Source organism: Orcinus orca, chromosome 12, assembly GCF_937001465.1.
Source record: "Orcinus orca chromosome 12, mOrcOrc1.1, whole genome shotgun sequence".
In the NCBI taxonomy this organism is placed as follows: Eukaryota; Metazoa; Chordata; class Mammalia; order Artiodactyla; family Delphinidae; genus Orcinus; species Orcinus orca.
The window spans coordinates 40,792,606-41,080,873 of record NC_064570.1 but is presented as its reverse complement, the minus strand read 5'-3'; the positions used below and the strand labels follow the sequence as shown (position 1 = coordinate 41,080,873).

Here is a 288,268-nt window from a genome sequence, read left to right as displayed (position 1 = left end):
TTCCTGTCAGGTGTCTGTGTGTGTGTGTGTTAACCTGTGTTAAGATATTGGGGGCAGAGCGTTAAGCAGATTATCAGTTGTCCAATCTCTTGCTCCAGGCTCAAAACTCCAGTGTCCAGGAGATAGAATTTTGCTTCACTTTTCATGACAGTCTCTGGGAGGGCCTCTCCCAGAGAAGATATTAAAATATCTAGATGAGAAATAATACAGGTTTTTGTATTGTTTGGTGAACTTCTGGTCCACATTCCATCATTCCAGAGAACGGGAAGCCTAGGAAGAAAGAAAAGGGTAGTGTTTAAGAGTATCATTAGCATCGTGTCTGAATCGTGGCTGAGATTCAGTGTGGGAGAGACAGCACTTTGGGTAAATGTTTGGATACATATTTATCTCCCTCTGCCCCCCACACTTGCTCCTCTCAGGTCCTGGCCTGTCCTTGGCATTGGTAGATATGGGCTGGTCTCCAGGCAGCCCAGCCAAGTTCATAGCTTAGAGACAAAGCAGTAGATTTTGGCACATACTACTCAAAGCTCCCTCTCTTTTCTCATTTGAAGAGTTGATGTGTCACCCTAGGGGGATGAGAAACGGAGTTAAAAAGAAGGAATGAAGGGAGTACGGAGTAGGGGCCAGAAGAGACAATAATGAGAAGAGTCCAGATTTAGAGAAATTATATTTAAAGGAGTATTTGGGTCAGAACAATGATGACATTATCTTCCATCCTTTCCATCCAGCGGTTCACACTGTTCTCTCACACCTCTGCCTCATGACTGATTTTATTTACAACTTGAAAAGTGCTACTTCCTTTTTCAAAAAGGCTTATTCACTTAAGTAAAAGAGCTTAGCTTTCAATTCTTCACTTTTCCTCTTTCTTCTTCCTGTCCTACTCTCCAGTTTCTCAGGCTACCTTTATAAAAAGAGCAATTGAAAGCAAAGACTGGAGCTTCCCTGGTGGCGCAGTGGTTGAGAGTCTGCCTGCCGATGCAGGGGACACGGGTTCGTGCCCAGAGCGGCTGGGCCCGTGAGCCATGGCCACTGAGCCTGCGCGTCTGGAGCCTGTGCTCCGCAACGGGAGAGGCCACAACAATAAGAGGCCCGCGAACCGCCAAAAAAAAAAAAAGCGAAGACTGAAACAATTTGAGAGCCATCACAACGAACGCCTGTAAAACAAGTTTCACATATGGACACTGAATTTAGAAAATGGAAAACTGAGATGTCTTCCCTTGAGTTTCATCCAAAAGCAGATTCTGCATTAAGGATTTGGGTACAAGGAGTTTATTTGGGGAGTGATCACGGAAGCAGGGTGAGAGAGGCGGGAAGTGAGACAGAAAATGGAAGGAGACAGGGCAAGATGGTGCATTGTTACTGCAAAGGTTACTGGGGTGAGCAACTGGCCTTCACTACCACTGTGGACTCTCTGGGAGGCTGTGTAAAACACAGTTGAAGTAGTCCCAACAAAGGACAAGGAAGTGGGAGTATTTTCCCATCAATATCCACTCATTAATGGTTGAAGATGTGCTCCTGGGACTTTAACTCCCTAGGAGCCCTCAGGCAGAGAAATACTTAAGGTAAGGAGTCGCTGGAGGTAAGCAAATTGTCTACCCAAACACAGCTGACCTCTGGGGTGAGCTGAGGGGATGTGAGCAGGGCATTGATGTCAGAGTTGCGTATTTTTGTTTTTTGATGGAGTCTTTAGGATGTTCTATACATGAAACCATGTCATCTGCAAAAAGAGACAATTTTATTTATTCTTCATTTCTGATTTGGATACTTTTATTTCTTTTTTTGCCTGATTGCTCTGGCTAGGACTTTCAGTATTTTTTTTTAAAATTTAATTTAATTTGATTTTGATTCTTTTCTCTTTTTTTAAAATAATTAATTGATTTATTTTTGGCTGCTTTGGGTCTTCGTTGTTGCACGCAGGCTTTCTCTAGTTGCGGGGGGTGGCTACTCTTTGTTGCGGTGTGCGGGCTTCTCATTGTGGTGACTTCTCTTGTGGAGCATGAGCTCTACGTGCGTGGGCTTCAGTAGCTGTGGCTCGTAGGCTCTAGAGAACAGGCTCAGTAGTCGTGGCTCACGGGCTTAGTTGCTCCACAGCATGTGGGATCTTCCTGGACCAGGGCTCGAACCCAGGTCTCCTGCATTGACAGGCAGATTCTTAACCATTACTCCACCAGGAAGCCCGGACTTTCAGTATTATGTTGAATAGGAGTGGTGAGATTAGGTAACCTTGTCTTGTTCATAACCTTAGAGAAAAAGCTTCCAACCTTTCACCATTTGATATGATGTTAGCTGGGGGCATGAGGATAGTTAGTTTTAGAAGATTAATTTGAATTCTCAAATATTCTAGATACCATAGCAAGAGAAATGAAGAAAGTATTGGCTTTCAGGACGTGGAATCTATGATGGGACTTAAACCTCTTGAGGGCAAGGATGATGTCTCAGATTTGTATTCCCAGAGTTCAGCATAGTGCCTAATAAATAAGGGGTTGTCAAATAATCTAAAAAACTAGGAGGACTTCCCTGGTGGAGGACTTCCCTGCGCTCCCAATGTCTGGGGCCCCAGTTTCATCCCTGGTCAGGGAACTAGATCCTGCATGCCACAACTAAGAGCCCACATGCCGCAACGAAGATCCTGCATGCAGCAGCAAAGATCCCATATGCCACAACTGAGACCCGGCATAGCCAAATAAATAAATATTTTTTTAAAAATTAAAAAACTGGGAAAATTTAGTTACCCACAGAGAGTATCCAAATGGTATCACACAGAGAGTATTCCTACAAAGATTCCAAGAATAGAATCTTAACTGTTCAAAGTTTCAAGATGCTAAAACTCACCAGGACTTTCATTATTTCATTTTTTAACAGTGCATGCTTTCAAAATTTTAAATTCCATTTTATTCACTTGTAAAAAGTATATAGGTCTCCACTCAAGTGTAGAGTGCACACTTCTTCCAAAAGAGTACTATGGAAAGAAGGGAAAAGAATAACTTTAGAGTGTAGAAACTGACAAACCCTACCTTAGCCAGATGATCAAGGTGAATATCAACTGTGATACGTCATTTTGATAGCATGTACCATTGATACAAAGTGATGAAGTGGCACTTTAGCTCTGTGATTCTCCTCCCTAAAACTCATAAGCCCAGGATAATTACGAGACAAATGTAAGGCAAATCTCAGTAGAGAGATATTCTACAAAATACTCACAAGTACTCCTCGAAACTGTCAAGGTCATAAAAAACAAGGGAAGTCTGAGAAACTGTCACAGCCAATAAGAGCCTAAGGAGACATATCTATTAAATGTAACATGGTATCCTGAATGAAATCCTGGAACAGACTACAGACATTAGGTAAAAACTAAAGAAAACTGAATAAACTATGGACTTTAGTTAATAGTAATGTACCATACATTAATGTTAATAACAGAGGAAACTGGACATGGAATATTGGGAACTCTCCGTACCATCTTCACAATTTTCATGTAAATCTAAAATAGTTCAAAAAAATTATTTTAAAAATATATGGGCTACAAATAGTCAAAACAGAAATATTAGCTTTCTAGTTTCCTGTTTTTCCGATAATTTCCATCTCATACAAAGCTGTTTCTGCCCTTCCAGTAATAGACATACACACAGAAGCATATTCACATCACAGAAATTAATAATAATCTGTAGTTTGACAGTAAATATCAAGTACATTTATTGCCAAGATACATAGTAAGTTAGTTGGTAAACATTAATTTTAATTAACTATGTGTAACTAACCTAAAGGCATCAATCATGAACAGCCAAGTGTCAGTAAGTTACCAATTCTATGATTCAAGAAACTGTACCACTATCCAAGGTGAGAGAATTGTCTTGGATTTTTGGCATGTTTTCTATAAACTGTCATTTGTGAATTGGATATTACCAGGAAGAGAAATGCTATTTAAAAAATCAAACTGACTTATTTTTAAAAAGAACTTATTATATAATAATAGCTACTGTTGTATAGCTATTACTCAGAATGTTACCTTTTGTCTTCTCGTCTGTTTTCTTATGATTTTGGAAAATAGGAAGCCAAGTACTGACAATGCCATTAGGTTTTTTTTACTAGTTCAACTCTTATAATTAGAGGTCATATGAAATATTCAGAGTAAACTCAATATATTTACATAATTGCTTGGCTCTTACTAGCTTTAGAACTAATTAACTGGATGAACTTTGGTAAATTACTTAATCTTTTTGTGTCTCAGTTTTCTCATCTCTAAGAATGATGGCTAGTAATTATCTCATATGACACAAAGTTGTCATGACGATAAGTAAAGTAATAAGGCATGAAAATTATATGGTAGGTAAGTTATTTTTCAGAGTACTAAAAGTTCTTTGTAAATAAAAACATTCACTGAAAAAAATCTCAGAAGTTATGGTGAATGGGAAAGATTCTGTAAGAGGAAAGATTAGTAACTGGGAGTAACTTTTTCCAAAAATGGGGAAAAAGCCCATTTATATTTGTTATACTAATTTATCCAGGTTACTCACTTTATGGAATGCTTCTGTAGGCCATATATTCCTTTCCCAGCTCTCAAGGGAATATAAAAATTTGGGGTTAGATCTTTTATCCTAAACTTGTAAGAAAAGATAATTAATAGGGACTTCCCTGGTGGAACGGTTGTTAAGAATCCGCCTGCCAATGCAGGGGACCCAGGTTCACTCCCTGGTCCAGGAGGATCCTACATGCCGTGGAGCAACTACGCCCGTGAGCCATAACTACCGAGCCTGTGCTCTAGAGCCCACGAGCCACAACTACTGAGCCCATGTGCTTAGATTCCGTGCTCCACAACGAGAAGCCACTGCAATGAGAATCCTGCACACTGCAACGAAGAGTAGCCCCTGCTTGCCACAACTAGAGAAAGCCCGTGCACAGCAACGAGGACCCAACACAGCCATAAATAAATAAATAAATAAAAATTTAAAATAATTAATATAAATAATTAATTGAAAATACCACTTAACATATAGTAAACATTAAATGTATAAACTGCATATGAAAAATACTGCATGATCTTAATTTGCTAAAGCTTGTAACTTCTCTCATAGATACTCATGTTCATACTACTTTCCTAGGTTGTCATGGTTTATTAATATTAACCCGAATGTGAACTCAAGGTTTCTGAAGCAGAGAAGATTAATATTTGCTTACAGCAAATAACGGTGCCAGTTCCCTTTTGTCCTAATTCTTAACCATACAGCAACATGACAAGAGGTAGATCTAGCATCATCCCACACATAGCAGCGTTTGTAATATGGTTAAACACCCTGAAAATATAAATCTGGGTGTTTATGTAGAAAGGGACTGCTGTCTCCCCTCCTATCCTGAAAGATGGGGACAAAAACCTTTTTTCCTTGAGAAGGATCCTAGGTTCTTGCTCTTACCCTTTGAAATATAAATAAATCTCTCCAGGGGAAGATAAGACTAGCATCTCCAGGGGGGGATTTTATAGCTTCCCCAAAAGTGTTGGGCTGAAATGTGAAATGTAGCATTCCATCACTGCAGGCTACAAGGATAAATTTGATGGGCATATTTTTAAAAGGATGTCATAGATGGAATTTCTGTATTAAGAAGGATGATGGACTAGAGAATCTCCAAACTTTTCTTCTTTTGAGTTTGTGATATAAATTAAGAAGGCATTGATTTTTTCCTGCTATTAATAGTCTGAGGAAATTTCAGACAATTCATTAGGTAGCAACATTCTTTACAAATATAAACTGAATTGGAATAAAAGGTCAGTCAGGCCAGGTTCTCCAGAGACCAGAATCAGGAGTTCTGGGAATAAGGTCCAGATCTATGTTTTAATGAGCTCTCCATATAATTCTGTGTATTCTAAAGTTTGAGAAGCACTAACGATGATATGATGATGATGATGGTAATTTTCATGCAGAGTTTTTGCATGATTGCCATGACATTCCTTTTCCTCTTATTTGTGGTTGATATAGGTAGCTCATCTAGACCTTTTGATGCCTTGATACAGGATGGGTGAATTCCCCTTGACACCCTTACTAAATAGTTACTTTTCTCGAATGAGGATGTAGAAGTGGGAGGAACTGGAGAGCTTGCCTAGAGCAGAGTAGAACCATAGCCAGGGACCTAGGGTCTCTTCTTTCTTCTGAAACACTGTTAAATGCTCTATACCCCACCCAGGTTGAGAATTTTTTCTTGAATTTTTTTTAGGATTCTCTATCTACCTTTTCAAATTGTATACTTCTCTTCAAATTGCAGAAACTAGCTGGCTTCCCAGCCCCTCACCATGGATTGGAAATGACATTGCCCTCTGGAGGTTGGGTTGACTTCTATTTTGGAAGGAATCAACCAGGCTTCGATGGATGGATGGTTTGATGGAGAGTGAAGAGAGCTGCTGATCAGTACAAGCTGAGACTCAGCACAAGCTTGGGCACCTTGGGATGCTGCTAGGCTTTCCAATCATCCAGTGCCTAAGTGGAGCTGGAAATGCTAGAACCAACAATCTCTGTTCTCTAGGAAATAGGATTGCTTTTTCCTACTCAGCTTCAAAACTTTTTCTTCCTAGCTTTTGAGGGCACCTAGGAGTTGACCCAATACCACAAATCTATATCTATTTCTCACATATTTTCCCAAACAAGCTTTCCTCTGCATCCCACAAAGAAGTTGATTGTGTCCCTACCTCCTTGCCTTTCTATTTGGAAAGTTCTTTTTTTTTAAACTTCTCCCTTCATGATTTCTCCCTTTTCCCATCTCCTCCATAAGATCTTTCTCAAATATCCTTGGTCTTACATTCTCTGTCTTATATTCTCAATCTCTATAGCACTTATCCTCTGAACCATATGATTTAGCCATTAACTACATGTTGTGCCCCATTATTTGCTCTAGTGTTAATGTGTCTTAGATTTTTTATTCTCCAAATTAAATTATAAGTGTCATGAGACTTTTCACATCTCTCACTTTACAAATACAAAAGCCTGCTCTTAGTAGAGAAAAGAAATTAAGGTCATAGATTTAGAACTGGTTTTAGCACTTGAGCCTCTGCCCCTCCTCCTATTTAGTTCTATTCTACCAGGTGCTCTGATTCTGGAATATTTTCTCTAAACTCTCTTATCTTACTTGTTTAAAAATTAATTTTTTATTGGAGTATAGTTGACTTAGCTTACTTTTAATTAATTAATTTATATTTATTTATGTATTTTATTTTTTGGAACCAAGCAAATAAACCACTTTATTTTCAACTAGTGGGAGAATAACCTGGAATTACAGGTGAGCCCCCATTGCAGGAGTTCACACTGTTATGAAAAGTTGGCTTACAAAGTCCTTTAACGAGTTCCTGTCTTCTCGATCTGCACAGTACATCAGTATCTTCTCCACAGACAGGAAGGTAATCATGGCTCCTCTTCTCCAAAAAATTAGGTTTAAGTTAATTGTATGACTTAAGGAGCTCAAGCCTATCTAGTATGAATGAATAAAGAGTCTAAGGGTTTGGGGCAAACTTCAGTGAAGAGGCCCTAGATCGGGGTTCCAGGCTTGCATCTGTCACCTGTTGACTGCACCAGGGACTCCAATCCTACAATCATTAGATTTTAAAGGGCTGCTTCTGTATGTACAAATCAAATTACTGCAATTTTACTTTGGTAGTACATTTTTTCAAATTTTGGAATATACATTTTCAAAATGTTCTATGGCAATAGACTAAAGGTAATAGGCCTTATCACATACTGCACACTGTTTATAAACTTCAAAATGAGACGGTAACAGTGCCGTGAAAGAGACGGCACCCGTTCTGACTGAACTCTATGGCTAACTTTGTTTCTTACTTGTCAGGCACTATTCTAAGCCCTTTGCAAACATTTAATTAGTCTTCACAATCCTATGGGCTGTTACCTCCATTTAACAAATTTTAAACAAACAGAAAAAAACAGGTCCAAGTAACTTGTCCAAGGTTATTAGTGTAACCAGGATTTAAATGTTCAGCCCAACTGCTTATAACCACTATGCATACTGCCTCTCACATCAGACACGAGTCAGCCCCAGCACTGAACAGGGCATGTGAACATCCCCTGCTTAACTTGACCTCATCCCTGACCTTCTCCCTTGATCTTAAGATTCTTCTTTCATTCCTCCCTGAATTTTCAGATCTTCAAGGTAAACCTTTCCATCCTTATCCTAAGTTTTAACCCTTGCTCCTCTATACTACTTCCTGCCGTCAGAATGCCCCATTCTCCCTCTTTTTAAAACATAAAAAGGCCTCACTGTGGCACGCATTCTCCTTTTCTCTAAATTGCCGTCACACCTTGATTCAGGCAGGCCGCTCCCTTCAAACACAGACAGCTTCTTCAACTTGCCTCAGCTCAGACTGTTCCAAAACGCCGCAGCTGCTCTGTCCTGCACCTTCCCAAAGGTCTCCTTCGCAATTCTATACAACCTTCTGGGCGACAAACTCCTGCTCTATTTAATACAATCTCATGGCTTTCTTGTTCTGCCCCATTTGGGCTTAAACATACCAACTCCACTACTTAGCATAAACCCCCAATACTAAATCAAACCCTGAACCCATGCCCCATTAACTTTCACACTCCAGGTGATTGCAACATATGTTTAACAATATAGGTATTTTTTTCTTTTTTTACATCTTTATTGGAGTATAATTGCTTTACAATGGTGTGTCAGTTTCTGCTTTATAACAAAGTGAATCAGTTATACATATACATATGTTCCCATATCTCCTCCCTCTTGCGTCTCCCTCCCTCCCACCCTCCCCATCCCACCCCTCTAGGTGGTCACAAAGCACTGAACTGATCTCCCTGTGCTATGCGGCTGCTTCCCACTAGCTATCTATTTTACGTTTGGTAGTGTATGCATGTCCATGCCACTCTCTCACCCCGTCACAGCTCACCTCTCCGCCTCCCCATATCCCCAAGTCCATTCTCTAGTAGGTCTGTGTCTTTATTCCCATCTTACCCCTAGGTTCTTCATGACATTTTTTTTCTTAGATTCCATATATATGTGTTAGCATAAGGTATTTGTCTTTCTCTTTCTGACTTACTTCACTCTGTATGACAGACTCTAGGTCCATCCACCTCATTACAAATAACTCAATTTCGTTTCTTTTTATGGCTGAGTAATATTCCATTGTATATATGTGCCACATCTTCTTTATCCATCCATCTGATGATGGACACTTAGGTTGTTTCCATCTCCGGGCTATTGTAAATAGAGCTGCAATGAACATTTTGGTACATGACTCTTTTTGAATTATGGTTTTCTCAGGGTATATGCCCAGTAGTGGGATTGCTGGGTCATATGGTAGCTCTATTTGTACTTTTTTAAGGAACCTCCATACTGTTCTCCATAGTGGCTCTACCAATTCACAATCCCACCAGCAGTGCAAGAGGGTTCCCTTTTCTCCACACCATCTACAGCATTTATTGTTTCTAGATTTTTTGATGATGGCCATTCTGACCAGTGGGAGATGATATCTCATTGTAGTTTTGATTTGCATTTCTCTAATGATTAATGATGTTGAGCATTCTTTCATGTGTTTGTTGGCAGTCTGTATATCTTCTTTGGAGAAATGTCTGTTTAGGTCTTCTGCCCATTTTTTGATTGGGTTATTTGTTTTTTTGTTATTGAGCTGCATGAGCTGCTTGTAAATTTTGGAGATTAATCCTTTATCTGTTGCTTCATTTGCAAATATTTTCTCCCATTCTGAGGGTTGTCTTTTGGTCTTGTTTGTGGTTTCCTTTGCTGTGCAAAAGCTTTGAAGTTTCATTAGGTCCCATTTGTTTATTTTTGTTTACATTTCTATTTCTCTAGGAGGTGGTTCAAAAAGGATCTTGCTGTGATTTATGTCATAGAGTGTTCTGCCTATGTTTTCCTCTAAGAGTTTGATAGTTTCTGGCCTTACATTTAGGTCTTTAATCCATTTTGAGCTTATTTTTGTGTATGGTGTTAGGGAGTGTTCTAATCTCATACTTTTACATGTAGCTGTCCAGTTTTCCCAGCACCACTTATAGAAGAGGCTGTCTTTTCTCCACTGTACACTCCTGCCTCCTTTATCAAAGATAAGGTGACCATACGTGCATGGGTTTATCTCTGGGCTTTCTATCCTGTTCCATTGATCTATATTTCTGTTTTTGTGCCAGTACCATACTGTCTTGATTACTGTAGCTTTGTAGTATAGTCTGAAGTCAGGGAGCCTGATTCCTCCAGCTCCGTTTTTAACAATATAGTTTTACATGGAATGCTAAGAGCATTTTTCATATTTTACAGAACTTGAAACATATGGACTTTCTATTAATATTCATACCATAGCAAAGCCAAATCGGACTCCTAAATAGATGCATTACAATTTGTTTAGAGTTTAAAGGCTTAATGGCAACAAGGGAGTAGGAAGAAGTGAAAGTTTATTTTATATAATTGAATGGAAAATAAATTCAAGAGATAGTAAATAAAATTTAATATGGCCTCATGCGCCCTGAAGGAGGTGGTGCCTGATTTGGAGGAGTGATTGCTATGTCCAGATAGTCCCCTATTTGGAACTTCTGCAACTGCAGCGTCATGGAGTCGTCATCAGTCCCCTTCTCCCAGACACGGTGCTGCCAACTCCTTTACTCAATAGCCAGGCCTTTTAGGATCTGTAAAAACAATTGCAAAACTGAGGTGTGTGCCCTTCTTTCTGGCTTCTGGGTAGACTTCTTTTACTAACCTAGTCAATTCGTTCAAGGTTGCATCCATCCAAGTGTATATGTGCAGCTCGCAGGACGGCACGTTTCCAAGGCAGAACTTGTGCATGCGGTGGTGGCGGCCGTAGTTGTGGTGAAGACACGCAGCAACAGCGGGCAGGTTTTCCCCCGATCGATGGGCTTCTCGGGCTCCTTCTTAATTTCCTCCTGGGTAACACACGATTCCACCACCATCTTCCTCCTGCGGCCCCTATCTTACTTTTTAAATGACTCCTTCTCTTTCTCTCTCTTGGATGTTGATGAATGTTCATTTCACAGGATGAATATATTAGTTATGTACAGAGACCACCAAATGTTCTCATAAAATATAATCGGATATGGATGGGAACTGCATTATCTTGACCTTGGGACATCTCACAAATGAGTTATTATAGCCTGTGGTAAAATCTGATAAATTAAACTCTTTAATGAATAGGGACTCTTCATGATGATCTTTATGAGAAATATTAATTAACTCAACTCTACTTTTATTATTTAAAAAGTCATTCTCTCCTACTATTTCCACTCCTAAATGCTACTCCTTCATTTATCTAAAGGCCTACTAACTCATTACTTTTAATGTTGCACAATGTCTGCCTTAGTTAATTTTTCCTAGAGGCACATCTGATTAAAATGTAATTCTGCACTATATTTTAGGCACCCTTTCTCAATTGAAAAAAACAAGTATATTTATTATTTCTGTCTCTAAACACACCTTTAATTCATCTACCCATCTCAGAATGTCTATCTATCTGACTAAGGGATTGGGTCTGCTTCACCACCATAAACCTGACTATGGTTATTGAAGCAAATAGGGGAATATTTTTCTCACATAACAGGAAATAGGAAGTCCTACTGGAAAGTAAGTAATCCAGCTAGACGTGGGTAGCCCAGGGATGGTTAGCACCTCACCTGGGTCATCTTCTCCAGGCTCCTTTTTCTACTTTGCAATGTTGAACATGTGCCTTTTGTTTTCTTGACAGTCTCATGGTTACAATATAGCTGCCCCACATTCTGTTTCCCATCCAAGTTTTAGGTAGGAAGCAAACAAATCAAACAAACAAAAATAAAAGCAACAAAGAGAACAACAACAACAAAAAACAACAGGAAGGAGGAAGAGCCTCTATCAGGAGAATAAAACTTTTGGTCTGCAGCAGAGGAGCTTACGTGTCAAGGACAGAACTGTGTCATGTGATCTCTGGTTGCAGTGGAGGTAAGGAACTGTAGTTTTTTTTAGTTGGGTACACTGCCAGCCTAATAAAAAATTGGGGGTTTTATTATTAGGGAAGATGGTGAGAAGGATATTGGGTAAACAACTAGCAGTGTCTTATCACAAAAAAGCCAGAGGCAAATCACTCAAACGATTTAACCTACTTTGAAAGTTCCAAGACGTGGCAAAGAGATTATAATGTATGCTTGGTTGGCTGAGACATTTCAGGCAAGATTGTCGAAAACTTTAAGCCGAATATCAAGCCCTCAGATACTGCTTCCACTGATGCATTAGTCTTTTATATTACTCAATTAAAATATGCTTCATTAGTTGAACCCGAATAAATGCTTCAAGAGTTCCTTATATTGAACGTAGGAGACCTAAGGAAAAATATTGATTCTACTCTGTTTGAAGGGCCAAAAATAAACACAGGAAGAAACAGCTAGGCTTTTGTCAAGCATTATGCCTAGTTTATTGATATTTGCTGCCACCTGCAGTTTAAACTTGATACTCACTCTGGTTGTTACCTGTAACTGGAGCATGTTGACCCAGGAAGTGAAAAGAAAGAAGAAAATTGCACGAAGAGTATCTTTGTCACTGCTGCGGCCATATGCTTACTCAAAATTGAATTTCTTATTTGCACACCATGTTCACAGCAACATTATGTACAACAGCCACGAGGTAGCAGCAACCCAGGTGTCCACTGATGGACGATTGGATTAACAAAATGTGGTATATACAAATCATAGAATATTGTTTAGCATTAAAAAAGAAGGAAAATTTGACACGTTCTACAACATAATGAGTGTCTCTGAAGACATTTTGCTAAATTAAATAAGCCAGTAACAAAAGGCCAAATACTGTATGATTCCACTTATCTGAGGTTCCTAGAGACACAAAGTCCAAGGGTGGTTGTCAGAGGATGGGGGAATGGGGAGCTAGTGTTTAGTTTGTGCAGATTTTCATTTGGAGGAAGATTATAAAGTTCTGGAGATGGAAGGTGTTGATGGTTGCACAATGATGTGAATGTACTTAATGCCACAGAACCATACACTTAAAAATGGTTGAAATGGTAAATTTTATGTTATGTATATTTTATCACATTAAAAACAATTTTTAAAATATGGAATTTCCAGGGAAGCTGATTCTGTAGAATACAGAACTGCCCATACTCTAATTTATGTTACCATGTAGTAACAAATTGATACTAAGTCTTTTGGGTTTCTTCTGGTCCTGAAAAAGTAGGTCCCTTGCCTGTTGATGAAGAGACTGCCAAGTTCTAATCGCTATGCAAATTGTTTTGGCCGTGTCAGGGATGCAGCAATTTAATGTATTGGCTTGGCCAAAAAGTTCGTTCCTGAACGAACTTTTTGGCCAAACCAATACTACGAAAAAGTATGTATCAGATTCAACTTCAGGGAAGAAGGCAAATAAGGGTAACTTGGGCAATTCATATATCTATGAAAAAGCAATCTATTGGTATATGGAGGTGAATATTTTCATTACAAGGATTAGTTTTGGGGGACTTCCCTGGTGGTGCAGTGGTTAAGAATCCGTCTGTCAATGCAGGGGACACAGGTTCAATCCCTGGTCCGGGAAGATCCAACATGCTGCAGAGCAACTAAGCCCATGCGCCACAGCTACTGAGCCTGCACTCTAGAGCCCATGAGCCACTACTACTGAGCCTGCATGCCACAACTACTGAAGCCTGCGTGCCTAAAGCCTGTGTCCCGCAACAAGAGAAGCCACTGCAATTAGAAACTCATGCACCACAACAAAGAGTAGCCCCCGCTCTCCACAACTAGAGAAAGCCCGTGGGCAGCAAAGAAGGTACCCAACACAGTCAAAAATAAATAAATTTTTTTAAAAAAGAATTATTTTTTGGATGTTAAACAGCTGTTGAAAATTTTAAAAAAATCATTTCTATAGTTTTTTGGTAGTTTTAGAACATAACAAAATAATACGACTATGCCTATATTATTTTAACTATTAAAAACTATATAATCCCTGAATTTTATTTTTTCTGGAAAGAAAGCAGGTGGGGACTGCCTAGGTTCATGAAATGGCCTATTACATAGGGTTTCTGAATGGTCATATTTCAAATTGAACATGTCATATGTAATGGCTTCCACCCAGGTTATGTTTAAATCATTAAAAAAACTTTTAATGTAATATTTTTAATTTTCTGGTCATTGAAAGTTTAATGGGCTCTACATAAAGCAGTCTCCTTATTTTTTTCCTCTTTCAGCTTATATTGGGTTTCCCTTCAAACGCTTGTGATTCAGATCGCCAGAAACTGTTACCCCTTATACCCATGAAGAGTGGCCCACCAGACAGCTGTCACTCTAAAAAGAAACTGAATTTTATTCTTTTAGGAATAAAATTAGGAACTTGTCTGCTGCCCTTTTACATTACTTGAGATGGTCACACTATTTTTTTTTTTAAAGGAAACACATGTAGAAAAGATAAAAACTGAATTGAGAAAGATATTTGAAATATCAGAAAAAATGAAAAAAGACGCAGAATCCAGGGCATCCATGGAAGATTTATGTGTGTGGGACAGAGGAAGAATGACTTTTGCAAAGAACAGCAACAAAATTACTAACTGCCATAAAAGACCACTTAAAATACGTGTTGCCTTATTCGCAATGCTGAGTGGAGCTGTTTGGGATAAAAGAGGTGGAAGCTTTATTTCTTGTCTATCTTGGCAGAGGGGAGCATAACTGACTGACAGTCCCGCTGCTGTCCCTTCTGGGTCCACATGTCCCCAGGGTTACTCCAGCCCATAACTTCGCCTGGCAGAGGTACAGTTCCTGTGGATAGGGCCCTGCCCTCATGGGCAGCTTTGGCTAGTGGATTCCACACCAGCCTGGGCAAAGTTTCTTAGAACTGGGCTGCAGTCTGAGGCTCCTACACAATTCTTATTCTTTCCCACCTCCTTTCACAGGTGTCAGACCTGCATTGCTGTCTGAAGCCTTTCCCCTTCTACTCCTGCGTTATCCCCATTATCCTTTAGAAGCACTTCCCCTAATAAATCTCTTGCACATCTAATCTGTCTTTGCATCAGCTTCTCAGAAGTCCCAGTTTACACACCAAGAAACACACCAATTTACCAAGCTAAGTATTCAGGACAGTAGTGCTTGAATCCACCCTTCCTCTAGAATAGCAGACCCAGTCAGCAGGCCTCGCTTTCCTAGTCACCCCAGGCAGCCTCAAAACCCCACTCCCCACATCACTCATTTCCAGCTCATTTCACTCAACACTTTCCTTTTAAACACTCTCACTGTATTCTTTGAAATTCTAGAACTGTGATCAACAAACTGTCACATATTTCCAAGCTGCTATAAATTCTCCCAGATCTCTGAATTCTCAACATCCTTCCCCTTCACTGCTGTCATGAGACCTGGTTGCATCCTGAGGTCTCTGATTCTCCTGCAGCCTTCTTGAGCTCCCATTAGGCTCAGTGCCAGGATATGGGATAAGAACCCTCCTCATTCCCAGTCACACTTCGGAAACCATTTCTCTTCCTTTCTTTCCACCCCCGGCCCCAATCACAGTCCTTTGGAGCTCACGTCATATAGCTCTACCGTGTTGCTATCATCTCTTATTCACCGAAGACTTTAGTTTCCAGCTCAGTATTTCTCTCCACCCAGGGCTGTCAGATTCAGCAAATAAAAATACAGGACACCCATTAAATCTGATTTTCTGACAAACAACACACAATTTTTTATCTGGCAACTCTCTCTCCTCCTTTACTCCCCTCATCAGTTTCAGTGTTTCAAAATCCATGTGGATAATTCTGCTAACACTGGCCTCTGGTTACCAGCCTCCTAACCTCTAATGATCTTTCCTTCTACTACACGTTAACAGCCACTTCTATGGTCACACTCAGAAACTTGACCTCCACCAAATCTCAGTTTAAAACATGCACTTTCTGACATTTGCCTTCTAGTGTTCTAGCTTACACACTCTAGAAGAGGAACAGGATTTGGCAAACTATGACCCACAGCCCACATTCAGCCCAAAGACAGCTTGTGAGATAAGAATAGTTTTTACATTTTTAAAGAGTAGTAAACTTAAAAAACAAAAAAGAATATGTGACAGAGACTGGGAGTGAATCACAAGGCTTAAAATATTTACTATCTAGTACTCTATAGAGTTTGCTGATCTTGTTCTAGAACCTTCTCCGTATTGAGACCACTGATTTCACTTCTTTCTCAGTCCTCTCCTGGCTTTCTTTCCTCTTTGTCCAGCTTAGGTTTCCTGCCTTTCTCCCTCTATCACTGTCACTTACCCCTAACTTAACCAAGTTGAACCCAACTTCACTCTTTGTGCTTGTACCCCAGCAGCTGAGGTTTGCTTGAGAAAAAAATCAGAAAACCAGGCTGAGGAGAACTGTATGATCATAAACCTCATAGGAATATTCAACATGCCCAGTAATTGTACCACTTTTTCCTCATAAATGGACTTTCCTACACTGTAAGGTCACCACCTCGTAGCTGCTTCTCTCTTGTCAATGCTCCTCTAGATGTTGCCCTGTTGCTTTCTACCAAAACATCTCAAAATTGTTATCTACACTCACTACAAAATGATTCTTGAATTTGGTCCACAAATCTATTTCTCCTCATCTTAGTCAGAATTCACAAGAAAACAGAGCCCGTTTAATGGGCAAGGTGTAATGCTAATGGTATGAGATGACAGAAAGGAAAGCGAGGCAGGGGGCCATGGGAAGCCATACAAGGTAATGTCCTACTGCCCTGGCCACCGTGAGAAGCTTGACCATGTGGACTTTTTCTTTGGGCAAACCGGTTGGAGAATGCCATCATTGGGAGAGGGGTAATTATCTGACCACTCCCTCCTTTTCCTATTTCCCACTGTCAAAGTGATAGGAGCAGACAGAGACCCGTGTGTGTGGCTGGTTAGTCAACTTCAGGGCAGGATAGTGTCAACCCACAGTGTGGCTGAGGCAGGACACAATATCAGAAGGTTCAGGAGACAGGTAAGGCTGAGGGGACCTAAGAAGGTATGTGAGATATGCCCATGTCTCAGTCAGTTCTGGTTGCTGTTACAGAATACCATAGACTGGTGATTTAAATGACAACCATATTTTTGTCACAGTCTTGAGGCTGGGAATTCCAAGACCAAGGGACAGGTAGATCTGGTGTCTGGTGACAACACTTTTTCTGGTTTGCAGATAGCCATCTTCCTCTTGTGTCCTAACATGGTGAATAGAGAGAGAGGAATCATACTCTCATGTTTCTTCTGAGAAGGGCACTAATCCTGTTTATAGGTCTCCACCCTCATGCCCTAAGCACCTCCCAAAGGCCCTACTTCCTAATACCATCACATTGGGTATTAGACTTCAACATGCGAATTTTGGGGGAACAGAAACATTCAGTCCATAGCAGCACAATACACTCTCTTAGTTTCCCTTTTTCAGTAGATCCATAACTCATCCAACACATTTTTTCCCAGCCAGAAACCTTAGACTTTTTCTTGATTCTCTCCATTCTTTTACTAAGCTCCTTCAATAAAGGGGCAAGTACTGTCAGCTTTGTCTTCAAAAGGTACACTGAATCCATTTTCCATCTCCCTTGACAGCACATCAAGTATGCTCCAGCAGTAACCTCCCAACTTCTTTTTTTGTTTTATAATCCACTCACCAATAGCAACCACAGTTATCTTTTAAAAAGTAAATCAGATAACATCAGTCACCTACTTAAGACTCTCAATGGCTTCAATTTCACTTGGAGTATAATCCAAATACCTCACCATGTGTCATGATTCTAAAACTATTTATCGAGCCTATACTATATGGTAAATATGGTTTTTAAACCGTGGGGTACAAAAGTAAACACCACAGGAAATAATTCCTGCCTCATGAAATTTATATTCTGGTGACAGGAGAACATTAATAAGCAATAAGTTTAATACTAGGTTCAAATAAATGCAATGGTATAGATAAAAAGTAGAGTAGGGTAGGGGGGTTTGGGAGTGCTGGGGAAGTGAGTGGCAACTCCAGATTTGGTCATTATGTTGGGAAGAAGGTGACAATTTAATAGTGAGTTAAAAGAGGTGGATAGTTTGCTGTGCAGAAATCTAGGGGGAAAGCATCTAGGAAGTTCAAATGCTCTAAGGCAGAAATGTGTTTGTGTTTTCAAGACCCAGCAAGGAGGCCAGTACAGGGAGAGCCTAGTGGAGAAAAGGGAACTCTCCTACACTATTGGTGGGAATGTAAATTGGTGCAGCCACTATGGAGAACAGCATGGAGGTTCCTTAAAAAACTAAAAATAGGGGCTTCCCTAGTGGCACAGTGCTTGAGAGTCCGCCTGCCGATGCAGGGGACATGGGTTTGTGCCCCGGTCCGGGAAGATCCCACATGCCACGGAGCGGCTAGGCCCATGAGCCATGGCCACTGAGCCTGCGTGTCCGGAGCCTGTGCTCCGCAACGGGAGAGGCCACAACAGTGAGAGGCCCACGTACCGCAAAAACAAAACTAAACAAAACGAACTAAAACTAAAAATAGAGCAATATTAAAACTAAATATAGAGCAATATGATCTAGCAATCCCACTCCTGGACCTATATTCAGAGAAAACCATAATTTGAAAAGATACATGCACCCCAATGTTCACTGCAGCACTATTTACAATAGCCAGGACATGGAAGCAACTGAAATGTCCATTGATGGAGGAATGGATAAAGAAGATGTGGTATATATATACAATGGAATATTACTCAGCCATAAAAAAGAATGAAATAATGCCATTTGCAGCAACATGGATGGACTTAGAGATAGTCATGCTGAGTGAAACAAGTCAGAGAAAAACAAATACCATATGACATAGCTTATATGTGGAATCTAAAAAAGTGGTACAAATAAACCTATCTACAAAACAGAAATAGAGTCACAGATGTAGAAAACAGACTTATGGTTACCAACAGGGAAAGGAAGGAGGGAGGGATAAATTGGGAGATTGGGATTGACATATACACAGTACTATATATAAAATAGATAACTAATAAGAACCTACTATACAGCACAGGGAAATCTACTCAATGCTCTGTAATGACCTAAATGGGTATAGAATCTAAAAAAGAGTGGAGGACTTCCCTGGTGGTCCAGTGGTTAAACCTCTGTGCTTCCAATGCAGGATGTGCGGGTTCAGTTCCTGGTGTGGGGAACTAAGATCCCACATGCCATGTAGTGCAGCCAAAAATAAATAAATAAATAAAAGAAAAAAAGAAAAAAGAGTGGATATATGTATATGTATAGCTGATTCACTTTGCTGGACAGCAGAAACTAACACACATTGTAAATCAACTATACTCCAATAAAAATTAATTCAAAAAATAAAATAGAACGAATAACACAAATCCCTCCCCCCCTTCCAAAGATTGTTTAACCTTAGAAAATAAAAATAGATGAATATAATGGAAAATTATGGATCCCTTAACATTATAAACATGTGGATTATGTATAACAATGGACTAATGCTTATGATCTGATATGTGAAAATAGTGGACTATGTAATTAGTATAATATATATGTTGTAATTTAATATATAATTAAATATACACTGAAATTTCTAATGTGAAAATGTATATTAATATAAATAAGAATTTAAGTTACATTAAAAATGAAAAGAGGGCTTCCCTGGTGGTGCAGTGGTTGGGAGTCCGCCTGCCGATGCAGGGGACATGGGCTCATGCCCCGGTCCGGGAAGATCCCACATGTCACGGAGCGGCTAGGCCCATAAGCCATGGCTGCTGAGCCTGCGCGTCCAGAGCCTGTGTTCCGCAACAGGAGAGGCCACAACAGTGAGAGGCCCATGTACCACAAAAAAAAAAAAAAAAAAAAGAGTTATGTTGGAATGGCAGATTTAGGAATTTTTTTTACTTTCTTTTTTTACTTTTATATTTTTACATTGAAAAGCCCTCAGACCCCTGTAAAGAACCTGTATGTAGAAGAGAAGCATTATGAACAGTATCCTTTGCTGTACTTTGTGTTCAGCTGTCTAAGAATCATATGTTGCATGTGGATATTTGGTTTCCCCAACACCATTTACTGAAGAGACTATCCTTTCCTCGTTCTTGGTTCCTTTGTTGAAAATTAGTTTATTTCTGGGATTTCAATTCTATTCCATTGGTTTATGTGTTTATGCCAATACTATACTGTTTTGATTACTACAGCTTTGTAATATAGTTTGAAATCAGGAAGTGTGATACCTCCAGCTTTGTTCTTCTTTCTCAAGATTGCTTTGGCTATTTAGGGTCTTTTGTGGTTCCATATGAATTTTAGGATTGTTTCCATTTCTGTGAAAAATGCCATAGGGATTTTGATAGAGATTGCATTGAATGTATAGATCACTTTGGGTAGTATCAACATTTTAACAATATTAATTTTTCCAACCCATGAACACAGAATATCTTTCCATTTATTTGTGTGTTCAGTTTTTTGCCCAATGCTTTATGGTTTTCAGTGTACAGAGCTTTCACCTCCTTGGTTAAATTTATTCCTAAATATTTTATTCTTTTTGATTCTATTATAAATGGGATTGTTTTCTTAACTTCTCTTTCTGGTAGTTTGTTTTGTATAGAACTGCAACTGATTTTTGTATATTGATTTTGTATCCTGTAAATTAACTGAATTCATTTATTAGTTCTAACAGTTTTTGGTGTTGTTGCTACTTAAAAAAAAAAGCTTTATTGAGATATAACATTCATACCCTAGAATCCACCCTTTTAAAGTGTACAGTTCAGTGGTTTTTGGTATATACACAGAGCTGTATAAGCATCACCACTATCTAATTCCAGAATGTTTCATCATCATGAGAAGAAACCCTATACCCATTAATTGTCACTCCCTATTCCCTTGCTTGTCCCAGCCCCTGGCAACCATTAATCTACTTTCTATCTCTATGGATTTGCCTATTCTGGACACTTCATAGAAATGGAATCATATATTGTGTGGCCTTCTGTGTCCGGCTTTTTTCGCTTAACATATTGTTTCGCTCAAAATAGGTTTCATGCATATTTTAGCCTGTATCAGTACTTCATTAGTTTTTATAGTCAAATAATACTCCACTGTATGAACATACAACACTTTGTTTATCCATTCAACAGTTGATGGACATTTGAGTTGTTTCCACTTTTTGGCTACTGAGCTACTATTAACATTAGTGTTCAAGTGTGTGAAAATGTTTTCAATTCTCCTGGGTATATGCCTAGTAGTGGAATTGCTTTGTCATATGGTAACTCTATGTTTAACATTTTTAAGAACTTCCAAACAGTTTTTTAAAGTGGCCACACTATTTTATAATCCCAGCAAGGAGGATACAAATTTCTCCAAGTTTGTCTTTACCAACTCTTGTTTTATATATATATATATATATATATATTTTAATAGCCATCCCAGTGGGTGTGAAGTGGTATCTCAATGTGGAGTTGTTGCTATTTGAGTGGAGAAATGTGTTACATTTTTAATGGAGAATTATTTTTTTAAAAACAGAAGCTTAAATATATAAGCAGTGTGTAAGTTTCAATTGTTAATTTTAAATAGTCCCTGAAATTGCTTGATGCAGAATTTACAAAACTTAGTGATGTTAGAAAATCTGGAGTGGCATCTACACTTTATTAAATGTTTTTGCTGCACCAACTTTCTAGTGCAGACCTCTAAGATAGTTGCTCTTAGTTGAGTGATTATTTGATATTTAAGTATAAATTAACTCATCGGCTGTATCACTTACACCCGGCTTCATGCTAAATCGATTAGAAAGCTAAGTGGAGCGAGAATAAGGCAAAGTGATTTCTCAAAAAGGCATGAAGCTCTGAAATGTCGATGAGACTGAACAGTGGTATACTCTGCTTTGCTAATAAATTGATGCAGTCCCTAACAAAATTTGGCTCTATTTATTACCCTTTTTTAAGTAGACTATTTGTCACAATTTAGTGCAACTTTTTTCTTTGCAAGTTAATTAATGGACCCATCCTCGAGTAGGACTACTGCTCTTCCGTGTAGGGTTGTGGATCTTTACAGAAGCACCAGATGGTCAGCCCTCCCTGTACAGGAAAATCCAGCCTCAGTGGTCAAAGAGAAGTGGGAAGAGGTCTCCGAAGGGCATGTCCTGCATAGAGAGGGCTTCTAGGGGAATTCAGGTATTGCTGGTCTAACAGGAACTAGCTCCTTTGTTAAACCTCTGCTATTTATGTTGACAAGTGGATTGTTGTTCATGCTATTTGCAGTATGTATAGCTATTTTGGTCACATAATGTTTGGTGAGACAGATAGATATTTATGAAATAAATCTAGGTGGTTATATTTTAAAACAGTAGAGAAATATATCTGGAGACATTTGTTTCCTCCCTATTCTATTTTTAATTCTGTCTGTCTGAGTCACCCACTTTTTGTGGGGTTACATTACAGTTGTAATATGCAGGTGCAGATAGATTTTCAGACACAAACATTTACAAAGAACACCCCCAAAGCATATTCACTATCAATTACTATTTATGGAAACCTATGTTACTGATAAGTAAAACTGGCCTTTAAAATTTTCATTTTATTATGAGGTAGCACCTCACACTGGTCAGAATGGCCACCATCAAAAAATCTACAAACAATAAATGCTGAAGAGGGTGTGGAGAAAAGGGAACCCTCTTGCATTGTTGGTGGGAATGTAAATTGATACAGCCACTGTGGAGAATAGTATGGAGGTTCCTTAAAAAGCTAAAAATAGAACTACCATACGACCCAGCAATCCCACTACTGGGCATATACCCAGAGAAAACCATAATTCAAAATGACACATGTACCCCAATGTTCACTGCAGCACTATTTACAATAGCCAGGACATGGAAACAACCTAAATGTCCAAAAACAGATGAACGAATAAAGAAGATGTGGTACATATATACAATGGAATATTACTCAGCCATAAAAAGGAACGACATTGGGTCATTTGTGGAGATGTGGATGGACCTAGAGTCTGTCATACAGAGTGTAAGTCAGAAAGAGATAAACAAATACCGTATGCTAACACATATATGTGGAATCTAGAAACATGGTACAGATGAACTTATTTCCAGGGCAGGAATAGAGATGCACACGTAGAGAACGGACATGTGGACACAAGGGGGGAAGGGGAGGATGGGATGAATTGGGAGATTAGGATTGACATATATACACTACCATGAGTAAAATAGATAGCTAGTGGGAACCTGCTGTACAGCACAGGGAGCTCAGCTTGGTGCTCTGTGATGACCTAGATGGGTGGGATGTGGGGTGGGGGGGAGGGAGGCCCAAGAGGGAGGGGATATGTGTATACATATAGCTGTTTCACTTCATTGTACAGCGGAAACTAACACAACATTGTAAAGAAATTATACTCCAAAAAAAAAAGATGTTATTGGCTATTCATAGCCTTAGCTAATCAGTGTTTATGGAGTTAAAGATGACAGTCAAAGAAATTTTTTAATTCAAAAGATTCTTTTCTTTTTCATTTGGTTTAATTACCTGGCCCATAAACAACTGAAATTCTGGCAGGGTTTCTATAACTCCAGTTCTTAGCCACTGCCTTAAAGACTTTTTATACATGTATATTAATGATGCAAGAGCTTTACAGTATCAAAGTTCATCTTATAAGTTCAACATCTTTTATTAATTGGCAACATTTTATGTAATTTTTAGAATTAAGTTATGTTGAAACTTATGATAGCATCTCTTGAATTCTTAAATCAAGGCAAAAATGATTATAACTAGTTCATTGGCTTTAACTTTATGTCAGTAATTGTAACCATAATAAAAAAATCTACATTTATTTATGAAGCTTTACCTGGGGTTGTGAAAAAAGCTTCTCATACTCTATTAAAAAGAAGATAGTTTTACATGCTATTAAAATGAGTCATGCTGAAATCATTGCTTACAAAGGGTCCATCTAAGTGATAATGGGTACGAAAAGTAGGTTACGCTCTGGTTGTAGAGGTCTTTTTTCCATCTGGCAAATCTAATGATACTTGAAAAGATGTTAAGTCATGAACAAACTAATAGCCTAATTAGAACATCAAATAAACCGTGACCCTAATGGCTTATTTTATTTTGCGCCTTTAAAGTACTTTTGGTAACAATTACTAATCTGTATATTCCAAACAGATACAACCTCAGAACCTCTAGAGCACTGTAGTTTTTTTAGCTTTTTGAGGGTTATGTATCTGAGGAAAGTGATGAACCCTTTGGCCCAGGAGAATGCATATGTTCACACCTAATTTTACATAAAAATTCCTGGGATCCATAGATCTCTAGAAATCCTGTTCTGTTAGTCTCAGAGAAAACATTAATTGTAATTAAGTTAATTTTACTAATGCTTTGAAAGGTATTATTTATAAATTACTCTTTATAAACATTGTTGTGGCTTGATATTCAGAAATTTTAATTCATATCCAGGCGATAACATTTATTAATATTTTCTTAGGATAAGCTTTCAGAAAATTTGCATATAAGTCTGCTCTCAGACTTGAGCCAGCTTTATTAATCAATCAATCAACCAGCAAATGTATGGTTAACAATTACTGTGTGGCCATCTTTAAGAAGTAGAATAACATGGAATATGATTGCCTTTTTCTTCAGGTTTATTCCCTTACATTCTAGTTATAAACCTAGATGGACACACCGATTTGCTCATCAGTGTTGGAGATTTTGCATTTTCTGGCATATAAATTACATGTCTACAACTTTGCACCCACAACTGGCAAACTACTTTCGAACTCCCAAGGAGTTGGGTCTAATTCCACAGGGTGTCCATAGGTTAATATTCTGTGAGGAGGAGATTTTCAGAGCCTTGCTCATAGCATGCACCTCAGGGAAGTAGCAAAAGCAAGCCAGCAAGTAGGAGATTTTTCCCAGTAGCATGCCAGCCAGGGGGAAGTTTCACAGTGGACGTTAGGATGCTACCTTGAAGAAAGAGTTTCTGAGTAGTTAGTGTATCATTCAGGGTCCCAAGAAGAAACGGATGGCACACTCAAATTAGGATAATTTGAGAAGGGTCCATTTACAGAGAGATAATTACAAAAATGCGGGTGAGGTAGGGAAATTATTACAATAGTGCAGGAACCTGGGGCCACTAACTGGGACTGTCACCACCCCTAGGTCTGAGGGGCCGTGACAAGGAAGAGGTTACTAGAAGCTGCAAGGGAAAGAGTGATGGAAAGCAGGTCACCTCTGTCCAGGGACACACCAGCCCAGGGTGGCCTGGGAGGGAGCCAAGGATATAAGTATCTCTGTGTCACTCTCCTCCCACCTCTGATCTCTTTTAGCAAGAACCAATAAAAACCCCTCTGGTCAGCCCCCTGGGGCAGAGAGTGATAACAGATAATGGGGGAGAGTGGCTCTTAGGGCAAAGGGAATGTTCTTCCAGACAGTCCTCAACCTGGAAGCTAGACGTTTGAAATCCCACCTTTTTCAATCATGGATGGCATTTAAAAAATTATGGCAAAATACCACAGGGGCAGAAAATTTTTCCGTTGTTTCCTTTTTCTCTGAACCTCTCCCTGCTTCTTCCTCCCATGAAGCTATTAAAACCGGCCCCTTTAAAAATCAGACCCTCTGAGGATATAAAGGCTAAACCCCTAATTTCTTATGTTCCCTGGACTAAACCTGAACTATGAAGCCATGTTCAAAGATTTTCCCAAAGTAACTGAGGATCCCCATGGATTTGCAGAGGAATTTAATATAGTCATTTAAGCTTATCCACCTGGTTTTTCTGATTTACATCAGCTAGTTCATATGCTTGTACGTGAAGGCCAGGCCCAACCGTGAATGAAAACTGCTAACTGGGGTGATCCTGAGAAGTCTTTAGAATTACATCCTGGAGACAAAGAAATTCCTGCTGCTTTATTATATGATCAGGCATGGGGAATTGCTAGGTGACTCCATTTGGCAATTCCTAGGGCTTTCCCAAAACCAGTTGATTGGAATAAAATTTAGGCTTTTACTGAGAACCCCAGTAGGCCCATGCATGATTATTATAGCCAGTTCCATACTGAAAACTCTGGTCTGTTTGTGAATGTTGAATCTGCTTGGGAAGACTTTATGTTCATTGACAGGCTGAATGGAGATCTTTTTCTTCTAGTTAAAAGGACCAGGATGGAATGGGAAACTATGTCTAGTCCAGATTTAGTTAATTTAGTAAATGAGTTCACCTGCACCCTAGGTGATCAGACCAAAAGGAAGACCACTAAAGTCCTTAAGTTTCAACTCCAACAAATGGAGGCCCCTAAACAAAAACAAAACCCTCTTAGTCTCCGCCATTATTGCAAAAATCCAGGACACTGGAAGAAGGACTGTTAGAAGCTTAAGTGCTCCAGGTACCTTCAGACTTTTCAATGCCCTCCTGACCCCCAGTGATGGGACTCTGAGGAACTGTAGGGGTTTTCCCCAATCCTTTCCCAGTCCTTCTTAGTCAACTTGGAGAACTTGGGAATGAATCTTTCTCTGTCTTTACTGACACTGGAGCTATACTCTTGGTGCTCAACCCCACTGTTATTAAAGCCTCTGCCTCAGAGTACTAAAATGGTTCAAATAGTAGGGGTATTACATAAACTTCAACAAGTTCCTGTTTCTAAGCCCATCCCCTTTGGTTTAGACCCTCTAAGAGATACTTAGCCTTTTCTCCTTAGTTCCTCCACCTCTATTTATTTATTGGGGAGGGATTTCTTAGAAGTATATCATGCTGGAATATCTTTCTCCCGAAATGGGGAAATAATCCTAGAACTTGATAGCAGCAAGCAAAAAGAGCCAACTAGGCAAAGCAAATGACCCTGCAACATCCTCTATTTCCTCCGCCTCTGATGACACTAGAGCTAATTTTAGGGACACTAATAATTTGTCCCTGTTGGACCAGTTACCACCTTCCTTATTGGCAAAATCCTTAACTGATATTGGTAGAGTGCACCTTCTATTGAGGTCCAAATAGATCCCTCAAAGCTTCTCCCCAGAATTAAACAATACCTTATAAATAAAGAGGCCCTGCAGGGCATTAGGCTGATAGTGGAAGACTGTAAGGCCCAGGGCTTCCTTATTGCCTTCACTAGTCCCTGCCACACCCCTATTTTACCTGTAAAGAAACCTGGTGGCTAAGGCTGGAGATTTGTCCAAGACCTCTGAACCGTGAACAGTATTGTTATCCCTCACCAACATTTTGTTCTCAGTCCCCTTACTTTATAAGCCTTCATCCCCACTGGAAGCACATCTGATTGGTTTATGTAGCTCCTTCTTCAGCATCCCAGTGCATAAAGCTAGTCAATATTTCTTTGCCTTTACTTGGGAAGGAAAACAGTACACCTGGAAGTGATGTCCCGGGGTTTTACCAAAAGCCCTTCTTACTCCTCACCTTAAAAGCTTATTTAAGAGAATATAAAAGATAATATAAAATTTCCTGCAGCCTCTAGTTTATTACACTATGCAGTTAACTTGCTTCTCTGCTCCCCTTCCCAGGTCTCCTTACAGGAAAACAGCATCCACCTGTTAAAGCTTTTAGCTGCTAAGGGACATAAAGTTTCCAAGGAGACATTGCAGTTTGTTCAAACCCAAGTCTGTTGCTTGGGGCACCTGATCTCAGAACACGGCCTGCACCTAGATCCAGACAGGCTCTGTGGCATCCTGAACTTCCCCAAACTCAAAACCTCACACCTACTATGAGGTTTTCTTGGGTTGGCTGGCTATTGTCAGACCTGGATTCTGAATTTTATCTCATGGCCTTGCTGTTCTATGCCTTACTATAAAGAACACCAGACCTGACCCTATTACTTGGAAGGATCAGAATGACCTAATGTTAATACCTGAAAGGAAAGTTTGATAAATGCTCCCTGCCCTTGGATACTCCAATTATCAACTTCCCTTTTTCCTCTTCATATATGAGAGGGAGGGAAGTGCTCTTGGAGTACTTACCCAAAAACGTGGAGATGACGATTGCCCCAAAGGGTATCACCCTGTGGCACAAGGATCCCCCACTTGCCTCAAAGCTATTCCTGTCACTCTGTCCCTTTAGTTAAGGCCAATGAAGAAATAGTCACTGGCTCCTCTCTAACCATTTTTGTACCCCATGCTGTAGACGTTCTTCCAAATTCTCATCACACTCAACAACTTTCGGCCAGTTGTCTCACCTCCTATGAAGTCTTCTTGCTAACTGCTCCTCTCTTATAATTCTTTCACTCTGTAATAACTTTGACCCTGTCACAATTCTTGCCTTCTCTACTGATATTCCTCATGATTGTTCAACTCAACCACCTTTTGACCCCTTGCAATGATTTACAGGAAACTTCCCTAACCATTCTTGAGTTTTCATGGTTTACCCATGGTTTTTATTTAAAGGATTAAAATGGTTAATATTGTACTGGATATGCAGTTGCAACTCCATTTGAAGCCATCGAGGTGGCACCTTTGCCTTTGGCTACCTCGGCCCAATGAACTGAATTATACTCTCTCACTCAGACTGGTACTCTAGCCACGGGCAAAACTACAAACATTTATACTGATAGTCAGCATGCCTTAGGGGTAGCCCATGACTTTGGAATGCTATGGAAACAGTGAGGTTTCTTTACCTCTAATGGGGATAAAATTAAAAATGGCTCTTACGTACAAAATTTATTAGATGCCTTACTCCTACCAGCCACTTTGGCTATTACTAAGGTCCCTGGGCATTCCAAACTTAACTCCCTGGAGACTAAAGGAAACTACCTCACTGGTATTTCCACCAAGAACACTGCTCTCAAAGGAGTCAACAACTAACCTTTGTCATGGTCTGGAGGGATGCTCCCCCAAATGATGATCTAGAAAAATTGATTACAGGTGCCCAAAACTTGACCCCAGAAAAGGAAAAACAATATTGGAAATCTAATAACTGTTGTTTCAGAAGAGAGAACTTTGGTATAGGCCAAATATCAATCCAGTCCTGCCATAGACTCTAAAATTCCCATTACTGACTACTGCACGTACATTAAACCATTGGTCTGCAGACAAAATAATAAAGTCTATGAATCAATACTGGTAGGGAAATATTAATAAGACTGCAAGGAGCGCCAACTTTGTTTGCCTTACCTGTTCAAAGTATAATCCAGGGAAACCAGTCTGCACTGCTTCCAGACTCTATAAATCACTCAGTGAACTGTTCAAGGTTTGGCAAGTGGGATTTATTCAGCCTCCCTTGTCTCATGGATATAAATATGTTTTAGTCATGGTTTGTATGTTTTCCCACTGGTTTGAGGCCTTTGCATATAGACAAGCTACTGCCTCTTCAGTGGCGAAAATACTATTGGAAAAAATTATCCCTGCCTGGGGAACCCCTCTTGAGCTCCATAGCAACTGGGGAATTCATTTTACTGGTCAAGTACTACAGCAAGTCTGTGCTGTTTGGACAGTCCTATAGCATTTTCACTGTGCCTATCACCCTCAGTCTTCAGGACTAGTTGAACAAACTAACAGCATCATCAAAACCCAATTGGCAAAATTTGTGGAAACCCTTCAAATACCTTGGTCAAAAGCATTGCTTTTAAGTCTCAGATCTACTCCTTTGAAATTCATAAACTCTCACCCTTTCAAATAATTGCTGGCTGCCCCCATGCATCTATCTTTCACCTCTTTTGATCATCAACAAATAAAAGGAGATATACTTCAGTGTTGAAAAGGTCTAATTACATCCATTGAAAATAACCATGCTCTAGTAGAGCAGTCTTTTCACAGAGCACTCCCAGGAGATGAAGACCTCAAACACCACACTTTGCAGCCTGAAGATGCTGTCTCTTAGAAAAGACATCTCCAGAAAGACTCTCTTCAACCCCATTGGAAAGGCCCCTATCAGGTACTATTAACAAATCCTTGTGCCACCAAACTCCAAGGAGTAAACTCTTGGATTCTTGTGTCATATCTAAAGAAAGCATCAAGCCCTGACTGCACCTGTATACCAGGTGGTGACCTGGAAATAAAGATTTCCAGGAATTGAAGCAGATGATAGCTGAAGGAGATAGCTTTCCCAAGATGACTAGGCCAGGCCTGTATACTTTTTTTTGCTGTTGCTTCTTACCTTATTTTCTCCCTCTCTTTCTTGGAAAGACAATGCTCTTATCCATATTTTCCAATCTATTGCAAAAGTGGAAAACCTTTCTGACCACTGGACATGTCACAGGAAACTCCAATCCGTTCATGATGTTGGAGACCCCTTGTTCTCACCTGTAACCAATTTCTCTTTAATCCCAAATGTCACAACTGATTATACACACAAACCTATGTGTGTTACCTATTGGGTTAGGCTGTTACAACCAGGTGTTTTCCCATACCTTGTTTCAACATTTCCCCAGTCATAACTGTACTTGCTCAACTAACACCTCCATCTTTGCCAATTGTATGACCTTTGCTCCTAAAATTCTTTTCCTTATCTAAATATGATTTGTCTCCCTGCACCCAAGGGAAATACAAATAGGCTAACTCCTCTCTGCCAGGCTTTCTGGAAAGAGTTTTTAAAGGATGAGACAGTACCTCCCAGAATGTCATCCCAATTCCTCTGATCACTGGCTTGAAAAGGTCAATCAAGAAATTCCAGCTGATGGATCTGTCAATAACTAGACCTTAGATGGAGTTCTCTGCACTCCACCTGGTTTCATTTTTGTCTGTGGTGGATGGCATTTACATGGCCATTTAGACAACTGGTGAATTGGAGGTCAAAGCTTATTGGGACATTTAACTGTCCCTGTTATCATCCATAACAAACAGAAGCTTCCCATTGGTCCACCCCATTAAGCCTCTATGGCTGCCTTAAATGAGAACTTCCAGGAGTCATATATGACTCTGGGTTTGCCTCTGTAGAGTGAGTCTGCCTCCCTTGTGTCAGAGTAAATGCAAGAGATCAGAAGTAAATGCATGATCAAAAGTCTCTCCCTAACATTAGAAGAGCTAGCCAATTCTACAGCCAAAGCATTAGCAGCACAACAATGATCATTTGATTCATCGGCTAAAGGGGTTTTGGACAATTACATAGCGCTTGATTACGTACTTGCTGAACAAGGATAAATGCCTCTGTAGAGGTAGAAACTCAATTACACAAGATCAAGGGACAAGCATATTGGTTACAAAAAATTTCACTTGACTCTCCATGGTCCTTTCACTTGTTCAGTTGGCCACCTTCAAGTCTAGGGTCCTGATTTAGGAACATCATACAAATTGGATTTGTCATATTACATTCAAAAAATTTTGCTTTGCATAATTATTTTTAAACTTTGTACCTATTGCATGTCAAACCCTTGTAGAAATGACATACCCAATAAGATAATGCTAGCTCAACACTTTGAGATGATCTCCAATGCTTATGACCTTAATAAGACAGAGTTTAGATGGGAAATTCCTGAGAGTTCTCCTTCCTACCCTTCCTTGTTACTCAAATGTGGCCTCAATGGTTTCCAGTCTGTACACTTTCCCTCCGATGTGGGACATGACAGCCAGGAAAGGTCCTTCCTGGCATCTAGGGATAAAACTACTATACAGAAAACCTGATTTTTGATAAGTGATGTTTTTGAGGAAAGAGCTTGATCGTAAGGGGAAAATGTGAAAATGAATAAAGGAAAACCTTACTCAAAATGGAGTAGAGAAGCCCTGAAGGTGGAGCTCTCACACACATAACACTCATACCACTTACTTTACATACCCCAGCAGGAAGAAGGATGATTTTCTCCTAGCCCAGCAACGGCCCAGCCAATGAGAAACTGCTGTAACTCAACCAATGAGACTGCCTGAACTCTCACTCTCCTCCAATACACTTTCATTCGAAACAACCTCTCCCAGTTCCTCCTTTCCTCTATAAAAGAATGCTCCTCCCCTTTTTTCTATGGACTTACTTATAGCTCACAGTAGTTTGCATGTCCTGAATTGCAGTTCTTCTGCTATTCCCAAATAAACTTGATTTTGCTGGCTAAACTGCTCACCTTTTTATTTTAAAATGTTGACATTACGTCCGATTGCTTCCCCTACCAGACCAGGGCAAGGACTCTGTTCTTCCATCTCTACCTTTTCTATACCTCTAACACTTAGCACAATGCATGGAATATAGGAAATGATAAGTAACATTTTTGTTGTTGTTGAAGAAAAGAAAAACGTGATATAAATTAATTTTAAGGTAGTCATGGAAGGAAACCAGAATAGGTCACCACCAAATATGCCTCTTTGACATAAAAATTATTTTGAGCTGAAGGCAATTAAGATGCAGCAAATGCAGAAGAAGTTTCCTCTTTTTCCTAAAAACAGGATATAAATTCTCCTTCTACTGGAGACAGAATCTTATCAGCCCAGAGAAGGTACCAGAGGAATCTGTAAACAAAACTTACTCCATTATATCTCTCTCCCATATATTTACCTTCCTACAGTTTGCTATCCTTGGAAGCCTAAAACTGCTTAACTTTTTCCTGTTATTTCTCTACAAATGTATTGTTCTTTGTTGAATATGCTATGGAAGCCGAAATTCTAAGCCACCGCTTTGAGCTGCTTTTGATTTAGGTTTCTCCTGTGTGATATGTGCTGCATGTGTTAACAAAGTGTTTTTGTCTTGTTAATCTATCTTACTGTTAAAGAGTCCCAGCTGAAAACCAAAGTCAGGTAGAGGTAGAGTCTTGTCTCCCTACACCATTGGTGAGGTGGACCAGGTAATAGCAGCTGGTATTTGATTGGTGATTCCATACCAATCCCGGTTCTAAGCACCTAACATAATGTAAATCTCATTTAATCTTTATAACAATTCTATGAGATAAGTACTACTTCCATTTTATGGTTTAAGAAACTGAGGTGCAGATAAGTCATGTGACTTGTTCAGATTCACACAGCTAGTAAGGAAAGTAGCCCGTATCTGAATCTAGGTGTCTTGTATCAGAGCCTGCGCACTTAAGTGCCACAACATATTGCCTCACAAAATTTTCCTCAGTGTGATCTTTTGCTGTTTCAGTGTAGAGAGGATACTAGTTTTCTTTTGCTGCATAACAAGTTGCCGTTAACTTAAAGCCTTAAAAGAACAATCACTTATTAGCTCACAGTTCTATAGATCAGAAGTCTGGGCATGCCATGGCTAGGTTCTCTGCTCAGCACCTCCCAACACTGAAATTAAGTGTCGGCCAGGGCTGTGATTCTCATGTGAGGCTTGCAGTCATCTTCCAAACTTATTCAGGTTGTTGGCAGAATATAGTTCCTTGTGGTTGCAGGTCTGAGGTTCCAACTTCTGCTGGTGGCATTGCTCTTAGCTCCCAGGGGCTACCTACTGTTCCCTGCCACGTGGTTCCTCCATTGTCAAAGTCAGCATTGGAGACTCTCCTTTGCATCACATCTCCCTCATGTTTGACTCTCTTTCCAGGAAGAGTCCAATCTCTTTAATGATTTATCTGATTAGGTCAAGCTCACTAAGGATAACCTCCCTATCTGAAAGTCACTTATTTGGGACCTAAGTCACACATGCAAAATCCATTCACAGTAGCACCTAGGCTAGGGTTTCACTGAATAATTGGGAAAAGGTATGTGCACACTGGTGATAGTGGAGTACTATGGAATTCTGCCTACCATGGTTAGGGATGGGGTTGGGTGGGGGTAACAGTGGGAGGACAGAATCTAGGAACTGACAAGGGAAACTGGTAGCTCAGACTGTTCTCTGCTCTTTAGAAAAATATCTAAGCTCATGCAGGCTATGAGAGGGCATGTTCTGGGTATCTAGCAATGCCATTGAACTTCACAGAAGAGGACTTAGCCCAGGAATTAGGAAACCTGACCCTGCCACTAAGTAGCCATGTGATCTTGGCCAGATCATTTAACTTCTGCAGGTCTAGAACTTAGGGGGTTGAACAGATCAGGAATTTCCAAGCAGGCAGGAAAGCAAGAGTGAGGCAGCTGCCCTGAAGTCACCTGGGGGGGGGGGGCTCTTTCAAACCAAGTATGTCCCCTTCTTTCCCAAGATGTTGTCACAGTTCTGAGAGGTGGAAGGGAAAGGTTGACAAGGAAGGGTGATGAGCATGTGCAGTGTGGAATTGTTCCTTAAGTCATTCCCTCATCCATCCATTCATTCCACAAATATTCATTTAAGACCACCTACTTTGTGCCAAACACAAAGGGAGGAAGTGAGAGAGAATAAAGCAGACAGGCTCTCTGCTTACTCTCCAGTCAGGGACACAGAGGCAAGTGAGTGCAAGATGGTGAATGTTACTGAGAGGGGAACCACAGGGTGCTAAGGGTTTGAGAGCAGGGATCCTTTTTGAGGAACTGATGCTTAAGGAGTAGGCATTAGCTAAGAGAAGAGGGTGGAAAAACAACAAAGCGGGGAAGGTGGGGACTGTTCCAGGCAAGGAAAGAGCATTTATGAAGGATGGAAGCTTAAATGACTAAGGTACATTTAAGGACCTATAATTAGACCACTATGACCTGAGTTGGTACATGTCCAGCTGGTACATAGCCAGCTGTACAAATCACGCTAATGAGTTTGAATTTTTTTGCTAAGCGCAATGGGAAGACATTGAAAGGTTTTAGGCAAGAGTGACTTGAAGAGATTGGCATTTAAAAATTAGCAACTGGGCTATAGTTTGAAAAATATAGTGAAGAGGGTGGCTGTAGCAGAGTCAGGGAGGTGACTGCAGTTGGCTAGGGCTAGGATGGTGTCCATGGGCACGGAGAGAAGAAGGCAGATTTGAAAGAGATGCAGAGCGGTTGGTTGGATTTGAGGGATGATTTGTATATAACACCAGTTACAGGAGTTATAGGATTAAATGTGACTGCATGTATTTTAACTCACAGTTGCCCCTTTATACTACTCAAGATGTGTCTTCTCCATTCACAAGATCTTTAGGTTGCAACAAGACAGCAGATCTTCTATATCCTTTCGGGATACTTATTCCATTGGTTTGGAATATTCCACTGGGAATAAGTTTTTAAGCGAGATATAGAAGATCTGGATTCCAATGCCTTATTTCCTTATCTGCTCAACGAGGGGGTTGAATTGCAAACCTCAGAGACTGATTCTAGGGCTGACCCTCCTGACCCCAGGTGAGCTAATCAGAGGCACTGGGCTCACTCTGGTTTCCCCCCAGGCTGGCCCGAGCTGCTGGCTGCAGTAATAGCGGAATTGGCAGTACCCTGAGCAAAGTGCACATATGGATCAAGGGCCACCCCAAAGGAAGAACTTTTGTACTCCTCCAGTTCCAGGAGTAATGCAAAGGTAGTAGCCAGAGAGAGTCATGTCTGTAAATTTGGCTTCATAGCCTGATACCTCTGAAAGTTGCCCAACCTGTCACATGGCAGGTTATGTACCTTGAGCACATGCGGGTATTTAATCACAGTCAATTTCCTTTTAATTTCTCGTTTCTCAGTGGAAGAATATGCATTGAGTACAGTGAATGACATGAATTCAACATAAAGTGTACTGCATTTTATAAACTTCATTTTGCTCTGTCCTCAGAGATTCCAATCAGCAGTGGAGCTCTGTGCCTGGGTGGAGATGCCTGAATGCAATCTGCTGGGGATGGCAATGGGAAAGTTATGTCTGTGGCTTGCCTACCCCCAGGATCCCCCCAGCAAAACCAGCCATGAAGCAGATATGATGGAGATTTTCCACGCTTTTAGGACCCAGACTCATGTCACTGGATATGTATCGCCTTTTTGTAAATGCATCTCATAATTTGTCTTTATGTGCATTTTAATCTCATTTCACTCGTACAATTGCTTAGATGAATTGTAGAAAATGCATTTTATTTTGATCCACTAGAGGGCGCCAGAGGCATTTAGACATTGGCGCAAACGAGATTTACCTAAGGTTCTTAGTATACTTATTACAGAAATTTCCAGAACACACTGAACTTCATGGGGCAGGAACACACTGAACTTTATGTAGCATACACAGCAGGGTGTAGGAACAAAGGCTCACAAGGATTTAAACTTTAAAAAACTATATAGAAATTAAACACTTAGAGATTGTCAATATTTAGAATACGGGTCATATATTTTTCCAGTTAAATAATTTCAACTGTTAAATAAATCTACGTGACTTACATAGAGTCAGAGGACGATCTGAGAACTACCATTAGAGTGAGACTTCCAAGCTCCAGAAATGAGATTTTAGGGAACCCCCAACTCAGGGAAGAGTATGTTGTTTCTGAAATAAGCATTTCATGAAATACTGCCAGATTCCTGCGCATCTTATCCAGGGAATAGAAATAAATGCCTTAGATTCGATGGCCATCAGACCCAGATGTCTCCACAGTATCCAATACAACCTGGCACACTGGCCCAAAGACACAAGCAGCTTCAAAAATTGAAGAAAGAAAAGAGCGCACATGGATCCTCATGGAGAGAATTTAATAAACTCTGTCCCCATAAACAGCAGTTTAAAATAAAATGAAAGTGCTTGGATTGATTTATAGGAAAGTGTGTTAGAAAACCCAAATGGTATGAAGAAAATTAGCAATCTCGCCCCTTTAGATGCTGCTGGCCCTGTGGAAATTTACAAATTTATTTGTTTAAATCAACATCATATAGCCAGAATCTTTGTGATAAGAGCTGGTCGTTATAACAGGTCTCTGAAACCTAATTTGAATAGCAGATAAAAACTCAGAACAATGCTCTATCCCACCCCACCAAGGTCCACCCTAACTGGGTATTTGCTATAATCTCAGGGTCAGAATTGTATTTCCTGATGCTGATGTATTTCCTAAACCAAAGGTGAAAGGGCATGCCTCCTTTTGGCTCAATCTAAAAACAAAGATTCTAAGCACAGCCAAATTTGAAATATTTTTCCTCAAAGATTGTTCTGGATGAATTAAATAAAACAATAATTTTAAAGAGTTCCAAGGCCCAAATAGCCCAATGGACCCTGATAAGTGTGGAAACAAGATTCTTCCCTTTACACTTCTGCCTGAGAAATCTGGGCAGGTTGGCTGCAATCTCAGAGTTCTTCATTATTCTTTCTTCAAAGGTTTGTTTCCTCTGTAAGGAGGGCCCTCATATACTTTTATAACCTAATCTACTCAATCATAAAATATAACCCTGTATTATGTTTTATGCTGTAGATGTATTTCAAAACAGAAAGACAGTAGAGGAGTGGGAGATGAGGTGGGGGAGTTAAAGAGAAATAAATTTACTCCTATAATTTATTCTCAGACTAGTATTTGGAAAGGAGGTTATGAGATGGAGAACAATTCAGTAATTTACACTTTACTCTTCTGAGTAAATCATGCAAATGAATAAAATTCCATTTCTAGCTAACTTGATTATATATCCTTCCCTACATAATCATGTCCTATTTTGAGAATAAAATTTTAAAGTTTTTTTCCCCATAAGAATATTCTTTCTTTTCTGTTTTAAAATAACAAATGCCAAGTTCCCTATGGATTTTAATGATATTACACATCAGACTGTCATTTTTCTCATAATAAATACATTTACAATGTTATTCAGTCCCTAATGACTGCAGAATGAATTTCAGTCCCCTGTCTGCCCCTACCTGCTAAATATTTTTCTCTTATCAGCCTTTGGTTGCAAATGCAATACAATTTATAGTAAGTTCGTTGGCTGCAAACCCTGGTAATTCCTACTAGGCTGGCTTGGCTAGAGGACAAGAACTCTTGTTTGAGGTTCTTATACAGCTTCAACGTCACGAGATCATTAAAATTGTCAGCTGGTCTGCAGCAGCTGCCTACGTCCCAGGTTCAACAACTTGCACATACCAAACCTACATTTTTGAAGAGAAAGGTAATTCTAATTGTAAATGCCACTTTTCATTCATTTGCAAATTTCTTATTTACTCAATCTCTGATTTTTTTTAAACATGTTAACCACTTTCTGTTCCTGCCCTACCTATCCCACCCCTGAGAGACATATTTAATGGATTACAGCTCTTTCTTCCTCGGAATGGGGATATAGTCCTGTAATCCAGCACAGTGATCCCTAGTTCCTACAATTATTGGAAGTTGGCACTTGAGGTGAAATCTATTTACTACCTTGGCTTTAAGTTATACCTTTCGGAAACATTAGGTTCCAATTAGCTTTTCCCTTGGTAGTAAGGAGCTTAGAGGATGGGTTGAACTGGGACCCAGATGCTCACATAATGCTCCCTTCATTTTAATCAACACTTAGTATTGAAAATATCAGGGGACAAAAAGCCAAACCGGGCAGTAAAGACAGACTTTGTTCATAAATATTACTGGCCTGAGACTTCTGAGTTGAGAAACTGGGTGACATAAATCTTGTTTGATTGTGTTTGTTTATGCTCAGTTGTGGATATTTTTGTGTGACCAATGAGTGATAATCTCATCAGAGGTTTGAGAATTAGTAAATTCTCAGGGGGGAACCTGTGTTCAGAGAAGAAATCTCGGCAAGTATTTGGCACATAAGTAAACCCTAATTGGTTGCTGCCAACTGCATTCTACAGCTCAGTTCCTCTACAGGCTTTTTCACATGAGTTTTAATTTATTCTGATTGTTTTACTAATTTATTCTGAATTATCTTAATTGATTAAAAATGTCAGAAAGATAATGTGGTAGATTAGCTATCCAGCATAACTTTCCTATTTGAAACAGTCAAATCTTAGATAGTTTTTTAAAGTCTCCTTTCCTTCCCACCTGCATTGGTAAACTGACATTGAAAGTAAGAAAACCAAAAACCTCCCAAACAGAAGAGAAAAGAATTCTGGAAGGTAAGCAAGTTCAAACCAACCATCACTCTGAGGTTTCTGACAAACCTTGGAGACCTTGAGATCTGTTTGATCAATGCAGGGAGTAGCGGGGCAGGAGGTGAAACCTAGGGCCTCCTCCAAGTGAAAAAACTGATGCTAGATATTCACATACAGCTGAGACCCCAAAGAGCTACACCCTCAGTCTCAGGGTGAATAAGAAGTGAAACCCCCTGCCTTGAAGGGGAAAGTGAGAAAACCTGTCTGTCTTGACCTTGGCACCAAGGGAAGGGCAAGGAACAACTCTGTAGAGAATTCGTAACTCTATGCTGATCTCAAGTGGCTGTGCGTTCTGAATTCATCCTACCCATGTGGCCACAAAAAGCCTTATGTGTAGAATGTAATTTGAAGTGGTTTCAGGTTTGTGGTGCCCCTGGATGACTGGCAGAAGCAAACACAAATCCCCTCTGGAGAGACTCAGGCTACAAAGAAAAATGGAAAGTTGCCATGAAATGATCCTCATTAGAGGAAACTCTGAAGTTGCCATGTACTTTGAGGAGAAGGAAGGTCTGAGATGCAAGAAGGAATGGGGAGCAAAAATATTGCTAAATATGCGGATAGATATAAACACATACTGTCTAAAACAATAATAATGTTTTATTTGTGGGGAAAAAATAAGGTAAACCAAAAGACTAGATAGCAATAAGCTTGTAAGGTGTAGAGAGGAAAGGAATTAAGTTTTTTAAGGTTCATATGTTATTCAGGAGGGGAATAAAGATATTAACTATAGTTTTGTAGGTGTGTGTATTAAAATAGCTTGGACTGCCATTAAAAGGCTAGGAATAGTATAACTCTCAAAGACATAGAGAAGAAAGAATGAGATGGGAAAAGCATAATTTTAATCAGTCTAAAAGAAGGCAAGAAAGCTAGGGAAAAAAAAACAAAGTTAAGACAAAGAGAAAGTACATGATACAGTGCTAGAAATAAATCCAAATATATAAATAATCACAACAACTCTCTAGTTAAAGACAAGTTTCATCAAAATAAATAAAATCCTTTGTATGTTCTCTATAACAGATATACATAAACATAAAAACACAGAAAGATTGAAAGTCAAATGACTGAAAAGATATTCAGGCAACACCTAAATGAAAACTGGTATAGTGGAATTGCTACTGGACAAAATATAATTAAAGGTTAAATATGAAGTTACTTTATGATGGAAAAAGTTAAATTCATCAGGATGATATAACAAGTCAAAACTTCTATGCACTTAATGAAGTCTGAAAATATATAAACCAAATACAGAACTGCAAACATAAATTGATAAATCTGCAAGCATGGGGGAAATATTAAATATCCCTCATAGTAAAGAAATATCTCTCACAGTAAATTATAGATAAGGCAGACAAAATATCTGTAAGGATAAAGACGATTTAAAGAGCAAAATCAACAAACTTAATCTCCCAAGTTGGAGTATGCACATTTTTTTGAAACACAGATGAAACATTATGAAAACTGACACTGTGAAACTTGACATTAAGCTTCCACAGGCACTTCGTATAAAGCCTCAAGTCAAAGGACTGGTATCATATAGATCGCTCCTCTAACACAATGCAACTAAATTAGAGATCATTAAACAAACATAACTAAGAAAATCCTACACATTTAGCTATTCGAAAAACCACACATGTCTAAGGGTCAAAGAAACAAGTCAGAGAAAATTAGAAAATCTTAATCTGAACAATAAACATACTCCCCATCCAATTTTGGGGGATTCAGATAAAGTGGTACTTAGGGAAAATTTATATTAGAAAGAATAAAGGCTCAAAATTAATAAGCAAAATATCTAACTTAAGAAGTTAGAGAGAGGAGAATTAACATCAAAGAAAGTAAAAGAAAAGACGTAATGCAATTTGATCAGAAAATAATGAAACAGAAAACAAAAATACAATAGAGCAACATAGTCCCAAACTGATTTTTCAAAAAAAACTAAAAAAAGAACAAACCTCTGGGAAAATTAAGGAAAACAGGGAGAGTATTCTCAAATAAACGTCATAAAAAAAAGAGTGATATGACTAAAGATGTCAAAGTCACACACACACAAAAGTCAGTTGTGGGCTTCCCTCGTGGCGCAGTGGTTGAGAGTCCGCTTGCCGATGCAGGGGACACGGTTCGTGCCCCGGTCCGGGAAGATCCCACATGCCGCGGAGCGGCTGGGCCCGTGAGCCATGGCCGCTGAGCCTGTGCATCCGGGGTCTGTGCCCCGCAACGGGAGACGCCACAACAGTGAGAGGCCCGCGTACCGCAAAAAAACCCCACAAAAAACAAAAGTCAATTATTTTACAATCTAGATGAATACATTCTTATGAAAATACAACTTGTTAAATCTCAAGAAGAAATAGAGAACCTGAATAGTCTTATAACCATTAAAGAAATGAAATAGTTAAAAATTTTTGCACAAAGAAATTTTGATCTTCAGATAATTCCAGTCTTACACAAACCCTTTCAGAGAGTAGAAATGGAGGGAAATACTCCCCAACTTATTTTATGAAGTCAACATTACCTTGATGTCAAGTCTAGACAAAGACATTACAAGCAAATCCAAAACCCAGAACACCCTGAAATAGGCCAATCTCAATCATGACCACAGATACAAATTCTGAACAAAATTTATATTAGCAAATTGAAAATGCATAAAAAGACAGTACATTATGATCAAATTGCCTTCATCCCACAAATGTAATATTGGTTTACTTTTAAATTGTCTACTGCCTCATAAATAAATAGAGAAAAATCAGGTGATTATTCCAACAGATTCAGAAAAAAACATTAGAAAAACTCGACATTCACTTAGATTAGAAAAATTCTTGGTAAAGTGAGAATAGTCATTGTCATAGCTTGAGTCCCTCAGGAAGAAGAACCTGAGATGGGGGTTAACATGCAAGAAGCTGACTAGTGGGTGTTCCTGGTGTTAGCATCTATGGAAGAGAAAGGAAGTAGGACTGGGCAGAGGGGGGAGAAGTTGGGCTGCACTGTAGACTCAGGGAAAGCCTCAGCCAACCCTAAAGAGAGCTCTGAAATGAGGGTGGCCTTTTGCAGTTGGCTTGACTTGGGGTGAGTAGATTGGGCCTTTATATCTCATGTCAACCCGAGGTGGAGCTGCCCCAGGAAGAGGATGTGAGGTGGGCAGGTTGACTCTCTTTAGCTAAAGAAGGCTGACAGTCAAGGGCTGTCTGGCAGCAGCACTCCCAGCTGCTGGAAGAATTACTTCAGCTCCCAAGTAATTGGGAGCTCAGAGGCACATCAGAGTCTGTTACAAATCTGTACAAAAATCCTACAGCAGATGTCACAGTTAATGTTAGAGTGTGGAAACCGTTCCCTTCAAGATTAGAATCAAGACAAGGAAGCCCATTATCACCACTTCTATTTAGCACTGTGTGCTGAGACTGGAAAAACAAAAGGTTTAAGGATTAAAATGGCAACAAAATGAATATGATTTGCAGGTACAATGATTGTCTATGAAGAAGATAATTTACAAATAAATTATTACAATAAACAAATTTGTCAGAGTTGCTATATGCAAGGTAAATGTATATAGATATGTGTATACATATGTCTGTCAATTGTATTTTTATAAACAGTTATTTAGAAAACCTTATTTTAAAATACTATTTACAACGGCATAGAAATATAACTTGAAATAAATCTAACAAAAACGTGTAATCCCTTTATGGAGAAAATGATAAAATTGTTTTGAAAAATATTAAAGAATATGTTAAATAAATGGGAAATATATGATGTTTATGGACAGAACTCTGTTCTATAAAGATTTCAATTCTTCCCAAATTGATCTATAGATATGATGAAACTCCAATAAAAAAAAGTACCACTGTGGTTTTTGTGGAATTTCATTTATTTATTTTTGGCTGTGCCTGGTCTTCATTGCTGCACACGGGGTTTCTCTACTTGTGGAGAATGGGGGCTACTCTTTGCTGCGGTGCACGGGCTTCTCATTGCGGTGGCTTCTCTTGTTGTGGAGCACAGGCTGTAGGTGCGCGGGCTTCAGTAGTTGTGGCACAGCGGGCTCTAGAGTGCAGGCTCAGTAGTTATGGCACACGGACTTCATTGCTCCGCGGCATGTGGGATCTTCCCAGTCCAGGGCTGGAACCCAGGTCCCCTGCATTGGCAGGCGGATTCTTAACCACTGTGCCACCAGGGAAGCCCGTTTTTTTGGAATTTGACAAGCTGATTTGAAAATTTATATGGAAGAATAAAAGACCAAGGAAGAAGAAAAGTGAAAAAACTTGCAATACTGGATAAGATGACTTATTATCAGATTATATTATTAAGAACATGATGCTGATACAGGATGAAACAAATTGACAAGTGAATAGAACAGACTAGAGCCCAGAAAGAAATCCCCATATATGCATATATGGAAGCTGGATTTTCACAGATCATTTGAAAAAGGAGACTATTTTGTAAATGGTTTAAGGACAATTTGGTTCCCATATATTTTTAAAAATCTGAAAATAGATCCTAACCTTGTATCATAAACAAAAGTCAATCTAGGTGTTAAAGACTTAACGTGAAAGGCACAACCATACAGTTTTAGAAATAGCATATAGGGAATAGCTTCAAAATCTTGAGTAAGGGAGAGTTTCTTAAAGAAGACACAAAAGTGCAAATTATGCAGGGAAAGATGAATACACTCAAGTACATTAAAACTGAGAATTCAGATTGTCAAAAGACACAGTAACAAGAATACAGAAACAACACGAAAACTGAGAGATGATGTTTGCAACCCTTATTATCAACAAAGATTAGTATCTGGAATATATGAAAACTTTGAAAAAATCAATAGGGAAAGACAAACCAACACAAAAATGGAGAAAACACACAGGAGCCAGATACTTACAAAAGAGGAACACAAAAAGTCCATAACCATAGGAAAAGGTGTTAACCTCATTAGCAATCAGGGAAATGCAAACCAAAACCAAGATAAGCCTTGTAAGTTATGTTTTCCTTTGCCCCCAAACTTAACAGCAAACATTTATTATCTAACAGTTCCTGTGGGTCAGGAATTTGAGGTGGCTTAGCTGGGTGATTGTTATCCAGGATGTCTCATGAGGTTGCACTCAAGAAGTTAGTGGAGACAAGGATATACTGTACAGCACAGGGAATATAGCCTGTATTTTATAATGACTATAAATGGATTATAACCTTTAAAAATTGTGAATCACTATGTTGTACACCCAAAACTTACAAAACTTTGTAACTCAACCATACTTCAATTAAAGAAAAGAAGGAAAAAAGAAGGTAGATGAGCTGTAGTCTTCTAAAGGCTTCACTAGCACTGGAAGATCTGCTTCCAAGATGGCTCACTCACACGGCTAGCAAGTTGATATTGGCTGTTGGCTGTTGCCACATGGAGAAACTGCTTGAATATCCTTACAATATGGCAGCTGGCCTCTCTCAGAGCAAGTGATCTAGAAGAAAGTCAGGCAAAGCTGTGCTGTCCTTTGTAATCTTGCCTCAGCAATCATAGCCCATCATTTCTTCACTATCTTATTGTTTATGCAGATTAGCTGTATTTATTGTGGGAGTGCAGTGTATCAGGAGGTGAATGTTAAGAAGCAAGATTCACTAAGAACCATCTTGGATACAAGCTACCATAGCTACCATTCCACATGTAATAGACTGACAACATTTTAAAAGTCTACCACTCCCTGTCATGAAAAAGACACAATGACACTCACTAGGACCACAAGGGGAAAAGTCAAGACAGAAGAGTTAACTATGTTGTGTGGGTCCCCTATGCTCTTGTCATCCTTCTGGTGAGAGAGAGGCGCTAGGGCCATTGAGCCATACTGTCTCTCTCAATCCAAGAGTATAGAGCAATAAAAACTATCACCTGCCTGCACGTGGGAAGATAAACTGGTACAGACACGTCAAAAATATCTGCATTTCCTAGGAGAGCTGAACTTTTTGCACAACCCATGATCTAGCAATTCCACTCGCAGTATATATTTTAAAGACAGTTTTGCACATGTGCGATAGAAAAACATGTTTACAGAAGTCTTACTTTTAAGAGCAAATATTTATAAATAATCCATTAATGGATAAACTAATTATGGTGTACTTATCAAGCAGAAAACTATATACTAAAGCAAAATGAATGAACTAAGGTACATGCTTCAATCTTAAGTAATCTAAAAAACAATGTTGAACAAAAGATGCAGATCACAAAGGAATATGCACAATGTATTCTTCAAAGACATACATATGAGATAAAACTGTAAAGAGAAGTAAGAGAATAAATGATCAATACAAAATGTAGGCTGGTAACTACTTCTGTGGGAGAGGGATCAGGAAGTAATTGGAAAGGAGCACTGGTAATGTTCTATTTTTCAAATGCCATGGTTCTTTAAATACTACTGATACATTTTATATAGTCTTTTTGTGAAAAGAATATGCTTCACAATAAAAAAATGCAAATAAAATGTTCTTAAAAAGTAATTTTAAATGTCAGATCTATTTCAGTGAGCAAGCGGATTTTTCTTAAATATTCATCGTTACACATCAAGCATCTCCCCATCCTCCATTCCTCTTCATCAAAAGAGAAAAGTATAAATGTACCAAGCCTAGAAAAACAAGCTGAGTTTCTTTAATTCACAAATGCTACCACAAAAGTCATGGTAATTTGCCCTCAGAGCTCCTTCTGATTCATTGTCTGGCTCCACATCTTTGATGTGGATTTTCAGAACAGCTAAAATAGGCTGAGAATAATAAAACCAAATCCAACTTCATGCAAAAGAAAAATTAGAATTGGACTGAAATTGATTTGCTAGGTGAATTCTATTCTTCCTCAGGTCTGTGACATCATGCCATGTTAATGTTAAAACATATATTCGTCTCTTTATTTTCCTCATTGTTCTGTAAATGGTTCAGAAGAGAAATGTCATCAAGTCCAGATGAGTTACCAAGATGGTCCTAAATATTAAGGTTCTCTTACTGATAAAATAATCAGAAGAATATTTCCAGAAATATAGTACATTTTTCTACAGTATGTTAATCACTAAACTTTTTAAGAGTTTCCAAATCATAAATAGCTTTCAATAGTGTATATGCATTTTAGTTGCATAATCATATAAAAATAATTCATTGGCATTAAGAAAAGATCAGTAGCACAGATGTGACAGACCCATGGATCAGTCAGCGTTCTTTGGTTGCAAGTAACAAACACCAAATCTGATTAAAACTAGAAAGTAATTTATTTTGAGAATATGGGGTATCTCACCAAAGCGAAGAAACAACTGACCAAGCAGACTTTGGAAAGGGCAGGAATTAGGGTAGCTTCAGGAATCTAGATGGTAGAACTCATTAGGCAGTATTTTTTTCCTAGGTACTATCATCAAAATAAATTAGCTCCAGTATCTTTCAGTTCTTGTGTCACTGTGCTCAGTTTTCAAATTCCTGCGACAGTCTGGCCTGGGCCACCTCTTGGCAAGAGGAAGGGTATGGCATAATTGACAATTCTACCCAGACTGCTGCAGTGATAGGTTTGGGGTGGTAATGGGAAAAGATCCAGTATTCTCCAAAGTAGAATCAGGTGCTGTTACTAAAAGAATAGGGGGTATTGACATTGGGTTGGCAAAACAGCAGATATCCACTATAACCCTCTTAGCAGAAATTAATTTTGCTGTAATCTTCTTATCCAGAACCATTGCACAATTTAAATTAATGCTACAAACATTTGGGCATTGTCTTAGTCGGCTAGGACTGCCATAACAAAATCCAATAGATTGGGAGGCTTACGCAACAGAAATTTATTTTCTCACAGTTTGGGAGGTTGGAAGTCTGAGATCAGGGTGCCAGCATGGGTGGGTTCTGGTGAGACCCCTCTTCCTGTTTGTAGATGGTCATCTTCTCCCTGTGTCCTCACATGATCTTTCCTGTCTCTTTTTCTTAATGCCACCAGTCCTATCAGATTAGGACCCCACCCTTATTACTTCATGTAACCATAATTATACCTTAAAAGTCCTATCTCCAAATAGAGTCATACTGAGGGTTGGGGCTTCAACATATAAATTTTGTGGAGACACAGTTCAGTTCATGGCAGATACCACTATGGGATTCACAATTTGCTAACTTACTTTTTTTCTTTTTTCTTTTTTTTTTTCGGTACGCGGGCCTCTCACTGTTGTGGCCTCTCCCGTTGTGGAGCGCAGGCTCAACGGCCATGGCTCACGGGCCCAGCCGCTCTGCGGCATGTGGGATCTTCCCAGATCGGGGCACGAACCTGTGTCCCCTGCATCGGCAGGCAGACTCTCAACCAATGCGCCACCAGGGAAGCCCTGCTAACTTACTTTTGACAGTCTTCTTGTCCTCATGCACAAATTTGACTGCAAATTCTGGAGAATGTGTGCTGTTTTCTAAGTAATCTGTCCGGGGTGTGTCACGCTCTGTGGGCAGCCCTACCTCTCTGCCTCCTGGACCAGGAAATACTGTGCTCAAAGCCAGAGGCTCATGTCTGATGTCCATGTGCCAGGCTGGCTTGTCCAAGTCCATTACTTTTCTGCATTTCAGCTCTGGAGCACTCTCTGCTCCAGCCTTGGTAGCGTTTCCTCTTCTGTTTTTCAGACACCCCAACAGGAACTGCTTAGCGAGGCCATGTGGAACTGTGGAAAGGTGTCAGAACGCCTATGTTCTATCCCTAGCTCCAGCATCTCAAGCTGTGTGACTTTAGGGAAATCATTTAACTTCAGTAAATTCATCTATGCCACAAATGTGCATTGCTTTCTTACTTGCAAATTTGGGGCTAGGTGTTGAGAAGTCAGTGATACCTGCTACGAAAGAAAATGTAGGATGCTGTGAGAGCACGTGAGGAGGGTGAGGGCCTAGCAATGAATCTGGCAGTGTAGGTTGCAGAAGGCTTTCTGGAGGAAATGACCTTTGATAAGGAAAATGAAGGATGAGCAGGAAGGAGTTACCTAGGGGGCAAGGACACTGGGGGAGGACACACCTTCAAGACAGAGGGCCCAGCATGTGTACAGGCCCTGAGGTAGGAGTGACTTGGCACACGGATCTTCTGGCTAGATCAGAGATGCACAGGAAGAGTGATGTAAGGTGAGGCTGGGCAGGAAGGCAGGGGTAAGAGCAGACCATTGTCAGACCTGTCGTCGATTTTGTTCTCTGTCCCAGGACCTGGGGTAGGAGTAAAGGAGACTTGCTCCAGTGTGTGTTTTCAAAAGATCACTCAGGCTAGAATATGGAGGATTACTGAGAGGAGGAGGAGGGATGGCTGAGGCTAGATCAGTGAAGCAGCTGGGGGGACGGTGGCTTGGAATAGAATGGGGAGAGTAGAGATAAACGTATTAGTCATTTCTCTCTCTTTTTTTTTTTTTTTTTTTGCGGTACGCCGGCTTCTCGCTGTTGTGGCCTCTCCCGTTGCAGAGCACGGGCTCTGGACGCGCAGGCTCAGCGGCCATGGCTCACAGGCCCAGCCGCTCCGTGGCACGTGGGATCCTCCCGGACCGGGGCACGAACCCGTGTCCCCTGCATCGGCAGGCGGACTCTCAACCACTGCGCCACCAGGGAAGCCCCCATATTAGTCATTTCTAACCAAGATTACTATGCCTGAGGATTATATTAAACCTACCTGACTGGCCCAGAGTGATGTTTACTGAGCGATGAACACATTCAACATTTATCGAACCAGACACTTCTCTAAGTGCTGAGGATATAGCAGGAAACAAAACACAGTTTTCCCTCACACAGCTTAGTTGCTAGTGAAATGGCTTACATTCTAGTGGGGTAGTTGAAGGGTCAAATGAGATATGTAAATTACCCAAATGTGAAGGGTTACCTTGGGATCTCTAGTTCACTGATTTCTAGAGAATACTGGTTTTCAGCTTCCTCCCTGTATTAGTTTCCTGTGGCAGCTGTAACAAATTACCACAAACTTAATGGCTTAAAACACCACAGACATGTTACCTTCAGTTCTGGAGGCTGGAGATCTGAGGTGGGTCTCAGTGGGCTAAAATAGAGGCAGGGCTGCATTCCTTCTGGAGGCTCTTGGAGAGAATCTGTTTCCTTGGCTTTTCTCGCTTCTAGAAGCTGCCTGCATTCTTGGCTCAGGCCCGTCCATCTTCAGAGCCAGCAACAGCCAGACACGTCTTCCTCACACCCCATCCCTCTGGCACTCACCCTCCTTCCTCTCTCTTTGACTTATAAGGATTCTTGTGATTGCATTGGGCCCACCTGGGTAAATCCAGGAAACTCGCTCCATCTGAAGATCTTTCACTTAATCACATATGCAAAGTCCCTTTTACCATGTAAGGTAAGGCATCTACAGGTTCTGGGGGCCAGGACATGGACACTTTCAGGGGTGGGTATTATTCTGCTGACCCCATTCTCCAGTGCAGGTTCAGTCTGTCCAAATCAAATTTTCTCTTTTCTGTTTTTGGTGACCTCCCCAGGGTGTCACAGAGCAGTAACGTGAATCACAGAGACAACCAAGTTGGTTCAGTCTCTTTTTCCTGTGTCTGAGAGGTTTTAAGAGAATCCTAGAGGAACTCCCTCTTTATAAGAGGGTCTAGTGTCAAAACCACAGGTCTGGCCTGGTGCTGCTGGGGAAGAGAGCTGGGCAGGTGGTTCCTAGCTATGAGGGCTGCCTCGATGTTCTCAGAATATTCCAGCCAGTATCTGGAAATCTTTAACCATGAGTGCTCTGTCGAGCACGATGTCCTACCTACAGGGTTACTAGTGGGGAAAAAAATGACACTTTAAAGAATATCCCCTGACACACTTTATAGCACAGGGGTAGGAAAAGATTCAGGTGAATAAGAGAAGATCTGGAACTTGTTTCCTTATGGGGGAAACGATTCTAAGCAATTCCTTAAAGAATTACACTTTCGCATAATGCTGTTATTTTTCTTTTAATTTTAATTCTTATTATTTATTTATTTTGGCTGCGTTGGGTCTTCATTGCTGCACACGGGCTTTCTCTAGTTGTGGCGAGTGGGGTCTACTCTTCATTGTGGTGTGTGGGCTTTTCATTGCAGTGGCTTCTCTTGTTGTGGAGCACAGGCTCTAGGCACACGGGCTTCAGTAGTTGTGGCACATGGGCTCAGTAGTTGTGGCTCATGGGCTCTAGAGCGCAGGCTCAGTAGTTGTGGCACGCGGGCTCAGTAGTTGTGGCACATGGGCTTAGTTGCTCCATGGCATGTGGGATCTTCCCGGACCAGGGCTCGAACCTGTGACCCCTGCATTGGCAGGCAGATTCTTAACCACCGTGCCACCAGGGAAGTCCAATGCTGTTATTAAGGGATAAGAAAAACAACACTGGGGATTTTTAGTGACCCCTTTAAAACTAAATTTATTGGCATTTTATCGTCAGGGACCAGGCTTCAGTTTTGTACATCTTTCCCATGGCTGCTCTAGAGGAGCAGCTCTGAAAAGAAAATAAAGGGTTAAGTTAATAAAGGTTAAGTTCAAGTCCTCTTTTTTCCTTCAAGAAAATGACTAGGGTTTTCTGGTTCTAGGTTAGAAACTGCCAACTCAGTAACAGCAAGTGAAAACCCACCCCCTTCAGATGCACACATAGTGTGAGGTGGGAGTGAGGCCTGGGGCTGCCGCAGCGCCTGGCGGGTCCTTGGCTGCACTTTGCAGGGACGGGCACATTTGGTTTGGACCTCCAGCCCCTGTGAGTGAGAGGGCCAGGCTGTGGAGTGTGGCTTCAAATACGTGGATGAAAACGGGCTTGAGAGGGAGGATGGATACTAGAGCATTGCAGAAGTCAAGGCTGTTATCCAGGAGGAAAAGAGTGCACTCTGCCCCCGTGAGTTGCCCCTGGTGTGACAGGGACAGGAGCTGACAGTGGAAAGCTCTGCTGAGAAAGGGGGCAGGACAATAAACTTTCTGGCCCCGTGTCTTTATTGCCTGCCATACACCACGCTCATGGGTCCTCAGGTCAGATTTGCTTCTTCGGCGAAAACGATTCTCCATTTTCCCCGGCCTCTGAGAAGCCACTGGAAGAAGCGGCCAGATGAACTTCAGGCGGGACGGGCCTCATCTTTGAAGGACAAATGCACAGAGGCACCCAATCTGCACTATCCACTTTCCTAGAGTCACAGTGCACTTCTTTCTTCCTTTCTCAGCCATTTTCCAAACCTGCTCTCCGCTTTCCTTCAGTCCTTGTAATCAGCATCATCTCATCCACACCTTTCAGTGGCTGGCGACACAATGCCTGCAAGCGGGCTTGCTGGTCTCAGTTCCCCGCAAGGCAGTCTCGGCTCTCAAGGGCACCGGCTGAAGAACAGACGCTGCCTCTGCGTCCCCTTTCCCACACTCCAAGCAGGAAAATGGGTGAAAGGGAGGTGAGGAAGGGCCTCTCTTTCCCTTTCAAAACCCTGGCATCAAAACCCTGCTAGGATTTCCATGTAGTACTTCATTGTGCATTGTGGGCTATAGCCCAGGTCTTTTCTATGAAAGCTAGAATTGATTCACTAGGTAAGAAATGGAAGACTCCTCCCCAGGCTTCCCAGCAAAATTACTTACACTATTAGTAGCATTAAGCAGGCTTTTACAACTGGAGATAAGCTACCCTGATGTTCCATCTGTCTAGATGTGTGCAATCCAGGGCTATTTCACATGGCCTCGCATAGGTGTCAGGGCCAGAGGAGAATGTGGCTGTTTGTGTCTCTGATCTCCTGCTTGGATTTGTTCCTATGAGGAATTGCTCTTTTTTATTCTTTCACTAGAAAGCCATAGCTCATTAAAACTACAAACAGAGAGCATAAAGAAACCACACGTTTAAACTCTGACTTTGCCTTAGGGTTTAGCCACCTGCCTAGTCAAATTGCCCTAGTGTTGCTATTAAAGCAAAGCTGCCTCTGTAAATAAATCACCAGGTGGCTCTGTCCAGGCATCTGAGAAATTTGTGTCAACATGTCTGTCACTTCTGCTGGCTGCCTGCAGTTTCGACAGTCAGGTGCAGGGTAGGCACCAGTCCCAGCTAGCGTCCTGGTTGTAGGGCTGCTGAGCTGTTGAATGGGGGAGATCAGCTGAACTCCTTTAAAAGCCCATCTCAGGGTCCCAGAGTTGTATGTCTGGAAGAGTCAATGTGATAATCAGTAACACCTTTTTTGTTTGTTTGTTTGTTTTTCAGTAGATGAGCTCAGAAAAATTTTAAGTGAAATCTTATATTATTATTATGGTTATTATAGTCTCATTTAAGGAATCACATAACAAATCCTTTTTAAACACAAATAATCATCCCTTAATTTTACTTCTTCTAGAAGTGCTGATTTTCATATGTTGGAAAATGATTATTCCTCTAGAGAACAGCGTTCAGGGGTAAGTAAGCCATTTAGCAGTAATATAGTTAAAGTACTGAGAGTGAATCATTTCTGTTCCCACTCTCAGTAAATCTGTTTTGTGTGTCCCAGCTTGAAGAACATTATGGAGGACGTGGACAAACAGCTGAAGACAATACATCAGCTAGGCAGCCCAGGCCTCTCTGGGGTGCGGTATTTAAGGAGGTGGCGACAATTGAATAAGTCAGGGAAGGATGCAATGACCTTGCAGCCCTGATGGTTTCACTTCGCAACAGCGTCCAGGCACAACATTTCTGCCTGTCCTCTGGGACAAGGTGGGTAATGCAGAGCAGCAGAGGGGGCATTCTTCAGACACCAAAAGCAACAAAAAATAGAAAGTGTAAGGAGCTGACTTGATCTATTGAAGTGCATGCTTAATGTTCTCCCTTCTCCCGGGGATGAAAATGGCATTGAACATTTAACAACACACAGCAAATGCAGTCCCAGTTAGAACCACAGGGGCGCTCAATAAGCAAGAATGGACTTAACACTCCAGAACCAGCAGCAAAGGGAGAAGGAAGTCCTTGCAGTCAGAAGGCACACAAGCTAAATGTCAGCTTAGACGTGATTTTTACTCCCATCCAGTGTGACGCTCCAGCATTTACAAAATGCATTTAATGCTCACAGAGATCCTGGAGGGCAGCTACTGTGGGTTGAATTATGTCTTCCTGAAAGTAATGTTGAAGTCCTAACCCCAGTACCTGTGAATGGGACCTTACTTAGAAATAGGGTCTTTGCAGATGTAATCAACTTAAGATGAAGTCATACTGGATTAGAATGGGCCCTATTCCAGTGCCTGGTGTCCTTGTAAAATGGGGGAAATTTAGACACACATAGAAGAAAGAATGCCATGTGAAGACAGATACACAAGGCAAGACAGCCATGTGACGATGGAGCCATGTGACAATGGTTGCAGCTGAAAGCCAAGGATGCCAGTATTGCCAGCAACCACCAGAAGCTAGAGGACGGGCATGGAACAGATTCTCCCTCTGAGCTGCCAAGAAGGAACCAAACTTGCTGATACCTTGATTTTGGACTTTTAGCCTCCAAAATTGTGAAAGGATACATTTCTGCGGTTTTAAGGCATCTAGTTTGCAGTACTTTGTTACGCCATCCCTAAAGAACTAATACTGTGGGTGATCTATTTCCAACTGTATGAAAGAAAAACCCAGGTTTCAGATATGGTAAGAAACTTACCCAACATTCTATAGCTGGTAGGAGATCAGTATGGAGACTTAAAACTCAGAGCTGTGACTTCAAATCCTAGGCTCTTCCCCCACCATGACCTCTGAAAACAGGTGACTAAAGAAGAGATGTGTAGAAATTTCATTTCTGAGTATACACTTAAAAATTATTGAAAGCAGGGTCTCGAAGAGATATTTGTACACCCGTATTTATAGCAGCATTATTCACGATGGCTAAAAGGTGAAAGCAACCGTAATGTCCATCGATGGATGAATGGATAAACAAAATGTGGAATATATATACAGTGGAATATTATTCAGCCTTAGAATGGAAGGGAATTCTGACTCATGCTACGACATGGATGAACCTGGGGGACATTTTGCTAACAGAAATAAGCCGGTCACAGAAAGACAAATACTGTCCGATCCCACTTATATGAGGGGATCTAGAGTAGTCGGATCCCTAGAGACAGAAAGTAGAGCGGCTGAGGAGAGGAAGCAGTAGGGAATTGTTTAATGGGTATAGAGTTCAGTTTTGCAAGATGGATAGAGTTCTGGAGACTGGTTTTACAACAATGTAAATGCACTCAACACTGCTGAACTAGACACGTAACAACGATTATATGATACATTTTACGTGTATTTTGCCACAATTTAAAAAGGAGGGAGAGATATGGAGGGTCAGGGTTAGGGGTAGGGAGGCGAGGAGGGAGCTTGTTCTGCTAACACGATTGTTAGGTTGGCTTTGCTCTGAGAAGGCACAGCCAGATTGGAAGGGCTGGTTTCCTCACTCCAGAAGATATTGCTTCCACCTGCCTGGGGCTTGTACCCTATGGAAGCCTTCAAAGAAGGAGGGTCACCTGCCTTCCTCCAGGGGGAGGGAGCCCACCCTCTGACAGTGCTGGCCTCGCCTTGCAGGCCAGCACACACTCTTACCCCAAACTGCTGCTTCAGGCAGCCTGGCCCAGGTGCTGGGCATCTGCCCCTGAGACTTACCTTGCTGCATTCTTCTCTCGGAACACTCGGGGAACGCATCCTCCATTTGTTAGCAGGAGAGCGATTTTCATTGCTCTGCTTCCTGATCTTGCTGGCTTGTGGTGAAGAAGGGAGGCCTGGGGGTCCGTTCCATGGACTATTCCCTTCACCTCCAAAGTCACGCTCCCTGATAGCAGAGCTGTGGCCCACCAGCTAAGAGATGGCCTCACTGCTGTTTCCTGGTTGGGAGCTGAGGGCTGAGCTGCTGGAAGCTCCAGTGCGGTGGCCCCTGGCCTGCAGGGGGCGCTGTCTCGGTGGGCGCTCTAGATGGGTGGTACATGCCTCTATTTTGTCTGCGCCTTCACTTGTGCTTGTGTCATTGACATACACATTTATGGTCTGATTCATTTGAGATTTACAACCCCTTCTTTCGAGAGTTTAAAGGGCGCAAAGGGACAGCATGGATGGATAAGCATCATAATGTTATGTGAATGTGTTGGTCCCTCTGCATCTGGCCTTCTCCATCCATTCCCCACACTCTTCTGCTGACCTCTAAGGATGACATGTCCAGTGCTCCCCTTGCCCTCTGGCTTCCAACTGGGCTCAGCCCCTGGGAGGCACTGGCAGGGGACGACAGGCAGGTGGAGAGTCTGTTCATGGTAGGTCTTGTCTCTGCTCCCTCGCTGCTGGCTCATGGCTGAATTCCTCCACTAAGCCTGCAGCTCCTGTTGGGGCAGAGTGGGATGGCCCCTGCTGGCTTTGGAGCTCCCAGAGTTGCAGCCACAGCTTGCTCCTAATGACAAAGCTAAAACATTTTAGTCACGAGTTTGATGTCCTATATTCAAGGGGAAGCAGTCCATGGACTGGGAGGGGAGGACAGTGCCTCACAAACAGTGGCGCATTCTTCCCTAGGGAATTTAAGAAACAGCCAGCTTTATAGAGCGTTAGAAACGGCAACTCGGAAACAGGGCATGATTGACTGGGGTTGCGCATCTGACCTTATGTAGAAAGGTCAAGGGGTAAGGAAGTAAGTATAGAGCCCAGAGTTGGCTTGGCATTTGGGGATTGGATGACCAGATATACTGTGTTACAGGTACATGAAAGTACAGGTACACCTCCGTAAAGAGCTCTATGGAAGAGTCTCTTCCATTCCTCCTCTGGGTACCATCTGATTCCTGCTGGGACTCTGACTGATACAGTGAGTGTCAGGAGAAAAAATATTATCACAGAGAACCAAGGGGTTGGGAAAGGACAGGTAATATAAAAAATGCAAATCAAAAGTTGATGGATACACTTAGGTTCTCTGACTTACTGACTGGAATTTTTAACATGAAAGGCCCAACAGCTGCATTGACTAGATCCTGTGGCTTTTTATTTTTAGTAGTCTGCAAGTCTTATCAAAAAGACATCCAGGGCTTCCCTGGTGGCGCAGGGGTTGAGAGTCCGCCTGCTGATGCAGGGGACACGGGTTCGTGCCCCGGTCCAGGAGGATCCCACATGCCGTGGAGCGGCTGGGCCCGTAAGCCATGGCCGCTGAGCCTGCACGTCCGGAGCCTGTGCTCCACAACAGGAGAGGCCACAACAGTGAGAGGCCCGCGTACCGCAAAAAAAAAAAAAAAAAAAAAAGACATCCACCTTCTATATTATTATGGCCATGATTCCTGTCCACAGATAAGTGTGGATGTTTCGAGGACCAGCTATGAGGAGGAGCTACACACTGGTGCCCTAGTCCAAAAGGATAATATTAATAACAGTAATAGTAACAGTAAGAGTGACATATAATATGCTGGGCATTATGCTAAATCTTTTCTGTATCGTCTCCTTGAATCCCCACAACGGCTCCATGAAGCAAACACCCTAATGTACAATGAAGAAACTGAGCTTAGAGAGGCTAAAAATGTGCTTGGGGCTTTACAGTTAGACTTCAAGCCCAGGTATCTGACATCCCAGCCCTGCATTTGCAGCAGCCCTGCCCTTTCCAAGTCACGGCCATTGCATTTCTAGGAAATCAAATATAGTTTTTCACCAGGATAGGGCAAGGTCCCCAAACTCTAATTAGAGGAACTAAGACACCCTGTGGAACAGTGGCAGGCTCTGTTTCACGTCTCTTGCTTCCCCCAGATGCCCACAAAATGGGCCACCCTACCACCACCACCACCACCAACATTACCACCACCATTATCACCACCACCACCACCACCACCACCACCATCACCATTACCACCACCACCACTACCACCATCACCACCACTACCACCACCACCACCACCATTACCACCACCATAACCACCACCATTATCACCACCACCACCACCACCATTACCACCACCACCACTACCACCACCACCACCATTACCACCACCACCACTATTACCACCACCACCACCACTACCACCACCACCACCACTACCACCACCATTACCACCACCACCATTATAACCACCACCACCACCACTACCACCACCATTACCACCACCACCATTATAACCACCACCACCATTACCATCACCACTGCTACTTCCTCCTCCTTCTCTTGAAGATTAAGTTTCTTCCAGGTTCCAATCCTGACTGAGGCAGCAAATATCATGACTCCCAGTGGGTAGATTTCCTCTCCTCTGCTGGCTGTCTACATGGCCAAGTCCAGCTGCTTGGAGTCTCTTGTCCCACCCCTGCTCTGTCTCCAGGGATCTTCTCAGCCCTGACTTTCCCCTCCCCCAGCACACACACTATTGCTGCCTGTATCAGATAGAGGACTAGCCAGCCCTATTCTCACAAGCCCAACATGGTTGTCTATCAGTCAGTCTCCCTGCCAGCTTGGCTCTAGCTGAATTTTGGAAAGGACTGAGAAGTGGCCACACGATGGCGCTGTAAAGCTGCCAGTGCTCTCACAGAGCTGGCAAACTGCAAAGCTCCAGGGAGTCAGGATCTGTGCTTCTCTGCTTCTGTGAATGTCAGAAAACTGAAAACAGGTGGATGGTCAACAACCTCCAGAAAATCTTAATATTGTTTTGCCAAGGACTCCTCCTAATCAATGGCTATTGGTGTTTGACACTTGCCAAACGTCAACTGTCCTGCTTCAGCACACATCCCCACTGCCCAAGGCTCTCTTCTCTTTGCACTCAATACATTTCTCTTCTAAATAGTCTGTCAGTTGCTATGAACCCAGAAACACACACACAGAGATATAAGAAAGATTAAAATTCCTTACCTAAGCGTGAGTGAAATGCTTTCTCCTTTTGTTTTGTTTCATGGTTATGCTAAATAGTTAGAAAGTCTACACACATAGCTGGGCAAACATGCACAAATGAAAACTGCCCACATCTAGAAAACTCCCTCGGCTGCCCTGGCTGATTAGTCATTACATATTCATAAAACACAGGCAAGGTTGCCCAAGTAATCATACAAACATTGGCCATTTTCCTGTATCTTCTCTGCTGATTCAAACTCTTAGGAATTGAGATTTGTTTTGTGCACGCTTTTAAAAACAGCACTGGTGAGATTTACTTGGACTTCTTATTTTTTAATGTGACTGAATGAGAGCCTAACGTTCTCTGAGCTCTCTGTCAAAGACAGCAAAAAACTGGGGAGAGATACATCTTCAGGATCTAGGTGGGGAGGAGAATGGGCTGAATCCTGGCTCAACCTTTACTTTGCGACCTTTGCCAAATATTCTCAGCTTCTTTGACCTTTTTTTTTTTAAATAAAGTTATTTATTCATCCATTTATTTTTGGCTGTGTTGGGTCTTCGTTTCTGTGCGAGGGCTTTCTCTAGTTGTGGCAAGCGGGGGCCACTCTTCATCGCGGTGCGCAGGCCTCTCACTATCGCGGCCTCTCCCGTTGCAGAGCACAGGCTCCAGACGTGCAGGCTCCGTAGCTGTGGCCCACGGGCCCAGCCGCTCCATGGCATGTGGGATCTCCCCAGACCAGGGCTCGAACCCGTGTCCCCTGCATTGGCAGGCAGACTCTCAACCACTGCGCCACCAGGGAAGCCCTTCTTTGACCTTTAATTTGCTTCTCTGTGAACTGGGGTAAAGAGTATTTGACTTCCAAAGTTGTTTGGCGGGATTAAATGAGATAAGGCAAATGTGCATAGAAGGTGCTCAACCATTCCTAGCTAGTATTCCTGTGACTAGACTGGATGATCACAGAGCGTAACCTACAGTCAAGTGGCTGAAAGGTCAGGAGGGTGCCTCACGCTCCTCTGGAGACCCCGTGTGGTGATGAAGAGCACGACCTTTTGAGGCAAATAGTCTGGATTCAAACCTTGGTTCTTCCATTTCAAAGCCTCAGAGTCCCAGTGTGTAATAATGGTGACAATCATAGCCGTTACAACGTTGAATGAGACAATACACATATTGTGGGTTGAACTGTGTTCCCCCCAAAGATGCTGAAGGTCTAATCCCCAGGACCTGCAAAGGTGACCTTATTTAGTAATAGGGACTTTGCAGATGGTCAAAATAAGATGAGGTCATTAGGGTGGGCCTGAATCCAAAACAACTGGTATTCTTACAAAAAGAGGAAATTTGGACCCAGAAAGACACTCACGATGGGAGAACAGCATGTGAAGATGAAGGAAGAGATGGGGGTGATGCACCTACAAGTCAAGGAATGCCAAAGATCGCCAACAAACCCCCAGGAGCTAGGAGAGAGGCATGAAAAGATTCTTCCTCACAGCCCAGGGCAGGAACCAACCCTGCTGAGACCGTGATCTCAAACTTCTAGCCTCCAGAGCTGTCAGATGATAAATTTCTGTTAAGTCACCCAGTTTGTGGTACTTTGTTATGGCAGCCCCCCAAAACTAACACAGCGTGGATGCACTAACCCAGTGGTTGGACCTAGTAAGCATTCAATCAATGTTAGTTTTATTGCTGTTGCTGTCAGCTAGTGAGATTTCTCACCTTTTCTAACACTAGTTCCTTTGCACACAAATATTCCCAGCTGGTCTCTCCTGCTTGGTTACTAGCACATGCATTTTATTGTGATGCTTAAACATGTACAGAAAGGAATATACAAAAGCTGTTGTTCGGATTTTTAAAACATTTAAACACCTTCAACAGAGCTTTCACTAATTAGAAAGCCCAGTGTATAAAGAATGACTTTACACAAGGTGAGGGTGGAACCAGAAAACATCCCTGATTAAATTGTGAGGTATTCTGGCAGGTGTCAGGCCCCTGGGCTGCAGGAGACAAATCAGCAGCTCTGAGGGGGAGGATGGGGCATCCTGACTTGCTAGTCACACATTTCTAGGGAGTGGAAGTTCACCTCATGAAAAGCACAAGATTCCTAGCGGGGATCCTCAGTGGCTGCTTTATTTTACACTTGTCCTGTAACAGCACCATAGAAGCAGTTTTATTCTCTCATTTCTTGGTATGACCTGTCTTGCTGATGACAACTACTCAGAAGTCTTGACCGATCTGACCTGTGACTTGATTTTGTATCTTGGCATTCGAATTGTCTCTAAAACACAGCACAGAAGCTCACACAGCTTCTGACTCACAGAAGCTATTCAACAATACGTATGTGTTGAAAGAAGAAATGGACTGCAGAAATAAATATATATTTTACTAATACTCGATTCTTGACCTTAAAGATCATTAGGATGTTCTCACAGGAAACATGCTTTAAAAGTTTCAGGTAGAAAGTGTCGGTGGTCTTTCTTTCTGGAGAAATTAAAATTGCAAGCATTCTCTTCCTCTCATACATGCAGTGTACAAACAATCCCTAGAAATGAACTGTCTGGAGTATTTTATTTCTTAATTAATCCAGTTTTGCTATTTGGTATAAGTAGGATGATGTTCAAGCTGAATGAAAGAACAGGAAAGTTTAGGGAATATACAATCCAAGGAGGAGTTTTAACTCCCTCCACATCTGCTGCTCTATTTTGCTTTAAATTAGATTTTAAAATTAATTTAATTTTTCATTTGAAGCTGCTCAGCTTTCCCTCACCCCTTTCTCTTTTCATTCTGTACCTGGTCCTCCTGTCTGTGTCCCCTCGGAGGCCAAACACTACTTTCTACATCACCTGATAATTCTTTTCCCATCTTTTTTTTAATCATTGAGCTATATTTCCGTAAGAAGAGCATGACATCACTTGACAGAACTATGCTTATTGGTATATGAAAAAGGCAAAGCTCTCCCCTACTCATGTTAGAAATTCCACTCCGTAATTCATGTCTTTCTTAAAGCACCACCCTCTTTCAACATGCAAATACTCAAGGTAACACAACAGTACACAACTTGACACATCTTCACCTTAGTTTCCGCATTTGGAAAACCAAGACCCGGCATGGGGATAACTATTTCCCAGGACTATTGCTGAAGATCACATTTTCATGTATTTGTTGATAAATACTCAGCTTTCCACCAAGCAAGATTTTTATCTGCTGACCACAGGTATGATACGAGAAAATATTGGTAAAATAAAATCAAGGAACCAGGAACAAGGATATTACATACAATAGCAGAAAGTCAAGACTAAGTTAGGAAAAACATCTTGGGGGGTGGGCTGGGCTGGGCTACCCAGTTTCCATAATGAAGCTTTAGTTATTTATTTTATTATATATTTTATTTTTTTTGGCTGCATGGCATGTGGGACCTTAGTTCCCTGACCAGGGTCAAACCCATGCCCCCTGCAGTGGAAGCTCAGAGTCCTAACCACTGGACCGCCAGGGAAGTCCCTGTAATTAAGCTTTAAATATGACTGAGATTCTTGAAAGTTCAAGGGTTAAGAATCAGTTATACGACTTTTATGATCAGAGAGAAGAGTAGGTCTTTTAAGAGATGACGTGTGGAACTTGAATGTCCTTAGCCCCATCAGCATGTGGTGCACTGAGGTCGCATTTTCATTAGTATCTCATTAGTATCTCACTTTCCCATAACTTCTGCCCCACCCCTGTCGATCTTAACCCCTTATCTTTCACTTGCTGCTCTCCTCTGCTTCCCTGCATCTCCATGTTTCCTCCAGTCACCCTCCCAGTTAACAGTAACAGGAACAGCACACAAAACAAGGGCCACAAAACAAGAACAACTGCTTGTAGACATCCTTTTGCGCAAACAGACCTGGGCAGGGGCAATGGTCCCCTGCTGCTAATTATACGAAACTAGTGTCCCATTTAGGCTCTCTGGGATTCCTACCCCTAGGAGGCTCTCCTATGTAAAGTGCTATGTAAATGTAGGATTGCATCCATGGGTCACTGAGACATTTAGAAGCTGTTTAATAAGTGTGAAGAGGGAGGCTGAAGACCAAAGTGGCCCCTTCTCCAGCTTTGCCTTGGCTCTAGGATTTCTGGCATTGTTGTCAAGCCAAGGTTTCCTCAGTGTTCCTAACAAACGTAGGTGTCTGTCTACTGAGTACTGCCTTTTCTTACTTGGGCTCCTATAACAGAGTACCAGAGACTGGGTGACTTGCAAACAACAGAATTTACTTCTCACAGTTCTGGAGGCTGCGAAGTCCAAGATCTAGGTGCCAGCAGATCTGGTGTCCGGTGAGGGCCTGCTTCCTGGTTCATAGATGGCTGTTTTGCTGAGTCTTCACACAGTTGAAAGGAGGAGGGAGCTCTCTGGGGGTCTCTTTTATAAAGGGCACTAATCCCATTCATGAATGCTCCACCCTCATGACTTAAGCACCTCTCAAAGGCCCCCACCTCCTTTTACCACCACAGGATTTCAACACATGTATTTTGAGGGGAACAAAAACATTCAATCTGTGGCAGTGGCAGACCCCTCTGCATGGCAGTGGGTTGGGTATGGACATGGAGAACTCGGATCTTTTTTTTGATTGCTTTCAATTGAAAATGGACTCTTTTTTTTTTTTTTTTTTTTTTTTTGCGGTACGCGGGCCTCTCACTGTTGTGGCCTCTCCCGTTGCGGAGCACAGGCTCCGGACGCGCAGGCTCAGCAGCCATGGCTCACGGGCCCAGCCGCTCCGCGGCATGTGGGATCTTCCCGGACCGGGGCACGAACCCGTGTCCCCTGCATCGGCAGGCGGACTCTCAACCACTGCACCACCAGGGAAGCCCAAAAATGGACTCTTTTTAAAGTTGTCTTTTTGGACACGGTTGAAACCCCTTTAGTCGGAGGGATAACAAAACAGTTAGGGAGCTAATATAAGCCCAAAGAGGAAAAGAAACCATGAGTTTACCTGCATTTGGGCTGAGGACTGGGCTCCTGACCAGTAGCCAATTACGCTTTCTTTCCTCCTTTCTTGGGACATCTGCTTATACTGCACCACATGTACCCTCAGGAGAGTATTAATCCTATGCTAGGTATCATCATCTTCTATGAACTTGTCTGTCTCTCTCTCTGGATTCTGGAGTTGCCTGAGGGGAGGTTTTTGTTTTTGTTTTGTCTTGTATCTCAGTATCAGTAATTCCAAGCAGATTCTTAGCTCCAAGAGGGCAGGGAATACATTTTGCTATTTTCTGTATCCCCTGCTCAGTCTCCAATAAATATTTGTTGCATGAATAAATAAATGATTCAGCAAATTGTAGGTATTAATAAATATTGATTCCATTAATGAATTGTATGTGGAAATTAAATCGTATTTTCATGCAGTAAGGGAGTTAACTATTTTGAGACACATTTAATATATCCTATGTAAAATGACTCTCTTATCCGTTTAAAATCTCTAGTCCTGTCTTTGGGTTTTTCTGATTATACAAGTAATACGTGTCCCTGACTGAAAATCTAGAAAACACAGACAATAAAAATGACACAGAACCTTCCCACATAAAATTAAGAACAGTTAATATAGCCTTACTCATACTGCACACATAAATTTTTTTTAACATCCTTATTGGGGTATAATTGCTTTACAATGGTGTGTTGGTTTCTGCTGTATAACAAAGTGACTCAGCTATACATATACATATACCCCCATATCCCCTCCCTCTTGTGTCTCCCTCCCACCCTCCCTATCCCACCGCTCTAGGTGGTTACAAAGCACCGAGCTGATCTCCCTGTGCTATGTGGCTGCTTCCCACTAGCTATCTATTTTACATTTGGTAGGCTATACACACACATAATTTTTTATTCTGCTTTTTTTAATCATAAATATTTTCCTACAGTGTTAAATCTTTTTGGTTAGCATCCTTTTTAATGGCGATACAATATTGTGACTTCTTGATGTGCTTTCTTTTTTTTTTTTTTTTGGCGGTACGCGGGCCTCTTACTGTTGTGGCCTCTCCTGTTGCGGAGCACAGGCTCCGGACGCGCAGGCTCAGCGGCCATGGCTCACGGGCCCAGCCGCTCCGCGGCATGCGGGATCCTCCCGGACCGGGGCACGAACCCGTGTCCCCTGCATCGGCAGGCGGTCTCTCAACCACTGCGCCACCAGGGAAGCCCGATGTGCCTTCATTTTATTTAGCTATTCTCTTATCCTAATGTAGGTCAGTTTTGATTTTTCACTATTATAAGTAACAGTGCAGTGAAAATCGAATATAAATTTCTGTTCGCATTTCTGATTGTGTGCTTAGAATCAATTTCTAAAAATCTTTTTCCTCCCAAGTTGTTCAGGGCAGTATATTTGAGTGAACACTGGTCCTTTTTGCCTTTCATTAGTGACTTTGGGTAAAGGAAAACATTGTTACCAGCTATTAGTTTGCTGACGGTTCTTTATTAAAGATAGAGACCCAATAACTCCTTCTCCTCTAGCCTTGTGACTACCTACTGAATTGCATCATTACCTCAGCCAGGTTTACAATGCCCCCCGCCCCTTCCCCACCCGACCTGGGCTGTCTGAATGCCCTGGACATTTCCCTGACACCCAAAGAAGGGTTTTGAAAAAGATGAGATTGATGGAGTCCACTCAGGAGTGTACTCTTTAGGTGGAAAGGATAAAGGTAAGTGCATTTTTATGGTAGCCTTCAGTCACCCTGAAAACCTACTGACCTAACCAACTTCCTGAGCTTATGCCCCTTGTAACCCCCTGAAGACTGCTCTGGACTCTAATACAAACTCAAGGACATGCTGATTCTATAAACACAGTGTGTGGCAGCAGATCTCATTAGAAGAGGGGATGGGTGTACTTTAGCCCAACACATTACATAAAGAATGCCAGTCTCCAGAGCAGGAGAGACAGCTTGCCTTGACTGTCCAGAGGTAGCCTTTTCGTGGCTAAGACCTAAGTGGATACAGTAGATTTTAAACTGGGCTGAATAGAAATTGCCACGAGGCTAAAGACACAGAGCTGGTTCTGGTCCTCAGCTCTGCACTGGGGAGGTTCCTGTGTAGATACCTACAGCTGCTGGCCTGTGATCTCCAGCTGTGATCTCCTCTATCCACGGGGATAGAGGCTTAGTGGACGCCATAATAAGCCACAGCTAATGGCACAGGATGGCCCTCAAGATGGTCATGTGGCTCAGAAGAGGGTCAAGAGGGTTAGGATGCCAAGTGCCCACCTCTGCTTTTAGACATTTTATGGGTGATCGTTCCCTGAGAGATTGGCTGTTCCAGAAGAAAGGAAATCCTTAGAACGTCAGGGGAACTGGAGTCGTGTGTTGGAAAGCTGCATACCCCAGGTATGAGGTGAGTACAGAGACAAGGACAGGGTAGGAAAGGTGGTAGAGGGAGGCTGCAGGTAACTGTCAACCTGCCCAAGTCCATAGCCATATACTTCATTCTTGGGATTTCTGGTTTTAGAACAAAAGGAACACTTGGTCTCGAAATAGATGACAGGCAGGATTAAAGCTGACGTTTATTAATTAATGGCACGAATTTTAAACAAGTGATATACACTTCACCGTAGCCAAAACACTGTGGTTTAAGAAAAAATATCACGTGGCCAGCAGCCCTCGCCAATATATTTTTACAAGGCGGTTAATACGGCCAACACTCTGTGATGTTGAGCGAAACTACTCTGGAATATCGTGGTACAGAGCACACCACCACGTATCTGTGAGAGACTAGATACCCGGGGAACAATCCCTATAACTCAGGAATGTATTGGTGGGATCCAGCCCCTCGGGCTGAGCATCTCACCTCTCTACCTTTAATGGTAGGTGGGCGTAGAGTTAGGCTGAGTGAGACATCTTATTCAGAGGCAGGGAAGCCAAGACCTGGGGTTTGTCTTTTAGAAGCCCGAGAATGCATCTCATAACTAGAGCTGGGAACTTCTCCCAGCCTAACCTTTGCCTCAGCGTGTGTTGCTCGGTCGAGCGCCAGCAATCTTTTCCAAGAGCCAATCTCAGCACTGGCTGGAGCTCCACTTGTAGGAGCCTGGAGCAGGTCTCCTTGAGATCATTGACCTCCAAACAGGCCCAGCATCCTCCAAATGTTCACCACATCCATGGCCAGGCCAGGCCAGCTGCTGCCTTCATAGATGCCCCCCTTGCCAACGCACTCCCAGTGGGGCTGACCTGCCTGACCGGACCTCCTCTAATTCTCTGACATTTAGCCAAGTTGCATAACGAGGAAGCCATGGTTCAGTCTGTACTTTAGTACCAGGAGACACAGAGGCCCGTGGTTTGGCAACGATTTGACTGGTAACAAAACCAGCTTAGAGCTGAGAGGCTGCTAAGTGGGCAGATGGGTTCTTTACATCTAACTTTTTTCAGAGGTTCTCTGCAGAGTTGGCTCTTGCCTTGTTGTGTAGCACGTGGTCTCCCAGAGCGCTGGTGAAGATGGGCGGACTGGAGCCGGGTGAAGGCACCGAGAGTTATTGGGGTTCAGCAACCACACGGACTAACCACATAAGCATATAGCACTTGTTGTGGAGCGCGGAGTACGTGTGCCCTAACTATTCTCTGGAAGAAGATGTCAACGCTCTCAACCATGGATAACATTGAGAGAGAGAGAAAGAGGATGTATTTTTCACACAAGCAGTGGTTCTATTCACGGCAGCAACCATCCTCCCCACAACCCAGCCTCCAGCTAAGCTGTGATGACTGAGTAGGGAACGAAGAAGCCCTGACCCGAGGGAAGCCCTTGCCAGATGGAAAAGGAGGAAGAGAGCGCTCCTTCCTTCGTGGGTGGATTTAGAAGTGACAGAGGACACGACACGGAGGGCGAGGGGTCAGCTGTGAGAGTCCTGGCCACCATCTGTTGCTGGTAGGTGAGGCTTCGGCAACAGCCTCAGGAGAGGATTCTTTCAAGTAGTAAGGGACTCTGGAGCCCCTCCTCACTGCCCCCCTCCCTCTACCCAACCCGGCGCTCTGTCTCTGATGAAATATTTCCCGGGCCACTGTGGTTGGAACCTGGAAATGCAGAATAAAAGCACAAAAATGGAGGATGCCAAAGCAGTGCAGTCTGTGCTTGCCATCTGTGAGTTTTCAGAGCGATTTTGCTTCCAGCCTCCCCTCCAGAGGCAGCTGACATTATTTTCATATGCAGAACTTCCCATGTCCTGGCAGCCTTCTTTGGCTGCCAGAAATAGAGTCTCGGGGTCGAGGAGCTTCCCCAGAGATCTGATCCACTCAAGAAGAACGTTGTCTGCGGCTGCCCACTCACCGGCACAAGGGCAGCATTTGTTCCTGGTGATGAACTGAGCGTGTGATGTGCTGTCTGGAGGGGGCTTCACGTGGGATGTGCAGCTGCCCTTTCCTCAGCAGCATAAGCCTCATGCATGAAACCTGCAGTGACCCCGCATTTCTTAATGGAGAATTTCTCAATGGAGAATTTTAAACTTTTCCCCCTGCTTTCAACATCCTACTTAGCCTGGCCTCACCCCGCTTATGCAATTTGTTTTGTACTCGTCCTTCACATCCCATCCTCAGTCTGGTTGCCCTGTTGGCCTTATTCTTAGATTCTTCGTCTTCCATAGAATCTTCCAGGTCTCCTGGCTCTCCTCCTTTTTGATCATTGCTTATCACACATTAATTGTACGCTTTCTTCCAAAGCTCACCCTGGTCTCTTGTGCCAGTTTTGTTCTCCCCAGCTCATTTAAGAAAGCATTGAGGCCAGAGTCCCTGCCTAATTTTTCTTTTTGAAGCCCCATCTTAGTAAACATAGACAAGGGCGAGCTTTTGCTGGGATTCAGGTATTGTGTCTCTGACCTAAGACCCGACTCTTTTAGCTGTGACCTGTGTGGAACAGGGAGGGAGAGCTTGTTCTCGGTAGAGGAAGAGGAATGAGATAGCTGCTGGCAGACAACTAGGGTGAACAATTCCTGGAGCTCAATCACACACCAGTGGGACAGATCCTAGGGCGGCCACGAGGGCTCCTGCCCCTTCTTGTCACTTGTCAAGTTGTGGGACACAGCTTCCATTTCCCAGCCCTGATTTTGGGCTCATTTGCACTAGTTAGTTATGCCATCTGAGGTTAAAGAGGTGGAGGGAAATTTTTCTGATCTCTTTTTTTTTTTTTGCGGTACGCAGGCCTCTAACTGTTGTGGCTTCTCCCGTTGCGGAGCACAGGCTCCGGACGCGCAGGCTCAGCGGCCATGGCTCACGGGCCCAGCCACTCCGCGGCATGTGGGATCTTGTGGGATCTTGTGGGATCTTCCCGGACCGGGGCACGAACCCGTGTCCCCTGCATCGGCAGGCGGACTCTCAACCACTGCGCCACCAGGGAAGCCCAATTTTTCTGATCTTTACGGAGGCTCTACTTTGTGCTCCGCAGAGCCTTTCATGCCTATTATCGTGTTCTCACAGCCCCTCGCAGAAGGCATCTTATATCCATGGTACCCAGGGGGAGCCGAGAGCCGAGACGGGGGGCTTGTTCCTGACAGTGGTCCCCACGCCCGCCCACCCCCAGCATCCTCTCCTCTCACTCATGCCCTCACCCACTCCACTCCTGCCGTCTCCTCGCTGTTCCTTGACCTCCATGCCCCATCGTGTCTTAAATCCTTTGCTCTAGCCAGTCTCTCTGCCCGGCACACTCTTCCCCTGGATGACCCAAATAACTCCCTGCCTAATTCTTCCTATCCTTCATGCCTTTCTGCCAATCTCCCATTGTCCACGGTGGTCCACCCTGACCACCTGATCTTCCTACTGCAACGTGTACAGCAGGTACCATCCCCGGCTCTTGTGATTGTCTCACCTTGTCCCACTTCTATGTTTTCCTGTACTTCTCATCTTCTAACATTGATATAGTTTCCTTATTTATGACATTTATTGTCTTCTGCTAGAATATAAGTGGCCTGTTTGTCCACTGCTGTCTCTGAAGCACCTGGAATCATGACTGGCAGGTGGCAGGCACTGAATCAATAGCTGAGGAATCAATTTAATGAAAGGTCACCCTAGCCTGGCTCTAGCAAGAGACAGAGCTGGATTCAGACTCTAAAGCCGGTCGTCTGGCTCTCCCATCTCAGAACCCACGGCCTGTCCAGGTGGAGAGCACATCAGCGGCCGCTCAAGAGATGCCTGTTAATTAGATTTCCCCATCAGACGGCTGCGCCCTCACAGCAGGGATACCGGAGTTAACGTCCGTGAACACAGGGCCTTGCCTTGTTTTTCCTGGTTGACAGGTGTGCTGGCATTCGGATGAGGCGGCACGCTCCAGGTCACAGGGCACCAAGCTCTGTGGTACTCAGGAAGGTCCTGAATGAGCCCTCCTTGAAAGCAACACAAGCTGTTGGGCCCATGCTGAGTGCTCAAGACACAAGCTTGAGATCTCTCCAAGTCAGACACCTGTCAAATCCAGAATTGGCTCCCAGCCTTGCTAGAAGGATTTGCTCTCTAGGAAATGATGGATAGAAAGAGCTGGGGCTTGTAAGGCATGAGCTGGAGGTACCAGGGCAGCACAGAGCCTGAGAGGATGCGAGGAGAAGCCAGTGGAGCAGTGGCACCAGGTTATTACCTGCGTGGCTGCTCTCCGGGCAGAAAGGCAGCTGAGCCCCAGAGGGTTTTGTTGCTGCAGTGGTTTTGTCATTTTTGTTTTTAATTAGGGTCTGGGGATGGAGACACTGTGAAGAACTCTATAATGTGAGGGCAGAATTGGGTCAATTGGGGTCCACTGGCTTGAAGGATGCAGACCTTTCACTGCTCATTTCATAATCTGTTTCCTCAGCACAGATTCTCCCCTGAACTCCATTTACCCCATCCTTTTACTTGTTATGCTTGTGGTTCTGGTTTCTGTTTTGTTTTTCTTGTTTTAATTCCTGTTACTAGCTGACCTTGTTTATGTTGGCATTAAGGACAATTTTCTTCCTAATCTCAGTGGCTTGGTAATAGAAAGTTACACGTGGTTTGGATTCTTGGTGAAAGGGAGCATGCGTATTTATTCTCATACTTACTGGCTCACTGTGTTAGTGTTTCTAGGATAGACCCAGAATTAATGTTTTAAGGAACACTCCAACTACTAGGAACACCATTCTGGAACATATTAACCCAGTCAGAGAGCTGCCAGTTAGGCTGGTATTTGGTCAACAACAAGCATTTTCTTCCCCACAAAAGAGAGTAATGGAATTAATTTAGCATTTCCTAGCTTGTGGTATCTATTTCAACATAAATTCCTATATAGGGATCGATTGCACATATAACTGTAAAACAGAGTATTGGGGGAAATATTATGATGAGGAAAATCAGAACACAAGCACAAATCAGGTCCTGGCTGATGACATACAGGCAACCGATACATGTTTTCAGGAATAGCATTTAGAAAATAGACTTAATGAAAATAAATCACCTCTGTGTGATTTCCCATTGCGAGAAGCTGATATCTGCGGCTAATCTCAGTAGTTGGAACGAGTGTGGCAATGTTTCAGTTAATTCTGGGTGATTCTGGGTGATTTAGTTTTGCTCCCAATGGATATACATTTCCTGTTCATGAGTTGCTTTGTAACAGAAGTGTGTCTCAGGATTGAGACTGTCACTTTTTGATGACCTAACAAATAAATAAAACAGTTTTTAAAACCAGCATCCTGGCGACTTGAGAGAATCTGCTTGGCTTCCCAAAGTGTATAGCTCACCAGGACGCAGTCTGCCTCCCGCCCCAGATTGCCTGGCCTAGCAGAAAATACACAGGGTGCCACACACAGTAGCAACATCTTTTCCACATGTGCATCTCTTCCTTTGTATTCTAATAAAATCTGCCAAATGAATAAAAAAGAGGCTCAACTTCTTCACCATGTTAACTGGGATCACAGAAGAAAAATGAGCAATTTTAGCAGAATTCTCTAGATCTAAATGGTGCAATGAACCTACATTTGGAGAACTCCTAGGTTAACTGAGCTACAGTTTTTAACTTGCTAACTGTAGCATCTAGCTACAACCGTGGTTTCCAATCTTTTTCAGGTTACAGACTCTCTTCCTCCCACTTTGGGAGTCTGGTTAAAGTTTTAGATTCTCCTTCCTGAAAAATGCACATAGAGGTATACCCTGATTTTTGAAAGTTCACTTTTCGAAAGTTCACTTTATGCCACTTTACCAAAGACCGACATTAGTACTTGTTTTCGCTAACCAAAAGAAATCCAAGGAGGATTTTCGATTTTACAAAAAAGGCAAAAAGTGAAAATAGTGTTCAGCATGTGTCTTGCAGTGAGCCGTCATAGAGGCAGCTCACACCTTGAGCAGCGACGATGTCACCACCAAGCTCCTTCCCCAGGAACTACGCTCAGCATCTCAGCATCCAGGCACCATAGCTTTGAACTGTGTCTGTGAGCATCTGGGCTCTCTCTCAATTTATTTTGTGCATCCGTTAGCAAGATGTGTCCTAAGGTAACTGCTTCTTCCATTTCGGCTTACGGAAGGCTTTTCGGACAGTGAGGAACCCTGTACACTCACAGGCCCCATTCATAGACTTCTAGGTCAACAATCCCTCATCTGACACCATGCCAGAAGCTTCTTGTGTTTATGTTCTTTGGTGTGCTCTCTAGAAATGTGCCCAAATTTGTTGTTTATATTGAAGCAGGTACACACACTACACACATACACATATGTATGTGACATTTTCTCTATTAGAATGAATAAATGAAATAATGTATGAAAAGATATGTCATAAAAAGCCAAATACGAGAATGTTGATATTATTGTTGCTATTATTATTATTTGCATTGGCCATTTAAAAATTCAGCACTAAAACTTTTGGTTGATGTTGCAGCAAATACTTTCTTTTACGGAAATTGCTTTAAAATATGACCTTTACATTCTTATAATCCAAACTGCCTCTTTATTCTTATTTCATTCTAATAAATCTTTTTAAAAAATCACAGCACACCCACTCACCAATCTTTGTGGGACATGTACTCTGCGGTGTCTACTGTACGTGGAGTCCTTTTCATTGTGTGAGAAAACCACTTCTCCGTAGTACTCTGACGGGCTTGCACCTTACTGTAACTCCGACAAAGGTCCTGCCGAAAACAATTTGATTCTGACCTGAATTAGTGATTTTATTAATTACATTTTAAGCAAGTCAATTGCTTGTTTTTTAAATTTATTTCTTGTTATAAACTGATTATAGACCACTAATGTTCATTAATATACCAAATTAGATTTCACATCTTCTGCATTATACACTGGAAATGACACCAGTCCACACGTTGACAGGATCAGTTAAAAAGAGCGCCTGTTGCAATCACACTGTCCTGTGTAATTGTGGAAGCAGATAACCACTCAAGAACAATTTATGAGCTTGCTAATTCTTTTTTTTCTCTCCTTGCCTGTAGTGGTTAATATACAGCTCTGACATGGAGAGCCCTCAGGAGTGCTGTCTAAATGAAATTCTTACAGTGGGGCGGAAAATAACTTATGAGAGGGATAACTTTGTTCCAGCATATGGTTTATGGACTTCTGCTTAACATTTGGGGAGAAGGAGTAGGGAATGGGGGGAGCTGGGAATTGGAGAAATACACTGAGAGAAACAATGTTTATTTCCCATTTTGAAAAATAGCATCTCAGATCAGTAGAATCAAATATGAACTAATGGACTCATGCAAAATCTTTGACAAAAAAGATCTCTCAATATATACATTTGTTGAATGCCTGAAAGAGTGGGTGCCACCTATCGATATGGATTGAACTCAGAAGGAGAAAAAACAAAATTACATTTACACTGTTAGTCCCTTTGGGCTGCTATAACAGAATACCATAGACTGAGTGGCTTATAAACAACAAACATTTGCTTCTGAGAGTTCTGGAGGCTGGAAAGTCCAAGATCAAGATGCTGCAGATTTGATGTCTTACGAAGGCCCTCTTCCTGCTTCACAGATGACTGTCTTATTGCTGTGTCCTCCCTTGGTGGAAGGGATGAGGAAGCTCTCTGGGGTCTGGGATCTCTTCTTATAAGGACACTGACCCTATTCATGAGGGCTCCACCCTTATGACCTAATCACCTCCCAAAGCTCTACCTCCAAATACCATCACATTGGGAATTAGGTTTCAACATATGAATTTGGAGGACACAAACATTCAGTCTATAGCACATACTCATTTACTAGATGCTTATTATATACTACGAGCTAGAGTCAAAGATGAATAGGCATCATTATAATATTTTCTATAAAAAGGAAAATATATCTTAAATATTGTTTTCTAGCAATCAATTTTGGACTTCAAAGTTGTTCCAATTTGTCACCTAGTACTAGACATTTGTTTCAACCAACCTCCCAAATTAGGTATTTTGGTTGTTTCAACTTTTACAAATAACATAGAGTAGCAAAAACTAGCTGAAAAAAATAATTTAGCAAAATGAGAAAATCTTTGCTCCCAATTTTGAAATAACTGACAAAAATGCTTAAATTCTGGACCCACAAATTGTTGTAGAACAACACTATTCTATAACAAAGTGATCAAACTTGGCAACAGTGACTGAGGATATTAATTTTGGACCAAACTATAGTGCTGACCGGCCTTATATTTGTCCAATTTATGAAGTTAAATTGCTTTTGATAGGTTGTCTTGGTCTAAATCACTAGCAGAGAGAGAGAGACTGGCAACAAATAATTGCAATATAATGTAATAAGTACACCCATTTAGGCTTATCCAAGATGCTAACACAGCAAAAAGGAGGAAGACTGGGAGAGGTTCATGGGTGATATTTGAACTGGGCTTAGAAGGGTAGGCATTACTATCTAAACCCAGTGAACAATGCAGAGAAAACTACTCCAAAATGTCTTTAATTTTTTAAAAAAATCAGGATTCTATGCTGATGAGTATTATTAAACTAATAGAGTCAGTGTTTTTTTGTAAAAAAATCTAAGCTCTCTCTCGGAAGACCATTTAGCTTTCATCATTTTTATGTTCCAATAAGTGGGGTATAAAACTAGGCTGATGTATTTGGGTTGGCAGATAAAGACTTAGAAAAGTGCTACTACCAGTCACGTGAAAATTTGGAGTTAAGATCAATTGTGATCCAAAGCAGGGTGACCAAAGGTTAATCACTGACATCTAAAACGATCATTTTGATGGCCATACCTTCTTTAGGTTTTATTTTAGGCTTATCTGTCCTATTCTCTGAGAACAAGTGCTTCATGGACTCATTGATTTCCTTCTCTGAAGTCTATTCTTTGACTGAAAGCATTTGTTAAACTTTTTGGATCTTTCACGGATGGGCAAATGTGGCTTCTCACCAGCAAGTTCATCACGGAGATATGAAGACTCAAAAATATGTTCAACGTTTTTGCTCTGCAGCTCAGGGAGGACGCATGGATCCTTGCAACCAAGGTTCTCAATCTGCTAGTTTCTAGCAGCTGGTAGCCTTGAGGCTTGTTTTTTCAATGAAGACCTCTCAAGCTAAGCAGAGTTCCAAATGGTGAGTCTCGCTATAGCTACTTTTGTGACATTTACCTATTTGCTCTCATATCTATTCCCTGAACTTCCTCAGCTTGGCTCTGCATCTCAGGGAACTACATTTCCCAGACTTCTTTGCTCTGTTTTCCTGGTAGTCTTGACCAATGGAAGCATTGGTAAAAGACTGTAAGGTAGGGGAAAGGAAGAAGCCAGTGTATTTCTCATATTCATTGTGCTTCTAGTGGTGTCTCTAGCAGTTGCTGTATCACCTTCATGATTGTAGCTCCTCTTGGACTATTCCTTCCCTCTGTGGTCTCAGTTTCTGCTGTGAGTCCTCCACTGCTGATCTAGCTCATGCTCTGATCACTTCTGCTCTCTGGTAACATCACCTCCACCTTGTGTCTCTCCCGCTTCTGCCCCAGATAGTGGCATACTGCAGTCGCTAATTGCTGAATTTCCATCAGAATTCACCATCCACTGTTTGGCGTCTCAGCTCTTCTATCACCGATGTAACTAATTCTTTGTGTTAAATTTCTTCTTTCTGAGACTGAGTGGTTTCTGTTTCCCTGGCTGATATACCACTTGTAATAATTACAAAGCTAATGACCAAAAAAGAAACTGGAGGAATTCTCAATTTAGACAAATCTGTTCACAGTGTGATGCCTGCTCCTGAGAATCTAGGAATCTTGGTATCATAACCATTAGAATCACAGAAAAAAGGTTTCTCCAACTTCCTTTGAGACGTGGGGCATATCGATAGTTTAAATAAAGGTCTCAGGGCAGTTCCTAATATGTATTGGGGAGCTGCCAAGTAACCTCTGCCCAGTGGAGTAGTAATTGGCACTTGGTCTTGAATTTTCCTCTCAGGAGATAAACTACAATCTCGTTTCCAAATAGATCTTTTTTTCTTGCTTCTAGCTTTTTATAGAAATATCATGGGCAAAAAAAATATAATATAGCATGTTTTTGCAGGGTCGGGGGGTATATGTATGTCTCATTTTTCCCTTTACACCTTTTACTCCAAAATAGAATAAAACATTTATTTTAGAGAGTATTCAAGACTCATTTTAAGCAGAATAGCCTGTACAGTTTTAATCAATAGATAAAGACCCTGGAGAAGCCTTTGCTCTTGCTCGGACATGCTGAATCTCCTATTAAAAGAATGAGCTGCGTACACGAGCCAAGAATGCTTTTTGGTTTGGCAGCCTTTATCTGATCTTTGGGAGAGGTTAAAAGCCCAGATACACAATGTGGAAATGTTGAAACTTCTCCCTAATGCAATCATCATTATATGAGGAGAGGGAAAGAAGAAAACCATCTATTGTATACCTTTTTTTAAACAGAAAAATAAATCCAAGATCTTGTGAAAATTCATATTTTTATTTACCTTTTAATCATGGTTTTGACATTATATGGTTTTTATCTAGTGTTTAAAGAAATCCTGTATATCGATTTGTAATAATGACAGAAGTCACTTTCAGATTTTCAGGGACCGATTAATCTCTCTGAGAGCCCTTGTTTTTCTCCCTCTCTGTTATTTGCTCATTTATATTAGCACTTCCACTAGAAGTTAGAGACAAGAAGATAAGGTGGATGAGAGTGAAAATTCTAATCAGTCATTTTTGTCACCACTAGAATGGTTGAAGAAAGGGCAGCTTGGGAAAAGGAAGCTGAACTTATTAGGTAGAAAATTACAAGGTAATTATTAATGGATTTGCTTGAGTCCTAAAATCCTTGGTCCTGTTACTAGAGAGGATTACAAAAAGGCTGCAGTAACTACAGAGGAGTCCTTTCTCCTTTACATCACTGACAGTGCCCCTCGTGTGTTTCATAGACCAGAAGAAGCCAGTCTCAGATGTGTGAGCAGCCTTTATCTATGATGGCTCAAATGAACAAAGAACCCCTCATCCCCCCAAAACAAAATAAAAAAACAAGCCTAACCCTAATGGCAAGAGAGTCTCTGGTGTGTCTGCTGACCTTACCAGCGGTGTGTAGTCCAGAAGCAGTTAAAATACAGGAATACAGCTTGGACTCCTGTGGGTTTTCCCTGAGACAACTGATATATTTTGAATATACTAAAAGATAAGAAAATTGTCCTATTTTTGGTGAGTTTGCTTTTGCAAGTACAGTGAATAAAATTTTCTAATGACAGCTTATAATTAGGTATCTCACAGTTAAGGTAAACACTAGATTACCCACTAAAGATAGAATCTGCATTCAGTTTTGCAGATAGAAGTACCACTTTGAGTTAGTAGGGCCTAGCAGAGGCTGTATTCTGTTGCAGTCAAACTTAAGATGAAAATTCTGTTTATATTTTTTTGAAGAAAAGTTTGAGACTTTTTCTTCACTCTTAACACCTTGTTCACTCTTTACCAAATGCTCTCTGAGTGCCTCCCAGTGCAGGATGGGTGCAACCAGACTGAAAACAAATATATGCCAGATGCCATATTGTCTTATATTTATATTAATTAATAAGCCATGGCACCTTCCTTTTAAAATTTTATGTATTTTTGCATATTTGCCCTTTTTCTAGTCTTTAGCTCTGTGCAGACAAGAAGCAAGTGTAACTTGCTCTCTGCTGAATCCCTAGGACCTAGGATAGTGTCTGATATACTCTGGGTGCTTGATAAACATTTGTGGAATGAATGAATGAGTAAACACATAATGACACTGGAGTGTGATGCATGTGAATAGGAGTTTGCATAAAGTCCTTTGGAGAGTCAGAAGAAGCAAGAACAAATTGGGGGAAGAGAGAGGCAGACAGGTCACAAACATGTAAACTGAGACTTGAAGGAAGAGTAGACATTTTTCAAGAAGAGGAGAAGACAGACAGGGAGGGCTATTTCAGATAGAGTCCAGAAAAGTGAAAGTCAGCAAGGGTGGGGCTGCGGGAGGGAGGGGAACTGTGTGACTTTGTCAGGCAGAATCTGGGGCAGAACTGCAAGCCCCTCTTCAGGAGTGAACAGTCTTCTGTCACTGGGGGCGGGAGCGGGGGCGGGGTAGGGGGTGGGAAGTACCAGAAGAAAAGGCAAGTGTCGCTCTCACCTAATGCGTGTCTCCACTGCTGTGGAAACAAAGGGTTTGTTTGTTTGTTTTGGAGGATGGGGACAGGTGAGGGGACTCTCAATCAAAACCACTTTATGCATTCTTCTTTGGATATGATTATTTTAAGTCACTGTAAGTGCTTTTCAAACATGTAAGCTGATTTTGGAAGCAATACTGGCTCCCTCAGAAGTTATTTCATCAATCTTTCCTAGTTCATAACATTGAATTTGTTGGTTTCCAAAGCTACTCTGGGATGAAAACAAAACTATACTTCAATTTTAAAAGCAGTTCTTAACGTGCAGTCATGGTTTTATTTTCATGGAATTTGAATATACCAGAGACACAATTGATAATAATGCTCTTACCAGAGCAGCAATCAGGTGGGTTGAACTCTATTTCTTTTCTTCTACAAATGTTAAAAGAAAACCTCTTGTTCTTCAATAAAAAAATATGTGGAAAAGTCTTCAATTACTGCACCATACTAGTGTGAAGAAAGAACTGGATATTTCTGTTCTCATGTTAGAAAATAAGAGCTAAACTCTGACCTTGGAAGATGAGCAATAATATGTGTTTGAAGCAGTCTGATTGAAGGACAGTATCCAAAAAAGCCTAGGGTATTTGGAAATGGCAAGCAAGATAACAGCAAATGTGTTCTCATAACAAAACAAGCTGGAGGCTTCCCAAGGTAGAGAGATGATTCTTTCTAGCTCTTTCTTACAGAGCTAGAAATAGGAGCTGGGATTCAGGGATTGAAGGCATAATCCTGCCAGGTACAGAGCTAAGAACATGTACATATATTAGCTATTTTAGTCCTCACGATGTAGGTGTTATTATTCCCATTTTACAGATGAGAAAATGAAGGTTTTGATGTCTTGTAATCTGGGCATGGTGGCCTCTAGTCCATGGATGGAACATTGCTGGCTTGTGTACTGCTGTTTCCTGCTCCAGCATCCACAACAGACAACACTGAAGGGATAGCCTAGCTGCTCCACCTGGGCTGACCACTCCTCTCATTTTACAGATGAGGAAACTGAGACATAGAGACTTCAAGGGCTTGTTCCAAATCACGCAGGAAGTTAATAATAGAGCCACGTTTGGAACTCAGTTGTCTTCTCAGTGAAGTCTGCTTCCCATTGGCCCAACGGTACCTACTTTCTACACCTTCTCTACTGCATCATATAGAGAAAAAAGACTAGAGGGATTTTATTTTAATGGTGGCATTTAAAACATATAAAATTTTGCAGCTCCTCACTAAGACTACATTAAGTCACAAAGTTATAAATCTGGAAATAGCAGATAGCAGTGTGAATAGCAGTGAAATTTACTTAGGATTTATTTAACTAGTGAGGTTAAAGTATTGTATTGACTAGCAGGGTGGTGATGAGGTTTTGCACAAAGAAGGAAGAGACTTAGTCTGCTTCTCCTTCTGTCACTTACCAAAATAGAGGCCTTGGGTCCCAAGAAGCCAAAGCTGCCATGTCCATGAAATGGGACCAATAGCACTGTGCTTGCCTTAAGAAGTTGCTACGGTGACCTCCCGTCCTGGTGCTAAGCAGTGATTCAAAGCTATGTGTTTCTACTTTCCACCAACAACTATAAAAATTGAAAGTCAGGAACAAAGTTCTTAAAGATTCTGTGAATGAGAATCATCACTTATTTCTCCTGAAAGAGTTAAAAAAACAGAACAAAATAAGACAAACGAAACAAAGAGCTCTCAGGTGTTAGTCATTTTCTGGAAAATGCTATTTGAAAATCAGTACATTTTATGGCCCTTTTTGCAGAATTATGAATTAATATGTGTTCATAGCCTAAGGCCAAAATATCCCAGGATGCGGAAAAGTTGCTATGCATCTATGACTGTTCTCTAAGCTTTCATGGTAATTTGCATTCGCTGGGGATCAAATGGATCTGTAACACAAAATTACATTAATTTATTAGTAAGTAACGGCATGTCTTAAGGAGATTCAAAGTGATCATAAGTCAAAAAATCTTTGGCGATTAGCATCGCAATGAATGTAAAAACGCGGCAGGGGTGGGGGGGCGTAGGTGGGTGTGGGTGGAAATGAAGGTCCTTTTCAGAGGTCATTTGCAAGAACATCTTATATATTTACATGGCACGTGGCCAAACTAGGAATTCTGTGTAGTCTGTGCAAGTGACAGTCATGTTAAAATTCAACAAGAAGAAACAATTTAAGAACCGACTTTAAAAGCAGCTTTTGGGAGAAGAAAGCAAATGAAACAAAGGAGTGATTGAAGTTAATACTTTTAAGATTACCTCAATAAGAAAAGAGTTGTTTAAAAATCCAATGTAAATCTGTTTCTTAAAGATTTAGGTGTACGGCTTAGTGTTCAGAAATGCTTTTGTGAAAGGATGAATCTACGTTTTCCAAAATGATCCAAATTATGTTTCAAGTTGTTGTTGTGCTTAAACCTTGAAGGAGAAATAAAAATTCAGAAAAAGGTACATATGCTTGTCATGACTTGCTAATTAATTCACGATTTCTTCTGCTATCTCAGGACTTCCACCTCTCGACTTTAGTATGCTTAGGAATAACAGAAAGAGCTCATTAAACATGGATATTCCAGGCCACCCCCCAATTTTGATTTGCTCAATTTAGGGTAATGCTCTGGAATCTGCATTTTAACAAGACCTACAAGAGGTTCTGATACAGGTGAACTGTAGCCCACACCTTGAGAAATACAGCCTTAGACCAATTTCCAAGGGTGAACTCTGAGTTGACACCTTTATGTTGGAGTGGCTGGTTGGATATAACATATGCTCTCATATATTGTTCCTTCTTATGAGCATAAATCTTACCAAATCCCTGTGCCTGGTAGCACAGAGCCAGGACAGAAAAGAGTTCCTGACCTTGGGAAAATTTCCCAGTTTCCTCATATTTAAAATAAGAGAGTTGGACTAAATGCTGTCTAGACTCCTATGTAGTTCTAATAGTTTATATGCATATCTGATGCCTGGCAAATATTTTGTAAAGATTATGACTCACGTGTTGGCCAATGTAGACGGAATGAGCCAGGAAAAAACAGAGATCAGTCTTTGGGTCATTAAATCAGTTAAAAAGATGAAATAAGATTTCCCCTCAGCCCCAACCTAAGGAGCTAGAAGGTCAATTAGATAATGAACTCTGTGCTTAAATTAAAAAAGATCTATGTTGTTTTCCTAAAACTTTATGCAACTGTCTACATATAAATATCAGAAATTAGATGTATTGATTGCCAAGTTGCCATCACTGTGTGGATGGTTGATAATTAGTATGAATAAAAATCATGCTTAGAATCTTTTTAAATAATCCTGTCACCAACAGAGTAAACACAACCAACGTCATTTGTGTTACAAATAATTGAATTCAGAAGGTTCCCACTTGACTAACTCTACGTTAAGTGAAAACCCAATTTCTTTGCTTCATGCTATTGAAATAGTTTTTTTATATGATATAGGGACTGTGAGATTAAGTTACAGAAAACAATAGTAGGCTATTCAAACAGAAACACTGGAAAAAACTCAGTATTAAAGAAATCACGACTTAATTTTTTTGGTGTGCATTTTACACAAGGCCACACGTGGTACCTTAATGATATAAATGGAGTAAAAAAAATCTGTTGGTTGAGGGTTGATTCCAGTCATAAATACTAATTTACTCTATATTTCCCTAAAACTACTATAGGTAGCAATAAAAAAATTACCCATTCTTATGATTATTTATTTAAAACAACAGCATGTTATGTAATACTGGTACTTAATATTTTTTAAAAATGTACTGCTTTTAAGACATTTGCAAATAGCTGTAGCAAAGCCTATGAATATAAGGTAGAATCTGTTTTGTTTTGTTTTCTTTCAGCAGTGGTGGTGGTGGGGGAGTTTGATCTCCTCAATTGGACTGTAAACTTAAGAGCAAGGACCATACTCTTTATGTTATTTCTAACGCCAGCTCCCTGCCTCTACCCTACCTGCCCTGGTGTTCACCATATGTTAGATTCTTAATAAAACTGTTTGATTAAATAAGATGGTTATGCAACATTATTTACAATTTAAAGTTTTTAATGGGAAATATTTCCTCATCACAATTCTCCGGGTGTGGTACGGAATCACTGTTAGGATCTAATATTTCCATTTGCAACTGTACACAGTCATCCCAACATATTCAGAAGCTTCCTTAAAAGGAGAGAAAACCCAAAAAACAAATGACGAGATATATTAAAAGGCTTTATTTACAATAGAGAAATTTTACAAATATAATTTTTAAAAATTATGTGTCGATCTATCATTTCCCATAACATTAGAGATTTATATAAAGTTGGAAATGACAGAATGGATTTAAGTACAAATCAAAAACAATCAATGGAAAGAACTGGTAGTACATATGAAGGCATCATGACAAACATCACTGAGTTCTGTAAACTGCCACACAACTTATATGTGTAATATTAATTGCACAACGTATCCCAAACAAATGCAGAAACACAAAATTAAGTGCTATTTTAATTATTCACCTTTTGGGATGTGAAAACATATGTAAACTTAATTGCACAGTTTTTGCTGAAAATGAATGAAAGACAGCATTTACCTAAGGACTTCAGTTGTTTAAAATAATTAGTGCAAAATATAACTTTAATTAAATTACATCACCATAATATTAATCTCTTATCTTGTTTACATTTTCGGTGTTCTGGGTTTTGTTAAAATATCCAAGTTCTAGAATTGAAATACCTTTGTTCTTGCCACCGGCCGAGCAACACGCAGTACAATCTTCTTGCCTATTTATTCCAGAATACAAAAGGTACGTCATAGTGCAGTGCGTACATACAACTTGATTTTAATATCCTATCTGCTGCAGAAATACCTATCAGCTTGTGCTCCTTCAAATCAGATTGAAAAGCAAAGAAAATAAATTAATTTAAATTGCTAGTCCAAGGACATTCATGTGAAAATTATAATCTAAATACATAGGGCCCAATTTTAACAAGAATCTTCTATATTTTGCCTTTAAGTCCTGGGAATAGCAATCATGACGTACTAAGGGATCTTTTTTTCACTTACTAATTTTATTGATTTATTGTTTGAATGAATAATATTGAAAAAAAGGGCAGGTCACACAAGGTGGACTAAGTCTATTGAGATCTAAGAAAATTACTGTCTTAAAAAATATTAGGTTGAATCACATGAAATTGCTGATACTGAACAATCTTTAAACTAGAAATGCCTCAATTTCACGTGCTTCAGCCTAATCCATGGGGTTGCACTCATCTATTTGACCACTGTAGTTGAAAATGCAGGTGGTCAAAATCTTTGTACCTCAGTATATGCATCATCATATTAGCCCTTTCATGGGAATATATATAAAATATGAACAAATATGGTAAGAAAACACAAGGTGTCACCAGATCTATTTTTGGGAAAACCATTCATATCTCAAAAAAGGCTTTGAAGAGTCATGTAATCATAATTATTTTGAGCTGCTATAGGATTGTAGGGGATTGGGAGTGTCCATTCCTATATATTACTTCTAAGTGGAAATCGCTATGTTGAATTTAACCAGACAAAATACACTACATCCTAATTTGACCTAAAAGTTTATTAGATTTTTCTCAATTGACCATGAATAGATACACTGGCAAAAATTCTTTCAGAGTTAAATCCCGCTTTCATAAACTGAAATGAAATAATTTACTACATTTGAGAAAGGGCTCTTTTCAAATCTGAAAAACCTGAACGAAATGTAATGGTTTCTTTTTTTCGAGAAAAAAGAATTAAAGATGAAATGCAAACAAAAAACCATATGAAATACTCACCCTCTCTTCAGAGAGAGCCCCAATTTCTTCATATATTCAGATAAAAGCAAAAGCTAACACACTAAAAGTTATACAATTTCCCTTTAAAAAATATAATTCGGTTAACAGCAGAGCTCTGAAAAACTGGAAAGCTCACTCTCTGTGTGGTAGAGAATGGAAGAAATTAACCAGTACATGATCCAGAGATGACACAGGGCATTGAAAGTAAACCCTGAGAACTAATTCCCAAATTAGGAAACACTAATATAAGTGACCAACAAAAATATACCATGGATCCAATGAAATGAGGTCAAGAGGAGATGATCCTTCTGGGATGACATTCTAATTTGAATTAAAATGTGAGTAAAGTATTTTAGAAGACATTCTATCAAATAATGATAGACCTGCATAAGGAGGCTTGTCACAGTTATAAGATCTGTCTCTGGTGGATAGACAAACCAGATTAACACGAAATTGAAAAGGAAAAAGCTTTTTTATTATTTAATTTATTATTATGGCTTTTTGCAACATGGCAAAACATTACAGCTTAAAGCAGACACCATCTCCTCATAGAGGAGGAAAAAGTTTTGCAGTCAAATCAAAATTGTAATTAAGAGGTCATTGGTATACCATTCTATTTAGTTTAATAAAAATGATACTACACCTTCATGAACTCCAGAGATAAAAGATTACTTAAAACAAACAAACAAACAAAAAACCATGTGATTCACTGAATGAATAATAAAGGCTACAATAAGGAATTTAGGTCCATCTATGCCTATGATAATAAACATAAAAGACTGCAAAACAATTTTAAAACTTAGAATAATCACAGACTTATTAATAAAAATTCATCATATGCCTGATCACCAGAAAAGGAATTATTAAGGTATGCAGTGAAGGGAATGGAGGAGAGTAAAATATAAAATGTCTTTTTATTTCTCATTGACTTCAACTTTCTTTATATTCCTAGAGAGTACAGGGAGAAGATGTGCCTCGGTATTGAAGATCCAGTGTTCCAGTGGAAGTAGATCGTCATCAGAAAATATTAAATACAAATATCTGGAGAGAGAAACATGGGTATGTGAGGCCTGAGAGACCCTGTCAGCCAGTGAAACCACAAAGAGAAAAAAAACACATCAATGTCTCCATTCATCTTATGGGAGAATCATGGACAACCGTCAAGTATAGCAAAACCTTAAGGGGTATACTCATTAATGCCGAAGAAAGAAGCTGCTCTGTGCTTTGGTCCCCGTGTACGAGAACCATACAAAGCAGTCCCAAGTTGTCGAACTTACATGATGATGAAAACACACCTGCAATTACTGCCGTGCTCGTAGAATGGCATTCGGAAGCAGTCATGCTTGATGTTATTTGAATGTGTTCATGATAAACACAACTAGAAAGAAGATCTCTTCAGGTATCTTAGTCACATACAACCAGAATAATTTTTACTTACTTTAGTGTTTCTGCCAGGAAGAAACTCTGCTGCACATCATCATAGCTCTCCTTGTGGAAGTAAACATCCCTGAGGCCTGAATAGCCTCCTTTCACTCTGCAGTGTTTCTCCAAGGCCTAAATCACAATGAGGAGGGAAAAAAAATGGTCACATTCCAGTAAACTGACTGTCACAAATTTTTACCATTAGATTGTCACATTTAACTAAAATAAGGATTCAAATGGAATGATAGATTGCAATAGTTTCAGGTGAAAATTTAAAAAAACATAACATGTAAATGCAAATAAAATATGAAAAGTTAAAGGACATATGGACGGTATATCTCATCTAATTGGAAACACTTCTACATTTAGTTCTGGAATTTCAGTGATTTTTACCATTTCTTTTTATGGTCTAGAGCAGGATGCACCAACTACAGACCACAAGCTATATCCAGCCTGCTTTTTGTTTTTGTAAGTAAGGTATTATTGAACCACAGCCACACTCGCTTGTTTACATATTGTGTGTGGCTGTTTTTTCACTACAATGGCAGAGTTGAGTAAATGCATAGGGCCCCCAAGCCCAATTCTCTCTGGCCCTTTCAGAAAAAGTTTGCTGACCCCTGGTCTAGAGAGATTGTTCATGTCAACCGGGATTCTAAACCGCTGGTTGAGAAAGTGCACTGGAACCAAAACAGCTGCTACTATCATCAGAATATCTTATTTTTAAAAAATTGACTGGAGTACTGAGTGATATTGGTGACTGACAGATACAAAAGAGAAAATGGAAAGCAGTGAAAAAAACATGGCTGGTATCCATTTCTGAAATACATCTTTCTTTTTTTTTTTTTTTTTTTTTGCGGTACGCGGGCCTCTCACCGCTGCGGCCCCCCCCGGCCGCGGAGCACAGGCTCCGGACGCACAGGCCCAGCGGCCACGGCTCACGGGCCCAGCCGCTCCGCGGCACGCGGGATCCTCCCGGACCGGGGCACGAACCCACGCCCCCTGCATCGGCAGGCGGACCCCCAACCACTGCGCCACCAGGAAAGCCCTGAAATACATCTTTCTTTTCTTTAGTCTGAGATGGAAGAAAGATGGGATGAAACCACTGGTAACTACGAGGAGAGAAATGAGCCTACATTTCTACAGCTGCCTGACTACAATGAGTACTACAGTCAGAGATGGGAAGAGACATGGGTTGGGCAGGGTGGGAACGAAAATTTAGGTAACACCTAAAATAACTTGCCTTCCATTCTGTCAGCTGCTGCTAACCTGACTGCTCTTTGTATTTGGAAATTACATTGGTTTGCTTTGCTGGTTACCAGGCATAGTCATCTCCAGGAAAGTTATTTTCTATTCACCACATCCTATTAATTCTAATAGCTAAAAGGTCAAATAAAGATTTCCACTGTATACAAACTGTCACTGGAAATCTGGTTCTAATTCATAGAATGTGGACAAAAATAATAAAGTAAGTGTAAGCCTAAGCCCCTTAAAGTTTTTAATGAGATAAAGAAAACATAGGAAACATGAAAAAAATGTTACTCTTAGGTTCTCACGTCATTATTCATTTATTTTTCAGTTTTCTTTTACAGATCACAACCCTGTTCCTCTTTTTTTATGTGCATAATTACATTATATTTTCCTCCCATTTAGCTCAACTACCAAGATATGGCATAGGTCCTGCCATGTTAGTTGAGAAAAATCTTCATTGGCTAGAAAAGGGTTTTGGAGGAAAGCACGGCTCTAAGCATGTGGAGCCCAGAAAACGTGGGATGGATGAGGCAAAGGCAGGGAGCAGGAATGTGGTGCTGAGAGCTCAGCTTCCATCTGCAGACACTGATAATGAGGATATTGATTCTGCACCCTGGGGCTGGAGGGCAGAAGGGAGAGAGCATGGGGCCCAGAGGAGAAGCATTTAATTACCAGGCGAAAGAAAATCTAACTGGCAGGCTATGTGAATAAAAAACACCCATCTCCTGGTTTGGTACTGTTTAAAAGCCCCGGGGAATGTAAGAACAATTAACTTAAAAAAAATCTTCGATTATATTCTTAGTTTCAGACAAAGAGCTAAGTGGGGGAAAAGCCTGAAGAAAGGAACTTTCAGGTCCTATTTTATTTTTCCTTCCTTCTTTTTTGATAACAGTTCTTTTTGATAAAAAGTCATATACCAGATACACGGAGTAGGCCAAAACTTATTTATAAAAAAGGAAAAAAACCCCAAGATTTAGAAGAAATGGGTAAATTTGTTATTACTGAACATAATGAAATCCTATTTCTAGACACCTCCTTAAAAAAAAAGATTTTATCCACAGATGTTTTTCTTGGTTTGCCCCTTGAAGTTTTTTGGTAATAAAGAAATAAGCTAAAGAGAGGGCCAGGCATGATAACAGCTAACCCTCCCTCCTGTAGAAATTTCTATAAGCTCCTTCTTTTATTATAGAAAAAAGAGTTGTTTTGGGGGTAGGCACTGCCCAAACGTTTTTCATCTTTTCAGATCACCTCCACTCATTCTTTTTCTCCCCCAATCCTGATGTGGTGAACCAGAGTTAGTCAAGAAGACAATCTAACGTTTTAGAGGTGGGGGCCGAATTCCAGCTCCAGACACCCTAGCTGCGGCCTCAATTTCCTGGACCCAGGCAGCATGCCTTTTCTCAACATGAGGTTGTCCTGAGAAAAAAACTCAAGACTAGTCCAGAAGATGGCAGAGGAGTAAGATGTGGAGATCACCTTCCTCCCCACAAACACATCAAAGATATATCTACACATGGAACAACTCCTACAGAACACCCACTGAACGCTGGCAGAAGACCTCAGACTCCCAAAAGTCAAGAAACTCCCCACGTACCTGGCTAGGGCAAAAGAAAAAAGAAAAAACAGAGACAAAAGAATAGGAATGGGACCTGCACCTCTGCGAGGGAGCTGTGAAGGAGGAAAGGTTTCCACACACTAGGAAGCCCCTTCGCAGGCGGAGACAGGGGTTGGCTGGGTGGAAGCTTTGGAGCCACGGAGGAGAGCGCAGCAAGAGGGGTGCAGAGGGCAAAGCGGAGAGATTCCCGCACAGAGGATCAGTGCCGACCAGCACTCACCAGCCCGAGAGGCTTGTCTGCTCACCCGCCGGGACGGGTGGGGGCTGGGAGCTGAGGCTCAGACTTCGGAGGTCAGATCCCAGAGAGAGGACTGGGGTTGGCTGCGTGAACGCAGCCTGAAGGGGGCTAGTGCGCCACAGCTAGCCAGGAGGGAGTCCGGGAAAAAGTCTGGATCTGCCTAAGAGGCAAGAGACCATTGTTTTGGGGTGCATGACGAGAGGGGATTCCTTCCCTGTCTATCCATAGAAGGCAGCAGAGCACTGCCTAAACAAGCTCCAGAGACGGGCACGAGCCGCAGCTATCAACTCGGACACCAGAGATGGGCTTAAATGCTAATGCGGCTGCTGAAGCCACCAAGAAGCCTGTGTGCGAGCACAGGTCACTATCCACACCTCCCTTCCCAGAAGCCTGTGCAGCCCGCCCCTGCCAGGGTCCTGTGATCCAGGGACAACTTCCCCAGGAGAACACACTGTGCGCCTCAGGCTGTTGCAACGTCATGTCGGCCTCTAACACTGCAGGCTCGCCCCGCATTCCGTACTCCTCCTTCCCCCGGGTCTGAGTGAGCCAGAGCCCCAAATCAGCTGCTGCTTTAACCCCGTCCTGTCTGAGCGAAGAACAGACGCCCTCCGGTGACCTACACGCAGAGGCGGGGCCAAATCCAAAGCTGAGCCCCGGGAGCTGTGCGAACAAAGAAGAGACAGGGAAATCTCTCCCAGCAGCCTCAGGAGCAGTGGATTAAAGCTCCACAATCAACTTGATGTACCCTGCATCTGTGGAATACCTGAACAGACAACGAATGAACCCAAAATTGAGGCGGTGGACTTTGGGAGCAACTGTAGACTTGGGGTTTGCTGTGTGCGACTGACTTGTTACTGATTTTTATGTTTATCTTAGTATAGTTTTTAGTGCTTCTTATCATTGGTGGATTTATTGGTTTGGTTGCTCTTTTTTTTTTTTTTACTTAACTTTTTAATTTTAATAATTAAAAAAAATTTTAATTATTTAATTTAATTTAATTTATTATTATTATTTTCTTTCTTTTTTTCCCTCCCTTTTCTTCTGAGCCATGTGGCTAACAGGGTCTTGGTGCTCTGGCTGGGGATCAGGTCTGAGCCTCTGAGGTGGGAGAGACAAGTTCAGGATACTGGACCACCAGAGATCTCCAGGCCCCACATAATATCAATCAGCGAGAGCTCTCCCAAGGATCTCCGTCTCAATGTTAAGACCCAGTTCTACCCAACGGCCAGCAAGCTCCAGTGCTGGACGCCCCATGCCAAACAACTAGCAAGAGAGGAACACAAACCCACCCATTAGCAGAGAGGCTGCCTAAAATCATAATAAGGTCACAGACACCCCAAAACACACCACTGGATGCAGCCCTGCTACCAGAAAGACAATATCCAGCCCCACCCACCAGAACACAGGTGCCAGTCCCCTCTACCAGGAAGCCTACACAACCCAATGAAGCAACATTACCCACTGGGGGCAGACACCAAAAACACCAGGAACTACAAAAATTCAGTCTGTGAAAAGGAGACCCCAAACACAGCAAGTTAAGCACAACAGGAAGAAAGGGAAATATGCAGCAGAGGAAGGAGCAAGGTAAAAACCCATCACACCAAACAAATGAAGAGGAAATAGGCAGTCTACCTGAAAAAGAATTCAGAGTAATGATAGTAAAGATGATTCAAAATCTTGGAAACAGAATGGAGAAAATACAAGAAACCTTTAACAAGGACCTAGAAGAAATAAAGAGCAAACAAACAATGATGAACAACACAATAAATGAAATTAAAAATTCTCTAGAATGAATTAATAGCACAATAACTGAGGCAGAAGAATGGATAAGTGACCTGGAAGATAAAATTGTGGAAATAACTACTGCAGAGCAGAATAAAGACAAAAGAATTGAGGACAGTCTCAGAGATCTCTGGGACAACATTAAACACACCAACATTCGAATTATAGGGGTCCCAGAAGAAGAAGAGAAAAAGAAAGGGAGTGAGAAAATATTTGAAGAGATTATAGTTGAAAACTTCCCTAATATGGGGAAGGAAATAGTCAATTATGTCTAGGAATCACAGAGAGTCCCATACAGGATAAATCCAAGGAGAAACATGCCAAGACACATATTAATCAAACTATCAAAAATTAAATACAAAGAAAAAATATTAAAAGCAGCAAGGGAAAAGCAACAAATAACATACAAGGGAATCTCCATAACGTTAGCAGCTGATCTTTAAGCAGAAACTCTGCAAGCAGGAAGGGTGGGGCAGGACATATTTAAAATGATGAAAGGGAAAAACCTACAACCAAGAGTACTCTACCCCACAAGGATCTCATTCAGATTCCATGGAGAAATTAAAACCTTTACAGACAAGCAAAAGATAAGAGAATTCAGCACCACCAAACCAGCTTTACAAGAAATGCTAAAGGAACTTTTCTAGGCAGGAAACACAAGAGAAGGAAAAGACCTACAAAAACAAACCCCAAACAATTAAGAAAATGATATTAGGAACATATATATTGATAACTACCTTAAATGTAAATGGATCAAATGCTCCAACCAAAAGACACAGACTTGCTGAATGGATACAAAAACAAGACCTGTATATATGCTGTCTACAAAAGACCCACTTCAGACCTAGGGACACACACAGACTGAAAGTGAGGGGATGGAAAAAGATATTCCATACAAATGGAAATCAAAAGACAGCTGGAGAAGCAATTCTCATATCAGACAAAATCGACTTTAAATTAAAGACTATTACAAGAGACAAAGAAGGACCCTACATAATGATGAAGGGATCAATCCAAGAAGAAGATATAACAATTGTAAATATTTATGCACAGAACATAGGAGCACCTCAATACATGAGGCAAATAATAACAGCCATAAAAGGGGAAATCAATAGTAACACAATCATAGTGGGGGACTTTGACACCCCACTTTCACCAATGGACACATCATCCAAAATGAAAATAAATAAGGAAACACAAGCATTAAATGACACATTAAACAAGATGGACTTAATTGATATTTATAGGACATTCCATCCAAAAACAACAGAATACACTTTCTTCTCAAGTGCTCATGGAACATTCTCCAGGACAGATCATATCTTGGGTCACAAATCAAGCCTTGGTAAATTTAAGAAAATTGAAATCATATCAAGTATTTTTTATGACCACAGTGCTATGAGACTAGATGTCAATTACTAGAAAAAAACTGTAAAAAATACAAACACATGGAGGCTAAACAATATGATACTAAATAACCAAAAGATCACTGAAGAAATCAAAGAGGAAATCAAAAAATACTCAGAAACAAATGACAACAAAAACACAATGACCTAAAACCTATGGGATGCAGCAAAAGCAGTTCTAAGAGGGAAGTTTATAGCAATACAATCCTACTTCAAGAAACAAGAAAAGTCTCAAATAAACAATCTAAATTTACACCTAAAGAAATGAGAGAAAGAAGAACAAAAAAACCCAAGTTAGCAGAATGAAAGAAATCATAAAGATCAGATCAGAAATAAATGAAAAAGAAATGAAGGAAACGATAGCAAAGATCAATAAAACTAAAAGCTGGTTCCTTGAGAAGATAAACACAATTGATATACCATTAGTCAGACTCATCAAGAGAAAAAGGGAGAAGACTCAATTCAATAGAATTAGAAATGAAAAAGGAGAAGTAACAACTGACACTGCAGAAATATAAAGGATCATGAGAGATTACTACAAGCAACTATATGCCAATAAAATGGACATCCTGGAGGAAATGGACAAATTCTTAGAAAAGCACAACCTTCTGAGACTGAACCAGGAAGAAATAGAAAATATAAACAGACCAATCACAAGTAATGAAATTGAAACTGTGATTAAAAATCTTCCAACAAATAAAAGCCGAGGACCAGATGGCTTCACAGGTGAATTCTATCAAACATTTAGAGAAGAGCTAACACCTATCCTTCTCAAACTCTTCCAAAATACAGCAGCAGAAGGAACACCCCAAACTCATTCTATGAGGCCACCATCACCCTGATACCAAAACCAGACAAAGATGTCACAAAAAAAGAAAACTATAGGCCAATATCACTGATGAACATAGATGCAAAAATCCTCAACAGAATATTAGCAAACAGAATCCAACAGCACATTAAAAGGATTATACACCATGCTCAATTGGTTTTAACCCAGGAATGCAAGGATTCTTCAATAAACACAAATCAATCAATGTGATACACCATATTAACAAACTGAAGGAGAAAAACCACATGATCATCTCAAGAGATGCAGAAAAAGCTTTCAACAAAATTCAACACCCATTTATGATAAAAACCCTGCAGAAAGTAGGCATAGAGGGAACTTACCTCAACATAATGAAGGCCTTTTATGACAAACCCACAGCAAACAACATTCTCAATGGTGAAAAACTGAAACCATTTCCACTAAGATCAGGAACAAGACAAGGTTTTCCACTCTCACTGCTGTTATTCAACATAGTGGTGGAAGTTTTAGCCACAGCAATCAGAGAAGTAAAAGGAATCCAAATCGGAAAAGAAGAAGTAAAACTGTCACTGTTTGCAGATGACATGATACTATACATAGAGAATCCTAAAGATGCTACTAGAAAACTACTAGAGATAATCAACGAATTTTGTAAAGTAGCAGGATACAAAATTAATGCATGGAAATCTCTTGCCTTCCTATACACTAATGATGAAAAATGTGAATGGGAAATTAAGGAAATACTCCCATTTACCACTGCAACAAAAAGAACAAAATACCTAGGAATAAACCTACCTAATGAGACAAAAGACCTGTATGCAGAAAACAATAAGACACAGATGAAAGAAATTAAAGATGATACAAAGGGATGGAGAGATGTATATACCATGTTCTCAGACTGGAAGAATCAATATTGTGAAAAAGACTATACTACCCAAAGCAATCTACAGATTCAATGCAATCCCTATCAGACTACCAATGGCATTTTTCACAGAACTAGAACAAAAAATTGCAAAATTTCTATGGAAACACAAAAGACCCGGAATAGCCAAAGCAATCTTGGGGAAGAAAAACAGAGCTGGAGGAATCAGGCTCCCTGACTTCAGACTATACTACAAAGCTACAGTAATCAAGACAGAATGGTACTGGCACAAAAACAGAAAGATAGATCAATGGAACAAGATAGAAAGCCCAGAGATAAACCCATGCACATATGGTCACCTTATTTTTGATAAATAAGGCAAGAATATACAATGGAGAAAAGACAGCCTCTTCTATAAGTGGTGCTGGGAAAACTGGACAGCTACATGTAAAAGAATGAAATTAGAACACTCCCGAACACCAAACACAAAAATAAAATCAAAATGGATTAAAGACCTAAACGTAAGTCCAGACAGTATAAAACTCTTAGAGGAAAACATATAACACTCTCTGACATAAATCACAGTAAGATTCTTTTTGACCCACCTCCTAGAGAAATGGAAATAAAAACAAAAATAAACAACTGGGACCTAATGAAACTTAAAAGCTTTTGCACAGCAAAGGAAACCATAAGCAAGACGAGAAGACAACCCTTAGAATGAGAGAAAATATTTGCAAACGAAGCAACTGACAAAGGATTAATCTCCAAAATATACAAGCAGTTCATGCAGCTCAATATCAAAAACACAAACAACCCAATCCAAAAATGGGCAGAAGACCTAAATAGACATTTCTCCAAAGAAGATATACAGATTGCCAACAAACACATGAAAGGATGCTCAACATCACTTATCATTAGAGAAATGTAAATCAAAACTACAATGAGGTATCACCTCACCCCAGTCAGAATGGCCATCATCAAAAAATCTACAAACAATAAATGCTGGAGAGGGTGTGAGAAAAGGGAACTCTCTTTCACTGTTGGTGGGAATGTAAATTGATACAGCCACTATGGAGAACAGTATGGAGGTTCCTTAAAAAACTAAAAATAGAATTACCATATGACCCAGCAATCCCACTACTGGGCAAATACCCTGAGAAAACCATAATTCAAAAAGAGTTATGTACAATGTTCACTGCAGCACTATTAACAATAGCCAGTACATGGAAGTAACCTAAGTGTCCATCGACAGATGAATGGATAAAGAAGATGTGGCACATACATACAATGGAATATTACTCAGCCATAAAAAGAAATGAAATTGAGTTATTTGCAGTGAGGTGGATGGATGGACCTAGAGTCTGTCATGCAGAGTGAAGTCAGTCAGAAAGAGAAAAACAAATACTGTATGCTACTACATATGTATGGAATCTAAAAAAAAAAAAAAAAAATGGTTCTGAAGAACCTAGGGGCAGGACAGGAATAAAGATACCGACGTAGAGAATGGACTTGAGGACACGGGGAGGGGGAAGGATAAGCTGGGACAAAGTGAGAGAGTAGCATTGACATATATACACTACCAAATGTAAAATAGATAGCTACTGGGAAGCAGCTCCATGGCACGGGGCAATCAGCTGGGTGCTTTGTGACCACCTAGAGGGGTGGGATAAGGAGATGCAAGAGGGAAGAGATATGGGAATATATGTATACATATAGCTGATTCACTTTGCTATACAGAAGAAACTAACACAACATTGTAAAGTAATTATACTCCAATAAAAATGTTTAAAAATAAACGAATAAAACTCAAGATGAAGACACACTTAGCACAGTGACAGGGGCCTTTCAGATGTTTAGAGAGGCCTAGCTATTTTTATTCTTTGAGGCTTTTGGTAAGTTAAAATGAAAAAAGGCGGGGGGATGCTGAAGAGGCATTTTTAACTTTCAAAAAATGAAAAACCTTCATGTCAAGTCTAAATTTTAAGACTTTAGGGATGTGAAGCTGGGGACAAGCAGCTCTCCTGGGCCCCCCATAATAGGCCCTGGTTTTACAGTTTTTCCACAGTGGAAGTGGCTATGTAACCAGGCTGGTTAGTCTGATCAGAACATCATTTCACCACAATCTGTTCTGGGGCTCTCAGCCTCTGGGCAAGAGTTCCTCTAAAAACAGAGCATGAGACAAGGATTGGATGCTGGGAGATTTGGGGGGAGGTGGTATCAGGAAGTGAGCGAGTGAGTGGGGAGAGTGAAACAAGGAAGGGAGAAGGGCCAGTGAAATACACGTTGAGCAGGTCACTGCTGTGTGCATGGGGGGGCTTGCTCCCGCTGGAAACCCTCTAAGGAACCATCTAGAATGCATCTCAGAATTATTCTTCAGAGGAGCAAGACTGGATAGTTATCCATCAACTCTAAAGCCTCACTTGGCTGAGGGCTGCCTCTGGGGCTGCAGACTCTCCCAGGCTTCCCAGACCACAGCCAGCTGCCTGTGAAGGGGCTCTGAGTCAGCACAGTTGACAAGACTGGGTGCTGGAAGTCATGCTGCCCACAGACCAGGGTGCCGCTCACTGCAGCCGTAGCTGAGACATAGGGTGGGCTGCGGAGATGGGACACAGGAAAAAAAGGGCTGCCATACGCTCTCAGTCTATGATCTCCGTGCTTTACAAAAGGCCAAGAGCCCCTAGCACTCCTCCCTCCCCACTACACCTCAAGTTCTAACAGAAGTTATTGATACTGCTGGCAAAAACAAGGGGAATTCGTGTGTTGTGACCAGTTAACAATTTGACATCATATGCTACACTAAAAGGGGTTAATAGATAAAAATCCTAACACATCAAACCAACCTTATTACCCTACAAAAAACCAATGCACTCCCCCCCTCAAAGAACCAAGCAAATGGAATCTTCCTGCCCACATGACAGTATTTACTTACTTCTTCCACTTTTGATCAATTCTGTTATATACTTTTCACACTTTAACGTCTCTAAAATTGGCAATGTCATAATTTAATTGGTAGTGTTGTGCTTTCTTAATGGCATATAAAATGGTGTTTTTTATCAGTTATGGTGTTTTATATTTGATGAAATATGTTATTACTGATATTTTCAATTTAAACTGATTTGCAAGGTGAGTATTAACCTTAATTCCTTTGCTGGCCTATTGAAGACTAAAATAATTCCCAATCACCAAGGCTTAGATGAACCTCAATTTTAATATACTTTTTTCAGAGGAAAAAACATAAACTTAAAGAAACTGAAATTACAACTGACTAACCATGATTAGAAAATTATGCCAAAAAAAAGAGGCCTAAAAAATTGCTATTACTTAAAATGGTTGACAACTGGTTATAAGACACACATTAAATGAAGAGGGTTAATAAGCAAGATTCATCAATGGCTTCCTGAGATATCAGATAAATTTTACATAAAGGCAATATTCATTTTAGATTTCCCGAGAGAAGTTATTCCTAATGGTTTTAAAAGACAGATAACTTTCTAACAAAGAGTGCTAGACAATAAGAGAATGTAATTAAAGCATTTGCTTGTTCTTATCCCCTGAATTCCCTCTCACTCCTTTTGGAATAATAGCTCTTAAAATTAGACGTTGTGGACTTCCCTGGTGGCGCAGTGGTTGGGAGTCCGCCTACTGATGCAGGGGATGCGGGTTTGTGCCCCGGTCCGGGAGGATCCCACGTGCCGCGGAGCAGCTGGGCCCGTGAACCCGCGTACCGCAAAAAAGAAAAAAGAAAATTAGACGTTGTTTGATGTATATCCTGAAGGGCGCCTCTGCTGGTATTCAGCACACAAAGTGTTCAACAGATTAGTTTAGGAAGATGATACACCATATTCAGCAGGAAGAGACTCAAGAAGTGACAAAGACAATTCAAATAACACACTGGACAGATATGAAGCTTATGGATATTCAGAGAACCCTGAGACTAGTGTCGGAATATTCTTGTACAAAGTAGCTCTTCTACAGGTACTTTCTAAAATTTAGCTCTAAGTAGCTAAGTTACTCTAACTAAAAGCATATTTTATCATTTTCATGCCCAAAGACTAAAAGAAGCAATCACATAGTGGTTTCTTGAAACAGAGAGCAGGTTGGGGTAACTATTCCCAAGTTGCCCGTAATCCTTTGTGGAATTAACTGATCACCTTTTTTATAGTCATGAGAACTTAATTTTATAATATGCCTTTCTAGATTTCTCCTTCAACACCAGAGTAGGTATATTTATATCACTGTTACATAAAGCAAAGCTGAAGCCAGGGATATAGGATGACTTAACTGAAAACACTCAGTCTTGAATGGAAAAATGGCTGGTCAAAACTTTAAAAATCATAGAAAAGTTGATATGCTAGATTTACAGGTATGACTGAACATTTTTTCCACAGACATTTTTCTTTCTTTCTTTTTTTTTTTTTTGCGGTACGCAGGCCTCTCACTGTGGTGGCCTCTCCCGTTGCGGAGCACAGGCTCCGGACGCACAGGCTCAGCGGCCATGGCTCACGGGCCCAGCCGCTCCGCGGCATGTGGGATCTTCCCGGACTGGGGCATGAACCCGTGTCCCCTGCATCAGCAGGCGGACTCTCAACCACTGCGCCACCAGGGAAGCCCCCCACAGACATTTTTCTATAAGAAACATAAGCAAACTAAAACGTCACCTCTACAGCTTCCCAGGCCCATTTCCTGTATTTTGGATCATGAGTCAGTCGCCACATGTACATGTAAGTCTCAACAACTTCTGGCCGTAGGATGTAGTATTTTTCATTTTGCCTCGTAGCAATGGCTTCAACACCGCCATCGAATCTGAAAGCTTCTGGTCCCAGTTTCACAACTAAAGGAGATGCAATGGAGGACAAAGGTTATTGTCCTAGACAATGTTTAGTGTCTATAACTTAAATGAAACTAGAAAGTACCTTACAACATTCAAGAGAGGTGTCAAAACAATCATTTTAAGGAATAATTATAAACACTGTATAATAAGCAATATTCAATATACCTTTATAATTTATTCATTGAAAAGAGTCCATTTTAGAAAATGGTAATGATCCCTTATTTTCTTTCATTTAACCACCATTTACTGAGCACCCACTGGGTAGGTGCAAAGCACCACCTTATTAGTGAGCTAGAAAATCAGTGGTTGAGAATTCTAAGTCATTATGTCATAAAGGTTATTTAGTATTTGTACATCAAACTCCTATTTTTATAAGAAGGCCTCCAGACTCATCATATATTTCATGGAGATTCTGGGAAGATTAATAATGGTTTATAGCATACCAAGTTTCTTTTGTACTGGGACAGAGACTCTCACCCAATGTTATTTACCTAAAGCAGGGCCAATAAGTTAGACAGACTTAACCCTTTATGGCCTGGATTTTTGTTTCTTGGTAAACTAAAGGTAAATATTTTTATATAGAAGAGTAATGCCTCTTAAAGTAAAAATAGAAATTCCTTTAAGATATTAATCATGATCATCAAGTTTCATCAGGCATGGTGGATGTTCTTTTGATGGCAACAAATGGACAAAATGGACAAAGTTCCTTACTGAATGAAATAAAAAGCACATAGACTGTGTATGAAGAGTAACAGGTACTCACATGTGCGATTGTAAGATTCATGACAGGTACGGGCAATTTCAGCCCCGAGTTGAAGGTAGTGTTGGGTCAGGCCTTCAGGAGCGTCATCTGCCCCGAGGGCAAACATGCCTCCTGCAAAGCAGGTCAGGTGGCCCATCTTGTGTTCCAGGAGGCCCCCTTTCCATTCTGCGATGTAAGTCAGTCCGTTACGTGACCTCCGGATCAAGTGAGTCTCAATTGCCTGAAAATAATACTTATTTTCAACGTTTTGTAATCTCTTCTCAGATTTATACCAAAAACACCACAACATTAAAAAAATAAAAAAATATAAAACATCACTCACGATTGATTTGAGTTTGTTACTACAAATCCAATTCGACCTGAAATTCCATGTTATTGCTCTCTGTATATGTCCTCTAGTCTATGCCTTATTAGTTTGGTTAGTTATAATGAACACTGTTGGGCCAGCCCAGTAGGTTTTTCTCGGTTGCATGCCCAAACACCTGTAGTCCTCATACTGAAAAAGCTGCTTCCTTTTCAAAGATAGGCCACTGGTATAGTGGTAGGAGCTGCTTTACTGCATTTCCATTTTCACAAATGGAGGAACAACACAAAGCACAGGCTCTACCATGAATGGTGAACAGACCATATTTGTGTATAAAATCCAGGCTGGTGGTATTACCCCTCCTTTCTCTCTCTTAGGCTTGGAGGGGTAGCAAAACAGAGTGGGAAAAAGGAGCTGTTCTTGAGTCAATCAGATTGCTTGGCTTCAAATTCCAGCTCTGACACTTACTATCTGTAAACTTTGTGGGTAATTTGCTTACTGTATCCTTAAATCTCAGTGTCTTTATGCATAAAATGGGAATAGTAGTATCCACTGTGAAAACTGCAATATTTTGTTTATAAAGCAGTCAGTACTGTGATTAGCACTTGATAAAGGTCATTTATCATCGTCACATCTCCACTGTGGTAACACATGAATTAAATTCCTCCTTAATAATTCTTTTAAAAAGACATTAATATACAATGAATAAGTATTTTTTTTTAAAAAAGAATAAAGGTCTGTAAATTTGGGAGAAATGATGTTTACAAAAGTGGCTTGTTAAACACCTTTTATTTCTGCCCCAGGACTGTTGATATTCTTTTGAATAAACAAAATAAAATAAGCCCTTTTTAAAAAAAAAAAACCCAAAATTGTAGTGTAAGTGCTTGGCATTACTATTTCTAATTACTTTAACAGGAAATGCTCCCCTACACCCCCAATTACTTCTTGGAAGGAGAAGGGCTATGATTGTGTCTATAACTGTTATACTATTATAAAAAAAGAGAGGATTTTAGGAATCACATTTGGGAATACAGGCATAGCTCATTTTATTGAGTCTTGCTTTATTGTGCTTTGCAGATACTGCATTTTTCACAAATTGAAGTTTTGCAGTGACCCTGTGTCAAGCAAGTCTATCAGCGCTGTTTTTCCAACAGCATTTGCTCTTTTCATGTCTCGATGTCACATTTTGATAATCCGCAATACTTCAAACGTTTTCGTTATTATTATATTCGTTAGGGTGATCTGTATCAGTGATCTTTAACGTTACTATTACAACTCACTGAAGACTCAGATGATGGTTAGCATTTTTTAACTAAGGTAAGTACATTGTTTTTTTAGACATACTGCTATTGTACATTAAACAGCCTAGAGTATAGTGTAAATATTAAGTTTATATGCACGGGGCAACCAAAAATTTCATGTGACTTGCTCTACTGTGTTATTCACTTTATTGCAGTGGTCTGGAACTGAACCCACAATATCTCCAAGGCATGCCTGTGGTAGATAGAGACAAAACTTGTGATACAGAAGAATGAATGAAAATGAATGCATAGGTAGATAAAACCTCTCCTTCCTTTATTGGAGGTAAACAAATGAAACCAAGATGGTAAGAAATAAATGAACGCACTACTGTGCACATTAACTGTGGTTAAGCTGATTTTATTGATGGTCTAGTTATTACATTAATATTTCATTCTTATTTAATGCAACTGAACATCTTAGCTATTTACACTTCTCATAGCACAAATTGCAGTAAAGTCCTTCAAGCAGATACTTGTTCATCACCCAAGAAATTATTCTTTCTACATGGCAAGAGTAATAGCTTTTGAGCATGCATTAGAGAAACATTATTACCCTGTTACAGATCCTCAATAAAGTACTATATTATTTTTGGCATGATTCTGACCAAGTTGCTATCTCTCGAAATAAATTACAACGACGTTCCAAGACTTTTAAAACAATGTTTGTGTGGCAACGGGAAAATGTAAATAAATATACAGGAGGAAAAAATAGTCTTTAGTGGCTCTAAAAAATTTTGTGTCAAGCCTACAGAGAATTGATTAGGAAAAAAGAGTATTGTATATTTTGTGATCTCATCCTTTTATATTTGAAAAAAATTAGTTGGCTGTGCCTATAGAATCCTAAATGCCTAATACATCACCTGCCCAGGTATCATTCACTCCAATGGACTTTCTTGCAACATGAGCAACCACCACTATGGATTCTTAGTATGGCCTCCAGATGAGGCCATAACAGCCAGTTGAAAACTCAAAGTATTTCGTTATTAACACAACGAAAGAAAACATGCCACTCTGGGATTAAATGATTTCCAAAATGCACTGGAAGCTAAAACTGATGGACTACATCTCCAGTAACTCAACTGTCCAGAACAATATTGTAAGGCATCCTCTCTTTCATAATAATGATATTTTAAAGTACAAGCAATACAAAGAAACTTTACTATGTAAGACACGACTACTTCTTAAAATCAGAAGCGTAACTGTTCTAGCTTTGCTTTCTATGTTGAAAACACACAATGGATTGAAAGTGTTTTTACTATTAAGAGAAAGAGGAAACACTTTGACTTCATTTGCTCTTAATGGATTTTCCTGTCAATGGTTTGTCTAAATACAATATGCTAAAAGCTGTGTGGGTATAGTTCTCAAAACGGGAGGAAAAGTATTTCAAAGAGTATTTTAAAGTTGTCTTTCCTGGAACATCAAGATCCTAGGGGGCCACTTTAAAATTAGAATAATTAAAATGTCTGCCAGGACTGTAATTAAAAATGACATAATGGAAACCATACTGTATGGAGAACTCCCTGGTTTAAAACCTGAAACCTCATAGGAATGAAGAAAAATAAACCTGAAGAGGCCATATGGACCATATCCTAGCTTGCTTTTAATGTTTATCATGTCCTTTAAAGGCTGTGCGAAATGAAGGCCAATGTTCTAACTAAGGTGTCTGGTTCCTATATGTGAAATAGTAAAGAGTTGTGTCTGCTCTACTTAGTCAAGTTCACTACTGACCTTGGAGGGAACCAACGTAATATTAAATCCAGTCAACTAGAGCAGTGCAAGTTGTATTTATATTTAAACAATTAAGTTGGTCTATTGTAAAATCACCCAGAATTCCCTTTAGGGACACTTACTTTAGAACAATGGCAACATCACTGGAATTACAAATATCCATTTTTTCCCCTAAGAATTATTATTATTATTATTTTTTTTTTGCGGTATGCGGGCCTCTCACTGTTGTGGCCTCTCCCGTTGCGGAGCACAGGCTCTGGACGCACAGGCTCAGCGGCCATGGCTCACAGGCCTAGCCGCTCCGCGGCACGTGGGATCTTCCCAGACCGGGGCACGATCCCACGTCCCTGCATCGGCAGGCGGACTCTCAACCACTGCGCCACCAGGGAAGCCCTATTATTATTGTTTTTTAAAAATTCTAATTTCATATCTAAACTATGTAAGAGGCTGAGCCCAACAGGACATCTCCCCCATAAGGCCACTTCTCTAAGATTAGGATATGTAAGTTACCTACCTAACACATAGAAATAAACATAGAGAATTGGGAAAAGGGGGAGACAGAGAAATATGATCCAAATGAAGGAACAAGACATAGCTTCAGAAAAAGAACCAAACAAAGTAGAGATAAGCAATATACCTGATAAAGAGTTCAAAGTGATGATCATAAAGATGCTCACTGAACTCAAGAGAAGAATAGATAAATACAGTGAGAATTTCAACAACAAAGAGTTAGAAAATATAAGGAAGAGACAGAGCTGAAGAATACAATAACGGAAATAAAAAAATATACTAGAAGGAATAAACAGTACGTTAGATGATACAGAGGAATGAATTAGTGATCTGGAAGACAGAGTAGTAGAAATCACACAAAGTTGAACAGAAAGGAGATAAAAAAAGAAATTAAAAAGTGAGGTTAATCTAAGAGATCTCTGGCACAACATCAAGCATACTAACATTTGCATTACAGGGTCCAAGGAGGAGAAGAGGGACAGGAAGGGACAGGGAACTTATCTGAAGAAACAATGGCTAAAAACTTACCTAACCTGGGAAAGGAAACAAACATCCAGGCCCAGGAAGCACAGAAAGTCCCAAACAAGATACACCAAGGCACATCATAATTAAAATGGTAAAAATTAAAGATAAAGACTCTTAAAAGCAGCAAGAGAAGGGCAACTAGTTACCTACAAGAAAACTCTCATGAAACTATCAGATGTCTCCTCAGCAGAAACACTGCAGGCCAGAAAGGAGTGGCACAATATATCTAAAGTGATGAAAGGGAAAAGCCTATAACAAGGAATACTCTTCTTAGCAAAGTTATCATTCAGATTTGAAAGAGAGATAAAGAGTTTTACAAACAAGCAAAAGTTGAAAGAATTTAGCACCACTAAACTGGCTTTATAAGAAATGTTAAAGGGACTCCTCTAAGCAGAAAAGAAAAGGCCACAACTAGAAATATAAAAATTATGAGAGGAAAAACATCACTGGTAAAGACAAGCAGATAGTAAAGGTAGTCGATCAACCACATAAAGCTAGTAAGAAGGTTAAAAAACAAAAGTAGTAAAATCATATATATCCATAATAAGTAGTATGGATACACAAAACAAAAAGATGTAAAATATGACATCAAAAACATTACATGTGGTGGGGGAAATAAAAATGTAGAGTGGTTAGAACGTATTCAAGCTTAAGAGATCATCAACTTAAAATAATCATATATACATATAAATGATGTTCAATATGAACCTCTTGGTAATGACAAACCAAAAACCTATAATACATACACACACTCAAAAAAGAGGAAGGAACACAACATAAAGCTAAAGACTGTAATCAAATCACAAGGGAAGAGAGCAAAAGAATAAGAAAGAAACAAAAAAGAACTACGAAAACTGAACAAAATGGCAAAAAGTACATACGTATAATAATTATTTCAAGTGTAAATGGACTAAATGCTCTTATCAAAAGACACAGAGTGGCTGAATGGATGAAAAATCAAGACCCATATATATGCTGCCTACAAGAGACTCATTTCAGATCTAAAGGCACACAGACTGATAGATAAAAAAGGTTATTCCATGCAAATAGAAATGGAAAGAAATCTGGAAGCAATACCGTATCAGACAAAATAGAATTGAAACAAAGACTGTAAAAAGAAACAAAAAAGGACATTACATAATGATCAAGGGATCAATCCAAGATGAAAATATAATAATTGTAAATATATATGCTCCCAACATAAGACCACTTAAATACATAAGCAAATATTAACAGACATAAAGGGAGAAATTGACAGTAACACAATAATAGTAAGGGACTTAAACATCCCACTCACATCAATAGGCAGGTCATCCAGAAAGAAAATAAGGAAACACTGACCTTAAGTGACACATTAGACCAAAGAGACTTAATAAATAGATAATTTAAGAAAACTGAGATTATATCAAGCAATTTTTCTCACCACAATGCTATGAGACTATAAATAAACTACAAGAAAAAATGCAAAAAAACATAAACATGTGGAGGCTAAACAATACACTAGCAACAACCAGTGGATCACTGAAGAAATCAAAGAAGAAATAAAAAAATACCTGGAGACAAGTGAAAATGTAATCACACTGATCTAAAATCTATGGGACACAGAAAAAGCAGTTCTAAGAGGGAAGTTTATAGCAATACAAGCCTATATCAGGAGACAAGAAAAATCTCAAATAAACAACCTAAACTTACACCCAAAGGAAACAGAAAAAGAACAAACAAAACCCAAAGTTAGTAGAGCAGAAATAAATAAAATAGAGACCAAAAAACCACAATAACAATAGAAAACATCAAAGAAACTAAGATCTGGTTCTTTGAAAAGATAAACAAAATTGATAAACCTTTAGCCAGACTCATCAAGAAAAAAAGAGAGGGCCCAAATAAATGAATCAGAAATGAAAGAGGAGCAGTTAAAATGATACCATGGAAATAAAAAGGATCATAAGAGATTACTATGAACATTTATATGCCAATAAAATGGACAACATAGAAGAAATGAAAAAACTCCTAGAAATATATAATCTCCTAAGATGGAATTGGAAATATAACTAGAAAATATTAATAGACCAATTACCAGTAAAAAAAATTGAATCAGTAATATAAAAAAAAAGTTCCAACAAACAAAAGTTTGGAATCAGTTGGCTTCATGGGTGAATTCTACCAAACATTTAGAGAAGAGTTAACACCTATTCTTCTCAAACTATTCCAAAAACTGAAGAAGAAGGAATGCTTCTGAAATTCTATACGGCCAGTTTTACCCTGATACCAAAACAAAACAAAACAAAACAAAACAAAACAAACAAAAAAAATACAGGCCAATATCAGTGATCAACATAGATGATAAAATCCTCAACAAAATGTTAGCAAACCAAATTCAACAATAAATGAAATGGATCATACACCATGATCAAGTGGGATTTATCCCAGGGATGTGAGGATGGTGTAATATCTGCAAATCAATCAATGTGCTATACTACATTAACAAATTGGAGAATAAAACTCATATGATCATCTCAATAGATGTAGAAAAAGCTTTTGACAAAATTCAACATCCATTTATGATAAAAACTCTCAACAAAGTAGATACAGAGGGGATATACCTCAAGATAATTAAGCCCATATATAACAAATCTATAGCCAACAGCATAATAAATGATAAAAAGCTGAAAGCAAGAAGATCAGGAACAAGGCAAGGATGCCCATTCTTGTCACTTTTATTCAACATAGTTTTGGAAGGCCTAGCCACAGCAAATAGACAAGAAAAAGAATAAAAGAAGTCCAAATTGGAAAGGAAAAAGTAAAACTGTCACTTTTTGCAGATGACATACTATATATAGAAAAATCCTAAAGACACTACCAAAGAAGCAGGACTGGGCTTCCCTGGTGGTGCAGTGGTTGAGAGTCCATTTGCCAATGCAGGGGACACAGGTTTGTGCCCCGGTCTGGGAGGATCCCATGTGCCGCGGAGTGGCTGGGCCCGTGAGCCATGGTCGCTGAGCCTACGGCCCGCAACAGGAGAGGCTGCAACAGTGAGAGGCCCGTGTACCGCAAAAAAAAAAAAAAAAAAAAGCAGGACTAATAAATAAATTCAGTAAAATTGCAGGATACAAAATTAATATACAGGTATCTGTTGCATTTCTATACACTAATAACAGACTATAAGAAAGATAAATTAATAAAACAATCCCATTTATGACTGCATAAAAAGTGTAAAATACCTAGGAATATATCTAATCAAAGAGGTAAAAGACTTGTACTCTGAAAAGTATAAGACATCAATGAAAGAAACTGAACACAACACAAACAAATGAGAAGATATACCATGGTCATGGATTGGAAGAATAAATATTGTTAAAATGATCATACTACCCAAGGCAATCAACAGATTCAATGCAATCCCTATCAAAATACCAAAGACATTTTTTATAGAACCAGAACAAATAATTCTAAAATTTGTATGGAACCACAAAAGATCCCAAATAATCAAACCAATCTTGAGAAAGAAGAACAAAGCTGGAGGTATTAGACTCTCTGCTTTCAAACTATACTACAAAGCTACAGTAATAAAAACAGTACGGTACAGTCACAAAAACAGACACATAGATCAATGGAACAGAATAGAGAGCCCAGAAATAAACCCATGCTTATATGGTCAATTAATCTATGATAAAGGATGAAAGAATATACAGTGAGAAAAAGATAGCCTCTTCAATAAATGGTGATGGGAAAACTGGACAGCTACATGCAAGAGAATCAAACTGGACTACTTTTTCACACCATATATAAAAATAAATTCAAAATTGATTAAAGATTTAAGTGTAGACCTGAAACTATAAAACTCCTAGAAGAAAACACTGGCAGTGCACTCTTTTGACATTGGTCTTAGCAATATATATATATCTATATACACATATAGATATGTGTGTGTGTGTGTGTATATATATATATATATATATTTTTTTTTGATCTGTCTCCTCAGGGACGGAAAATAAAATAAAAAATAAACAAGTGAGACTACAACAAACTAAAAAGCTTTTGCACAGTGAAGGAAACTAACAAAAAAAAAAAAGTGAAAAGGCCACCTACTAAATGGGAGAAGATATTTGAAAATATATCTGATAAGAGATTAATATCCAAAATACACAAAGAACTCATAAAACTCAACAAATAACCAGATTTAAATGGACAAAAGACCTGAATAGACATTTTTCCAAAGAAGATGGAAGGCAGAGAGACGGCCAACAGACACATGAAAAGATGCTCAAGATCACTAATCATCAGGGAAATGCAAATGAAAATCACAATGAGATAACATCTCACACCTGTCAGAATGGCTATCATCACAGACAACAAATAACATGTGTTGGTGAGGATATGAAGAAAAGGGAATCCTTGTGCACTATTTTGGGATTGTAAATTGGTGCAGCCACTATAAAACTGCCATACGATCCAGCGATTTCACTTTAGGGTATTTATCTGAAGAAAACAAAAACACTAATATGGAAAGATATATGCACCTGCATGTTCACTGCTGCATTTTTTCCCATAACCAAGAAATGGAAGCAACCTAAGTGTTCAAATGGGTGGTTGCCAGAGGGGAGGGGGATGAGGGAGCAGGAGAAATAAGTGAAGAGGATTAAGAGGTACAAACCTCCAATTATAAAATAAGCCACAGGGATGCAATATACAGCATAAGGAATATGGTCAATAATATTGTAATAACTTTGTATGGGGACAGATGGTTACTAGACTCATTGTGGTGATAATTTCATAACATATACAAATGTCAAATCACTATACAGTACACCTGAAACTAACATAATATCATACATCAACTACACTTCACTTAAAAAAAAACTATTTAAACTAACACAACATTGTTAATCAATATAAAATAAAAATTTAAAAAAACTATTTAAGGAAACAAACACTACATAAAGTATCTACCTAACACACTACTTAGTACACAGAAGGTAATTCAAATATTTATTCACTCTCCTTCCTCCTCCATCACAAAGGACCTTTGAAAACTATTAATAATCTTCGATTAAATATTAGTTTGGTTAGTTCAGATTTTTTTTTTTTTTTTTTTTGCAGTACGCGGGCCTCTCACTGTTGTGGCCTCTCCCCATTGCGGAGCACAGGCTCCGGATACGCAGGCTCAGCGGCCATAACTCATGGGCCTAGCTGCTCCACGGCATGTGGGATCTTCCCGGACCGGGGCACAATCTGTGTCCCCTGCATCGGCAGGCGGACTCTCAACCACTGCGCCACCAGGGAAGCCCGCAGATTTTTATTTGAAAGTACTATTTATCTCTGGAGGTAAGTTTACTTCAAAGGGAGGTAACCATTAGGATTGTCTGTAATCTCGGGCAATTTTAACTTCCTCAATTTTTAGAATATATAATAAATTCAGGATTTTTTCCTCTCCATAATTTTAACTGTGACTCTAATAGGGAACTCATACTTGTTGAAGAAAAATACCCTTTTTAAGATGTGTGAATCTTAACTGAGGTTTGAACCATGGAAAAAACTTTTAACTACCCTATTAGAACTAAACATTATCAAGTATGATTATTATTGTTATAATTATATTAGCACATATTGAACTCTATCTAACTGGAAACATTTTTTAACCCACTCAGGTAGTATTCCATTTTTTCATTAAAGCTTGATTAATATGCAAGTTATAAGTTAGTTGAGTGGCAACGATGATTTAAATTTGGGTTTACCTTAATAGCATCGAAATACATCTTCTTAGCTTGTAGATCTGTCTTGTCAGACATTAACCATGCCTTTAGCAAATATTCATAAAAGCTGTCTCCAAGTCCTCCAACTGATACGTGATCTGCAAAGAGAGGGAAATGAATTTTAGACTGATTCAGACTTTAATTCAGATAATGCAGTAAAATCATATTAGTAACTAGGATGCAAAACCGTTAAGTCAACTGCAACTCAATGTTACATTTAAATTCCAACAAATCTCGTTTTCGAAAGATATTCTGAAATGAGCTGATGTGCTGTTAACTAATGTGATATACTTTAAATAATTACCAATACAGTTTTGTAAACATGCAGATAAAAAATATATAATCAACCCTAATTCTAAAACTCTGTTTCTTTAGTAAAAATACCAAATTAAAATGTTTCACCATATTCAAATATATTTTTAATTACTTTATCTCTCAATAATAAACTATGTCAAAGCTGTGAGTATCATCAAATCTTAAAAAAAACAAAACAACTGGCTTGCAATATAACCAGAAGCTCCTCAGCTTCTTGTATTATAATTTTTATTATTTGATAGGTTTTGTAGTGTTATTAATCTGAAGGGTCAAAATCCTTTGAGAGAGGTAAGAAAGAAGACAGGGCAGGAGAAGTTTTTCTTTTTAATACAGTCAGCCCTCCATATCTGTAGGTTCCCCATCAGTAGGTTCAATCAACTGTGGATTGAAAATATGATAAAAAAATTCTAGGAAGTTCCAAAAAGCAAAACTTCAACTTGCCATGCACAGCCAAATACTATTTACATGGCATTTACATTGTATTTACATAGCATTTACATTGTATTAGGTATTATAAATAATCTAGAGATGATTTAAAGTATCTGGAGGATATGCATAGGTTATATGCAAATACTGTGCCATTTTACATAAGGGACTTGAGCATCCGTGAATTTTGGTATCCCTGGGGTCCTGAAACCAATCCCCTGCAGATAGGGAGGAATCAATGTACTCCATTCCTACAGTCCCCCTCCACTGTCATTTATTATGCCAGATCCACTACATATTTATATTATTGCTATACAAACAGTTTTTGACTTATAGGTAGGTTTCTCATTAAAAGTGAGAAAACTGAGGCTTAGAGGGGCTAAATGAGATTATAACATTGGTAGGTGCCAGCTAACTCTTCAGCCCACACAGGGTCTCAACCTTGGAATCACTTGCTCTCTAACATATAACACTAAATGTACATATTCTTTTGCCTACTGTTTGAATTAATACTGTTACTTTTCAAGCATATTTACCTACAAAAACAAAGACATACTCTCTTTGAAATATCATTCCTAGAATTCATAGAGAATTTGCGCATTAATAAGATAGTCTTATTTGGGAAATTTGCATTTGAAGTTTCATAACTCGAAACTAACTTTATGTGTCTATTAAAAAAATAAAACCTTTATTAGTTGATTTAGTTACACAAAAGTAAATTGGTTTTTATACTACTATCAAGACAATTTTCTCCTGAGTCCCACCCAACAACTCCACTTGGACATGGGGACCTACAGGTTAAAAGTGAATGTATTATCTTTTCCTCCTCAACCTTATCTTAGCCTTGGTCCCTATCTCACTAAGTGGTGCCATCACCCTGCCAAGTCTGCACAAGTCAGACATCAAACAGTCATTCTTTACCTCTTCTCTCCTTCGCTCCCACATTCAATGAGTTACCGAACTCTACTAATTTTACCTCCAATGTATCTCTTAAGTCCATATACTCCTTCCTGTCCTCACTAATATGATTCTGGCCCAAGCTACCACTATGCCCTGCTTGAGTCTGCAATGGCAAATTATCTGGTCTCCTGCACTGTGACAGCATCTTGCTATTTAAACTTATTAAAATTAAAAAAAAAAAATCAGTTCCTCAGCCATACTAGTGCTCATACATGTGGCCTGTGGCTACTGCACCAAAGAGGGAAGATACAGAACATTTCCATCATCACACAAAGTTCTGATGGCAGTGCCACTCCAATCTATTTCCCACATTAATGAATGCCAGATCAGCCCTTACTTGAAGGCTTCAATGATGAAGACTCAAATCCTGGGTCTCTGGAGACCTGGGAGGCCCTGTATGACCTCAATCTTCTCTATATTATCAGTCCTGCTCTATCTGCTCTCTGCCCTCTTGCTATATGGTCCCTCTTTTGGTTTCTCAAAACCATCAGGCTGCTTCCCACCTCAGGGATTCTAAAGGCATTGTTCTCTCTGTCTGAAGTGAGCTCCCTGATTCCTTTTCCCTTCATTTAGTAATCCTTACTCATATTTCATATCTGATGCCCACTAAGTTCTCTCATTATACACTTTCTGATAGCACACATGTACCACACCTGCACTTTCATAAGATGGTGAAATTTTTTTTGTCTCCTTCATAAGATTATATGATCCAGGAGAGCAGGGACCAGACCTATTATGTTTCCCAGTCCACATCAGCTCCTAAAAAGCATCTTGCACATAGTAGGTAGTAGGTACTCAGTAAAAAATTGATGAACAAAGCAAAATTCTTTTAAGTCAGTCTTATTAAGGACTACACCTATTAAGCCCAGAAGGGCTATATTTTTAAGTAAATATGGATTTTCTTTTGCAGAAAGTCCAGAATTACAGTTTTAATTGTAATGTAAAGTTAGTATTTTTATAATTGTAAGGCTGATCCTTAAAATAGCAGTTTGAAGTGACCTTTACAATTTCCTAAATAAATCGCCACAGAAACCTCTGACATTTACAAATTAAATAGACTAAGTACTATCTCATCGATAATAAGCCCTGTTGTTATAAACATGATTGCAGGAGACAAATGCAAGTGATGTGTGGTAAAGCAAATCACTGTCCAGTTACTGTCAAAATAACGGGACTAAATGAAGTAATAGGAAATGATGGCCATGATCCAGACATGTCCTTTAGAGTTAAAGCGATGAGAGCTGAAAACTAACAGCCAGAAGCAGCTTCATTTTCTTCTTCCTTGGGTTATGATTCTATAATGAAGGAAGAAGCAAGCTTGGGCATTTGGTGATTTTTTAAAAAAGGAAAAGGGTTTACATATTTGTTTTAATTAATGTTGCTAAGTGCTAGTTGATTTTCTATTTTCTTACCTATAAAATTTTTATATTTGGAAAGAATCAAAATAAAGGAACATAAAGGAACATAGAGGAGAAACAAGAAAAGGTCTTTTTGATAATTTAGCATATCACTCACTAAGCTTCCCCCATGTCTGGATGACTATTTGTGTTATCTGTGTAAATATCTTAGTGGCTGTAAGAGAGAACATGCCTGATTTTATCAGCAGGAAAGGACTGTCTACTTCTAGAAAGAACATATATGGTATTCTTATTCCCAAATGTTCTAAACATAATGTGTATAATAGCTACTCAAATATTATGTTCTTTTATAAAAGGGGTAATGTATTCTTTTCTATAAAAGGGGTAATGTATTCTTTTCAATAGGATTAGGTCACATAAAAGGATTCCTAATACTTAGAAAGAGAAAAAAATATCAAAAGAATCAAGACAAAAAGGATGAAATACTCAGTATCTTCACTTCTTAATTTTATAGACTTCATCTGAATCTGAACTTCTCTCAAAGCAATCCCCCAATGATACTAGTAACACCATATTTTATAGATACACACACACACACACACACACATACATATAATGTTGTTATGTTAACTGAAGAAGGGTGATAATTGTTCTGTTTATAAGACACGGAGCCCCATATTTGGCCTCAACAGTCAAGAGAGATTATCATTGACCAGGACCAGATGCTGCCTCTCAGCCACAACTGAGGAGCAGGAGACAAATTGTTCAGAGAGGAAAAACAGAACCATTGTTAAAAGCAGAGGCAGAGGGCTTCCCTGGTGGCGCAGTGCTTGAGAGTCCGCCTGCCGATGCAGGGGACGCAGGTTCGTGCCCTGGTCCGGGAAGATCCCACATGCCGCGGAGCGGCTGGGCCCGTGAGCCATGGCCACTGAGCCTGCGCGTCCGGAGCCTGTGCTCCGCAACGGGAGAGGCCACAACAGTGAGAGGCCCGCATACCGAAAAAAAAAAAAAAAAAGCAGAGGCAGATTGGATACGGACTGCATGAGTATTCACAAAACTCAAGTAAGCTCCTACTAGCTGGAAGATACTATGTGCTGAGTTAACAAATATGATGAAGTCACTGTCCTCAAAAGTTTTGGATCCATAGGAAGATGGGTATGTATATGAATCATTAGGAAAAGACTGTGATAGGAAAGTACCCAAAGGGTTGGGACAGAGGAGGAAGAAGGAGGCGGGCAGAGGAGAAGCGGGTGCTAACAGTTTCCAAGCAGTGTCTTGAAGAAAGCCACCTAGAGGAAATGGAGATTGGGCTGGTTCTTGGTAGAGCCAGAAGTGCAGTAAAAGGGCTGAGGAAACAGCACAAGCCAAGACCTGGATGTGGCCAAGCAGACCTTGATTAAAGAATAAAAAAAAGTGTGTCTTCCTTGTGGCTGGAACACAGGATGGGGGTGTGGGAAGAGAGACAGGGGACTCATGAACCCTATTTGTTTTTCCATCAGGAATTGGCCCATAAACAATCCAATTACAAAGGGCCCTTTGTACCACGAAGCATGGCCAAATACGTAGTGTATCAGTGACCCAGAAGGTGAAGCTGGGATGTTCTAGAACAACTGACTTTTTGTCCCTCTTCATAGTGACCTCTAAATCCTATATCACAGGAAGAGAAAAGTAAATCATAGAGACTTTTCTTCAACTTTTGAAATCTTTCGTGAGAAGGAGAACTTTAAAAACGCTTGTCCTTTCAGAGAATCGTATCTAGTTATCTTGAACTCAGAAAGCTACTCAGGTTCTCTTTTATCCCAAATACTAGAGTGGCCCCCACACTTTTTAGCCTCAGCACCCTTTAACACTCTCAAAAACGAATAAGCACCCTAAAGAACTTGTTTATGTAATATCTATCAATATTTACCATATTGGAAATGAAAACAGAATTTAAAATATTTTATTAATTTATTTAAAGTAATAATATACCCATTATATTAATATATAGATTTTTCATAAGAATATGTTACATTTTACAAAACAAAAATAATTAGTGGGAAGACTGATACCACTTTACATTTCTGCAAATCTCTTCAATGTCTGCTGTACTAGAAGACAACTGGATTTTCATATCTGCTCTACATTCAATCTGCTGCTGTATGTTGTTCTGGCTGAAATATATGAAGAAAATTCAGCCTCACACATTTGTACAGTTGGAAAGCAAAGAGTATTTTGATAGTCTTTTCAGATAATTGTGGGTAATTTTTCTTTGGTACTACAACAAAACTTGACAGGTGGTCAAGGTTTTTTAGCAGTTGCAATGTGGAGTTAGAAACCACATCAATTAATTTTTGTACTATTACATTAAAATCCATTGGGCCATCTTGCACTTTGAATGCACCTTTTCTCACACATGATTTTATAGCAGCATGCATTGGTCATTTGGAAAATATTGGTTCACTGAATTATGTACATCTTCCAGACGCTGATACATTTGATTATACAACATTGAAAAACCATATTTGTTAATATCATCACCAATCTCAGAAGAGTCTTTTAGTGTTGGTGAAAGACATTAAGGCTATGGTGGCAATGTGCAAGCTTTTCAAAATTCTGATTTTCATTTAGAAGCTCAAGTTTTACCTTTGGCACAGATACTGTTAGTTTTGCTTGAAGCAACGTGCTCACTTTTGCGACCACGTCTATCAATTACCCAAGTCTGAATAACCAGTTTGTCTTCAGTAGTTCAAGTAAAAATGGTAACTTGTGAAACAACATGCGGCTAGTTCAGCTTGCAACTCAATCACACGAGTACTTTTCTATGAGGCAACCACTATTTTTCATCATGCAGCAGAAACACCTTAAGCGTCCTTTCCATTTAATCATACAGAATATTACAATGATGTGTACTCAATGATTGAGATTTACTAGAATCAGTAAATTTTTTGCTTCATTAAGAGCATTCATGAGTGAAACTGGCATCTTTTTATTTGTTATCTGCAGTGAAGGATATGATCACAGGTATATCTCATTTTATTGCCCTTTGCTTTATTGCCCTTTGCAGAGCAGACACTTCGTTTTATAAAAATTGAAAGTTTGTGACAACCCTGCATTGAGCAAGTCTATCAGCATCATTTTCCCAACACCATTTGCTCACTTTGTGTCTCTATTTGAAAATTTTCACAATATTTCTTTTTCATTACTATTATATTTTTATGGTCTATGTGATCAGTGATCTTTGACATTACTATGACTTACTGAAGGCTCAGAAGATGGATAGCATTTTTTAGCAATAAAGTATTTTTACATTAAAGTATATACAGTGTTTTTAGACATAATACTACTGCATACTTAATGGACTACAGTATAGTGTAAACATAACTTTTTTTTTTTTTTTTTTTTTTTGCGGTACGCGGGCCTCTCACTGTTGTGGCCTCTCCCGTTGTGGAGCACAGGCTCCGGACGCGCAGGCTCAGCGGCCATGGCTCACAGGCCCAGCCGCTCTGCGGCATGTGGGATCTTCCCAGATCGGGGCACGAACCCGTGTCCCCTGCATCGGTAGACAGACTCTCAACCACTGCGCCACTGGGGAAGACCCCTAAACATAACTTTTATATGCACTGGGAAATAACAAAGAATGTGTGACTAGCTTTATTGTGATATTTGATTTATTGCAGTGGCCTGGAACTGAACCCACAATGTTTCTGAGGTATGCCTGGTGTTAGTACTATCTGGTGTCTCTGCCATGGCTATCACTATGGCTTCAGCAGTTTTGCCCACCATTGCTTTTGCAATGTAACTGCAACTGTCAGCACAGTAAAAAAGGCAGAAAGTCTTAGTGTTATTATAAAAATATAATAAGCTTTGATTGTGTAGATCCCCTGAGAGATTTCAGGGATATCTAGTGATCTGCAGATCACACTTAGGTTAAGTGGCAACCTTGACTATGGTGTTGTGGTCTCAATGCTAGGGCCTTCCATAGACATTATTAACACAGACAAAGATTTTAGCACATTTTTTCTACTACATTATTCTTTAAGAAAAATACTTCTAAAGTAGCAGTGAGGCATAATCATCTAGGAATATCATATTTAAATATAAAGAAAAAAACTCAAATTAGAGTAAAATTTCAAGACGTCGCTAACATCTGCGGCACAGCTAGACATCTCACTTAGGATTTTTCATTTGCTCTCAGGTGCTGCTTAATCTACCACTGTTTTTCCAAATCAGCTTGAGAACATTTCTTTCAGCTACTCTGCATCTTTATATGCCTGGTTAAAGTCCCTAAGGATCTGAAGTGAGGGCTTCTAGCACAATACTTTCTTCTATGGTGAAGTTGGCTCTCCTGGCAGGAAGCCTTTATCTGCTGGCTTAAAATTGACTAAAGCACCCTGTTTGCTCTTACAATTTCTCAACCCTTAAAGACTCAGTCTCCCCTCCCATCCTGTAGCCAAACAGAAAGAGAAAATGTTATGAAATAGAATACTCTAGCTAATCTGGGTAAACCCTGCTAGTCATTAGCACAAAGGAACAATTTTCTTATCTATATAACCAGTTTATTATAGGCTAGCATCCCCACAGTACCCTGACCAGATATTCCCTTTCTGATTAACAGCTTTAAATGTGCTTACAGATCATCATGCTCACAGTTATGCATGAAAAATGAACAATCTAGTTCCCCTGGTAACACTTACAGTCTGTCTTATGACAGAAGCCTATTTATTAAAGGAACCATGCTCCCTTTCCCCTTTTCTAAAGATTCTCCAACAAGAGTGCTTTTCTTGGTGTTCCTTCTCTCTGTTACTAGAACAGTGCTGGGTATCATAAAGAGCTAAAACAATGCTTAACTTTTTTTTATTATTAATTACTGAAGTATAGTTGCTTTACAATGTTGTTAGTTTCTGTTGTACAGCAAAGTGAATCAGCTATACATATATATGTGTCCCCTCTCTTTTTCATTTAATTTTAATTTAATTAAATTAATTATTTATATTTTTTTGGCCGAGTCGCATCTTAGTTGCGGCACATGGGATCTTTGTTGAGGCATCAGGATTTTTCCTTGCGGCACGCGGGCTTCTCTCCAGTTGTGGTGTGCAGGCTTCTGTCTAGTTGTGGCATGCAGGTTTTCTCTCTCTAGTTGTGGCACAGGGGCTCCAGAGTGCGTGGGTTCTGTAGTTTGCAGCACTTGGGCTCTCTAGTTGAGGCGCACAAGCTCAGTAGTTGCGGCGCATGGGCTTAGTTGCCCCGCGCCATGTGGGATCTTAGTTCCCCTACCAGAGATCAGAGCTGGGTCCCCTGCACTGGAAGGCGGATTCCTTACCACTGAACTACCAGGGAAGTCCCTATATCCCCTCTCTTTTGGATTTGCTTCTCATTTAGGTCATCACAGAGCACTGAGTAGAGTTCCCTGTGCTATACAGTAGGTTCTCATTAGTTATCTATTTTATACATAGTAGTGTATATCTGTCAATCCCAATCTCCCAGTTCATCACACCACCATCCACCCCCCACCCCTGGTATCCATACTTCCATCCTCTACGCCTGTGTCTCTACTTCTGCTTTGCAAAAAGTTCATCTGTATCAACAATGCTTAACTTTTGACTTACATTGAGCCCATTGTCCACTATTGGGATTCAGATAGTTAGGATAAAGGCCTTGTGGTTTTTCCAGGTTGTTCAGTACTGTTCGAATATTCATTACCTACAATAGAAAATGGAATGTTACTATGAAAATATGAAAAACAAGTTTGGTGCCATTCTTCTCTCTTTCTTGATTACATTTTTCCATGTTAGGAAAAAAACCCATTGATTTAAATGATGCAGAATTAGAGCAAAGAGAGTTGCCACCAGCTTACAAAAATAATAACTGTAAGTGAATACAGTCTACCATATGCCAGACACCATAGAAGAAACTAGGATGTATCAGTGGATAAACAAAGTCATTACCATTTTGGAATTTGCATCCAGTGGAGTGAGACAGATAACAAACAAATAAATATATCAGGTGGTAATAAATGCTATGAAAAAAATACAAAAGAGTAATGGGACAGAGTGATGTGAGGTGGTGAGGCTGTACTCTGTTAGTCAGGGTGGTCTGGGGAGGCTACTGGGAGATGGTTTCAGCAGAAATTTAAAGGAATGAAGGAGTAAGTCATGCAGAGCAATGGAGGAAGAGCACGTGGGCAGAAGGAAGAGCAAGTACAAAAAAGTTCTGAGAAAAGAGTGGGTTTGGCAAGACCACCAAGGGTGGAGGTGAGGAAGTGAAGGGGAGAATGTCGGAGAGCCTAGAGGTGGCCAGGGCCCACATCTTGCAGGCCTCACAGACCATAATGTGGGCTTATCTTATTCTGAGTGTGACGCAAAGCCATTGAAAACTTGTGTTTTTACAGGATCGGTGTGACTGAGGGGGCAAGGGAGGAAGTAGTAGTCAGATGGCTACTGCACAGTCCAGGTAAGAGATGACGGATCCCTGGACTAGGGTAGCAGCACAGGTAACGGGATACAAAGGATTTCTTCATGGATTGGATCTGAGGTTTACCAAAAAGAGAGGAACCAGGATGACCTCAAGATTTCTGGTCTGAGACATTGGGTAAACTGAGGCGTCTTTACCCAGATAATGAAGACTAGAGTAAAAGCCAGTGTAAGGGCTGTCTGAGACATTTTAAGTGGGAGTTGTCTGATAGACCTTTCAGTGGAAATGTTGAATAGGTACTTAGCTATAGAGCCTGGAGTTCAGGGGACAGGTTGGAATTGGAATTACAAATGTGGAGTTAACAGCCTACAGACAGTATGTAAAGTCATGAGGTTGGATGAAATAATGGAGAAAGTGAATGTAAAAAGAAGAGGCCCCAGTTTGAGTCCTGGGGTTTTCCAATGTTTAGAGGTTGGGGTGATAAAGAAGTTCCAATATAGGAGACTGAAAAGGAGCACCTGGCAAAGACAGAGGTAAGCCAGGGGCAGAGAATGCCCGTGGAGAAGTGATCAAGTGTGCCGATGCTGAGAGGGAGAGGGAGAGGGAGAGGGGGAGGGAGGGGGAGGGAGGGGGAGGGGAGGGGGGGGAGGGAGGGGGAGAGGGAGAGGGGGAGGGAGGGGAAGGGGAGGGAGACGGAAAGGAAGATGGGGAGGGAGAGGGGAAGGGGAGGGAGAGGGAGAGGGAGAGGGGGAGGGAGAGGAAGATGGGGAGGAAAAGGGAGGGAGAGGGAGAGGTGAGAATGACTACTGGATCTGGCAACACAGCCCTCACTGGTGTGGCTGGGAGAAAAGCCCAGCGGGAGAGCATTCAAGGGAGTGGCAGTCAAGAAGCGAAGACAACAAACACAGACAACTCTTCCAAAGAATTCTGCTGTAAAGGGGAGCTGACAAGTGGGGTGAAAGCTAAGGGCGGAGTGGTGGGGTAATGGGTGTGTTTCTTGAAAATTAGAAACTGATTCAATTGCTACTTTGCATTTGTAAAACACTTTGAGTTTAAAAAGTCTTTCATGTATACGGTTCACAGAGTCCACAAAACACTATAGTTTTAGATAAGGGAAAAACTTCAGAGATGTAAAGTTACTTGCTTGAGGTGTAGAGAATCAGACATGTAAGCGAGGCCCTCTTGCACTGAGTTAGAATGGTGCTGTGAAAAGAATGGTTTACAGTTTGGTTAAATGAAATGCTGCATGTAACAAAACTTCATAAAGGGCTACATTAAAATTGGTGGTTCTTTTCCACGTTCCGTATTACTAAATCTCCCCACAGAGGGATATCGTTTCCAACAAGTACTTTTTTGCAGTGCAGGGTATATTGGAGAATCTCACCTTATCAGCAAAGATGGGGTTTCCTGATAAGTAGCTCAAGTGTATAAACTCCAAATGCAGAGTTCCAAATTCTGCCAAAATACTGCTGCCTCCTGAGGCCCAGGGCCAATTCCTTCCAATCCCACTAAAGAAGAGAAGAAAGTGAAGAGTTATGGGTCAGAATGATTCCATTTTTTGCAGCTCTAAGTAGAAGTGAAAGAGACAGCTTTTGAATAATGACATCTCAGTTAATAGTTTGCTCTGTATATTTTAAAATATCCAGTGTTGCTTTCTTTGGCTACTGGTTTCAGGCTTTGATTCCTATCTTCAAATTGAAAATTACTTTTGACTTAAGTCAGAAAGAAGTTGTTATGTGCTTGCTGTTGATGAACAAATATTTTAGAAGGTACCGGTGCCGTAAAGAGATACACACCCATTCCAAGTAGAATATAAAACAAAATCAGACCAAAACACCCCTATCGTGCTCCATACCCCATATTAAGCTTTTCAACATTTTAATTAATTTCGGTCTGAGAGTCCAGGGACTTTTATAGACATTCACATTATATACAACATTTTTCTTGGATATAAGATATATTTCAAAGATTCGTTAGTTATATACTCATTCCACCCTGCTTTAAACTGCCTCCCCGCTTACCAGACTTCCTTTCTTATGTTTCCCTTCACACAATTTTACCTATTTTCCAAGGCACTCATGTATTCCATGACCTATTTAATCTATGCTCAAGAACTTCAACAAAATTATGTAATTCAAATCTGAAAGAGGTCAAAGGAATAAGCTTAAAAAATTATTGCCTTGTGGCTCATCTTAGTGAAATGCTTTTTAAAAAGAGTTAGTCCTAAACATACACTGACACAAATACACATAAAGTGGCTCTTGAGACATGGTCATACCCTTGGGTACAGTTTATGTCTGGAGAGCTACTTAAAATGTCAAACACAGGTGATAATTCAAATAAAGTCAGTGATTCTCCTGACCAATAAATTCTCTTCCAGAAAGCTGAAAACCCACATTTTAGTTTTCATTCAGACTTACATTTACTGCATGCCTACACTTTGCCAGGGACTATGCAGGGCACTGGGTTACAAGGATCCTTATCATGGATAAATCACTCTTAAGGACCTTATAGCGTAATGGGAAAGAAAGACCTAAGCGTAAATAATTCCAGTCACATACAGTAAGTGCCAAGTTAAATGTGTGAAATGTTCTGAGCACCTAGGGCCAGGACATGCAATCCAACATGGAAGGGATCACAGAAGGCTTCTTCGAGGCGAGTCCTGAGTAGATTCTTGAAGGGTAAATAACAAGTAGTGAGGGAAGAATGGAGAGAAGGAGAATCTGGACACAGAGAGACACACAGCAGAAGGGCTAGCCAGGAACCTGAGGTAGCTCCTGAGACTGGTGAGTGGAGGGAAGGGAAGGTGGCAGGAGAGAAGGCTGCAAGGTTAAGTTGAAGCCAAACCTTGTAGGCTTGTGGATTTCTCACTTTCCTCTCTTTCTAAGTTGGCCCCATTGACATACTGCTCTTGGTGTCCCCTAGGTTTCCTATCCCCTTTGTTTTTCATTTTACGCATTCACAACCCTGGGTAAACCCTTCCAGTTCTGTCACTGCTTCTGCCACAGGCATGCTGAGGCTGCTGATGAAAAGGAAAACAATGGTGACAATCTGGTATCTGACACTGTAGGCTGCCACCCTCTTATTCCCTGTTTCTTTTTGGAGTAAAATCTAGATTTTGCTCCCAAACACAGATTTATAGTAAACCTAATAAAAAATAAACAGAAATAAAAGACAGAGATCTGAAAACCACATATTCATTTATTTTAGAAAATGCCTTACATTTATTAACTTCTGGGACTGAGAGTCAGTTTTTATTTTCATCGTTGGCTTAGATCAAAGGAATATCCAATCATCCAAATAGGATGAACAGCTACTTTCAAATTTTATTAACATATGGCAAATGCATACAGTAATTGGTCACTAATTTGCCATCATGACATGTTATGTTTTTATTCCAACCGTTCTATCACTGACCAAAGTTAATAAACCTATTTAGCAAAACTCCAAATTTCTATGTTCCAGAGAAACTATAAAAGCCACGATATCAGGGCAAGAGGGAGTGATGACTTCACCCTGGAGAAGGAAGAGGACGGCATGCCAGGGAGCCCAGCCCAGTTTCCAGAGCTTCAGGGACTGGTTCTTTTCAAGTTCAGGGTGTTAGAGGCCATGGCAGCACACTCAGATGTGAAACTTAAGCTGTATATGTACTAAATAAAATTCAAATTACTTCTGTATGCAGGCATTTGTTCTCTGCTATTAATGTGGTTAATCAAGAAAAAATCAGAGATATACTGAAAAAATTTCAATATGTTAAAAAAAGATTTAAAGGTTTATATATATATATATATATATATATATAAAAAAATGTCTTTGCCTTTGCACACATTCATATCAGAAGGAAAACAGCACTGTATCACTAATTATACAGGGAGCAAAATATTAAAAGCACTAGCAAAGGATATATCATGTGAACAGAAAGGAAGCTGGGTTTCCAATACATATATATTTATATGAAAGTATAGCTTTGGTTGCCATTCTTTCAATCTACAAAATTACTGTGCTTCAGTAAAATTATAAGATCAATGGTTACACCGGCTCTTAAATGTAAATCAGGGAAGGGTTTCAAGAAATCAGATAGGGCATCATTATATCTAGATATTAAATAAGGTCATTTGCCTTTTCTTAGGCAAAGCTGCAAAGACATGGAGATTGGCCTGGAAAGCATGAGGCACATGCCATGGGCCATCACAGCTGAAATACCTGTGTGTCGGGGAAGTGGCTGCCTACTTGCACAGCAAATGTGTAGTGAGTCAGAACCAAGTTTTGGTCACTCACAGAACAATTTCTAAGATCTTTTTTGTGTCTAAATTCTATGAGTCTATTGAAAAATCTATATATTTATATGGCTCTAATTTCTTTTTTTTGGTATTTTTATTTTTTTAAAACTTTCTGTTTTCTATTGCAGCATAGTTGATTAACAATGTTGTATTAGTTTCAGGTGTACAGCAAAGTGATTCAGTTATACATATACATGCATCTATTGTTTTTCAAATTCTTTTCCCATTTAGATTGTTACATAAAATTGAGCAGAGTTCCCTGTGCTATACAGTAGGTTCTTGTTGGTTATCCATTTTAAATACAGCATATATAAAATAATATATATGGACAGTGGGCATTTGACATGAATATGGTGAGTCTGTGATAAAGGGAAATGAGTCAAGAAAGATTCTGCTCCCTTGGTCTGGGAGTCAGGGTGCCCTGGGCATCCCATGATACCAAAGGCTAAGCTTTCTAGACCTCTGGCTCAAAATGAATTTAATTTGAGAGAATAGGGGATTTTAAACGTCTTTAACTTTAGTTCTGCTATCATAGTACTTTAAAGGCAATCATGTTCTCCTATCTATCTTTATTTTACAAGCACTAATAATATTTTAGAAAAATATTTTAAAGATAAAATAACAGTTTGTGTTCAGAAACTGTATATTCCATAAGGCAGGCATGAAAGGGAAGAACATTTAAATATTGCCAATATTGTTATAATGACTGCATTTTAAGCCAAATATTGCCAATATTGTTATAATGACTGCATTTTAAGCCAAAATGATGACTCAGCATATGGAAATATATACAGACACAAAAAGGCTATTAACATGACTGGGAAGCTGTCAAGTGTTTGGTTCAAAGAATCCTGGAATAGAACTTCAAACTTTGCTATCATTCTAATTTCATTTATTTCGGTTTCCTCCAATCTCCAGTTCTTCCATTTTAAATTGGAGTATTATTTAAAACATGTGTCTCAACTTTTAATTTAAAATTTCACTATTCTACAAAGGTAATAATTCTTTGAAAGTAAAACATCACATCAGAAAATAACTGATTATGGCAATTGCAATTAGAAACATGTCTTTTAAAATACTGAGTTGCGGGCTTCCCCGGTGGCGCAGTGGTTGAGAGTCCACCTGCCGATGTAGGGGACGCAGGTTTGTGCCCGGTCCGGGAGGATCCCACATGCAGCGGAGCGGCTGGGCCCGTGAGTCATGGCCGCTGAGCCTGCGCGTCCGGAGCCTGTGCTCCGCAACGGGAGAGGCCCGCGTACGGAAAAAAAAAAAAAAAAAAAATTGAGTTGCTATGATTCTTTTGAAAATGTGGATTACTGTGTTGTTGCTCTAGAGACTGTAATTTGAATGTGGTTTAGTAGCAGCCGTAATATACTTCCTCATTCTACTGCACTCAAAAACAAGAAGGTATAATTATTTACCGAACTCGTAACTCTGATAAGCAATGGGTGTTATGTGATTTCTCTTCTCTCTCCTGGCAATGGAAGGAAGTACAGTACTAATGATGTTATTCTACGCACGTTTGAATCCTGTGGGAGAGCTGCTCTTTTGCCAGAGCTTGTAATGAATCAAGTAGCTGGAGGATTGCTCTGGATTGATGGTATACGCCTTCAGAATAATCTTAAATCTAGGTACCTGAAGTTATATGCTATAGTTACTCCCCAGATACAATTTGGAATATTAACAAATACATTTATTTACTTAATATAATCAAATGTAACAAATAAAGAATTTACAGAACTGAAACAATTCTAAAAAATTGCCAGATGAATATGTAAGCAAAACATTAAATAGTTCTAAAGTCTTGATTAGCTATAGACTATCAATTTACTCTTCCTTGCTGCTTGCTCTTCTCTGCGAAATGGGAAATGGACCAATAAAGAAATTTCTTGAGGATTCTTGTCTGAATAATCTCTGATTAGCTGATCAGTAAACAAACTCCTTTCAAGTTCATAGTCCAAAATACAGCTCATTCCTTGTGGCTATGGAGTTAACAAGTTTTGGAAGAAAAAAATTTCCCATATTCTATATAGTATGGTAAAGCTTTACTTATGTTTGCAAATGACGGGGCACACAGGGATATTTAATTCAAAAGAGCAGATAATCCAATAATATTCCTTTTGGATTTTAGCATAGATTAGGAAAAAAATAATTGGAAAGTTCATGATGATTGTTTCATTTAAATGTATTCCCAAAGCTAATTGATTTTGAGATTAAGCAATTTCAGCTTCACTTATTACAAATGCTTCCTTCCTGCAAAGGCTTGCACAGTGCCAATCTTTCAAGTTTGTAGTCTAAGATCTCATCAAGACTTGGACTGGGCTTCCCTGGTGGCGCAGTGGTTGAGAGTCCGCCTGCCGATGCAGGGGACACGGGATCGTGCCCTGGTCTGGGAAGATCCCACATGCCGTGGAGCGGCTGGCCCCGTGAGCCATGGCCGCTGAGCCTGCGCGTCCGGAGCCTGTGCTCCGCAACGGGAGAGGCCACAACAGTGAGAGGCCCGCGTACCGCAAAAAAAAAAAAAAAAAGACTTGGACTAACAATTCCAGGGACTGGCATTCTAAGACTAGTCAAGATTCTACTGTAGCTCATGCACAGAAATTTTGACTGGGGAGCACCAGTCTCCTGAGGGCTATCCTATCAGGGAAAGCTGGCTAATAAAGGGTAGCCACTTGACTGAGTTCATTCATAATCCAATACTTACTGCTTCTGAACAGCAGCATGGTTTATATCTCCAAAGAATGTTCATACTTAAGTTTTTTAAGCAAGGGCCCAAATAATTTTTTAAAATTATCCATATCTTGTCCCACTTTGTAGGTATTTATTTTAGACAGAATCGAAACTGAATATTTATTATTTTAGTTTATTCTCACAGTCAATACTGCTGTCCTTGTATTTGACTACCTTGGATTGGAGGATAGGCTGGGGGCTACAAAGACTGAGATGATATGTCCTCTCTAATTCCACAACTAACCTGCTCCTAAGGTTCAAAGATGCTAAAATTCTGTTTTCCAGCTGCCCTTTGGGTAAGACCTCCTTGCTAACCAAACCACTTTCAACAGACTGAAAATAAGTTGAATGTAGCTTCTGCCCAGTTATTGGGCAAACTGGGATATCCTATCATTAGGTCAGAGGACACCACCAAAAGGCAGTACTGATGAGAAAGCATTTCAGTGCCCTTAGGATGTGTGGGCATGCACATACATTTACTTTACCGCACTTAAAAAAAATCGTATTCTACCTGTTGTTTTAAATATACATTACATTTTTCACGGACATTTCCCATGTCAATCAATGTATATCACCGTTGTTGTTGAGTGTTGAGTGCATAGTATCTGACTGAATGGATATATTCTAATTTACTTAAACACACCCCTACTGATGGACACTGAAACTAATTTATTTTTTAAGTTTTTTTTTTTTCCACTGTAAACAATTTAGTGGTATGTCTGGACCTTTTATAAAGCTAACTTATTTCTTAATAAAAATGCCTACATTGATTCCAGCTGGAAGATGTTAGTTGAATTGTCTAAACCGATAATGAGGATGGATTTCGGAATGTGTATTGGAGGCATAAGTGCCCACTATTTACAGTTATTTCTCTTTACAAAGTGGGCCTATCGTATCCCACCACATTTGGTAGCCTCTAGAACTCCTGGGATAGCTCAAATCCATTTGCTGAAATCACATTAAGTCCGTTAAAACTGGAGAGGTGGAAGTTACAGACAAGGATCTATATCCACTTTTCGAATAAACCTCAGGAGGGAACAGAAGCATAGTATAGTCCATCTTCCAAATGGTAATTCACTAATAATAGTTTGCCAGAACTTCCCTTCCTTTTAGATACAATTATTCCACTATCGTAAGAGTATAACACATAACATCATTCCACAACATTACTTAAGATCCAAGACTACAGTCAGATTTGGCTATGTTTATTCATCTCTTTTTCTGCCTTTCATTCTATGGGTCTATGGCTCATCTACAGATCAAGATAAATGAAATCAGTACGGATCCCAGGCTTTTAATTTTTCAAATGGTATACAATCGTCTCTTTCCACAACCAGAATGGCCAGGATTTCTCCTTTCTACTAGATTCTAAGATCCTCAGGGACCCAGATTCTGCTTTATGCACCTGTGTAATCCCAAAGTCTAGGGCATTAGACATTCCCTAATGATTAATAAATTAGTTATCATTATACCTCAGGGTGGGCAACAAATTGTTTTTAAGGCAAGATCAGTAAAATAAATGCTAAATTAAGGAACCTGTAGTGGGAAAATGTAGCTAAATGCTATTCAAATTCCCAATGATGAATCAGCAAGAAAGTTCAAGAAAATAGATGATATATAGGTAATCAGGGCTAATAACTAGGGCATTCTTTAAAGCTGCGTTATGTAAATTTAGATATTTCTCTTATCATCTAATGGAAATCTAATCAGCCAAAAGAAACTAGATGGTTAGTTAAGCGACCTTATCATTTGAAATGGTAGCATTAGTTTTGAACTTTTACATAAGGATCATGCAAACAAAAATGTGTGCACAGCTTGTGGGAAGAACAAACAGATTCAGGGATTACTCTGAACAGATGCTGGAGAATAAAGCTACCAAGCTATTGCATTCTCATTTTTCTGCCTTCTGCCTACAATGTATGGTTCCGAGACTGTGGAAAACTGTGTTATGAAACAGTGTGGCAACTAAAGTTTTAAAAACATAAAGATTAGGAAAAATCATGACACAAGAATAAAGAGCACAATCGCGAATAAAGAATAAAGAGGAAGAATAAATTGTTGAGGAAAACTCAACAATAAAGACAGGTGTCCTCTACCAAACGTAAAATAGCTAGCTAGTGGGAAGCAGCCGCATAACACAGGGAGATCAGCTAGGTGGTTTGTGACCACCTAGAGGGGTGGGATGGGGGGGTGGGAGGGAGGGAGATGCAAGAGGGAAGAGATATGGGAACATATGTATATGTATAACTGATTCACTTTGTTATAAAGCAGAAACTAACATACCGTTGTAAAGCAATTATACTCCAATAAAGATGTTAAAAAAAAAAAAAAAAAAGACAGGTGTCCTCAACAGAACATTGAGGTACTATGATGAGATCAGTGACTGTCCTGTCCTCTGCTCATGGAGGCTGGGCTTTATATTTCATTTAAGGTTCAGTACAAACTTGCTGGCTCAGAGAATTTTATGTAATTATTAGGCCCCGAACACTGCTGTTCTTAACCCACTTAGGATAGAGTTTGGTGGTATTATGAGAAGAATCTCCAGAGGAATCTGGAATGAAAGGGGAGAGGCTAGGCTTAGGACAAACTATACTAGACTAAGGTAAGACCAGACTTTCCAGAAAGATCTGGTCTGAAATGAGCTGTTGTGAAATAAAGCAATGAACTAGTAGGAGGATTCCAGGGTTTTACGGATTGGGGCTAGTCTTGGTGCAAAATAAATCTTACAGCTCTGATGAGTGTCTTCCTGTTCCATGAATGCCAATTTAAGAACAGTAACAATGTTTATGGGCTATTCCCCCCCTCCCCCATTCAAAATGAAAATGCTCTCTTGGGTCCTTGAGGAAAATGTACTTTCTTGGAATTTAAGATAACCTACTTCAGTTAATAATAGGATGTCAATGTGAAAAATGGCACAATTATCATGTAATGTTAAGCACTAAGAAGAGAATAAAACAGGCTGATGTGACAGAGTCTGACAGGGAGCTTCTTTAGATGGGTTTGTTGGGAAGATCATGTTAAAGAGGAGAGTTTCAAGCTGAGACAAGCAAGATAAAAATGAAACGGTCAGTGAGGACCTGGGAATGGTTCCTGCAAGTGCCCTAAGGGGTCATGACTCTGAAAAGTGTGAAAACAGAGGCTGGTTGTGTGGCTGTAGTGACAGGGACACTGGAGAGCTGATAAAGGGGCAGATCACCCAGGACTGGTAGGCCAGAGCAAGCATTTGATTTATTCTAAGTGCAATGGGAACTCACTCTAGGGTTTTAAATAGGAGGTGATAAATCTGATTTGCTTTATTAAAGCTCACTCTGGACACTGTGGTAAGACTGCACTATGTGAGAGCAAGACCTGGAAGGAAGCAAGCAGGCAGGTATCTAGGCAAGAGGCAGATGGTGGCCTGGACTAGGTGCTAATTGTGGAGATGGACAGACATGGAGGGATTCAGGCTATGTCTGGAGGAAGAACCGGATTTGGGGATAAGGGAAGAACGGAATCAAGGATGATTTCTAGTTTTTTTGGCTTTAGCAGCTGGGTAGGTATTGATGCTACTTAAGAAGATGCAAAAGACTGACGCAGGAACAGGCATGATAAAGAAAAGCATGAGTTCTCTCTTTCAGATTTTGCTATAATAACCATCATTTATAATTACAAGGACAAAGTCAAATTTGATCATCTTAATTTTCCTTTTTTAGTTTTTTTATAAACATCAATTTATTCAACTTGAGGAAACTTTCAGTTTGAAGAAATCTTTTTCTTCTCATACTCTAGATCCTAATATTTTTCAGAGTAAACATCATCAATAATTTACTGAAATCTCTTCTGAAATTTCCTAGTACTTGGTCACTAGACAGAACTTTTAAAAATACAAATGGAAGTATGCTATACATATTACCATATACTGTGTTTCATGAAAGAGTTAAGTACCTTGGTGCTCTACTGCATTATAGCTGCATAGTATTTCAGTGTGTGGGTGTACCGTGACTTATTCAATCATTTGTCTCTGTTCTCAAGTTCTGCTATTATAAACAATGTGGCACATTCATGAGTAGGTCTCTAGGATAAAATCCTACAAGTTGAATTTCCAGGTCATAAAGTATGTATTTAAAATTTAATAAACACCACCCAGTTACCTTCTAACGAGTTTGTGTGCAAACACAAACTGAGTGTGCATGAGAACATTCTAGCTACTAACTCTGGGTATTTATCAAATTTTTAAAACTTGGTGAGTTGGCTAGGTGAAAAATAACATCCTAACGCTATTTTAATTTGCATTTATTTATGCGCTTCTGATGTTCAATGGCCAATGTGCATCTTTTTCTGAGAAGTACATGTTTATGAAACTGTCTCATTTATGTATTGGTGTTACTGTCTCTCCCACTTCTATTACTTTTTATAAATTAAAAAAATTATATAAGTAATGTATACACATTGTTATAAATGAAACAATGTAAAGATGAACTGAGAAACAGCTAAATATTGAATCCCTACCCCCTTGTAATGTCTCTCACCTGTAAATCCTAGTTAACCAATGTTTTCCACCCATATGCATACAAACATACAGATATATATCTATATAGATATATATCTCAAGGATTTGTTCTTTCCAATAAAAGATATTACATTATATATATTACTTTTGTAAGGTACCTGTCTCAATTAGCAGCTCATCACAGACACTTTCTAGGATAATCATTTTTAACAGCTGCATAATAATATTCCATAAAATGGATAATCACATGTCATTAAGCCAATCCTCTACTGATAAACAGGTAGATCTCTTCTAATTTTTAAATACTATCGTTATGCCATATTAACCATCCATATTCATACTAATGCTTTTAGAAAGAGCTTTTTATACATTAAGAAAACTTGCCTTTTATCCATCATGTGTTTTGCCAATTTTTTCCCAAGTTGCTGTTTGTCATTTGATTTTAGCCATTTTTTGTGGCTATGTTAATTTTTATTTGGTAAAAATTTCCAATTTTTTCCCTATATATGTTTGGGGTTCTGTGTCCTATTTACAAAGTCTTCTCCCCTCACCCAAGATTATGCTTTAAAAATCCTGAAAATCTGGGCAATAACTTCTTCTTTTAAAAGTTAGACTCAACAGTGAAAATCAAAGTATTATTGTATGTAAGTAAGCATAAAATTTACATTTTTAACTATAAGTATTTTGTTTCTCAAGTCATGTAACACTTTTTAAAAAACTGTATTAGGTGCACCTGTTCAATAGCTTAGCTAAGTATAGCTGTTGAATATTTAAGTATTCTAAAGTTAATTTCTCTCAGTATTTATTTTTGATCCTACTGCAAATTTACTGATTTATTTCTTCCCTGTAGAGATTTAATAGTTTCATCAATATTTCCCCATTAATGGAGGAGAAAAAAGTTGCATTTAAGCAATAATGGAGAATATTTTATCCAAAAAGACAATAGAGAGGCTACAGGTAAATCAGAGAACAGACTGCATAAACTTTAAAGATTATTTATGCATTTAGAGAATTTTTAGGTGTGATCTTGGGCAAGTCCTTTAAACTCTCTAAGGCATCCATCTCCTGATCTTTAAAACAAAGTAACACCTATGCCACCCACCTCCTACTATTTTAGCCGGATCAAATGGGATAATACACATGAAAGTGCTTTGAAAATATAAAGAGTTTAGTCCAGAAAAGTATTTTTATCTTTTGCATTAAGCAACTGACATTTAGCTAACCAAAAGAAATCTCGTTTTGGTTTTTTTCTCTTCAATTTTAGAGATATCTGCTCAATAAAAATAAATTAACCAAATGTTCACTTGGAGGTAGAAATTATAACTCAAGTAATAAGGAAACAAAGTGAGGCATTCCCAAGTTTTAAAAGTGTAACAAATTGCTACCATTAACAGCCAACTTCCTTAAAGCAATTTAATTGCTGTAAAGCTACCAAATATGCAGCACTTTAAGAAAGCTCTTATATGTCTTGCAAGTCCTCTAGAAAAAGGTAATTCAAAAAATATTCCTAGGGACTTCCCTAGTGGCGCAGTGGTTAAGAATCTGCCTGCCAATACAGGGCACACGGACTTGGTTCAATCCCCGGTCTGGGAAGATCCCACATGCCGCGGAGCAACTAAGCCCGTGTGCCACAACTACTGAGCCCGCATGCCACAACTACTGAAGCCCACACTCCTAGAGCCCGTGCTCCGCAACAAGAGAAGCCACCACAATGGGAGGCCTGCACACCTCAATGAAGAGTAGCCCACGCTCGACGCAACCAGAGAAAGCCCGTGTGCAGCAACGAAGACCCAAGGCAGCCAAAAATAAATTAATTAATTTAAAAAAATCCTAGTAGTAAGAGACAGCTGCACAGACTGATGACATATTAATCAGGAAGAGTATGAAAATCCTGCCCAGGGAGGGATGTCCCTCCCCCTCTCCCCATCCTAGCCAAAGGTAAGAAATCTTAATTTGTTCTGGACAGGTACAGTATATCCTTTCTTCAAGGTGGCTAAATAATCAACTATGAGTCTTTAATGAATCATCATTTAAAAAATTCACATACTTATAAATATCCATATACATAGCAAATTATTAAAGATTATTCTCGTAAATTATCCCCTGCTGAAAAAGGACTTACACAACAACATCCATTTTAGAATGATTTCCAAAAGACTATCACAGAAATCTTTCTTAGGCTCAAACTTGATCATTATGCCAACTACTTTACTATAGTAAATATGTAATGTTTGTAAAGGACATTATGATTTCCAGAGCTGCTGATCCAATCAACTGTGAACCAATGGGTTAAACCCAATAGGAAGTTTAAAGCTTAATTCTAAAGGGTAAAGAGTTGGTAACTCAAAAATGTATTTTACTTGGCAAGTTTGAGTAGACACCGTTGTAAATAATTTCTTGAAATTAACCTAAATTTTAAATTTAATTAAGCTTTTTTTTTTGGCTTTGCTGTGTCTTCGTTGCTGCGCGTGGGCTTTCTCTGGTTGCTGCAAGCAGGGGCTACTCTTCATAGGGGTGCACGGGCTTCTCATTGTGGTGGTTTCTCTTGTTGTGGAGCACGGGCTCAGAAGTTGTGGCATGTGGGCCACAGAGCGTGTGGGCTTCAGTAGTTGTGGCGCATGGGCTTAGTTGCCCCCAGCATGTGGGATCCTCCCAGACCAGGGCTCGAACCCCTGTCCCCTGCAATGGCAGGTAGATTCTTAACCACTGGACCACCAGGGAAGTCCTAAACTTACTTTCATATAAGGTCTTGTTTGCAAGGGAAATAGTTTATATTTCATTCTTGTTAGAATTACCTACAAATAATGAAGCAATGTAATAACCAATGTCAAAAATAATAGTCCTTCACAGACTTATTGGTAATTCACACTTTAAAAATAGGCAATGGGTGCCTCTTTTAAATGAGAGCATGACAGGTAGGAGGTTGTTTATATAATTCAACTAATCTTCTCAACAACTGCACAGGTAATATTACCTTACTATTTAACAAAGGAAACTGGGATTTAGCAAGGTTAGGTGACTTCCCTAAGGTCTTCAGTTAAATGGCAGGAATGGGGTGGGGTTCCATGCTAGGTCTATTTCTAGAATGTGAGCTCTAACTCTTTTCACGTACTACACCATGCCACTTTTTATGCTCCTAAATACGGTAGGGCCATGAAAATAAGCCAACTACCTGAGTCTAGGAGAGCAAAAGGAATTTATTAGCAGTGAAAACTGAGATACGACCAATCAGTATTCATTATTTGAAACAAGATGGTGTTTTAAAAAAGAAGAAAATAATATATATATAAGACTGACTCATAATATACTTTAAAAAAAAAAAAAACTCCCCAGTGCAAATATCTCTTGTTATAGAGATAACAAGAAAAATGATGCTGAAATTTTGCAACAAAATAAAGCAAGTTCAGTTTTTTAACGTTCCCAAAATGAACTCTAAATGTCCAGGTCAACAATAGTTACTAGATGCACACAAGTTTAATGCTTTACCAAAATCTGAAAAGTCTTTTGGGTATGAAATATTATTTTTCTATTTTTTTTTAAGGATCCAGTCCTTAATGGTAATTTAGGGCCATATTCTCCTATAATGTATGTTTTCACTAGAAATGTTTCAAAATATTAAAAAGCATTAAAAAAGTAAAGTTTTACTTCCAATTTCTACCTCATCTTCTCTTTTCCTATTCCCTCTTCCCACAGAGAATCATTATTATCTCTTGAATCACTTTTCAAAGATAAATTTTTTTGCCTATGCTAACAAATATGAATAAATATCCATCCCTTTTTACATAAATAGCAGACTAAACACTGTTAAGACCATATTCTTGTTTCATATTTAGAACATTCACAAATCCACTTTTATAAACTTTATTTTTAATAAAAAATTTCAAATACATAGACAAAGTAAAGCAAAAGTTCAGTAAACACCTAGATTTCATATACCCACCACTTAGATTTAATAACTAGTAATATTTATATTGCCATATTTGCTTCATCTACATACCTATATGTAAGCACATTAGTATTCTTTTGAGGAATTATCATTATTATTTTTTTAACATCTTTATTGGAATATAATTGCTTTAACAACGCTGTGTTAGTTTCTGCTGTATAACAAAGTGAATCAGCTATACATATACATATATCCCCATATCTCCTCCCTCTTGCGTCTCCCTCCCACCCTCCCTATCCCACCCCTCTAGGTGGTCACAAAGCACCGAGCTGATCTCCCTGTGCTATGCGGCTGCTTCCCACTAGCTATCTATTTTACATTTGGTAGTGTATATAAGTCAATGCCACTCTCTCACTTCGTCCCAGCTTACCCTTCTCCCTCCCCATGTCCTCAAGTCCATTCTCTAACTCTGCATCTTTATTCCTGTCCTGCCCCTAGGTTCTTCAGAACCATTTTTTTTTTTAGATTCCATATATATGTGTTAGCATATGGTATTTGTTTTTCTCTTTCTGACTTAGTTCACTCTGTATGACAGTCTCTAGGTCCATCCACCTCACTACAAATAACTCAATTTCATTTCTTTTTATGGCTGAGTAATATTCCATTGTATATATGTGCCACATCTTCTTTATCCATTGAGGAATTATTTTAATGAAATTATAGATATCTAGTCATGAAATATTTCAGTATTCATCTCCAAGGACGTTTTCCTATATAACCACAATATCATATGGCACCAAAGAACATTAATAATTTCTTCAAATCATGTAATACCTAGTCATTATCCAATCTCATCAACCAACTGACCTCAAAACGTAAAGAACCATTATTCTTTACAGAGCTCTTTTTGGGCTGTAGTACTGCTGGCATAAGAGAAATAGTACAGGCTTCATCTAATACCAGAAGTTTACAGTGTTTATTTTTCATTTTGGTTGTTGTCATGTTATTTTTATTAGCACCTTTCATCTCTATCAAAAAAATACTGTCTAAACTTTACTTTGACATTGGCATAGGAAATTTTCCTCACTATGTTTAGCTTTCCACAGTTTGACACGCACAAAATTGCCCAAAAAGTGTTATTTATATAATTATAGCTAACATCCTGAGCAGAGTTAGGAAATGGAGAGGAGAAAGCCCAGCTCCCCTTGTGCCAGAATCTTTCTTCTCTCTGTTCCACAAACTCTCTACTCACTGGCCTTGCCAGGACTCTATCTAGTATTCTCAATTTATTTAAAACGAAGGGATATCAGTGGTGGTGATGGCTGCACAGCTCTGTGAATATACTACAAACCTTTGAACTGTACACTTTAAATGGGTGAATTGTATGGTATGTAAATTGTATCTCAATAATGCAATTTTAAAAAGAGAAGAGAGGGAATACATATAAAACTTATTCTAGAATATCTTAGAATTAGTTCCCTAAAGTGAAATTTAAAAATTTTCTATGTATTCTTAGCACTGAAAAAAAAAAAAGCTTAATAATTAAACTAAATGAACTAAAGTTCCTATTTATTCTACTATTTTGATTATGTAACCATATTACAACTGTGACTCTTGCAAATGTAAGTATAGTATGTGGAGACAGTTTATTAAAAAGTATAGTCAGGAATAATTTTTTGCTTTATAAAAACCAAATAATCCTTTAAGTAAAAAAAATAACTCATAATAAATTTCAAGTTATGTGACTTGAAGGGAAATAAGCAACCTCATTTTCACAGGTAACACTGACAACTGGTACAACCATTCTGCAGGGGTGTTTGCCAAAATATATCAAAAATATTAATAATATTCAGACTCACTAATTTAATAATTCCATTTTCCAGAAATTTATCCTGAAGAAATAATTTAATTCTATTACCAAGTATAAACACTTATATTTCCAAGTATAAATAAATGACTTGTACATTAGGGTATTATAATGTAAGAGTGAAAAGAGCTTGGCTATCTAACAATAAGAGAAAGTTTAAAAATTCTGGCCCATTTAGAAGATCTTATAGTATGCAGCCATGTTGTAAGAAAATGTTTAACAACATGAAGGATTCTTTCTAATATTTTTTTAAAAATGAAGGGACTTCTGGCTTCCAGTAATGGTGAAGGGAATTGGTTGGCAAATCCTCCAGTAAGTAACAATTATAAAATCAGGTATCTATCTTTTTTTTTTTTTGCAGTACACGGGGGCCTCTCACTGTTCTATCTTTTATTTATTTTTATTTATTTATATTTTTGTGGTACGCGGGCCTCTCACTGCTGTGGCCTCTCCCGTTGCGGAGCACAGGCTCCGGACGCGCAGGCTCAGCGGCCATGGCTCACGGGCCCAGCCGCTCCGCGGCACGTGGGATCCTCCCGGACCGGGGCACGAACCCGCGTCCCCTGCATCGGCAGGCGGACTCTCAACCACTGCGCCACCAGGGAAGCCCTATCTATCTTTTAAAAGCACTAGAAAGTGACCAAAATCAGGCTTAATCTAAAAAGAGATAAAAAGCACAGACCACTGAAAGACAGCCACTGCAGTGAGTTAGAGTTTGAGTTAGTGACTTTTCCCCTGATCTCACAAAATTTCAATCTTACTCTAGACAGAGTTAAAGGTTGGCAGGGTAGCTGAAAATGTATAGGTGTGTGGGGGGTGGGTGGGGGGGAGGGGTAGTCCACAGAAGCCATAGAAGGAGTGGGACTAAAAATCTGAGTATACTCTCTGCCCAAATCCCTGGAGGACCACTAAATAAGATACCATTGGGTCACAGGAAAACAGCTGACAGAAACCAGAGGAACACTTACCTCTGAAAGGCAGAACTGCACCCTATGAGATTTGTGAGTTTGCGGCTTTGTCCGGCTCAGGTTACTCCTGAATCCAGGCCTAACTCAGAAGGCAGAAAGCTAAAGCCTTACTGATTTCAAGTGTAAGACGACAGAGCTTGCTAATGCTACCACAAACTTTGCCCCAAACCTTGACAGAATGCTAAACTGCACAGGTCTAAGAAAGTTCCCCAGGAGGCCAGATTAAAAACAATAGCTGGAAGCTAAAAGAACTGAGCTTTTGCACACTGCAGGGGAGGCAGAGCTTATGGTTGAATCCAAAGGAGCAAACTGCTTACTAAACAACAAAATCATCCTCAGAAGAACACAGAACATCAAAGGTTGCCAAACATATCCACACTATCTAGTTTTTAACCAAAAATGACTAGATATGCAAAGAAACAGGAAAATGTGACTCATAGGAAGAAGGACAGTTAAACAGAAACTGACTCTGAATGGATCTAGAGGCTGGATTTAGCAATGACTCCAAAGCAACTACTTAAATACATTCAAAGAATTAAAGTGGAACTTGCCAAAGAAGTGGGCAGAATAAACAGTAAACTTGAAGCTATTAAATAAAAATGATCACATCTGAAGAAAAGAAAGAAGACAGTTTAAACATAATGAATAGAGCTTCAGAGTCCCGAGGAGAACATTTAGAACCTTTCACAACAGAAGTGTAACTGAAATTCCAGGAGAGAAGGAGAAAGAGGTGGAAAAAATATCTGAAGAGATAATGGTTGAAAACTTCCCAACTTTTCTGAAAAGCATGAATTTGCTAATCTAAAAAATGCAGTAAACACAAGCAGGATAAATACAAAGACACCCACACCTAGCTAGGTAGATTAGAGTCAAATTTCTGATAGCCAAAGATAAGGAGAAAAAATTGAAAACAGCCAGAAAATAAAAAGCAAATCACATACAGGGAAATAATGACAAGGTAATGGCTGACTTATCAGAATCAATGGAGGCTACAAGCTGAAGGAATGACATATTCAGAATGTTGATAAAAGATCTGCAGACTAAAAATTCTGTATCTGATGAAACCGTCCTCCAAAGGTAAAAGGGAAATAGGTATTTTCAGATAAGCAAGAAACTGAGATGATTTGTTACCAGTAGCAAACAAACAAACAAAAAAACTAATACTAATGCTCAGTAAATACAAAGGGCCAACTATACGATGCCATTTTATTTTATATAGGGGACCTGAGCATCCTTGGATTTTGGTATCTGAGGGGGTCCTGAAACATATCCCTCTCGGATACCAAGGGCTGACTGTTTACAGTTGTAAAGTTCCTGTATTTTACCTGAAATAGAATATTAACTCAAAGTAGATTGTAATCCTTAGGACAACTATATGTTATATCTAGATATATAGATTATATACCAATATGTAAAAATATATGTTCTTATTTAATAATACAGGAAAGGAGAAAAAGAGGGACAGCAGGCAGCATGAGCTTCATAGGTACATCAGTTCCTCTGCCTTCACATCACACAGGGGTGAGGCACAGCGACCTGGGTGGACGCTACACATGTGGTTGCTTTGTATTACAGTCGAGGAACCTTAATCTTTTAAAGGAGCTGCTAACAAGCTTGCCCAACTTTTGCTCCAGGACGGGACATTATCTTTATTATCTTGGACAGCAAAAAACCACAACAAAACAATACAAAACAGAACTGCCCACTGCCCTAGAAGCCATGTTAGATATTTTATCTTCGGAGGCTGTTTAAAACATCTTTGAAAAGAGAGTCAGGAACAAAAACTGTATGATTCAACAATTTCACTCCTAGGTATTTACCCTAAGAGAACCGAATACATAACATGTCCACATAAAAACTTGAACTTTTCATAAACAGCTTTATCCATGATGACCAAATTTTGGAAATAACACAAATGTCCATAAACAAAAGAATGGATAAACCATGGTATATCCGTAAAATAAAGTATTACTCAGCAATCAGAAGGAATTAACTATTATACATAGAAAAATATTAATGAACCTCAAACACTATGCTGTATGAAAGAAACGAGACAGAAAAGAGCATTTACTGTACGATTCCCTTTGTATAAAATTCTAGAAAGGGCAAAAGTCATCTATGGTGACAGCAGCATATCAGTGGTTGCTGGGAGTCAGCTGAAGGGGAGTGATGATTGCAAAGGTCACAAGCAAAAGTTTGGTGAGTGATGAAATGCTGTATATCTGATTGTGGTGGTTACAAAGTATATATTAATATATTTGTCAAAATTCATTGAAATTTACATTTAAAATGGGTGCATTTTTGCCTGTAAATTATATCTCAATAAAGTAGACGAAAAGGAAAAAAAAGCATGGGAAAAAAGTATGTGATTTCATTGTTGACTCCTTGAAAATGAGCACTGAATGATATATAAAGTGTTTACACGGGATTGAAATTGTGAGTGATTATTTTCTTCTTTTTGTTTTCTACATTTTCATATTTTCTCCAATTAATGTAGTTTCTTTTATAATAAGAGAAAAAGAAACTATAAATTTTATTAAAAACAATAGCTTACCAAAGACTATTTTACTCATTAAAATTATTAAAAAATTCGATATCTAGAGAGAAATACACCCATAGTATTTCACTGCTCTACACTGATGCTTAGAAAACCAAACATTCTCTAAATATGCAAAATACCTACTGGAGTGAAAAAGGAGACAAGAAAAAACTGCTTGAGTTTCTAGCTCTTAGGTTAACATATTCAACTGAATGCTAAACAATGTTGGAATACTAAACTTACTAGACTTGCGTAAGTGATGTGGTTCAGAGAGACCCTTGTAATATAGCTTTGTGGTAATTACTTATTGATTGTTCACCAGCACATTTATTCCTTGATAACTTAATTGAAGAAAGTTTTACCGTTAGTCCAGAAGCAAAGAATCTGATTAACTTCATTCTAACCCTACTGGTATTTAATGTGTTTATGATGAATCCAAAGCTTTGGTCAATAAAAATGATCACACTTTGCAAAATCATGATATTATCATATTGACTTAGGATTTTCTTTAATATATATTGATAATTCCCAAACATTTTTTAATGATTCTTTTAACATTTTTTTTTTTTTTGCTGAGAAACTCAACCATCTTGACTGGCCATTCAAAAATGCATCATGGAATAAATTGTTAGCACACAAAAGGTACCTGTAATTCAGAAAAATAAGAGTTCTGTAACTGTACACCTTAACTTTGTCTTACAAAGTAAAATAAGTCAGACTTTTTTGGGAAGCTCAGACTCTTAGGAAACTAATTGCTAAACTAATGTCTTAGTAACAGGATTATTGGAAATTGAGAATGAATCTAAAAAACTTTAAAAAACAAACATGGAGGCAATACTAAATTTTTTCTAGATAGAAATACAGATGCTTTGCTTGTCCATAGATGAAAATGAATAGTTAAAGTTTGTGTCAATCTTATACCTTTTAAAAATTACAAAATATAGAAATAAAAAGTGTGGGCCCTCATACTGGCCCATAACAAACCATCACATAGTAACTATGTATAACTCTACCACTACTCCTGCTACTTAACCTTCAGATTTCAAACCTCTCACTGAGGGAAAACATGTAAGTCTGCTCTTTTGCAATTAAAAAGAATCATAAAAATAAGCAATAATGCTAATTTTCTACAGTGGGTACTTTTTGAGATTAAGATTTCATATTTCTAAACACATGGTATTCTCATTAGCAACTAACATAAATGAATAATACATGACATCTCAATTCATTTTCAGATATATTCCTCGCAATAAGTTTATTACTAGAATAATGATACATTTACTAAGATGACTTCTTTGGAGGACATGTAACAGCATTCATCTGAACCAGTAAGTTATGAAAGTGTATTCTGGAGACAAGAAATGTAGATCAGAAATGGCAATAGTTGTTCTGGCTAAAAGAGGTTCCACGTGAAAGAAGTCTGGAAAACAATGTTGTGAAAAAGCTCTATTCCAGAGATTAGCAATGCACTCTGCACTTCGACATTGGCCAGTTAATTGTTCTGAGAAGCCTACAGTGAGGAAACCTTTGTAACCCAGTGTTCCCATTTACCTACAGGGCTATTTTCTTTCCATAGATCACCTATTAATATCTCACGGACATGATATTCTATGAAACACCACTTGGGAAATACAACTTATCTATAAATTCTGCTATGCTGGTTTAAAAAATATATATTTCACAAATGCAGTTGAGTTGCAGGCATTTTTTTTTTTTTTTTTTTTTTGCGATACGCGGGCCTTTCACCGCTGCGGCGCCTCCCGCCGCGGAGCACAGGCTCCGGACGCGCAGGCCCAGCGGCCATGGCCCAGAGGCCCAGCTCCGCGGCACTTAGGATCCTCCCGGACCGGAGCACGAACCCGCGCCCCCCACATTGGCAGGCGGACCCCCAACCATTGCGCCACCAGGGAAGCCCTGCAAGCATTTTTGATCGACAATCAACAGCACACACTTAGTCCTATGAGGATAAGTGCTTTACCAATACAAGAGTAGAATGCTACGTCTTTCATGAACCTTTCTCTTGTTTTTCTGCAGTGCTACTTCCTCTGTCACATTCTCAACTAATGTAATGCCCTCTTCTCTATCTATTTTAAACATATATAAAATAAACTGATAAAGATATGCTGTATACCTGTACTTTCTGAGTTCAGGATTTTCGTGGTGGGACTCATCTCAAGCTGTAGCAATTTTGAACCTGAATCCATTTTACATGGTGTTCTCTTCTCCAAATTAAAGGATCAGGTTCCTTTTTTCAGTCTTCCTTTTTGACTAACCAAAACAAGTAAACAGAACTGAAAAATACAAACTTGCTACTGGTATAAATCACAGGCTTTTTCTCTTAAGTTAGGTCATTTTTTGGTAGCAGTCCCTTGTCAAACAATCTGATTTCAGAGATCATTTCAACTGAATGGAAATCTTAGAGGTTGCTGCTTGATGGCTAAACCAGTGACAGAAGACCAAATTTAAAACTGGACCCAGCATTTTGAGGACCTAATTGACTGTGAACTTCCACATGCAGGACTTCATAGGCTTGTGTTCTGGGGAAAAGTTAAATATGAAAGAAGTAAAATACAGAGATCTAAAATCATCAGCTCCTGAGAGTGGGCATGATTTGGTTGTATGCTTTTTGGCTTTCGAGACAGGGATGAGCAGTAAACCTAACTCAGCTAAACTGAAGCCCGATCATGTTGCTCACGCTGCTTAAAATCTTCAATGACTTCCCACTGACATCAAGAGAGCTATGGCACTCCTAACAGGAGTCTGTTCTCGCTCCTCTCCAGATGCTGCTCCGGGCCCCCGGCAGCCTTGCCTTTGTTCTGCGTCTCAGCCTTACCCTGCTCCTCTCTGACACAGAAATTCTCCTTCATGGGCCCCACTGCCCGGATAGTCCACTCTTTCCCCTTCACCTAGATCTCATCTACACATCCCCTTGATCTCACCTTGAAAATCACTTCTTCAGGAGAGCTGTCTCTGACCTCCCTGAGATTTGATATGGTTTTTTTTAAGAAGATGTTGGGGGTAGGAGTTTTTTAATTAATTAATTAATTTTTTTTGCTGTGTTGGGTCTTCATTTCTGTGCGAGGGCTTTCTCTAGTTGTGGCAAGCGGGGGCCACTCTTCATCGCGGTACGGGGGCCACTCTTCATCGCGGTACGCAGCACTATTTACAATAGCCAAGACTTGGAAACAACCTAAATGTCCATCAACAGATGAATGGATAAAGAAGATGCAGTACATATATACAATGGAATATTACTCAGCCATAAAAAAGAATGAAATAATGCCATTTGCAGCAATGTGGATGGACTATCATATTAAGTGAAGTAAGAGATTATCATACTAAGTGAAGTAAGTCAGAAAGAGAAAGACAAATACCATATGATAGCACTTATACGTGGAATCTAAAAGATGACACAAATGAACACATCTATGAAATAGAAACAGACTCACAGACATAGAGAACTGATGTGTTGCTGCCAAGGGGGAGGGGAGGTGGGGGAGGGATGAATTGGGAATTTGGGATTAGCAGATGCAAACTAGTATATATAGAATGGATAAACAACAAGGTCCTACTATATAGCACAGGGAACTATATTCAGTATCCTCCGATAAACCATAATGGAAAAGAATATGAAAAAGAATATATATATGTGTGTGTATAAATGATTCACTTCACTGTACAGCAGAAATTAACACAACGTTATTAACCAACTATACTTCAATGAAGTTTTTTTTTAAATGGCAGAGTTTTGTTGGGGGTAAGAGGGCCCTTCCAGCAAAGGGGCTGAATGAATATGCATGAACATGGGGGTTTGAGAGCACAATGCCTATTTGAAGAAAAGCCCTATAGCTCTTGGGAAGCTGTTAAAGATTCTTGACTAAGGGGAGAAAGTGTGGAGAGCAGAAGGATAATGTTTTGAGAACATTACTCTAGCTATAATACATGCATGTAGTCAAATTGGAGGGTAGAGAAATTGGCGGCCAGGAGACTATTTCCAAAGCTACTGCTCCAGACAAGAACTGAACTGACAGGGGCTAGAACCCGGGGATGAAATGAGAATGGGAAAGAAGCCTGGCTGTGAGAGGAGTCAGAAATTTTATGGGAATGAAGTACATAGTATCTGATGACAGACTAGGTATCAGGAAAAGTATTTCAAAATGTCCTCGGGATGAACTGAGGTTACTGGTGTAACAAAAGGTCAGTCTGAAAGGGACACTGGTTTGGGGATTAAAATCATACAGATGACTTTTGACAGGTTCAGTTTAGGAGCTATCTGGCACTCAGCAGGATATAGGGAGTACATTCTGTAGTGAGGACTGGGTTAGAGATTTGGATTAAAGGGTGGTTACCGCCACAAACGTAGGACTTAACAGAATACCCAGATGTTTCTATCTAGAGAAGGCTCATAGGAGAATATCTTAACATCTCTGCAGAGTGGGGAGGATGAGGTGTGGATAAGTAGGTTGTGTGAAAGATGAAGAGAGAAGGATTGATGCCTTGAAGAGTCAAGACAAGACAAGAGAGGATACAAAGGCCTCTCTCACTGCACTGAGGGCCTGGCCACAGTACTAAAGGAAGCAGGGGGAGACTGAACCACAGAAAAACGCTTTCACTCTTTCCTATACCACTAAGACTCTTAATGAATACAGTGTCAAATTTTGATCACTTTGACATTATCACAAAGATAAGGAGAAAATACAGAAGTAGAAGAGTAACTAAGATGGTAGGAAAGAAGAAAAATTGTTTCTAACAAAAAAGGTTTAAAAGAATTCAGGTTCTACATGAAAGGCTTAAAATATAATCTGTAATTTTTATCAAAAAATTTGTATCTGTTTTTCATTTGATCCTACTTGCAAAATAAATCTTTTTTTTCTTCGCCAAAAAAGAAGAAAAAGGAATTCAGTTTCTTTATTCTAAAAGAGAGAATAGAAGGAAGAGTTACATAATCCTAGCTCTTTCACCCAGATAAGAAAGATGCTATGCACATAATTTTCCATTTTTAACTCTTTAGAAAGGAGAGTCTATTTGTTTACATTTATTTTTATCTTTAAATAGCGAAAGTGGGTTTAACAAAAGGTATAGTTCTAACCGAAGGGTACTGGTGAAATTTCATTCTGGGAGGCATGTGGAATTCAACCATGCTCATTTAAACACTTTTAATAACCTGGAAGTGCTGAATGATCGATATAGTACAAAGAGACAAACATGGTGATAGCATATAATGGCAATAAAATATTAGGACAGTTTTCTTTTCCCTGTTTTTCTGCCAGGGATCCGAAAAATTTTAAAGCATAAAATTATTTCTTTTCATTGCAACTGTTCCAAACTATTTCAAAAGGAAATCTGAATTACAGAATTGGACATTTATGTCTGTGCCAGACTAGATTAAATCAAATTAATGAAAAATGTGAAATATACATATATTTGGAACTCCTTTGTGGACTACAGAGAATTGCAGAAGCATAAAGCATTAATATTAGCTTGTCTGGCTGCTTGTAGCTTGTGCACTCATACTTCCTCTTGCTTCCCATCTCGTCCCCTTTATATCTTTTCCTTTAGGATCAACAAAATAATAAATGTATTTTGTAGCACCTTTAGTTGGAAAAGAGACCCTAGGCTTTACTGTCTTTCGAAAACTGGAAAAGCAAGTTTATTATTCTTATAAATCCATAAATTCCGGTTTTTGAAACTTCTTTTTAAATATAAGTATGAAATCACCATCTCTTGGTCATAAGCCTCAGAAACATAAATTAGCGAATTCTGTAATTTGAAGCCCTTTGAATCTAGCAAAAATTTAGGATACTAGCACTAAATATGGTGTTCATTTTAAAATACCACTCTTCCAGTATAGACTAACACCCTCAGCCACTTTACTGCATACCCAATCAGTATTAAAGATTAATGCCTTTAAGCACTTTCTGACCTATTTCATCTTAAAACCAGTAACTCACCTAAGAAAAGCTCTTGATCTAATTAACAACTTTTTAAGGCAAACTTCCATGGTTGGCCCACTTTAAAGTGGAGAAAATTAATACCACAAGATTATGTAGTCTTATAATATTTATATCTAGTTAAAAGTAATTTAGAACTTCCCTCGAAACCAATTTAAAAAATATTCTCAGGAGTAATCTAAACAGGATCAAAGTCCACTAAATATAATAAGACAATATGCCCATTATAACCTGCCAAATGATAAGACATTGGTCCAGGCTTGATAAAGGCAAATGACATTTAGATACTTATTGTTTATGGCAGTAGCCTTTGAGACAGAATGCAAGACTCTTAATTAGAGTGCAGGAAGAAACTATCAGAGCTGCTATTTCTAAACTTTTTTATCTAAAAGAAAAAAGCTTTATTAAGTTAAATATTCAGATATACACTGCTCCCTCCCTTGGTGCTTATGTAAAAGGTTTCGTATAAGACACCCAGAGGTTCCTGTAGAGACTACACAGTGAGGAGAGGTCGGCAGTGGAACCCTCACTTGTTCTACAGCTTTCAGCGACTTTGGATGTATTGGGGTTTATGAGGACAGAATGTCATTGATGTAGTTAACTTAAAAATCCAAGACCTCTACACAGTAGAAAAATTACAATATTATAACACTTTGTAAAGGGATGGAGAGTGACTACACAAATATTCTGCACTGAACAGAGATTTTTCTGATTGTCCTGAGGCAAAGTATTTAATTAAGAGTTGACATTTCACAAAAGAAATGTGTCTCTATTTGCTGATGTATTCTGGTACAAGTGGGTAGGATGCTACCTACCAGATAATTAAAAAGAAAGAAAGAAAAACAGAAGAAATAGAAAGAAAGCATGCTTAACCCATCATTTGAAGATAAAAGTAACAATTTAAGAAGAATTTAAAAAAGAAATCTGAGTTCGAAAGAAACTCTAAGAAAAGATCATTTTGAAATTGGATGTTTATGAAAATATGCATGAATGTGGTTCACCTTTAAAATTCATATTTGTATCAAACTTGAGAATGGAATTTCCTATCCTGTTTTAAAATCTTCCAAAGGAAGAGTTCCAGAGGCTTTTCTTATTTTCTATTAGTTTGTAAGAAGAAATGATGATATCAGGAAAGACTGAAATTTTCTAGCAGAGTTACAAGAATATTCTTTGCATAATTAAAGAACAGGATTTAAAGCAAGCATCATGTTTTAAGAAGATCAGCTAATACCACACTTCTCTCATCAACACAACTTTTTATCTTTTCCACCTGGACAAAATTCAAACCAAGTTTTGAAATAAACACAGAACAAGACCTTGGAATCACTTACTGTATCACAAGCATTAAAATGAAATTAAAAAAAAATACAGCTCACACTAAAAATATCATTCATTTACTCTTAATAAAATTTTATTTCCTCATCTATATCTTATCCTTTTACAATTTTTTGAGTGTTTTAAAATGATCATGACATATTAATACAGTGGTACATATATATATAATTTATAAAAATACATGTTCTGGGGTAAGTGCTCAAAAATAATTTACTGATAAGACAGCAAAAACGCTTAAAAACCATGGACTTGTCCTGATATAATTGTGCAGTACAAATTCTATCATGCAACTAGCTATGGTAATTGCATGTAAATAAATGGCTAAAAGTGATGCATTTATAAAGTGTTAACATTAATTCTTCCTGTTAAGTTCAGGAACCATAATTTTTATACCTCATAATGAATGAAATTGCCACAACTTTAGTCCTTATTTTATGGTATCCCAATAATTTAAAAATAACCCTTCTTCAGCTGGGCAGTTCCACTGTGTACTTCCCTTTGTTGTTCCAGATGATGACAATTACTATGAGGCCTCTATAATGTTTCCTTTGTTTGAGGAAGACTATGAGTTATAAACTGAACACATAGGAGGCTTGTTAGAATTACAGATGTGTGTATACATATTATACACACACACACATAAACACACACACAATTCTTTACTTGAAAAGCCATTCTTCCCTCCTAACTTAAACAGAGGTGATATGGATGGCTACCACAATGATGTCGGGTTCCTGAAATTCCATAGTGATCTGCTCTTTTGCATCTAAAAGACCCCCAACTTCTTGAATTTCTAAACACCTGTCATAAACTTTATCCTTGTAAAACTGATACTATTTATTAATCTCACTTTAACAAATGAGGAAACCAAGGCTGAGAGAAAGAAGAGATGTGATCACATTATTTTTTAATATTGTTATATTCAATAAAACACAGCATCTTAAACACATGGTTTGATGTATTTTGAGAAATAAATATGTATTTGTCACACTATTCTTAAGGTAGTGGAAGCAGGACTTATATTCCTGTTCTTTCTGCTGCCATTTTCTTACATACTTACAATCAGCAAAGTTATAGGAATTGGCACTGTCAGATATTTAAAAACTTATGGCAAATCTGTAATTCAGAACTCATTTATTTTCCAAAGTCCATTTGCAGAATGCCAACCAGGTATAAAAAATCACTATGCTGACAGCAGTTTGGAACAGAGAGAGTGGGACAGGACATTCCGTAGCTCCCTGAGGAGAGAGGGCACCAACCCAAGGGCACAAGGCATAGGAAAGCAGAGATAAGAGAACACAAGAATGTGTAATAGTTTTGTCCAGCCCATATAGACGATCATTTAGAAAATCATATGCTTTAAGAGGGTTTGGCAGGTAGATTTACTGGCCTTTGAAATAAATGTAATCATATTTTAAAAGAAAGAAACACAAAAAATCCAAGCTCTTTGTATAATGTACACACACATAGCCATTAGGAATGATATGCACCTTAAAACAGCGTATGCAACTTTTATTGTACTTCCAGGGAGTAGAACAGACTTATGCTTAAATTTTGGAAAACTGCTCACTGATAAAGCCATTATAGTAATTGCACTGGGTCTGTTTATTAATTTGTCACAATTAAGTCAATAACAGCTTTACTAATGTCCTATTACTTGATTAGTTTTGAAAGTGATTATCTTAAGAACTCGACTTAATTGGAAGCCTCTCAATTTACAAGGTACATTAAACTCTCAGTAGCATCTTAAGATTATTCAACATATGCAGGTCATTACCAGTAATCACTGTTTTGTACAAATGTTCCATAGAAACTATAGCATGACTTGCCAAAGAGGGAGAATGAGAGTTAATTAATAATGCCAGACTCCAGGATAAAACGGCAACATGGGCATTCATATAAAGTCTTCCTAAAACTGGGTCTGTTACTAAAAATCAAATAATGGAAAGCTAGCAACTCTACACCTTACAGATGAAGACAATTTGTCATGATTGCTAAATCACCAGATTGCACTGCCTCTACTCATGCCCAGCTGCACATTAATTTCCAGATTAGTAAATTACAATTAATTCTTACTACTGCTCCATCACTTTTCTTTTTCCAGTTAATAAGAGAGACTGCAATCAATAATTGTTCATCCCAGTTTTCAGAACAGTTCAACTACAGCTATTACTACATAAGCAGGAAACATGAGTGGTTCACGTACCCAGGGAGACTGTGAGGTCTTTAAAAATTATTGGCTGCAGCATAAATATTTTATATTGACCTTCCAATTCCGACTCAAAGATTCAAAGTAGTTAGTTGAATATTTACAATGATTAACAATTATAAAGGCTGAGAAAGTGTCTTGAGACCTAGGCTGATTTTCAAACACCTATTCAAACAATTTCATAACTTTTAGATTAAACTTTATTAGATATTTGAAAGGTCTGCCCCACACTAACAACGTGAGCCTGGTCTTGAGATTCATCACAGGAAAACTGATTGCTGCTTCATTAAAAACCTGGGATTGTAACTCCTTGAAAAGATTATTCCACTGCTGACCTGTAAAGGCACTGTATGAATTATGTGTTTTGACTTGTTCCTAATCTAAGTTCTTCACACAGAATACATTTCAAATTGCCAAGGCTGATTTGCCCCCAACTGTGTGAACACAGTGAACAAAGCTGAATCTGTAAAACATTAGTTCTGTGCATTTGAAAATCTTGGGATGAAAGGCACTTTGAGTTTGTTGCATTCAAATAACTATGCGTCCTTAAACAAAATTTTCCTGGTGAGTTAACCACTTAAACAGTGGGGATGCTATGGGGAAAGTCATGGTCATATTTAACAATCCAATCCCATGGATTTTGTACTAAGAATCTATCTGCCAAAAGTTGAAGAGTGAGGAAGGCCTCTTAAGAGACTTCCCACACACCACAAGTCGTTTTTTAATGGCTTTAAGCAATCCTCTTGGGATAGTTTGTCTCTCAATTGCCTACACATCACCTTTGATAGTTACTGCACTTTAATTACTCATTTGCTGTAATTGAGCCATAAAGGCAGGACCTTACGAAAATATACAAAAAATATTTTTCAATAATTAATCCATGGTTGAGTAAAATAACCAGTTTACTCTATTCACACATCACTTTTCTGCCACTCCCCTACCAGAAGCACAGCAGAAGAGGTCTGTGGCAGATGGAGATTCATGGAGAAAGAGAGTGGGTGGTGTGGAGAAGTTATGAGGACTCTTAGAGCCTGAGTTCAGAAACAGATTAGATCTGCTTCTTCCTCCAGAGAACAAAGGACACTGAAAACCCCATTTACCTGGGTATTAAGTTCAATTATGACCAGAGGAGTGGGAAGAAAGGGAACAGTTCATCTGCCCTTAGGCTCTTCAAATTCCTTCTGCCTCACAACGCATGACTAAGAAACAGCAAAGCATCCTTTGCTCAGAATTACTTGTCCCTTAAGTCTTAATAAAGGAGGCTATACACAAAGTACATTTAAATTAACTGTTGCCATCCTTATTGTCCACTTGCAATAAATAAATGCCTTTAGTTTGGTCAAGCTACTAAGTGCCTGGCATGGACGCAGTGATCGGTAGCTTGGTGAGAGGATTAAATGATTTGGAAGAAGCTTAGGTTCTCTCTTCCTCTGGTGGAAGGATAACCTTAGCCTCTTTTCATGGGCTGTGGAATGTCCTCAGATACAAAACAGGTCACCAGCTGCTGTTAATAAAGTCGCTTTGCTTGAAGCAACAAGAATGGCTTTATGGAAATAGCTCTTCTTTTTAACAGTCACCCCGAAGTCCTTAATTAAAAACGCTTTTTTTCTCCTTCTATAATAAAATGACCCAAACTTTGCTTTCTAGTCTTACTGGATTAAAAACTATATATTGCAAGGGAAAAAAGGAGATGTAAACTCTTTTTGGGTAATTAAGGTCTGGAATTAGCTGTTTTCTAGAAGCAACAAACTGCTTAGGGATAAGTGAAAATGTTGGGTAATTATTAACAAAAATAAATTAATCACAGAAACAGACCCCCTAACCCCCCCACCTCCACCCCATGGATGTTTGTAGTTGGCTGCCTCTCTGAGCAGCTCTGAGATTTAAGAATCTAAACAGCTTGGATGGCTCAGTCATTTCTTCTATTACAATGGTTCTCAAAGTGTGACCCCTGAACGGAAGCATCAATCCGCCTCTGCATCACCTGGAATCTGGTAAGAAATGCAAATTATCAAGGCTGACCAAAAATCTGCCCAATCAGAAACTCTGTGGGAGGGGCTCAGCAATAAGTGTTTTAACAAGCCCTCTAGGCAATTCTTACATACTCTAAAAGTTTGGGAACCACTGTTCTATTAAAGCTGGGTATTTTCAAACCAATTGCCTAATATATTTCTATATTTCAATAATTAAACTGACAATCAATGGGGAGGGAAAAGTTTTCAAAGGTAACTGAGAAGAGAAATGCAGCTATGCTTAGGATAAAAATACTAGATTCATAGCAGTGATTCTCAACCCTAGAACGAATACTGGAATGGCCGAACAGGTTTAAAAAAATACCAGGACCTTACTCCAAGCCAGATGAAACTGAGTGCAGGGTAAAGAGGCAGTAATGATATTTAAAAAATGCACCAGTTATTCTAAAGCACCGGGAGGCTAAGAATCACTGATAGAAAATAACCACAGCAGTCAGACTCTTAATAGAAGTAGGACAGCCTAAGAACTAGAAAACAGGGCTACGTGGATGTTTCTAGCACGAATATATATATACGTTTTCATAGACTATGTTTGTGTCATATTAATTAAGCACTAGCTGGCATGCGGGACTTGGGAAGATAACATTACATTTTATTGCCTCATACTCTCCTTAAACCTCATGGGTTGAACAGTTCTTATTTCTAGAAGAGATAAGTCACCAATAAATATAATTTGAGAGAGGAATCTGAGTTTTGATCTTATAGGCTTATTCCAAAATAATTTTAAAAATAATATATGTTGGAGCATGAAGCTACCACGATCCTATATGGACTATGGGGATACATTCTCTCTACACTTCTAGCTCGTTCTACTAATACCATCTTCCTTCCTGACAGAGGAAAATGGGACTTGAGTTTGAGAATGGATTAGAAGCACTGAGTGGCTTAAAAACAGAAGATTACCATAAAAAGGCATCAAAACCAAGTCAGTTTTAGCTATGTCCTATTTTACTGTTTTATACACACACACAATTTCATAATGAATACTGAGCACAAAACCATAAATTAATAATAATTCCAATTTACATTTATTTCATAGCACTTTGCAATGATTAATCTTCTTTTACACATTAATTCATTACATTTCCACAAAAATGCCTCATGACGGCATCAGGATAGATACAATCGTTGTTATTTTAGTTTTGCTTATGAGAAGACAAACTTAATTAAGTGAATTATCCAAGGTCAAGAGTTATATTGACAATGTTAATAAGTAGCAGCTTTAGCTGTGGTAATAATATTTTGATGTCTGATATTAGTAATTTTGTGCATGTCAGTTTTAAAACCTCAAAGTATGGTTATTTTTATTTCCAGAAGAGTATAAATAGACAAATGAATTAAAATAGATAAAAGAGGGAAACCCAATATAATAAAGTATCCAATCAGAAAAAATAAACACATAAAGCAGTTTCGCTTAAAATACTTGGAAAGACTGTAACTTCTTTTTTACTTTTCTAGAGTTGGTAGAACTTTTTTTTTTTGTGGTATGCGGGCCTCTCACTGTTGTGGCCTCTCCCGTTGCGGAGCACAGGCTCCGGACGCGCAGGCTCAGTGGCCATGGCTCACGGGCCCTGCGACTCTGCGGCATGTGGGATCTTCCCGGACCGGGGCATGAACCCGTGTCCCCTGCATCTGCAGGCGGACTCTCAACCACTGCGCCACCAGGGAAGCCCTAGAGTTGGTAGAACTTATCTTTGAATTCTTAACAGATCCATAAAACATATAAATTAAAGATAAATTGTAAGATGCAGCTCTGATTTTATATTTGGGCTATATAACTGCTACAGAACATTTTTAGGATAACTAAGTACTATTTTACTTCTTAGAATATTAGCAAATCATTAAATAACTTTGATCTTCTCATATCAGAAGATTTGTTTCTTGATAAATTTTATATTATTCTTATGATGTTAAAGTATAGAACTGTATTCTGCTTCATTTTAAAACATAATACACCTCTTTCAAATCTGAAACCAGGTACTTTAAAAGACGGTTAGCAAATTTAAAAATGTAGAAGTTTATATTTCAACTGTCAAGTAAATATGCAGGGAGATATATGGAAAATACTTAAAAAAATTTTTAACCTAATTAGACTGTCTTTCATACTTTGTGTCTATTAAAACTCATCAACTATAATTTAATATTCAAGCATTTTACACCACCAAAGTATTGCAAAACACAAAAAGGGGGTTTGTTACAATATACATACTACATGCTTCATACAGGATAATCTCTCACTATTAGAAAACATTAAGACCCCATTTCAGATAAAGTAAAGCAATCTGCAATTTAATTATAATAATACACACTGCAATGTAACTAATGACATAGTATGCATTTGCGTTGGATAATTAGAGTAGTCGGTAAATAAAGCTTTACAAAGCAGGAAATAAAAACAGGTAAGGGAGTTGTGGTTCGTTCATCTCCTTGCTTACTAATGAGAGCTAGAATAGAGATCAGTCACTTCCCAGCATGTTCCTTGATGTGTGCAATAAAATCACGTGCTGTGGACAGATCCACTAACCTAATATAACCACCAGGTAGGTGTCAGTTCAGAGAAATACACGAAGAGAAACAAGTGATAAAGCAGTATAAGCTAAAACTAACTCATAGTAAAGACAGAGCAATTACTAGGAATGCCCAGACTATATGCCCTGTGATGTAAATGAGTAATGGGAATATTAACCGTATTATTTTAAATTAAGAACACACTTTAGAAAACCCCAAATTAGTATATATATTCTACTTAGGCTTAAATTATACCTAGAATTATGGAAGTGGTGAAATGTTTGATTTTACAAACCACAAAAGTGATTTTTCTTCTTTAGGTTGGAGAAAAAAAATGCATAGGGTCTCTTGCTAATAGTACTAACAAGATCAGACATCAAATTTTAACATTTTCACATTAGAGAAACTGAGTTCTACCAAAATCTAATCTGTTAAATCTAGGCAATGCTTTCCTTTTAGCAGAGGTATTACGTAACTTACGCATCTTCATTTTACTCTCATATTGGTGAAGCAAGCATGTTGCTCTAATCAGGTACTGTGTACAACATCCAGGTGTTTGTTCAGTCAAATTACCACTTGTTATCAACTCATAATTTCAATTAACTTACAGCTTAATATAGCATCTCTTGAATTGAGAATTTATTATAGATGGAGCAGAAGAGATAGTTATAACATTTTTTTCTGAACAGATTTTGGGACAGACTTTCTAATGCAGGATATGAGTAAATTATTTAGGTTCTCTGCTATTCTCAGTTTGCACAAATACTGAAATCTAATTTGGCTTATTGGTGTTTTGGCTCCAAATACATAAACCTCCCCAATTCAAAATACTGCTTGCTTTAAATCAACCTGGTGAGTACTCATTATCTCTCCTTGGCACAGACTACCTTACATTTGTCAATTACATGAGTGAGTGTATAACATACAAAATATATATTCTGCTTTACTAACCAGGCTGTAAATATGAATACCCTGAGAGAAAGACCGTGTCTGTTATCTTTTTAAATAAAGTCAAAAGAAGCAGAAAATCTTACCTGGACCTAGCATAGAAACTTCATCACAGCAGGGACTAAAATAAATGCTTTTTTTTTTTTTTTTTTTTTTTTTTAACAAAGAAAAGGTAAAGAAACCAATTATCTTTGGGCAAAAACCTGAATACTAGAGGAATGTGAACCGATAATACCAGTAAGTTCACATTTTTGTTAACATATAGGTGTTGGCAAAGAGTAGCCTCCATAACTATTTTCAAAATTGAGGTGCAAGAGCAGAATTATATTACAGGCATATTTGCCTCCCCCATCATAATTATTGCCAAGAGTTTCAAAGCCAGTCAACAGTGAATACGGAGCTATTCTAAAAAGCATCCTTGAGCACTTTTTTCTCTTGGGCATCCTTCCTTTTTCTCTTGGGCATCCTTCCTATCTACAGATACTCCCTTATTCTGAGAAGTTAATTAAAATATAATTTTGCCAGACATATTTTTCCCCATCTCCTTTGAAACTTCTACCGGTGACAGGCTTCAGAAAACTAGAAAATAAGCTCCATGCCAGCTGTCCCTTGTCCCCTGGCCCATACTGTGAAAATACAGAGATTCAGAGAAAACAGCATATATGTACAGGTTGACATCAACAGCACATCCTGAAATCTAATTATTGCAGTTAAATATGAAACACTGCTTTTGTCCCCTAGAGAAAATTCTTCAAGATGATAAATTAGTTTCACAGCTGGAAGAAGAAAGGATTCCATGAGAGTACTTGATTGGGCAAAGGGATAGGATGAATTTTAGTGGGTTGATATTACTATTAATTTTGCCAAGGTTTATTGCATAACTTTGGGTAAGCCACTGCCATTTAGTAAGTGGAATTGAGAGTGGATAAAATATATAATAAAAAATTCATACAGGTTGCCAGGTAGAAGTTAAAAGTGTTCCTGTCAGTTGTAAAATGGTCACCTAATTTCCTCTAGTTTAACATGAAAACATCAGAGAATACATAAATGAAATGGCACATTATTTTTGACCCAAAATAATTTTCCTGTAATATTTGAAATTAAAAGTTCTAATGTAAAATACTGTAAAATACTGTAAAATACTGTAAACCTAAAATAAGGTCTTAAGAAAAAGTTAAAGCCCTAGTTAATGAACTTTCAGGAGATACAGATAAAAAAGATAACAGCAGATTCAATACTGAATAGTTTTTAGAACTACTCCTTTATGTACTGAAAAATATCTCCACTGTACACAAAGGATAGGTATAACTAAGGAAAAAACCCTCTTGGCTGTAAAAAAATAAACACTATGTTAAATATGCTTTAAAACCATCTAATTTCTTATGATGATTTCAAGAGAGGCTAGAATTAATTAAATGATATCAGCACCTTACAATAACTAACTGAGCTTTTGCAAAGATGTAGGCCCACACCTCTATTAGTTTTCGGAGGCCTTTATCTAATTCCATTACCTTCCAGGAAGCAATAAGAACTATCTCCACAGCATCTTAGAGTAGAAGGCTGGAGTGATCATTCACTCCAGTATTTTAAACCTGGGGGGCCCTTAGGTCCTAGGTGGACTCCAATGGTACTGTTAGCTTTTGGAAACTGAGTAAAAGTATGTGTACTCAGGAATACGCATTTTATGAGGAGAGGGCCGTGTTTCATCAGAATTTCAAAGTGAAATAAACATGAAAAGGTACAGAAAAAACTAGTTAAGTAGCCTAACTTCCAGTTTACAAATAAGCCTGGAGAGTTAAAATGATTGCTCTAAAGACAAACCTAGAATAGCTATAAAATACCTAGAACCAGGTCTCTTGATAACCAATTAACTCAGTGTACTACTATGCCCATATCATTCTTCTCAGAGGGTAAGTAGGAAAAATGTGTTAAATGTGCACAGTGTTTTCATAACTGGATCTTATCTCAAGTAACAGAGAAGTTTCTAGGTCAGAATACTACCTATAAATACAAAGTATGAAGATATGGAAGGCAATACAGGTGATCTACGTAAGCCAAAAAAAAACCCTCATGGATCTCCCAACACCATGCTGCCTCCAAGCCAAGCATATACGCCCACTTTCACCTTAAGACAGCATAGCACATGCCACTGATCTCCAAGCTGACAGAGAAAGCCGCAGGAGTCCAAAGGGAAGAATGGATGGATCCTGAGATATCACAATGTGCAATAGAGAACTACCTCAGTTTAACACGGCCCAGGGGTTTGAACTTTCCCTGGCTCACTGCCTCAACACCCACGCCTCTGCCCCAAACACACACACACACACACACACACGCACGCACGCACGCACACACACAGAGACACACATACATATATAAAATTATAGACAGGTACAGCGTGATTTCAAGTATAGATATATAACATACAAATGAAAACAAAGCATGAATTTAACTGATTTATTAGCCAATTAATTTCATGATTTTTCATGATTAATTTTAGGAAGGAATGTCACTAAAATAAATAATTAGGAAGAAATGTGCACTAATCTTGCCAAGTCACCCTGTGTATCCTCTTGCCATTTCTAAAACAAGAAAGCCATTTAACTTGTGCCTATGAATCAATATGTGTATAAACATCTAAGCACATATTCTAGCTCCTCCGTTTACATATGGTATGATTTTGGGCAAATGACTTAGTCTCTCTGTGACTCAAGTTCCTGATTAGTAAAACAGAGATAACAGCAGTACTGACCTTACTGAGTTGTTGTGAGGATTAAATGTGGTAATATGGGTAAAGTACCTAGAATAAACTTTCATATTTTATGATGACAAAAGAACTGTCATCATTGTCATCCTCACCATCATCACAAAGAGACATATAGGCAATTAATTAGTTATGGAGAAGAAGGAGTTAAGAAGGAAGCTTAAGATAAAATTGTTTATTAACAAAATGCTCAAGCTATCATGAAAATTCAAACTACTTCCTGGGAGAATACCAGAAAGTCTATTCGGCCCAGGCGTTTCTTGGGGCCACATTGCCATGGACTTGGCATGCCAGGGTTCTCCACCCAAATGGGATGAGAAGGATGGGTTGATCTGGGCCAATGGAGCAGTCCCTTCCCTCCTTACAACTGTGGGTGAGCAGCGTCAGGTGCTCCAGTCTCAGTTACACCAACTTGTTGTGTGGGAGACCTGATTAGTCTAAATGTTGTATCTCTGCAATATCTCTGACCAGCAGCTTAACTGAAGGGAAGTGATCTTAGGAATTGACTTCTTTGAAAGTGAAATGTTTTGATGACAATTTTAAACATAATGGGATGCTCTCGGAATTTATGGAGACAGTATGCAACATCCCCATGAAACAGTGAAAACCTTGAATCATGTCTTGTGTGCATGCCTCTCTTGGGGTCATTCGATCCCACGATGGGAACCCATCTAAAGCCACGGAACAATGAAAAACACTAATAACTTCCAACACAAAGACAGACACCAAGACTCCCAATGGTGTTAGTCACCAACATCATTCAAGTAATTATCCATCCGGTGTCTATTTGTTAGACCACAATCTTGAATATGTCAACTTAAAACATGTTGTCGAAAATGAAGAGTTTTACCTTTTTATATTCAGCAATGCCCAAGGTATTCCAGAGGGAGTATGAAATGCAGGTAGCAATTTTACCCCAAGTTCCACTGCTTTCTTTCGAAATATCTGAAACGTTAAACAATTAAGTGAGCTACTGTTGAAAGAAAAACAAAATATGCTATTCTACTATCTCACATTGAGCATGCTTCTACTTAAAATTTTTTTGATATGAAAAAATAAAAGTTTCTCAAATTAATAGAATTACCTAGGAATGTAAGAATGGTCCAGGGGCCATTGTGCTGTGCAGTATTTATTACCAATCTTGGTTGCACAAAGAATCATGTAGGGAGGTTTGAATAATACTGATGTCTGGGTAGCACTCCTACGATTCTAATTTCTATGGTTTGGGGCTCCCAGGTGAGAATTTTTTAAAGCACCACAGGTGGTGTCAAGTGATTCCAACGTGCAAGCCAGAGGGGAGAACCACTGTTGCTGGTGAGTAAGTCTTGGATTGAAAATCAGGAGCTCTGGTCCTGTTCTGCCTTCACTTATTTACTAGGGCACAGAGAAAGCATAAGTTGTAAAAAGACATATTATTACAAGTAATCTATACATCCTCAGCCCTGTGCGGTTTTAACTTCCTCTTACGTTAAGTGTAGGTGATATGGAAGATACAAAGTTAAATTTGATACAAATTTCTGCCAATAATTTAGTAAAGAAGGCAATATATGCATATATGTATCTGGAACACAGATAAAATGACTGCATAACTTAAAATCACCTAGGAGTTTAGGTGAGTTCAGTAAGTCTGTATGGTGGAGATGGCATTTAGATGAGGATTGTATGCAGTGTGTAATGGGGTTTAATAATGCTAGAGACAGGTTGAGGCGGGGGGAGTGGAGGGGCATCCCTGAAGGTAAGCACAGACACAGGCAAGCGGGGGCCTGCAGAAGAAAATGGAATAAGTCAGCTTCCCTGTCCACAAAAAGGGGGAATACTGGAAAATAAGGTCAGGTGTACATAGCATAGGCCCAAATCATGAAGGCTCATAAATGTAAGGCTAAGAATTTTATCCTGTTAAAATGGAAAAATATTGAAAGTTTCTGAGCAGCCAGTTCACTTGAGCAGAACTGTGCTTTAGGAAGATTCATTAGATGACATCCCTTCACAGTTTTAGGTCCAAAGAAAAGCACTAAGTTAATTTACTCATTGAAGGAAGGACTGCTACAGCTTTCCCCATTATAGCTGTGGCAGCAAGCAGGAGCCTTGTCCCTTCTCCTTGCCATACTGTATGACTGAGCATGGTGGGCTGGGAGCTTACTATTGCCTCTGCCTCTTCCTCAAACAAGGGAGATGTGAGAAAGGTTGGGGAAACCCTGAAAAGCATGGAGAATGAAAGCAAAGTCCTCTCCCAGCAAGGGAAAGCATTCATTAAAGCCACTGTCAAAGAAGCCTTGTGTGTCCAGAGGAAGGGGTTTCAGTCCTTAACTCCTTCTTTAAGACCCAAGCCTCCCCACAGAGAAATCCAGGCACTGGGCTTCGGGGCTGAGGAGAATTCAGTAATACCGATATTGACACTGTTTCTGAAACCCTACTCTTTTGGAATCTAACTCTTACTTTGTAATGAAAGTTGAGGAAATAATCAGTTTTAATGTAAGAATTTGGCTGGCAGTCAATTTAGATAAACTAGCATTCCTGGAATACAAATGAGGACACAGACATTTGTAGTATATAAGGAACTAAAAAATAAAGATACCATTTTTTCCCCACAAGTTATTATTATAACTCTTTCTGAAGTGGACAATTTCCTGTTTCAACAGCAAACGGTGAATGGAAGAAGAGGAGAAAGAAAATAAGCCAAAAGGTATATTCTTCCTTTCCTGTCTCTGTCATGCCCTAGAGAATTCCAAGGTCTCTTCTGCCGTAAGGGATTATCCAATCACTGCCCAGCCATCTGCTGACTTTCTAGTTTCCACCCAACTTTTAAAACTGTTAATTAATTAACTCCTTTTCAAGAAACTTACATAGGACAGAAGTCAGACTTGTAATTAAAACACCATCATGAATATTACAGCCATATGGCATGGGAGTTAAGGGCTCAGGCTTTGAAAACACAATGCCTATATTGGAATCTCAGCTCTACTTCTTCAAATTGGGTATAATCTTGGGCAAACTGCTTAATCTACCTGTGCCTAAACTTCCTCAACTATAAATTGGGGATAACAATAGCATTTGCTATTTTAAAGGTTGTGGAAAGAAACTGAATGAACTATTATATTTAAAGACCTTAGGACACAAAGTCATCACTCTAAAAGGTTAGTGGTAGTTTTTATGGTAAAATGATAAGGGTATTTCCCCAAGAACTTTCCCTATTTACTGCCTGAAATTCTTTCTTTTCTTTAATCCAGCTGCTGTTTTGGTACGTTCTACTTGGGTTCTCTGTGTGCATGAATATGTATTTTTATAGACAAATATACTGGGTTGGCCAAAAAGATCATTCGGATTTTTCCATAAGATGTTATGGAAAAATCCAAATGACCTTTCTGGCCAACCCAATACGTGTGTGTGTGTGTGTGTGTGTGTGTGTGTGTGTGTGTGTGTTCGCGTGTGCATGTGCACGCACATGTATGCCTCCCCCACCCTCAAACACACACTCTTCATCAAAAGCATTCATTCTCAAGAGCTAAGCCTTTAGTTCGCATCATTGCATTCCCAAATTCAACTTTCCATCTTGACTCTAGCTCTGCACTTCTACTTCTGTGCTCACATCAAAATCTGGGCACCCTGTTGTCTTTTGGAACTTAAGATATCCAAGGTGAAATCAATCATTTAATGTCCAAGGCAAATGTCCCTAGTTCCATCACTGACACTACTGGTCAGCCAGTCCCTGGGGCTCAAGAGAGCACGCATTTTGACTTCTGATTTCTCTCTTCAGTTATTAAGCATCAACATTAAAGTTCTTGGCAACATCACATATACAGCCCATTCCCTTTCTGTGATACAAGCACAGTCCATTCATATTTTCATCACCAGGTACTATGAAGGGCATGAGAGCAAAGAAGGTCCTCTTACCTGGTTTCCCATTCTCCAGGATTTCCCCTCCTGTCTCCATTAATCTGTATCTATGTTATCTGATTTCTCTTTTTACCATACAACTTTCTTATTCAAGAAACCATAATAATTCCCTCTGTTGTATGAAATGTCATGTCAGAAATGATCTACTGACTTTTCAGTGACCTCTATGAATCAGACCATCTATTATCTTCTATTTTTTCAAAGATCATCCTGGCTGAAGCTTGAGTCTTCAGGGTTTCAAGTACTCATTCAAGTTCAGTCTACCGTAGTATCTTTGTTAAAAAATGTTTTTCCTCTCAGATCTATTGAGATATAATTGACATACAACATTGTGTAAGTTTAAGGTGTAACACATGATGATTTGATACATGTAGATATTGTGAAATGATTACCACAACAAGGTCAGTTAACACTTCCATCTTCTTGCATAACTATCTTTTGTGTGCATGTATCATGTCATCTTAGTATACTTATTTACATAGTTCTCTCATCCTGAAACACGCTGTTCTGCCTCCTGTTGGCCAATCCAAATTCACTCATTCTCCAAGGTCCAGATCAAGTCCCAACCCCAGGCCAAGATCTTTATCTTCTGTGAACTTCTGCACTGACAACTGGCATCACAAAATGCAGCATTTGATTACAGAGGGCAAGATCCAGATCTCTCAATGTTTTCTCCTGTCATTCTCTTGTATCCTCAAATAATTTTCTTTTCTTTAAAAGTAGAGAAAAAAATCTCCATTTCTCCTTCATTGTCTATTATACATATCCAACCCAAAGTTGGTCATTTTGTATTAAATTTATTGATATCTCCACATTACTCCTATGAGTGGTAGGTGGGAAGTTTTTATAATCTCAGTTAACAGACAGGAAGGAAACAGTGACCCTTTCCATCTTGAGGTTTTTGCCTTTGCTGTTTCCTCTGGCTGCAATGCCCTTTCCCTAGCTCTTTGCATGCCTGGTTCATTCTTAACTTCAAGAATCCACTTAAAAGTCCCCTTTTAGGAGAGGTCTTTCTTAACAACCCCACATAAAGTTGGCCATTCTCATGTATTGTTTATCATATATCACCTTGCTTATTTCCATCCCACTATTTATCACATCCTAATTATCTTATTTGCTTGCTTGTTGATTGTTTGACAACCCCACTAGATGTAAGCTTCATGAGGGCAGGACTTTATCTTGTTCTAGCATCCAGCAAAGTAGCTGGTACTCAATAAATGTTCATTTAATAAATGAATGAATCAATCAAATATTAATAAATATATCTGGAGCACTGTAATGAGAAACCACTAATATTCTAGTATTTGCAAAGTGTTCTATTCTATTCCACGAGTTTCTATTGTCTGCAAATAAATATATCAAGTATTCTGCAGTCTCAACCTTGGGCACAATTACAAAATAGTTTTTGGATGAAAACATTAACTAACCTATTGATGCTTTAAATGAAATCATAGTTGGCCTAAATCAATTTCAATTCTTAATATTTGATTTGTTACCTCCTCTTGAGACACGAAGAGGTTAGTTACTTGGAGGAGGAATCCAGATTCTCAAAGAGAGCATCTTTCTACCCAAAATGGTGAGTAATAAAATTCCAAACTAGCTAACAAAGTTAATATTGTTAAAAGAATGAAGGAGAAATGTCACAAATCATTCTAAAGAGCAGTTACGTTTTAACTAGCACATCTTAGATAATGTGCTCAAAAGTAAATGACCACAAAAAGCACACTAAATGGTACTTCACTGCCCCTTCAAATGGGGCAGGCATGCTGGAGGGAGCACTGGACCCAGGTCAGCACTTGGATCCTAGGATTGGCTCTACTACGGTTCAGTGGGAGGCCTGGACCCATCACTTAACTTTTCTGGTTCTCAGCTTCCCCAGTGAAATGGGAGAGCCCGGCTGATAATTTCTAATTTTGATTTATTCCTGAAAAAACTAGTATCAGGAGTCACAAAGCTAGAACTAAAATGAGACTGGCAAAAAAAGAAAACTATCATAATTTTTTAGATAGAAAGTGCTAATTTGCCACCCAATTCTTAGTCAATCTTGGTTTTCAGGGTTTGTTGGTACCTATGTTTGGCAGGTGGGTTTTGTAAAGTTAAGAGGGCAAGATGAAAAATGACAGGTAATAAAATGTAATCTGTGCTGATAATAGAAGACATACTCATTTTTTAAAAAATGACCATTAAAACTGAATAGGGTTTTTGGGCAACTTGCACCAATCAGTTTGAAATGGGCAGATATCTAATGACCCAAAAGGAATCTTCAAAAAGATTCTGCATTATGGAGATTCTGATTACATTCACAGAAAAAATCAAAACTAATAAAATTTGCTTAAAGAAGGGTGGTAAAATGTTATGAAATAGCTTCTAAAATAATCTTTCAAGCATGTAATGAATAAATAGGTGTAAATAAAAACTTTTACGGTCTAAAGTTAAGAGTTTCAAAATGACTATACCTAAACTCTATCTTTTCATTATACTTAAATAACATCATCACAGTCTTACTGCTGTTTTTGATCAAAAGTTTAAAAAAACTTCAGATTTTAGAACCTACCAAATAAATCTTTTATCTTTTTACTTTACCCTTACAGATAGGATTAGACAAGGCTGTAAACAAGATGTATGGCTTTCTTTGCCTTTCTAGTTTGCAGATCCCTGAAGAACTATACAAGAATATTTACACACCAAAGCAAAGAGTAAGGAAAGAAGAAATGAATAAGAACAGATGGTTCTGGAAAGAACTAGTTTCAGTTCAGACATGGTTCGGTTTGAAACGTACAATATCAGAGCCTTTCTTCAAATGCTCATGCTGAAAACTTCACTGTTAAAAGATCAAACACTAATTCCCCATTAGTACAAGCAGAGTTTACCTATTACTCATTTTTGCTACATAAAGCTTTCAGCACAAAAAAAGCTTTCAGCTTTTTACCGTAGATCTGATAAATATCTTTGGCTGAAAATAACTGAAATAACCCACATATCATTAGCTGAGTTGATTAACGCACATAATATGGGCCAACCAATAAGTACTTATTGAGCTACTCTGGCTTTTCAATTTAGAGTGGAACCTTAAAAGTTCTAAATATTTGAATAAAGATATAAAAATAGTTAATCCAGGAGAAATTTAGAGCTGGAAGGGACATCAAAGGTCATCTAAATAATCTTGGTTTACAGATAAGGAAACTGAGGTTCAGAGAGGCCCTATTCCCCTAATTAAACGCTCTGATGTGGGATGGTTTGATGACAGCTATAGCCAAGTGAATGCCAGATTCATACCATCTCAGATACACGTAATTCTTTTGATCTGGAGGGATCTCCCCTGTGAGTCCCTTATATGTAAGTGTGTACACATCTTTCACTGCCTCTTTCTAACTTGTGCATTCTCTCTTTAATTAATCAAAACCCTAAACTGAAGTCTTTCTAAATTAAATGATTTGTTGTATTTGTCAAACTGCATTATGAACTTCATTTTTTAAATTTATAAATTTAATTAGATGAGAACTTTTGTCAACTGTTTTGTTTTTCTTCCCTGTGATTCAGTACAATTCAATTTTTAGCCTCGAGGCCATTAGATGAAGAGAGTATTCTTCACTTTTCTGAAAAATTAAAGCATTAAAATCTCCCCAACTTGTTTATTCAAAATAACAAGGATATATGCATGCTAACCTGCCAGTAATCATAGGTTATAACCAAGAAGAATCAATACAACTGTACCTTAGACTTTCTAATGTATGAAAGCACAAAGTGTAAGTGAAAGAAAAAACTTCTGATAAATATAACTCAAAAAATCTAGATGTAGGATGCTCTTAGTGAACAGGCGTTTTAGACTTAGCTAGCTTTTTAAAGATATTTATTCTCATGAAAAAATTAACAGCTAGTGAAACTTTTTTAAAGTTTGCTTTTATACTATCCCCTAGTCAAAATGAATAAATGTTGATAAATGAATTAATAAAATTATATCCTGATACTATTTTTTTCCTGAGGGTTCAATTTCATTCCCTAGCTCTCAAGTGGGGAAGATTTCATAAAGTTAAGAGGGCAAGATGAAAAATGGGGAGAAACACTGGGAAGAATTTCAGGCTATTGTTCAAGGTCGACATCACTAGCATCCATGTGGGCAGAAACCAACGCCACCTACTCCTGGAAGTGGTCCAGTGCTTTCCCTGAGCGTAAGCCAGAGTCAAGGTGGCTTGGTAACACACACACACACAGAGAACAGGGCCCGAGTTCTAGTTCAGGGTCTACTACTCACCTGTCCTGCCACAATAAAGATGAGTCATTTCACTTCTCTCATTTTCTCGCTTGTAAAATGAGGGCACTAGATAAGACGCTTTCTAAGGTACTTTCCTGCTCCATAGGAAGTGGTTTTCAGACTTAAGAAGCACTTAACTACATGTTTCCCAGTGTGGTAAGGGAGATACACCAGAAAAAATAAGATCCCTGATCTCAAGGAGCTTACAACCAGGAAGGCAAATCAGCCATATAAAACTACATAAATGTAAAACATACACCAGAAAAAACAATATGAAGCAACATATAAGTAGAGAATAAACAGAGTGATATAGGCTATAACTAGGGAAATAAAACAAAAAGAGAGATTGAGTTAGGTGATAGGGGAGAGCAAAACTCCTGTGGGTACAGATGTGTGTTTATTTGGGGGTGAGTATATACATGTTTGTGCACACTCTGGGTTAATGGGGTGGAGGACAGGAGATAAAGCAGAAGGGGAGAAGAAGGAGCCTGACTGAGAGCAGGGGAGAGAGGTAGATTAATAGGTTCTAGAAAATGATAAGAAACAGAGGAAAGAAGGCAAGCTAATGACCTTAACTATCAAGTTAAAGGGTTGGTTAAAAGAGCACATCAGTGGGCTTCCCTGGTGGCGCAGTGGTTGAGAGTCCGCCTGCCGATGCAGGGGACACGGGTTCGTGCCCCGGTCTGGGAAGATCCCACAGGCCACGGAGCGGCTGGGCCCATGAGCCATGGCCGCTGGGCCTGCGCGTCCGGAGCCTGTGCTCTGCAACGGGAGAGGCCACAACATTGGGAGGCCCGCGTACCACAAAAAAAAAAAAAAAAAAAAGAGCACATCAGTTGGGTCAAGAAAGTCCCAACACTTACCATCTTGGTGCCTCCCATTTACAAGTGGAAGGATTTCTCAATCATCAGGATTCTGAGAGATGGGACAGAGAGAAAGGCTGTGGTTCTCATTGGTTATGGAAATTTTCTGAGTTGTAAGGGCAAAGATACATAAATGACAACACCAAGAAACATTACAATGGCTGTCTGAAGGAAAGACCTTGAGAAATAATTAGGGTCCTTAAATAATGTTTCCTCAAGAAGAAAATTTCTCTACATGTGCTCTAGAGATAAATGGGGCAGAGGTGGGGCTGGGGAAAAGGAAATAGTATGGTAATAGAAAGTTGTATGTCCTTCTTCTAACATACATTCGATATGGAAGTTAAAAATGCACAGAAAAGGAGAGGAAAACCAATGGCTAGATAGCTCTCACTCTTAGAATTATCGTTAGGTGTACTGCACACTGTGTTATCTTAGATGTTCTAACTCCTAAAGCATTGGCCCAAGAACAGTAAATAACAGCATAATAGTTCAAGTCATCACACAGGGCTTAAAGATGGATTTTTGAGCTGATCTTTCCACCTCAATTTAAGTTTAAAAAAATGGGTAAGTTGCCAACATAATGTTTTGAAAATATGCAGTCTATTGTTAATAATATTTAATATTAGGTAAGTATGCCACATAGTTCCTGAACATACATCTTACACCAAAAAGAAAACATCTTTCTTTCTTCTTCTTCTTTTTTTTTTTTTTTAAGAAAACATAATGCCTGCTAAAGAGACAGAGAATTATGAAAACACATACCCTATCTGGCTATTATTTCTAACAGAATTTGTGGAAACTACCACACAAAGGTTGTTAATACGTGATATCATATGTTAAAATGGGGACTGCTTTGTTTATTATTACATTTGTAGGTAAACATCACAAATCATTTGATATATACAAAATCCAGGCTTAGAAACCTTTGTTCAAAAGAAAGATAAGAAGAAGAAAATGAAAGAAAACAGCCTCATTTATGCAAATATATTGTGATTGTCTGGCATTTTTGAGTTATGAGGCATTCTCTGCTAGTGAATTTTTCCAGATACTGAATCTCACTTCTAAAGAGCATCAAAATGTTTATAGTTTAACCTTTTTATTTGTATAGGTTTTATAAACACGTTTATCTGTTCTTTTGATTTAGTGCAATTACATGAATCCTGTCTTGATGACTCAGCATCAGCATCACAGGCCAACACTGAGTTGAGGCTAGAAGATCTAGTTCCTGGTCATCAGATGACTGAGCTGTACAATCTTGAGAACTTACTTAACACCCTCTTTGCCTCAGTTTCTAAATATGTGAATAGGGATCATTCTTCCAAATCACAAGATGATTGTGATTAAATGCACACGTGCTTTTGAAAGAGCATAATAGTTATCATCATCATTGTTCTTTGCTGTAAGATACTGGTTCCCTCAGGAATAATTTAAGCATATCAGGCTTTTTGTCCACACACTAAATGGTCCAAAAACTGCTGAGCTTTTACGTCTGCTTTCTATAATCCTACTGTTTCCTTCTGTTATTAGCTATCCGTTAATTACAATGAAGACTTCTCACTGTTGTAGTGTATTTGCTCTCCTTCCAAGTTGCGGCCTAATTTTGTGAACAGTTGTCTGTACCAGGGCCTGAGGATAAGTCAAATGTCTCTTCTGTGTCTATTTTACAGTGCAGGGTGTGAGCTTCAGGAAACGTGCCCTCTTTTCTCTCAGATGACTACATTTGAACTACTAACTCTATAGGTATGAAAAAGCAACTAATTAGTATGTTATTTAGGAGTAATAGTTTGTAAGTTTACAAAGTAAACTAAATACCTATGTCTACATAGGTTTTGTTTGCTTTTTTTAAAAAAAATGTAAAATGTTAGCCACTCTTTTTTCATTCTATCTAAGCAAATGTAAACTTATCTGGTTGTGCATCTATTCCCATTTAACTGGTGTTTTTTGATTTCTGCATCACCCTCCTTTATTTATTTATTATACATGGATACCTCCAAAGTGCCTCTGGGCACAGAGTTCATAATTTCATATGTCAGTTGATGGATGAACATTTCAAGTTATCAAAGGGTGATGCTGCTGGACATAAAATTTGGAAGCAGGGCTATTTCTGTCTTATGTTTGTGTGTCCCAAAGCAAGTTGATTAATCTCTCTTAGCCTCAGCTTCCTCATCTACAGAATAGAGAAACATACCTTTGCATTCTATAACTCAGAGAATTTCTCTTTTCCCTATTCTTTTTCCCATGCCAAAATTAAAAATTTTAATTTTCTTATTCTACTATGAATATATTCTCATTATCGAAAAATCGTAAAATTAGACAAATAGACAAAAAATATAGAGCCCCATCAATCCTATCCACCCAAACACAATTATTGTTAACATCTTAATTATCTATCTTCTAAATGGTATTGATTGCATTTCTTTTGAAAAATGGCATCTTCCCACATATACTATTTTGTAATGTTTTAAATTCATCCGCAGTTAATCTACATTAAATACATCATTCTACCTCAGAGGTCAGCAAACATTTTCTGTAGAGGGTCAGATAGTAATTATCTCAGGCTTTGCCAGGCACATTCTCTATATTTCATGTTTTTTAAATTTTTTCTTTTATAATCATTTAAAATGTAAAACCATTCTTAACTCTGGTAGTACAAAAACAGGTCTCAGACTGAATCTGTGCTATCGGTTGTTGACTCCTGTTTTACATCAATGCATAGATTTCTGCAACATCTTTTTTAAAACAGCTATATAGTATACTAGTGTATGGATATGTCAGAACTTAGATACCAGTCCCCTATTATTTGACACTTAGGTTTCCACTGTGTTGATGTTGCAAACAGCAGTGAATAAATATCTCTGTACATACTTATCTGTATTCATGACTATTTCCTCAGGTTGAATGTTTGAAAGTGGAATTTCTGGTCAGAGGGCATTCGCTCACTCACTCACTCACTAACTATAGTTGTAGGGTCAAAGCAGCCACAGACAAAATGTAAATGAATGAGCACATCTGTAGTTTGCGAACCCCTGGATTATACTAATTTGACTGAAAGCATCTTAAATATTTTTCATTTAAATGAAGAGGTTTTAAAATATATTCACATACCCTATTTCACGATAGCACTACTATGTTTTTAATAGATAAGTGTTATATTCTTACAGTACCATAAGTAATTCAATGAAACAATGCCTTTTATTAAAAATGATCATCAGAATACAAAATGTCACATAACTCAATACTCTTCATATTAGAAGAGTTTTGAATATATCAATTGAAATAATTTGGGAGACACTTCCTCTTTAAAATATGAGCATAAATAATAACTAATATGAAACATAATTTATCTTGTCAATTGTGGCCACTCTTGTAGTATCTGAATGCATTTTAAAGCGATTACACACACACACACACACACACACACACACACACACACACACATCCCTTAACATAGTTTAAACTTTCTAAATTATAAGCTTCCAAAAAGGAACCTGCTCTGTAATTTTGACCTTTTAAAGATGTCAACTCATTTATTCAACAGATATTCATTGAGTGCTTATGAACTACATGCTAAATTGCACAAGGTACCTGGAATACATAAGTAAACGAGAGAGTTGTGGTCAATGATTCCTAATAACACGTATTTTTGAAGTGTGACAACAGAAAAACATTCACAGAGTAGTATTTTATGATATACAGGGAAGGCCCAGGTAATAACTTCCATTTCTTCTCCAAAAAGAAAATGAAGACAAATACAATGTTGTAGTACTTCACAAGGTAATCAGACAAATCCTTGCCATTAGTCTGACCATGTAAAATTGGCAAAGGTATCAGATATATGGAAAAACAATTGTACAAAACTGTAGAGAAAGTTATCATTTAGGTGTTTTTGAAGATCTCAAATTCAGCTTTAGACCAAGCAGGCTTACCCCAATATGATCTATGTAAATAAAATGTACATTTGTGTGTGTGTGACTAGTCAACATCTTGAAGGTTATCATTCAGATGGGAATCACCTACAGTAGTTAAGAACTGACCAATTAGATCTGTAAAAAGAACCAGCTCCAACAGAAAGCACTGGAATAGTCTTTTAAAAAGACTCATGGACAAAGAAAGACAAATACTGTATAATATCACTTATATGTGGAATTTTACAAAGCTGAACTCATAGAAGTAGAGTAGAATTATGCTTGCTAGAGGAGGGGGGCAGGTGCGAACAATGGGGAAAGTGGGAAGATGTTGATCAAAGGGTATAGAAGATGAGTAAGTTCTAGAGATCTAATGCATGGCACGGTGATTATAGTTAACAATAATATATTATATACTTGAAAGTTGCTAAGAGAGTAGATCTTAAATATTCTTACCACAAAAAAGAAATGATAATTATGTGAGGTGATGGAGGTGTTAGCTAACCCTACTGTGGTAATCATTTTGCAATACATAAGTGATCAAATCAACACTTTGCACATCTTAAACATACACAATGTTATATGTCAGTTATATCTGAAAGAAACTGGAAAACAAGTAGAAGACATGGCAATCACGGATAAAAGGGGAGTAATCTGAAGTAATGGAGGGTGCGCTGCAGCCCACAATCCAGCTGAAGGGCCAGGCAGCAGACCCACAGAGTCAAGATGCAAAGGAAATGGAGTCAAGTTCTTTTAACAATAAACAAACAGCAATGCACTGGATTAAAACTTGACATGAACACTGAAAATTTCATCTGTTAACAAAATAGAATAAGAGTGGGGTATTCTTACTTTGGCCCTAATTTTATCACTACAGACAGTACCGTTGAAGACAACGACTGAAGACCCTGGGAAAAAGCAACTATCTCTTTATAAGGGTTAGAAAAGGGAAACTATCTCTTTTTTTTTTTTAGGGATAAAAAAGAAAAACAAACAAAAATTCTGGCCAAGTCCAACATGGATCTTGGACTTTGGGAAAATAAGATTTCAAAAGGCTCTTAAAAAATCTTCATTATATATGAGAGTAATGATAGAAGTTTGTGTCACACATTCCTCAGGGATTATGACAGGACTCTTCTATCTGCAGGGCAACTCTATTTAACTGGAGTTGTCCTTAATATAAATGAAACCCCAAATAGCTTATGCTCAATTTGATACATTTGTCAAATTTTAGTTAAAGAGCTTTATTATAATTCCCAATAGAGAAAATGTTTCCCTCTTTTTTTTTTTTTTTTTGCAGTATGCGGGCCTCTCCCTGCTGTGGCCTCTCCCGTTGTGGAGCACAGGCTCCGGATGCGCAGGCTCAGCAGCCATGGCTCACGGGCCCAGAAGCTCCGCGGCATGTGGGATCTTCCCGGACCAGGGCACGAACCCGTGTCCCCTGCATCAGCAGGCGGACTCTCAACCACTGCGCCACCAGGAAAGCCCTCAATTTTTGATCCAGCAAATTATGACCTGGTTTTGCAAACAATGGTGAAAGCCAAATCTGGATGTCTATTTTCTTAGTTCATTTTTTAAAAAAAGGAATCCTGTTAATTGCAAGAGGAGGGACTCATGGTATTAGGTCAGTGGTTCTCAAACCAGCAGCATCAGGATCACCTGGGAACTTGTAAGAAATAAGAAATACAAATTATCAGGCCCCAACTGAGATCTACAGAATCAGAAACTCTGATAGTGGGGCCCATAAATCTGCGTTTTAATAAGCCTTCCTGGGAAATCTGATACACATCACAGTTTGAGAAGCACTGAACTAGGTGAACTCAGTTAATTCAATACGAATGGGAAATAAATTGATTGGAAAGAATAATAAAAATATTTATTGCCACAGGTATAATGTATACTGTGTCTGTAGTGAACTAAGCAAAAAATCTTTAATAATCTTCAAGTTTCACAAATAGCACAAGAGGTATTAAGCCATGTGATGCTGAATTTGCAGTTTAACCGCCAACTCTCCATTTGCTGCTCGCCTGGTATTTAAGAGCAAGCGGGACAGCCAATTCCTAAATGAGTAGCAGTCATCACTGCATAATTTCAGTCTTATGTGCTTGCCACTGTGGTTCAGGAGCTTATTTTGCTGTTAAGTCATGTCTCTAAGTCACTTAATAGCATTAGAATGGAAAGATACGGTCAAATTTATGAGGCCAAGAACGAACCTCCTGTGAGTACTTTACACCACATTGAGAATCTAATTATTGGTTCACAACACGGCATTTATTAGTTTTTTCTCTCTTCATACGGACCCTGTGGCAAATCAGCACACAATAGTATTGTTTTAAAGGGCCATTTATATGTAAAGTAGTTCTTGTATCTATTTTTGGTAGTTCACAGGTAAAATTATCCTGTTTTAGCGTAAGACTGGTCATACAAGGTTAAACACATTAAAAAACAATAAAACAATTATTTTTCAACTGTGAGAGGCCAATACTGTAGATTTGAAATAATGTAATTGAGAAATATCTGTAAAATGAGGCATGGTTCGTATTAACACTGTGAAGAAGATTTATGTACAATTTTCTTAGGCTATATTTTGGGCTTTTTTTCATTAAAGTTCTTAATAAGGAAATCAACAGGAAAGAAATGGAAACTAGTGGATATATGTAAATATTTCTTGATGTCTAGATTCCTCAGAAAACTTGGAAAAATTAAATACATAAACATTTTTAAGTTTCCTAAGGCCTTTCCAAACTCTTTCCACACAGGCTAAGCTTTGTTTGTCAATGATTGGTTAGAATCTAGAATTGGGGTGGAGGGGATCAACATACTGGTTTTGTGCTGGTTGAAAAACTTTTTACATTTGAAATGTCATGATAAAGATTTTTCACTAAGAAATACAAATATAGGTGACTAAAAAATCACACAGCTAATTATAATCACAGACCACACGCATCTCGTTAAACTGGATTGCAAATCAAATATTTCAAGGTCACTCCTTTTCCCCATGAGTTTTTTTCTTTCTTTCTTCCCCCCTTTCCTTCTTTCTTTTCTTTCTTGCCTCCCTTCCTCCTTTCCTAAACATCTTCCTCTTTTATAGATCTTGCAATAATATACACTTATATGTGAACTGATAACATTTCAAGATAAAAAGAACATAAAAGAGATTTCACTCCAAGTTACCTGTAACATGCTAACTGTATTTGAAAGCGAATATTCAGACATAAACTATAAAATGTGAACAACGTGCTTTGTTTATACTACTGCCCCATACTAAGCTGCTTAAATAGGATGAGAACCTCTGAGAAAACACAATCATTTAGTAAGAACGCCCAAGTTCAGGGATGCTAGGAATGAGAATGTTTAAGTAGGCTTTCAGCCATATAATTTCCCAAAGACTGAAATGCATAAATGACTTTGGCCAAGTAATAAATAGCTGATGCTTATATAGCACTCAATATATTCCAGTGACTCTTCTGCCTTCATTTACTAAGTCACATAATCCTTCTAACAAGCTTCTGAGGTTGGAAAGGTTATCACCCCTAATTATGTTCACACAACGCCAGCAAGAAGCAGAGCTAGGATTTGAATGCTACAGGCTGGTGCCAGAGTCCGTGGTCGTCAATTGACCACTACTCCACACTGCTGAAACCAAGTTTTGGAACAACTCTGAACAAAAGTAACATTTGCAGTAAAATGAGAATGAATTAATGAAAAAATTGTTTAGTGTTCTCTATACAATATATGTCATATCATAGTGCATCCTATTAAGTATATAGTATGTTTATGACTTGAAAATTTACTAAAAGTGGTAAATGAAAAATTGTTTCAAGTTATTTGGGTAATCTGTTTCATAAAGTAAAAAGATGAATGCTGTAAGTTAAAATACCTGTTCAACCAGAACTTTAAGGCATGTAGAATATTTACATGTACATTTGAATTATGCTTGTTCTACATGTGAAATATGATCTCTAATTTATACACATCACGCTAATGCAAATGCATTAAATATTCTTTTAGAAAGAGAAAGAGATCCAAAATACATCCCAAGATCCAAAATTCATTTCACCAAGCTTGACTGTTGTTCTGGGTAATCTCTTTTATTACTGATTTATTTAGAAACATATTTAAATTCTAAAGACACACAGAGATATAGATCCTCTCACCCACGACACACATGCCTACAGAATGCATAGCCTAGTGTCAAGACACACATCCTAGTAATTACCATCCAGGTCAAAAAACAGGACTTCGTCAGCCCCACTAGAAGCCCTCTGTGTGCCCTGTCCCAGTCGTTACTCTTTCCCTCTCTCCAAAAGTAACCACATCCTGGCATTTATTCTCTTATATTTCTTTATCAACCAACAGCACATCCTTCGACACGACAGACAGTCTTGCCCACTTTAAAAAATAACAACAACAAAGACTACTTCTAAGCCTTTTTTAAACCACAGGCCCCCCCCCTTCCCCTTTCAGTTCTTTATAATTTATCTGGACAAATTTAAGTCATTTGGAGTTTAGGAGCCTCATTCTGCACATGCGTAGTGCAGTCAACACATTCTTCTCACCGTATTTTTGACAAACTGGAAGCTGGATCCAGAGACTTGATCCCTTTGACAAGACTCCGGGTGATATGTTCTTTTCTCAGGAGGCACACATGTGGTTTGCTTCCCTTCTGAGAAGTCAGCAGCTTTGATAATCATGGCCTGGAGCCATTACCTCATCAGGGGTTGTAAAAATGGGTGAGCTTCTACTTTTATCATTTCACTTTCGTTTATTAACAGAAATAATTTTATTAACATATACTTGGCTTATCTATTACTTGGTTTCCAGTGATACAGTTCACACAGTCAAAGGCCTGATTCAATTTTCAAGGTAATAAATTGCTTCCCTGTCATTCTTTGAAAGTGACCAATTGTTTTTGCTTTTTAATATCATTAAGAAGTTACCAAATTAAACATACTTAATGGGTGTTAATCTGTTACACTTCTTATTTTTACTGAAACTCAAAATGCTCATCTTCTGCTGGAGGAAGCCTCTTTTAAGTTGGCCCTTGTGTCCTTTTTACATTACTCTAGCAGTCTTTGCCAGCATCTTTGTTACCTGGTTTGATAAGATGTTTCAGAATAATCTTGTAAATTTTCTATTTCAGCCATTTCTCCAGGAAACCGTGGTTAGTAAGAAATAGGAATTCAAGACCCAATCTGGGTGCTAGGGATGATTCATTGTTCCTAGGCCTTTTCAGGGGAGACACACACACACACACACACACACACACACACACAGATACACATGCATATTTATATATTTTAAGATAAAATATCTCGTAAGTTTTTACTAATATTTTCAATTAAAATTCAGAGCTACAATGTTTTTCTTTTTAACACTTTCATCATACAATTTACCCATAAGTATACATTTCGCTGGTTTTAGTATAGTCATACTAAATTGACTCTCACAATATTTAGAACATTTTTATCATCCCTCCAAAAGAAACACCATGTTCATTAGCAGTCACTCATTTCCTCCAACCACTTCAGCCCTAGGCAACCTCTAATCTACTTTCTGTCTCTGCAGATTTGCCTATTTTGGACATTTCATAAAAATGGAGTCACACGATATGGGGCTTTCTGGTTGTCTGAAGCTCGTTGCTTGGTATATTCATCAGGAAGAGCTCTTGGAAACAATATTCCCCAAGTTCTTGCATGCAGATAATTGTTTGCCTGTGTCCTTTACACCTGAAAGCCAGCTTTGCTGTATATAAATCCTTTTCTTTCTTGCTACCGCTGCCAAAATTCTTGTTGAGTTTGTCATTAAAAATGGGAGATCTGATTATAATGGAAAGCAATCTGCGTTCACATTTTGGGTAAGGAAGGAATTAAGACTGTAGGTATTCATAAGTACAGAATCAGTGCATGTTCCTAACTGTTTGTGTCTATAGCAGTTTATTGTTCTCTTTGCAGTGCTTCTCTAATTTTTAGCATCTCCCTTCCACTATCAACCAGCCAATTTCTCTTCCATAGGACACAAGGTTTTTCCAGAGCATAAAGATGCCCAACTTTCTTACTTCTTTTTCACTCCAGGTATTTACGTATCTGGACTACCTAAACATCATATATCATGAAGCACCAATCTACATTTCATCAGAAGGAACCACTGTGCTTACACCCAAAAGTAAGTTAAGAAGTTTTGAGTTATGAGGAGGAAACTTCTCCCACACACTGTTCTTCCAATGTATAACATTCTGTGAACTTGAAAATCAGTGTATCATAGCTCCAGAACACTGAATTTAGCAGATGCTTAAAAGACATTTATTTCATATTCCATTACTTTAATGAAAAAAATCTGAAAAGTGATAAAATGGCTCGCTCAAGGTAATGCAGTGAGTCAACCACTAAACAGGGTCTGAGAAGCCAGGATTCTAGATTCTAAGAGCAATGTTCCTTCTACTCCATAAGAGCTACTTAAGTTCACTAGGTAGTTGTCTCCAATATGATGAATATTTCAAGTAGACATCTGTTTACAGATGGTTTACCTATAGGTCCAAAATATGGCAACTTTCCTTAGAAATACAATTTTAAGTAGTGAGAGCCTCAGATCATTACACAGACGTCTTCTCCAATTACAGGATCACAGGTAAGTAGCTAATCCTCATAATGGAAGGAGAGGCAGAGTTTTAGGGTGAGAAGAGAGTGCAGTGAAAGAAGACACTTGGCTATTCATCACATCTATGGATTCCCCCAAACAGTTTTTAAAAATAAAGTATTTCAAAATATAGGAATTTCCAATATCTGTGTACCCATAAGCAAGCTCTAGCAATTCATATCATGTAGCCATATATGCTTTAGATTTTAAAATATAAAGGAAAATATTACAAATTTAAAAAAATACAGTTTCTAATTACCTTGGGTTTCCATCATAAAGTGAATCCAGACTTTGAGAACTCTCACGAGTGTCTGGTAGACTATACGTTCCCCTCTTTATAGTTACCTCCTTTATATTTCAGACAAGGTTTTCTTTTTTCCCTGACTCATTACTGAACAGCTTTTCTCTTACTCTCTTCTTCTTCAAACAAGCATGCCTGCTTTTGAAGTTTCTTAAGGGATATTTACTGCTGTAACAACAGGAAAAAGGCTCTCTGCTATGTCTTCCCTAATACCTTCTTTCAATTAGATCCTGTACAGAAAGACAAAGTCACAGATTGTGCCAAATGCCTCAGTAGTCCCAGATTTCCTTCTATGTTAGTAATGGACATAAACTTTATTGTTGACTCTATAATAATAATCACAAATAATTCCACTCTTTCGGCTTTTAAATGGTTGAGGATGGAAAATGCAAAGAGATTTCCAATGAACATATTTTTTTTAAGGGTATGGAAATACTCTACATACTGTTTTGTATCACACTTTAGATAGGTGTGTGTGTGTAACAAAAAAATCTTGTTACTATAATTAGCTTTTGTCTTTTTAAACTGCTCTTGAAAATACAAAGACTAAGTAGTTAGATCTGAGACTGTGCAAGGATTTATGACCAATCTGTTTACTTAAGCTTTGTGTCACCTCCATTTCCATGTGAACTGAGGATGATATTAACATCTAATGGATGTTGCTGTAAACAAACCCACCATCTGAAATGGAAATCTATAAATAGACTATAAAGAAGGAAATTCAATTATCACTGAGTAAAGCCATTTTCTTTATGAAACAGATAAAGGAGAGAAAGAGAGAAAGTTGACTTTCAAGATTTCACAAGCTGGACTCTTGTAAGAAAAGTTAAAAAAATTCAAACCTTAAAAAAGGCTAGAACAACTAAATCCTGAGGAAGCCTAGGGGCAAAAGTTTGGTAAGGATTTTTTTCAAGTTTATTACAATTTTTCTTTTAATTTTTTCTGATCATAAGGTTAGCACTAGTTCACTGTGAAAACCTAAGTATAGAGAAACAAAAAGACAGGGGAAAGATCATATACCAATTATAAGCAAATGTTGTTTACATTTAAGAATAATTTCCTATGTCGTTATTCTGTTTTCTGTAGCTGAAAACAAAGAAACAAACAAAAATACTAAGTTCATAGATACAGAGAACAGAATGGTAGTTGTCAGAAATGGGAGGGGTGTAGGGTGGGAGAAATGGGTGAAGGAGGTCACAAATAATCATATACATATTAAATTTTATATCTTGCTTTACTTATCAATATTTGCCCATGTCAGTAAATAAACAAGCATAAATTTTAATGGTTGGGGCTTCCCTGGTGGCGCAGTGGTTGAGAGTCCGCCTGCCGATGCAGGGGACATGGATTCGTGCCCCGGTCCGGGAAGATCCCACATGCCGCGGAGCGGCTGGGCCCGTGAGCCATGGCCGCTGAGCCTGCGCGTCTGGAGCCTGTGCTCCGCAACGGGAGAGGCCACAACAGTGAGAGGCCCGCGTACGGCAAAAAAAAAAAAAAAAAAAAAAAAAAAATTTAATGGTTGTACAACATGCCATTATGTGGGCATTCCATAATCTGCTCCACTATTCTTTTACTATTGGATATTTGAGATGTTTCTTCCTATTTACTGAGTATATAAAATAAAATGTATTAATTGCTTTAGGCATAATATGATTACATTTTGGATTATTTCCTTTGGCTAGATTCCCCAATGCTGAATAACTAGAACTAAATGAATACCTTTATTAAGGATCTTCTTATATATATAGTACTTAATAGCTTTTCAAAGCAACTGTATTGAATTACATTCCCTTCAGCAATGACTGCGCAAATTTTTGCCCTACTCTCACCAAGCTGGGTATTAATGTGGTTTTTAGTCTTTGCTAATTTGATAGGGAAGAGGGAGAGAAAGAAGTCAAAGTGTTGGTATTTTACTTTGAGTATTTATAAGGAGAGTCAGTGATTATTCTGCATCTGTCTGGACATGGGGATGGGGGGGAATACATTGAATGGATAAGTAAAACTAGTGGGAAGTGCACGCCAGGCAGTGGTGACATGAGACTGGTAATCCTTGAAAGTGTGGCAACTACCCATTTATCTGAGTACTAATTAAACCCCATTATTTAGGTAGCATCTTGAAATTCCACAATGGAAAAACTTCTGGAGGAATGTCAGGTCACTGGATCTAATCTTAGTTTAACCCAAGGCCCTGGTTTTGAGTCTTGTCTTTTGACAACAGTTAACATAATGGAAGGAAAACATACTAGAAAATGGTTGACTGCAAATCCTTAATGACTATGAGAAGTAGATATATTAATCATTTTTTTGCAGTTACTATTATGATATATGACAATAAATATGAGCTTTCCTTCTCTTTGTCTAAGTGAGTAAAATATAAAAAGCAAGTAGGCAACTGGATTCCAAATTTTTATTCACAGTCAGGAGAAATTTATTAAAGTGCTTTTGTCATATGGTAGATTTATGAGCTTTTTCTAAGTTCTTTTTGGAATTTTCTAATTACATAAAAGCATTCCAATTGTATTGGTAAACCTTCATAATTTATGTCTATTAATAAAACCAAACTATTTTAATTTAATTTGAAATGACAATGTACTACCTTTTTCCTTCATATTTCTGTATCAGAAAATATGATTCAAAACTTGAAAATACTATTCTTTTTTCTAAATTGCATACATCTACATCATTCAGTGCTATCAATTACTACTGTCCTCAATATGCATTTTATTCTGATGAAGAGGGTGAGGGAATGAAGAATAAAAACACAGACAAGGAAAATGAGAATGCTTGCAACTCAAAGAATTTGGAAAAATTCAAGGAAAATTTTGTCTTGGAAAAACACATGAATGTGATGAATAAATAATTTCAAATAATTTCAAAAATCTGTTATAAACTCATAAGTGTTAACATATCATAGTTTAGTTTTCAAATATCAGTTGTTCTTTGTTGCTTAGGAAATGGAAGATTTCATGGGTTATAGAAGATTGCAGCTAGCTCATTACATGAGGGTTAGATGCTGAACTGATGAGTAAGTAAATAAGAAAGAAAGACTGTGGTACTAACCCTGTTGGCTTTGGGAATAATATGTGGACAGGGTTATGGCGCAGACAGAGCAGGGTCTAATTCCAGTTCTACCAATTCCTACATGACTCAGGAATCAGCCGGTCCGAGCTTCAGTGTAACTACAACATGGAGATTATGAAATCTCTCCAGTATTAATACTGTATACCTGGCACACAATAAACCCTCAAAAAATGGTCTTATTATCACCAATATCATCACCATCACATTCCTCCTCCTCTTCTTTGTCCCAAAGAAAAGAAAGAAATCTACCATAAACTCAGAACTCTTGGGTTCCTCTGTTTAGAATGTTATTTTCTCCAAATCTTCAATGGTGTTAGTCCTATCTGAGCACCCTAAATTCACCCTAAAGTAGTCCTCCTCTTCCTACCCCTCTCTCTGTCACTCTTTATCACATGATTGTATTGTATTTTCTTTACAGCACTTACTGCTATCTGAAATTACACTGTGGACTCCTTTAATATTTTATCTCACTAGCATGTACATTTCATGAGAACAGAGACTTTGTCTAGTTTGTTCATCACTGAATCCTCCAGAGACAAGAACACAGCCTGGCACATAACAGATGCTCAAAATTACCATAGGTGGCACATAATATTTGCTGAATAAAGATGTGAATCATAAGCAACTAAACAGGTTAATAACTGCAAGCCTGACAAGATGATAGAGCTTTAAGGTCCACTATACCTAATTCTTCAGAGTTAAACTCTGGGTTAATATTATTCTAAGTCTAGTCATAATGCATTATATAGTCATAAAGATTAGATAGCAGAAACTCAACACACTGTCATACAGAGTGAAGTCAGAAAGAGGAAAACAAATACCGTATGCTAACGCACATATATGGAATCTAAAAGAATGGTACTGATGAACCTAGTGGCAGGGCAGGAATAAAGATGCAGAGGTAGAGAACGGACTTGAGGACACAGTGGGGGAAGGGGAAGCTGGGACGAAATGAAAGAGTAGCATTGACATATATACACTACAAAATGTAAAATGGATGGCTAGTGGGAAGCTGTTGCATAGCACAGGGAGATCAGCTCGATGCTTTGTGATGACCTAGAGGGGTAGGATAGGGAGGGTGGGAGGGAGGCTTAAGAAGGAGGGGATATGGGGATATATGTATACATATAGCTGATTTACTTTGTTGTACAGCAGAAACTAACACAACATTGTGAAGCAGTTATACTCCAATAAAGATATTAAAAAAAAACACTCAACACACATGCTACAGTTGTTATTTGAATTAACAGTTAAATCTAAATTGAATAATAAGTCTACTTTCTACCTGACTAGAGGAAGTGCATGACACAAGACTAAAGTAAGAAGCCACTATTTAATAATTTTAATACCAAGTTAGCTATAAGAATTGAAACACAGAAGTTAGCAGCAATTTATAAATTAGAGCAACTATCACGATTATTATATGAAGAACTTAAAAATATCTGTTAAAAGAAGATTAATCAAATAAATGCATCAACCAAATGGGACTTATAAGACAAACGTGACAATCTCTTTTGCTTATCTGGTCTAACCCTAACCTTCTATCTAATGGCACAAATGAAAAACAAAAGTGTTTATAATAAAGAGCTGTGAAAAAATTCTTGTGTTCTATGCCCATATCATTAAACCTCTTGGATTTCCTCATTTTGCAGGACCCTGGAATTAGTCACTATTTGTACTGCTTCAGAGGAATGGGATACCTCAGATTAAAATAAAGATCACTTATTAAGTTAAAAACAAACATTACCCTCAAGGCTTAGGTCTACTTTATTATCAATGTAAAAGAATTTCCAGCTAAATTATAAGATGAACGTCCAAATGCAAAATTAATGGTTGTATATCCAGATATATCAACAGATCTCTCTTGGAGAAACACTTCATAATGTATCAGAAATGGCTTAAGTTACTAGAATAGTTAACCCTAAGATTTGTCAATGAACTATCATCTAAAACATTTTAAAGAAAAAAACTTTAAATACATAAACTATAAATCTACATCATAAAATGGTAACACAAGAAAGCTTTGTAAATGAAATCTTTAGAAGACATACTTTAGAAGGCACCTACTATAGACTGAATGTTTCTGTCCTCCCAAAATTTTTATGTGAAATGCTAATCCCCAATGTGATGATAATTTGGAGGTGGAGGCTTTCCGAGGTGTTTAGGTCATGAGGGTGGAGCCCCCATGAATGAAATTAGTGCCTTTATAATAGATATCCTAGAGAGCTCTTTCACCCCTTCTGCCATGTGAGGACATTTAGAGAAGATGGACATCTATGAAACAAGAAGCTGGCCCTCACGAGACATCAAATCTTCTGGCACCTTAATCTTGGATTTCCCAGCCTCCACAGCTATGAGAAATAAATGTTCATTGTTTATAAACCACCCAGTCTATGGTATTCTACTATAGCATACAGCAGCTTGAACGGACTAAAGGAAATTCAAAACAAATTCACATCACTACAATCAAATTTACTAAATTTATTGTAGATACAATTTCATCTAGTTATAGCTTAAAAGAAACAGCTCTGCATAGGTACATAGTTGCATTTAATCTAATTAGTTAACATGCATTTTGTTTACATTTCTACTGCCAACTCTAATCTGTACTGACTTCTTAAGGCTCTAGAGTCATGAATGTTTGTCCAACAATCATATATTTAAATTTCATACCGCATGAATATTTTTCTCTTTGTTTAAACAGTAACCTTTGTTCAGTACATATTTTCATATGGATTTATGAATATTATGTAGTGTTTATATCTTAGCAAATTTAAAAATAATTCACTGATGCTTGAAAGTTGTTTTTTTTTAAGACCTATTTTTTTTTCAATTAAAATATATTGCACAGTAAGCTATGCAGATAGCTTCTGGCAAAATCCCTCCTTAATCACTCAGTCTTGTGATGTTATCCTGGATTATGACATCACTCAAGACTTCCCTATTTTTTAAATATCTTATTCATATATTCCACTATATAGCCTTAACTTCCAGAGCTTCTAGTTATCTGCTAAATTACTGCTACTTCTACTATCCTACTTCAACTAAACATCAGGCAATTTAACCAGTCCATTTTCTCTCTAACCATCACTCACCGGTTTTTTTTCATACTGTCTTATACTCATTCTTGGACTTTATGGTCTATAATTTTAATGAAACTTTTTGCCAATACCATAAAATCCATATGTTTTTTGGTGTCTCTGTCTCATCTGTCCAGCAAAACTCAATGAAAACACACCAACTACCTTCTCCATGCTTGTATCTGAACTGCTGAGCACTACTGGAGAAAGAAATATCATACACCTGAGGATTGATGCCACCATGAATTCATGGTCACCCACGTAGATACTGTCCAGAAATTCTACCATGTATCTCTAGTCACAACCCTCTCTAGAATGACAATTTCAAATTATACACACTCATCTGAAATGTCTATTCTCTCCCCGTGAACCTCAGCAGATGTCCTTGTCTGATGCTTTTTCATACAGTTAACAGGGGCCATCGCATAGTAAACATCTCATATCTTTGCCACCAAATCTACCAAGTCACTGACATGTGTGCCCATTTTCTCCTCTACCCTCTCATACTGCAGTGGAGGAGGGACCACTCCCTAAGGCTATCTGTCCTCTGAATCCTACCCTCCCTTACCTTCTAAAAGACCTTCTCCTCTTCATTCAAAATCAATTTGGATTATATGCTATTATTCTACTAAAAGTACTTTCAGTAAAGTCATCCGTGACCTCCATATTGCTACGTCCAAAGATATTTTCAGTCCTTAAACAACTTGCCATAGCAGCAACCTCTGACACAACTGAATACTTCATCATTTTTCAAAATACTATTTTCCCTTTGCTTCTGTGATAATCACATTTATTAGTTTTCCTCCTACTTCTGGGATTACCACTTCTTAGTCTCCTTTTCTAGCTCCTTCCTCTCACCAATGCCGAAATGTTAAGGCTCCCTTTTTTCAATCTATATGCATTCTCAGCAGCCCCATTCCCTTCTATCCCTTCTATTAACATTTAGCTGTTGATGACTCATAAGTTCAAGCCTATAGCCTACTTCTGTCTTCTGTGTTTGAGATCCCTAATGTCAGGTTGCTACTTGCTGTCTTGTAGCTAGACTGTCCAACTTTGAAGGCCAGCTCTGCTGCTTTGTATGCCCTTGGGTAAGTTACTTAACACTCAGTGCTCTGTCTTTCCCTATGTAAAATGAGGATAAAAACAGTATCTACTCCTACTTTACAGGGTTGTTATAACATCTAAATGAATCAATATTTGTCAGTGGAGACTGTTTCTCTTGTTCACTGTTTCTGCAGCACCAAGTGCAGTCAGTGCTTCAGTGCAGGTATTCAATAAGCATATGCTGATCCACTAAATAAATGCACTTACCAGATGGTAAATTATCACAATTCTCAGGAATTTTCTACTAGTCCCATTAAATTTTAAGTTCCTTGCTATAGGTACCTCATGATACCTTCCTAAAGGACACTGCAATAATTTCAAAGAAAAAAAATATACAGAAATATTACTAGAAAAGTACAGCTTTTGTTTAAGTCACACACATACATACACACACAAATTTAGTATTAGAAATCTATGTCAATATGATTCAGACAATAAAAATGATTTAAGTATTGGTTTTAACAGACATTGTAAATTATGAAATGATTCACTAGAAATCTAAATATAAACATATTACCTCATCTTTTACATTAGGTTTTGCAAAACAACAAGTTCCTGGTCTGAGCAAACACTTAAAGAGGAAGTGGTTGGAGGAAAGGCACCAGGTCCACAACGTCTGCTCAACACAGCAGGGTGCTGCTGAAGAGCAATGATTAGCTCCCCCACTAGACAACTGCAGTACTGATGACAGGCATTCCTTTTCTATAGCATAGTTTACCTGGGTTTCTCAACTTTACTGTTTGAAATTTGGGGGGTTACAGGAGAAGTCTAGAATAGGAGATGTTTCTCGCAGAAACAGAATTTTGTAGACAAGTGCTAGAAGAGTAGCCTTTTACTTGACAAGTCAGTGAATATGTTTTCTAATCCCAAGGCATGACTCTCTAATTACTACCCTAGGGCCATAGTATGGAAGTCTTTTCCTTGTGGTGCAGACTAATTCCAGTTTGGGGACCCTTGAAAAAATTCCCCTCTTTTCACAAATTCCTATCTTCTGCTTCTCCTAGCAGCTGGGAAGGCTATACAGTTTAACCCAAGTCAGTGGCTACTGTGGCAGTCATTAGCACTATTTACTCCCAGGCGTGTGGTGGTAACACTGCATCCTGTCCCCCAACCCTTTAAATTACAGTGGCCATGTGACTTGCTTTCGCCAGTAAGATGAGAGCTGAAGTAACAAGTGTCTTTTCAATAGACATGTTAAAAGCCAGTGTGTGATTTTCCAGGTTTTCTTTTGTCACCTCAACACCCTGCCTCCTGCCTTGGCAAATGGAAATGACTCAGATGGCAGCTGCTGCACCAGTCTGGGCTCTGGAGGGAGGATGATGAGAAGCAGAGTTGTGGGCAGAGCATGCAGCATGGGCAAAGCATAAAGAGTGTGTAGAGCGTATTGTCTTAAACCATTGAGATTTTGAGGTTGTTACTGCATCATAATAGGTCTATTCTCACTGATACGAATTTGTAGTCCACTTACTATGTGCAAAGTACTGTGCTAAACTAAAAGGGATACACATATTTCATTAATAAACAAGTTAATTTTCTGAGTTTCCCTCTCCTTTAGGTGCCAAGCCCTCTCATTTGGTCTACCACATTTATCAGATGCAAATCTATACCAGCTTCTGCCACTTATACCTTAGCCATGAATAGGTTTTGGAGCTGAAATTCTTGGCAAACTGTAGAACTGCTTTCATGTATTACTGAGATAAAGTTCTTATGGCTAATAAAACTTCTGTGCTTCCAAAAACAATTATAAATACAGGATAGAGCTTTGTACAGAGTAAGACACATAGAAAACCTGAGTTACGGAGTAGGTATGATTTCTGTAATTCAATGTAGGCCAAAAAAAGGTAGCATTTTCATTTGACGAAAGTGTACATTATTTTAGAATCGATTCCATGTACTCCTAGATCCCTTTTAAAGTACAAAATAAACTTCCAATCTTAATAAAATATTCAACATGAGACAATTTAGCTCATTATCCACGGAAACAATTACAAATTTAAGCAAAATTACTGTAATCTAATATCATTTTGCTAAGTTAAACCTTTTAAAATGAAAATATTACCTATTCAGTTTATCATATTCCTTTATTTTATAAAGTTTCAATAATGAATGCTAAACAGTAAATTAATATCTAAAGTATATATAAGGATCATCACTAAACAAACTCTACAAAATTGATGTCCTGCACCCCAAACGTCTGAATCCTATTATGAGAAAAAAATAGATCTTTCTACCACTACACTCACATTCTCAATCTTATTTCTCTCCTCCCTACTCCACAATCCTACCCACTTCATGTTTTCCTCCTTGATATTTTAACAATTAGAGGTATTAGCTACTTCTCTTTTTCAGTAAGTCCTTCAGCAATCTTTTGTAGTGGTGTGTCTGGAGCAGTGGATTTCTTTTGGTTAATTTGGGAAAACGTTCTTTTGCTGCCTTCGGAATGAAGGCTACCTTGGCAGAGTAAACTGATCTAATGTAAAAATCTATTGTATGTGTTTCCCTTGGGTCAGATGCCCTTGGGTCTTGGGTCAGATGCCCTTGTTGCCTTTATTCAATGAAAGCTCATTCTTCAATCTTTTTAGCTTTGATGAGTTGACTTTTTCTAGTTCACATACTTAAAACATATTACTTGAATGTTTCCTTTGAGGATTAAATACCTTGTCAGTTCTAAATGTTCTCTCTCAATTTACAGAATAAAGTAGTTTTTCAAATCAGGAAAAGCTTTCCTAAGCAGTATTTTATTAAATTATCAGTTTCCATACAGCTTGTCTATTTCCTCTATTTCCTCATCATAGTGGAATTATGTCTTTTTTTTGACTCCCAAACACCTTTTATTCCTACCCTTCCAATAGGGCCTTCAATTTCCTATTCAGGAATTATCTATACTTGGTCCTCATGGGATACTGAATTCAAACCCTGTGGAACACTTTTTATCATATCCTCTCTTTCATTTCCTAAGATCCTTAAGGGACCACATTAAATAAAACTGCCAATTGAGCTCCTTCTTCTGGAACTTTGTGTCTTGACAAGGGTAGGAAAAAATTAGTGCATGTTTATTAATTCTAGGGTGACCCAGAGAGATTGCTGAGCCATAGAGATCCTCTGTGGCAACTTGAGAGTGCTAGTTCCAATTTCTTCTTCAGCCTTCTCTATGAGTCTGTGGCATTACTATATCCCATTAAGTTTACTTTCTGCTCAATACAGCCACTGATTTCTGTTGTAAAGCAAATAATAATATGTGGTATAGTCATACATGCTATTTTCTACATGTATCATTTTCTCTTGAAATGTCTTGTTTTGCATTTGCCAATTTTCAATATCACTTTTGCTTTGGTTACTCTTATTCTACAGTAATATTTCCCAAAATTTGTTCTGGGAAACAATGTTTGTAACTCAGTGTTAGCAGATGTTACATTTAAAAAAAAAAAAAAGAGGGAGGTTATAGTTAAGTAAGTATGGAAATACAGAGATAAAAAAAAATTAGTTCCTTTTTCTGTAAATTGTGAATTTCTAAGAAAGAATATAGGATGTAACTTTTTCCAAATTTATTTTTAGTATATATACAGATACAGATTTATCCTGCCATATCTAAAGAAACTAGTGGTCTGTAGAACATAATTTGGGTAATGATATTCTAGATGCTATTTACTATCTCCAATGAGGACTTTAGTTTCCGTTGAGCTTATAATAGAGCGATGCTATCTCTTTTATTTATTTTTATTACTGATCATTTAGTATTTGGTATTCATCTTATTTTTATCCCATCCGTTTGTAATTCTCGTGGTTATCTACATTTCTTATATAGGCTCTGGAAATCTTGTGGCTCGGCTTTTTTTAAAAAAATAATACTACAAAATATTTTAACTGAGCTAGGGCATTTCAAGTTTTTGAATATGTCCCTGTAATCAAAGTATATGTCAACAGGTATTTCATGTTCCTATTGTTCTTTTCGTAGGTTTAGAGGTCCACTGACATTCTTGATTATTGTTCAGTGTTTCTAATTGTAATTTTCCTGAAGCAGGTAATGCAAGTCAGTGGTATTTCCTCTTCTGTTTTTGTAACATAAACGTAAGAATCTTGAACTTACATCAGTGTGGGCCTATATACTTCTGATGGTGATTTATAAGATGTTCTCAGAATACTCCTGAGCCTCAGCGATGAAATGAGAATGTTAAATTATGGTGATTTAGTAGTCCCTCTATGAGATAATTTAAGAAGATGAATTTTCCTAGACTATCTTAGTAATACCTTGATCTATAAAAGAGTGTGTAGCATAGAACTTTATCAACAATCTAAAACCAACTAATCCATAATGTGGCCATGTTGATGTTCTTTCTATTAAACGAATGCCCAATTTTTCATTTTGATATGGAGACAAATAGATCAAGCTCAGACTTAGGGTAAAATAATTTTCCTTGATCACATTCCTGACAGCTAATTCTCCTGAGTGCATTGGTCAAATGAAAGGCAACCATCAGTGATGAGGTAATAATTGGGGGGAAGAAACAGGAGATGATGGTAAAACAGTCTTATACTAATCGCTTCTCACTTGCCAATCCCACTTTAGAGGATAAATATATTTATTGGCTGATTATAGCTACATTATTCAAAATATAGGAATACTGGAAGCAACCCAACTGTCTAACGTTTAGGGAATAGTTAGCAAAAACTATGCTGAGAAGATGAATCTTTAAGAACTAAAATTAAAAATGTATTCTATAGAAACAAAGAAAAGTATTGATATATAAGAAAGGAAATGCCTAAGGTAACTTTTATCATAAAATTAAAATACAGAAAATATAGATATAATTAACACAATGAATGTTTTGCACAGGGATAAGGACAAAGCATATATACTAAAAGAATAATTATTTTCAATGGACGTGTTTTTTGTAGTCCTTTTCTTACTAAAGTTAGCTAAGTAGAGAATTTAAAAATATCCTTACAGGGCTTCCCTGGTGGCGCAGCGGTTGAGAGTCCGCCTGCTGATGCAGGGGACGTGGGTTTGTGTCCCGGTCCAGGAGGATCCCACAGGCCGCGGAGCGGCTGGGCCCGTGAGCCATGGCCGCTGGGCCTGTGCGTCTGGAGCCTGTGCTCCGCAACGGGAGAGACCACAACAGTGAGAGGCCCGCATACCGCAAAAAAAAATCCTTACAATGTTTTAGGCAGATGATTTTATCTGTAGGCAAGCTATATCTGTATAATATTTATATTAGTATATAAACATATATGTCTCCAGTAAGCATACACACATATAGAAACAAACACAGGTATATAAACTTAAGATACTGTTATGAGTAAAAAAGTATCCTAATCTACATGATGCATATTTAGAAGAAATACATAATTGTTTCTCTTTGCATGCTCCATTACCCTATCTGAGCCCAGATACAATGAAGTCCTTATTTCCTCCAAATTGTCTCACCCCACAGAAATGATGAAGGAAGTTAAAACCAAGGTCATCCTAAGTATGTCACGCCAAAAACAATGAGAATACACAGGCACTGGATACTCAAAGACATATATTCTAAAAGCAGAATCTTCTTTAGTAAAAAAACAGTAATTAATTTTAATTATGAGTTTTTAAAAATATGGATTCCCAGGCTTAGCGTTTAGAACATCCTACACCAAAATGAACAAATGAAGTTATGTGCAACTGGAAAAAGGGAAGAAGAGGGATAATGAAGAACAGGGTTTATCACAAACAGGACAGATACAGGGGAATATAGAAGCCATCTATACACTTTGAAAATCTCTATGGTAGAATAAAATCTAAAAAGAAGGAGCATGTTAAGATTGTACAGGCTGTTTTGTTATGACTAGGAAAGCATCTGAGAGACGAGAAACAAAGTAAAGTAGTCTTTCTCATTAAGCATATACTGCTGTGCTTAAATTTGTTTGAAGGAGCATAGAAATACATGAACTAGTACACTAGGTAAGATCCCCTCTTCCCCCCAGCCAGATTGCTCAGGCTAACACAAATCTGATTGATATGCAATTGAAATATGTGACTGTTTTTCCTGATGTCAGCTTTTAACACTGTTGAAATTAAAGGTGAGGTCCATTCTAATGACTCTTAGTGGACTCTTAGGTTGTTATTCATAAAGCTGTCCAAAACCTTTGAGGATAATAGCACCTGTGCTCTTCATGAGCATGATACAAAAATCCTTTCTTAATCTATTGATAAAAGGCAGCTAAATTAAAAATTCCTTCTTTGTTCTGAGCAGCGATAATTAAGCTCCAACCTAGGAGGAGCTGCAAAGCACTTTATGTGGGGTTACTGGCCTACAGGACTTCTAACTGGGAAGCTGAGTATCTCACTCACCCCCTCAATTTCTTAAATACTCTAATTTTTATATCTCACTTGCCAAGCTTTATTTCAAAAAAGTTTTTATTAAGTTAATATTATACTAACATTAAAATAATTTTTAAAGAAAGAAATCCACAAACCTGCCACTATACTAAACTCTTTACTTTGTCCATAGGCATATATAATTTGTAGTTTTAATCACACCATACATAACATAATGGAGCCAGGCTTTTTTAAAGGCACTGCCTAACATTTCCTGACAACATGGTCTGTCAGACTTTTCCAGTGTGCTCATTTAATTAGTACTTATTATAAGAAATTCAGTATATGCTAGAGGCCCATCAAAACGTGAAAATTTAATGGATACCATAAAAAGCATACTTTACTTGGAGAATATCATTTTAAGACACTTCATAATTCCCATTTATATGCCACTTTTCATCTTACCTCTTCTCCAGACAGGTAGTAAGCTGAGATTAGTCCACCGACAAAGCGTATATTTACTTCAAAAACAGAAACTTCAGCATTCTGTGGAAACAAAATAAAGGAGGTTCATATATAAATGGTAGTACACAATTGAGAAAAATATCACCGTGATAAAGTGCATGAAATATTTAAATTTTGTTCAATCCTATATGCTTGCCCAGAGAAATTTATACACAAGAGGGAAAAGCCCTGCCTTCTAACAGTGTCAAAACACATGTAAATAGATCAAAACATTTTGACTCTTAAAATAACAATTATAAAAATATTTATAAAATGAAGTTATTTCCTCCCTCTATTCAACACTAGATACAATACTCAATATTCTTTGTGCAGATGCGACAGGCCCAGGACATTCTATTTTTCTATTCTGTGTTCTTTTATTTCATTCATTTGCCTGTTTTTCTTCCCGAAAGACCATTCAGACTGTTCATACTTTTGCTGGTAGTTCAACATTATTCTAGAATTCTTCCCACACCATTTTAAAGTAGCACAGCTAGAATGTAAATAGGATTTGAAGCTGGAGTGACTTGGGTTCTAGTGCTGGTTCCCAAATGTTCTGTCCGTGGTCTGGGATGATCACATTTCTCTGAGAAGAAATTTTATCTTTGCATAAAGGAGATTATAATAATATATGTTGTACCTTGTTAAAACAGCTCTTATATACATCAATAATAGCTTGCTTTTATTATTATTTACAAAGCTCTATATCCTGTGCTAATCTCTACATGGACTATGTCATTTAGTCCTATATCAACCGTGTGAAATAATTACTATTCTTACAACCATTTTACAAATGGAGAAACTGAGATTTATAGTGGTTACTATGACTTTCTTAAGGTCAGACAACTAATAAGTGGTTGAGGGCTTCCCTGGTGGCGCAGTGGTTGAGAGTCCGCCTGCCGATGCAGGGGACGTGGGTTCGTGCCCCGGTCCGGGAAGATCCCACGTGCCACGGAGTGGCTGGGCCCGTGAGCCATGGCCGCTGAGCCTGCACGTCCGGAGCCTGTGCTCCGCAACGGGAGAGGCCACAACAGTGAGAGGCCCGCATACCGCAAAATAAATAAAGAAAGAAAGAAGTGGTTGAATCAGGATTTAAACTTGACTACTCTGATTCCTGGTTTAGAGCTGTTATCCTGACTCCTATATCACCTCACATGATAACGCGTCAAGTATCTTTATTAATGGTCATATAATTGTGGCATATAATTAGTAATTATTGCCAATACTTTTATTATTTTACAATATTTGACTACTACATGGATCTGTCCTACATTCTATTACTAGATAATTTAGCACAGCTAACCTACAATAGATGGTAGGTACACTTTGTTACTGAACCAAACTTGGGTCCACTTGCCCACACACACTAAAGCCAATCTACTGACACCATGTTGTGTGTGGTAAAGGAGAGTACAACGTTTACTGTGGGGCACTAAGCAACAAGAATGAGCAGCACGTGCTCAAAAGACCAGAACTCTCGATGGCTTTCAGGGGAGGGGTTTTAAGGGCAGTGTGAGGGAGGGGCTGCAGGGTGTGTGATCAGCTCGTGCACCATTCTCGGATTGGTTGGCATCAAGGTGAAATTTCAAGCGTCATCAACCTTCTGGTTTCAAATGGTCTAGGGTCTATGTGCTTGTGGTCAGCAGTTTTCATCTGGTGTGGGCCTGCTTCCTGTAAAAAGAACATAGGAATGTGTGCCAGGCCTTTATGTATATCTTTCAGGGGACTGGGAACTCGGTGATTCTGCGATGTGGCGGATTTATAGTCTAACCTGTTACCAGTTTCCTGGCCCAACAGCTATTCTTTGTTTCTACATCTTCATATTTCCTGATCATTAACTCTTCAGCCAGCCTTTTGAGACTCAGGGGAGGCCTAGAAGACTAAAGAAAAAGCCTTTTGCTTCAGAGGATAGGGACACAGGGGCTTGTGTATGGTTTTAGCTTCAGGCTTTTGTTAGCTTCTTTTCATGTTTGTTAGGCCTACCCAGTAATTGTTCACTTTTGCCTGGTGTCAAACAATTCGCTGAAATCACAGGGGCTAACAGCAAACTAATATATGGAGTCACATATCCAGCAGATCAGCTTAGTCACAATCATCTGAGATATTATTTCCTTTAACTAACATTTATTAAGCAACTACTATGTGTCAGGCACTGTCCTAGGTTCTAGGGACATGGCAATGAAGACTCATAAGGTCCTCAAATTCATGGAGTCTACATTTTAGTGGGCGAAAACAATTCCAGAAGAAAAAAAAGAGGTATATTTTCTTTAATTTCCACATGCTTTCTCTAAAAAGGTATAAGGATCTAACAAATTAAAGCTAAGTAATTGCTTAAGTTAAAAAAATTTTTCAAAAAATTTCTTGCAAAAGGAAGGTCATGAATATTACTTGGGAGAGACACATACTAGGCCAGAGTTAGGCAAAAGCATCATAATATAAGACTCTGGTGAGTTCGTTCAATTGTATTTCATAATTTGTAATATGTACCTAATACAATTTGATTAAAGTACTTTACATGGGAACAATTTATCTGTGATGTGTATTACTCTGAATGAGTATTACATAAATATTGGTAAAAGCTTTAATATTCCACAAAATTACTGATAAGAAAGAGAAAGCGAATCGTTAATTTGTTTTGGCTCACACAGCTATACTTCTTATGTCTAAAGGTAACAATGTCTAATAATAAAATCTAATAAATAAAACCCTCAAATCCTATCATTCTCAATTTGTACTTGTGTTTTTCAGTTTTTAAACCTAAGAATAGTCCTCCACGTTTCTGCCTACTGAAGTCTGTTAAGATGATTTTATATTCTTATACTAGCTTTGGCTTCATTTGATACACATTCATTCTCTTTTCCTCCTATGAAAATTTTGGATAATCAGGACTTTTATATAAACATCTGATGAAAATTACTGCATGGTAGAAGACTGAGCCATGTCAAACACCATCATAAATACATCTTCAGCAAGACATCAGTCACCTACTGGGTACAACCAGTTATTGATCCAGCAATGTATTCTAGAACCTAAATTCTATTTATCTTCCGCTGTCTGTAAGATACTGAGAGACGGTTTTGCAAAGTGCCACGCTCAAGGTCAGTGCTCTGTCTTTTGAATTTCTCGGATCTAACGGTTTGGTGAGCCTATCCAAGAAGCAAATCTGGCTTGTTAGTGAATCCATACAGGTTCCCAGTTACTTGTGTTCATGTCTTTCAAGATCTCGCTCAGGAAGTCACATCACCATTAGTTGTATTCAACAGTCATCATATCTACCTTCTTTTGAAAACCAAAATTACATTTGAATTCCCAGCATATAATATTTTCTACTTTTTTTTTTCCAAAGTTAAATCTAAATTATTTAGAAACCTTAATTTGAGAGCTCTTAACATTTTGGGTTATATTATGTTTTAGGTCAGCAGACTGAAATTTATACACTTCAGGTCACTCTTTACAGATCCTTTGATGAAAAGCACTAAGAAGATAAAAACATAAATTGGCTGGCTCGACTGTGGGCAGCAGACTATCAAAACACTACCTTAGAGTCAGAAAGACCTGGGACTGAAGGCTGGTTCAGGAGCCCACTGAGTGCAAGATCCCAGGCAAGTCACATATTCTCTCTGAGCCTTGGTTTTCTCATTTGTAAAAAGGGACAGTGCATTTCGTACACGGCGCTACAAGTCCATGAATGTAAAGCACCACGCACAATGCCTGCCACAGGTAAAGTACTCAATGAAATAAGTGCCATTACCGCTGCACAAAAGCTCAGCTTAAGTAAACCAATAAGGCCTAGCTTCCTCAGGGGTTCTTGGAAAATCAGAAACTCCAGAATCATAATCTTCTAAATACTAGAATGCAAACTGATATACCTTCTCTGACTCTCATGGGAGTCATGTTTCAAATCCTCTTTTGAAATACAGTATCCTGACCAAGCTTCCTTTTGGGCTTGATACAATTTATACGATATCTGGGTTTTCAAAAGTGAACTTCTACAATCTGAGGGTTTGAGGCCAATTTTATAAACTTCTGACTCTGATTTCCATTAAAATAAACTTATTAAATCTAAATGAAGATATGCATCCTATTAATATTCATGCAGCATTTTTTAAGATGTTCTAGAACTTTTCCAGTGACTTACCCTAATGACAGGAGCGGGGTTAGGGCAGGCAGAGAACAGTATGTACAGGAGGGAAGCCCCAAACAGCCTGCAACACTAAAATCTTTTGGATTTATCTTAACAATGTAGATTTTGTAGTCTCCTTCAATCTGTGTTTGTTTTAAATGAGATTAAATCCCTTAAATCTTTAAGTAAGGTCACATTCCAGGAATATGCCCCACGTAGTCCATGGCTTCTAGTTCATAGCTGTATGTGAGCACCAGTTTGAGAAGCAGATCCAGTCTTTGTTTAAACTGCACGCACCTGCTAGTTAATTTCACAATTGATGAGCAAGTGGAAGGTGAATATTTTTGACTTAAGGCCTACCCACAAAACCATGTGGACTGGAGAAACTGCTCTTTCACTTTGAGTTTCCTCTACCAACAGCCTTTGAATCAAAGAACACACTTAACCAGAATCATACATAAATTTCATAAAATATATGGTATAATTAAGTTTACATCTAAAATCAAGAGGTGAAATCATGGAAAAACTAGGCTTCACTACTTATCTCTCATATTGCTTTAGGTGTCTTAGACTGATAATTTCCACCTTAAGTTTATCCCTTTCTTTAGTATTGCTGTCCTCTGGCTTACTATACGTATATGTAAAATTATGAGATAAAGTGATAAAACTTGCTAAAATGGAAAACAGTTTAATTCAATAAACCATTTTGAATGGCTCCCTCCCCCCACCCTTCACGTTATCCTCCATCTCTCTACTGGGAAAGGTGTCCTTCAAATAAACAGATCAGGAGCTCACAGGCATGAAGAATCTAACCATATCCAGACAAGAGGGAAAGTGAACACTTCAAAATCCCTGCTTCAACCTGAGTGCCTAAAAGATCAACCTCTTACAAGATAGTATTTTAAATAACTCAGAGAAATTAGGTTGTATTTTTTATAAGCAACTTATTTACCAAAATTATCTATAAAATGATAGATTTTAGTAGATTTTAGTAAGTGAAATAATGGGCTTGACCATTTTAATAACAAATTTAGGTTGGAGAACAGATTCAGCCACAGTTTTTGACTGCAGAACTACAGAGGCGCAGACTTGAAGAATAGATATATTGTTTCTTTGCACCTTCAGGCCTTATGATAATTATTCAGAATCAAACCTGCATCAAGTTTAAGGAATTCTCCTTAATTCTTTTTTTTTTTTTTTTTTTACTGTACGCGGGCCTCTCACTGTTGTGGCTTCTCCCGTTGCGGAGCACAGGCTCCGGACGCACAGGCCCAGCGGCCATGGCTTACGGGCCCAGCCGCTCCGCGGCATGTGGGGTCATCCCGGACCGGGGCACGAACCCGTGTCCCTTGCATCGGCAGGCAGACTCTCAACCACTGCGCCACCAGGGAAGCCCTCTCCTTAATTCTTAACTTATGATTCCATACAGCAGGGCAGGTCTGATTGATTGCATTAAATTGAAAAAGACTTCTTGGAAAAGAACTTTCATTTTCAGAAATATCTTAATCCTCTTCTCAGTGTTTGGCCCCAATTATTAGAGTTGGTTTTTTTAAAGAGTATTTCTTTGAGCCCTAAGATCAGAGAATACGTCTTTGCTAGCTATTCCTCCAAACATCCTGTCAGCGTTCTACTCAATGAACTATAAGCGAGGAACAAGCAAGCATTAATAACAACTGTCCCACTACAAACCAATGCAATAACAGTTTAATAACAATTGCTCCGCTACTAACATATGGTAACTATGCTTTACCTCACTGAGAACCAGTGGAAACATGAGACTTTACAAACCCATTGCTTAAAGAGAGGTTATTGCCTATAAGCCTTGCCTATGTTTAGGCTTAGCATACACATTCATTTATAAATGGTACTTTAAAGTATGTGTTGTATTAACATTCTGAGGATTACAACTCCTTTTAACAGATTAAATAGCAACATTAAACTTTATAGCTTAGTATAACATATGTCTGAGCAGCTTTTAACTTCATATTTAAGTAACATGATAAATCTCTTTAGATGAACAAAGTGCAAATTCTTTGGGCCACAAAGATAGGCAAAATCAACATCTTCTCTCTGTCAGTAGATCGGTTTTACCACGAAGGTCCAGAAGGACCCTCAAGTAGCAGTCCAATCTATATATCACTAATTATGGTCAGAGGGAACAGATCAGTATCCTTATAGCCAAAACCCAAATCATCACCCTTGGCAGACACTGATTAGCATTCGGATAGAAAATATTAAATAACTCCATCCGACAGGATAATTAACTCAGTTATCTGCACCATTAGGATGTAATGCTGCTCTAAAACAGAGCTTTTACAAGAGCAATACTAAGGCAAATGTCACTTCTTTCATGCTCCATGGCATGGAGCTCTGGACCTAAGTCAAGAACTCATTCAGGCATTCAAGAAGACCCAAAGTTGCTTTCTGAGGTCCATTTACAACCTTCAGATAAAGAACCCTACACTTATTTTCCTGAAGAATAGGATGGCATTCCGGTTGGATAAGAGACCAATCTGGACCTTTAAAGTAAAAAATAAAGTCACTGTTGCCACCAATACCTCTGTTATTTTTCAGGAAAAAAAACGGTGTAATTGTTGACATAATCCCTTGAATCTGTGGGTAGAACAAGTGAATATAAGACAAATTCTCTAATGGGACATAATAAAACCAACTAGAAAATTGTAAGTTGAAGCACTTTAAGATGATTAGGAGATGGGACTTCCCCGGTTGCACAGTGGTTAAGAATCTGCCTGCCTGTCCAGGGGACACGGGTTCGATCCCTGGTCCAGGAAGATCCCACATGCCATGGAGCAACTAAGCCCATGTGCCACAGCTACTGAGCCTGTGCTCTAGAGCCTGAGAGTTACAACTACTGAGCCCGTGTGCCACAACTGCTGAAGCCCGCGCACCTAGAGCCTGTGCTCCAAAACAAGAGAAGCCACCGCAATGAGAAGCATGCGCACTGCAACTAAGAGCCACAACTACTAAGCCCGCTTGCCGCAACTAGAGAAAGCCCGCGAGCAGCAACGAAGACCCAACGCGGTCAAAAAAAAAAAAAAGATTAGGAGAGTAAATCAAGATAGCTGTCTTGAATTTATGTTTGTTATTAATTTTGATATGGGAAGTATTATCATTTAGATATTATTGATAAACTTTTATATTTTCAAAGGAAAATATGGCAATACCCAAAGAAAGAACTGCAACAAATATGTTTCAAGACCTTTCAAATTAGGAATAGTAAAATAAACAGAAATTCGAGACCTGTGACTATGGCTTTTAAAAGTATATTTTTAAAGTATATTTTGAAGGGTATAACCCAAGACTATCAATAACAGTCTTTAAACGATATTTTTACATAAAAATCTTTCAACTCATTGAATAAAATCTTATAAAAATACAAAAATACAATTTTAAAGAAACAAAGCTCAGTATCTTAGCCATCACTCAACCTATAGCCTAATCCCTTTATCTTACAAGTAAGGAAGCCAAAGAATTTGCTCTTCTTCTTTTCTAAATACTCTGGGCTTCTCTGATGGTGCAGTGGTTAAGAATCCGTCTGCCAATGCAGGGGACACAGGTTTGAGCCCTGGTCCGGGAAGATCCCACATGCCGCAGAGCAACTAAGCCCATGCGCCACAACTACTGAGCCTGTGCTCTAGAGCCCGCGAGCCACCACTACTGAGCCCAAGTGCCACAGCTACTGAAGCCCATGCGCCTAGAGCCCGTGCTCTGCAACAAGAGAAGCCACCGCAATGAGAAGCCCGCGCACCGCAACGAAGAGTAGCCCCGCTTGCCCCAACTAGAGAAAGCCCGCGTGCAGCAACAAAGACCCAATGCAGCCAAAAATAAAAAAATAAATTTATAAAAATAAATAAATAAATACTCTGATATCCTCTATTAGTTTCCCTCTGCTTCCTAATAGGTCCCCACGGTCCATGGAATACATTCATGTCACCTGCTCATGGTCTGAGGCCAGCCAACTGCCTTCTGTTACCTTGTCTATTACCTTGAGAGGCCTTTTTGCTTAGTCCTTTTAAATAAATGATTCCAGAGTTTCTCAGGCTACCACTGGGCATGAAAGCAAAGAACTGCTGCAGTATTTGGGGGAGGTTTGGGGCAGTAATGCTATATATGCCAGACAAGGGACCTGGACACTATTCGGGTCTCATGTCACTAAAGTCTACTTTCCCGTCTTCCATCATTAGACTCTGGAAGAATCTAGTTCTCATTCCCCTACCTTTCTGGAGGTGAGGGACAGTGAAGGAAACATATTTTCCATCCTCTCCTCCACATATAAGCTGAAGACAAGATCATTATTATTTACTGGTAGGTAGCTGAATTTACTCAAAAATAACAAGGCAGGAAAAAAGTATTATTAAGAAATAAACCCTCAGAAGGAAATCTAATTTTTTGTTCATTGCCTTAATTTTTCACACTCAGTTCTATTGGTAATATCCGAGCTACCAGACGTCATATTCAACCAAAGAGCTGTAGAACCTTACAAAATCCCTCACTCCTTGGGCCTGTTTTCTCATATTTAAAATAAAAAGACTGAACACATCAATCTCCAAGGTCCCTTTGTATGGGAATACTGTCTCCTTTATATTCTAAATTCAATTATAAGGCAGATTAAACACAGACTCATCTGCTTGTACTTTAAGTCAGTGATCTCCAAAACGGGGTACATATGGCAATTAAGTAGAGGAGCAGGAACAAAATATTAAAACTTTTAATTTATATACATTTTTAATCCAAAGAGGTAGGAAAAAGACTCAGCTTTATGCTACCTTTACACTCTGAACCATGCTGGTATTCTCACTTGGTCTGTGGGAGAACAGGAGCGCCACAAAGCAGAGGGGTCAGCAGGGAAACACCCTTTCTTTGTCCATTCTCAACATACAGCATGTTACTTGTGATTGGTTATGGAGATTTACAGATATTATCAAATGCTTACCAGATAGACAAGAGGCTTACAAGAATTTTCGCAAAGTAATCTCAGATTAAAAATAATACCAATAGTGAAATAAGTGAGGCAGAGAAAGACAAGTATCATGATACCATTTATATGTGGAATCTAAAAAAATGACACAAATGAACTTATTTATGAAACAGAAATAGACTCACAGACATAGAAAATGAACTTATGGTTCCCAAAGGGGAAAGGGGGAGGGATATACTGGGAATTTGGGATTAACAGATACACACTACTATATATAAAATAGATAAACAACAAGGACCTACTGCATAGCACAGGGAACTATATTTAGTATTTTGTAATAACCTATAATGGAAAAGAATCTGAAAAAGAATACACACACACACACACACACACACACACACACACACACACACGTGTATATGTGCGTGTATGTATAACTGAACTTAAAAAAACACCAATAATGCAAACATAAGTGAATGACTCAAAAACACCAGGGCCAACTTTTCCTTTTCTTAAAACAAGCTCTCTGTCAACCTCATTACAAGGTAAAGCAATGACTGTGGAATTAGATTAGCTCTAACAAGATGTAGCCCTTAATTATCAAGAAGTAGTATTAGAAGAGTCCACTGTCCTTAATTATGAACCTCTTCCTTGGTGTACAGTGGGTATTGAGGTTTGTTAAAAATGAAAGTACATATATGAAATTAAAAAAAAATGTTTCATATATAAATTGACAAAAGGTTATACTGGGAATTCCCTGGCAATCCAGGGGTTAGGACTCTGAGCTTCCACTGCAGGGGGCATGGGTTCAATCCCTGGTCAGGGAACTAAGATCCCTCATGCACATGATGTGGCCAAAAGAAAAAAAAAAGTTTAAGCTGATAAGGGTCTACAATCAACAAAGGTTAAAGGCTTATTTATGGGAAAGTGGATGCAGCTGCTCCTGGATGCACGTGGAGTGTTGAGATGAGCTACTTCATGGTATTCCTGACTCGGCAGCCATTCTGTTTTGCCAAGTGTCTTGCAGGGGCTTTAAATGGACACTAGCCCCTCATGCAAGAGTGTGCCCTCGATTAACAGTCCCAGAGTCCCAAGCAAATGTCAGTTCCTGATATGACTCCCTCTGTGATCATGTCTCCCCCACCTCCCAGGGCCTTCCCCTTGTGCATCCCTTAGAAAAGACCACTGTGGAGCTTACCAATTGGTTTGAATTGACTGATTTGGCCTTAGCTTTGGAACCCCAAAGCACTTCGCCCACCCTAATAACGGCATGTGCCCCAGGTCCTGTCTTTCTGTCTGTCTGTAGTCCGCCTTGATCTCCCTGTGCGGCCCCTGCGGGTGAGTCATGTACCTTCTCAGGACCTGTTAAGTAATAAACTTCTCTTTTCAATTTCTTTTGTGGTCTTTCATTGAACTGCAGCTCACCATGACACCCTGGGCTCCATTTAACAAACGTTCATCTAACAAAGTCACAATAATGCGCCATGGTGCAGTGCAAAAGCATGAGCACTGGAGTCACACAGACCTGTGTTAGGCTCACAGCCCTGACACACAACTAGCTGTGTGGTCTAGATAAGCCTCTGAGGCTCCGATTTCTAATCTGTAAAGGTGTGAAAATAATACCCATCTCACAGGGTTGTTGTGAGACTTGAACAAGAATACTTGGCACATGTAGGTCTTAATCAATATTAATTTCTTTTTCCTTACTCTTAGTTTGCCAAAAAAGAAAGGCAGGGATTTGTGTAGTAAGGGAGGGCAAGTTAAGAATATAGTATGATACTACTTAAAACTGCATTATTCGTTTCTGCTAGGGTACAGTACAATAATCTGCCTCCCAAGAGAATTTATTTATGTTAACTGAGATTTAAGAACTGAATTGGCAGCTTTTTTTAACTTACCATATTAAAATTTAGATTTTCGTCAACCCATGCTTTTGCCTCTTCAAATTCGTCTTTCATTTTCATAATAAAAAGTGTATCTAGGGCATCTACTATTGTTGCTCCTTGGATATTACCTGAAAATATCAGAAAAATATTTACTCAGTAAAACACCTTTGACAGATCCATACATGCACATTGACCACACCTTGGAAAGGAAGTGGATAATACTGAATTTACTGGTAAACAAGAATACTGAACACAGTCTAAACATCTTTCAGTGAAAGAAAATTGAAAAGTTGCATCAAAACCAAACTAAAAACTATCACAGGCTGTAGACTGGTACACTAATCTTTAAAGTCTCTTCTGAGTTGCAGAAAGTGAATCTCTTAGAAAGTTCATTTGGGATTGCATTCTCTAGCAAGAAAAAAAAAAAAAGACCTGAAACCAAGGAGCAACACACTTATTAATTTTAATGTAATTACATCAAAGTGCACCTGTGCAAAACTCTTAAACTATAAATAGATCTAAAATTGTTTAGTGATAGCTCTAAGAAACCATTACTCAAAAATGGAATTCTACCCCCTCTTTTTGCAGCCCTGACTGATCCTAACCTCTCCTCCCATCCTCCTAGCCAGTCGTGACTCTCATGTATTTCCTCTGAACTCCCTCGGCAGGAAGGCTTTACATTGCTCTTGCACTCAGCACTTTCTGTCTTCCATTATAACTACTTTTATGCATCTCCTTTTAGTCTGTAAACTTCCTTAGAATAGAGAAGTCATGTCTTATTCACCTCCACATTCCATACTAAGAGACTCAGTATGTTTTTAAGGCTTAATAATAAATTAAAAAACGATCACTGTATTAACAGAGAGCCAAGTAATCTCTTCGATAGACTATGGCGGGCTTCCCTGGTGGCGCAGTGGTTGACAGTCCGCCTGCCGATGCAGGGGACACGGGGTCGTGACCCGGTCCGGGAGGATCCCACATGCCGTGGAGCGGCTGGGCCCGTGAGCCATGGCCGCTGAGCCTGCGCATCCGGAGCCTGTGTTCCGCAACGGGAGAGGCCACAGCGGTGAGAGGCCCGCGTACCGCAAAAAAAAAAAAAGACTATGGCAAATTTACACAAAACTGACTTCTTAAAACTATGAACAACTTATAGAGATAAAAGCAAAAATAGAATTAAAATTTTTAAAAGTTATAGTAAACAATAAAAAATTAAGACCTTTGAGTCTGCATGAAGTTTCTGAGTTTCTCTCTTCAATTCCTACCTCCCATCACCCATGTTAACTAGTCACCGTGTCCTCAAAAAACACTAGTAACATCTGAAATCACTTGTACTGTCATGACTCCAGGTGTGGCTCTTTTCATCTCTAAAGTGTGTCACTGTGATCAACCAGCCAGCCTTTTCCCCACTCTTCCAGCTCTCCCTAACCATTCCTGCAATGCCTTTCTCCCTACCAGAGAGCCTATGGTTCTTCAGAACTTCCTATTGAACCACCTGGTGCTTTGATAATTCACTATCTACACATACGTCTTCTGCACTAGGTCATGAACTTTGCAGAGACTTGTACTGTGTTTCTTAACACCAGTGCTGGAAAGAGAGCCAAATACATGGAAGGTCCTAAATAAATGGAAAAGCATAATGGGGTGATTAGGAGCAGACTCTGACCTTAGCCACATGTGGGTTCAAGTCCCAGCTCAGCCAGTTAGTAGGTGGCTAACACTGGGCAAGCTGTTCTCTCAGCTTCGTATTTCTCATCTATAAAATACATATAATAATGAGGTTAAATGAGAAGATGCACAAATGGCACGTGGCACATAGTGTCAGCTGATACTGTTGTTATATGATTTGATACTATTTAACACCTTTAGTTAAAGTATAGAAAGTCACCTTTTCTATGGTGAATTCAGAAGCATCAGACCAAGGTTCCCTCCTCTTCATCCTGTTACTTATAGACAAAATTGTGGGAACTGAAGAGGAATTGAGTTCAGTGAGAAGGGCACTGGGTAGCTCTGTGACCCAAGGAATCTACCTAACACTTCTGTTACCTAGCTTCTGCACCTCCACGATGGGAATGTTTTTAATACCTAGAGTACTCATCTCAGAGGGATGCTGTGAGGACCAAAAGCAATAAAATGATGCCAAAGTGGATAAATGGAAGTTTAAATTAACTGACGACTCCATCCTCACTTTCTCTTCCACTGCACAAACAGGAGAAATTTAGAGCCAATGTTGAGAGTCACTGAGATACAGTGAAGGTCACCACGGCTGGCTGCCTTGGCCAGCTTATTGATAAAGACACAGCTTTTACCTGACAGGAAGCAGTTAATGCAGCCAACAAATGCTCCTCTGCTTGGTACCACATGGGAGCTGAAAATCATGATACTGTGCCCATATCCATTAAATAAGGATCTCTGGAAGTGTGCCCCAGGCATCAGTATTTTTTCAAGGGATGCAGGTGGTTCTAAAGTGCAGCCAGTGCTCTGTCTGAAGGACACACTATGCACATTCCCTGCAGACAACTCCATCAGGTATGCAAGTTTCCTAGCAACACAGTCTGGAGGATCACACAAACTTTTTCCATCACCCACAAGTTCAGTCGATTGGACAGAAGTTACTGTCAGTAAGGAGCCAAAGCACACTCTACTCACCAAACAAACTGCTTGAATGGCCTCCTTTTGATACAGGCTTCAGTTCATTTTTTCCCCAGGCATAACGTTTATAATTATTCCAAGCATGTTTCATCATCTGAGAAAAGAAATGAAAACGGGATTATATTTTGAATTTGAGATGCTTTTGTTTCAAAATAGATCATATATTGAAGACCTAAAGGTTAAAACATTAAAACTCACTGCTTTGTTAAAAGGATGATAATTAAAAGGGTGATAAAGGGTATGAATAAGCTGGAACACACACATAACACACAAATACACATCATCCCTTTATGTTTACAAGTGGAGATTTTTTAATCCATTTAATCCTATTTCATATACATATTTTCAAAAGTCAGTTCTCAGCAACAGAAACTTAGCTTATCATAAAAGGATGAACCATTCTTACATTTATCTATTTCATCCTCATGATGCGTTAAATCTGCAAAGACTGCATACTTAAAATTCACATTTTTGCATAAGGTTCTCTGTACTTAGTATATAGACAAATATCCAAAAGTTATGACTTTAAACACTTTGATGTATCTTGACCAAGTCTATATGGAGAAATATTTTTAAATATCTATAGGAAATGAAAAAGAGAAACTCTACGGGTATACATAGATTTTGGAAAACTTCAGCTTAGTATAATTAATCTTTAATTGCATACATATCTGTGTACACATATGTAACTGAAGACTAATTCTACATATTCCCAACCTAGACTCCTCGTACCAGGAATGTTTTTAAAGCCCCAAACTCTCTGCCATAAATCAGTTGTATACCTTTTTTAATTTTAACAAAATTAATTTATCTACATATAATGAAAACCAATCAATTTCTCCTGACTTATAGACTAGTTTCTGACCTATTGTGCTAGATATTAACTCCAGCAGAAAGTGAGTAATTTTCAAGGGGAGAAATTGTTCTCTAAGAACCTATCAAAGTTATACAAAAATTTGTATAACTATTGTGTAATAGTTGTACAAATTTTTTTCAATGACTCCAAGAATATACTGTAGATAATTATTTTTGCATACTTTTTTTTAAAAGGGTTGAGGACTCCTCACCTGTCTAGAATTTATTCATGCCACTATTTCCAATCCATTAGCAACAGTAATTAAAATATGGACATAATCTGGAAATATTCTAATCTGGCTCCATATTTTAAAATATCTTAAAAAGCATCACATAAAGTTATAAATACTATGTAAAGGCTGTTTATCACTAAAAATCTGCAGTGAGATCAATACAATTTTGTTAATAAGAAAGTCTTCATATGTCCCTGAAAACAATAATGCACATCTTTCTTTAATCAATTTGTATATTTTCTTCCTATCTCACCAGTACTGCTACTAATAATAGCTACCAAAAAATCTGTACTATCTGCTGGGTACTCTGCTAAATGCTTTAAATTCAGTATAGTATTCAATTCTTGTTATAACGTTATGAAATGCATTGTATTATCATTGTTTGGTAGATGAAGAAACTGAGACTTTTAGAAGTGAAAACATGAACAACTTTACTCAAAGTCATGACATTTCTCCACAGCTGTGGAGCCAGGGTTCATCCCTGTGTTGGCCTGACTCCAAAGCCAATGGCATTAACCATACACTGCATCAACTTCCTTTAATGAGTCGGCAACAGAATCTTCCTTTGATGAGTCAGATTGCTGATCTTCTAACAATCAATAGAATGTGTATATCGTAGTGTTTTTGAGATTTTCTCTTATAAATTAATTTTGTTGGACAGTATAAAAGGTTTGAAGGTAAAATAACCTGATTTATAATCCCTATCGTATCACCAATTAGTCTCATAATCATGGATGAGTCACAGTTTTGTGAGACTTTCTTTATCTGAAAACTTGGGATCATAATTCCTCACACGGTGCATGTAAGGATTACATGCGCATGGCCTGTGTGATGGCTCCCGGCACACATGGCGAATAATCACACGCTTATTGAATTTTAAGCCTATATTGAGATCAATTAAATTCACATCACAGAAACAGAAACCAATGAGCCTCTGAAAAGACTAGGTACATGAACACTAGGTATAAAAACACCTTGAGATTACATCTCAATTTGACTTGGTTTTCCCATTAAATGTACTGTATTTGGTAAACTCTTCATTCCTATTCCAAGGATAAATTCAGAAGCTTTTGGAATACACCTGATGCAAGAACAGAAAAAAAAAATGTTATGATGATTTGTTTCAGCTCCAAGTCTGAATCGAAACCAGTGCCATGTACTATTAATAACTCAAAGACAGCAGAAAACTTTCCTATAGAAGACTGTTGTCAAAAATTATCATTTATACAATGTACCACTAGAACAGAACCTCACCGAATTACCACTGTAGTATATATTAACTTTCCTTATCTCGTTTTCCCCCAAAGAGAAAATCTGACACCAACTGCTTATCTGCCTACATTTCAAAAGTTGCTGTGACCCATTTCTCAAAATGGGCTCCTCATCCCATGGGATTTCTATGTGCAAAGTTAGAAAAGAAAAAGAAAACAATGTGGTCAAAGTGCCCTGTATGGAGCTCTAAGAGTGGTTTCTCCAAGAATCTGTGAAATGAGGAACAGCCATATTGGTCATGGATTCCAGTGGTTGGTCACCTCTGGAAATGATTTACCACTTTAAAGCCAAATAAGACTTCATGTGTGTGTTTGTGTCTGTGTGTGTGTAGAACAACGAGATTAAATTCACAGGTCATATATACAATCAACTTTGTAACTCAGATTTATGACATACAAATATTTGAAAGCATCAAAATGCTACTAGCCTCTAATTTTACAGTATTAAGCCACTAGCCAGCTAAGGGACCATGAGAATGAAAGCATTTACTCTTTCCAGACTCAGTATGCTCAGGAGCTGACAGGACAAGAAGGTCACTTTTAAAATTCAACCACAAAGATGTCCATAGATAGGATTAATCCTTCATCTTCATAGGCTCCTTCATTTTGTTTTGTAGTCTTTCATCACTTTAATCATGGTTAGGCATCTGAGGTAGAAAGATTAAAACAGGCCTAAATTCCATGTTGATTAGGATTTCAAACTCCATACTGAAACCCTAATAAAAAAAAGATAAACTGAAAACAAACCAAAGATTTTTGTTTGAATTTTATTTTTTCCTGAATATTCATATTTGCATTGGTCATACAGCTAACATACAGTGTGAAGGGAAATAAATGAGATTTTGTAATAGTAATCCTTTGTTTTGACCCAGAGAAGCTGGAATTAGGCATGAAATATCCAAAAAATAGCATGACTTCTCCTTGACCCTATGCTTATTGAAGATTCTTTGATTAGCACTTTGTTATCAATTGGCATCAGGGCTGCATAATTAGTGCCACTTATTGAGTGTCCGCTACACTATGCGTGATAAGATGCTAAAGGACTAGCAGGGAAATGTACATGAGTCTATCATGCTTATAATCTAATAGATAAGATGGAAGCTTAACGTTTTCCCTTCTTACACACTCACAAATGTTTATAAATGAGAACAATAAGAAAAGCAATTAAATGTTGTGCATAACTCCATGAAAGGATGCTCAACAACACTAATCATTAGAGAAATGCAAATCAAAACTACAATGAGGTATCACCTCACACTGGTCAGAATGGCCATCATCAAAAAGTCTACAAACCATAAACGCTGGAGAGGGTGTGGAGAAAAGGGAACCCTCTTGCACTGTTGGTAGGAATGTAAATTGATACAGCCACTATGGAGAACAGTATGGAGGTTCCTTAGAAAACTAAAAATAGAGCTACCATATGATCTAGCAATCCCACTCCTGGTCATATATCTGGAAGATGAAAATTCTTAATTTGAAAAGATATATGAACCCCAGTGTTTACAGTGGCACTGTTCACAATAGCCAAGACATGGAAAAACGTCTATCAACAGATGAACAGATAAAGCAGATGTGTTATATATATACAATGGAATATTACTCAGTCATAAGAAAGAAGTAACGCCATTTGCAGCACCATGGATGGACCCAGAAATTATCCTACTAAGTGAAGTCAGAGAAGAACATGTATCATATGATATCAATTATATGTGGAATCTAAAGAAATGATACAAATGAACTTATTTACAAAACAGAAACAGAGTCATGGACATTGAGAACAAACCTATGGTTCCCAAAGGGGAAGGGTCGGGCAGGGACAAATTAGGAGTTTGGGCTTAACAGATACACACTACCATATATAAAACAGATAACAAGGGCCTACTGGACAGCACAGGGAACGATATTCAGTATCTTGTAATAAAGTATAACGGAAAAGAATCTGAAAAGATTCAGTTAAAGTGATATAACTGAATCACTTTGCTGTACATCTGAAACACAACACTGTAAATCAAATATACTTCAATTTTAAAAAAATTTTGTAACTAATAGTTTGTTTCAATTTTATGTCCTAATCAAGGGCATGGGAAGCAATGAATAAAGAAAACTGTGCTTGAATTTCCCCAGGTATGTGTAGATTTCATAACCTACCTTTTTGTTGCTAAGAACTACCCTTAGCAAATGTTTTTATTTACTGATTCTTTAATCACATGATTTTAAGTTACTCATAAGGCACATTAAAAATCTTTCTGAAAATCTCACTCCTTTTTTTTCCAGACAGGTTTGATGAGGATTTTGGGCTTTCACTGCCTCTTTTAAAAAGCATACAAGTTCAAGTCCCACTTACAGGGCCATCCTGTGAGGTCTTACACAAAATCTCTATAGTCTGACAGTGTGATCTGGGTCCCTGGCCCCACTGACTGACCCAGGGCCTGGCGCCTGACCCACAGGGAGACAACTGAGGGCTGGCCATGAGCCTTCGAGGTGAGGCACCTGCAGTGTGATGCTCTCTCCAACGGATGGACCAACCCAATCATCTACTCTACCTAGGCGAGTATAACTGGGAGATAGTCACAGAGAATCCGGAGGCCAGAGAGTGATGTAGAAGCAGAGAAGTACAAATACATAAAGAAAAAAACCCACAAGAAAGAGTCACAAAGCAGTTGAAACCATGAGGGAGACGGAAGGCAAGGAGAGAAAAATAAGAAACTGGGAAGCAGGTATGGGGTGCTCAGTTAGTTACATGGTGCCCCAGGGGAATTATGTTAGGTTTGTAGAGCCTCTGTAAAACAGCAAACTATGCTGCTGAATGCTGACTGTTGATGAATTATCTTCCTCTCCTCCATGAGGCATGGCTCTTCGCCTGCTGAGACTGTTTACTTACTTCCCCGTGTGACCTTATAGAAAATCCTTTGTTTACTGAGGAGGAATGTATAAGAGCGGTCACAGGAGCAGGTATCTAACAAACTGGGTTCATATCTGAGCTCTGCCATCATCGGTGTGACTCTAAGTGAGACAATTAATCTCTCTGAGCCCACTTTCCACACCCATTAAAGGTAAATAAATAAAACTACCCGTCCAGTGGCACTCACGTTCCCGCTGTCCTAGAGGACATGAAGGAGCTGTATCCGGTTCAGCAGAGGACTAGGGTAGGGGTCAGTCTACCTCCCTGACTGAAGTGGAAATTGGTGGCCTTCGCTCTTAAAATTACACTTACAATGGATGCTTGCAACGACACTGATTTTAAAGGCCTGTCAGTAGTTTCCACCAAACTTTGTCTGACATTACTTGATTATCCCATGAAAGAAAGTAACGTCTGAAACTTCCAGATAAAAATCTCAACACATTTTCAGGATCACTGTATCAATCTTCTTTCCTTTCATCTTTGGTGGAACAGGGAAATGGAAGAAAGGAAACAAGATTAAAAAGTATTTTCAGGGAATCAAGTCACAGCTTCACCAAACCCTTGCTTATCCACTGGAAAAAAAATTTCTAGATATGTGAACACGTGACAACAATCTTGCTACCCCTTCCTCTTATCTGGTGTGGTCCTGCTCCCTACATTTCCCTGTGGGAATGAAGACTGAGAGTGAGCCAGCAGGAGACCCTGGGCTGAGGATGCCATCCCAGGGAGCAAGGCAAGGCAGGTGGGCTTCAGCTGGGGGAGCCGGAGCCCTGCTGCCTAAGGGCCTGATCTCTCAGACTCTCAGTTTCTCATCTTTAAAAACAATAACTGAAGGAAACCAACGTCCCACTGAGGTGCAGGATGTTAACAGTGGAGGAGGTGCTGTGAACCTAAAACTGCTCTAAAAATGAAAGTCTATATCCAAAAAAAAAAAAAGAGAGAGAGAGAGAGAATAGCATTGTCTTCCTCACATCATGGTCTGGAGATCATATCTGATAATGTCTGGCTGGAGGGAGACATCCAAAGAGTGTTCCTGGCCTTCATGCACATCTCCGCCTCACTGCCCCACCAGGTGCAGGAGTTAAACAGAGATAAGGGAGAGCAGTGCAAAGGAAAGCAGACACTGTGCTACACTCACAGCAGACAGGGCAATTCAGGGAGAGAAAAATTAACAGGGTAGGAAAGAGGTCAATGTCACTGAGAGGTGACAGAACGTAGAGCATGGTATAACTCTGCACTCCCAGACACTGCAAGCCTGGAGTCTGCCACAATTACAGGCGTTTAGCATCCTCTTACCCTAAACGGTATTAGGATGCCACCTAAGACAGTACTGGGAAGATCCTCCCCTTAACACAGTGTCCTGGGAAAGCCCAGAGTCCAGCCACCTTCTATCTGTCCTCACCCAGAATGGAGAAAAACCCTCCCAGCCGTGATAGTTTCCAATTTTACCCCGTATCAAATTAAAACACTCATTCAGCACCTCGCTCAATTTATCTCTTTCGAAAGCTGAAATATATTAGTTCTCTCTCCCCTTCCCCAAGGCTGTTAAGGTATTCTATTTCCAAGGTTCTTTTTCCCAAAGTCACAATGACAATTACTACTTATTGAGTACTTATTGGTGGCAGGGCGTGAATTACAAAGATGATAGAGTAAGGGTGCCAGATTTAGGAAATAAAAACCTTGCATGGGACACACACATACTAAAAAAGCATTTATGTTTATCTGACATGCAAATTTAACAGAGTCCTGTATTTCATCCAGCAGCCCTAGTAGAGAGGGATAGGACACACTGAATCCTTGGTTCTGTGTCCAGGGCCAGCTCCCTGGATTGTGCCCTGCTCTGCCTTGGGCTCAAAAGAGGGACTGAAAATTCAAGGGCCAGACAGAAATAGAATGGTCAGGTTTAGGGCAACTGGAAATGACAGGGAATGAGGCCAAACAAGAGTGAAGGCCCTGGCTAAAGCCATTTAAAAAAATATTCTTAAAAAAAAATACTAAGCTTGCTTTCAAGGTTTGAGTCAGGTTTTCCAGGGGTCTAGAAAAAAAACAGTATGCTAGCTAAGGGGAAAAAGCATCCATGAGCCACAGATGGCCCACAGACCAGCCGTCTGCACTGCAAGCCCTGGTTTCTGGGCACATGTCTAGACCTGACTGCTCTGTGCTTAGTAGGCCTGTGGGCATGTCGCTTCCCTCTGGCCCTCTCCCCTAGCTCAGGGAGCAGTGCCCAGCCCACTTCTGAGCCAGGCTGCCTTCTGTGCGTGCTCTTGACTGTCCAGGGCCTGCCAGGACATCAGTGCTGACTCTACCAAGAATTAGTGAGGTCCTCGAGACCTGAGATGTACAAAGCCTTATGCACACACCTCTCAGCAATCCTCTTCCTGCTGGATGAGTGGTAGGTTCACACTTCAGAAAGCATTTATAATTCTAAATCCTACACTGTTCTACAAGTGAAACTGAAGAAGCTGTAAAGGAGAAAGTGCCTTAACTTTGTCCAACACCTGTAAGGCACTGGGAGGCAAACCTGATAACAATTTACCACACACTTAATCCTCCTTAATACCTCTGGGGTATTACTACCCCATTTTACAGATGAGGAAGCAGAGGCCCAGCATAGCACAAAGGAAGAGCGAAGCGTCAAACTCTCTCATTCTGATTCTTTTCCCTACATCACTTAGGATGCCTTGACTTATTTTTTGACCTTAAGACGGTCAGCCACAGCCTCCGAGCTCTTCTGCTGCTCCATGCGCAGGGCCAGCCCTACCTGGGGTACAAAGAGACGCGGCTGGGCCTGGCAGCAAAACGGCACACACCAAGTTGGGCTTGTAAACTGGCTCCAGGACAGGACCTGGCAGCACCAGCTTTTCTTGCCTGCATCGTATCCTTTAACCCTCAGGACCCTCCTTCCCTCCAATTCAGCTCTCTCTCCAGCTCCGTCTCCCAACTCTTCTCCTCTGGCTGTGCAGGCTACTTGGGCAGACAAGATGGCTCTGCCCTGCTCCGACCCTGCCCGTCCCTGGATTTATGGAGAACTGTGAATCCCTCTCCTTCACACCAAGCTGCTGACTGTGCTGACAGCTGCTCTCTTCAGCTGCGGTATTTCCTGAGCTTTATCACCACCACCAGAGCTAAGGGTGGCCAGTTTTTCTTTCCTCTTCTCCACTACTCTACTGCTTATTTCTTGTCTCTGTGTGCAATTTGTTACCACGCATCCCAGGTTGCCTCATAACCAAGGAGGGGATAGATACGCGTTCATATTTTCTTCAGATTCAGATGTCCTGAATTCTCCCACAGCCAATTTAGTATACTTTCTTTTTAAAGATAGCAGGAGATATATAAAGGAGTAATCATTTAATGCTAACATTGTATGAACCCTAATGGGCTAATAAACATTAATTCCCAATGAACTGAAAGAGCAGTTAGAGCAGTAATCTCTTTTGAAAAAGACTCAGAATGCCTGATAAAGCCAGTTTTAAAAAATGAGAATGCCAGTTAATTGCCACTTGTAGAGGACAGATTGTCCTGTTTCTAAGAAGAATCTCACACTCCTAAGAAAAAGCCAGTTTTTCTAGGTCTAGCTCAGAGAATTGGGTTATATGCTATTTAATGGTTCTCTTTCTTTGTGACCAAATTCTGACATTATTTTATAAAACTCTGTGCTATTACCAAATGGAAGAGGGTAGAGGACACCCCTCAAAACCCCAAAACTTGACTAAAATGTAAGTATATAACTCTAAAATATTCAAAGAGATAGTCATTTCACATCTCAAAAGTTGGCCATTAGAAAAACAGTTGTTCATATGTGACTACCTAGTATATTTCTTTTTTGGAAAGCAGTACTGTTGGTGAGAATGTTTTCTGTACATAGAGAAAAGCTCTCGATCAGCCAAGGGTCTATGACTTGCTGTTATTTACTTCTCAAAAATATCTGTCTCGTAGTTAATGACTGTAGTCTCTTTCCACAGAAGTTGTCACTCGAGTTTAAACACTCAACGTCAGGGTTTTTGTTGATTTTTAACTGATCTAAAACTGCCTTTGTTAGGTTACCCCTGCTAAGTAAGAACTAGCAGGCTAGCAAGTGGGCCTTTGCAGGCCGGATGCCAGCTGATCTTCCCTGCCCGGTCCCCAGGCAAAGACTTAGCAGAGCTTTCCCAAACCTGGGAAACAGCAGCAACTACAGATCTTTCCTGGCAGTTAAGAGAAAATGATATCCCCTGCTGTGATATCATGAAACTCCGTTTATTCTAAGAAGGAAGTCTAAAAAACGTATCCACATAGGAAACAAATACTATCCTCATCAGTGAGTGTCTTATCTCAAAAGATTTTTTTTTTGGTTTTAATATTTGTAATAATAAAGCAAGTCCAAACATTCTTTTAACTCATGTATGTCATTTCTACAGCTTCAGATTTTCACTACATTTATCTTTTTTGCAGTAGTGACACAATAATGTTTTAGAACAAGTATGCTCTCCTTTAAGGGATTTGTTCATAAGATTTGTCAAGTTCACGAAGACTAATAAACTTAAAATTTTTCTTTTAATATTCCTTTTTTAAACATTACAAATACTATGAAGTTAGAACATAATTAATGAGAAATGAAAAAATTAGCAAAAATTCTCTAAAAAAATTGCTAATGAGCAAAAGTTAGAGATATTTGCCTTTTAAAATTATGTTCTTTTCTTCTTATTTTTTTAAGCAAGCAAAGTAGCCCTAGAGAGTCAAGACCTGTTCTCCCTCAGTTATCAAGAGGAGAGCTGCAGGATACAGAATTTCTTTTCTTTTTTTCTTTTGTGTGTATGTAAAGTCTATTTTAATAGACTTTATTTTTGTTTATAGCAGTTTTAGGTTCACGGCAAAATTAAGCAGAAAGCACAGAGATTTTCCATATACCCCCTACCCACACACCGTACCACCTCCCCTACTACTACTATCATGTTCCAGAATGATACACTTGTTACACTGGTGAGCCTACACTGACACATCACCATCACCAGAAGTCCACAGTTTACACTAAGATTGTTATTGTACATTCTATGGGTTTTGGCGAATGTATAATGACTTGTATCCATCATTATATTATCATACAGAATAGTTTCACTGCCCTAAAAATCCTCAGTGCTCCCCCTTTTCTTCCCTCTCCCCTACCCTACCCTACCCTACAACCACTGATCTTTTTACTGCCTCCACAGTTTTGCCTTGTCCAGAATGTCATACAGTTGAAATCATATAGTATGCAGCCTTTTCAGACTGGCTTCTTTCACTTAGTAAATATGTACTTAAGGTTCCTCTATGTCTGAATTTTCATGGCTTAGTAGCTCATTTCTTTTTAGCACTGAATAATATTCCATTGTCTGCATGTCTCACAGTTTATTTATCCATTTACCTTCTGAAGGACATCTTGGTTGCTTCCAAGTTTTGGCAATTATGAATAAAGCTGTTACCAATAGGAGAGTTGCAGGGACGAGTGTTCCCTTTTCAAATTAAAACCAGAAATCACTATTTTGTTAACTAAAGGATTACAAATTATAATTTTGTAGGTTATTACTTCTTGAAGGTAAAATTCGTACATATATATTGGTTATAAAATGTCACATATTACAGGGAAATTTTTCTTAAACTTCTGAAATGATTACCCGTAAAATTGTCCACTATTAGTAAATAGTTGGGGCACTCCTTGTCATTCAAGATTCCATAATTTTATATTATGAAAGTAATCCTTTTGTATACTCCAGATCACAGTTTTAAACATTATTATCAGAGCATATCAATAATGAAAATGTTTTATAAAAGGTACTATTTTGAAACTTACTTATGAAATGTAATATTTATGTATACTAAACATCAAAAATGCTAGTTCCTAAGTATAAACTTGGAGTAGCAACTAGTGCTTCTATAAGACTTAAAATCCATAATTAGTGTGTCACAAAAAGGTACTTATCCTTAATAGAAAGGGCCAGCGTTTATTGAACACTCACATGTCAGGAAATATGTAAAGCATTTACATATTCTCTCAGTCCCTCACAACAATCTTACAAGGAAAGTAGTCTCCTCACTGAGAGTCCCATTGCACAGATGAAGAAATCAAGAGGTTAAATAATTTTCCCAAGGTCAGCCCTTTAGCAGGGGTGGAGGTTGTCTCTGAATTTAGGCTGACCCTGAAGCCTGTACACTGTACTGAGCTAAAGATGTGACCCATGCAATCGGGGAAACGTGCCTTCCAAATAAGCTTCTAAACAAACTGTTAACTCATGTTATTGATACACATATTTGCATGCTTTCTATTATCTATTTAATTATTTTGGATAAACTCAACTTTCAGTAGTGAGACTTCAGAAACATGCCATGCAAAACCACCTTCCCATCTTTCCCTTTTTGAAAACTTTGCTGACACAGGAGAGAAACATTAAATATGTTGGTAGATTAAGGAGTTAAAATGAAAATGAGAGTATCTCTTGCTTCTGATGCCCTGTGGAAAAGCATATCTTACATACATTGAAAAAGAATTTTGCTTTACATACATTGTAACATCTAAAATTTCCTTCCAGTGAAGTTCATCTCCATTTGAGCATCCTACAGTGTTAGATCATAATCTTTATTCTTGGTTTCATAGTATCTGACACTTCTTCACCAAGAAAACACACCAATAATTTTGTTTTTTGGCAATTGAAAAAAGACATTTTAGTTTAAATGTCAACAGCATTCTATAAATTGCCCCTACATTGGCAATAATATCAGATTTCTTTCTAAATACCTACCAAAAAATTATAGCAATACTGATTATTTTTCAATGCTCTTTCTACTATAGTTTTATTTAAACTTCTACTATGTTACTAATGTTATTAATGAAGACGGCAAACAATTATTTGGGAGTATATGTGGTAACACTGTTAAGGCAAGCAATCATACCTAGTATGGTTATATCACTGCCATCCTATAAGCCATATTTTCTATGGGTTGAAGATAATCTGAGATGTTCTGTAAGTGGCGGCAAGTATTTCCTGGATCTGAAAATGTATTACTCTAACCATTCTGTTAGAACTTTAAATTCTGATAAGGCTAGATTTTTTTTGGTAGAAAGAGATAATCATCATTCATTCTACAGTTGCTGGATGGCAAGTGCACAGAATTAAATATATGCCAGGTTCAGTGACCTGGTAAAAGTAGACGGTATTACTTAGTATTAGCTTTGGAATGACTTCCAATTTTGTTCAGCTATTTCACGGCTTAAAAATTGGGCAAAGACCTTCATAGATTTAAGAAGGAAAAAAAAAGTGCCAAGTTTATCAGCAGAGGTCAAATTATTTCACTATTCAGAAAGACTACATAAAGTACAAAACAATAATAAAAATGGGAAAATTATGAATATACATTCTACCTGTCGCAGACTGATTCACTCCACACCCAAATCTCCTTCTGCCTTGCCTGTCCTTGGAAGAGAAGCTGTAAAAGCTAAATGTGTGCTTCCCTAATCTCTCTACAGCTAGAGGTAGCTATGTGACAAAGCTCACATCAATGAGATGTTTGTCAAGGTCTGTCAACAGCCCTGTTGTCCCTCTTCTTTCTTCCTTGAATGGAGGTGTGATGCAGGTAGATGTGCTGTCACAGTGGCAGTTCTGCTACCATAAATGAGTGAAAACCCAGAACTACAGAGACATCATCCTGATGGAGGAGACCGTGACAGCCCGCCCTGTTATGTTTTTAGTTCAAACTACAGTTATTTTATTACTTAACTCATTAATTACCAATCACTAATGAATTTATTTAACATTTGAGTAGCTATCCTTTGGTTGTCTTTTAAAAACCTGAGTGACGAGATCAAAATTGGACTTACACCATACCCCACCCTGGGGAAAGAGGAAGTTTTTCTCTGGATTATTTCTTTTCATAATACTGTTTGGTAGCTGAAACTACTCTAAAGGTTTGATCAGAACAGTTGTATAATAATAAATAGTATGATTTATCAAAGAAATTATGGTAGTTGAGTCCTTTGTTCAAGCTTTAAAAGACCGGTATGGGTGAAGGGGACGGGCATCAATGATTAAAAAAAGAAAAAGTATGTAGTCAGGATTCCTGGATTCACCCAGAAAACAGTAACTTCATGGGACAATTTGAGTTGTTTTCCTCCACCTTACTTGAAAAAAGTAAAATATTTGTTCAAAATGGGATAAAATATTCAAGTAAATATTGTTATCAAAGAAGAAGATTATGTTATATTTTTGAAAGAAAATCTCAAATATTAGTTCAGGCATCTTCTATAATAGAACTTATCCACAGTGCTGGTAAAAACTGAATTACCCTAAGAGTTGCATCCCATTCTTGTTAAGCTATCTGAAAAAGGCTCTGGTTAAAAAATATATAAAATAGTACATACTAAATATTGTGCTTCTGGTGAGTAAAACTAACAATATGAGTTGAAATGTTTAATTTTTATGTACTTTTATGGAGCATCATAGCTGAGTTATAATTTCTTTCTCTCAAGTGTAATATTTATCTCCCTTAAATATGTGTGTGTCGCATTTACCACTGCAACAAAATGAATAAAATACTTAGGAATAAACCTACCTAAGGAGACAAAAGACCTGTATGCAGAAAACTATAAGACACTGATGAAAGAAATTAAAGACGATACAAACAGATGGAGAGATATACCATGTTCTTGGATTGGAAGAATCAACATTGTGAAAATGACTATACTACTCAAAGCAATCTACAGATTCAATGCAACCCCTATCAAACTACCAATGGCATTTTTCACAGAACTAGAACAAAAACTTTCACAATTTGTATGGAAACACAAAAGACCCCGAATAGCCAAAGCAATCTTGAGAAAGAAAAACAGAGCTGGAGGAATCAGGCTGCCTGATTTCAGACTATACTACAAAGCTACAGTAATCAAGACAGTAAAGGTACTGGCACAAAAACAGAAATACAGATCAATGGAACAGGATAGAAAGCCAAGAGATAAACCCATGCACATATGGTCACCTTATCTTTGATAAAGGAGGCAAGAATATACAATGGAGAAAAGACAGCCTCTTCAATAAGTGGTACTGGGAAAACTGGACAGCTACATGTAAAAGAATGAAATTAGAACACTTCCCTAACACCATACACAAAAATAAACTCAAAATGGATTAAGGACCTAAATGTAAGGCCAGACACGATAAAACTTTTAGAGGAAAACATAGGCAGAAAACTCTATGACATAAGTCACAGCAAGATCCTTTTTGAGCCACCTCCTAGAGAAATGGAAATAAAAATAAACAAATGGGACCTAACGAAACTTAAAAGCTTTTGCACAGCAAAGGGAACCATAAACAAGACCAAAAGACAACCCTCCGAATGGGAGAAAATATTTGCAAATGAAGCAACTGACAACAGATTAATCTCCAAAATATACAAGCAACTCATGCAGCTCAATATGAAAAAACAAGAAACCCAATTAAAAAATGGGCAAGAGACCTAAACAGACATTTCTCCAAAGAAGATATACAGATTGCCAACAAACACATGAAAGGATGCTCAGCATCACTAATCATTAGAGAAATGCAAATCAAAACTACAATGAGATGTCATCTCACACCAGTCAGAATGGCCATCATCAAAAAATCTACAAACAATAAATGCTGGAGAGGGTGTGCAGAAAAGGGAACCCTCTTGCACTGTCGGTGGGAACGTAAACTGATACAGCCACTATGGAGAACAGTATGGAGGTTTCTTAAAAAACTAAACGTAGAACAACCGTATGACTCAGCAATCCCATTACTGGGCATATACCCTGAGAAAACCATAATTCAAAAAGAGTCATGTGCCACAATGTTCATTGCAGCTCTATTTCCAATAGCCCAGAGATGGAAGCAACCTAAGTGTCCATCGACAGATGAATGGATAAAGAAGATGCAGCACATATATACCATGGAATATTACTCAGCCATAAAAAGAAATGAAATTGAGTTATTTGTAATGAGGTGGATGGACCTAGAGTCTGTCATACAGAGTGAAGTAAGTCAGAAAGAGAAAACCAAATACCGTATGCTAACACATATATATGGAATCTAAAAAAAAAAACAAACAAAAAACAATGGTTCTGAGGAACCTAGAGGCAGGACAGGAATAAAGACGCAGACCTAAAGAATGGACTTGAGGACACAGGGAGGGGGAAGGGTAAGCTGGGATGAAGTGAGAGAGTGGCATGGACACATATACACTACCAAATGTAAAACAGCTAGTGGGAAGCAGCCGCATAGCACAGGGAGATCAGCTCGGTGCTTTGTGACCGCCGGGAGGGTGGGAGGGAGATGCAAGAGGGAGGGGATATGGGGATATATGTATACATATAGTTGATTCAGTTTGTTATACAGCAGATACTAACACAACATTGTAAAGCAATTATGCTCCAATAAAGATGTTAAAAAAAATGTGTGTGTGTGTATGAAAGAACACAACTTTTTGCTGTTTTATTATAACTAAACCAAATCTTGTTTAAAATAGGTCAGTATATTTGTGATCTTCAACTACTGATTTCCATATAGACTGACTGTTTTGTACTACATATTTTCTTCTCATTGTTTGAACAATGTTGGAATTCCACATCCTTCATTTCTGAACACAAGACTGTTGTTCCAAATAGTATGACCTTCTACCATCAACAGAAAATACCTTCCTAGCCCTGAATATAAAATACTGTCCTTGGCTTAAGACTCTCTAACTTGGTTTAGAATATCCTTGTCTAAAATGCTTCTCAGAAGGAGGAGAATATTCTGCCTTCTCCCAGGATGGTCTGTCAGGATTTATGAGGGATCTGTCCCTCCTGCCTGCTTCCTTAGCCCTGTCTCAGAAGGATACCCTCCCAGGAACTAACTACTCATTTAAAAATTTTACTGGCAAAGATCTGAGGTCCTGAAATGTAGTAATAGACCAAACACGCAACCTGCAAATGTGTACCCTGGGCAATAATGAGGGTGATGCAGTAGGCTCAGCCTCCGACACACTGGCCAGCTCCTGGAGGATGTGCTCTCACAGAAGGAAGAAAACGAAACCTGTCAGCCAGGCAGAGAGCAAATTCCAGAACAGATTCAGTGGGGCAGTGGGGTGCAACTGCTCTGCTCTCCTCATACTGGACTCTCTGGACTCCAACTCCCAACTTCATTCCCACCTGTTCCTTTGTGCCAGACTGAACTGTTCATTCCTTTCATGAATATGTGCGTGCCTATAGCTACAAGGCCTGTGCTACATTCACTTTCTGTCCACAAGGGGCTAACCTGTGCACGGCTGTATGTCTGTGTGATAAGTCTTACCAGTGTTACTAAGTGCTGTAATTCTGGTTCCACTGTTTTCTCCTCTCTCTGACTTGGACCTCTGGGTCCTGGGCTCTGCTCAGCTTAGACCCAGGACTACTGTGATATGCCTTGCTGGTGATATTCTTTGGAACCCAGACTCACACCTCAGCTCTATTCTCAGGACTACTGGTAACCAGCTCTTGTACAGGAACTGTCTTCCTAGCATGACTTCTACCTTCAGCCCAGTCCCCTCAAGTCACTGCTCCAGTCCATCACAAAAAAATGCCATTCTACATGTTTACACGGGCAAGAGGCATGGTCCTGTGACTGCTGCTGAGCTAAGCCTGTTTACCAAAGTTCTTTCCATAGCAGAACATGTGTAACTGCCGATTCATTGTAATCCAAGGTCCCGCTCTCCCAGATCAACTAATTCTCGATGGAGAAACTTAAGCATTTCCCTATGTTTCACTGGTAAAGCTGTTAAAGAGTTTTCCTGAGTCTTCATCACAAGGCTCTGAATTATGAAGCGGCAAAGTAAAATCTGGGTAACAGTCATTTCAAAATTGAAGGAAGGCCTTAACTTGTTTTCAACTGCTATGTAGCTTGAACTTTTAATGCTCAAAGATGCCACCAAGCCATACTGAGGTGGTCACTGATGGACACGACTCTCCACTGTAACAGCCTGAGATCACAGGACATGAGCTGGACTTTGTTCAAACCCTTGAAAGATGCCAATTACTCTTTTTTTTTTTTTAACATCTTTATTGGGGTATAATTGCTTTACAATGGTGTGTTAGTTGCTGCTTTATAACAAAGTGAATCAGTTATACATATACATATGTTCCCATATCTCTTCCCTCTTGCGTCTCCCTCCCTCCCACCCTCCCTATCCCACCCCTCCAGGCGGTCACAAAGCACCAAGATGATCTCCCTGGGCTATGCGGCTGCTTCCCACTAGCTATCTATTTTACGTTTGGTAGTGTATATATGTCCATGCCTCTCTCTCACTTTGTCCCAGCTTACCCTTCCCCCTCCCCGTATCCTCAAGTCCATTCTCTAGTAGGTCTGTGTCTTTATTCCTGTCTTACCCCTAGGTTCTTCATGACATTTTTTTTTCTTAAATTCCGTATATATGTGTTAGCATACGGTATTTGTCTTTCTCCTTCTGACTTACTTCACTCTGTATGACAGAATCTAGGTCTATCCACCTCATTACAAATAGCTCAATTTCGTTTCTTTTTATGGCTGAGTAATATTCCATCATATATATGTGCCACATCTTCTTTATCCATTCATCCAAAGATGGGCACTTAGGTGGTTTCCATCTCCGGGCTACTGTAAATAGAGCTGCAATGAACATTTTGGTACATGACTCTTTTTGAATTATGGTTTTCTCAGGGTATATGCCCAGTAGTGGGATTGCTGACTCATATGGTAGTTCTATTTGTAATTTTTTAAGGAACCTCCATACTGTTCTCCATAGTGGCTGTACCAATTCACATTCCCACCAGCAGTGCAAGAATGTTCCCGTTTCTCCACACCCTCTCCAGCATTTAGTGTTTCTAGATTTTTTGATGATGGCCATTCTGACCGGTGGGAGATGATATCTCATTGTAGTTTTGATTTGCATTTCTCTAATGATTAGTGATGTTGAGCATTCTTTCATGTGTTTGTTGGCAGTCTGTATATCTTCTTTGGAGAAATGTCTGTTTAGGTCTTCTGACCATTTTTGGATTGGGTTGTTTGTTTTTTTGTTATTCAGCTGCATGTAAGTTTTGGAAATTAATCGTTTGTCAGTTGCTTCATTTGCAAATATTTTCTCCCATTCTAAGGGTTGTCGTTTGGTCTTGTTTATGGTTTCCTTTGCTGTGCAAAAGCTTTGAAGTTTCATTAGGTCCCATTTGTTTATTTTTGTTTTTATTTCCATTCCTCTAGGAGGTGGGTCAAAAAGGATCTTGCTGTGATTTATGTCATAGAGTGTTCTGCCTATGTTTTCCTCTAAGAGTTTGATAGTTTCTGGCCTTACATTCAGGTTTTTAATCCATTTTGAGCTTATTTTTGTGTATGCTGTTAGGGAGTGATCTAATCTCATACTTTTACATGTAGCTGTCCAGTTTTCCCAGCACCAGTTATTGAAGAGGCTGACCTTTCTCCACTGTACATTCCTGCCTCCTTTATCAAAGATAAGGTGACCATATGTGCGTGGGTTTATCTCTGGGCTTTCTGTCCTGTTCCATTGATCTATCTTTCTGTTTTTATGCCAGTACCATACTGTCTTGATTACTGTAGCTCTGTAGTATAGTCTGAAGTCAGGGAGCCTGATTCCTCCAGATCCATTTTTCTTCTCAAGTTTGCTTTGGCTATTCGGGGTCTTTTGTGTTTCCATACAAATTGTGAAAGTTTTTGTTCTAGTTCTGTGAAAAATGCCAGTGGTAGTTTGATAGGGATTGCATTGAATCTGTAGATTGCTTTGGGTAGTAGAGTCATTTTCACAATGTTGATTCTTCCAATCCAAGAACATGGTATATCTCTCCATCTATTTGTATCATCTTTAGTTTCTTTCATCAGTGTCTTATAATTTTCTGCATACAGGTCTTTTGTCTCCTTAGGTAGGTTTATTCCTAGATATTTTTGTTGCAATGGTAAATGAGAGTGTTTTCTTGATTTCACTTTCAGAGTTTTCATCATTAGTGTATAGGAATGCAAGAGATTTCTGTGCATTAATTTTGTATCCTGCAACTTTACCAAATTCATTGATTAGCTCTAGTAGTTTTCTGGTGGCATCTTTAGGATTCTCTATGTATAGTATCATGTCATCTGCAAACAGTGACAGCTTTACTTCTTCTTTTCCAATTTGGATTCCTTTTCTTCTCTGATTGCTGTGGCTAAAACTTCCAAAACTATGTTGAATAACAGTGGTGAGAGTGGGCAACCTTGTCTTGTTCCTGATCTTAGTAGAAATGGTTTCAGTTTTTCACCATTGAGGATGATGCTGGCTGTGGGTTTGTCATATATGGCCTTTATTATGTTGAGGAAAGTTCCCTCTATGCCTACTTTCTGCAGGGTTTTTATCATAAATGGGTGTTGAATTTTGTCAAAAGCTTTCTCTGCATCTATTGAGATGATCATATGATTTTTCTCCTTCAATTTGTTAATATGGTGTATCACCTTGATTGATTTGCGTATATTGAAGAACCCTTGCATTCCTGGAATAAACCCCACTTGATCCTGGTGTATGATCTTTTTAATGTGCTGTTGGATTCTGTTTGCTAGTACTTTGTTGAGGATTTTTGCATCTATGTTCATCAGTGATATTGGCCTGTAGTTTTCTTTCTTTGTGACATCCTTGTCTGGTTTTCGTATCAAGGTGATGGTGGCCTCATAGAATGAATTTGGGAGTGTTCCTCCCTCTGCTATATTTTGGAAGAGTTTGAGAAGGATAGGTGTTAGCTCTTCTCTAAATGTTTGATAGAATTCACCTGTGAAGCCATCTGGTCCTGGGCTTTTGTTTGTTGGAAGAGTTTTAATCACAGTTTCAATTTCAGTGCTTGTGATTGGTCTGTTCATATTTTCTATTTCTTCCTGATTCAGTCTTGGCAGGTTGTGCATTTCTAGCCAATTACTCTTAAAACTAATCCCTCTTAATCACGAAGTCTGTGAAGAAGTAGTTATCACTGTTCTACCACTTCTAAAGAGTGTCACAAAAACAAAGATTTGAAGCTTAACAAAAGACCACACTAAAAAATGTAATTCTGCTGTAAACTGCTTTTCCCAGTTTCTGGCCCTGAAGACAAAGTAAGGCAGATATGGTGCGTTATCAAAAAAATTTTGCTTGTTCCTTTTAAATGAAGTGCCTGGGGGTTTCTCTTTGAACCTCTTTAGGTACATAACAACCTGAAAAGGACAGAGTGGATGTCATCCTCAGTGCAATGAACACTCTCCTTTTGCTGATATTTGTATGAGCCAAGAATTTGTTAAATACAATAAGAAAAATCTATTTCTATTTTATACAATCACATATTTTACCAATACTTAGTAACTGTATAATGTAATCATGTAATCAATTATCAAGTATTTCTCAGCACCTACCTGGTGCCCAGCATATCCGGGTTCTGCTTAATCCATAATAATTTACAGCTACAGGTTGTTGTGTTTGTGTCTTGTGGTTCTCAGTTCCTTCAGGGAGATGACAGAGAGGAAGGTAAGGGAATGCACCCAGATTCTTTGCTTTCCCTCCTGGATGACAGTCTAACCAGTTCTCTGCACCCTAGTGGTAGTGCAGGTATTGATGACTAACTGACCCAATCATCTAAAGGACAAATTCTGTGAAAAGGGAGAATGGATAAATATAGTCCTGGATAGTGAGAAAGACAACTCAAGTAGCTAAACTTGAGGTGGAGGTAACAGGGGTGAGGGCTAATGGAGAGGAAGGACTGGTTGAAGAATATTCTAAATCATTTGATACATGTAAGAGAGAGGGGAGGGAGTGAAAACAGTAAACACACAAGCCTCACATAATATTTAGAAATAAAAATGACACTGGCACAAATGTTTCAGGCCTTTCTAGACCATATACTACAATGTAGGTAAATTCTAAATTGGTAACTAGAGTGGGTAGTTATCTTGACTGTTACTCTGTTTCAACATACATAGTAACACCAAATTCCCAAGTTCAAGTAATTTCTTTCCTATGATCTCCCGAAGAAAGCTCACTGGAAAATTTTTTAGGAAAATTAGAAATTCTGCTCATTTCTTCACAAGAACAGAGTATTTCTAACACCTAATTGCGTATTCTAGAGGTTAAGCACATTCTTGTGAAATCTGTGTTACATATAAAAATAGATAAGTAGATAGACAAGGATTTTTTTTAAACACTGGAAAACAATTATTATTATTACTATTATTATTATTATTTTACTGTAGAACTCAGAGCCCCATGGCTGTCAAGCATGAACATCCTCAGTATTTAAAAGTCATTAATGAAACATGAATATCTTATTTGCAAATGAAGTTGTTACTAAAACCATAAACCACTGGTTTAAAACAGGGTTTCTCAACCTCTGTACTACTGACATTTTGGGTGGATAATTCTTTGCTGTAGGGGGATTTTCTCTGCATTGCAGCATGTTTAACAGGATCCCTGGCTTCTATACACTAGATGCTTATAGCATATAACCCCAGATGTGACAGCCAATGTCTCCAGACATTTCCCAATGTCCTTGGGGGGGGCGCAAAATAGCCCTGGTTGAGAAGCCATGGTTAAAACAAACTGTTTGATTAGAATAATAATCCTAATACTTATACAGCACATGTACTAGGCACGATTCAATTTGATACTCAATGACAACTTTATGAAGTAGGGCTTATTTTAACCTCCATTTTACAGATGAGGAAACTGAGGTACAGAGAGGTTAAGTTAGTTGCCCAAGGTCACTGGACACATAAGTGGCAAACAGGGAAGTCAAACCCAAGGCGTCTGGTTCCAGAGTTTGTGCTCCTAACTTCTATACTACACTTGCTATGATATATGGAGAAAAGACACAAATCGAATTATTTTTCATTCAAGGTTTTTAATAGTCTATAACATTGGGGGCTTTACATACCCCTGAGTTCGGGATACTCATTTGTAAAATTAAAATGATAATGAAATTAGATACTTTATCAAAGGCCTCAAGAAAATCTCTAAGAATAAAGAGTAGAATATTTTTCTTATTTAGCAATACTCTTTACATCTGGATATATCTCTGGTTTCCTTTTCCTGTTTACCTGCATACAGCAACTAGAGTCAGTTATACACTAAGGAACTACTATAAAACCTGGCTTCTTTTGGTGTGGTTTCCCCTACTTGTAATCTGAAGCACAAAATATCTCCTGGGTAACAGCTTGGTTGATGACAAACCACAGCAACAGGCCACACAATTCACCAATAGCTGTTGAGTAACTCTTGTATGTAAGGGACTGTACTGCACTTAGTGCCACATTCTGGATCACACATAGTACCCACAAGTGGTAAGGAGAAATCCCCCCAAAGAGGCCCACTCCCTGGACTTGTGAATATGTTATTTTACATGGCAAAAAGAAAGTCTGCAGATGTAATGAAAGTTGCTTGAGGATAATTAAGACAACCTTAAAATACAGAGATAAGCCCATATTATTCAGGCACACCTAATCTAGTCACTCAGCTGAGCCCTTAAAAGCAGAGAACACTCTTTAGTTGGAGGCAGAAGGGATACAGCAGTGGGGAAAGTCAGAGATTCATCACACTCAAGGTTATGTTGCCAGTTTGAAGATGGAGGGGCTATGTTAACGTGAATGCAGAAGCCTCTAGGAGGTGAGAGGCCCCCTGGCTGACAGTCAGCAAGGAGGTGGGGATGTCAGCCCTACAGTTACAAGGAACTGAATTTTGCAACAATTTGAAAGAAACTCTAAGTGGATCCTCCTCCAGAGCCTGAAGGTAAGAGCCTGGCACCTTGATTTTGGCCTTATGAGACCCAGTGCAGAGAAACCAAAAAACAAGCCCACTCAGACTCTGACCTACAGAACTGTGAGACATTAATTTGTATTGTTTTAAGCTGCTATGTTTGTGATAATTTGTTGCAGCAGCTATAAAAACTAACAGCCTGAGACAAGAAAGAACAGTAATTCACCCACTGCCATGGCATAAATTACCAAGTGATAGACAGGGGTTTAGAAACCTGGACTTTCAACCTCCAAACTATTTCCTTAAATAATCGGTACCTACATCATAGCGGAAGCAAATAGTTTTGCGTCCACTCATTCACTGGCTCCTAACAGCCGTGAAAGGTAGGCATTATCGTCCTTTTTACAGAAGAGAAAGGTTCAAAGAATTGTGTACTTACACAGGGTAAGGCTGTTCATAAGTGACAAAGCCATGAGTTCTTTCATCTCACTGCCTTTGCATGTGCTGCCTTTAACAGTAAAACTGTAATAAATATATTATAGAGGATTAAACAAAGCAAGCCATAAGAGCACAGAAAGACAAATGATTTTCTGCTGAAGGAGGATAGGAAGAGGTAAGAATTTGTGGAACTGGTAACATTTAAGTTGTATTTTGATGGACAGGTAGGATTTCAAAAGATGATGATTGCTGGGACTTTCTGCTGTTATCGTAAACTTGGAATCAAAGCAGCAATATGATAGGTATTAAAGAGTGAACATCTCAGGGCAGGTTTGGTTCATGAACTGGTATTTTTCAGGCAAACCTGCATCATAGTTACTGGAACAATATGAAAATGCTGATGCTGGTGAACTGCAATTTCGTGACAGGAGAACTTTCTCTACTTAACATATAGCAGAACCACAGAAAATCTGCCTCTAACAAGTAGTCCTACAACAGAGAAACTTCCAATAAGAAAAATGCAGCTGGGTGCAGCAGAGATGGTGGGAGACCTCTGTGTAGCCAGGAAACCCTCTCCTCCCTGATAGTCAGGAGGCTCTGTGCCATGGCTATACCAGTGCTAACAACCAATTCTCCACCCCTTGGCCAGAGCTGATTAGATGCCTAACTACTGCTGGGTCAGATTCCCTGTTCTGGGAATTTGGAGTTGCATCTTTGCATTCTCCAAATATGGCAGAGTTGCTGAATGCTGCTACAGAGAAAAATCAAACAAGTGAGCAGATGGGACCATCACAAATCCATGGCCGCCAGCCCCAAATGTGTGCTCAGGAGGGCCCAGCAGGCTACTTATTTCTCTGTTCAATCTTCCCACTGTCCCTCGTCATCTTGCAGCTACTACCCCATCTCTCTAGTCCCATTCACGGCAGCCTTCTTGAAAGACTTCTCTCAGTTCTTCCTTACCTCCACTATAACATGGAGCTCACTGCAAATACGCCACTGAAGATGCCCCAGTAGGGGTCGCCTTCTACCTGCTTACTACTAAACCCAAAGGCCAATTCTTAGTCCTTCTCTTGCCTGTCAGCGACATTTGACACTGCTGAGACTCATCAGAAAATATCCAAAAATGCTCCAGGGTGCCACACTCTAGCACACTCTAGTTCTTTGTACATCTTTTTTTTTTTAATTTTGTTTTTATACAGCAGGTTCTTATTAGTTATCTATTTTATACATATTACTGTATATATGTCAATCCCAATCTCCCAATTCATCCCACCCACCCCCCCACCCTACTTTCCCTCCTTGGTGTCCATATATTTGTTCTCTACGTCTGTGTCTCTACTTCTGCCTTGCAAACCACTTGATCCGTACCACCATTTTTCTAGATGCCACATAGATGCCTTAATATACGATATTTGTTTTTCTCTTTCTGATTTACTTCACTCTGTATGACAGTCTCTAGGACCATCCATGTCTCTACAAATGACCCAATTTTGTTCCTTGTATGGCTGAGTAATATTCCATTGTATATATGTACCACATCTTCTTTATCCATTCATCTGTCGATGGGCATTTAGGTTGCTTCCATGACCTGGCTATTGTAAACAGTTCTGCAAAGAACACTGGGGTACATGTGCCTTTTTGAATTATGGTTTGCTCTGGGTATAAATCCAGAAGTGGGACTGCTGGGTCATATGGTAATTCTATTTTTAGTTTTTTAAAGAACCTCCACACTGTTCTCCAAAGTGGCTGTATCAATTTACATTCCCACCAACAGTGCAAAAGGGGTCCCTTTTCTCCACACCCTCTCCAGCATTTGTTGTTTGTAGATTTTCTGATGATGCCCATTCTAACTGGAGTGAGGTGATAACTCATTGTAGTTTTGATTTGCATTTCTCTAATAATTAGTGATGTTGAGCAGCTTTGCATGTGCCTCTTGGCCATCTGTATGTCTTCTTTGGAGAAATGTCTATTTAGGTCTTCTGCCCATTTTTGGATTGGGTTGTTTGTTTTTTTAATATTGAGCTGCATGAACTGTTTATATATTTTGGAGAATAATTCTTTGTCCATTGATTCGTTTGCAAATATTTTCCCCCATTATGAGGGTTGTCTTTTCGTCTTGTTTACAGTTTCCTTTGCTGTGCAAAAGCTGTGAAGTTTCATTAGGTCCCATTTGTTTATTTTTATTTCCATTACTCTAGGAGGTGGGTCAAAAAAGATCTTGCTGTGATTTATGTCCAACAGTGTTCTGCCTATATTTTCCTCTAAGAATTTTATAGTGTCTTGTCTTACATTTAGGTCTCTAATCCATTTTGAGTTTATTTTTGTGTATAGTGTTTGGGAGTGTTCTAATTTCATTCTTTTCCATGTAGCTCTCCAGTTTTCCCAGCACCACTTAGTGAAGAGACTGTCTTTTCTGCATTGTATATCCTTGCCTCCTTTGTCACAGATTAGTTGACCATAGGTGCATGGGTTTATCTCTGGGCTTTCTATCTTGTTCCATTGATCTATGTTTCTGTTTTTGTGCCAGCACGTTATTGTCTTGATGACTGTAGCTTTGTAGTATAGTCTGAAGTCAGGGAGTCTGATTCCTCCAGCTCCGTTTTCTTCCCCTGAAGACAGCTTTGGGTATTCGGGGTCTTTTGTGTCTCCATACAAATTTTAAGATTTTTTTTTGTTCTAGTTCCATAAAAAATGCCATTGGTAATTTGATAGGGATTGCATTGAATCTGTAGATTGCTTTGGGTAGTATAGTCATTTTCACAATATTGATTCTTTCAATCTAAGAACGTGGCATATCTCTCCATCTGTTGGTATCATCTTTAATTGCTTTCATCAGTGTCTTATAGTTTTCTGCATACAGGTCTTTTGTCTCCCTAGGTAGGTTTATTCCTAGGTTTTTTATTCTTTTTGTCGCAATGGTAAATGGGAGTGTTTCCTTAATTTCTCTTTCAGATTTTTCATCATTAGTGTATAGGAATGCAAGAGATTTGTGTGCATTAATTTTGTATCCTGCAACTTTACCAAATTCATTGATTAGCTCTCATACTTTTCTGGTGGCATCTTTAGGATTCTCTATGTATAGTATCATGTCATCTGCAAACAGTGACAGTTTTACTTCTTCTTTTCCAATTTGTAATCCTTTTCTTTCTTTTTCTTCTCTGATTGCTGTGGCTAGGACTTCCAAAACTATGTTGAATAATAGTGGTGAGAGTGGACATCCTTGTCTTGTTCCTGATCTTAAAGGAAATGCTTTCACGTTTTCACCACTGAGAATGATGTTTCCTGTGGGTTTGTCGTATATGGCCTTCATTATGTTTTATTTTACATGGTATTTTTGCACCTGTTGGGCATGTTTTTGCACCTGTTGGGGATGTTTATAATAAAATATAAAACTAACTGGTATAGCATATGTATCTGGTATAGCATATGTATCTAACTAACTGATATAGCATATGTATCTAATTCTATATATCTGGTATAGCATATGTATCTAACTAACTGGTATAGCATATGTATCTAATTCTATAAAAAATTCTATAATATATACTAATCTATATCAGTGTCATTTAAAAATGGCAAATTAAACATTTTTCATAAACTAGTAATATAATCTCTTAATGTCATAAATATGAAAGTAACATGTTATTTCAATAGTCATGATGTCAGGAAGATATTATTTAGGAACTTAATGGGATCAGAGACTTACTGCGCAGAAAAAATAGATATTTTTCCATTATTCTTCCCTCTATGCCCACCTTTGGAGATTTTTTATCATTAATGGGTGTAGAATTTTGTCAAAAGCTTTTTCTGCATTGATTGAGATGATCATATGGCTTTTAATTATTCGACTTGTTAACATGGTGTATCAAATTGATTGATTTGCGTATATTGAAGAATCCTTCCATCTCTGGGATAAATTCCACTTGATCATGATGTATGATCCTTTTAATGTGTTGTTGGATTCTGTTTGCTAGTATTTTGTTGAGGATTTTTGCATCTATATTCATCAGTGATACTGGACTATAATTTTCTTTTTTTGTAGTATCTTTGTCTGGTTTTGGTATCAGGGTGATGGTGGCCTCATAGAATGAGTTTGGGAGTGTTCCTTCCTCTGCAGTTTTTTTGGAAGAGTTTGAGAAGGATGGGTGTTAGCTCTTCTCTAAATATTTGATATAATTCACCTGTGAAGCCATCTGGTCCTGACCTTTTGTTTGTTGGAAGATTTTTAATCACTGTTTCAATTTCATTACTTGTGATTGGTCTGTTCATATTTTCTATTTCTTCCTGGTTCAGTCTTGGAAGGTTATATCTTTCTAAGAATTTGTCCATTTCTTCCAGGTTGTCCATTTTATTGGCATAGAATTGCTTGTAGTAGTCTCTCAGGATGCTTTGTATTTCTGCAGTGTCTGTTGCAACTTCTCCTGTTTCATTTCTAATTTTGTTTATTTGAGTCCTCTCTCCCTCTTTTTCTTGATGAGTCTGGCTCATGGTTTATCAATTCTGTTTATCTTCTCAAAGAATCAGGTTTTAGTTTTATTGATCTTTGCTATTGTTTTCTTTGTTTCTATTTCATTTATTTCTGCTCTGATCTTTATGATTTCTTCCCTTCTGCTAACTTTGGGTTTTGTTTGTTCTTCTTTCTCTAGTTCCTTTAGGTGTAAGGTTAGATTGAGATTTTTCTTGTTTCTTGAGGTAGGCTTGTATAGCTATAAACTTCCCTCTTAGAACTGCTTTTGCTGCATCCCATAGGTTTTGGATTGTTGTGCTTTCATTGTCATTTGTCTGTAGGTATTTTTTGATTTCTTCAGTGATCTCTTGGTTATTTAGTAACATATTGTTTATCCTCCATGTGTTTGTGTTTTTTCCTTTTTTTTTTTTCCCTGTAATTCATTCCTAATCTTAGAGCGTTGTGGTCAGAAAAGATGCTTGATATGATTTCAATTTTCTTAAATTTACTGAGGCTTGATTTGTGACCCAAGATGTGATCTATCCTGGAGAATGTTCTGTGCACACTTGAGAAGAAAGTGTAATCTGCTGTTTGGGGATGGAATGTCCTATAAATATCAATTAAATCTATCTGGTCTATTGTGTCATTTAAAGCTTCTCTTTCCTTATTTATTTTCATTTTGGATGATCTGTCCATTGGTGTAAGTGAGGTGTTAAAGTCCCCCACTTTATTGTGTTACTGTCAATTTCCTGTTTTATAGCTGTTAGCAGTTGCCTTATGTACTGAGGTGCTCCTATGCTGGGTGCATATGTATTTATAATTGTTATATCTTCTTGGATTGATCCCTTCATCATTATGTACTGTTCTTCCTTGTCTCTTGTAACATTCTTTATTTTAAAGTCTATTTTATCTGATATGAATATTATTGCTACTCCAGCTTTCTTTTGATTTCCATCTGCATGGAATATCTTTTTCCATCCCCTCATTTTCAGTCTGTATGTGTCCCTAGATCTGAAGTGGGTCTCTTGTAGACAGCATATAGATGGGTCTTATTTTTGTATCCATTCATCAAGCCTGTGTCTTTTGGTTGGAGCATTTAATCCATTCACATTTAAGGTAATTATTGATATGTATGTTCCTATAACCATTTTCTTAATTGTTTTGGGTTTGTTTTTGTAGGTCCTTTTCTTCTCTTTTGTTTCCCACTTAGAGAAGTTCCTTTAGCATTTGTTGTAGAGCTGGTTTGGTGGTGCTGAATTTTCTTAGCTTTTGCGTGTCTGTAAAGCTTTTGATTTCTCCATCGAATCTGAACGAGAGCCTTGCCAGGTAGAGTAATCTTGGCTGTAGGTTTTTCCCTTTCATCACTTTAAGTATATCATGCCACTCCCTTCTGGCTTGTAGAGTTTCTGCTGAGAAATCAGCTGTTAACCTTATGGGAGTTCCCTTGTATGTTATTTGTCGTTTTTCCCTTGCTGCTTTCAATAATTTTTCTTTGTCTTTAATTTTTGCCAATTTGATTACTATGTGTCTCGCATGTTTCTCCTTGGGTTTATCCTGTATGGGACTCGCTGCGCTTCCTGGACTTGGATGGCTATTTCCTTTCCCATGTTAGGGAAGCTTTCAACTATAATCTCTTCAAATATTTTCTCGGGTCCTTTCTCTCTCTCTTCTCCTTCTGGGACCCCTATAATGCAAATGTTGCTGTGTTTAATGTTGTCCCAGAGGTCTCTTAGGCTGTCTTCATTTCTTTTCATCCTTTTTTTCTTTATTCTGTTCCCCAGCAGTGAATTCCACCATTCTGTCTTCCAGGTCACTTAACCGTTCTTCTGCCTCAGTTATTCTACTGATTCCTTCTAGTGTAGTTTTCATTTCAGTTATTGTATTGTTCATCTCTGTTTGTTTGTTCTTTAATTCTTCTAGGTCTTTGTTAAACATTTCTTGCATCTTCTTGATCTTTGCCTCCATTCTTTTTCCGAGGTTCTGGATCATCTTCACTATCATTATTCTGAATCTTTTTCTGGAAGGTTGCCTATCTCCACTTCATTTAGTTGTTTTTCTGAGGTTTTATCTTGTTCCTTCATCTGGTACATAGCCCTCTGCCTTTCATGTTGTCTGTCTTTCTATGAATGTGGTTTTTGTTCCACAGGCTGCAGGATTGTAGTTCTTCTTGCTTCTCTCAATATTACGCTTAAGAGCAGCTTTTCCAAACAAAGTGATCATGGGTTTTACTTTCAGAATTAAGTGTAAAAAAACAGAACCAAAAAAAAAAAAAAAGAAACCCTCAGCATGTTGTTTGCCACAAGCTGAGATGAAAGTAGTGTCAAGCTTTGTGTTCCTGCTTCCCCCCTATACTTCTCAGGCAAAGGAGTGACTCTGTGACAGGTGTCCCAGTGCTTTAGTCAAGGTGGGTAAGATCCTCAAGGGTCCCAAGGCATGGTGGGTGCGGTGGGGAGGCTGAGGGGCATTCACCTGTGTGAGCGTAGTGAGAGTAGGATGTGTGCCAGGGCCAGATGACCCCATGTCAAATCCCAGGTGAGGACCCAGGAGCTCTGTAACCTTGGGCAACTTGCTTGAACCCTGTCGGCCTCAATTTCCTGTGTGTAAAACTGGGAAAATAATACAAATCACAGGGTTGTTCTGAGAATTAAATGAGTTTAAGTATGAAGAGTGGTAAGCACTGTGCCTAACTAGAAGTAAATACTCCACAAATGGTATGGTGTAATTACTTTCATACTTTTCACCACTCTAGAATTAAAACTGCAGATAAAGGGGACACAATCTATACAAAGATGAGATTGTAAAAATCTAGTTATTGTTTGTTTTAATTATATATAGATCAAGCTACACAGAAAATCACTTAAGGAGACTATTCTCAGAAAAATAAAAATAACACATGCATTCTATTGGGAGAAAGAAGGGAGCATATTTTAGACTATAACCGAGAAGGGGTATTTTTAATTAAATATTTAGTCTTGACTGGTACCGCAATTTTAAATCTAGAGAAAAAGTGGAAATTATCAGGCATTATTATTGTTGTTGTTATTCATAAATGAAACATACCTGGAAACTAATAGCCAAGGTTTGTGTCAATTAAGGAATAAAAATCTTATTTTAAATATTAAGGCAAAATTCAGTTTCATAAAAGAAATAGCTAACTTGGGGTCTTGTTATATAAGGACAGAAAACTAGGGTGCATTATATACAGACACTCACTTATATGATCACTAATGTGTTCTGTACCCCTGAGGTTTGTGAAGACAGGATACTCCAGAGTGAAGTACAGGTGCAGTAATCTCACCTAGAAGTAGACAAAGAAGTTCCCTCCCTGCCAGATTAGTTTAACACCTTCAGATCAGCTCTTAAAGTGCGGTCTTCAAAAATCCTCCAGTGTTTTGGAAAATCCTAGCAACACTATGGTGATGCCTGAGACTTCAAATCAAAGGCATTCCTTCCTGATAGCTTTCAAGCAATTCCATTGAGAGCCAAAGGCCCACAAATATGCTAACCAATCATGTAACTGGACAGCTTTCTCCCTCAGGAATTCTAAAACCTAGCAGTGAGTGCCTGCAAGTCAGGGAAAAGGTGGTCTGTCTGTGTGCCAGTGCTAACGTCTGGACTCCACCTCTTAAGGTTGCAGGAAGCCAGAGTGCTGCTCAGTCCCTGCTGATAAGCACAGTCACTTCTGGATTATTAAGGAGACTAGTAATCTGACATGTAATATACGTAATTCCACTTGTGCTACCCTCTGCTATCTACTTTTGTGTCATCAGCACCACCTCTCTCTGAGAGAAAACAGAAAAGGATGGAAGATGATTAACAGCATGAGTAAAAAGCATGACAGAAAAATACAGCTACATTAAGCTAAATTAAGACAGCTAAAACTAATACCTGATTACATGTGGTGTATTTGGCCATAGAATCCTAAACCTCTATTACCACATCAAAGTCAAAGTAGAGTATTTAGGTCAAAACTTTCACTTATCAAGAACACATATATGCAGAGAGTACTTTTCCTGATGAGGTATCTGCAGCTGGTTAACTCAGTCCTGGTATTACAGTTTATCAAACTTCTTCCTAGTCCCCAAAGAAGTCCCTTCTAAATGCCCAAATTCTAGTGCCTCTACCTTACGAAAACCTAGAGTGTAATTCTCCAGATCACAGGTGGATGCAGGACTGCAAGCACAGGAGCACATACACTGAAACCCAGATTTACAGGCATATTCTAATGAAACTATATTAACGAAGCATTAAGAAAGAAATAGATGAACAGAGTCTCTCTTCCCCACTCCACTAAGGGCAACTGTTTTTTAACCTCTGTATTTCAGCTTGTCACATCATGCTGCATCTTGGAATAGGACTCTTTCCTATTTATATAATTACAACTGTCTGTCTGTTTTCAATTTTAGAAGCATTTGGCAAGGCATGGCAATACAAATACCCTTTGATTTTAACTTTTCCTATTTTCCTTTCCACCAATGGCAAACAGATTTAAATTCTAAGATTGGAAAAAGTAGATGGGGCTGGGGGGCTGTGGCATTGAAAAAAAAAAAGCTAGAAAAAAAGGAGACTAAATGAAACATACTCATGGCCAACAAGAATACCTTTACTTCTTAATTGGTTTTTATTAAACAAATTCTACTTTGAAACCTAAGATGAAAAAACTTAAAAATATCATAGCTCAGAAGTTTTCTATTGTTTTAGGTTGAATCATAAGAACTTACATATCACCTCTTATGTTAAGACTAAATTCAGCCAAAATATTCTTCAGAAAGTCTTTAATATAATGTTCCAATAAAAGAAAGTAAACTTTAAGAACATTAGTTGGTGTTCTGTTTCCAAATCTAATCCTCCAGGCATAAACTACAAAGTTAATAAAGAACAGATTAAAACCAACCAAGAACAAATTATTCATTCCGTTTTCCATTTCACTCTTCAATTCTTGTTTTAAATGCACTAGGAATCTCTGCTGCCAATGTAGTTAAAGCTGCAGCAGCTCTAATAATCAACGGATCTTATCACAAAGGGTATAGATACTTCCTAAATGAAAGCACCATATGCCTAATTATTGAGCTAAATTTATACCCGTAGCTATCTCTGAATGAAACATATTCAGCTTTTTCAGCTCACAAAACATTTCTTTCCATGCCCTTAAGGTATTTTAGATTTCATTCTTCTCCTTTGACTTTTTTCCTCTTCCCATATCTAAGTGTTTGTGTGACACCAGGCTGGGAAGCCAGAGGTAACTGGCCACTGATGAATGGACACCCTCTCCCTCGTTTTTCTAAGGACGACCATCACTTCTGTGAGATGACAACTGAAGAGGCAAAAGAATGTTTTCTTTCCTGCCACGGGAAGCAGCAATTTTGGCAACAACAACTAAGCAGGGAGGTAACAGCAGAAAATAAAACTGTTGGTTAACACAGCAATACTGCAGCCCAAACTTCCTTTTCTTTCCTGGAAGTGACTTCTCAAAACCAGTTCTTACCAACAATCCCTTTTCTTAACCTATTACTCCAATCAATCCCTAGTTGCTAATAAATACTATTTATTGAATAATGCTATGTACCAGGAATCGTGCAGAGAGATTCACATACATTTTCTACTTTAATTCTTAGAAAAACTCTGCAAAAGGGAATTATTAGCCCCATTTCACAGATGGAAGGGGAGGCTCAGAAGGGTTTCTACTCTGCCATCTTGTCTCACCATCTGAGTAGGTTGTAAAGAATTTTGGTGACATACTTACATTGTTTCTCATTTTGGTTGGATTTAAGACAAACTGCCCTCCACTGTTAAATTCTGGACCACGAACCTATGGAGTAGAAAAAGGCGTCTCCACACTGAGGAGGTCTAAACTCCAGATGGAAGATAATCATGCCCATGAATTTAGCAACAAACAGGCCAAAGACAGAAACAATCAATGCCACATGACTTCGGAGAAGGGAGAGATCAGTAAAGGTTGGGAATGTGAGGGAGGGCTTCAAGGAGGCATAGATTTTTGCGCAAATGAGAAGACACTCCATTTGTGAAGAATAAAATAAGGTGTGTTTTGGAGACAGTACCTATGCAAGTTTAGCTGAAGCACAGAGTCCTTCCTAATTTAAGGGATGTGACTCCAGCAAACTGAGGCAGATTTGTAGAAGACAATGAATGCCAGCCTAAGGAGCTGGGACTTCCTTATAGAACAATGTTTCTTAAACTTCAGTCACTTGACCAGTGGTATCAGCATCACCTACAGGAATATGTTAAAAATGCAAATTCTGGGGCCCACCCAGACCTACTGAATTAGAAACTCTGGAAGCAGCAACTTGCAATCTGAGTGCTAATGTGCTCTCCAGGTGACTCTCAAGCTGGCTAAAGTTTGAATCAGTGCTCCATAAGAAACGAGGCCCACTAAAACCTGAGCTGGGCAACATGAGAGAAGTGATATATTTGGAAGACTAATCTAATAGTGATCTGCAGAATGAACTGGAAAAGGGACCATGTGCAAATCCATGAAATTTACAGAGCCTCTACCATGCAATTATTTCTATGAGACAACACTTTTCAGGAGAGAGAATATTAAACTGGGAAACAGAAGACTAAGGTTCTTTCTCAAAATATTACACCTTCTTACAGAGAAAAATTTTATTAAATTCTAATTTCGTGGAAATAACACCTAACCTATGACTTTTCATTTCAATGTGGTATTGTAAGCACTATTTATAAAAACACCATGGTCTCCCAAAAATGTTTGCTGGGATAGGGGAAAAAAAAAAAAAAACCCACACTAACTTTAATTACAGTGTACCATGTACAAAACTGAAATGTAAGAAAAATGACAACTCTTATTAAATGTAGTCCACAGCTCTAGATAATAATGAACAGAAATGAATGAGGACTCTACCTAATTTAAAAATGAAAAACAAAATGCTGAGTGTAAATATAAAGCAGACTAACTTTTAAGCAAAACAGGACTTTTTATATTCAAGTAAGTGTCGACCTTCAAAAGAATCTCACAAGTACCCACATTTATTTCAGTGATGTTACATCTGCTCAAAAGACTTTTTTTTATGAACCACCTTCACAGCCAGTTTACAAGTCATGTAAGAAAATGAATACAGCTTTTCACTTTATAAATCATTCTAAAAACAACTTTAAAACTAGAAAAGGTGATTCCTACATTGATGAATCTCTTTATTCACTAGATCTGGTTCTAAATGACTTTTGACTGTTATAAAAAAAAATCAGGTCTCCCCTCCAAGACAATGGCCTGTAGCCCATGAGGACAGGTAGCAGGGGTTCCAAAGATGAGTGGACACCACTTTTGGAATATGTGATTATTTAAAGGGGGGAGGGTGTCACATTTTTGTGTGTGTGTGTGTGGTACGCGGGCCTCTCACTATTGTGGCCTCTCCCGTTGCACAGCACAGGCTCCAGACACACAGGTTCCGGACGCACAGGCTCAGCAGCCATGGCCCACGGGCCCAGCTGCTCCGCAGCATGTGGGATCTTCCCGAACCGGGGCACGAACCCGTGTCCCCTGCATCGGCAGGCGGACTCTCAACCACTGCGCCACCAGGGAAGCCCCACATTTAACCTAAGTAATTCCTCCTGGTATTAAAAAGGTGTATTTATTCAACTAATATTTACTAGGTGCTATTATGGGTGAGGCCCAGGGCTACGGCTCCGGTGGACGAATACAGGGGAAGCTCTTTCTCCTGCTCTTAACATGACAGTCCTGTAACAGATTCATGACTGTGAAGAACCAACATCACAGAGATTCTGTACTCTCAGAGTAAGTGAAAACAGAAGTACTTCTAACCTCTGCTGTGGCTTTATCTTATTACTGATAGAACACTTAATAAATCATAATTTTTATTCACCGTAACTGCTAAAGCTGCTTTCAACAGTAGTTAATAAATCATCTTCATTTTTATGTTCCTCCAATTAGCTGCTCACCCCACCTGCTTTTTTTTCTTTTTTAAGCTAAGCTCTTCATCACACATTCTAAGTTAAGCAAGCCCTAGGAGGATTAAATAATGAAGACTAACCAAAATGCTTAATATGAGTGAACGTATACAATGTATTAAACACATGCCAATCATAAAACACGTTTTTTACTACATAAACTTCCTTTTACACTTACCAAGAATGCCTTATAAACCTGACTCAGGCTAACTCCTGAAATCACAACATGGACCTCGTTGAGGCATTTCTAATCATGAGATGAAAACTTGTAGTTGACTAGATACATTTTGACAATCAACACTGCTAGTTGACTACAAAAATAACATGTCTCAGAGAACAGCATCCTAAATATTCTAAAATGACTATCATCTCAAACCACAATTTATAAAAATAATATAGTACATTTATGTCAACCATTATTCACCATGTTAACACAGTCTCAAAGCCAAATTTAAACAGTTCTGGCATTTGGCAGACTTTTATGAACTAACCAAGGTCAGAATATAAATACATTTTGAAATGTGCAGCTCCTCACTACCTCAAAAAAGCATGACTAAAAACACGTTTATTTGGAGTTAGCCAAAAAAAAAAAAAAAAAGCCTAAACTTCATAAATAAATCATGCTTTTCTTTTATTCTAAAATAAAATACCTTAGACAAAATGCACATTTATCCTATTTAAGACACCAAAGGCCTCTAATATATAAGACCAGCCTGCCCCTTCAAACGTCAACATGTATATTGCTTTGAAATCTTATTGACAATTTCCTTTTGGTTAATTTTTCTTCTTTAAGAATTCAGCTTTGTCAGACTTGCCATTTTCTGGCACCACGAAAAAAAAAAAAACAACAAACCACTTCTGAAATTCTATTTGGACCATTTCTGAGCTTCAACTATGATCTTAAAATATTAGGAAGCCATCCTGATGAATTCTAAAAAAGAAGATTCCATCCCTCCTTTCCCAGATCTTCAGAGAGGCCAACATCTTCCTCAAATATGTGATGCAAAAACCCAACGATAACAATGAAGATGAGCTGCTGGAAGCTGGTGGGCTGCATCTTGGCTGAGGGAAGGCAGGCTGTTCCAACATGCTTGGTAGGTACTCCTATCAATAAAGGGCACTTATAATCCTAGGGGTCCAGCCCAGGGAAGAGGCAAATTTTGCTGCTGTGTTTAGTAGACAACGCTGTCCACTGCCTTTCAGGACTTTGCCCCCTTCAGGAGCCATGTGCCTGACAGATCCATCTTCTCTGACACCCACTTCTTAGTCTCCAAGCTCTGCCTTCGTCCCAATCCTGCTTCTTTAAAAGCCTCCTTGTTCTATACAACTCACAGTGAGGAAATCCAACTAGTCACCCAACTCAGGAGGGAATGCTGCTTAAAGAAAGGAAAATTAAATATATAAGATACTGTTTCATCACCCATGAAATTTATAGAGTCAAGACTAGGTTCACTACATTACAGGTGGAAGTAAACATTGTTTTTGGAAAGTCATCCCTCAAAATGTACTACGATCCTTTGACTTATTCATTTCCTTTACTAGGAATTTAAGGGGAAATCCTACTCATGGGGTTGGGGGCAGCAATGAAAAATGAGCTGGAATCTTAATGGACAAAGGTGTTTATCTCAGCATTTTAAAATTAAAAAAAACTGGAAAAAATCTAAATGTTCAGGTCCAAGGGCATGGTTAAATAAACTATGATGCTTCTATTTCATATACTAGAAATATTTCTATTTCTTTTACTGTAATTTTATGAAATTACATAAAATTTCAGTAAAAGAAAATTAAAAAAAACATGTATACATAGTGTGGTTATAACTGGGGGAAAAAATAACCTATATGTTGGGGCAGGAAGTGTTGACACTGCTTGTGACAGTGATTGAACTGTGAAGGATTTTTTTTTTCTTTTTTCTACTCCTGTGTACTTTCAAAATGTTCTTTCCTAAGCAAGTGTTACTTTATAATGAAATAACACAGTGAAAGATACTTGCTTCTTTTACAAACCCATTCTCACCCTTGTTAAGATAAATCTCAAAGTATAATAATTTCTGCTGGGCAAGTTTAGTGATATTGTTTTAATAGCAGCCTTTAAGAAGCAATACATCAACAAAAGGGAGGCACTGATGGTGAAATTTCAGGCAGCTGGGAATGAGACTTTGAGACTAGGTATACACCCCGTGCTACCTTCATCATTCCACAGGTCTGTCCTTTTGCTTTGTGCCCCAACAGACAGACATACAGTGAGGAAACACAACTACTAAACACTATTAGTAGTTGCAGCACGTATTCTTGTGAAAGAGGAACTAGAGTCAATCATGGCTCAAACATCAGCTCAGGGAAGCTGGACGTGGCCACCCCCAGTGTAGACCATGAGCCCTGGACTCCTATCTCTGGACCCTCTTGTCCCTTAGGAGAATCAAGTGCTCTTCATGGGACTTTGAAAAGACCTTTCCAGGACCTCCCTGGCGGTCCAGTGGTTAGGACTCCAAGCTTCCACTGCAGGGGGGGCGGGTTCGATCCCTGGTCGGGGAACTAAGATCCCTCAAGCCACACAGCTGGGCCCCAAAAAAAGATCTTTCCATGAAAAAGGATTTGGCAGATATGAAGATTCCAGCAATAGCTCATGGTCTTTGGATGGCCCAAGTTCATGTCTCAACCACAATCATTCACAGGCCCATGTACGTCATTATTACTGCACCTTTTCTCATAAACTCCTGGCCTAGGCAAGTGTTGCAACAAAGATTGTTTTAGTGCATAGTGCGCTGTATTATTAAGCCACCCCCGCAGAGCTCGGCACCCTTCACCAGGTTTTTATCCCCTCACTTCCAGTCCTTCTCTCATACTAAGCACCTTCACACTAGGCACTGGAGACAGGACAATCTAATGGGAGACCCACATATATAAATACATAAAAAAGTATTTATATAATACTTAATATAATATAAAAATTAAAAGTTAATATAAATGTTAATAATATTAACAAATCAAAGTTAATATAATATGACCTGCGTGTCACTGTATGAAAGGATGTAGAACAACAGTGACCAGAGAGTACAGGAGCAAATGAGGGACTGGGCCTTTGATAAGCTTAAGAGCGAGGGAGACAAATGGACTGGCAGTAAAAAGGAAGTGAGGCAGTGTTTTAGTTACGAAAGTCAACTAAGTAACAAAGGCTACATGGGCTTTTTAATTTCATTATCTCTGTTCTGGATTATCTGCAGCTCTGCTGGGCTCTAATGTACCTAAAGCAACTGCCAGAGTATTCATGACAGGAATGAGGGCTGCGACTTTTCAATGCTCTTAAGCCTTAATCTCATTTGGTTTTCTTTCAAGTACCTAATGATCACAGAAGTCTTTATCAGGACTCAGTGTGTGGGGCGGGGGGGGGGGGGGGGGGGGGGGGGGGTGGGCAGTGCTGCTGCATTCTGCAGAGCAAAGGAACTAGCCAGGGTTGCTTTCCTTCTAGGACGGTCTCAGTGGGCTTCTTGCTGCTGGCCTGCTACAGGGCTGAGGAGGAGGGAGGGCCAGGCCAGCCAGCCTCCAAAGCGTATGTTCTCATTAGAGACAAGATGTCACAGGCATCTCACAGGGGCCTGAGAGCTAAGAGGCAGTTTCTAGCTCTGTAGTTAGTGCACTGGGGGAATCTCAGGAAGTCACAGCTCACAGGGCCCCGTTTCTCATATGTAAAATGAGTACCGGGGTTAAGCATCTCTGAGGTCCTTCTGGGCCTGATACCTTAATAAATCTAATTTCAAAGCTCTCAAAAAAGGCCAAAATCTGTGAGTTACGAAGTACAGCTGATTTATGTGAATTTTGACTACCAGGTGACAGACTGAGCTCTGATTATAGAATTGACCACAATTACATAAATTTTTGCCAAACCTAAAATAATTTTCTTCTTACTTCTTAAAAACATTCCTCCAAAGACAAAACAGGTTAAAATGCATTTTACTTAATCCCTCTTTTTCTCTATTTCGGGGAACAATTTCAATGCTTAAGGAAGTAACTCAAGAACTGTGATCATTCTGAGAAGATGGTACTTCAGGAACAAGCACATCTGACTGTGAGAAAGAGACTAATTCTTTAACACATATTTTGAACTACAGAAGCTGGAAAAGTATGTAATTTTAAGGATAGCAAAAGTTTTTTGGAATTTGGCAGGAATGTGAGAAAATCAGAGTTGACAGTAGCACAGTAAAATCATAGCTGTCTGGAATGATCATCCTGAACTGGAAATGTATCCCTTTAAGCAAACCTAATTTAAACTGTTTTTGATAACTTTTTGAAACATGCTTACTCACTTCCCTCATGTATTAAACAGTAGCTGAAACAATGTAGTCTCCGCTTGATGGCTTTAGGTAGTGATTAATAACAGTAAGAACAGCAAGCAACATTTATTATACACTCCCTGCATACCTGATACCATTCTAAGTGCTCTGTGTGGATGATCACATTTAAACTTTCCAATCCAACAAAGTGTACATTTACTACCTCCATTTTACAAATGACAAAACTGAAGCTCTGGCAGATTAAGCAATTTGCTTAAGGTCACAAAGCTAGTAAATGGAAGAGGCCAGATTCAGACCCAAATCAACTGACTCCCAAAACTAGCCCTTCTCACAACACCATGTTGTTGCAAATGAATGGAGCAGGGGCAGGTAAAAATCATCCAGAGAATCTCCAGGACCTACTTGGGTGAAGAGAACTATGTGCTCCTATAATGAAGAGACCACAGATTGGTGTGATTTTTAAATGTATGTCTGCTTTTTTTTTTTTAAATGTAAGTGTAGTTGCTGTACAATATTATATAAGTTATAGATGTATAGTACAGTGATTAAAGGTTATACTCCATTTATTGTTATTATAAAATACTGGCTATATTCCCATGTTATACAACATCCCCTTGCAGCTTATTTTATACCTAATAGTTTGTACCTCTTATTCCCCTATCCCTATATTGCCCCCCTCCGCTTTCCCTCTCCCCACTGGTAACCACCAGTTTGCTCTCTATATCTGTGAGTCTGCTTCATTTTTGTTATATTCCTTAGTTTGTCATATATCATGGATTCCACAGATAAGTGATATCATTAAATATATGTCTACTTTTAAAAACACATACTCCTTCAGATTAGCTTTCCATTCTTCTGTTATGCATTGCACAATGTCCAAAGAGCATGTACATTTATAGTTTAAAAGAGCTCCTCGAAGTTGGCCCACACCTTTTCTCTTTTTTTCTCCCTATTTCTCCCCCATCTCTCTTTGTAAAGAATGACCAATTGAACGATTACTAATGCCTCTGTTTCCTGCAGATATCTTTATAAGGAGAAAAAGATGTCATCAAATTTTCCCTGGGTGGTTTTAAAAAGAGGCCTTCTGAATTATGCCCCTAGTAAGTTTTGTTTTTTTTAATTACTATAGTTAATGTAACTTAACTAATACGAGGTCAAAGTTATAATACTGCAGGATTGTACATGTTTTGTACTCACTTGACATTAGTGTCTGCAAATAATGAATATAGGCAGTCAATTTATACACCTCTCTGGCATTTTACTTAGGAGACAAGCCATGTCAGGATAATGAGCAACATTCCATCCAGGATTGGGCTTCTATTCTCAACTCTACCACTAACTAGCAAAGTGATTTCCAGAACAATCTTTGCATCTCAGTTGCCTCTATTGTAGCTATCTCTAAAGTCTCATTCAGATACAATATTTTATGGCTTAGAGCATATGTTTACTTTTAAAAATCAGAGTTATAATTTTTAAGGCATATTTTTGGTAACAGAAAAAAAATTTTGCAGACTTTGTGTAAAGGACCTTTAAACATATTTAGTAGTAAAGGGTGGGGGACTACAGGTTGTTCAATTATTTAACACTAAACAAGGTGCTAGACAAAGAACACTGAGGGAAAAGTCAAGACTTAGTTTCCCCAAAGAAAGAATCTCTTCCTTGAACTACCAAACATTGGCTTCTCCTGTATCATTTTTGCCTACTTAGGGAAAAGGCATGTCACAGTATCCCTGGAGCCCACAGGGGGGCTGCTCCTATTTTGACCAACCAAAACTTACCTTTGACAAACACATACATTTTTGTGGTTTTGCAGGTTATAAAGAACTTAAAAGGCCACAGGTTCTCTACTGGGTTATGAGGTATAAGCAGGGTCCAGTGCCGTGCTGATCTACCCATGTATATTTAGCCCTTACACTGATCTGTTGGGTTTCCTCCCCTCTGACCTTGAGACACATGCTTTAAACGCTCTCTAATAAAGAATTTGTATTACCATAGCTTATTAAATAATTTAATACAAATATGTTAACTAAGCTGCTGAAGCCCAACAAATTCAGATCTCATCCAGAGACACTTTTTACACATGTGAAATATTAGCATAAATTTCTCAAAGTGGTTTAGATTATTAGCTCACCTAAGAGATGCAGACGCATTTACTCAAAAATGCATTTTTTTAACCTCTTTTCCACAGCCTAAACTAGGTTCTAGGTCCTATATAGAGTTCCTTTATATGAATGTTAAGAATGTTAAGTTACCCAATATGAGGAGGACAGAATACTCCTCCCAGACAAATTATCAATAGCTTACAGAAAATTAAGTTGAGCATAACTGATTATCCATTAACAATCTTCTCCTTCTTTTGTATATTAATGTTCAACAGTCAGCATCTACTCTAATACATACACTGTTGACACCTTAATTTATTTATTTACTTGTTAAAGAGAGAAGCCTCTTACAAACACTCCATGACCTACCTGCTCTAGGAAAGGTCCAAAGAGTAGGGAAATCTTGCATTTGCCCATGTTCAATGTCCAGTGTGTTTCAGAACAGGGTGAGCAGAACAGGCAAGGTAACCCAAGGACATCTAAGCTCCTTCAGACTCAGGTCTTCAAACTGTGGTCTTATTTTGCAAATATTATTTTCCACACTACTACCCACACAAATAAGTTTCAAATAAAAAATGTCTTGTTTTAATAGGTCAAGGTAGATTATTCCTATGTCTGACCTTTAATAAAAGGGTTAATCGTCAGTAGTTAACATAAATTATAGACTCAAGAACAACCTAAGGCTAGTGTAAGGCATAAAAATATATATGCACCATTAGCCATCAATATGAAAATTTTCTTTCAACTTTTTATTATAAATAGTTCTGGAATTAAAAACTAAAGCCTGTTTGGAGAAACCTAGAGAAGACAACTGTGACCCTACAGCTAACTGGTCCGAAAGCCTTACCTGATAGGCCCAAAGCTGGCTGTCAGCCTCCCCACCCCCACCCCACTTAGACTGGTAGGAGTTCCAGTCTGAGAAGGGAGGAATCCCACTGATAATTTGATAATTAGGGCTCTAATCCTAAAGGACAGTGCAGGCTCTTTGTAGTGACTCCCCGCAAAAGCTTCCTGATTTTAAAAAAGAGTTGGGGTGGAAGGAAAAATGGACTACTTTTCTAAAAATTCCATGGTGGTCTTTAACTTCTGTACTTCGTTTGTCTACCAGTGCTTTTTAAAGTTAAGGACCACTTGAGCACAATTTTTAAAAGATCAATCTCATGAGAATATGCACTATGTGTGTACTGTAAATTTCAGGGAAATCCCAGAGTTAATTTATCTACAAAGTTTTCATGGGGTGGGGGGCTGTCTTCATTTCGGCTTTAAGTTTTACATCAAATGTTTACCACCCATCAGAGATCAGAACTGGGAAGCACGTAGCACCTTTATGTGAAGGGTGCTAGGCAATAAATATCCTATTTGAAATGAGAAAGTGTTTCCCCTTAGCACAAATTTGTTAAAAATTTACCAGGGTACCAGTAACACAGCTGTGTTGGCAATATAAAAATAGCACTGGCTGTCTTTAAAACAAATTTACAAAGTGAAAGTTTGGCTCAGATATTACAGTCCAAGCTCCCAACATGTGAGACTTGCTTATACCTTCTAAATTTTACCCATAAAACTGTTAGTACTTTCAGGTGTGACAGAGAACCCAAGTATATGAAGAGAACTAGAAAATACAGGAACGATAAAAATCAAGATCAAGGCAAAGATCCGTTGGTCCATGACAGGGCATACATGGTGGTACCTGAACTGAATCTAAATGTGTAAAGTCCAGAGCCTTATTCACAGCGGGCAACCACTCTTTCCTCTCTAAAACTGAACATTTACAGTGTACTTTTAGAATAACATGAGTAACTTTTTTTTTTTTTGGTTTACAAAGGAACACATCTGCCTGAACTAATCTGATGAAAATCCATAATCCATTCCTTCCCGTTAGCCTTTGACTAAATACTGAAGCTAATAATGCTGGCTTCCCTGCCCCCTGGGTTCTCACCGCAACAAGAAATTTTAAAGAACCCATTTAGTTCAACCACTTTATGCAAGACTGGGCAGTTTCAAAACATCTAGGTGCGAAGATGTTAGCACCACATGGACATAGGAGACTACATAAATTTCCTTTATGTGGTTCATTAAGACCTTCTGATCTAGAGACATAGATAACATGGATCTAATAAGGACAGATATGCATCACTAACTGTTAATATGCTGTCCTGAATTGACTGCTACTGTCTTAGTGCTTCTAATCACTAACTGTTAATATGCTGTCCTGAATTGACTGCTACTGTCTTAGTGTTTCTGCTCTAGATGCACTTTTAATCACTACTGGTCAGCACCGATAGCTTTTTCACATCCATGCATCTTTAGTATTTAAAATAATTTCCTGGGACAATTTCCTGTGATCTGCACTAACTGGCAGCGCACAGGAATTTAGAGGAATGAAACGTGTGAATTACACTGCTTCAAACTTAAGAGAAACATAAGCAGATACAAATTTGGGGCTAAATTATCTATGGGTTTTGGTTGGCTATTTTCAAGGAGGCTGAGAGATGAAGAGGAGAGGGAGATGGTTGGTGAAAGCAGAGACTTTTTTCCACCTTCCTGGTTTTGCAGCACTGACAGGATTTCTTGGAGAACGGAAACTGCTAGACAGAAGTTGTCACAGGGAGTAAAATCCAACCCCCCCCCCGCCCCCGCTCAAGTCTAGGAGGGTTCTATGCCTGAGGAAGGGTCTCAAAGCAGAAAGGCTGATGGGCTGTGGAAGGAAGCTACTTGCACAGGAGGGATGAATCAAGGCATTCTGCCTAGGGTAAACTGAAAGGCACCCAAATCCACTTAAACTTGCTCAATTACAGCTTAACCAAATTCATCTGGTCTTTATACTAAAATCAGAAATCCTACAACAATCAAGCTGCCTCCATTCTGGAGCCACTCAAGCTAAGTACCTCTTCACAACCTCAAAATTGTCTCTGAAAATTGGGGGGGGAATCAGGAAGCTTCCTTTCCTGATTACCTGCCCAATGTCAAAACACAAAATTTATTTTCACAGAGACTCTGTGAACCTTAAAAAATGACAAATATATTACTTCCATTCATAATGTATTTTAGAAATTGGAATCAAGATTTGAGATGAAATGCTTTTAATAATGGTTCCTGCAGCTCTTGGATTGTGTAAAAAAACAGGCTGGCATAGTTTCACAGGGGAGAGTAGCTGTAAAAGGAGGCATGTCCACAGAGAGCCTGGTGACAAGAGGAAGTCCGGGCTTCAAGTCCTGACTCAATCACTAACTGGTTCTGGGGCTCTGGGCCCTTCAACTTTCATCTTTAAAATGACAGTCCGAAAGGATTTGGAAGGTCCTCTTCAGCTTTAAGCTAGGCATGAACTAACCACATGTTACAAGTTCTAACTGAAAAACACAGGAAAGAACTTATGAAAGACTTATCAAAGTCCATGTTTGTCCTAGATTAAGTTTGTCATCATTGTGCTGCTGTGGAGGAAAACCTGTTGCATCACATGGAGTACTGTTTTTCTGACTACACCCGAAATGCAAGAGGGGGTAGGCTGGCCTTTTACATTTTCCATTTTTTGAAAAGTAAACAACAGTGTGCTCCCTATGATAGGAAGTTCTCGAGTTTCACCTTTATAGGCTGTAAGTACACACAGGATGCCACCTGGCAGAATGGGGCCACCTGACCCAACGCGGGGTGTGCTGGCTTGCTGTTAGAACATTTCTATCATGCGTGATTGATACTTTGCGTTTACATGCAAGCTTCATTTCAAAGCCACGTCCAAGCCTCATTAGAGGGCTGTTTGGAACCTTCACTGTCACTGCTCTCAGGGACGATTAACCATGGATCAGGCAGTGAAAGAGGAGGTTTGCACAGCACCTGCCCATGTATTTAATACCTACCTTGTGTGGCTTATGCTCACCGGAGCATGCGAATTAAGAACAACGGGATTCAACCTCAGATAATAATTGGCCCCATCTACTCTGACACTGAAATGGAAACGAAAGAGCCTTTGATACTGCACCTGGTGTAAGTGGAAAACCATGTCCCCCCACACTGTAATGTTACAGTCTTACAGAGTTTCAAAGGTTTGTCGTTTCTCCCAGAAAAACACTGCGGGTCCGCAGTGATTTCTAGCCGGGTGCACTCACCTCTTTGATCTTCTCCCTTTTCTCGCGGATGGCGGCGTCGGCCGGCTCCCCGTCAATCGCCCCAACGAGTGGTGCTAAGTCCACTGGAGGCAGCATCTTGAACCCCACCCTGTTACTCAGCTGGTCCTGGGCCACCTTCTCCTTCTCCATCAGGATGTCTCTTTGGATCTCCTCGGGCAGCTTCTGCAGGGTCTCCTTGGCTTCCCTCAGAGCCCGCTCGTGGTTTTCACGGATCCTGGCCAAGTTGTCCTCCAGGGCGGCCGCGGGGTCCCCGGGCGCGCCCTCCTCGCCGCGCCGGGCTCGCCCATCTGCCGCGTCCTCGGCGCGCGCCCCGGGCCCGGGCTTGCGGTCGGCGGGCGGCTGCAGGGCGGGGCTGGAGTGGAACAGGACCCCGCTGAGCAGCTTGGAAGAGTCCGGCAGGAAGAAGATCGCCCCGAAGCAGAGCGTGATGAAGGCGCTGAACACCAACAGCAGCACGAACTTCTCCGTCAGGCGGAAGGCGGCGGGGCCGGACCCCTTCCTGCCACCGCCGAGCCCCCCACCCAGGCCGCCGCCCAGGCCGCTGCCCGCGGGACTACTGAAGAGCGGCAACAGGCCCCCCACCGGCATCGCTCCCGCTGCCGCCTGGCTGCCCGCTGTCCAGTGGCCTTGCGCCGCGCCGCTCAGCAGCCAAACTTCGCCGCCGCCCGGCGTCAGCGGCTGCGGGGCTGGGTTCTGCGCATCCAGGCCGCCCAAACCCCCCGCCTGAGTTGCAGGTATCCCTTGGGGAGACAACTCCCCTCCGAGTCTTCTCCCCGGGGCGGCTCCTCTGGCAAACAAACACGCGCGACAGAGCGCTCGCTGCAGCCCCTGCGGGGAGAACAACAGTAAAACGTAGTAACTACGATGATGGTGATAAAGTTTCCACCGGTCTCCGCCCTCCGACGGCCGCGAGAGCCGCCAGGACAGCTCTCCCTGCACGGAGTCCGGCTCCCGGCACCGCCCTCGGAGCTCACACTTTGGACTTGCGGTGAAGTTTGCAGGTCTCGGGGGCGGGCTGTCCCGTGCACACCTGGAGCAGAGCCGTGCGCGGGCACCTCCTGGAGAGGGCAGCGCACCTCTGCGCTGCAGAGGCGCAGCGTGGGTGGGGGGGCTAGTCAACTTCGCCCGCTCCTCATCCCGAAGCTCGGACTAGCTGTGTCTCCGCTTCCCAGTTGGCGGGTGCGCGTGCAGCCCGGCCGCCCCGCAGCGCTGGTAGCCGCTCAGCTGGGCTAGCGCGCCGACCTGCGGGCGAGCAGGAGCGAGCGGGGAAGCAAGACGCCCTCCGCCGCGGCTCCTCAAGCACTAACACCACTGCCGGTCTCGAGGCGGTCGGAAACGAGGGCGGTGACGCGGCCCGAGAGTGATGGCGCGGCCGGGCCAATCACGAGCGGCTCAGGGTCCCGCGGGGGCGGGGCCGAGGCGGGGAGGGGCAGCGCCGGGAGGGGAGTTTACGGGAAGCGCAGCCTCGCAGGGGCCCGGCCGGGGGCTGGGAGGTAGCGGGGCCCGGAGGCGCGAGGTGGGTGTGGGTGGCGGCGGGGAGGGTGGCCAGACCCGCTGCGGAGGCCAAGGGCGGGAGGCGGCGGGCGGGGCATGGGGTTGGGGAGCTTATCCCGCTCCGGCCTCGGGCCCGGGTCCCAGGGGCGGTTGGTCTCGAATTGCAGGGGGAGGCGCCTGGGCTGATGCGGGACCTCCCCGCCGTCCCCTCGGACCTGCGCCTGGCCGTGCGGGGCCCGCCCGGAGGAGGGCCAAGAAGGACAGGGTCTTGCAGAGAATTGCCAGATTGTTATGACGTGCGTCTTTTCTCCAGTTATCCTCCTTTAACCCAAGGCAGGGATTCCCCCAGTGCTCGGTAGCCGTTAACCCAAAAGTCCCTCGGTGAGGAGCTGTGATTTGGAGAGCTTTTGAGCTCAGCTTTTGGGCTGTCCGGTCGAACATCCCTTTACATCCGGAGACTTAATAATGGTTTTGTGGTTGCTTAGGGAGTCTTCGTGTTCATCCTCAACCCCCTTTAAAAAAAAAAAAAAGTTGTGTAGCTCCCCCACCCACTCCCACTTTCAAAATTAATTTATCTCATGCAAGTTGGTCATATTTTCCATTTAAAGAAGACAGTTTTGTGCTGCCATAGCTTCAAGTAATAAGTTTCAACACTGTTGAAATTAAGTCTTGGATTTGACCACTTCGAGGGAAGTAAGGACTTGGTCCACCAGAGATTGTCTTCAAGACAGCATTATTTTACAAAATGTGTTCGTAATTCCCCTGTTGCTCTGCAAATAAAGGGTTATCAGAAAGAGTTGACTGACTTCCCATTTCCCACTTGTGAAAGCTAGTTTGTAGCAGCCTTATCCTATATCCCTCACCTTTCTCTGGAAACGTGATTTGAGCTCTGTTTCTGCTTGTTGTCTTTAAAAAAAAGGAAACAGCTGACACCTTTCAGGAAGGTGCCCATAATGTAGTTGTTTTCAGGTGTTAGACTGTGTGAGAAAATAAAAAATAAAATTAAAAATCCTTATTACAGTTTTCATTTAAGTATTCATTTTAACGATCATTATTTGTTTTGTGTAAAATGAGTCATACACCCAAAGTTTCTGTTAATGGGAAATTATTGTTTAATAAAGCCAACTGTATGGCTTGTTTTTTTTTTTTAATAACTGCTATGAAATTCTACGCCCAGAAGAGTGCATCATATGCAAGCAGGGTAACAAAGTTTAGAAGGACTGAAAAAGAAAACAATGATTTTTGTTTTTAATAATGGAAGGGTAATTTTTGTTTCAAACTGCAACTTGTAGATAGGCTGAAGAGTTTGAATCCCTGGGAATTAAGGTCAGTCGCTTTTTGATCATCTCTTTTGGAATGACTATTTCAACTACTGTGTTTTAAGAATGGAATTATTTCTTGTAACCACAAAATATTTAGAAATGTTGAAATTAGTATTACAAAGTATTCTAGAAAAGCAATAAAATCTGCTTCTAAATGCATGTTAGAGTGGTGATGAAAGGAGGTTATAAACCTAATGCTATTCTGGCACTCTTTAATTTTGATATCAAACCAGTTTGAGCATTTAACCTATATCCTGTAGTGGAAACATTCAAAATTTAGCATATGGACTTAAAAAATGATTTTTTTTTCTAAAGCCTTCAAATTTGACTCATCTATATTGTGTTTAAATCTTTTAAAGGGACTGTTCTGTTTATTTGTTTACCTTTATGTAGCTTATTTTAAGATTGCTTTCTTATTATCTGTTTTTCTTATAAAACAGATTTATTATGAGTGAAGCCTGCCTTTAATGACTTGTTAAACAAGAAGCTAGCATGGGTGGTTGATTATGCGATACATATTAAAGGGTGCCAGCCTGTGTCAGGTAGGATGAAAAACATATGGGAATGCTCATATTTGGGCTAAAACAAGTAAAAAAAATTCACAGAGAAGGTATTTGAAGAGACATACCAACTAAATTAAACCAACTAACGGTTTTAACCACGTAAAACCATTAAAACTAACCATGTGTATTCATGGTAAGGAAGGAGTACAGAATGTTCAATAAGTAAAAACGTGCATTTTGTAGAAGCAAAATCTGAGACTTTGCCCTGATTTCCTTTCCATAAGCACATATTCTACAGTTGGAAACACAACGCTTTGTATCCTCATATAAAGCAAAAATGAAGGGGACTGGTTCTGGTCTCCAAATAATAAAACCTTGAATATGTCCTGTAAATCTAGACTCTCTACCTTGCCTACCTGAAGACATAGCATGATCTTTGGGATTACCGTGATTGTGATAAAGTTGCTGTTTTCTCATTATGAACAGTCTAATGTAAACTTAGCAACCTTAGTAATTCTGTGCAGCTTTTCTGTTTAAATACTTGCTGTGTTTTCTTCTGTGGCCAGCCAGTCCTGAAGCGACTCCCTTGTACTTGCAAGTTTGCTTGCAAACTTAATTCTTACCTTTTCCTTTTTCAAAGCTTATATCTCTGTATCTTTCTTTGACAATTTGTAAATTTTTTGTTTCAAGATACAATCTTTAGAATCAAGTAATTTTTTTAAAACCTGGTTTTGGTTGGAGATATCTCCCCACCCTCCACCAAAGTACAAGGAAGTCCCCAATTTATTTGACTGCTTGAATTTCTCTGTTTTTCGAATAACATTTAACAAACGGTAGATTTAACTTTTACATAGATGTGCCTAAAATTAAATATAATGATAATTATAAACAGGATTACAGAAGGAAAAGTGACAATATTTTTATGAAAACTGTGGTGAATAAATGTTTTTATAAAGTTATAAGTTCTCAAAAATTAAATTGCCAAAAACATTTCTTAGTAGGAAGTTTCTAGAAAGTACTAGGTTTATGGAAGAATCCTTTTGATAATCTTTGTTCTTTAAAAATAAAAAGTAATCTAATGAAAGAATTAACATATATATGTAAAATTAATACTGAAATGCTCCCACAAGTTAGATTTCTGATAAAAATCTTCCTATAGCTGATTTCCTAATTGTCTTTAAATTCCAGATCAGAGTAGGTTTCTGCTTTTATTTTTAAAAAACCAAAATATAATATGCAAACAATTGTTCATTGTGAACATTAATCTTGAAATTTCAATACTTCAATGGGCAATGCTGAATTTTATATGAAATGTATTAAGATGAGAATTAACCAAAGTTGTAAAATAAGCTATCAATAATATTCTTTGTCATTTGAGGGGTTACAGTTATATCTCTGCTTCTTTCTTTTCCCTTCCTCAATTTACTTTGGAACAGCTTGAGTAGCAGATAATTTTTATAGAATTCCAATTACCTTTGTGTGTGCTTGGGGGCAGTGGGCAGGGAGTAAGAGGCTGAATCAAGGAGCCCTCTCTGTACCTGCATGCGCCTGTTGAAAGATCTGTTTTTGTTCTGAACGTTCACTTCGTAAATATTAGCAGTCTCCAAAAACATTGTGATCCACAAAGTATTCGTGCATTAGCTCTTTAGAAATTTTAGAGCATTTCTCTCCATAGAAACAAAGTTGTAAACGGTGCTTTGGTTGCTAGTCTGCTCTGCAAAGATACATAAGACCCTAGGGAAGAATAAAATGTTGGAAAAAATAGTGTTGTAATGCTAGTAATCAAAGTAGCATTAAATTAGTAGGTGTTTTATTTATCATGACTGATGGAGCCTGAGGACAAACAGATTTATTTGGAAGAAAAAGAGATACAATGATTGTTTCAGGAAGATTCTAAACAAACTTGCAAGGTCAGTAAGGTTTATGGAAGTTCTTAGGTATAGTTTTCCTTCACCATGTATACATTTCTTTTGGTTTCAAGTTTATCACTAGTGCTACCCTTAGGGTGTTTTGTTTCTGTTTTGTTTTGATTTGATTAACAAAGGAACTGAAAGAGGTAAATAAGTTCCTGGAGAGGTTTTCCTGAGGTAATTGGGCAAGGGTTTGAATGAGAGAGTAATTTATTATAGAGGACATGCATGTCCTTGGCTGTGTGACCATGGGTGATGTTACCCATCTTCTGTATCTCTCATTCTTCATCTATAACATTGCTGCAGCTCTTAGATTAAATGATATAACTAATGTGTCTGGCACAACAGCATTCAAGAAATTCAATTTCTCTCCTCCCCTAAAAAGGGAACTAATGTCACTAGTTTCACTAGTGGTGAAAGAACAGTCTATAGGATTCTTATAAGCAGGAACCAGAAAAGGGTGGCAGGAAAGAAATTTTGGATTATGTGGTTCCTCACATGGTTGTCACTTTTAAACTTCTGTTTTCTATTTAAATAATATCCACTAGAGAAAAAGTGGGGGAAAGAGCCCCAGGTTTGGTAGGGAGAACGTGCTACAATGTTTCCCCACTCTTTATATAAATAGGACCAAAAAGTTTACCAGACAATCAACTTTATATTTCCTAAAGCCTTGAGAAAATGTGAGTGATGGCAAAGTCTCCATGTGAGAATGATACTACTGCTCAGTGCTTGAAGAATCAGGAAAAGAAGAATTCAGGGCAGAAAGGCTGGGCAGAGAATGCCAACAATGACCTTTCGGAGCCCTTGTATATAAAATGTTTGAATTTTATGACTTGAAGAGAGTATACTATCTCAACTGAGTGAAACTAAAGGAAAAAGTTTTTTCCCTATGACCAGAGAGACAAAATTTTTCTTAATTTTAAATTCATTAGATTCATTTTTTAAAAATAGCCTTTTCTTTAAAAAAAAAGTATTTTTTCTCTCCATTCTCTGTCCCATAAAGATCACAGGCTTTTCCAGAAAAACCAAATGAATTCAGAAAAAGAGAAAAATTATGATACATTATTCTGCCCAATTGAAAATTTTTTCACGAAATAAAGTGAAATGAAAGCACATGTGCTTGTTCCTATTTTGGAGAAACTCTCTACAACTATGACAAGATAGCACTTGGCTTCCCAATTTTATTGCAGAATAAATGTGCTGTTTGCACTACATGTTTGGTCTTTCATACTGTCCTCCAGGGCACAACTTTTTCTCAGCCCTGGGTCTCTGTAAATGAATAGGAATTCACTTGTGGTTCTTCGTCCACAGAACGTATTTTCAAGTTCACTTGAAGCATTCCCCTGCAATATACAGTTTCATTTAGGGGCTAAGGTAAAAGCAGATCTGTGTTGCAGATAGTACCTGAACAAATTATATCTACTGAATGTTTGGTAGTCTAATTGTTTGGTATAATTAATACTGGTCTGGACTGTGGGAATGGGAGGGACATACTGAAATTAACATAGGAAAAGAGAAGGGAAGAATTCCAAACCAGTGACCCATATATCTGTTAGACTTAATGGTCTGGAACTAGCTGGGTCTCATATAGGGTTTCTCCAAACTACTAGGCTTAAAATGTGTTGAGTTTGAGATACTTACTCTGGCTCTTAGATTATAAACAGCTTTTGAGCATCTGCTGAGATCATTAGGTTCTCCAGTTTCTCCCAAATATTAAATGGGTATAATGCATTCGACTATTATGATATATCATATCTTGAACAGTACCCAGCAAGAAATGAAAATATCAAGTGCCTAAAAGTGCCATTCATTAAAAAAATTCTTAAAGTCCGTATATATCTCTATCAAGAAATTAATTTCAGTGTTTCTAAAAGTAAGAATTTAGTTTACTTAAGTAACTGTAGAGCTATTTTCTTTTATTCCACAGCTGTTTATAGGATAGAATAAATTACTATAAGAAGAAAGCTAGGAAATGTAAATTTGTGATACTTTTCAATTAATTAATAAGCTATACATAATGTGCCATTAAGTACATTTTATTGTGTGTATAGTTTCATTATTTCCCTCTCCTTAAAAAAAAAGTTTTAAATCACATACACTGCTGGTGGGAATGTAAAATAGTGCAGCTGCTTTGGAATACATTTCAGCAGTTTTTTAAAAGGGTAAATATAGAGTTACCATATAACCCAGCAATTCCAGTACTAGGTATATATGCAAGAGAAATGAAAATATCTGTGTACATAAAAATCTGTATATGACTTTTCATAATAGCAATATTCATAATACATAGCAGCATTATTCACAGTAGCCAAAGGTGGAACCAACATAAATGTCCATCAACTGATAAAATGTGGAATATCCATACAGTGGAATATGATTCAGCAATAAAAAGGAATGAAGTGCTGACACATATTATGACATGGATAAACCTTAAAAACTTTATGCTAAGTTAAAGATGCCAGTCACAAAAGACTACATATAGAAATGTCTAGAATGGGTAAATACATAGGGACAGAAAGTATATTAGTGATTGCCTTGGTCTGGGGTCCTAGAGGAAAGAAGGGTCACTGCTGAAGGGTACAAGGTTTCTTTTGGGGGTGTAATAAAAATGTGATGATATTGATTGTGATGATAGTTGCATGACTCTGTGAATATACTACAACTGTACACACTCAATGGGTGGTTTTTATGGTATGTGAACTATATTTGAGTAAAGCTATTACTAAAAGAATGTTTTCCTTTCAGAACTCATTTATAAGAATCTTTCTTAAGAACAATGGAATACCTTAAGCAAAAAATGGTAAAAATAACAAGATGAGGTTGACATCATACAAAATGGTACTATTAAATATTTAAGTCTGAAAAGTAGTAAGTAGAGAGTATAAAGTCAAAAAAGATTTTTAAGAACACAGAGGAAAATGCTACAAATTCTCAGCTTGAGAAATATATATTTTTATTGAGTAGTCAAACCAAAGGAATGTTTTAAAATTATGTATCACTTCTACACTCTACACTCTTTCCTATTAAATAAAACATGGACAAGTAATATCATTCATAACTTTTGTGTGGAAAATTACTATTAAATTAACTGTACCTCACAGAACTGTAGTGACCAAAATGTTTCCAGGAGAAGTTAACTGCTTAGAGTAAGCACCTTATACTAAGCAAAATGATGCAGGGGCAAGAGAGTTGGATTAGGAATCAGAAGACCTGTTTTTAAAACTAGCTCTGATTTCTGTGGATTTTCAAACACTCAGCTTCCATTTTTTTCCTGTAAAATAATGGGGACTCCTAGTTGAAAGGGTTGTTGTGATGATCAAATTAGATACCGTATATATATATCAGAGGATGCTCTACAACTATAAGGTATTATAACAACTATTAATAATATTAATTATTAACACAATAACATTATATATTAATATTAATTAATAATAATTATTATTAAGCACTTGGAGAATCTAGCATCAGAATTCCAACACAATGATCTTTGATAAGACTAAAGGGATAATATTTTATATCTATTATATCATTTCTTTCTTTCTTTCATCTTTTCTTTCTTTTTTCTATCTTCTATCTCCAAGATATTTAACTTAATATTTCAAAAAGTTGAAATATTTTGAACAATTGACTACTATTCTATTTTTTAAAGAAATCAGAAGTATTTAATAGACTATATTATAAAATTTATAGTAGAATCTACATCTGACTCTTCTATGTTCAGTTAATTCTACCAAAATAGAAAACAATATTTTGCATGCCTTCAATAAACAATAAAAACCAGACATCCTGAGAAATTTTATATTTTTCTGCTTTCATATAGTATTCATATATACCCATTAACCTTATGTTTTCTCCTCTTGTTTTTTACCTTTTGCATTTTTATAGTTTTATAAGCTTATCACAAACATCATACGTATATATTATAGAAAATTTAGAAGGTATGGGCAACAAAAAGAAAAAAAACTTAAAATTTTTACCACAATAATGCCTTTGTACATATCTTATGTAGAAGAGGAAAACTTTTCCCTTCTAGGTTCTTTGGCTGGTTGAATAGCTAAATTGACATGAGAAAGATTAACAGGAGAAAAACAAATTTAATTTCATATTTATGGGAGTTCATAAAATATGAGACTCAAAGAAGTAACCAATTCAGGCAGCTTTTATACCTTCTAGATAAAGAAACTATTATTTGTGAAGATTTGACAAAACAAAGGGGTTTGGGCTTGGGTTTGCAAATAAATAAAGAAGTAATAAAGTTTGTTCATACAGCCTTCTCGGCCTTGAATTTCCTATCTCTGGTGGTAAGAATGCCTTTACATGCTGGTATAGGGAGGATACCTTCATATGGGAGACTTATTTTCTGCATTCAGGGGGACAAAGAGGGTCAGTATTATTCTTGCACTGGCTGTTTCTTAAGTAACTTTAATTAAAACTAATCAACACGCCAAAGTGGCATATTCTGAGGTAGCCTATTTTGCTCACCCTCAGTCCTGCCTTTGAAACTTTCCTAAGAAGTTTCACTCTCCAGAAGTTGAGTTGGTAGATTGTTCCATCTCATTGAACCAGTCTCCTATTCCTGACAATAGGTTGGTTCAGATAAACTCATTTCAGGAACTGGTGATGCAAATGGGATCCCAAAATTAGGCCTATATTGTGCTAGCTCTCAGGTATTTGATAAGAGACATTTCTATGGAAACAAAAGAAAAACAATAATTAATGATTGGAGTAGACCATACATCTAGTTTCTGAGTTCTGCAGACAGCCAATAAGGAAGAATTTCTAGATATCAAGCTCGAAGCATCTTCAGATAGATGAGGGCAAGCAGTGGTAATTTGATAAATTTTCCTGGTTTGTGGATTGAATATATTTGATGATCTGAGTGGTCCACACAGTAGCAGATGCAAAGATAGTCCATATATGAGCTGTTATGGTGATGTTTCTGAAGTTTATATCAAGTTGTCCTATTTTAGCTTGCATGACATCAGGAAAAAAATGCAGTTTTAGTTCTCAATGATTTCAAGTCAGAAGGGTGGGAGAAAAATTGGAAATATTAGTTTGGAGAGTTGTACCCAGATATTGGAGAAAACTGGAATTCAGGATTCAGTCCCGTTTGCAAGTAGGAAACAAAACCGCAATGACAATTAATAGCACTGAAATTTGATATCCACAAAGATATATTACTGAAACATATTTTTTCTCCCTATAATCACCCCCATTTCTATCAAAGATAACCACAATAAGACTAATTTGTTTGCAAATTAAGTCTAGTTTAATAAACTTGACCTGCTTGCTTACATACGTGCAGCAAGAATGGTGAATGATCATATAGGCTCTTTCAAATCTGCTTTGCTGAAACTTTTCATAAAAGTACTCAGACAGAACTCTAAAAAACCTCTTGAGGCTAGGAAAGCAAGGTAAGAACTTGCCATTAGACTTTGCCTGCAATACCTATAGATTTGGGTACATTCCTCTCTTCTTGAGTCACCCCAAATCCTGAGGTTCCTGCAACTGCCGGGAAGAGACCTTCCTTACTCCACCTGGTAAGGCTGCTAGGAACCCTGTAGGCAAGATACCAGGTTGTTTTTCCAAGTGGGTTTATTGACTCCATAAACTCAATCTTAGTTTCTTAAAGCTGTCTGGTCAAATTCGAGTCTATGCACAACTCTCTTAAGTATGACATTCCGGTCAAAGCCTCGGTAATATAACTAATGTTTTCAATTGTGTCCTGTTACAAGGAGAACAGATTCTTATTGAAGTTATGCAAATAACTGTACTGCCGTGAAAATAAGAATGCTCACTGAGAGTTTTCAAATTCTAGAGGGATCACATAGGGAGAAAAAGTAATTGCTTTATCTTTGTTCACAGGGTATACTTTACCAAACTGCTTTAAGTTAGGGGTAGTTTGAGAGAAAACAAAAAAATATATTTTCTTAAATCTGAGAAAATAAAACATAAAAGAACCAACAACTTTTCAAACAAAAAAATCATGAAGGGGCTTCCCTGGTGGCGCAGTGGTTGAGAGTCTGCCTGCCAATGCAGGGGACACGGGTTCGTGCCCCGGTCCGGGAAGAACCCACATGCCATGGAGCAGCTGGGCCCGTGAGCCATGGCCGCTGAGCCTGCGCATCCAGAGCCTGTGCTCCGCAACAGGAGAGGCCACAACAGTGAGAGGCCCGTGTACCGCAAAAAAAAAAAAAAAGTCATGAAAATTATTATCATCCTTATCAGTTCATTCAGTCCCATGTAATTATTTTTTGTTGATCTTGATCTTTTGTTAGCAGCTTTATGAAGCTGTTAGTTTCTCCATTAGAGTTTTGTAAATTCTTACCCAATTCAGTGGTATGATCTGAAAGTTATCAGTACTTGTCAGAGTCCTTTCCATGAATATCTCTGAAGATGAAACACTTTTGCAAAAGCATCAGAGTAAAATAATAAATGCAGAAGACTTTAAAATGCCCATGATTAAAGATCTGATGAGAGCTCATCACAAGGTTCTTGACAAGGAAATTTTAGTTATTTCTGTGACATATATTTTAAGATAGTAATTAGAGTTATAAGTGATAACATCATGCTGGGACATAATGGATTTTGAAGTATTTTGTATAATTTCTGGAGCACTTATGACATACCTATACAAATAAAACATAAAGAAGGCTTAGCATTATCTTCTTATTTGACAATGTTTCCCATGTAATTTAACATATCAAATAAGACTAATCAAATTAAATTTCTCTTTCATAAGGAGAGAAAACAAATCTTTTGAGATGTTCTAGTATCCCTCTGGAAAATCCCAAGGTACTTCCAGGTTAAAAAAAAAACAAACCAAAAATCCCACAAAACTTCACTTAGAATTTGATTTTGGAAAGTTTGTCAGAAATATCAAAAGTTTTGTACCATATGACCCAGCAATCCCACTACAGGGCATATACCCTGAGAAAACCATAATTCTAAAAGACTCATGTACCACAATGTTCATTGCAGCTCTATTTACAATAGCCAGGACATGGAAGCAACCTAAGTGTCCATTGACAGATGAATGGATAAAGAAGATGTGGCCCATATATACAATGGAATATTACTCTGCCATAAAAAGAAACAAAATTGAGTTATTTGTAGTGAGGTGGTTGGACCTAGAGTCTGTCAAACAGAGTGAAGTAAGTCAGAAAGAGAAAAACAAATACCATATGCTAACACATATATATGGAATATATATTAAAAAAATGGTTCTGAAGAACCTAGGGGCAGGACAGGAATAAAGACACAGATGTAGAGAATGGACTTGAGGACACGAGGAGGGGGAAGGGTAAGCTGGGACGAAGTGAGAGAGTGACATGGACTTATACATACTACCAAATGTAAAATAGATAGCTAGTGGGAAGCAACCGCATTGCACAGGGAGATCAGCTTTGTGACCACCTAGAGGGGTGGGATAGGGAGGGTGAGAGGGAGACCCAAAAGAGAGGTGATACAGGGATATAGGGATATATGTATATGTATAGCTGATGCACTTTGTTATAAAACAGAAACTAACACCCCATTGTAAAGCAATTATACTCCAATAAAGATGTTAAAAAAATATATCAAAAGTTTTGGACATTTGACTAAAAAGGATGACAAATCACTATGAAACTATACATAATTATCCATTTAACCAAATGAAAATAGAAGATTTCAAAGTCAAATACAGAAGGTTACATAGTCCTGAGCAAACTTAGGTCTTTTAATATCAAGAAAACTTGGTTTACCTAAGTAATCAAAGACTTGATATAAAAGATAACGATGCACAGTGAATTACTTTGATAAAACGCGAAATCTTTGCTTTCTAGAAAGACTACTTAAAAAGGTTTAAAAAAACCTTTCCCAATATCTTTTCAAGAGTAAGCCAATAGTTCAATAAAACTACATCCTTTTAGCATATAAAAAATTAACTTGTAGTTTTACGTAAGTACATTACTGGTATTAAAGCTTATTTTAAAAACTCTTGTAATAACAATTTAATTTTTAGCCAACTTGACCACACAAGATTCTTTTCCGTCTCTTTTTTTCTCTCTCTTCCTAACTTTCTATGTCCATAGTTTGTCCTTTATTCTCCTCTCTCCCATTCTGAAATAACCAGCTTCACTTTAGGACAAAATTATTTTTCCCTTAACAAAAAAACGCATCTCCAGGGACTTCCCTGGCAGTCCAGTGGTTAAGACTGTGCCTTCCAGTGCAGGGGGCATGGGTTCGATCTCTGGTCAGGGAACTAAGATCCCACATGCCGTCAGGTGCAGCCAAAAATTTAAAAAAAAAGCATCTCCATACCTCATACCTGTTCTTAGCCAAAACCACACAACAAACTTGCTTTGCATACAGAGTTGTTTCTCTTAATTTTTTTTTTTTTTTTTGCGGTACGCGGGCCTCTCACTGTTGTGGCCTCTCCCATTGCGGACCACAGGCTCCGGACGCACAGGTTCAGCGGCCATGGCTCACGGGCCCAGCCACTCCGTGGCATGTGGGATCTTCCCGGACCGGGGCACGAACCCGTGTCCCCTGCATCGGCAGGCGGACTCTCAACCACTGCGCCACCAGGGAAGTCCTCTCTTAATATTTTTTAATAGCTTTAATTACATTAGAATTCTTAACCCTTAAAACCCTTAATATCTAGTGAAAATTAAGAAGTAAGAAATTGCGAACTGTTATATCAGCATTCTTAAAACTGGCAAATTTATGAATACATTTCATAATTCCTAGAAGCATATACTTTCTCACGTACATATTTTTAAAATGTGGCACAAAACACGATTACTGACAAATCCAAATATCTTAGTTTCTCTTTAATAAGAAGCCAAAAGTGGTTAAACATTCAGTAATGAATGTTTCAGTATTTTATTTTATCTGGAAATGATCTAGATATTTAATAAATACCCATCATTTAACTTAGTAAAGCTTCAAGTTACCAAAAAATTTTAGGAAACATAATTATTGCTGAAAAGTTCACCTATAAACTTTTATCTCACTTATATATATCTAAATCATTTGTTCCCAGCAATGATGTTTAGACTACATTTAAAAACTTCTTGAGACACTGGACAAAGTCAGCCATCACCCTAAGCTATTTTCCTTCCTGATAAATTTTGTAAAAAAATAACATGAACTTATTTGACTAGTAAACTCGGGTAGAATAAAAATTGTATGTCTGCATTGTATTTAATGTTGATAACTCTGAAGACATGTCTATTTTAATTAAACCAACAAACTTAAATTAGCTTCTATTTACTAAAGGTTGTCCCAGATCACAGAAACTTAAAACATGCACACACACACACACACACATTTGCGTTAGTTTCTATATTTCTGAGTTTTAGAAATACTTTGTTCATAAACACTTAATTTTAAGCCAGTTAAATACAGCTGTTTTACAAATTAATTGGCAATATCATCTGGAGGTAGAAAAACACCATACCTATAATGTACATACACAGACCTGCATAAACATACAGACACAGAGATCTAAAAATTTTATTCTAAAATTTTAGGTATGAATCAAGTATAACAATATAAAACTCGCTAGTTTATAAATAACCATTGAATTCAAATTATACCTCTTTGTTTTTTATTGGAGTAAAATTGCTTTACAATTTTGTGTTAGTTTCTGCTGTACAATGAAGTGAATCAGCTATGGCTAAAGCTTTTTATTAACATTTATGGAAGAAGGCTTTTAAGATTTATATTTGCCCTTGACAAGTAATCTTATGGAGGCTGTGGACTCAATTTTGGGCAAGGGAGCTTCTATGGCAGTCTGTATTTTCAAAGGCCTCTCTGGCGACTGGGGCCTGTGTTTTACTTATTTCCTGAGGTGTTACTATTTCAAAGACTTGGTAAGATTTATAACTTCATGGGATAGGGAAAGAATGTAAGTGTTTTCCTAGGAGTTTTGGAGTCTGTTTATATCAGAAGTCTAGGGCAATTACTATTTACATTTTTTCTTTTTTTTTCCTTCTGTGCGGGACAATTGTACTTTCAATGTCCCAATTTTTACATCTGCAAATGTCTGAAGGCAAGTAGGAAGGGGTATGAGTGGAGTTGGAGTTGCTCTCAGAGTTATGCTTTTGTTTCTCAAAAGATTCAAGCGGCAAATCAAGAATTATTGACTTTAACTCCCTTTTTTTCTGTTGTACTCTTGCAATCTACCTTCAAAGAATTGGGTAGCTGCTTTTATTATAATACTTAGAGGTTGATTAGCCCACCTAGCCACACTATTTTGAATTTGTCGTCTTATATCAGGGAGAAAATTTCCTACCGAGGTGGAAATGAGAGGATTTCTGTGTTCTGGAGCTTTAGGGCTTAGTGCAGTATGCCTTTGAAAAGTTTGTACAGAGCATTCAGCAAAGGTGTTTGGACGCTCTTCTTTCTGAGTGCACAGTTTAACCTTAAACTAATTCACCTTAGAGCAGAAAACCTCTGCCAATGTTTCTATTTGTCCTTGAATATCAGCTTCCAGTTAAGCCATTTCCTGATCATTTGCAGGAGGGCCTGGGAGAATTTTGGGCCATCTGTTTCCTCTGTGAGGAGAGTGTTTTCCAGGGGGCCATCTGGCTTGTCTGATAACTACAGTATAATCATGGGTGGGAAGAATACCCCTTAGTAGCCAAACAAGGTCCCTGTGCGTGGGGTTGTAAATGGCTATTAATCTTTTTAATTACTCTTTAAATTTGGTAGGATCTTCTGAAAGTGGAGGTAAAAGGGCTTTATAATTCAAAAGACTTGTTGTTGTCTAGGCAACATGAACTCTTTGCGGAGGGCGGGTTGGGGGGGGCACCTAAGTCATATCTGTGAAGGACATTGCTTGGGAAGGCCTGAAGCTGGCAGAGCCTGATTATAGAGCCCTGGAAAGTAGGAGGAGTTTTTAAGAGACAGCAAAGCAAGTTTTATTGTCTGTCTTGGGTGCTTCTGCTAAATTCACCTACTGGCTTCCAGCATTTACCTGAGTAACTTATATACACTGGGCCTTGAGACTAGAATGCTCTCTGTAAATCTTGTAGGAGAAGGAAAGTTAAAATAAGTAGTTGGATGCTTAAGAAATTTTCTGAGGAAGGTGGAGGATTTGGGGAGTTAAGGGAACTAGTAGAGGAAATGGGGGATTTACATTGGATGTGGACTTTAATTTTTGTTTTAATTTTTTTGTGTGTATGTCGTACGCGGGCCTCTCACTGCTGTGGCCTCTCCCGTTGCGGAGCACAGGCTCCGTAGATGCAGGCTCAGCGGCCATGGCTCACAGGCCCAGCCTCTCCGCGGCATGTGGGATATTCCCAAACCGGGGCACGAACCCGTGTCCCCTGCATCAGCAGGCGGACTCTCAACCACTGCGCCACCAGGGAAGCCCTAATTTTTGTTTTAATTTTAATTTCTATTATTTCATCTTGTTAAGGGAATCTCTCAGGCTAGTGTTATATTCCTTTGTATTCATTTTTCAACTTGGTCTTTCTTCAGATATCATCAAGACAATTGTTTAGGATGAAAGCTCCCTAAAAAAATTTGTTCTCTCTTTCAAATATAATCAAAGGATCCATCATTTAGCCGTTGACAATAGGATCTTATGTTAATCTCAATAGCAACTCAAACTAATAAGCCTCTTTATAGTTTAACCAAGGATGCAAGAGGTACCAGGTACCCCCAAAGAGGGTGCAAAAAATGCAGCCCTTACAACATCCAGAAAGTTTACTCTCAGAGTTAGCCTAAGAAAGCAAAGACCTTTGTTGTCAGGAGCAGTAGGAACTGTGTAGTGAAAATGGTGACTCCAGTCTCTCATGGGAATGGGAAACACCTCCAGTTACACATCGGCTAATCTTTGATACCAGGCAGGTCCTAGTGGGATGAGACTTTTCCAGTACTAACAAAGCAACAAACGTTGAGATGGCAAACGCCCCTATGGACTGGGACCCCTTATGACAAACTCCCCTGAGAGCTAGCATAACCAGACAAAGAGAAGGCTGCTTGTGACCTTGTGTCTCAGAATCCCAGTCTATTCAACCGGCCACCAGATGCACACTGGTACACGACATTCCGAATGGTGGAGCCCAGAGAGAATATTCTCACTGGTCACAGAGCCACACTCTCAGCACTTAGAACAAGATGAAAGGAAAACCTCGTCTGGTTTTTATATAGGGGACCCACAGCAAAATTTGTCTAAATAGACACTGGTTTGGGGGCTTCCCTGGAGGTCCAGTGGTTAAGACTCTGTGCTTCCACTGCAGGGGGCACGGGTTTGATCCCTGGTCTGGGAACTAAGATCCTGCATGCCGTGTGGTATGGCAAATATATATATAATAATAACAATAATAATAAATAAATACATAAACAAACACTAGTTTGGTGAGAACCATGAACTCACAAATCTGTGAGCCCTGCTCAAACAATAGGCTTCTAGACCCTAGCTTAGATGGCAATAATGGTATTCTGCTGCAGTGGTTTTGATGTTCTGGCCAGATAGTTCCTCCTGTTCACAGCCCTTTGTGGTTCTAGGACCTCTGAAGTGACCTCAGTTCTTATCTATTTTCTAAGCCTGATCAGTCAGAAAAGTGGGGATTGCTTCTGAGGACAAAGGTGCATTTGGGGGAGGTTCTTTTCTATGTTGTAATCCAAATTCTTTTGGTACCACTTGTGAACAATCAACTCTTATTTTCATATGAAACCTAGATAGATTGACACTGGAGTGGGATAGATTGACATTGAAATATAGCAAACCCCAAAAGAATTCATGCTGGAAGTGGTGAAAGTCTCATTTTGGCTTAGGTTTTGCCAGAGATGAGAGGTTTTGTTAGTCAGAACTAGAATAGTCACTTCCAGAATAGTCACTGGAATTTCCTAGGTTTTAATTCATACTGTGAGCCAAAACTTTAAGTATTTGAATTTAGTCATCTCTTTCTTCAAGACTTCTAATGCTGTCAAAAGCACTAACTTCCACCCATGGTCACTGAATTTGTTGAATCCTTCACTGGTGGTGGCAACATTGTCCCCCAGATCTTTACCCCTAGTGGGTACTTCCTGCAGGCGACCAAAGATGATAATTTATTACTTTTTGGTCATTGTATACCACGAACTTCTGGATTATCTTCCTATAATATTAAAAAGGCTTTCATCGTTTTCTGTAACGCCCTACTTCCTGGTTCAAAATTCTTTTATTAGTTAAGATGCTTTTGATTGCAAATAACAGAAAGCAATACTGGTTTCCTTCAGCCAACAATAAAGGAGAGTGGAGGGGCTTATTAGAAGGATACAGAGGATTCATGGAATCAATGTGTGACTACTAGTCCCTTGAATGAGGCGGTTATACTGCTAGTGGGAACTAGAATTATTTGCAGACTTGTATCCAGAGTTAAAACCCAGAAAGCCCCAGGGAACCAGTTATAAAAGTGAAATCTGGGAGAAGAAGGCTTAGACATCAAAAGATTGTGGGTCATATGATATCGTTTATATGTGGAATCTAAAAAAATGGTACAAATGAGCTTATTTACAAAACAGAAATAGAGTCACAGTTGTAGAACACAAACTTACGGTTACCAAGTGGGAAGGTAGGGGGAGGGATAAATTGGGAGATTGGTACTGACATATACACACTACTATATATAAAATAGATAACTAATAAGGACCTACTGTATAGCACAGGGAACTCTATTCAATACTCTGTAATGACCTCTATGGGGAAAGAACCTAAAAAAGAGTGGATATATGTATATGTATAACTGATTCACTTTGCTGTACAGCAGAAACTAACACAACATTGTAAATCAACTATACGCCAATAAAAATTAATTTAAAACAAACAAACAAACAAACAGTATGAAGCACCACACACAAGATTGTGGGACTTCACCAATTTATATTAGCAGTAATTTGGAAAACATATATAAGGATAGAAATTTAAGGTGTATAACCAAAGATGGAGAAATATATTTTAGATTAAACAGAATTTATTGATATGAGTTCACTTGCCAGAGATTCCTGATGGCATGTGAGGGTAAAAAGCTGGGCTGGTTAACACTATCCTAGACTTACAAATGAACCTGAGATGTCAGAAATGTCTTAGAATAATATAAAGAAAATAATACAAAGAATTGGGAGTTTGGAATACTGGATTTGATTTATTATAGGTGTCTTGTCCACTCATCCAATAACTATGTTCCTTCAGCAGGCCCTGAAGACATTCTACTCACTAGGATTTTGAGACATCCATTGTGATCGAAGCTCTGGTATATTACAAAAGTGGTATAGTGGTTGTTCTCTGGAGGCTGTGGCAGAAGCTGAAATAGAAATGGGTTTCCTGATTTCAGTAGGAACATTGAGTCCCTAAGGTGGCAGAAAACAGATAGGTAGTCACCACTGGAGGAATGGTGGGTCTGGTTTCTGTAATGGCAGCAGGGAATGAAATGGGCTGACTGTAGGGATCTTTGCCAGTGACTAATTGGTCATGGAATCCTCGGGGTTGAAACAGAAGAATAACCAGTTAAGGTCACTTTTTATTTCTCTAGCCCCAAACTGCAGGTCTGGTGGAGTTATTTTCTCTACACTCTACACTAGGGTATAATACATATGGCTTATTAGTGGTGGTTAACTCTAAAATTTATCTTTTAGGCTACAGAATACATATCACAATGAAACTAGAGGAGGAGGGGACATTACCCAGAGTTTGTAGACTTGTGACTGGCTAGAGTAACTCATGAGATTTGGGACTGTCTTCATTTGGAAAAGGAGCGTGTTTTTGTGGTACAAGTAATGCATTATATTAGGAAGAACAATTGTGGGGGAAGTGTAATTTTGGGAAGAAGGATATTAATGAATGTTTGTCTGCCAAAGGTGTGGACCATACATTTTTCATTTTATTTCTGTCTCATATTTAACCATATTTCTATTTGGGGCATTCCCCAGTGAATATAGTCTTGAAAAGGATAAGTGCTTTACCTCCCACTACTGATACTGAAGATCCTAGCTCCTGTCTTTGTCTGCCCTTGGAAGACAGGCTTGGGCATATGACCTAGCCAATTAGACACTGATACCTTGAATATGGAGGACATAAATAAAGATAGGATGAGGATTCATCTTTGGTAGTATAATGGCATAATTCTTGCAGTGTCAGGGTGTTCTGGTTGGATGATTCTTGTCAAAAGATACTTGTTATGGCCCCTGATTCTTGGACTTCTGGACTGCTTTGATTCCTGCCTGGTTTCCAGGGCTTGTGGTCCAGCATTTTTTGGTTTAGTGAGCTCTTGATAACATTTCTTCTCCATTTTCTTGCGCTTAAATAGTCAGAGTTCATTTGTATTACTTGCATATGTTATATGTATCCTAATAGGCACAGAATTTAAATGGGAATTTCTTTCCTCCATAATCCTGGTCCTCTTCTAATATTTCCTTATCTCAGTGTGTGGCACCATCATTTATCCAGTTGAACAAGCCAACAGCCAGGGGTACATCCTTGGCAATCCCTGTCTCCCAACTCCACATTTAATCCATCACTAAATTTTATCGATTTTTCCTCCTAAATATCCCTTGAGTCTATCCACTTCTCTACAGCTTTACCACCATCAATATCAACACCCTAGTCTAAGCCACCATCATATCTCACCCAGGCTATAACAACCTCTTTGGTCTACTTGAATTTTTTTTTCCTCCTCTAATCCATTATTTTCTAAATGTAAATGTAAATGTCATATTACACGCTATTTCTGGTGAGGGCCTGCTTCCTGGCTTTTAGACAGCTGACTTTTCATTGTGTTCTTACATGGCCTTTCCTGAGTGCATAGGCCTCGAGGTGTGGGCATATCTTCCTTATCTTATAAAACCATCAATCCTATCAGATTAGGGCTCCACTCTTACAACCTCATTTAATCTTAATTACCTCTTTACCTTATCTTCAAACACAGTCACACTGACATCACAGACGAATTTGGGGCGACACAATTCAGTCCACAGCATTCTGCCCCTGGCATCCCAAAATTAACATCCTTATTGCATGCAGCACACATTTATTCCATCCCAACAGCCGCCAAAGTCTTAACTCATTCTAGCATCAACTGTAAAGTCTGAAGTGTCATCGAAATAGCATTTAAATCAGATATGAGTGAGACTAGAGGTATGATTCATCCTAAGACAAACTTCCTCTCCAGCTGTGAACCTAAGAAACCAGACAAGTTACGTGTTTCCAAAATACAATGATGGGACAGGCATAAGATAGACATTCTTCATCCAAAAGAGAGAAATAGGAAAGAAAGAAGGGATGATGGATCCCAAGCAAGTCCAAAACCTAACAAGGCAAATTCCATTAGATCTTAAATCTTGAGAATAATCTTCTTTGGTTTGATGTCCTGCCTTCTGGAGCCACTGTGGTGGTGGCCCTGCCTAGGTGGACCCTAGGCAAGGGTCACAACCTCATGTCAGGCAGAGGCTATCCTGCCTGTTAAAACTGAGTTGGTGGCCCTGATGATCTCTGAATCACCTTTGGGGTCGTTCTTCCCTTTTTTTTAAAGGGTAAACATGTTCACAGCTAAATAACTCTATGGTTCCATCCTGTAGAATCCAAGAAGTCTGACAGCCTTCCTTCATTCTGTTCCACCTTCTCCTTTGGCCCAAACTGGCAGTATCACTGCTGATATAATTGCATCTCTATTCCAAGCTTCTGCTGAGATGGTTGATTATATAATCCATGAGTCACACCCATGGTCTCTTTACCAAAAGTTGTTCAGCCATACCTCTATGCTGTCTTTCAAACAAGCCTCCCCCCTCCCCCTTAATTTTTAGCAATATGGATAGGCTTAGCATGTTCCTAATCTTCAACTTCTGGTTCCTTTATGCTTACCAATTATTTATTTGATTCATCTTTCTCTCACATTTTACTAAAGCAGTAAGGAGGACCCAAGCTGCACCTTTTTAATACTTTGCTTCGAAATCTCCTCTGCTAATATTTAAATTCATCGCTCAAAAGCTCTAACTTTCTACAAAACACTAAAACATAATTCAGCCAAGTTCTCTGCCACTTTAGAAAAAGGACCACCTTTCTTTCATTTTCCAAAAACCTCTTCCTCAGTTTTGTCTGAGACCTCAGCAGTCTGGGTGGAGTAGTGTTTGAGAATTTGCATTTCTAACTTTGAGGATCATTATAAGCTATAAAAGTGCCTCTGACTTTAAAATGCATTCTAATTTCTGGTCATTTTGTTAAATGTGGGTTCTGATTCTGTGGGTCTGGGGAACCTGGGGATGTTGCAGTTCATACAAATAGGAGATTAGCAAACTGCCCCCAGGTCAGTTGCATCATCTGAAAGCTTGTTAGAACTGCAAAATCTCCATCTGAACCAAAGCCTTCCGAATCTGACTGTGCATTTAACAATGCATCTTAACATGATTCATGTCAATCAATAATTGAAAAGCACTGTTCTAGGTGCTGTGTATCATCAGGAAATTTAGGGAAACTGCCATGCAGGCTATGATAGGCTTGAGTCACAAAAAACTTGTGGACAGATGCTTTGTTCATGACAGATGGTGTTTAGCTAGACAGTCCACTCACTTTTTAAAAAAATTTAATATTTTAATTTTTTTCACATCTTTATTGGAGTATAATGCTTTACAATGGTGTGTTAGTTTCTGCTGTATAATAAAGTGAACCAGCTATATGTATACATATATCCCCATATCCCCTCCCTCTAGCTTCTCCCTCCCAACCTCCCTAGACCATCCCTCTAGGTGGTCAAAAAGCACTGAGCTGATCTCCCTGTGCAATGCGGCTGCTTCCCACTAGCTATCTATTGTATATTTGGTCATGTATATATGTCAATGCCACTGTCTCACTTCGTCCCAGCTTACCCTTCCCCCTCCCCGTGTCCTCAAGTCCATTCTCTACGTCTGCGTCTTTATTCCTATCCTGCCCCTGGGTTCTTCAGAACCATTTTTTTTAGATTCCATATATATGTGTTAGCATATTGTATTTGTTTTTCTCTTTCTGACTTACTTCACTCTGTATGAGAGTCTCTAGGTCCAACCACCTCACTACAAATAACTCAATTTTGTTTCTTTTTATGGCTGAGTAATATTCCATTGTATATATGTGCCACACCTTCTTTATCCATTCATCTGTCGATGAACACTTAGGTTGCTTCCATGTCCTGGCTATTGTAAATAGAGCTGTAACGAACATTGTGGTACATGACTCTTTTTGAATTATGGTTTTCTCAGGGTATATGCCCTGTAGTGGGATTGCTGGGTTATATGGTAGTTATATTTTTAGTTTTTAAGGAACCTCCATACTGTTCTCCACTGTGGCTGTATGTATCAATTTACATTCCCTTTTCTCCACGCCCTCTCCAGCATTTACTGTTTGTAGATTTTTTGATGATGGTCATTCTGACCAGTGTGAGGTGATACCTCGTTGTAGTTTTGATTTGCATTTCTCTAATGATTAGTGATGTTGAGCATCCTTTCATGTGTTTATTGGCGATCTGTATGTCTTCTTTGGAGAAATGTCTATTTAGGTCTTCTACCCATTTTTTAATTGGGTTGTTTGTTTTTTGATATTGAGCTGCACGAGCTGCTTGTATATTTTGGAGATTAATCCTTTGTTGGTTACTTCTTTTGCAAATATTTTCTCCCATTCTGAGGGTTGGCTTTTCATATTATTTATGGTTTCCCTAGCTGTGCAAAAGCTTTTAAATTTCATTAGGTCCCATTTGTTTATTTTTGTTTTTATTTCCATTTCCCTAGGACGTGGGTCCAAAAGGATCTTGCTGTGATTTATGTCATAGACTGTTCTGCCTATGTTTTCCTCTGAGAGCTTTAGAGTGTCTGGCCTTACATTTAGGTGTTTAATCCATTTTGAGTTCATTTTTGTGTATGGTGTTAGGGAGTGTTCTAATTTCATTCTTTTAATGTAGCTGTCTAGTTTTCCAAGCACCACTTATTGCAGAGGCTGTCTTTTCTCCATCGTATACTCTTGCCTCCTGTATCAAACATAAGGTGACCATATGTGCGTGGATTTATCTCTGGGCTTTCTGGCCTGTTCCATTGATCTATATTTCTGTTTTTGTGCCAGTACCATACTGTCTTGATTACTGTAGCTTTATGGTATAGTCTGAAGTCAAGGAGCCTGATTCCTCCAGCTCCATTTTTCTTTCTCAACATTGCTTTGGCAATTTGGGGTCTTCTGTGTTTCCATACAAATTGTGAAACTTTCTGTTCTAGTTCTATGAAAAATGCCATTGGTAGTTTGATAGGGATTGCATTGAACCTGTAGATTGTTTTGGGTAGAATAGTCATTTTCACAATGTTGATTCTTCCAATCCAAGAATGTGATATATCTCTCCATCTATTTGTATCATCTTTAATTTCTTTCATCAGTGTCTTATAGTTTTCGGCATAGAGGTCTTTTGTCTCCTTAGGTAGGTTTAATCCTAGGTATTTTATTCTTTTTGTCGCAATGGTAAATGGGAGTGTTTCCTTAATTTCTCTTTCAGATTTTTCATCATTAGTGCACAGAAAGACAAGAGATTTCTGTGCATTAATTTTGTATCCTGCTACTTTACCAAATTCATTGATTAGCTCTAGTATTTTTCTGGTGGCATCTTTAGGATTCTCTATGTATAGTATCATGTCATCTGCTAACAGTGACAGTTTTATTTCTTCTTTTCCAATTTGTATTCCTTTTATTTCTTTTTCTTCTCTGATTGTCGTGGCTAAAACTTCAAAACCTATGGTGAATGATACTGGTGAGAGTGGGCAACCTTTTCTTGTTCCTGATCTTAGAGGAAATGGTTTCAGTTTTTGACCATTGAGAACGATGTTGGCTGTGGGTTTGTCAATATGCCCTTTATTATGTTGAGGTAAGTTCCCTCTATGCCTACTTTCTGGAGGGTTTTTATGATAAATGGGTGTTGAATTTTGTTGAAGCTTTTTCTGCATCTATTGAGATGATTGTATGGTTTTTCTCCTTCAATTTGTTAATATGGTGTATCACATTGATTGATTTGCATATATTGAAGAATCCTTGCATTCCTGGGATAAACACCACTGAATCGTGGTGTATGATCCTTTTAATGTGCAGTTGGATTCTGTCTGCTAGTATTTTGTTGAGGATTTTTGTATCTATGGTCATCGGTAATATTGGCCTATAGTTTTCTTTCTTTGTGACATATTTGTCTGGTTTTGGTATCAGGGTGATGGTGGCCTCGTAGAATGAGTTTGGGAGTGTTCCTCCCTCTGCTATACTTTGGAAGAGTTTGAGAAGAATAGGTGTTAGCTCTTCTTTAAATGTTTGATAGAATTCGCCTGTGAAGCCATCTCGTATTGGGCTTTTGTCTGTTGGAAGATTTTTGTTGTTGTTGTTGTTTTTGTTTTTTGTTTTTTTGTTTTTTGCGGTATGCGGGCCTCTCACTGCTGCGGCCTCTCCCATTGTGGAGCACAGGTTCACGACGCACAGGCTCAGCGGCCATGGCTCACGGGCCCAGCCGCTCCGCGGCACATGGGATCTTCCCGGATCGGGGCACGAACCCGCGTCCCCTGCACCGGCAGGCGGACTCCCAACCACTGCGCCACCAGGGAAGCCCTGTTGGAAGATTTTTTAATCACAGTCTCAATTTCAATGCTTGTGATTGGTCTGTTTATATTTTCTATTTCTTCATGGTTCAGTCTTGGAAGCTTGTGCTTTTCTAAGAATTTGTCCATTTCTTCCAGGTTGTCCATTTTATTGGCATAGAGTTGCTTGTAGTAATCTCTCATGATCTGTTGTATTTCTGCAGTATCAGTTGTTACTTCTCCTTTTTCATTTCTAATTCTATTGATTTGAGTCTTCTCTCTTTTTTTTCTTGATGAATCTGGCTAACGGTTTATCAATGTGGTTTATCTTTTCAAAGAACCAGCTTTTAGTTTTATTGATCTTTGCTATCGTTTCCTTCATTTCTTTTTCATTTATTTCTTCTCTGATCTTTATGATTTCTTTCCTTCTGCTAACTTTGGGGTTTTTTTGTTCTTCTTTCTCTAATTGCTTTAGGTGTAAGGTTAGATTGTTTATTTGAGATGTTTCTTCTTTCTTGAGCTAGGATTATATTGCCATAAACTTCCCTATTAGAACTGCTTTTGCTGCATTCCATAGGTTTGGGGTCGTCATGTTTTCATTGTCATTTGTTTCTAGGTATTTTTGATTACCTCTTTGATTTCTTCAGTGATCTCTTGGTTACTAAGTAGTGTATTGTTTAGCCTCCATGTGTTTGTATTTTTTACAGATTTTTTCCTGTAATTGATATCTAGTGTCACAGCGTTGTGGTTAGAAAAGGTACTTGATACTATTTCAATTTTCTTAAATTTGCCAAGCTTGATTTGTGACCCAGTATATGATCTATCCTGGAGAATGTTCCATGAGCACTTGAGAAAAATGTGTATTCTGTTGTTTTTGGATGGAATGTCCTATAAATATCAATTAAGTCCATCTTGTTTAATGTGTCATTTAATGCTTGTGTTTCCTTATTTATTTTCATTTTGGATGATCTGTCCATTGGTGAAAGTGGGGTGTTAAAGTCCCCTACCTGATTGTGTTACTGTTGATTTCCCCTTTTATGGCTGTTAGCATTTGCCTTATGTATTGAGGTGCTCCTATGTTGGGTTCATAAACATTTACAATTGTTATATCTTCTTCTTGGATTGATACCTTGATCATTATGTAGTGTCCTTCTTTGTCTCTTCTAATAGTCTTTATTTTAAAGTCTATTTTGTCTGATATGAGAATTGCTACTCCAGCTTTCTTTTGATTTCCATTTGCATGGAATATCTTTTTCCATCCCCTCACTTTCAGTCCGTATGTGTCCCTAGGTCTGAAGTGGGTCTCTTGTAGACAGCATATATATGGGTCTTGTTTTTGTATCCATTCAGCCAGTCTATGTCTTGTGGTTGGAGCATTTAATCCATTTACATTTAAGGTAATAATCTATATGTATGTTCCTATTACCATTTTTGTAATTGTTTCGGGTTTGTTATTGTAGGTCCTTTCCTTCTCTTGTGTTTCCTGCCTAGAGAAGTTCCTTTAGCATTTGTTGTAATGCTGGTTTGGTGTTGCTGAATTGTTAGCTTTTCCTTATCAGTAAAGATTTTAATTTCTCTGTCAAATCTGAATGAGATTCTTGCTGGGTAGAGTAATCTTGGTCATAGGTTTTTCCCTTTCATCACTTTAAATATGTCCTGCCACTTCCTTCTGGCTTGCAGAATTTCTGCTGAGAAATCACCTGTTAACCTTATGGGGATTCCCTTGTTATTCCCTTATGTATGCATGTTCTTTGTTCCTTTTCTCTTGCTGCTTTTCATATTTTTTCTTTGTATTTAATTTTTGATAGTTTGATTAATATGTGTCTTGGCATGTTTCTCCTTGGATTTTTCCTCTATGGGACGCTCTGTGCTTCCTGGACTTGACTATTTCCTTTCCTATATTAGGGAAGTTTTCAACTATAATCTCTTCAAATATTTTCTTCATCCCTTTCTTTTTCTCTTCTTCTTTGGGATCCCTATAATTCGAATGTTGGTGCACTTAATGTTGTCCCAGATGTCTCTTAGGCTGTCCTCAATTCTTTTCCTTCTTTTTTCTTTATTCTGCTCTGTGTTATTTCCACTATTTTATCTCTAGGTCACTTATCCGTTCTTCTGTCTCAGTTATTCTGCTATTGATTCCTTCTAGAGAATTTTTAATTTCATTTATTGTGTTGTTCATCATTGTTTGTTTGCTCTTTAGTTCTTCTAGGTCCTTGTTAAACATTTCTTGTATTTTTCCATTCTATTTCCAAGATTTTGGATCATCTTTACTACCATTAGTCTGAATTCTTTTTCAGGTCTACTGCCTATTTCCTCTTCATTTGTTTGGTCTGGTAGGTTTTTACCTTTCTCCTTCATCTGTTGTGTATTTCTCTGTCTTCTCATTTAGTTTAACTTACTGCATTTGGGGTCTCCTTTTTGCAGGCTGCAGGTTCACAGTTCCTGTTGTTTTTGATGTCTGCCCCCAGTGGCTAAGGTTGGTTCAGTGGGTTGTGTAGGCTTCCTAGTGGAGGGGACTGCTGCCTGTGTTCTGATGGATGAGGCTGGATCTTGTCTTTCTGGTGGGTAAGTCTGTGTCCAGTGGTGTGTTTTGGGGTGTCTGTGACCTTATTATGATTTTAGGTTGCCTCTCTGCTAATGGGTGGGGAGGCTGTGTTCCTGTCTTGCTACTTGGTTGGCTTAGGGTGTCCAGCACTGTAGCTTGCTGGTTGTTGAGTGGAGGTGGGTCTTAGTGTTGAGATGGAGATCTCTGGGACATGCCTTGCCGATTGATATTATGAGGGGCCGGGAGGTCTCTGGTGGTTCAATGTCCTGAACTCAGCTCTCCCAACTAAGAGGCTCAGGTCTGACACCCAGCCGGAGCACCAAGACCCTGTCAGCCACACAGAAGGCACAGCATGGCGGTAAAAGTTATGCCTTATGGTCTGCTGGAGCTCATGATCAGGTGACCCTTTCTGGAACTGCTGATTGAGAAAATGTCACATGTTCTTGTTCAGCTTTCCTCCTGTAGCAGCCTGAGGCTCCCTCTCCCTTATTCCCTGTCCACTCACTTTTAATACTTTTACAGTTTATAAGCCACTTCGAAAATATATTACTTTTTTTTTATCTTGACAGCAATATTGTTGTATGGGTAGAGCAAGTATTTCTATTTCCATTTATACTTGAGAAACTAAAAATTAGTGTAGATAAATCACTTATTTAAGGGCACACAAGTAATGCATGGCAGGTCTTTAGTTTGAACAAAGAACTCTGCCCCAAGTCTAGTGTTCTTTTTCGCTAAATCACACTTCCAGATCCTTCTATCTATTAAAAAACTGATTTGGAAGTTGTATTACTTGACGGAACTGGTTTTTCCAATCAAATCATTTCCCATGATTTATCAGTGTGCCCCTTCAAATTCTCCAGAAAATAGACTTTATCCTAACTATCATCATCATGCTCTTCTAAGATGTTCTTTTCTGTATATTTTACTTTTACAACATGTGGAACATGGCTGGAAGTCAGGAAATAAAGAGAGCTCTGCACAGCCAAGGTGGGAATAAGAAGATCAAAATGCTAAAGCTTATGCAATTTGCTCATAGGTGAGTGGTCTCTTATGTAGAAAAGCCCCTGGAGCACTCCCCCAGAGTTGGAATACTCTGGAACAGGTCCTAGAAGTATGGAAATATCTGTCGTTCTTCTTCCTCGCCCCCACCCAAAGCTAAAGCATATAATAAGAAGCATTTGGAAGGAGAAGAGTTCCTGACACAGGCAGATACAATAACAGAGGGGAAAAAATATTGGATCTTTTATGGTAGAAAGGAGACAGTAACAATGAAAAATGAAGGAGAAAGAGAAGGAGAAAAAGAAGGAGGAGGAGGGGAGGAGAAGGGGGAGGAAGATGAGGAAGAGGAAGGGAAAGAACTCAGAAAGCTCAGCAATACACAGTCTTATGCACCACAGTAGGTCATGCAGTCATCACTGCATGACACTAGAGTGGAATTTTATTTTAAAATAACAATGATTGTACATCATCCAAGAAAAGGTTAAGTTATATTTAGAGTACCTTTTGAAGAAAGCAGTAAAATATGCAGTGCAATTCAGAAAGCTTTCTATAAAGAGATTTAAGTGAGCAAATCTCTAACATTTCAGAGTGACACATCCTCTAAGGATTTCTGATGGATGAGATTATATTGTATTTCCTTTGTAGTGCTTTATAGTATGGAGAAGACATATCACACTTGCATTTCACACCTGATGTATATATCCAGAACAAAAAAAGGAAAACAGGAAAGAAAAGGAAGAAAAAATCATGGTGGGGTTTTCACCAGCCATTCCATCAGTGAGCACATATTTTGGCCTGAGCTTGGGGTGGAACACAGGTCTTTGCTGTTACTTCAATCTCGGTTGCTCTTAGGGCTCTCACGATGCCTGCATCCTGTGATTGTAGTGTTTGAAGGCACAGAGTTTTTGTGCTCTATCATCAAATAAATGTTTTATCTGTTGAACTGAGAAAATATTAAGCTCTTCAAATGCTAGTAAAACCAGATTGTATCGTACTTATCGAGAGGATATTGAGTTGGTATCCAGCGTTCAGTGTCAAATAAAAAACAAATCCGGACTTAGTAAGGAGAGACTTTATTTGAAAGGATTATTGCAAGATGGGGGAAGGGCAAGCATCTCAAGAGTGAGGGGAAAAAAAGTAGATTTTATTTTATGGAGAGGAGTAAACAAGACTAGAAGGAACCAGGTGGGGAGAAGTGAAACGAGACAGCAGCATGATCTGATAGTAGTTCAGAGGATGTTTACTCTGAGACCAGCCTGTTTAGGTGCGTTTTGTGCTGATTCAGGCTGAGGGTGAGCCAAAGTTCAGGAGGGGAAGAAGAGAAGTTACCAAAGTTTGGTTAAGAAGCATTTTGTTCACATTGATAAGTAGGGATGAGCAGTTCAGCTAATCATTTATGAAGCAAAGAATGGGAACTTGGAGGGTCTGTGTTTGGTCTCATCATAGGTAACTAGGGGGTGTGAAAGGATTTCAATCTGAAAAGGAACTGGAGAGGGAATTCCATGGCAGTCCAGTGGTTAGGACTTGGTGCTTTTACTGCTGTGGCCTGGGTTCAACCCCTGGTTAGGGAACTAAGATCCTGCAAGCAGCACAGCATGGCCAAAAATAAATGAACAAACAAATAAATATAAAATGGAGCTGGAGAATATGAAATACAGAATCTCATGCATGTGTCCTCAGAAGAATGGAACTTAAGAACTGAGAGACTGATTTTCCCTAAATGCCTGATTTACAGAAGATGGAGACTTATCTCTTGACCATGACTGTTCTCATAGAATCTCTCCCCATCCTCAAACCAATGAACTTACTGCTTGGACTCTAGCTGGACTTCCCCCTCTTTGTACTCCTTGCTCATGAATACACCCCAAACCTTCAACAGACTTGCCTATAACTTGCTACAGCATGTGTTTCCCGAATTGCAATTCCTCTCTATTCCTGAATAAACTCAATTTCTGGTAATTTGAGCTTGTCTCAGATTACTTCTTTATTTAGGTTGACAGGGGGTACCTATAATTCTTATCTAAGGGTCATTTTTTTTACAATGATTCATTTCCTGGAACAGAAAAAGGTGGTGGTCGGGGGGGTATTTCTTAACCTTTGCTATTTTCCAAGAGCACAGGGTGCAGTTAAAATTCAACACTGTCAATAGTATATAAATATTACTACATATACTGAATTTTGGGGTTAATTTAAGGAACTTCCAAAGGTAATTTTAACTATACACAATAATCAGCTGGCAACTGCAGAATCTAACACCTGCTTAAGATGACTTTACTACAATTACTATTTTTTTTTAATTAATTAATTTATTTATTTATTTTTGGCTGTGTTGGGTCTTCGTTGCTGTGCGCAGGCTTTCTATAGTTGCAGCGAGCAGGGGCTACTCTTTGTTGCGGTGCGCAGGCTTCTCATTGTGGTGGCTTCTCTTTTTGCAGACCAGGGGCTCTAGGCACACGGGCTTCAGTAGTTGTGGCATGTGGGCTCAGTAGTTGTGGCTTGTGGGCTTTAGACTGCAGGCTCAGTAGTTGTGGCACACAGGCTTAGTTGCTCTGTGGCATGTGGGATCTTCCCAGACCAGGGCTCGAACCTGTGTCCCCTGCATTGGCAGGTGGATTCTTAACCACTGTGCCACCAGGGAAGCCCGACTTTGCTACAATTATTATAACCACATATGTAAGTTTGAAATTTCAGTTCCCAGTATTTCAGAATCTCTAAAGAATGAAATCCTATATATCTAGATAAAATGCAAAGTCATTTCATTTCCTCCAAAAAGCCTTTCTTGACCCAGACCAACTTTAGTTTAGGGGTCTGTTACCTGATTGCATTCTTAATACTCTTCACATTTGTAAGTCATGCACTTAATACCTCTCTTTCATGATAGTTTGCAAGCTCAATGGGAGCAGGGAGCCTACCTGTGTCGTTTGCTGCTGTCTTCCAGCATCTGGCCCATAATAGATGCTCAAATCATATTTGTTGGATGAATAAAAGCTATTTCTATCATTCTCTCACTGTAGAATAGACTGAGGAAATGATAAAATTATTGTTGTTTCTAAAAAAGTTACTTCACCCTATGCTCTCCAGTGTATGTAGTTTTGACTAGCGATTCCTTGTAATTCAGGTTTGTGAAAACTGGAAGGACTGTATTGAGAATCATTTTACAATATTTTGGATAAGTCTATGTAAATTTAATACCATCACTTATTAATCAATACTAATATTTATTAATGCTTATTATATGTCAAATGCTTTACATAAATTTTTTAAAATTTTTGAAATAATCTTATGAGCAAACTGTGGAATATATATAGAAATGGTTTTAGACAATTTATATGTAAATAAAGACCAGGATAGTCAAAATATCTAACTCTTACTGTAATCATGGATTCCTGGAGCATAGAAAAGAATGGATCCAAGGTGAAGCGGTATCTTTATTTCCTGCAGTTATTTTGCATAATAACTCTAAAATATATACATTATGAAAACAAAGTGTGGTAAAAGGAATTTGGGAGAGGGCTTCCCTGGTGGCGCAGTGGTTGAGAGTCTGCCTGCCGATACATGGGACGTGGGATCGTGACCCGGTCCGGGAAGATCCCACATGCCGCGGAGTGGCTGGGCCCATGAGCCATGGCCGCTGAGCCTGCGCGTCCGGAGCCTGTGCTCCGCAACGGGAGAGGCCACAACAGGGAGAGGCCCGCGTACGGCAAAAAAAAAAAAAAAAAAAAAGGAATTTGGGAGATAATTCTTACTTATGGAGACCCACCCCAAATTTACTACCATAACAGTTTATGATGGTTTCTCCTCTAAGTATGGATATTTTTGTGGGGGAAAAAGCATAAAATATGCAGTTATTTGCATTAGACCAAATTTATATAGCATAAATTCACCTCTGTAAGTCACAGGAAATGATGACTAAGTATGGTGTAAGCCAAAAATAATAAGTGTAAATTAAGGACTAATAATATAATTCCAAGGAATATCCTTTTGTCCTAGCAGGATACAGAAAAGATGAGTGGAGAGGCCATAGACAGAGGACCTTGGTGCTGGGTCCCTGGAACAGTTTCACGGACTTTAGCCACTTCCAAAGTCTTGGACTCTAAAATCTGTCTGAACCTGTTGGGTTATGATGGTGGGAGGAGGGGTGTGGAGGCAGCTCCTTGCATCTCCCAAGGAAGTTTAGCGCTTCATCCTCCTCTCCCTTCCCTCCTTCCTAGTGCCTTTGTGTACTCAGTAAATGTGGGGGTTTGGGGAGGATGAAGGATAATTAAGAAGAAAAAAGCCTCTCTTGTCCTTTTATTTACCCTCTATTGCCCTGAGGCAGAATCCGAATTACAGTTTTGAAATTAAAAGCTAGTTTATTTAGATTAATAGAAAAGAAACTCCCAATTCAAGATTGCCAAACTTGTGTATTATTTTTGAATTCTTTCCAGAGTCCAGCCTTTCTGTTTTTCAGAATTTGTTTGATACAGAATAATAATGGTTATCAGAATTAACTCAGGTAGTTATTGAAAAGCAATTTTCTTTCTAAGCCAGTTCTATGTGCCAGGTGCCACTGTTCTAGGCACTGGAGTTATACTGGTGAACAAAGCAAAGTTCTTGTCTTCTAATGATGGAGACAAGTGATAATCGACAAAAACGTAGTATGATTTCAAGTAGCATTAAGAGCTCTGAAAAGAAAGTAAGATAAAGCGTAAAAATGAAGTGTGTGTGTGTGTGTGTGTGTGTGTGTGTGTGTGTGTCCCCTTTCCGATGAGGTGATATTGGAAGAAAGATTTCCATAAAATGAGAGGGCAGGGCAAGTGATAAGTTGGGCTAAGAGCTCTCTAGGTAAAAGGTAGAGCAAGTACAAAAGCTTAGAGGGAAGCATGTCCTTGGCAGGAGGCTAGTGTGGCTGGGGAAGAATTAAAGTATGAGTGGGAGGAGACATTAAATCAGAAAGGTAGCCTAGGACCAGATCATATAGAATGTAAGAGATCATGGATTAGGATTTTGGATTTTGTATTAAGTGTGATTGGAATCCACTGGAGAGTTTTTGTGGAGGAGTGACACGATCAGATTTACATTTATAAAAGAAGACCTTCTGGCAAAAGAAAAATTACAGCAGATGGAAATTTGAATCTATACAGAAAAACGAAGAGCACTGGAAATGGTAACTATGTGGCTACATACAAAATATTTTATTTTCCTTATATTTAAATATCTTGAAAAGATAATTGTTTAAATAAAAAACAACAATAATATGTTGTGGAGTTTTAAACATATATAGAGGCAAAATGTATGTCAACAATGGCACAGAGATAGGGAGAGGAAAAATAAAAGTATACTGTTACAAAATTATTATACTACATGTGAAGTGCTAAAATATTAGTTGAAGGTAAATTGATAATTAAAGATGTACAGTATAAACCATAAACAACCAAAATAACAACAAAAAAATTATAGGTAATAAGCCAACAAAGGAGATAAAATGGAATCATAAACATACTTAATTCAAAAGATGACAGAAAAAAGGAACAAACAACAGATGTGAAAAATAGAAAACAAATAGCAATATGGTAGATTTAAACCCAACCACATCAATAATCATTAAATGTAAATGGTCTAAATATCCAATTAAAGGCAGATGGTCAGATAAAAAAGCAAGACCCAATTATATGTAGCTTACAAGTGTTTCATTTATTGATACATTACCATAGGGACAAATTATAAAGACTAACAAGGAACGATGAACACAAAATTGGGGGTGTGATTATTAGAGAGGGTCACCTAGGGACTTCTAAAAAATTATAGGAGTACAAGATGGCTAGCATGGTGTATTGCAACTTTGATTTTAAAAACACATGCAGAGGAGACTAGAAATAGTTACACCAAAATCGTAGCAGCTGTATTTGGAGGGTGGCTTTCAGTTCGGTTTCCTTCCTGATGATTTGAATGTGAAGTAAAGGAAACAAGAACAGAATCAGCCACTTTATGTTTTGTTTTAGTCAATTAAACAAAATTTGATCACAAACATTTCCTAATGCTTTACAATTTTTTGTAAACAATATAGACAATTTTTTTTCTGACTTTTTTTGGGGTATATTCTAACTTTTTAAAAAACAGAGGCATGTTATATTTATAATGATAAAATAAACTTTAAAAATAAACTATAATTTTCCTTTCCTTTTTCAAAGGTGAAACAAGCTATTGAAGAGGCTTTCAGGATGTCCTGATACATTATTACAAGCCAAAAAAGATTACTCTCTTGTTGCAAGCATGACAGCAACACCGTCCTTCAAATCCCATAGCATAGCAGGCAGAGCTGACCCAGAGCATGCCTGGGTCAGAGACCAACATTAGAGCAAGCACTCCGCAGTCCCAGCTAAGGACCCACACTCGTTCTCAGTAAGCTAAGAGCTTACCCGTTCTAAGGGACAGGGCTGGACAAGTGCCTGTCCAGCTATTGCTCCTTCTGAGGATCATTATTGCAGGTGATTTCTCATGACTGGTCCAACACTTGGTTGGACAAAGGTTTGATCTGAAGACACCATCCATGGGCAAGTCAGTGACCTTGAGTGGGCCTGGTGAGAGAACTCTGTCCAGCAGGAATGCACTTTCTGGATTGTGTCTGCTAATCCATTCAGTCTTTCTCACTCTCTCTCTCACTCTAATTTGAATGTAGGATGCCAGGGTAGGTAGAAGTGTTCGGAACACATGTGCACCAAAAAAGAGGAAGCAGAAGCCATGAGGCACTGGAGGCTAATAGGAAAAGAGACAAAGTTGCAGATCAGAGAGAAAAAAAGCTATAGAGGCAGAAACAGAGAGAGAAGCTGGAAGAGTAACTACAATTGCAAGCAAAGGAAGCAGGGGTGCTCACTTTTGAGGGGGTTGGCTGCTTCTCTATCCAGGAGGCCTGGAGCTATAGTTGTTGAGACTGAAGCAGCCAGAATATGCATTATTTCCCCTTACAAACTGAAAGAATCGAATGCATATATTATTTAATTTAATGTTAACAATTCCAAAAGGTGATTCCCATTTTATTGATGAGATAGACGTTCAGAAAAATTACTTGACTTGACCATGGTTTTGTGAAAACCCCCGATACTTGCTTCTAATGGAATACTTTCTTCTAATGAATGGTAGTAAGGTAGAGTTTTTGAAGCCTATATTCAAGTAGAAGAACATGAGACTTTTTTTCTATTGTAATTCCCTTTTCTGTTCACATTCCAATGTAACTCTAATGCTTTATTCCCTACTTCCTTCCATTTGCCACTTCCTCTCTTTTTGTCTCATTAACTGGCATCACATACAGGCTAGTTCAACCATGTACTATTTGATACCCGTATTCTGAAGACTTGTCTTGATAAACCCAAGTTGGGATGTTTTATTTTGACACAATTCATAAAATGAAATAAACTGTAAATGCTCAATCGAGACCAACCTGATTTAACTAACAGTGTAGCAGGGATTATATGTAATTTGTGACCTGGAAAACGTAATTCCCTAATTAGGAACTAAGAGCATGCATGTTATATATAGCCTGTGGGGTCCATTTTGGTTTAATATGTTTATTCATAATTCTTGAAGTTTTCTCTCTTTTAAACTCAGGGTATTAGAAAATAAAAGAAATTATTTGAGAATTCATTGAAATATGTATAACTAAAAAGGTCTTATTTAATTACTGCTTCCTCCTCAAGATAAGGCAGATTTTTATCTATTTATCTATCTTCCTCAACCTAGGACTGATGAACAATTCTGAGTCCTGGCCAGGGCCCTTTCATCTGATCCTCATCTGCTCTTCACCATTGACATAGAATTTCATTTTTTTTAAGGGTTTATTCTTCATGATTGGTTTCGTATGATGACTTGCCACCTTGCCTCAATAAATTCTCTGCTGCCGGTGCTGCTACTTTCTGTTCAGAGCTCTTGGACTCTGTGCTGCAGTCCCTGTGCTGGGCTTGGTTTCTCTCATGCTGGTTTTTGCTGAGCTATGTAACCTAAGTACACACATTCTCTGTGGGTTCCTGACTTCTGTAAGCAAATCTGAGGCTTCCTTGGTTCAGTTGCCAGGTGGCACTACCATTTTTGCTCAGAGTTTTCTGAATGTTCTACTGTGATCTTTTTTTTTTTTTTTTGGCGGTACGCGGGCCTCTCACTGTTGTGGCCTCAGCGGCCATGGCTCACGGGCCCAGCCGCTCCGCGGCATGTGGGATCTTCCCGGACTGGGGCACGAACCCGCGTCCCCTGCGTTGGCAGGCGTACTCTCAACCACTGCGCCACCAGGGAAGCCCTACTGTGACCTTTGTGTCCTGTGATTCACTAGACTTTTCCTCTTACCATGAAGGGAGAAGCCATTATCCTGTGCCTGGGTTTTGGGTGGGGAGGAAATGCCCCCAGGCACAAAGCCCTTGGACAGACAGTCCTTGAAGACAATAGACATCCTGGTCCACAGTCATTTTCTGGCTGAGAGGGTTTACAACCATGCTGGGGGCTCACGGCCAGGCCTGTGTACAGCTGGAGAAAAGCCTCCTACCATACTGTTCTTTAACTTCTCTGCCTCTCTTTATACTTCATAGTGGTCTCATCAATGAGACAGAACTATAGAAGAGTTATCAGAGAGAAAAATGAAAATAAACAGGTTTGGCCCCCAACTGGGCTACTGACATTTGGCTCTTTCTTGAATTTTCCAAAAAATGGATTTAAAAAGGTATCATTCTATTCTAGAAGGTCCTAACTCATCATTCCTCAAGAATTTCTGAGAACGAGAAGTCATTTTTGGCTGCCCGTTCTGGGCTAATGCCTGGTTTTTGGTGCAGTGGGGTTGGTTCTATTTCCGTCTCTATGGTCTCTGGAGACATGTAGGGCTGTCTGGCTTCAACTCCACCTGGAGCAGCATTTCTAAATTCCCCAGCAGGGCCGGCTTTATGGGCATGTGACCTACGTAGTCACACAGGGGCCCACACTTAGAAGGGCCTCACTTTTGGTTTAACACTCTGCTGTCGCCATCTTGAAATTCCTGATTGTTTTTGCACAAGGGGCCCACTTTTTCATTTTTCAATGAGCTCCACAAATTATGTAGCTTGTCCTGCTTCTCAGACCGTTCACCTCAGAATCACCTGGTGTATGTAGATAAATCTGATTCCTATTGTATCAGACCCTCTAGGGCTAAAAACCCTGAATCAGCATTTTAATAAACATCCAATTAATTCTTTCACAAAGTTTGCTAAGCCAGAGAATGACTGGGATAGAGAGTCAAGCTATCAGATTCTCAGGCAGCTTTGCTTGTTGAAAGATGAAAACAGAATTCTTGGCTTTTATTTCAGGTGGGCGTGGGGGAAAGACACATCCATAATTAAAAACGTTTTATGTAAATTATATTAGGTGGTTTTGTCTTACCGTCAAGATAAATATTTGGAAATATGCCTAAATTCTCACATTCTCTGTTCATTGCAGCATTATTTATTTATTTATGTTTATTTCTATCCCTTTCCCATTAAGTCAGGACAATGCAATCCCCCATTTGTT

General features: G+C 38.8%; 1 protein-coding gene and 1 pseudogene across 6 annotated transcripts; both read right to left on the bottom strand.

The window, feature by feature from the left end:
- Nucleotides 1-10,387: 10,387 nt before the first annotated feature.
- LOC101278203 (histone deacetylase complex subunit SAP18-like) lies at nucleotides 10,388-16,275 on the bottom strand (annotated as a pseudogene).
- Nucleotides 16,276-72,205: 55,930 nt separating this feature from the next.
- Nucleotides 72,206-250,781, bottom strand: MAN1A1 (mannosidase alpha class 1A member 1). Of its 6 annotated transcripts, none has more exons than XR_007470618.1 (13): nucleotides 249,436-250,781; nucleotides 203,152-203,248; nucleotides 200,518-200,633; nucleotides 189,519-189,599; nucleotides 156,496-156,590; nucleotides 118,523-118,646; nucleotides 116,334-116,427; nucleotides 107,669-107,784; nucleotides 97,569-97,788; nucleotides 96,633-96,805; nucleotides 84,032-84,147; nucleotides 79,061-79,216; nucleotides 72,206-78,447 (listed from the first exon to the last, which is right to left on the bottom strand). XR_007470618.1 is itself a non-coding variant. In XM_049695517.1 (13 exons), exons 2-13 carry the CDS (start codon nucleotides 250,042-250,044, stop codon nucleotides 83,508-83,510), a joined length of 1,968 nt encoding a protein of 655 aa, XP_049551474.1. In that variant the 5' UTR covers nucleotides 250,045-250,284; nucleotides 250,431-250,780; the 3' UTR covers nucleotides 80,995-83,507. The 6 variants fall into 6 exon arrangements, 5 of the variants coding, with proteins under 5 accessions (XP_049551476.1, XP_049551474.1, XP_033264004.1 ...); XM_049695517.1 differs by lacking the exons at nucleotides 72,206-78,447; nucleotides 79,061-79,216 and adding an exon at nucleotides 80,995-83,634 and having other exon boundaries at nucleotides 249,436-250,284; nucleotides 250,431-250,780; XM_033408113.2 differs by lacking the exons at nucleotides 72,206-78,447; nucleotides 79,061-79,216 and adding an exon at nucleotides 80,995-83,634 and having other exon boundaries at nucleotides 249,436-250,284; nucleotides 250,487-250,780.
- Nucleotides 250,782-288,268: the final 37,487 nt, after the last annotated feature.

Bases quoted from the DNA above. Each gene is read 5' to 3' on its own strand.
- MAN1A1 (XM_004263874.4), bottom strand. From the start codon at position 250,044: ATGCCGGTGGGGGGCCTGTTGCCGCTCTTCAGTAGTCCCGCGGGCAGC. The intron at 189,600-200,517 runs GTAAGTTAAAAA...TTGTTTCCACAG, and splicing joins AAAATCTAAATTTTAATATG to AATGCTGAAGTTTCTGTTTT. The intron at 96,806-97,568 runs GTGAGTACCTGT...CATCTCCTTTAG, and splicing joins TGAATCTTACAATCGCACAT to TTGTGAAACTGGGACCAGAA.